Here is a 288,358-nt window from a genome sequence, read left to right as displayed (position 1 = left end):
CCTGTGTTGCCCAGGATCACGCCAAATTTTGTACGCTGTACAACACACAAACACACATTGTGACCCCTAGCCTAAACATAATTTTCAACCCAGTCCCATGGTTTGCTCACCCCAGAGCCAGGATATAAGGCCTGCCATGCCACTAGGACCTAATCTTGAATGTAAGTTGGGTTTTCAAGCATCAACAATTGGTACACTACTCTCAAATCCCTACCTATGGGGGCTCACTAAGCCATAAAGCCAGACACAATCTATTCCCCAGAATAGACATAACTATTTGGAACTGAGCAAAACCCCAGAGCGGGAGAAAACTCCATGGACCCATGAAGCCACCTACACATTTGGCAGATGGCATGGACTCAAACTCCAGCCTGAGTCTATCTCCTGACACTTGCCCTAACCTCAGATATCAGGTAGCAAGCCACAGCATGTGTATATTGGGCCTCCCAAGCCCTGCTCCCTAACCCTAATGCTACCTTGGGTTTTCAAGCTTCCCTCTGAAGAGTCCTGGCCCAAAAGCCCTCCAGATAGAGAAATCTGAAGCCACACAGTGGCACTCTGCCTACAAACTGGAAGGAAACTGTGCTCAATAGAGCAGCACAAAACCCCCAGATTAGGAGTAACTTGCACAGCCAATGAGGCCAACTCCATTTATGGACACAGCCTTGGATCCTAATGCACATTCTATCCTCACCTCTGCCACGACCTCCTGTCATCCACCCATCTACATGGCCGCAGAGTCAGCAAATAGGACCTGCCATGCCCCTGGGATACCTGAGCATACCACCTGACTCTAGCCTTAACTGCAAATCCCAGGGAGCATGCTGCAGAGTTTGTAGGTTGCGCCTGCACTGCCCTACACCATAAGTTCAATGTTATCATGTATTTCAGAATTCCATTCCAAGAGTCCTGGCCCACAACCTCTGCAGATAGAGGACACCAGATCCACACCATGGAGCTCTTCCTGCCCTGTGTAAGGGAATTGTGCACAATGGAGCTGCACAGAACCACCAAATTAGGAGAAACTGGCAGTCCAATGAGGCCACCCCCATTTACAGAACCAGACTCTGGACCCTAATAAACATTCTGTCACTCAGTCTGAGAACCAACCTCTAGTCAGCCAACCACATAGCTGGACCAGGATTCAAGAGATCAGATCTGCCAGCCCCTGTTCCCGAATGCTAAACCTAGGTTGAGTTTCAGGCATCCATACCCAGAGACCTTACCTCATATCTTTCCATATGGGGACCCCTGCACAATAGAACAGGACTCCACCTCTCCCACAGAATGAAATCATACTATATGTAGCTTCACAAATCCCCCAGCAGGCGATATCTCCATGGTCCCAGGAGGCCACCCACATATTCGGCAGCCTTAGAGAACACAAATTTTAGTCTGTTATGAGCGAATGCCTGACATTAGCTCTAACTTCAGATTCTTGGGAGCTCACCCCAGAATCTGCAGATTAGGGATCCATGCCCTTCACCCTAAATATACACTGAGCTTAGGTATTCAGAATTCCATCCCTTGGGACGCCTGGGTGGCTCAGTGGGTTAAAGCCTCTGCCTTTGGCTCAGGTCATGATCCCAGGGTCCTGGGATCGAGCCCCACATTGGGCTTTCTGCTCAGCAGGGAGCCTGCTTCCTCCTCCCTCTCTCTCTGCCTGCCTCTCTGCCTACTTGTGATCTCTGTCTGTCAAATAAAATAAATGAAATCTTAAAAAAAAGAGAATTCCATCCCTTGAATCCTGGAATGCATTCCCTCCAGAATGGGGACTCTGGAGCCACACCACAAGAGTCTTCCTGCCTTCCAAAAGGAAACCATGTCCAATGATGTTGCACACAACCCCTATATCAGGGAAAACATGCACAGCCCCCGATGCCACCCCGCTTACCTTCTCCACCATGGACACTAATATCTTGTCTGACACAACCTCAGTCCCATCCACCAATCAGGTACCTGGTCAGCTGGCCCCAGAGCCAACAGATTGGATTTGCCATACCCCTTGGCCCTGATAGTATCTCTAGGTTGGGTTTTTAGGCATCAATACCCTATCCCTCTTCTCAAATACCTCCACATGGGGTACCCCTGAGCCACAAAACAGATGTCCTCCTGCCACACAGAATGAAAACTTGCTTTTTGCAGCTATGTAAAACCCTCAAGTTTGAAAGAAACCTGCACTTCCCCTGAGCCCACACTCACTTTTGCAGGTCTTTCTGGACACAAACACCTTTTGTGATCCTTAGCCTGAGCCCCAATTTCAATACAGCCTCATGAGTAACTCACCTCAGAGCCAGAACATAAGGACTGTCATGCCACTTGTTCCTAACCCTAAACATAGGTTGGGTTTTCAGGCATCCATAACAGCATCCCTGCTCTCAAGTCCCTCCATACGGGGGACCTCTGAGCCATAAAACAGCACAGCACCTATCGCCCAGAATACAACAAACTATTTGCTACTGCACAAACACCCAAAAGAACGTGAAAATTCCTCGGCCCCATGAGGCCACCACACATTCTGGGGATTGCATGGACACAAAATCCAGCCTGGTCAATCTCCTGAAACTCGCCTTTACATTAGATCCCTGGAAGTTCATCTCAGAGTCTGTAGAATGGGCCTGCCATGCCCTAAGTTTTAACTCTAACACTGGCTTGGGTTTTTAGTCTTTCACCCAAGAGTTCTGCCCAAAAGCCCCCCAGATAGAGAAATGCCTAGCCACACCATGGGGTACTGCTAACCCTAGAGAAGGAAACCGTGCTCAATGGAGTTGCAAAGACCCAGAGTAGGAGAAGCCTCCAGGACAATGCAGCAACTCCCATTTATTGAACCCAACCCCAGAATCTAATGCACATTCTCTACCACAGCATGAGTCCTGTCCTCAAGTCAGCCACCCCAGAGTCATCAGAACATTCTGTCATGCCCCTTGTCACTAATGCTAAAACTAGGTGGGATTGTTAGGTATCCATACTCAGAGTCCTGTTTTCAAATCCCTCCACACTGGTTAACCCTGAGCCATAAAGCAAGATTCCACCTCTCACCGAGAATGAAATCACACTATTTAGGGCTGTGCAAATCCCTAGCAGGAGATACATCCATGACCACAGAAGGCCACCTACTCTTTCTGCAGCCCTAGTGGACAGAAATTCTAGTCTGGTTTGAGCAAATGTCTGCCACTGATCTAACTTCAGAATCTGGGGAGCTCTGCTCAACATCTTCAAATAGGGAATCCATGCCATACACCCCAACCATAAACTGAACTTGAGTTGTCTGAATTCCATCCTTTAAATCCTGGAATGCAGACCCTCCAGACTAGGGACTCCAGAGCCACCCTACAGGTGTCTCTGGCCTCCAAATGGAAAGTGTGCCCTATGGAGCTGCCAAAATCCATAGATCAGGGCAAATGTGCACGACCCCTGATGTCACCCTACTTTCATGCACCACCCTGGACACTGATACGCAGTCTGACAAAACCTGTGTCCCGATCTACAATCAGCCACTGGGACAGCTGGCCCCAGGCCAAAATATCAGACCTTCCATGTCCCTAGGACCTAAACCTATCCTTCAGTTTGGATTTCAGGCATCAAGACCTGGACTGCTGCTCTCAAATCTCTTGATATAGGGGAACCCCAGAGCCATAAAACAGGACACCACCCACATCCCAGAATAAACCAGGTATTTGGAACTGTGAAATCCCCATGGTGGGAGAAAATTCCATGCCACCTAACCCTTATGTGTTGGGTGGAACTCATGGACACCAAATCCAGCTTGTGCCGCATTCTGATACTCGCCTTCACCTCAGATCCCAGGGAAGCTCGCCTCAGCATCTGTAGCTTGGGTCCCTCATGCCCTAGGTTCTAGCCCTAGCCCTAGCTTGGGTTCTAAGACTTACATCCTCAAGGTCCTGGTCCACAAACCCTACAGACAGGGAACCCTGAGCCACACCACAAGACTGTGCCTGCCCTCCTGAAGGAAAATGTGCCTTATTGAGCTGCATGAAACCCCCCTATTAGGAGAAAGCTGCACAAAACCCCAAGGCCACCCCATTGATGGAAGCCAACCTTGGCCAGTAATACACATTTTAACCTCAACTGGAGCACTGAGCTCCAGTCAGCCACCAGGTAGCTGGTGCCAGTGGGAATACTTCTGACTTCCCATGCCCTAGGCCACACCATGAACTCTAGGTTGAGTTTTCAGGCATACATACCCAGGACCCAGCTCTCAAATCCCTCCATATGGTGGACCCTAGAGCCATACACAGGACTCTTCCTGTTCCCCGCAATGAAACCATATTATTTGGAGCTACACAAAACATCCAGAGCAAGAGAAAACTCCATGGCCCCAGGAGGCCACACACACATACGACAGCCCAGTGGACACAAATTCTAGTCTGAGCACATGAAAGATGCTTGCCCTAACTTCAGAATCCAGAACCTCCCCTAAGTATTTTCAGATCGGGTATCCATTCCCTAGCCACTAACCAAAAACCTAGCTTGGGATTCAGACTTTCTTCCCCAAAGTCCTGGAACACAAATCCTCCAGATTGGGGACCTTGTGGCCACACCAGAACTCTCCTTGCCCTCTAGATTGAATCTGTACCCTTTGGAGCTGCACAAAACACCTAGATTAGGGGAAACATGCACTGCCCCCGCCACCAAGGTTTGTATGACACCCTGGATGCTAATGCTATATACAGTCTAACACTCCTGAGTCCCGTGCCTCAAGCAACCACTGAAACAGCTGGCCACAGAGCTAGGAAATCGGACTTGCCATGTCCTTAGTGCTTTATGCTAAACCTATGCTGGTTATCAGGCATCCATACCCACAGCCCTTCCCTCGAATCTCTCCACATTAGGGACCCCGTAGCCTCAAAACAGAACTCCTGCCCCTCAGAAGGAGACCTTGATTTTTGGGAAACCCTCAGAGATAGCAGAAACCTGCATTGCCCGTGAGGCCATGCCCACATTTTCAGGCCATCCTGGACACAAACACCAATAGTGACCCTTAAACTGAGCCCCATTTTGAACAAGGCTGCGTGGGTAACCCTCCTCAGAGCCAGGAAATAAGGCCTGTCATGCCACTAGGACCAAATCCAAAACCTAGGCTGGGTTTTCAGGCATCCATACCCTAAAGCCTGCTCTCAAATCCCTCCATATGGGGGAAACCTGATTCATAAAACAACACAAGACATTCCCCACAGGAAATATCAAGCTTTTTAGAACTGCACAAAAACCTCCATGTGAGAGAAACCTCCTTTCCCCCATGAGTCTAAACCTACATCTGGCAGATCTCATCGACACAAACTCCAGCATGAGTGACATCCTGACACTCCCTTAACCTTAAATTCCCTGGAGTTTTCCTCAGGGACTGAACATTGAGCCTTCCATGACCTAGGTCCTAACCTTAGTCCTAGACTGGTTCTCAGGCCTCCAATCAGAGAGTCCTGGTCCACAAGCTCTTCAGATAGGGTACACCAGAGGCACAGCACAGGACTTGTCCTGCCTTCCTGAAGGAAAACCTGCTCTATGGAACTGAACGCAACCCACAGATTAGGAGAAAGCTGCATGAAACCCCAAAGCCATCCTCCTTTATGGAACTGGCCCTGGACACTAAAACACATTCTTTCCCTCAACCTGGGCCCCAACCTCCAGTAAGATACCCAGGTTGCTGGAATCAGAGTCAGCAGATCAGACTGGCCAATTCCCTAGGCCAGTACTATAGGTTACAAAGGTAACAAATGTATAGTTACAAACATAACTATAGGTTGTATTTACAGGCATCAATCCCCAGAGGCCTTCTTTCAAATCCCTCCACAAAGGGAACAATTGAACCCCAAAGAAGAATGCCTCTTTCCCCCAGAAGCCTTCTGGAGTTATGGAAATCCCTCAGAGCTGGGCGAAAACTGCATTGCCCCTGAGTCCTCACCCATTTATGCTGGCGTTTTGGGACAAAGACACCCATTGTGACCCTTAGTTTGATCCCCAATTTCAACATATCCCCAAGGGTAGCTCAGGTCAAGGCCTGATTCCATGGCCTGCAATGCCACTAAGACCAAATCCTAACCCTAGGTTGGATTTTCAGGCATCCACACCCAGAGCCCTACTCTCAAATCCCTCCATATGGGGGACCCCTGTGGCTTAAACAGAACAGGACCTATTTCCCAGAATAGAAAAAGCTATTGTTTAACTACACAAAAATCCCAGAGTGGGAGAAAACCCCATGTCCCTGTTGGGGTCCGATATCAAAGGAGTGAGACTGATACAAACTGAAAGTAAGGCAAACTTTATTTTTATGCCAGCCATCAGAAATCAAACTGACTGGTCAGGGCCGCCTCCAAAAAGGGTGACCCCATCCTGATCATACAGGCTGGTTTTATAGGTTTTTGATTTTCCAGTTCTTTAAAGGGTAAAGGGAGTTAGTGTATTCTGGCTTTTTCAATTTTTCCTCTTCAATTTTGAGAGAGGAGTGAATGGCTACGTATTTCCCTCTTAGGACTTAGGACTAAGGACTGCCATTGCCATATCCCATAGGTTTTAGACTTATGTGTCTTCATTCTCATTGGTTTTCATGAATTGTTTAAGTTCTTCTTTGATTTCCTGGTTGATCCAGACATTCTTGAGAAGAATATTCCTTAGTTTCCATGTGTTTGAATTTCTTCCAAACTTTTGTTATGGGTGAATTCCAGTTTCTAAGCATTGCAGTCTGAGAATATGCAGGGAATAATCTCAATCTTTAGGTATCAATTGAGCCCTGTCTTGTGCCCTTTTATGTGGTCTATTCTGGAGAAAGTCCCAGGTGTGCTCAAAAGTGTATTCTATTGTTTGAGGGTAGACTCTTCTGTATATATCTACAAGGTCAATTTTGTCTAATATGTACTTAAAGCTCCTGTTTGTTGGTTTTCTGCTTAGATAATGGGTCTATTGCTGAGAGTGGTGTGTTAAGATACCCTGCAATTAACATATAAATATCAATATGACTCTTCATTTGGTAAGAGTTGTCTTATTATGTAGTTGGTAGCTCCCATGTCGGGGCATAGATATTTACAATTGTTAGGTCCCCTTGGAGGATATATCTTTTAAGAATGATACAATATCCTTCTATATCTCTGATTACAGTCTGTCTTAAGCTCTAATTTATCTGATATGAGAATCACAGCCCCAGCTCTCTTTTGAGGCCCCTTGGCATGGAAGGTATCTCTCCTTCCCTTCACTTGCAGTCTGGATGTATCTTAAGGCTCCAAAGATGTCCTTTGTAGACAGGGACCCTATGGTCCTGGTGGACCCTATGGACAGGTCCTATTATTTTGCCCAGTCTGTAACCTGTTTATTTTTATGGGAAACTTTAGGCCATTCACATTGAGAGTAATTATTAAAGATTACGTTTTTATTGACAACCTGTTGCCTGTGAAGTCCTTGTTTCTATAGATTATCTCTGTAAAATTCTGTTTTATGTCACTCTTCATTATTTCATCTTTAAGAAAAAAAAAACAACTTTAATTTTCCTATAGTGCCAGCTTGGTTGTCATATAATCTTTTAAACCTTACCTGTCTTGAAAGCTCTTTATTTCTCCATTCTTTCTGAATGTCAGCCTTGCTGGGTAAAGTATTCTCGGCTACATGTTCTTCTCATTGAGTGCCCTGAATATGTATGCCAGGCCTTTCTGGCTTGCCAGGTGACTGTGGATAAGTCTGACATTATTCTGATGGTCCTTCTTCTGTTAAAGAGGAATCTCTACAGCCTAGCTGCCCTTAAGACTTCCTCTCTATAATTATGATTAATGAATTTCACAATTAAGTGTCTGGAGGTATTTCTAGACTGGTTGATTTTGAGGATGTCCTTTCTGCCTCTAGGGCATGAACACTTGTTCCATTCTCCATACTGGGGAAATTGAAGTACAAATTCTTGTACTTCAAGCTGGTAGAACAGAGGATCTCACCATTCAGTGCTTGCCCCATCTCCTGTGTGGAACTCTGTAAAAACAGTGCCCAACAGCCAGGAAGGAGGATGTAGAGCCTTGTCTGGCTGCCTTTGGTGGTCCTCTTACCCAGGGAAGTATCTTCCAGACACACCACTCCCCCATATGTACACTTCCCCACCAAAGAGAGAAATGGGAACATCACATTCTGCTTCCAGTCCACTGGCAGAGGTAAGATATACATCACAATCCTCTTTTCACCCAGCCAACAATGACACTGGTGTGGACAAAAGGGGATCACGAGGGTTTCCACTGTCTTGCATCCTCCTCCAGCCCTGTGGCAGGAACCCCCAAATATCACTCTTTGCCATAAATTCAAGAGGAAGAGACGGGGATGTTCTGGGATAGCTCAGAGGGGTGGTTTGACCTGGCCTAGGTTCCATTTTATTAACTTAGGGAAGCTCCTGCCAAAAGCCCTGAGGCCTTGGGGGTGAAGTTTGGGCCAATAATCGCAGCATTTGAAAACGCCACTCCTCTGGGGTTTCTGGAAGCCAGAGCCCCTGGAAGAAGGCAAGCAACAAGAGAACATCATTCCGTATTAGATGTCCCCAGCCATGTAATTCTGGTACTGGACTGCACTAGAATGTGGGCGCCTGGTTTTGGGGTTTCAAATTCTGTTGGGGTCTGTGGTCAAGAAAGTGACTTCACTGGCTGAGATCACCTACACAAGTCCACACTGTTTTATCACCTACAGAAAAGGTGCTCAGGGCTGCCATCCGCTCATCCTTTCTGCATACAAGGCCACATGTGTACACAAGGACACCAGCACACCCCTCTCCAAAGGCCCCCAAAGTAGGGCTTATTGCAGCCAGGGCCCCAACTGGCTTCAGACACAACTCTCCCCGCTTACCTGTTTGTGACCCTGGATAAGGCATTATCCCTGTGAGGGGTGGTCTGCATCTTGTCTGTACAATACAGATGATTCTAGCATGGACTTCTGAAGAGGTCCACAGGCATATGTGTAATAATATCTAATATTGGATGAATGGTGTCACTTGTAGCAAATCTATCCAAGCATATTTTACTACTCTTCTCACTTTCTCTGAGTCTGCTATTGGGCAAGTACCACCCTATAATCCCTAATGTGTGTGTGTGTGTGTGTGTGTGTGTGTGTGTGTGTGTGTTGCATGCACAGTGGTTCCTGTGGGCACACATCTGTTCATCAGTGCTCATATTCTGGAGTCCCAGAAGGTGACAGTCCCATCTACAGAGGCGTGAGCCATAGTTTCCCAAGACCTTTGGTTTTCTAATTTTCAAAAGGAACCCTAAAGAAGGGATCAGAGTCTTGGCCCTTGATGGTCAGAATCTACCCTTACTACTCTAGACTGCATATCTTGTGCTGAGAGCTATTACCTCCTTTCCAATGGGTGTCATGTGGATAGGGGTCCATTCCGTGGATTGCCATGACCTGGGCTCCTCCTCCTACAAGATCTTGCTGAAATGCCTCCTGTCTATGATATCAATGTTCACCCTCACCCTGAAACCACCTCTCTGTCTGTAGCCTTTGTCTTCAACACAACTTTTTCCAGAGACCTCCAGTGAATGACTAGGTGCATCCAGAGCCCCAACTTTGAGGCCACTCACAAAGAGCTGAGTTCATGCCTGGTTCAGCCTTCTTACCAGTCTGTGATTCAGGGAAAGGCACTAACGCTGCATGGGACTTCACCTTCTCCTCTCAATGGATCCCTGAAATCCCATATCCTATTTATGCATTATTGTATAACCTTGTGCCCAGGGTTGTGGTATGGACTTAGTTATTCCTTCCATTTCACAGAACATGGCAAAATGTCCTGAAGGCCCCATTTAAGATTTGGTTATAATAACTCATTGCACATCCCCATGCTGCCTGTGACCTGTGTTCTCTCTTAGATCCTCACTCTGGAGTACAAGCCCCCATGTTGAAACATGGACCAGACATGTGCACGTGATCTATACATGAGGGACAACAATAGAGAGAGGAACTTGGATCTTTTGAGATGCACTGAATCATGCCAAAATCCCTAAGTGTGCTCAAGTACTCTGTGGAGCAAGTCCTGTATTGGTGTTGTCAACAGCCTCAAAGTACTGAGGGGGCTCTGGCAGGGGCTCCTAGCTGATGATTGCTGGATTGCAGTACTTAAACTCTCCTCTGAGACTGTGAGACAGTGTTTGTTGTTAAGCCACAGAGGGTGGGGTAATATGGTCACACATCACTAGGAGCAGTGTACTGATACTTGTACAGAAGCTGCCCCAGGCTGTGGCCCTCCTCTTTTCTGCTCCCCTCTTCATCTTCCCCCAATCACCCTGGTATCCATTCTAAACCCCACTCTGGGAAAATCATATTCTGCTTCTAATCCTCTGTACTGTGGTTCACTATGCCGGGCTAAGTATACTCAGATTTGTGCAGGACTGTCTTCTTTTCCTGCCACAGGAATTCTCAATGTCATCACAGCAGAGCCTTGTTGGACCCATCACCTGGTGGAGTTCAGGACCCATTGTAGTCCCTTGTTATTTTCTTATGCAGAAAATGCTCTTTTCATTTGCCTTTTCGTTTTCTGTTTGTCCATCTGCCCCTCGAGACCCTGAACTCCTAGGGGGAAAAACTGGTTGCCTGATAAGCACTGGCACAACCTGAGTTGTCAGGGCCCAGTGGCTGCATGAACAGGTGAGAGGATCCAGCTCACCACTGACTAGCTCTATTTTCCATGCCCAAATGACTTTGGTCATGTGTAAGTCCTGTTGTTTTCTTTTGCTTCCTACATCAACTCTGTGTTTCATGTGGGTCTCAAACTCATGACCCCAAGGCCAAGTACCATTTGCCCTACTGACTGAGGAAGGCACATGCTTCTCTTGTCATTTTTTCTAGGTTCTAGTGTCATAACTATTGAAGTTTCTTTGTTTATTTATACATGTTGTAGGTATATTACATTATGCTGAATTACCAAATAACTCCCCAAATTCTGGTAGCATTTTACCATAGCTTTCTTCAGGCGGATCTTCAGATTGGAGACTGAACTACTTCATGTGGACTTTTAGGAATCCAGAGTCCCTCAACCATCGGCCTTTCCACTCCTGGTTTGTCATGCATATCTGACGTTATAAGCCCATGGGGAACATCCCTGACTTAAAGGTGTTCAAGTGGTAAAGTGGGGCAGAATCCCAGGTGTAGTCAGTATAATCTCAAGATCCCAGGGGTCACAAGAAGAACAGTGGGGACTTGATTGCTTCAGTCCTCAGATATCAGTTGGGGAAATCTGGCTGGACCCCACAAGGCTAGATGCTGGCTTTCTGCTCTATGTAACCGTAAACATTGAATCCTAATACAGCTGGGTGATGGTATTCATGGGAGAAGTCCATCAAAACAGAAGCATGGGGAAACCTCCAACACTAGGGAGATACAACGTGACTCTGTGCCGCAAAAATCTTCAGAATTTGGTTTTGGAAAACAGTCTCACACCTGAGAAAAAAATGTGACCTCCGTGTCTTCCTGGAGGTAGGTGCTGAGGGTGTGTCATACTGTGCATTTTTTTTACAGAATGTCCTTTGAAATTGAGGTGGGCTCAGGGGCCTGGCAGGTTTCTCCTAATCTGGAAGGTTTGGACAACTAAGACGGGCAGATTTTCCTCAGGGGAGCATGCGGTATGTTTCTGGAGGCCCCATCCTGGAAAGCATGTGGGCCACAGGATTGCGACCAGTCTTCAGACCCAAACTCCGGTAAGGGTTAGGGGCGAGGTGATGGCAGGCCATATCTGCAGACCCTGAGGTCAGCTCCATGGAATTTGAAATTCGTGTGAGTGGAAAGCAGTAGCACAGACTTTTCTGTCTGGATTTTGTGTCTAGGATGGCCACGGGTGGACGGGTGGCCTCAGTGATCCCTGGGAGATTCTTCCTATCTGGGGATTCTTCCTGGCTCCCAAGAGTTTGGTGTCTTTCTGCGGGAAGGGAAGAGTGCTGTTTTCCATCTCAGGGGTCCCGCTCAAACAGGGATTCCAGTGAAGGGTATTGGGTCTGGGCGCTGCCTAAACCAAACAAGGGTTAGAATTTGGGACTAGGGGCATAACAGGCCCACTCTGTGGGCTCCTGGTTCAACTCCCCAGGGGCCTTCTTAGAAAGGGGTCTCGGGCTGAGGGTCACAATGCCTGTTTGTGCTGAGCTGCCCTTCTGAGTGGGCGTGGTCTTATGCGCCATGCAGCTGGCTCCACTCTGAGGGTTGGACAACCACCTCAACATCCAATTTTCCTGTTGATGGACATCTAGGTTCTTTCCATAGTTGGCAATTTTCCTGCCATGGGGAAGGAGGCATAGTCTTTGGTGCTTCAGGTTCTGCCATGGGCAGGAATATGAGCTACGTTCTGGGGACAGGTACCTGAAAACCCAGATTGGTTGAGATGACGGCCTCGGGCCAAGGCACTTCCCACCTGCAGGATATGGGGCCCGCTCTTCACGTGGCTGACAGGAGGTAGGGGCTTGGTCTGTGTCAGATAATTCTTGCACAGGGCAGCCTATGATATTGAAGTGATGTTGAGGGCCGTGCAGGTAGATCATCATGTGGGGTTTCTGGGCAGACCCATTGGGCACTTCTTTCCGGTGGGTAGGCAGAAGGCTGTGTTGCGGCTGCAGAATTCCCAATATGGAGGGCTTCCAGGCATGGGGTGTGAGGATGAAAGTGTGAAAACACCAGCTACGGTTAATTTCAGGGACGAGTGTAGGGGAGGTCCAATGTGCAGTGGCTGTTTCGAGATCTCCAGCACCAGAGTAAGGCGAGTGTTAGATGTCTGCTCATGCTGCAATTTGTACCCATGATGGCCAAGGAATGGTGGGGTTACCTCAAGAAGCCTTGCAGGCTTTCCCCAGCTGGAGCTTGTGAGCTGCTCCGAAGAGCAAGGTGTCCTTTTATGAGACAGTGGAAGTCTGATAAGAGGGCACCAGGGTCCCCCATATGGAAATATTCAATAGCAGAGCTCTCTGAATGGATACCTGGAAAGCCCACCTTGCATGACCATTGCAGCTGAGGAACAGGGCAGGCTTGATCCGCTGGCTTTGGTTCAAAGTTCCAAGTGATTGGAGTTGACGGAGGTTCTCAGTTTGATGGGTCACAATTCTGCTTGGTGTCCAGGGAGACCTTAGAATGTGGCGGGGGCTCTCGGGCCATGCAGGATTCTCCTACACTGAGGGTAGAACCCAGTTCCCAAGAGTCAGGTTACCTTCTTGGGACAGGAGGGGTTCTGTGGTAAGGGTCAGGGACCACATGTTGGACCATATGTTGGTTTTCCAGAACAGGCCTCTGGGAACAGAGGCCTGAAAACCTAAATAAGGATCCAATGAAGTCCTAGGAGCATGTCAGGTTCAATCTTTGGACTCAGGGCCATTGACATGAGTCTGTTCCTGGAGGTACGTGCTGAAAGTGTGTCAGACTGCCCATTTTTTTCCAGAGTGGCCTATAAAATTGGAGTGGGCTCAGGGACCTGGCAGGTTTCTTCTAATCTGGGAAGTTTGGGCAACTGAGATGGGAAGTTTCCTTGGGAGAGCAGGCCCAGTGATGCGGTGTGTTTTTGGAGACCCCATCCTGGAGGGTATGTGGGCCAAGGAATGGGGACTGACGTCTTCAAACCCAAATTCAAGTAAGAGTTAGGGGTGTGGTGATGGCAGGCTATATCTGCAGACCCTGAGTCTGCTCCTTGGGACTTGAAATTCGGGCGGCTGGGAAGCAGAAGCACAGGCTTTTCTGTCTGGATTGTGATTGCCATGGATGGACAGGTGACCTCAATGGTCCCTGGGAGATTCTTACTATCTGGGGCTTCTGCCCGGCTCCCAAAAGTTTGGTGTCTTTCTGGAGGAAATGAAGAGTTCTGTTTTCCGTCTCAAGGATCCTGCCCTAACAGAGATTCCAGAGAGAGGTTCTGGGTCTGGGGGCTGCCTAACCCAAACAAGGGTTAGGATTTGGACCTAGGGGCATGACAGGCCCGCTCTGTGGGCTCTTGCTCCAACTCCTGAGTGGGCTTGTTTGAAAGGGTTCTCAGTCTGAGGGTTACAAAGTCTGTTTGTGCCCAACTGCACCTTCTAAGTGGGCATGGTCTCATGCACCATGCAGCTGATTCCCACTTTGAGGGTTGGACAACCATCTCATCCAGTTTTCCTGCCATGGGGAAGGAGGCATACACTTTTGTCCTTCAGGTTCCACCATGGGCAGGAATTTGAGCTACATTCTGGGGACTGGTACCTGAATACCCAGGTTGGTTGATATGACAGCCTCTGTCCAGGGCAGGTCCCATCTGCAGGATAGGGGCCCCACTATGAGAGCGGCTGACAGGAGGTTGGGGCTCAGCTTTGTCAGACAGATCATTCGTGCACAGGGCAGCCTATGATATTGGGCTGATGTTGAGGGCCATGCTGGTAGATCCTCATGCGGGGTTTCTGGCCAGACCCATAGGGCACTTCTTTCTGGTGGGCAGGCAGAAGGCTGTGTTGTGGCTGCAGAATTCACAATATGGAGGATTTGCAGGCGTGGAGCATGAGGGCAGAAGTATGAAAACTTCAGCTACAGTTAAGTTCAGGGCTGAGCACATGGCAGTTCCAATGTGCAGTGGCTGTTTCGAGATGTCCAGCCCCTGAGGAAGGGCGAATGTCAGATGTCTTCTCACGCCAGAATTTGTATCCCTGATGGCTAAGAAATGGTGGGGTCACCTCAGGAATTCTGCAAGGATTCTTGTAGCTTGTGAGCTGCTCCAAATAGCAAGGTGTCCTTTTGCGAGACAGTGGAAGTCCGATTAGAGGGCTCTAGGGTCCCCCATATGGAAATATTTGATAGAAGAGCTCTCTGAATGAATGTCTATAAGCCCCCCTCACGTAACCATTGCAGCCGAGGAACAGGGCAAGCGTGATCTGCTGGCTCTGGTTCAAAGAGATCTGAGTTGGCGGAAGTTCTCAGTCTGATGGGTCACAATGCTGCTTGGTGTCGTATATGGCGGTGGCTCTGGGGCCATGCAGGATTCTCCTACACTGAGGGTAGAACCCAGTTACCAAGTGCCAAGTTACCTTCTCGAGACAGGATGATTCTGTGGTATGGGTCTGGGACCACATGTTGAACCATATGTTGGTTCTCCAGAACAAGCCTCTGGGGACAGAGGCCTCAAATCTAAGCAAATTATCCGATGAAGACCTAGGAGCATGTCAGGTTCAATCTTCAGACTCAGGACCATTGACCTGCATGTCTTCCTGGAGGTTCATGCTGAGGGTGTGTCAGACTGCACATTTTTTTTTTTCCAGAGCGGCCTATGAAACTGGAGTGGGCTCAGGGGTCTGGCAGGTTTCTCCTAACCTGGAAGGTTTGGGCAAAAGAGATGGGCAGAGATTCCTAGGGAGAGCAGGCCCACTGATGTGGTATGTTCCTGGAGGCTCCATCCTGTACGGCATGCGGGCAAAGGATGGGGACCAAAGTCTTCAGACCTAAACTCGGGTAAGTGTTAGGGGCGAGGTGATGGCAGGCCTTATCTGCAGACCCTGATGTCAGCTCCATGGGATTTGAAATTCAGGTGGCTGGGAAGCAGTAGCACAGGCTTTTCTGTCTAGGTTGTGTGTCTAGGATGGCCACGGATGGATTGGTGGCCTCAATGGTCCCTGGGAGATTCTTCCTATCTGGGGATTCTACCCAGTTCCTAAGAGTTTGCTGTGTTTCTGGGGGAAGGGCAAAGTGCTGTTTTCCGTCTCAGGGGTCCGGCCTAAACAGGGATTCCAAAGATGGGTTCTGGGTCTGTGCACTGCCTAACCCAAACAAGGGTTAGGATTTGAGACTAGGGGCATGACAGGACTGCTCTGTGGGCCCCTCCTCCAACTCCCCTGAGTTCTTGTTTGAAAGGGTTCTCAGGCTGAGGGTCACAATGCCTGTTTGTGCCCAGCTGCCCCTCCTGAGTGGGCATGGTCTCATGCGACATACAGCTGACTCCCACTCTGAGGGTTGAACAACCATCTCAACATCCAGTTTTTCTGCCATGGGGAAGGAGGCGTTCTCTTTTGGGCTGCAGGTTCTGCCATGGGCAGAAATTTGAGCTACATTCTTGGGACAGGTACCTGAATACCCAGTTTGGTTGAGATGATGGCCTCAGTCCAGGGCACTTCCCACCTGCAGGATATGGAGTCCACTTACCAGGTGCCTGACAGGAGGTCGAGGCTTGGGCTCTGTCAGACAGATTATTCGTGCACAGGGCAGCCTATGATATTGGGCTGATGTTGAGAAACATGCAGGTAGATCCTCATGTGGGGTTTCTGGGAAGACCAATAGGGTACTCCTTTCTGGTAGACAGGCAGAAGGCTGTGTTGTGGCTGCAGAATTCACAATATGGAGGATTTGCAGGTGTGGAGCGTGAAGACGGAAGTGTGAAAACATCAGATACAGTTAAGTTCAGGGCCGAGTGCATGGGAGTTACAATGTGCTGCGGCTGTTTAGAGATGTCCAGCACATGAGGAAGGGCAAGTGTCAGATGTCTTCTCACGCTGGAATTTGTATCCCTGATGACCAAGGAATGGTGGGGTCTCATCAAGAAGCCTTGGAGGCTTTCCCAAGCTGTTGCTTGTGAGCTGCTCCAAAGAGCAAGGTGTCCTTCTGTGACACTGGGAAGTATGATTAGAGGGCTCCAGGGTCCCCCATATGGAAATATTTGATAGCAGAGCTTTCTGAATCGATGCCTGGGAAGCCCACCTTGCATTACCATTAGATCCGAGAGATAGGGCAGGCTTGATCCGGTGGCTCTGGTTCGAAGTTCCAAGTGATCTGAGTTGATGGAAGTTCTCAGTCTGATGGATCACAATACTGCTTTGTGTCCAAGAAGAACTTAGAATGTGGTGGTGGCTCTGGGGTCATGCAGGATTCTCCTACACTGAGGGTAGAACCCAGTTCCCAAGGGCCAGGTCACCTATTTGGGACAGGAGGGGATCTGTGGTGTGGGTCTGAGACCATATTTTGGACAATATGTTGGTTTTCCAGAAAAGGCCTCTGGGTACAGAGCCCTGAAAACCTAAGCTAAGGGTCCAATGTAGTCCTAGGAGCATGTCAGGTTAAATCTTCGGACTCAGGGCCATTGACCTGCATGTCTTCCTGGAGGTTGGTGCTGAGGGTGTGTCAGACTCTGCAATTTTTTCCATCGCAGCCTATGAAATTGGAGTGGGCTAGGGGGCCTGGCAGATTTCTCCTAGCCTGGAAGGTTTGGGCAACTGAGAGAGGAAGAGTTTCCTCAGGAGTGCAGGCCCAGTGATGCGGTGTTCCTGGAGGCCCCATCCAGAGGCCATGTGGGCCACGGGATTAGGACTGATGTCTTCAGACCCAAACTCGTGTAAAGGTTAGGGGCGAGGTGATGGCAGGCCATATCTGCAGACCCTGAGGTCAGCTCCACGGGATTTGAAATTCTGGTGGCTGAGAAGCAGTAGCACAGGCTTTTCTGTCTGGATTTTGTGTCTAGGATGGCCACAGATGGACGGGTGGCCTCAATGGTCCCTGGGAGATTCTTCCTAACTGGGGATTGTGCCTGGCTCCCAAGAGTTTGCTGTCATTCTGGAGGAAGGGAAGAGTGCTGTTTCCCTTCTCAGGGTCCTGCCCAAACACGGATTCCAAAGACAGGATCTGGGTTTGGGTGCTGACTAAGCCAAACACGGGTTAGGATTTGGGCCTAGAGGCATGACAGGCCCGTTCTGTGGGCTCCTGGTCCAACTCCCAAGGGGACTTGTTTGAAAGGGATCTCAGGGTGAGGGTCAATATGCCTGTTTGTGCCCAGCTTCCCCTCCTGGGTGGGCGTGGTCTCATGTGCTATATAGCTGGCTCCCACTCTGAGGTTTCGACAACCATCTCAACATCCAGTTTTCCTGCCATGGGGAAGTAGGTGTAATCATTTGTGCTTTAGGTTCCGCCATGGGCAGAAACATGAGCTATGTTCTGGGGACATTTACCTGAATACCCAAGCTGGTTGAGATGAAGGCTTCAGTCCAAGGCACTTCCCACCTGCAGGATAGGGGGCCAGCTACCTGGTTGCCTGACAGGAGGTCGGGGCTCCAGCTTTGTCAGACAGATCATTAGTGCACAGGGCAGTCTATGATTCTGGGGTGATGTTGAGGGCCGTGTTGGTAGATCCTATTGTGGGGTTTCTGTGCAGACCCATAGGGAACTTCATCTTTCTGGTGGGCAGACAGAAGGCTGTGCTGTGGCTGCAGAATCCCCAATATCCGGGGCTTTCAGGTTTGGAGTGTGAGGAAGGAAGTGTGAAAACACCAGCTACAGTTAAGTTCATAGTCGAGTGCATGGCAGTTCCAATGTGCAGCAGCTGTTTTGATAAGTCCAAAACCTGAGGAAGGGCGAGTGTCAGATGTCTGCTCACGCTGGAAATTGTATCCATGATGGACCAGGAATGGTGGGGTCACCTCAAGAAGCCTTGGAGGCTTTCCCAAGCTGGAGCTTGTGAGCTGCTCCAAATAGCAAAGTGTCTTTCTGTGACACAGGGAAAGCAGATTAGAGGGCTCCAGGGTCCCCCATATGGAAATATTCGATAGCAGATCTCTCTGAATGGATGCCTGGAAAGCCCACCTCCCGTTACCATTGCAGCCAAGGAACAGGGCAGGCTTTATCCGCTGGCTCTCGTTCGAAGTTCCAAGTTATCTGAGTTGATGGAGGTTCTCAATCTGATGGATCACAAAACTGCTTGGTGTCCACGGAGACCTTAGAATATGGCGGTGGCTCTGGGGCCATGCAGTATTCTCCTACACTGAGGGTAGAACCCATTTCCCAAGAGCCAGGTTACCTACATGGGACAGGAGGGATCTGTGGTATGGATCAGAGACCCCATGTTGGACCATTTTTTGTTTTTCCAGAATAGCCCTCTGGGGAAAGAGTCCTGAAAACCTAAGGTAAGGATCCGATGAAGTCCTAGGACCACGTCAGGTTTAATCTTCAGACTCAGGGCTATTGACGTGCAAGACTTCCTGGAGGTATTTGCTGAGGGTTTGTCAGACTGTGCTTTTTTAACCAGAGCAGCCTATGAACTTGGAATGGTTCAGGGGCCTGGCAGATTTCTCCTAATCTGGAAGGATTGGGCAACTGAGATGGGCAGAGTTTCCTTGGGATGGCAGGCCCAGTGATGCTGTGTGTTCCTGGAATCCCCATCGTGGAGGACATGTAAGCCACGGGATTGCGACCGAAGTCTTCCAACCCAAACTCGGGTAAAGATTAGGGGTGAAGTGATGGCAGGCCATATATGCAGACCCTGAGGTCAGCTCCTGGGGTTTGAAATTCGGGCAGCTGGGAAGCAGTAGCACAGGCTTTTCTGTCTGGATTGAGTGTCTAGGATGATTATGGATGGAGGTGTGGCCTCAATGGTTCCTGGGAGATTCTTCTTATCTGGGGATTATTCCTGGATCCCAAGAGTTTGGGATTTTTCTGGGGGAAGGGAAGAGTGCTGTTTTTTTTTTTTCAATTTATTTATTTTCAGAAAAACAGTATTCATTATTTTTTGACCACACCCAGTGCTCCATACAATCCATGCCCTCTATAGTACCCACCACCTGGTACCCCAACCTCCCACCCCCCACCACTTCCAACCCCTCAGATTGTTTTTCAGAGTCCATAGTCTCTTGTGGTTCACCTCCCCTTCCAATTTACCCCAACTCCCTTCTCCTCCTAACACCGCTTGTCCTCCATGCTATATATTATGCTCCACAAATAAGTGAAACCATGTGATAATTGACTCTCTCTGCTTGACTTATTTCACTCAGCATAATCTCTTCCAGTCCCGTCCATGTTGCTACAAAAGTTGGGTATTCATCCTTTCTGATGGAGGCATAATACTCCATAGTGTATATGGACCACAACTTCCTTATCTATTCATCCATTGAAGGGCATCTTGGTTCTTTCCATAGTTTGGCGACCGTGGTCATTGCTGCTATAAACATTGGGGTACAGATGGCATTTCATTTCATAACATCTGTATCTTTGGTGTAAATATCTAGGAGTGCAAATGCAGGGTCATAGGGAAGCTCTATTTTTAATTTCTTGAGGAATCTCCACACTGTTCTCCAAGGAGGCTGCACCAACTTGCATTCCCACCAACAGTGGAAGAGGGTTCCCCTTTCCTCTCCAACACATGTTGTTTCCTGTTTTGTTAATTTTGGCCATTCTAACTGGTGTCAGGTGATGTCTCAATGTGGTTTTAATTTGAATCTCCCTGAGGGCTAATGATGATGGACATTTTTTCATGTGTCTGATAGCCATTTGTATGTCTTGATTAGAAAAGTGTCTGTTCATATCTTCTGCCCATTTTTTGATATGTTTGCCTGTTTCGTGTGTGTTGAGTTTGAGGAGTTCATTATAGATCCTGGATATCAACGTTTTGTCTGTACAGTCATTTGCAAATATATTCTCCCATTCCATGGGTTGCCTCTTTGTTTTTTTGACTGCTTCCTTTGCTGTGCAGAAGTTTTTAATTTTGATGAAGTCCCAAAAGTTTATTTTCGCTTTTGTTTCCTTTGCCTCAGAGACATATCTTGAAAGAAGTTGCTGTGGTTGATATCGAACAGATTACTGCCTATGATCTCCTCTAGGATTCTGATGGATTCCTGCCTCACATTGAGGTCTTTTATCCATTTTGAGTTTATCTTTGTGTACGGTGTAAGAGAATGGTTGAGTTTCATTCTTCTACATGTAGCTGTCCAGTTTTCCCAGCACCATTTATTGAAGAGACTCTCTTTTTTCCACTGTATATTTTTTCCTGTTTTGTCGAAGATTAATTGACCATAGATTTGAGGGTCCATATTTGGACTCTCTACTCTGTTCCACTGGTCTATTTGTCTGTTTTTATGCCAGTACCATGCTGTCTTGGTGATCACAGCTTTGTAATAAAGCTTGAAATCAGGTAACGTGATGCCGCCAGCTTTATTTTTGTTTTTCAACATTTCATTAGCGATTCAGGGTCTCTTCTGATTCCATACAAATTTTAGGATTATTTGCTCCAGCTCTTTGAAGAATGCTGGTGGAATTTTGATTGGAATGGCATTAAAAGTATAGATTGCTCTAGGCAGTATAGACATTTTAACAATGTTTAATCTTCCGATCCAATAACATGGAATGGTCTTCCATCTATTTGTGTCTTCTTCAATTTCTTTCATGAGTGTCCTGTAGTTCCTCGAGTACAGATCCTTTAACTGTTTGGTAAGGTTTATTCCCAGGTATCTTATGGTTCTTGGTGCTATAGTAAATGGAATCGATTCTCTAATTTCCCTTTCTGTAATTTCATTGTTAGTGTATAAGAAAGCCAGTGATTTCTGCACATGGACTTTGTATCCTGCCACTTTGCTGAATTGCTGTATGAGTGCTAGTAGTTTGGGGGTGGAGTCTTTTGGGTTTTCCATATAAAGAATCATGTGCATCTGTGAAGAGAGAGAGTTTGACTTCTTCAATACCATTTTGGATACCTTTTATTTCTCTTTGTTATCTGATTGCTGTTGCTAGGACTTCTAATACTATGTTGAACAAGAGTGGTGAAAGTGGGCATCCTTGTCTTGTTCCTTATCTCAACGAGAAGGTTGCAAGCCTTATCCCATTGAGGATGATATTTGCTGTGGGTCTTTCATAGATAGATTTGATGAGGTTCAGGAATGTTCCCTCTATCCCTATACTTTGAAGCGTTTTAATCAGGAAAGGATGCTGGATTTTGTTAAATGCTTTTTCTGCATCAATTGTGAGGACCATGTGGTTCTTCTCTCTTCTCTTATTAATTTGTTCTATCACATTGATTGATTTCCGAATATTGAACCATCCTTGTAGCCCAGGGATGAATCCCACCTGATATGGTGGATAATCTTCTTAATGTGCTATTGGATCCTGTTGGCTAGGATCTTGTTGACAACCTTAGCATCCATATTCATCAGTGATATTGGTCTAAAATTCTCCTTTTTGGTAGGGTCTTGCCTGGTTTGGAGATCAGGGTAATGCTTGCTTCATAGAAAGAGTGTGGAAGTTTTCCTTCTGCTTCAATTTTTTGAAACAGCTTCAGGAGAATAGGTGTTATTTCTTCTTTGAAGGTTTGGTAGAATTCCCCAGGGAATCCGTCAGGTCCTGGGCTCTTGTTTTTTGGGAGGTTTTTGATCACTGCTTCAATCTCGTTATTAGATATTGGTCTATTCAGGTTGTAGATTTCTTTCTGGTTCAATTTCAGTAGTTTATATTTTTCCAGGAATGCATCCATTTCATCTAGGTTGCTAAGCTTATTGGCATATAACTGTTGATAATAACTTCTGATGATTGTTTCTACTTCCTTGGTGTTAGTTGTGATCTCTCCCTTTTCATTCATAATTTTATGAATTGGCCTTTCTCTCTCTTTTTTTTTTTGATTAGTGTGGCCAATGGTTTATCAAACTTATTGATTCTTTCAAAAAACCAGCTTCTAGTTTCATTGATACGTTCTACTCTATCTCTTGTTTCTACTTCATTGATCTCAGCTCTAATCTTGATGATTTCCCTTTTATGTGTGGAGTTGGTTTGATTTGTTGTTGATTCTCCAGTTCCTTAAGGTGTAGAGACAGCTGGTGTGTTCTAGATTTTTCAATTTTTTTGAGAGAGGCTTGGATGGCTACATATTTTCCCCTTAGGACCGCCTTTGCTTTATCCCATAGGTTTTGAACCGAAGTGTCTTCATTCTCACTGGTTTCCATGAATTGTTTCAGTTTTTCTTTGATCTCCTGGTTGATACAAGAGTTCTTAAGCAAGGTGGTCTTTAGCTTCCAGGTGTTTGAGTTCCTTCTGAACTTTTCCTTGTGATTGAGCTCCAGTTTTAAAGCATTGTGATCTGAGAATATGCAGGGAATCATCCCAGCCTTTTGATATCAGTTGAGTCCTGATTTGTGACCCAGTATGTGGTCTATTCTGGAGAAGGTTCCATGTGCACTTGAGAAGAATGAGTATTCTGTTGTTTTAGGGTAGAATGTTCTGTATATATCTATGAGGTCCATCTGGTCCAATGTGTCATTCAATGCTCTTGTTTCTTTATTGATTTTCTGCTTCGATGATCTGTCTAATTCTGAAAGAGGCGTTTTAAGATCTCCTACAATTAGTGTATTCATATCAATATGACTCTTTATCTTGATTAACAGTTTTCTTAAGTAATTGGCTGCTCCCCTATTGGGAGCATAGATATTTACAATTGTTAGATCATCTTGGTGGACAGTCCCTTTAAGGATTATGTAGTGTCCTTCTGTATCTCTGACTACAGTCTTTAGTTTGAAGTCTAATTTATCTGATATGAGAATAGCTACCCCAGCCTTCTTTTTAGGCCCATTGTCATGAAAGATGCTTCTCCATCCCTTCATTTTCAGTCTGCGTGTATCTTTAGGTTCAAAATGGGTCTCTTGGGTCCTGTCGTTTTATCTAATATGCAACCCTGTGCCATTTTATGGGTGCATTTAGGCCACTCACATTGAGAGTGATTATTGATAGATACGTTTTTATTGACATCGAGTTACCTTTGAAGTCTTCCTTTCTGTAGATAGTCTCTATATTTCTGTTCAATGCTATTCTTGGGATTTTTCCTCTTTTATAGAACCCCACCTTAATATTTCTTGCAGTGTCGGCTTGGTGGTTGCATATTCTTTTAAGCCTTGCCGGTTTTGGAAACTCTTTATCTCTCCATCCATTTTGAATGTCAGTCTTGCTGGATAAAGTATTCTTGGCTGCCTGTTTTTCTCATTTAGTGCCGTGAATATATCTTGCCAGCCTCTTCTGGCTTGACATGTCTCTGTGGACAGGTCTGACATTATTCTGTTGGCCTCCTACTCTAAGTAAGGAGCCTCTTTGCCCTGGCGGCTTTCAAGAGATTATACCTACAATTATAATTCCTCAATTCGACTCTCAGGTGTTGTGATGTTTTTTTTGGAATGTATAATCTTGGGTGGAGACCATTGAGCCTCTATTACATGAACGCTGGTTCCATTCACGAGACTGGGAATATTTTCATGAAGGATTTATTCCACTATATCTTCTAGACTTCTTTCTTTCTCCTCCCCTTCAGGGATTCCTATAATTCTGACGTTGGAACACTTCATGGCATCATTTATTTCCCTGATTCTGTTTTTGTGGTTTCTAAACTGTTTGTTCCAGGCTTCCTCCTGATCCTTTCTCTCTATCTGTTTGTCTTCCAGATCACTAATTCTATCTTCTGTCTCAGTTACCCTAGCTTTGAGAGAGTTTAGATTAGATTGGAACTCATTGAGAGCATTGTGAACCTCCTCCCTTGTAGCTTTGAGCTCTGCCCTAACATTGTGGACATCCTGTCTGGTCGCTTTCAGTTCGGCCCTAATCAATTCTGTTTGGTCATCCATGGCTTTCTCCAACCTAGCTATTGCCTGGATAATTGTTAGCCTGAATTCTCTTTCCGACATATTGTCTATGTTGATAGCCATTAGCACTGTTGTAGAAGGTCCATCCTCTGTATTTTTCTTCTGTTGGGCATTCCTCCTCCTAGTCATTTTGGTGGGAGTTGACTGAACAGATATAGCTGATTGTATCAACTCTGGTGCAGTCAAGATGCACCCTGGAACACTTCTGAGCAATCAGGATTCCCCACCCAAACGAGAGACAAAGGAAAAGAAAAAGAAAAAGAAAAAATAGAAAAGACGAAAAAGATAAAGAAAAAAAGAGAGAGAGAGAGACAGGAAAGAAAGGGAAGATGAAAAAGAAGGTTCAGCCCAGATTGGTCCCAAGGTAAGATTTATGAAGTAGACAAACAAAAAGAGATAAAAAGACTGATACAAGTATTTGACAATAGAATATATATATATATGCAAATAAAGAAAGAACCTCATGAAAAAGAATCACGAGTGTAAAATTTATATGCTATGAGGACAAACACAAAAAACACAGAAACACTGGTGGAAGAAGATGGGAGAGTTCTTATAAACTCTCAGTGTGTGCGAGGAAGGTTGTTTTGATTCTTATTGTACATATCTTGATATCTTTGTTAAAGGATTCAACTTTCCTAAGATAAAGGGGATTAAAAATTGGTTTACCTGTAGGGGTAGTATTGATTGGGGAAAGGGGATTACTTTGAAGTTTAACTCTAATTGAATATTGGAGGATAAAAATAAAAAGGAATGGCCTAGACTAAACTAAAATTTTAAAAAGGAATTCAAAAAATAAAAATGCAAAAGAAAAACATAGGTGTATGTATCAAAAAGTTCAGGTTAGAAATGTATTATGGAATTTGATGTACTGAACAACTCACTGTGATGTTAAATAGGTTAAAAAAATTACCTATGTGTAAAATATATATATATATATATATATATATATATATATATATATATGAACCGGAATAATGGGAACGAGTGAACAATACAAGTTTTCCTATGAAGTAGTGGTTGTTCTCTTGTAGTCCTTTTTTTCTTTTCTTTCTTGGTTTGTTTTCTGGGGGAGGGGCCTGCCACGTGGGTTGTCAGCCAATGATGTTTCCTGAGTTGAGTCCTCCCGACCCCCTCAAGGGGGTGGGCTCTGAGGAAACTGTTTTTTTTCAGGCTTTTGTTCTCTGGCGGTTTTTATGCTTGTTCATTTTTTTTTTTTCTCTCACCTTGACCACCTTTGATGGTTTTTGTAGTATTAGAGGAAAACAAACCGCACCCTGATCTCCCTCTCAGAGAGAAGCCTCAGTCTGGGTGCAGGACCTGAATAAGTTCCCCCTTGGCCGCTGGCAAAGCAGGTTCCAAGTTGCAGACCCTGGGAGCACAGGATCTTTTGCTCGTCCCCAAAGCAAAGGCAGTGGCGGCTGTCTGGGAGCTCCCAACCGCCAGAGAGGTTCCAAGCAGCAATCGCACACTGAGATTTTCCCGCTGGCCCAGCCTGGGAGTGCCTGGCTTGCACGCACCTCTTTTCAGAGGCAGCTATGGGTCGCGCGCGCGTCTGGGGCACTGAGAACGGGGCGCTGGTCCGTAAGCCCCAGGCTGGTCTTTTGCGCACCTCTGTCAGGGAAATAGTTTCAGGCGCGCGGCTTAGGCTTTGAAACAATGGCGTGGGTCAAAGAGCGCCAGCCAGGCCTTTGTAACTCAGGGGAGCATGAGGGACTTGAGCATGTATCTCAAGCTTTGTGGTAGGGCTAGCGCGTGTTCTGCCAACCAGCACGGCTCCCATCCCCTCACAGAAACTAGAATCCACGCATTCTCGGGCGCGCTGGAGGCTTAGGGACCAGGAGCTGGTTTCTCCGCCGCACTCTCTCTACCTCAGCGCCAGGGAGACTGTCCTGGGACCAGGGACTTAAGTCCCTGTCCCTAGCCACCCCGATTCCCACAATTTCCGCCCCGCAATCCTTTGTCTTTTGGAGTGCTTTCAACCAGTCTCCAAGTTAATGCTGGTCCCCAGACACAGGGCACTCTCACTCGTATTGGGGTATTACTTTCCCACTGGTCGCCTCTGGTGGCTCCCTCCCCCTTTTGTTTATCTTCCAATATCAGCCCGCCGTTCCCATTCTGCTTTACCTGCCCACTGGTGTCTTCTGCCCCTGTAGAGATCCAGACGTGTATAATTCTGATCTCAGGCTGATTTCATGGGTGATCGGAGTTCTTTGATAGGTAATCAGCTCACTTTGGGGTACCAACTGAAAAGGCGCCTCTTCCTACTCCCCCGCCATCTTGTCCCCCCGAAGAGTACTGTTTTCCATCTCTGGGGTCCCACTCAAACAGGGATTCCAGAGACGATTCTGGGTCTGGGTGCAGCCTAATCGAAACAAGGGTTAGGATTTGGGCCAAGGGGCATGAGAGGCCTACTCTGTGGGCTCCTGCTCCAACTCCCAAGGGGGCTTGTTTGAAAGGGGTCTCAGGCTGAGGGTCACAATGCCTGTTTGTGCTCAGCTGCCCTTCCTGAGTGGGCATGGTCTCATGCGCCGTGCAGCTGGCTCCCAAACTAATGGTTGGAAAACATGTCAGTTTCAACATCCAGTTTTCCTGCCATGGGGAAGTAGGCATACTCTTTTGTGCTTCAGGTTCCGCCTTGGGCAGGAACTTGAGCTACATTCTGGGGACAGGTACCTGAAAACCCAGGTTGGTTGAGATGACGGCCTCGGGCCAAGGCACTTCCCACCTGGAGGAGAGGGCATCCGCTTTCTGGGTGGCTGACAGGAGGTTTAGCTCTGGCTGTGTCAGACAGATCATTAGTGCACAGGGCAGTCTATGATATTGGGGTGATGTTGAGGGCTGTGCAGGTAGATCCCCATGTGGGGTTTCTGGGTAGACCCCTAGGGCACTTCTCTCTTGTGGTCAGGCAGAAGGCTGTGTTGTGGCTGCATAATTCACAATATGGAGGGCTTGCAGGCATGGAGCGTGAGGATGGAAGTGTGAAAACACCAGCTACGATTAAGTTCAGGCCCGAGTGCATGGCAGTTCCAATGTTCAGCAGCTGTTTCGAGATGTCCGACACCTCACAGAAGGGCGAGTGTCAGATGTATGTTGATGCTGGAATTTTTATCCATGATGGGCCAGGAATGGTGGGGTCGTGTCAAGGAGCCTTAGAGGCTTTCCCAAGCTGGAGCTTGTGAGCTGCTCCAAATAGCAAGGTGTCCTTTAGCCAGACATGGGAAGTCAGATTAGAGGGCTTGAGGGTCCCCCATATGGAAATATTTAATTGCAGAGCTCTCTGAAAAGATGCCTTAAAATCCCACCTCACTTTATCATTGCAGTCGAGGAACAGCGCAGACTTGATCTGCTGGCTCTGGTTCGAAGTTCCAAGTGATCTGAGTTGATGGAGGTTCTGTCTGATGGGTCACAATGCTGCTTGGTGTCCACGGAGACCTTGGAATGTGGCGGTGGCTCGAAGCCATGCAGGATTCTCCTACACTGAAGGTAGGACCCAATTTCCAAGGGCCAGGTTACCTTCTCGGGACAGGAGGGGTTCTGTGGTGTGGGTTTGAGACCATATGTTGGACCATATGTTGGTTTTCCAGAAGAGACCTCTGGGGACAGAGGCCTGAAAACCTAAGCTAAGGATACGATGAAGTCCTAGCAGCATGTCAGGTTCAATCTTCGGACTCAGGGCCATTGACCTGCATGTCTTCCTGGAGATTGGTGCTGAGGGTATGTCAGACTGTGCTTTTTTTTTCCCAGAGCAGCCTATGAAATTGAAGTGGCCTCAGGGGCTTGGCAGGTTTCTCCTAATCGGAAGGTTTGGGTAACTGAGACGGGCAGAGTTTCCTCGGGAGGGCAGGCCCAGTGGTGTCTTGTGTTCCTGTAGGCCCCATCCTGGAAGGCATGTGGGCCACGGGATTGGGACCAAAATCTTCAGACCCATACTTGGGTAAGGATTAGTGGCGAGGTGATGGCAGGCCATATCTGCAGACCCTGAGGTCACTTCCACGGGACTTGAAAATCGGGTGGCTGGGAAGCTGTAGCACAGGATTTCCTGTCTGGATTGTGTGTCTAGGATGGCCACAGATGGATGGGTGGCCTCAACGGTCCCTGGGAGATTCTTCCTATCTGGGCATTATGCCAGGCTCCCAAGACTTTGGAATCTTTCTGGGGGAAGGAAAGAGTGCTGTTTTCCGTTTCAAGGTTCCTGCTCAAACAGGGATTCCTGAGAAGGAATCTGGCTCTGGGCACTGCCTAAGCCAAACACGGGTTAGGATTTGGGCCTAGAGGCATGACAGGCCCACTCTGTGGGCTCCTGCTCCAATTCCCGAGGGGTCTTGTTTTAAAGGGGTCTCAGGCTGAGGGTCACAATGCCTGTTTGTGCCCAGCTGCTCCTCCTGAGTGGGCGTGGTCTCATGTGCCATGCAGCTGGCTCCCACTCTGAGGGTTGGACAACCATCTCAACATCCAGTTTTCCTGCATGGTGAAGGAGGCATACTCTTTTGTACTTCAGGTTCCGCCATGGGCAGAAACATGAGCTATGTTCTTGGGACAGGTACCTGAATACCCAGGTTTGTTGAGATGACGGCCTCCAGTCAAGGCAGGTCCCACCTGCAGGAGAGGGGGCCCACTATCTGGGTGGCTGACAGGAGGTCGGAGCTTGGGCTGTGTCAGACCCATCATTAGTGCACAGGCCAGTCTATGATATTAGGGTGATGTTGAGGGCCGAGTTGGTAGATCCTCATGTGGAGTTTCTGGGCAGACCCATATGGCACTTCCTCTTTCTGGTCGGCAGTCAAAAGGCTGTGTTGTGTCTTTAGAATTCCCAATATGAAGGGCTTGCAGGCGTGGAGTGTGAGGACAGAAGTGCGAAAAAACAGCTATGGTTGAGTTCAGGGCTGATTGCATGGCAGTTCCAATGTGCAGCAGCTGTTTGGAGATGTCCGACACCTGAGGAAGGGCAAGTGTTAGATGTATGCTCACGCAGGAATTTTTACCGATGATGGGCCAGGAATGGTGGGGTCGCCTCAAGAAGCCTTGAAGGCTCTCCCGAAGCTGGAGCTTGTGAGCTGCTCCAAATAGCAAGGTGTCCATCTGCGCGATAGGGGAAGCAGATTAGAGGGCTCCAGGGTCAGAAATATGGAAACATTCGATAGCAGAGCTCTCTGAATGTGTGCCTGGAAAGTCCACCTCGTGTTACCATTGCAGCCTAGGAACAGGGCAGGCTTGTTCTGCTGGCTCTGTTTTGATGTTCCAAGGGATCTGAGTTGATAGAGGTTCTCAGTATGTTGGGTCACAATGCTGCCTGATGTCCAGGGAGACCTTAGAATGTGGCAGTGACTCTGGGGCCATTCAGGATTCCCTTACACTGAGGGCAGTAGCCATTTCGCAGGAGCCAGGTTACCTTCTCAGGACAAAAAGGGATCTGTGATATGGGTCAGGGGCCACAAGTGGACCACATGTTGGTTTTCCAGAAGAGGTCTCTGGGGACAGAGGCCTGAAAACCTAAGCTAAGGATCTGCTGAAGTCCTAGGAGCATGTCAGTTTCAATCTTTGGACTCAGCACCATTGACCTGCATGTCTTCCTGGAGGTAGGTGTTGCAGGTGTATCAGACTACATTTTTTCCAGAGAGACCTATGAAAATGGAGTGGGCTCATGGGCCTGGCAGGTTTCTCCTAATCTGTACCATTTGGGCAACTGAGACAGGAAGCATTTCCTCAGGAGAGCAGGCCCTGTAATGTGGTGTTACTGTAGACCCCATCCTGGAGGAAATGTGGGCCACGGTATTGGGACAGGGGTCTTCGGACCCAAATCGGGTAAGTGTTGGGGGCGAGGTGATGGCAGGCCATATCTGCAGGCCCTGAGGTCAGCTCCTTGGGATTTGAAATTCGGGCAGCTGGGAAGCAGTAGCACTGGCTTTCCTGTCTGGATTGTGTGTCTAGGATGGCCACGGATGGACAGGTGGCCTCGATGTTCCCTGGGAGATTCTTTCTATCTGGGCATTCTGTCCGGATCCCAAGAGTTTGGTGTCTTTCTAGGGGAAGGGAAGAGTGTTGTTTTCCATCTCAGGGTTCCTGCCCAAACAGGGATTTCAGAGATCGGTTCTGGGTCTGGGTGCTGCCTAACCCAAACAAAGGGTAGGACTTAGGCCTATGGGCCTGACAGGCATGCTCTGTCATCTCCTGCTCCAACTCCTGAGGAGGGTTGTTTGAAAGGGGTCTCAGGCTGAGGGTCACAAGCCTGTTTGTGCCCAGTTGCCCCTCCTGAGTGGGCGTGGTCTCATGAGTCATGCAGCTTGCTCTCACTCTGACGTTGGACAACCATCCCAACATCCAGTTTTCCTGCCATCAGGAAGGAGGCATACTCTTTTGTGCTTCAGGTTCCACCATGGGCAGGAATTTGTGCTACGTTCTGGGGACAGTTATCTAAATACCCAGGTTGGTTGAGATGATGGCCTTGGTCCAAGGCAAGTCCAACCTTCATGATATGGGGCCCGCTATCCAGGTGGCTGACAGGAGGTCGGGTCTCTGGCTGTGTCATCAGATCATTCGTCCACAGGGCAGCCTATGATATTTGGGTGATGTTGAGGGCCATGCAGTTAGATCCTCATGTGGGGTTTCTGGGCAGACCCATAGGGCACTTCTTTCTGGTGGGCATGCAGAAGGCTTATTTTGGCTGCATAATTCCCAATGTGGAGGGCTTGCAGGCATGGAGTGTGAGGACGGAAGTGTGAAAACACCAGCTACTGTTAAGTTCAGGGCTGAGAGCATGGCAGTTCCAATGTGCAGCAGCTGTTTCGAGATTTCCAACTCCTGAGGAAGGGCTAGTGTCAGATGTCTGCTCAAGCTTGAATTTCTATCCACAATAGCAAGGAATGGTTGGGTCGCCTCAAGAATCCTTGGAGGCTTTCCCAAGCTGTAGCTTGTGAGCTGCTCCAAATAGCAAGGTGACTTTTTGCAAGACAGGGGAAGCAGATTAGAGGGCCCCAGGGTCAGCCATACGGAAATATTTGATAGCCGAGCAATGGTATCTTGCAAGCCTAACTTGCATTACAATTGCAGATGAGGAACAGGGCAGGCTTGATCGGCTGGCTCTGTTTCAACATTCCATGTGATCTGAGTTGACAGAGGTTCTCAGTCTGATGGGTCACAATGCTGCTTGGTGTCCAGGGAGATCTTAGAATGTGGCAGTGGTACTGAGGCCATGCAGAATTCTCCTATACCGAGGGTAAAAGCCAGTTACCAAGAGTCCGGATACATTCTTGGGACATGAGGAGTTCTGTGGTATGGGCCAGGGACCACATATTGGACCGTATGTTGGTTTTCCAGAACAGGCCTCTGGGCACAGAGGCCTGAAAACCTAAGCTAAGGATCCAATGAAGTCGTAGGACCATGTTAGGTTCAATCTTTGGACTCAAAGCCCTTGACCTGTGTGTCTTCCTGGAGGTAGGTGCTGAGGGTGTGTCAGACTGTGCATATTTTTCCAGAGTGGCCTATGAAATGGGAGTCGGCTCATGGACCTGGCAGGTTTCTCCTAACCTGGAAGGTTTGGGCAACTGAGACAGACAGAGTTTCCTCAGAAGGCCCAGTGTTGCGGTGTGTTCCTAGAAGCCCCTTCCTTGAGGGCTTGTGGGCCACGGGATTCGGACCGAAGTGTTCAGACCCAAACTTGGGTAAGGGTTAGGGGCGAGGTGATGGCAGGCCTTATCTGAAGACCCTGAGGTCAGCTCCTCGGGATTTAAAATTCGGGCAGCTGGGAAGCAGTAGCACAGGCTCTTCTGTCTTAATTGTGTGTCTGGGATTGCCATGGATGGACGGGTGGCTTCAATGGTCCCTGGGAGGTGCTTCCTATCTGGGGAATTCTGCCCAGCTTCCAAGAGTTTGGTGTCTTCTTGGAGGAAACTAAGAATGCTGTTTTCCTTCTCAGGAGTCGCGGCAAAACAGGGATTTCAGAGATGGTTTTTGGGTCTGGGCCCCTGGATAATCCCACCAAGATTTAGGATTTGTGCTATGGTCATGAGAAGCCCTCTCTGTGGGCTTTTAGTCATGCACCTGAGGGGCCTTGATTGAAAGGGGTCTCGGGCTGAGTGTCACAATGCCTCTTTGTGCACAGCTGACCCTCTTGAGTGGGCGTGGTCTCATGCACCATGCAGCTGGCTCTCACTCTGAGGGTTGGAGAACCATATCAACATGCAGTATTCCTGCATGGGGATGGAGGCGTACTCTTTTGTGCTTTATGTTCCCCCCGGCAGGAATTTGAGCTACGTTCTGGAGATGACATGAATACCCAGGTTAGTAACAATGATTGCCTCAGGGTAAATCAGATCCCACCTTCAGGATATGGTGTCCATTATCTGAGTGGCTGAGAGGGTGTCGGAGCTCGGGCTGTGTCTCTCAGATCATTAGTGCACATGGCGGCCCATGGTATTGGGGTGCTGATGAGGGCCATACACGTGGATCCTCACGTGGCTTTTCAGGGCAAACCTATAGGGCAGTTCTTCTTTCTGACAGGCAGGCAGAATGCTGCTTTGTGGCTTCTGAATTCCCATTATGGCGGACTTGTAGGCGAGCAGTGTGAGGATGGAAGTCTGCAAACACTAGCTCTGGTTAGTTCAGTGCCAATCGCATGGCAGCTCCAATGAATAGCAGCTGTTTAGAGATCTCCAGCAACTGAGAAAGGACGAGTGTCAGATATCTGCTCATGTTGGAGATTGTATGCGTGATCCAACAAATGGTGGGGTGGCCTCAAGGAACGTTGGAGGCTTTCCCAAGCTGGGGCTTGTGAGTTGCTCCAAACAGCAAGGTACCATTCGAAGAGACAAGGGAAGTCCAGTTACAGGGCTCTAGGTTCCCAGATATGGAAATATTCGACAGCAGTTCTCTCTGACTGGATGCCTGAAAAGCCCTACTCGCGGTAGAATTGCAGCTGAGGAACTGGGCAGGCTTGATCCGAAGGCTGTGGTTTGAAGTTCCAGGCGATCTGGGTTGACGGAGGTTCTCATTCTGATGGGTCACAATGCTGCTTAGGCTTCCAACGAGACATTAGTATGTGGCTGTGGCCCTGGGGCCATGCAGGATTCTCCTACACTGAGGGTTGGACCGAGGTCCCAAGAGCCAGGTTACCTTCTTGGAACTGGAAGGGTTTTGTTGTATGGCTCAGGGACCACATGTTGGACCATATGTTGGTTTACAAGAACAGGCCTCTGTGGACACAGACCTGAAAACCTAAGCCAAGGTTCCAATGAGGCACTAAAGGCACGTCAGGTTCAATCTTCGGACTAAGGGACATTGACCTGCATTTTTTCCTGGATGTATGTGCTGAGGATGTGTCAGACTGCGCATTTTCTTCCAGAGCGGCCTACGATATTGGTGTGTGTCCAGGGGCCTTGCAGGTTTCTCCTATTCTGGAGGGTTTGGGCAACTGAGACAGGCAGATTTTCCTCGGGAGAGTGGGCTTAGTGATGTGGTGTGGTTCTGGAGGCCCCATCGTGGAGGGCATGTGGGTCAGGGCTTTGAGATGGAAGTCCTCAGACCCAAACTCATGTAAGGGTTATGGTCTAGGTGATGGCATGCCATATCTGCAGACCCTGAGGTCTGCTCATCCGGATTTGAAATTCGGGCATCAGGAAGGCAGTAGTACAGACTTTTCTGTCTGGATTTCGTGTCTAGGATGGCCACAGAATGGACGGGTGGCCTCATGGGTCCATGGGGGCTTCTTCCTATCTTGGGATTCTTCCCGACTCCCAAGAGTTTGGTGTCTTTCTGGGGGAAAGAAAGAGTGCTGTTTTCTATCTCAGGAGTTCCGGCCAAACAGGGGTTCTAGAGATGGGTTCTGGGTCCAGATGCCAAGATAACCCCAGGAAGGTTTAGGATTTGGGCAGTGGGTATGAGAAGCCCGCTCTGTGGGCTCCAAGTCATGCTCCCGTAGGGGCTTGTTTGAAAAGGGTCTCAGTCTGAGAGTCATAATGCCTGATTGTGCCCATCTGCCCCTCCTGAGTGGGCGTGGTCTCACACGCCATGCAGCTGGCTCCCACTCTGAGGTTTGGACATCTCAACATCCAGTTTTCCTGCATGGGGAAGGAGGCATACTCTTTTGTGCTTTAGGTTCCCCCCTGGGCAGGAATTTGTGCTACGTTATGGAGACAAGACATGAATACCCAGGTTGGTTGAGATGATGGCCTTGGGCCAAATCTAGTCTTTATGGGGGGAGGGAAAAGTGCTCTTTTCTGCCTCATGGGTCCCACCCAAACAAAGATTCCAGAGACGGGTTCTGGGTCTGGGCGGCTGGATAACCCCACCGAGGGTTAGTATTTGGGCCTAGGGGCATGACAGGCCTGTTCTGTGGGCTCCTGGTTGAGCTCCGGAGGGAGCTTGTTTGAAAGGGGTCTCAGGCTGAGGATCTCAATGCCTGTTTGTGCCCAGGTACCTCTCCTGAGTGGGCGTGGTCTCATGCGCCATGCAGCTTGCTCCCAGTCTGAGGATTGGACAACCATCTCAACATCCAGTTTTCCTGCCATGGGGAAGGAGGAGTAATCTTTTGTGCTTCAGGTTCCCCTATGGTCATGCATTTGAGCTAAGTTCTGGGGACAGGTACCTGAATCCCCAGGTTTGTTCAATATGACGGTCTTGGGTCAAGGCAGGTCCCACCTGTAGGAAATGGGGCCCGCTATCTGTGTGGCTGACAGGCGGTCGGGGCTCGGGGTGTGTCAGACAGAGGATTAGTTCACAGGGAGGCCTATGATATTGGGGTGTCATTGAGGGCCGTGCAGGTGAGTCCTTATGTGGAAATTCTGGACAGACCCATAGGGCATTTCTTCTTTCTCGTGGGCAGGCAGAAGGCTGTGTTGTTGTTCCAGGATTCCCAATATGGAGGGCTTGTTGGCGAGGAGTATGAGGAAGGAAGTCTGAAAACACTAGCTATGGTTAAGTTCAGTGCTGAGTGCATGGCAGATCCAATATGCAGTGGCTGTTTCGAGATCTCCATCACTTGAGTAAGGGTGAGTGTCAGATGTCTGCTGATGCTGGAGTTTGTATCCATGATGGCCAACGAATGGTGGGGTGGCCTCAAGAATCCTTGGAGGCTTTCCCAAGTTAGAGCTTGTGATCTGCTCCATACAGCAAGGTGTCCTTCTGTGGGACAGGGGAATTCTGGTTAGAGGGCCCCATGGTTCCCCATATGGAACGATTCAATAGCTGAGTTCTCTGAATGGATGCCTGGAAAGCCTAACTTGCGTTATCATTGCAGCCGAGGAACAGGGCAGGTTTGATCTGCTGGCTCTGGTTCGAAGATCCAAGTGATCTGAGTTGATGGAGTTTCTCAGTCTGATGGGTCACAGTGCTGCTTGGTGTCCAGGAAGTCTTCAGAATGTGACGGTGGCTCTGGGACCATGCAGGATTCTCCTACCCTGAGGTTTGGACCGAGTTCCCAAGAGACAGGTTTCCTTTTCGGGACAGGAGGGGCTCAGGGACGACAAGTTGGACCATAGGTTGGTTTTCCAGAACAGGTCACTGGGGACAGAGGCCTGAAAACCTAACCTAGGGTTCCAATGAGGTCCTAGGGGCAAGTCAGGTATAATCTTTGGATCAGGGCCATTGACCAGCAAGTCTTCCTTGAGGTAGGTGCTGAGGGTGTGTCAGACTGTGCATTTTTTCCAGAGCGGCCTATGAAATTGGGGTGGTCTTAAGGTCCTTGTAGGTTTCTCCTAATCTGGAGGGTTTGGGCAACTTAGGCGGGTAGAGTTTCTTTGGAGAGTAGGGTCAGTGATGCATTGTTTTTCTGGAGGTCCCATCCTGGAGGGCCTGTCGGTCAGGGCTTTGGGATCAAAGTCTTCAGACACAAACTCGGGTAAGGGTTAGGGGCGAATTGTCGGCAGGTCTGCTCTGCAGACCCCGAGGACCGCTCCTTGGGATTTGAAATTCGTTTGGGTGGGAGGAAGTAGCACAGGCTTTTCTGTCTGGAGTGTTGTCTAGGATGGCCACGGAATGGAGGGGTGTCCTCATGGGCCCATGGGAGTTTCTTCCTATCTATGAATTCTGCCCAGCCCCAAAAGTTTGGTGTCTTTCTGGGGGAAGGGAAGAGTGCTGTTTTCCGTCTCATGGCTCATGGCTGGTCATGGGCACAGGGATCTGAGTTTTCTCATTACCTCCAGTCTAACATAATTGGTGGAGACTTGCTCTGTTTGGGCCAAGCTGTTCCAGACCTTGTAAGGTACCCCTTGTCTTCCTCACCTCAGCAACTCTCTGGTTATTCTCCCTCTGCAACTCCTCACTTATTGTATTCTTTACTATATAATAAATAAAATCCTAAAATAATAAATAAAAGATTGAGCATAAAAATGTATATTTAGGCCTTCAAAGCCTGAATGAAACAATCTCCTATATGTATTTGTCATCTTTCCTCTAGTGCTGATGGTTTCAGAGGTGCAAGACAACCCATGGAGTGAGAAGGCCCATGGTGGAGGGACTCTTAATTGTGTTGTTTGAAAGACAACACGAAAGAACTTTGTCTCCAAATGGAAGATACACTCAGTACTCTCATGTAGGGAAATTTATGGTCATACGCTACCAAAGTGTGGGGAGTTATTTGGTAATTCAGCATAACATAATATTCCTACATCATGTTGAAATTGACAATAAAGTTCAATCATTAACAGCCTAGAACCTATGCAATATGACCAAAGAAGCACCCGGCCTCCTCAGCTGGTATTGACTCTGGCATTTGAACTCAGGTTCATGAGTTTGAGCCCAAGGTGGAACATAGAGTTTCCTTGGCGGGGGCAGGGGGGATGTCTTACACATGACGAGAATCAAATAGGCTTTGGCAGTAGAGCTGGTCAATGGTGGGCTGGATCCTCTAGCCTGTTCATTCAGCCACTGGGCCCTAAGCACTCAGATGGTGCCAGTGTTCATCAGGCAACGAGTTTCTCCCTCTAGGATCTCAGGCTCTAGAGGGAAGATGGACAAACATGAACCAAAAAAGTGAATGAAAAGAGCATTTGCCCCATAAGAAAAGAGCGGAATTATAACTGCGTTCTGAGCTTCACCAGGTGAGGGGTGTGAGAAGGTGGTGCTGAGATGAAATTGAGAATTCCTATGGCAAGAAAAGAAGGAGACAGTCCAGCTCAAATCAGAGTATATTTAGCCTGGCAGAGGGCACAATGGTGCAGAGGACTGGAAACAATATGATGTCCCTGCAGTGAAGTTAGAAATAAGGCCAGGGGGATTGGCAGAAGCTGAGGAGAGGAGCAGGGAGGTAGGGGAGGAGGGCTAAGGCCTGGGGCAGGTGGACAGTATCAGTACCCCGCTCCTAGTTCTGTGTGAACACATGACCCCACACTCAGTGGCTTAAACAACAAACAATTTCTCACAGTCTTAGAGGATCAGGTATCCATGAGTGCCCAGCTAGAGGCCACTGCCAGAGCTTCTCAGAATTTTGGTGCTGTTGAAAACACCAAGGCACAACCTGATTCACTGAGAACCTCAGCTCACTTATAGATGTTGGCAGGATTCAGTCTGTCTCAAAGGCCTGAGTTCTTCTGTCTGCTGTTGTCCCTCATTGGGCTGTAATGTGCACATATCTGGGTCATGGTTCAACATATGGGCTATGGGCTTGTACTCCTGAGTGAAGATCTGAGAGAGAATAGGGTTCAGAGTCAGGATGGGACTGGGCAATGAGTGTTTATAACTAAATCTCAGAAAGGACTTGTGGGTCATGTTGCTATGTTCTGTGGAATGGTAAAAATCACTAAGTCCAGACCACATTCCAGGTGACAGGGTTACACAAAGATGTATAAACAGGATATGGGATTTCAGGGAACCACTGAGAGGAGAAGGTGAAGACCTCTACAGGGCTAGGGCATTGCCCAGAATGGTTAGAAGGATGAACAAGGCATGAACCCAGCTCTTTAAGTGTCCTCAATGTAGAGACATCGGATGCATGTAGCCATTCAGTGGAGGGCTCTGGGGAAAGTTGTGCTGAAAGAAGTGGCCACAGACCACTTACACGAGATAAGGTATAAGGGTGAGTATACCTGATATCCTAGGTAGGAGGCATTCCAGAAAGTTCTTGTCTGAGGGGAAGAACTTATGGCAACACACTGAGTGGAACCCTATCTGCATCACACCCATTGGAAAGAAGTTACTGGCTCTCAGTACAGGGTATGCAGTCTCTAGGCATAAGGGTGAATTCTGAACTTCTAGGCCAAGGCTACAACCCCTTCTTGCTTTTAAAATTAGAAAGCATATGATCATGGGAAGCTATTACCCACCCCTCTATAGGTTAGGCTGTCACCTGCTGGGACTCCAGAATTTGAGCACTGATGAACACACGTGTACATACATGAGAGAGTGTGCATGTATACACACACACACATACACACTCCAGTAGGAACTGTAGAGTGAGATTTGGCCAATAGCAGACCTAGAGAAGATAAGAAGAGGAAGAAAATATGGCTAGAGCTATTTCTTGCATGTGACACCATTCCTCCATTATCACAGATATTATCCCACACATGCCTATGGACATCTGGAGGAAGTCCATGCTAGAATCATCTTTATTGTACAGACAAGATGCAGACCACCAGTGACAGGGATAGTGGCTTATCCAGAAACACAAACAGATAAGATTGGAGAGCTGTTCTGAAGACACGTGTGTTTCCAAGCTGGGGCCCTGGCTGTTCCCAGACCTTCCTTAGGGGCCTGTGGAGAGGGGTGTGTTGGTATCAATGTGTACAGATGTCTCCTTGCATTCAGAATGAAGACTAGCAGATGGCAACCCTGAGCACTGTTTTTGTAGGTGTCAATTCAGGAGGGGACTTGGCTAGGTGATCTCAGGCAGTGAAGTTACTTTCTTGACTACAGACCCCAACAAAATTTGGAACCCCCGCAAACAGGCTTCCACATTCTAGTGTAGCCCAGCACCACAATTACTTGGCTAGAGACATCCAGTATGTTCTCCTGCTGTTTGACTACTTCCCAGGACTCTGGCTCCCAGAAAACCCAGGGGAATGAATTTTTCACATGCTCCAGTTATTGGCTCAAACGTCATGGGCAAAGCCTCAGGACATTTGGCAGGAAGTTCAATAAGGTAATACAGAACAGCTAATGCCAGGACAAGCCACACCTCTGAGCCATTCCAGGGTAGCCTCGTCCTCTCCTCTGGAATTGCTGGCAAAGAGAGATATGTAGGGGTTCCTGCTGCTCGGATGGAGGGGGTTGCAAGATAATGGATACCCTGATGATCCCTTTATGTTCACACCAATGTCATGGTGGGCAGGGTGGAATGGATTCCTGAAGTGCTTATTACCTCTCTCAGAGGTCATACAGGGCCCTGAAGCTGTGTCATATTTCTCTCCTTGGTGGAGCTGTGTGCATACTGGGGTGTGGTGTGTCTAGAATGGAGTGCCCTGGGACTGAGGACCAGGAGAGGCAGTCAGATAGGGCTCTGAAGCCTCCTTTCTGATTGCTGGGCACTGTCTTTAAAGAGCTGAACACAGGAGATTTGACAGGAGATGAATGTTGAGATCCTCTTCTCTACTTCCTTGAAGGACATAAGGTGTCCCCAAATGCCAAAAGAGTCCAGCGCTGGCTCAGGGTGAGTGTAGGTGCTGGGAAGATCCTTCTGCCAGGGTCCCAGTAGAGCAGAAAGGGACCTCTGTCCCAGAGGCCAGCCTAGTACTGCGGGGGGCTCCCTCTTGCAGTCCTAAACCCACATGAATCTGCATCACAATCTCCTTTTCAAAATTGCCCTCATTGCCCTGACCCTACCTGGGTCAGATGTAGAGTCATTATCCATATATTTGTAATAATATCAGAAAAGAGACTTTAAACTATGTTTCATGCCATTCATCTAGAATCATTGTGCTCCCAGGTGTTCCCACTGACCTGATAGTCCTCCCCAAGTTCTGCAAGCATTGCACATGATCGTGGTGAGTTGGGAGACTTTTACCCAAAGGGACTTTTTGCCAATGTCTCTTGCTCTGCCTTTCAGTTTAGAGGAAACACATCCCTGGGGCCCCTTCAGGGTCAGGATCAGGGACTTCATTCTGCTTCACAACATTCCATAAGGCCAGTCATTTGTTACAGCCACTGAGACCTTCAATGATGCAGGACTTTGATGTGATTCTCTTTTGTTGCTAAATCATAGTGCTACACTAAACATCCTACATGTCATAATATCCTGAGCTGTCTCACCTAAGAAAATGTCTCTGTGCTTTCATCTCAAAAATGGAATCTGTTTTCAGAAACCAAAGGATTGATGCCATTCGTGCAGAGGGTTGCCATCAATACTCAGTTAACAATCTGACCTGAAATACAATCAATGTCAGACTTCACGGACTTCAATTCTTTGTATGTCTTCCAAGAAAGGTTTTTTTTTTTTCTCTTTTTCCTTAAAGATTTGTTAATTGATTGGTTGATTGACTTATTTGAGAGAGGCATGGGGAGGGTAGGGAGAAGTAGAGGGGGAGACAGTATCCTCAAGCCACCTCTGCCCTAAGTACACAGCCCTACAAGGAGTTCTATCTCAAGAAATTGTGATCATGACCTGATCCAAAACCATGAATCCTAGGCTTAAGCCAAGCAACCGCCTAGTCACCAGATTGTTTTTAAGAGGTGGTGGAACCTCTTTTCCCACCTCTTGACATAAGTCACTGGCATCTTGGGGTTTCGATCTGTGCTCCAATCCCTAACCCCCCTTGTGGTTACAGAACTGACTCATATCTCCTCTGTTTCACATGAGGTGAAATATGGATCACTGATGAGAATGAGTGAGACCTGTGTGCTATGGACAAACTGGGCCAACCTGCTAAAGAAGCAAATACAATATTTGGTGACTGATTTCCTAGGAAATGACTTCAGCTGTGCCTACATGTTCCTGGACACATATCAAGCCATTGCCACCACCCAGGAGGTGTTGGACTTCCTGTTTAGAAGGTGAGCACCCTGTCTCTAACAGCCCAACTGGATTTGGCCACCACTTGCTGTGAATCTTGGAAATGTCCCCAAACTTCCTGAGCCTCAGTTTGCTCCTCTGACTAGGCCAGAGTTACATTAGGGACTTACAAAATCTTGAAAGGAAAGTGCACCTGGGTGCCTGGGCCTGTGCAAAGATCTGCTAGAGAGCCTGTGGTTGTACTAAGTTATTATTGTTCTGATTGCCATGATGAAGCCTTTGCCTCATCCCTCACTATCACTATGACCTTGAGTTGGGCTGTTTTGCCATTTGAAAGAGAGATCCGAGACTCCATTTGGGGTCTGTGTCTGGGTGAAAGTTGAGATCCCCGGGGTTCAGAGGGCCTGTTCCCAGGCCCACTCAGATACCTGTGGTGGGCTGGTTGAGGCCCTTTCATTCGGCAAGTATTCAGGAAGCCCCACTAGGTGCAGGTGCTACTCTAGGACTTGACTGTAATCCCTGTGCAGAGCATACAGTAGCTCAAGTCTCCAGAGTAGTCAGGATTCAGATAGTGATACTGGACACAATAAGAGGTAGTATCCACAGGATATTTCATGTGATGTCCCCTGGCCTCCTCTAGATATGGGTGCATTTCCTCCAGCTGTGATGAAGTCATCATAGCCCAGAAGCAGTGAAACATGAGTGATCTTCAGCTGATGCAGGAAGGCCTTCCCTCTCCACCAGAGCAGCAAGGGGACTGTGAGTTGGAGGGACTCTTGGATCCTCATCACACATCTGTGATTCCTCCTTAAGGGTGAAGGTCTGAGAGTTTCTTCTGGAGAAAGGAAGGGACTCAAGGGAGCTGTAGGTGTGGGTACCATGGGAGAGCAGAGCAGAAGGGAGGGCATTCTTAGCCCCTAATCGAGTCATTCCACATTCAACTTGACCTCCCACACGTGTCTGTATCCCAGTTCTGGGACCTAGAAGAGAGTCTGTGGAAACCAGAACACTCAGCAGTATGTTGGAACCTGGTCACTGGGTTCTCAGAGGGTGCTCAGGAGACCCAGTGAGAGGATATGGACCAGATATTACAAACCCTGTGGGAGATTAGTGACAGTAGAAGGAGACCCACTCATGGCACCTAGTTAAAGAGGCAGCACATTGGCACAAGAGATAATGTTTAAAGTATTGGGAGGATCCTGGGAAGGCCTGGGTAGAAACAGAGTCCATTTGCTCCCTCCTTTGTTGGATCTTCAGAGAGAAGTGCTGTGTGCATTAAGGGTAATTAAGAGGCTAGACACAAACCCTCCTTGTTACATGCAGTTGAATTTAAATGGCAAATGCACAAGGAGATAGACTAAAGAGTGTATCCAGATCCACCATGTAGGGCAGAAATGGTCTCACCATTCATCAAGATCTCCCATGCATTGAGGCTCTTCCCAGCCTGTTGTCTGTAACCAGACCTGTCTCAGGCAGGATTGCCAGATCACAGGTGGGCAAGGAGTAGGACTGGTTGCTGACAGGAGATTTATGCCCAGGTTCCCACAGATTTCCCTGGGATATTCGTTTGGGAGGGTGCCCTGTCTTCTGATTCCTCTTCTTAACTGTCTATCCCTGAGGTCAGCTCCTACATCTTGAACACATGGCTAGAAAAACATTCTGAACATTCTTACAGACCCCAGAATTTCTCATCCTGAATATGCTACTGCCATACATGGGGCTCAGAATGCCAGGCTCAGACATGGAGCACCGTTACCAGCTTCTGCTCACACAGTTGCAACACCGTGAGCCCACAGAGCCAGAAGCTTTGGGTGAGAAGGACTGGTGTTGACTGATGTGGGCCTGAGGAGGAGACAGTGTGGGCCACACTGAGCAAGCCTCCATGGAGTGCAGTCAGGCAGAGAACAGTAAATAGTCTCAGATCCCGGTCCCGGTGGTCTTCAGTCATGGAGACTTCACAGGTATTGGTTCTTGGATGCAGGCAACATTGAGTGGTAGGGAAAGTTTCCTTTATTTAGAAGGGGCATGGGAATTCAGTCATGCTGATGATATTTTCCCTTCATGGAGCTTCAGCGCCAGGCCCAGAGAAACAGCGTGAACAACATCAGGAACTCGGCCCAGCTCCCACTGTGGCAACTGCTGTATCTTTGGAGACAATGGTGGCCCCAACTCTCCCTAGTGATGGAGCTCACACGTTAACAAGAATGGTGACAATACCTGCCCTGTTTGGGACTAGTGCAGGTGGTAGTCAGGGCTCTAATTCACTCTTCTGAGATTGAAGAGCCACTAGCTGTTTTGCCTGACACAGAGGTCCAGCAGGGCCTACCCTCTGCTATTGAGGTCAAGAAGGGCTTGAGCCAGCACCTGTCTCAGTGGAACAACCCCACTCAGCCCCCAAGCAGCAGCTCTTTCTGGCTGGAACCCCAAGGATGGTATCCCCTCCTCTATCATTGCTCTCTTTGTAATTTATGTGTTTTGTATACACTTGTATAATGACTTAAAAGATTTTGTTCATTAAATAAAGTACAACTTGAGTTTACATAAAATTTTATTATGCTCCTTTTTGGTGGTATATGGAGGTGCCATTTAGCAATTTAAGAGTACTGCACAACCATTTACTTGAGGAACATTTCCATCACAGAGAAATCTGGGATATTTATCACTCACTGCTCATTCCCTCACCCCAGTCCTGGCAATTCACTGCTTTTCTCTCTGACTTTGGTACTTTACTTTATCTGGGATTTTCATGTGCCTGGTATCCTACATTATGGCCTTTTCTGTCTGGCTATAGAACATAGGAAAGATAAATTTTTTTTTTCAATTTTTTATAAAAAAAGGCATTTTATTACACCAAATGTTTCTGAAACAGCAATGATCTTGGGAAGCCCCAAAATGAACTACTCTCATTATCTGGAATTGTGTTTCCTTTCATAAGGATAACTTGAAATGCAGAAACTGGGGAAATGTTTGGGTCCATGAGATACCTTTAAATTATTTCATTTTCCTGCATAGGCCATGTTTAAACTACTTTAGTAGGCATATTATAAAAATATTAACATTACATCTTAAATCTTCCAATTTTTTACTAAAGAGTCAGGAAATAAAGTAAATAGTTCTTTAGGTTTAGGCAGATTATATTTATGTATTAAAATAATGATTTAAACATGAATAAATGAAGGCAAATTCCTTCCTCCATGAAATAATAACTTATAATGGATGGTGTCCAGCTTCCATATATTTCCCTCTGGATTTAGTGTGTGCTTACTTGCACACATATGTGTGTGTGCAAAGACGGGGTGTTTGGCAGGGAGAGTCTTAGTGCTGGGCTCTTGTTCTACCTGATGTCCCTACAGTGGATAGGCATGGTCACTTCTTTCCCCTTGGACATTCTCAGTGACAGCACTCAAAGCACCATTTGTTGAACAACTGAGCCATTTCCAATTATTTGACTCACATCATTAAAGTAATAAGTACATCTTTTTCATAAATCTCTGTTCTTTATGTCTGATTCCTATAAACACCATTTCTGGAACACACTCTAACCACTTTTTTGGAGGACATGCTGCAGTCTCCTCTATCTATGCTCTCTTTATGCAGTGGCAGCTTTCCTTGGGAAAGGAGGAATCTGGAGTCTATAGATGAGATCTGAAACCATAAGGAGGAGAATCCAGCAGTGAGTCCATTGGTAGTGGGAGTGACCACAGAGGACAGAAGAGCTTTCCCACACCCCCTTCCTGTGTCATCCCCAACAAGCATCCCTGCCCCATATCCTGAAATACACATCACCCAGGCCCTGTCTGATGGTATGCTCCAGCCACTCCAGCCCCTTGTGCTCTATAACTCAGATTCTAACCTGAGCAACCATGCCCTGCTCCAGGCCAGCAGAGGAATACAGACCAGGCCACTCCTATCAGGTTGCTCCTTGTATTTCCTGGCTGGACCACATCCTCTGAGGGAAGATCCTTTAAGGACAGTGCATGTCAGTGAGTTACAGACTTGTGTTCATCCAGATGTAGTTCTAGTGGCAACAGCAAGTGCCACTTGAACCTGTGTGAACAAGAGAGGCGCTTACAAAGCACATTGGCTGCTCATGGAAGCTGCAGGATGGAGAGAGGCTCTACCAAGGGTTGTGGCACTTGATATAGTTTGCTCACAGGCCTCAGGCTCCCCTAGACATGACCCCATACCCCTGCCAGCCCCAACCTCATTATTCCTAAAATTCAGCTTGGTGAGAGAGTAGGCTGTGATTCAAACTTATGAAATCTTGTGAGAAGAAGGGGGATATCCCTCTCTTCCCTCATGTTGGGTAAGGGGCGTCCACATAATCTGAAGCTGCTGGAGAAGCCATGGTAATGGTCCCTGTGATCTCTGCCACAAGATGGAGCAAACCAGGCACAGAAGGTACATCTTCATAGAGAGGATATCTGGGGCTCTCCCTTCAGGAAGAGAGAGAAACACCAATGAATGGGGACTCAGTGAGAAAGGAGAGTTCTGACACTATGGGAAGGGCTGCCATGGGCTGGGGAAGTGCCCTATTGGTCAGGGGAACAGGCTCTGTGTAGGTTTGTAGGGAGTGGTGAGGCTTCATCCTACCAACAGGTACATCAAAAAACAAATTCACCTCCAGAAAATACTTTCAACTCTGACCATCAAAAGGTTTTGTTATCTTGGCAAGCAAGAAAGCCTAAGATGCTATGTACCAATGATTATATGATAGGGTGAGATTGGAGACAGTCATGATGAAAATGAGGGCAGCTCATCTGCCTGCTTTGGAGGGAAAGAGTCCCATAACAAGGCACCCCAGCATTTGTTCCAAAAACATATCACAATTTAGGAAACTCCAGACTGAGTATTATTCATGTCCAAGACACAAGCTGTGAATGAGATCCTTACCCAGGGCTGGCCTGTGTCTAATGGAAGAGGACCAGTGTTGTGGGATCCCAGCTGAGGGACAGGACACCCATGCTAGAAGGGTTGAAGGCTTTCTGGAAAGACAATTGAGTCAGGGGGAGTCAGGCTTGCCCATCAAATGGGACAGAGTAAGGTAAAGGCCCAGAGACCATGGCAGCAGTGGGCTCACAGTAGGTAATCTAAGCAGATAGAGTTAGGGATGTCTGAGTGTCCTTTGAGAACATAAATCATGTCAGTCAATCTCTATAACAATTCCATGAGGAAGGTAGAAATTCTGTCTCTGTTTGATTAATCAGGAATCCAAAGCTTTATGAAACTGCCCCTCTCCATACTCCACAGTGAAGCAGAGGCAGGATTTGAATCCAGGCCTTGCCTATCCTTGTTGTCCTCACATGACAGAAGGTTGCATTCCAGATGCTTCAGAAGGGAATTCTCAACTCTGAGTTTACATGAACCTTTGTGCCTGGTACCCAGGGAGAAACCTAATCCTGCCCAGACAAAGGCTGGATGGAAATGGGAGAGTCCTCAGTGCCAAGACCTGTCATTGTCAGACAACAGACCCAGGCCACGTTCCAGAGTAGTACCACTGCCCCCTGAGTTCAGTGAGGTCTCCAGGCCTGGGTGTTTGTATGTGGAGCTTTGCAAAACTCTGAATTCCATGTTGGGACCATGTGAAAGGATCAGAGTCTAGTGGCAGATAGACAGAAGTTCTAGTCCCTACTCAGCCTCTTTGATGCTGGGTGACCCCAGGAAGGGCTCTGAAACTACAGACCACACCCCTTAATTAGAGATAGTAATGGGTACAGCTAAGTAAGATGTAGAAATAAATGACACCTACAGTTCCTATCTGGTGTCTGGGAGCACGTGGGGGGCCCAGAGGAAAGGCAGTTGTGTTGGTGACAGATTTACCCATGTATTAGTTCTTCTACTTGTTGATACTGGTATTATCTTTAAGAAATAGATGCTGAATCTCAGGTCAGAAATATTTCTTCTCTGGCTTTCTTCTCTGAGGTTTATTGTTTTAGATTAAATTTAGGTCTGTGTCCCATTTGGGGTTCATTCTGTGTCTCATGTGAGGGGAGGGTCAACCTTCATTCAGTCATTTATAAATTTATGTATCTGCATGTGCAAGAAGGAAAAAGGTTTAGTCACTGTAGAACCTTAGGTTGTCACTTCTAGGAAACTGTCAATAGATCCCAAAGAACATTTACAGTAAATAATCCTTAAAGCAGTTTTCTAAGATTGTGATGGAAGTCCTAAAGGAGGCAAACTTCTACCTTCTGCAGAGGTGAAGACCTGTCTTCCATAAGAGCACATAACCCCCTGTGGTGGCTACAGGAGACCTTGCAGGAGTACCGCAGGGCTCCCTGACCTGTCTGCAAAACAAACCACATTCAACCTTGGACATCTTCAAGGATCCCAGAGAGATCAAAAACAATTTTGTAAAATTCTATGTTTTGGAGGATGTCTTCTAGGAAATCTATGAAAACATAAGCTCCTTCCCAAGCGTATTATTTTGAGAAGTATTTTCTGAGCAACTTAGTCAAGCCCTGTATCAAAGGATAGAAAGCAGAGAGAATGGCGCATGCCTTCCAAGATGCAGAGCTTGTAGGGTGGGAAACTTTGGGGGAATAACTGGTCTAAGCCACAGCTCTGTATATCTGGTTGAAAGAAAACAGTAAAGAAAACAAGCCACACTTATGGATTCCTTACTTACATTAACCACAGAACATTTTAGACAATTTGTAAATGATCTCTCAGCATGCCCGTATCTTTTTTTTCCCCAGTTAGATACCATCAAATTATATTCCCAGTTAATTTTTTACTTATTAGGAGAACATGATAAAACATATGGAACCCAAAATGATTCTACAAAAATCCTCATAGAAACAACAGATGGATTAAGTCAAGCTTAAGGACACAGATTCAATATACAAAAATAGTTTTATCTATACTCAGGAATAGCAAGTTATCACTGAGAAAAAGTAAGAAAAGAATTTTTAAGAAAAAATTTTATTTGATAATCACTTAAAAAATAAAATACTTACAAAACATTTTCATCAATATGAGAAAGACCTGTATATTGAAAACCATAAATCATTAATGCAAGAATTTTGAGAAGACAGAATGACGTCTTTAGACATCCAAAACTAATGGATCACAAGAATATATGTAATCCAAATGTACACACTGAAAAAGCAATCTAAACATTCAGTCCAAACCCCATCAACATTTAATAGCATTTCCAGAAAAAAGAACATCAATCATACAAAGTTAATAATACCATGAAAGGCCTTGAATAGCCAAAGCCATCTGGAGAAGGAACAAAATTGGAGGTGTCATGCTTTCTGAATTCAACGTGTATTACAAAGTTGTAGAAATTAAAACAGTATAGTATTGATATACAGACAGACACACAGATGAAGGGAACATAGTACAAAGCCCTGGAAGAAAGTGACAGATATGTAATCAATTCATTTCCAACCAAAGCTCCAGGAATAAAAAATAGGGAAGCAACAGTCTCCACATTAAGTGGTTCTGGAAACACTGGGCAACCTCAACTAAAGCAATGCAACTCTATGTCTATCCAACCCCTTCCACAACAGAGTCAACACATGACAAAGACTTCAACAAAACAGTTACACCTATAAAATACCTAGAAGAAAATTGGACAGGATGTTATTAACACCCCCACCTTTTTTAAACAATCTCCATGACAAAAATTTGAACTCAAGATTCTGAGATCAAGATACGGATACTGTGGTGACTGACCCAGTCAAGAACCATTTAAAACTATGGAGAACAAATTGCAATGAAGAAGTCAAACTCTCTCTCTTCACAGACAGCACGATACTTTATATGGAAAACCCAAAAGACCCAACCCCCAAACTACTAGAACTCATTCAGCAATTCTGTAATGTGGCAGGATACAAAAATCAATGTACAGAAACATTTGCTTTCTTATACACTAACAATGAAAATACAGAAAGGCAAATTAGAGAATCAATTCCATTTACTATAGCACCAAAAACCACAAGATACCTGGGAATAGGCCTAACCAAAGAGGTAAAGGATCTGTACTCGAGGAACTACAGAAAACTCCTGGAAAAAATTGAAGAAGACGCGAAAAGATGGAAGACCACTCAATGCTCACGGATCTGAAAAATAAACATTGTTGAAATGTCTAGTATGCCTAGAACAATCTATACTTAAATGCCATTCCTATCAAAATTCCACCAGTATTTTTCGAAGAGCTGGAACAAACAATCCTAAAATTTGTGTGGAATCAGAAGAAACCACGAATTGCTAAGGGAATGTTGAAAAACAAAACTGGGGGCATCATGCTGCATGATTTCAAGTTTTACTACAAATCTTTGATCAGCTAGACAGCATGGTACTGGATTAAATCAGACACATAGACCAGTGGAACTGAGTAGAGAGCACAGATAGGGACCTCCAACCCTACAGTCAAAAAATCTTCAAAAAATCTGGAAAAAATATCCAGTGGAAAAAAGACAGTTCCTTCAATAAATGGTGCTGGGAAAATTGGACATCTATGTGTAGAAAAATGAAAGTCAACCATTCTCTTACACCGTTCACAAAGGTAAACTCGAAATGAATAACAGACCTCAACATGAGGCAGGAATCCATCAGAATCTTGGAGGGAAACAAAGGCAGTAAACTCTTTGACATTAGCCACAGCAAATTCTTTCAAGATATTCTCCAAAGGCAAAGGAAACAAAAGCAAAAATGAATTTTGGTGTATTCATCAAGATCAAAACCTTCTTCACAGCAAAGGAAACAGTCAACAAAACTATGAGGCAACCCACTGAATGGGAGAATATATTCGTAAATGACAATACAAAGGGCTGATATACCAGGCTCTATAAAAAACTCCTCAAAGTAAACACACACAAAACAGATAATCATGCCAAAAAATGGGCAGAAGACAAGAACAAACACTTCTCCAATGAATACATACAAATGATTAACAGACATGAAAAAATGTTCATCATCACTAGCCATCAGGGGGATTCAAATTAAAATCACATTGAGATACCACCTTACACCAGTTAGAATGTCCAAAATTAGCAAGACAGGAAACAACATGTGTTGGAGAGTATGTGGAGAAAGGGAACTCTCTTACACTATTGGTGGGAATGCAAGTTGTTGCAGCCACTTTAGAAAACAGTGCAGAGATTCCTTAAGAAATTAAAAATATAGATTCCCTACCATCCTGCAATTGCAGTACTGGGTATTTACCCAAAAGGTACAGATGTAATGAAAAGAAGGGCCATCTGTACCCTAGTGTTCATAAAAGCAATGTCCACAGTCGCCAAACTGCTGAAAGAACCAAGATGCCCTTCAACGGACGAATGGATAAGAAAGATGGGGTCCATATATACTATGGAGTATTATGCCTCCATCAGAAAAGATGAATACTCATCTTTTATATTAACATGGACGGGACTGGATGAAATTTTCCCGAGTGAAATAAGTCAAGTAGAGACAGTCAGTTATCATATGGTTTCGCTTCCTTGTGGATCATAAGAAATAACACAGAGGACATGGGGAGATGGAGAGGAGAAGGGAGATGAGGGAATTTGGAAGAGGAGATGAACCATGAGAAACTGTGAACTCTGAGAAAACAATCTGAGGGTTTTGGAGGGGAGAGGGTGGGAGTTTGGGTGAGGCTGGTGGTGGGTATTATGGAAGGCATTAATTACATGGATCATAGGATGTGGTGCATAAACAATGAATTATGGAACACGAAAAAGAAATTAAAAAATAAATAAAATTTAAAAAATTAAAAAACACATTATGGAGCACAGAGGTGTCAGAATAGATGTATCCGGAGCACCAGGGTAGCTCAGTGGGTTAAGCTAAAAACCCAGTAGTGCTTTGAGTCACGTGCAGAAGTTTACTACCTTGCAATTTAGAAGCAGTAAACACAGTATCTCCCACTAATACCTATAAGGCCTGTACTCTTCCTTGCAGTGGAACATTTTCTTCAGCCAGAAAAAAAAAAAAAAAAAAAAAAAAAAGAGGAAGAGGCTGCAGCTTGCGGATTCTGGATGGCTACCCTTTCTAAGCCCTGGATCTTTGAGTCTTCACCAGACCCTGCACCTCTGTTGAGAACTTAGAGGCCCCATCCCAGTTTGCTGAGATGCTCACTGTCTATCACTGATTTCATCTCTCATGGACCCTTCTCATTGATATCCCTTCTTGAGTATCTTTCCTGAGGCCCAGGGACCTTTGTCTAAATTTCTGTATGCAGGAAAATAAAGCCATTTAATTACAGAGAAAGCAAGCAAATAAACAACAACAACAACAACAAAACCCTGCAAGCTATAATCATCTACCACAACCAATATACCACGTGGCTGGGCTAAAATATTTCAGTTTAGTCAATCATAGAATTTAAAATCACATATGCACCTAATGCTGCCTCTACAAATCACCATAGTCAGAGCACCAAGGCCCAAATTATTATCCTTAAAGCACAAAAAGTCTTTCCATGTGAATACTTTGGTCTCCTCAATTCCCTTCTTTTGGTTTTATTTTCCAGTATTTCTGGCTGATACATTTCATGTTGGGGTTTTAACAAAGCCATCACAAAATTATTATTGTCCCTCCGTTACCCTGGTGTAATCTGAAGAAGCTGGGGAAAAAAAGTAGTCAAGGCCTCAAAATAGGGGGTAAAATAGTAACAGATACCTAGCTGACAAGAATGGCTCTCACTAGGTGTGTCATGCTCCTGTTAATGCTGATCCTCAGACCTAAGATTTATCCTCCTGATTATGGGCAATACAGAAGACTGGAGGAAAACGTGTGCCTTTTAAAGACAAGATTAGTAGCAAAAGAGAAAAGAGTGAAATGAGTTCAAGTATGTAGTTATTCTTCCCAAGTAATCAATTAGTTATGTAAAATTCACTTTTACTAGGGTGGAATGAATGCAGAAGTAGAGGAAGGCCAGAATATGCAAAGGGAAGATAACCTCCTCTTGGAAGCCTGGAATGGGAAATGGAATTCCCCTCCAGACAGAAAGGTCAATAAAATGCCCAATGTTAAATAACTCACATATGGAAACCACGGTTGTCTGGTTCTAAGATTCCTGCTGTTTTCACAGTGACATGCTATCTTTGTAACTTCACAACTCAGTCTGGTAGACTTACTAGAATTATTAGTTGTCATTACTGTGGTAATGAGATTACTTTTCAAGTATGAAATTCAATGTGTCTATTTATATCTCAAGAAAAGCCTTGATAAGATTACATCATTTCCTGTAATAGAGTGGTCTCAGGCCACTGGCACTCTTTTTATGTGAGAGGCAGAATTATCCATGTTATTATTTTATCGTGCATTTTTGCTCATATCATTGACTGATAATTAAAATCATTTACTGGGTTTTGGGCAACATACTCAAACTTTTTATTTTTTTTTATTTTTTTCCCTCAGGTTCACTTATTTATTTTATTTTTTTAAATTATTTTTAACATTTTTCTCTTTATTTATTTTCAGAAAAACAGTATTCATTATTTTTTCACCACACCCAGTGCTCCATGCAATCTGTGCCCTCTATAATACCCACCACCTGGTACCCCAACCTCCCACCCCCCCGCCACTTCAAACCCCTCAGATTGCTTTTCAGAGTACATAGTCTCTCATGATTCACCTCTTCTTCCAATTTACCCCAACTCCCTTCTCCTCTCTAACACCCCTTGTCCTCCATGCTATTTGTTATGCTCCACAAATACGTGAAACCATGTGATAATTGACTCTCTCTTCTTGACTTATTTCACTCAGCATAATCTCTTCCAGTCCAGTCCATGTTGCTACAAAAGTTGGGTATTCATCCTTTCTGATGGAGGCATAATACTCCATAGTGTATATGGCCCACATCTTCCTTATCCATTCGTCCATTGAAGGGCATCTTGGTTCTTTCCATAGTTTGGCGACCATGGCCATTGCTGCTATAAACATTGAGGTACAGATGGCCCTTATTTCACGACATCTGTATCCTTGGGGTAAATAAATACCCAGGAGTGCAGTTGCAGGGTCATAGGGAAGCTCTATTTTTAATTTCTTGAGGAATCTCCACACTGTTCTCCAAAGAGGCTGCACCAACTTGCATTCCCACCAACAGTGGAAGAGGGTTCCCCTTTCTCCACATCCTCTCCAACACATGTTGTTTCCTGTTTTGTTAATTTTGGCCATTCTAACTGGTGTCAGGTGATGTCTCAATGTGGTTTTAATTTGAATTTCCCTGAGGGCTAATGATGATGAACATTTTTTCATGTGTCTGATAGCCATTTGTATGTCTTGATTGGAGAAGTGTCTGTTCATATCTTCTGCCCAATTTTGATATGTTTGCCTGCTTCCTGTGTATTGAGTTTGAGGAGTTCATTATAGATCCTGGATATCAACCTTTTGTCTGTACTGTCCTTTGCAAATATCTTCTCCCATTCCGTGGGCTGCCTCTTTGTTTTCTTGACTGTTTTCTTTGCTGTGTAGAAGGTTTTGATTTTGATGAAGTCCCAAAAGTTTATTTTTGCTTTTGTTTCCTTTGCCTTTGGAGACATAACTTGAAAGAAGTTGCTGTGGCTGATATCAAAGAGATTACTGCCTACAGAGATTGCTGTGTAGAAGGTTTTGATTTTGATGAAGTTCCAAAAGTTTATTTTTGCTTTTGTTTCCTTTGCCTTTGGAGACATAACTTGAAAGAAGTTGCTGTGGCTGATATCAAAGAGATTAATGTTCTCCTCGAGGATTCTGATGGATTCCTGTCTCACATTGAGGTCTTTTATCCATTTTGAGTTTATCTTTGTGTACAGTGTAAGAGAATGGTAGAGTTTCATTCTTCTACATATAGCTGTCCAGTTTTCCCAGCACCATTTATTGAAGAGACTCTCTTTTTTCCACTGTATATTTTTTCCTATTTTATCGAAGATTAATTGACCACAGAGTTGAGGGTCCATATCAGGGCTCTCTACTCTGTTCCACTGGTCTATGTGTCTGTTTTTATGCCATTACCATGATGTCTTGGTGATCACAGCTTTGTAATAAAGCTTGAAATCAGGTAACGTGATGCCGCCAGCTTTATTTTTGTTTTTTAACATTTCCTTAGCGATTCGGGGTCTCTTCTGATTCCATACAAATTTTAGGATTATTTGCTCCAGCTCTTTGAAGAATGCTGGTGGAATTTTGATTGGAATGGCATTAAAAGTATATATTGCTCTAGGCAGTATAGACATTTTAACAATGTTTATTCTTCTGATCCAAGAGCATGGAATGGTCTTCCATCTATTTGTGTCTTCTTCAATTTCTTTCATGAGTGTTCTGTAGTTCCTCGAGTACAGATCCTTTACCTCTTTGGTTAGGTTCATTCCCAGGTATCTTATGGTTCATGGTGCTATAGTAAATGGAATCGATTCTCTAATTTCCCTTTCTGTATTTTCATTGTTAGTGTATAAGAAAGCCACTGATTTCTGCACATTGACTTTGTATCCTGCCACAGTGCTGAATTGCTGTATGAATTCTAGTAGTTTGGGGGTGGAGTCTTTTGGATTTTCCATATAAAGAATCATGTCATCCGCGAAGAGGGAGAGTTTGACTTCTTCATTGCCAATTTGGATACTATTTATTCCTCTTTGTTGTCTGATTGCTGTTGCTAGGACTTCTAATACTATGTTGAACAAGAGTGGTGAAAGTGGGCATCCTTGTCTTTTTCCTGATCTCAACTGGAAGGCTGCAAGCTTTTTCCCATTGAGGATGATATTTGCTGTGGGTCTACCATAGATAGATTTGATGAGGTTCAGGAATGTTCCTTTTATCCCTATACTTTGAAGCGTTTTAATCAGGAACGGATGCTGGATCTTGTCAAATGCTTTTTCTGCATCAATTGAGAGGACCATGTGGTTCTTCTCTCTTCTCATATTAATTTGTTGTATCACATTGACTGATTTGCGAATGTTGAACCATCACAAATCATAGATTATACCTACAATTATAATTCCTCAATTTGACTATCAGGTGTCGTGATGTTTTTTTTTTTTTTTTTTTTGGAATGTATAATCTTGGGTGGAGTCCGTTCAGCCTTGATTACATGAACGCTGGTTCCATTCACAAGACTGGGAAAATTTTCATGAAGGACTTATTCCACTATATCTTCTAGACTTCTTTCTTTCTCCTCCCCTTCAGGGATTCCAATAATTTTGATGTTGGAATGCTTCATGGCATCATTTATTTCCCTGATTCTGTTTCCATGGTTTCTAAGCTGTTTGTTCCAGGCTCCCTCCTGATCCTTTCTCTCTATCTGTTTGTCTTCCAGATCACTAATTCTATCTTCTGTCTCAGTTACCCTAGCTTTGAGAGAGTTTAGATTAGATTGGAACTCATTGAGAGCATTGTGAACCTCCTCCCTGGTAGCTTTAAGCTCCGTGCTAACATTGTGAACATCCTGTCTGGTCGCTTTCAGTTCGGCCCTAATCAATTCTGTTTGGTCATCCATGGCTTCTCCAACCTACCTATTGCCTGGATAATTGTTAGCCTGAATTCTCTTTCCGACATATTGTCCATGTTGATAGCCATTAGCTCTGTTGCAGAAGGTCCATCCTCTGTATTTTTCTTCTGTTGGGCATTCCTCCTCCTAGTCATTTTGGTGGGAGATGACTGAACAGATGTAGCTGGATGTATCAACTGTGGTGCAGTCATGGTGCATCCTGGAACACTTCTGAGCAATCAGGATTCCCAACCCAAACGAGAGACAAAAGAAAAGAAGAAAAAGAGAGAGAGAGAGAGAGAGGAGAGAAAGGGATAATGAAAAAGAAGGTTTAGCCCAGATGGGCCCCAAGGTAAGGTTTATGAAGTAGACAAACAAAAAGAGATATAAAGACTGATACAAGTATATGACAAGAGAAAAAAAAAAAATATATATATATATATATATATATGTGCAAATAAAGAAAGAACCTCGTCATAAAGAACCACAAGTGTTAAATTTATATGCTATCAGGACAAACACAAAAAGCACAGATACACTGGTGGAAGAAGATGGGAGAGTTCTTATAAATTCTCAGTGTGTGCGAGGAAGTTTATTTTGATTCTTCCTGGATATATCTTGATATCTTTGTTAAAGGACTCAACTTTCCAAAGATAAAGGGGATTAAAATTTGGTTTACCTATAGGGGTAGTATTGATTGGGGAAGGGGGATTACTTTGAAGTTTAACTCTATATGAAGTTTAACTCTATATGAATTAGAGGATAAAAATACAAAGGAATAAACTAGACTAAACTAAACTAAAATTTAAAGAGGAATTCCAAAAATAAAAATGCAAAAGAAAAACATAGGTGTATGTATCAAAAAGTTCAGGTTAGAAAGGTATTATGGAATTTGATGTACTGTACAACTCACTGTGATGGTAAATAGGCTAAAAAATTTACCTATGTGTATATAAAAAAAATGAACCGAAATAGTGGGAAGGAGTGAACAATACAAGTTTTCCTATGAAGTAGTGGTTGTTCTCTTGTAGGCCTTTTTTTTTCTCTTTTTTTTTTCTTGGTTTGATTTCTGGGGGAGGGGCCTGCCACGTGGGTTGTCAGTCAATGATGTTTCCTGAGTTAAGTCCTCCCGCCCCCCTCAAAGGGGTGGGCTCTGAGGAAACTGTTTTTTTTTTTTTTTTCAGGCTTTTGTTCTCTGGTGGTTTTTATGCTTGTTCACTTTTTTTTTTCTCTCGCCGTGACCGCCTTTGAATGCTTTTTGTAGTTTTAGAGGAAAAAAAACCGCACCCTGATCTCCCTCTCAGAGAGAAGCCTCAGTCTGGGTGCAGAGCCTAAATAAGTTCCCCCTTGGCCGCTCGCAGAGCAAGTTCCAAGTTGCAGACCCTGGGGGCACAGGATCTTTTGCTTGTATAAAGCCAAGGCAGTGGTGGCTGTCTGGGAACTCCCCACCACCAGAGAGGTTCCGAGCAGTAATCGCACACTGAGATTTTGCCACCGGCGCGGGCTGGGAGTGCCCTGATTGCGCGCACCTCTTTCAGAGGCAGAGTGTGTTTCAGGCACTGAGAACGGGGCGCTGGTCCGTAAGCACCAGGCTGGGCTTTTGCGCACCTCTGTCAGGGGAGAGTTTGTGGCGCGCGGCTTAGGCTTTGAAACAATGGCGCGGGTCATAGAGCTCAGGGGAGCATGATGGATGTGCGCACGTATCTCAAGCTTTGTGGTAGGGCTCGTGCGTTCTGCCGATGGGTGTGGCTCCCATCCCCTCACAGGAACTAGAACCCACGCATTCTCGGTTGCGCTGGCGGCTTAGGGACCAAGAGCTGGTTTCTCCGCCGCACTCTCTCTGCCTCAGCAATGGGGAGGCTGTCCTGGGACTGGGGACTTAAGCCCCTGTCCCAAGCCACCCTGATACCGACAATTTCCCCCCATGATCCTTTGCTCTTTTGGAGTCCTTTGAACCAGTCTCCAAGTTAATGCTGGTCCCCAGATGCAGGGCTCTCTCACTCGTATTGGGATATTACTTTCTAACGGGTCACCTCTGGTGGCTCCCTCCCCCTTTTGTTTATCTTCTGATATCAGTCCACCATTCCCATTCTGCTTTACCTGCCCACTGGCGTCTTCTGCCCCTGTAGAGATCCAGACATGTATAATTCTGATCTCAGGCTGATTTCATGGGTGATCGGAGTTCTTTGGTAGGTAATCAGCTCACTTTGGGGTACCAACTGAAAAGGCGCCTCCTCCTACTCCCCCACCATCTTGTCCCCCCCAAACTTTTTTAAATGATGGAAATGATCTGCAATTACAGCATTCATTATTCAAAAGTATTTTTTAAGAAGTCACCAATTCTAAAAAAATTGAAATATATTAACATTAATTTTTTAAAAAAGTATGACTAATGTACTGATCTTATAATAACAACATCTAAAACTTTTAAAAAGTGTGTCCATACACATCAAGTTCACTTAAGCTTCTCATTATTCTAGAACATAAGTGTTATCATTCTTTTTCTCAAGGACAGAAACTAAAGTATAAGGTGATGAGTGGCCCTCCGGGGTCATAGACTTAAGAAAGATCATAAGGCTTGAACCTAGGTTGTTATGGCTTCTAGGTTAGTATTTATTTCATGACCTGGGCTTCCTCTAGGTCAGAGGCAAAGAGGAACTCACATTATGGTTATTGCAGAAAACTATAATATCTACTCATTATTTCAAAGATCATTGAAAACAAGATGAAAGAATGATGAGGGCTTTAAATTCCTCATGTGATAAGAAGAAGTTCCAGATATGGAAACATGTATTCCCTATAGCACTACACTAGTAGCAATAGATACAGGAATATTGCATCACTTCGTGAAATAGGAAGGCCCTCTTGAAAAGGACTTATCATCCCTGATGATACTGATCCTGCTTCTCTTGCCATCTTTGAGGCTTGACCTCTAAAGTCTTTTTTTAATTTATTTATGTAAAAGGATAACAATGACATTTTTCTTGGGTTTTTATTGGTAGTTTCTTCTTTCATCAAACTTATTTTCTGCAAGTTTTTTGCAGAAAGCATGAGGCTATGGATTTTTCTCTAGCCCAGAATAAAGGGTTTAGAGGAAGATTTATCTTTCTTTCCTTCCTTCTTTTCCCTGGATATATTCTTCTTTGTCTATCAATAAGATATTCTCTCACTTTTTTCATTGAAGGAATAATGAACAAGCGAATGAATAAATGAGACTATAGAATGGAATAGGGAGAAAGGAAATGGGAAATAAATTTTTCCAAGAAATGGTGCTGGAACCCTAGGTACTAGGAAGAATGGAAATCTGTACACATAAAAGGTGTAAATCAGATAGATCAATGCAAAGTACTTAAAGTCCCCACAAGAAATAATAGCACCAGCACTCCTTATTGCCATATATATATATATGGGTACACACACACACACACACACACACACACACATATATACGTATTTATGTATCTATATAAAACATGAAGTGGTATGCTTGCCTACATTGTCATTTCTAGTTGTTTTTGTGGAGATATTCTAGTTGTTTTTGCGGAGATATGTATATGGATCTATTTATAGATAAATAGATCTATAGATAAATAGATCCATATACATATCTCCACAAAAACAACTAGAAATGACAATGTAGGCAGGTATATCATTTCATGTTTCTATTGCCATGTCAATGACTTTAATTAACACCTTGCTTACACTAAACACTTAGCCTTCACATCATTGTTAAAGAAAAAAAGTGAAAAGAAGGGTAATTATTTCGTCCCTAGAGTTGGCTTTTCTCACTCAGTCTTATTCAGCATATTGTTTTCTTCTCAGGAGGCAGGTTATACAGGCTTCTGCAGGTTTTACACCTGACCCGCATTAGAAAAGTTAACCAATGAAATGAGATTTCCCCTAAACCCCTATCAGTGTTATTTGGAGTATATTTGAAAGCATATCCTTTAATATAGTAATATTTCATTCTCTATACTTTTATTACTTTGCACTTGAATTCAGTCTCAGTAGTCGAGGCAGAGGCACACAATGAAACAGTATCTCACTATATATGTGGAGAAACTTATTAGTGTATAGATACACACACATACACATGTGCATATTTTCTATACACTGCCAAGGCATTCATTAGAAAAACATGGAGGGAATAATGAGATCCAGACCCAGGTTCAGGTGTAATTAGACCTCAGCTACATATGCACTACAATTTTTAGTGGAGCTCCACTTATAATACATTTATGCACTCATAGTTAACCACAGATTACCTTCCTATAGAAAAACCTTCCCAAATTTTTTCACTTTCTAAATCCCATCTATATTCATAATCTAACTATGGTTTTTGATAATCCATGAGACAGGTCTAGACTAATCCAGAGACATGTCTTTCTTTTCTAAACTTATGGCACTTCTAGTTACTATCAAAATCAATCATTTCAAATGATACCAGGCACCAGGCACATTCTTGTGATACTGTGGATCTTTCTTTAAAATATTGTTCTATTTCATATATTTCATATAAATTGAAGCTTATTGATTTCTTCCTATGTATATTAGTCTCTGCATACGATCCATGGCTAAAAGCCAACTGTTGTGTCATGAGTAATAGTTCTAGAAAGGTGTTTTTTAACTTTCATATGGTATTGAACTTTACATTTTATACTAGGGCTTCAAAGGGAAAATGAAAGGAAAAAAACATTAATAACACAGAAAAAGAGACTGAGGCAAGAGAATAAAGGTATGTGGTAGATAAGTTTGAAATGTTATGTAAAGGCAGCTCTCAGCAAAGTATGGAATTGAGCTAAGAATGTATGAAGGGGATAGAGACAATAATGGGTCCCAGAGAGGCAAGAATTGAGCCTCAGCAAGAATATTCTTAACAGAGTAATAGGGACACAAGAGTGCCAACAGTTCTATAAGGAAAGCTGGGTTGAATGAATCTCTCCCCCTCAGAAACTGTAAGTGATGGAAACATTTAGCTAAACTTTCAATTTGCACATACCATTCTGTGATTGACTTCTGATTTTTTTTCCTACTCGCCTTTGCTCTACTTTATGTTAAGACCATTTGAAAGAAGGGATTATTTTCTACTCAATATAGCATATTTTCTAGACTCACTGAGTACTACAGGCTCAGATGTATACAATAGGAGTTTCCTCAAGGAAATCAAAGCTTATGGTTCCAGAGGTATGCCTTAATGATCTATAACTCTACAGTGAAGTTCTCGAGATAACTATTTTTACTCACCTTTTACGGACTGAATATTGGTGCCTCTCAAAAATTCATATGTTAAAATCCTAATTCCAGTAAGATGGTATTTGGAGTTGGGGCCTTTGGAGATAATTAGGTCTCAAGGGTGAACCCTCATGTATAGGATTGGTGTCCTTATAGGGAGAGGTCAGAGGGCTAGCTAGTTCTCTTTACACCACATGAGGAAACAATGAGCAGTTAGCAATCTGCATTGGGGAAGAGGACTCTCACCAGAACTGGACCGTGTTGGCACTCTGATATCTAACCTAAAACCTCTAGGATAATACTCATTTCTATTGTTGAGAAGCTACTCAGTTTGTGGTATTTTTTTATACCAGCACAAGCTGACTAAGATATTTGCCTTATATTCCCATAGAACCTATCATAAAAATTTTCATATGGTAGATTTCCCATTAATGGCTGATTAACATATCCTTTATAATTCCACATGCTTTTCATTTATCTATGATGAATATTCAAAGATCTTTCTCTAAAAGATGCAACCCTGGCCAATTAATAAAAAAAATAATTAAACATTCAATCACATCATTAATGTATCTTGAGTGCAATGAAAAGTCAGGTGAGTGGAACAGATAATATCAAAGGATTTGTTTTTTTCATTATTTCACAGTTTTGAGCTGTGATTGGAGTTGCCTTTGAAAACATTTGTATCTCTCATTTAGATGTGCTCTGTGTCATGCAGAAAAGGATGAAAAGCAATCTCTGTGTGCATCAGGTATAATGGTTTAGTTCTATATTTACCAGCCACTAATTCCTGTGAGTTATCATATTTGTTCTCTGTTTACACATGGCCTGATGGATTTCAAAGCAAAAGAGCAGGGGGGATTAAAATACTTGAATCACACAATAGTCTCAAGTATTGCCATTGACAATGAAGAGCCAACATTCTATTTCCAAGTCTTAGAATATATGAGACATAACTAGTTTTTGGGAAAGTCTGATGCAGTAGTGATAGCCCATACTCCATAAGGCTAAATACCAAACATAAGACAGTTTGTTTACTGTGTATAGGAGCTCATGCAGCCCAGACAAGGAGCATGAAGGGATGAACTAGGGACTCCCTGACTTATGGTTGGTTTCCTGGGAAAAGTTTAATGGTGTTACATAGGAAGTACCCTGGTGGCAATGCCCCTAAAACATGGGAAAGGTCTTTGCCAAGCAAGAAGACATTCTTTTTCAGATGGAGGGTTAAAACTCTTTCTTACTTTTGATTGAATAAAATTGTATATTCCCATCGAGTGGGCTGGTGATGACCTAGAGCAATCTGGTAAAAGAAAGAAAATCACAGAATGTACTACAAAACGTAAAGTCTCCTTAGGAATATAAGATCAAGTAGTAAAGTCTTGCATTGAGGAAACATATAAAATTATTTATTATATCATTTTATTCTATAAAGATGTAATGATTCATTTTTGTGTTTTATACTATTTCACATTTGTTAAGTGATTATTACATGCACAGTACTGAATTGAATATTTCCCAATATTATTGTTTATAAATCTCATTGACAAGAAATATGGACAAATGTCAACTCCATTTTGAAAACAGGAAATTAGACTTTAGAGAAATGAAGTAAATAGTTAAATGATGTAGTTAACATTAAGTATGTTGAAAGCAAAGAAAGGTGTCTATGGACTGAGACCCAACATCTCATTTGTAATCTCTGGCCTGCACAAAGTGATAATAAAAGAATAACAAGTCGCATTACACACCAGCTAAGACTGGATAACAAAAATATTTAGTGCATCCAGTCAGCTTGGTCACAATTAGCAGTATGGGATTGGAGGAAAGGAAGTAGATAGTTGTCATCAACTTGGAAGCTTTATTATGTGGGTCTGGAAGGCAGTCAAGAGATGGAAAGAAATCTGAGTATGAAAAGAACATTCATGAACCTATTGTTGGCAAGATCTGATAGCCTGGGGATGCACTCATTTCTTTTTCAAGGATAAGTTTATAGAAAGAATAAATAATAGATAAATTAACAGAGATACCAGAATGGGACAAATGAGGCCTCTAGAATACAAATTTAAGGAGCCACTCACCTGCAGGGTCATGAAAGTTCATGGGTGAGGCTTGTGCAAACCTAGGCATGAATGTCTCCTGACAGCCTGTGCTCTGGATGCATCCATTGCCTCACCTTAGTGATGGTTCTGGTGTTTACATTATGTCAAAACCAATTAATTATTATTTTCTCAGATGATATGGCTATTTTTTCAGTTTCGGGAAGAATAAATCTTAGTGAAAAATAGTAATGAAAAAGTAGTAAAAAGAAAAAAAAACAACTGGACACTAATGGCCCATTTTGTGATGGCAAATTTGCAACAATTTGCTCCAATGAATCATTTTTTATTTCATATTTATAGAATTTCAGTTATACTTCCAAACTCTGATACAATTTCACTTTCTTGGCTTACATATTCATTCATTCCAAGGTATTTATTGAGTGCCTAACTAACGTGTCATTGTGCTAGGCAAATGATTATACATTGGTGAATAAAACAGAATAGGTGACTGCCCTTTTGGCATTGATAAGTGGGAAAGAAAAACACACTTAATATGTACATACCTAAATTAGTAAGTACTTATCATTGTGGTAAGGACAATAAAATTAATAAACATGATGCAGGAATGTCTAGTATTATTGGTTTGTGTTTGAGAACACAGTCCAGGATCACATTCAAGACCTTTCACGAAGCAATGTGGTTGAGGAGAATTACTGCCAGAAGTCCTAAGACGTTTGAGAAAGTAAATTATATAACATCATTTCTTTCAATATTAAAGATAAAATTGAAATAATTTATTCATGCCTTAAAAATAGGAAGATATTTTTTCAAGTATGCAGAATAATAACAAAACACATTTGGTCATACTCCAAAGATACTAATAATACAGTTATTTCTTTCTTTCTAGTTTTTTCTCATGTCACACTTTAGTAAAATTCATATTACTTCTTGATTACTTTTCCTCTGCTCTTGTCATTGTTGTTTCTTGTGTTCCTACTCTTCCTTTTTATTCTTACATATTTAGGATTGATATAATTTTAATTTCTTCTCATTTGAAGCTACTCTTGGAGGGGAGCCTAGGTGGATCAGTTGTTGAGTTTCAGCTCAGGTATTTTTCTTTTGGACCCTGGGATCCTGCCTAGAGTTGGACTCTGATCTCAGTAGGGAGTCTGCTTGAAGATTCTTTGCCTCTGTCCAACAGCGCCCCCCAACACACTCCCTGTAATAAAAAAAAATTATTTAAAAAGAGATGAAAAATTAAAAAAACCTGAGAAAAATAAATAAAAGGCTACAAAAAAAATACAAAGAATGCTACTTAGTGCTTTCCCTAAGCTCTGAAGATTTCCAGGCTTCTATTATCAGTAAACTTGAGAGGAGTGAATTGTTCATGCTGATCTTCTAGGGAAGGGATCTCTTGTCCTGATCATCAAGTGGACTCCATCTGGTGCAAATGCAGCTCTCCTAAGCAGCAGACACAGGCCTCCGGGTAAGCAGGTCTGGATTCCAGTATGTGGTGCTGTATTACTCACTAAAGGCATGCAGCACCAGTGGGTGAGATGAATATCGCTGCACACTGCTCTCTACTTAGGAGCTGAAATTTTGCACCCCAGATCTGCAGTGAGCCATCACAGGAAATAAAAATCCACCAGTCTTAACTCCTCAGTTTCTCTCAGAACTCTGTGTTCATGCTGCCAGTGACAAGGCTTTTTTATCTCAGGCACGTGACTGAGTTCTAACTCCATTTTTTGGTTTGTTTTTAAAGATTTTATTTGTTTATATTAGAGAGAGAGTGAGAGAGAGAATGAGATGGAAGAAGGTCAGAGAGAGAAGCAAACTCCCCATGGAGCTGGGCACCTGATGGGGTACCTGATCCAGGGAGTCTGGGATGATGCGCTGAGCCGAAGGCAATTACATAAACAACTGAGCCACCCAGCTGATGCCAATTCCAATTTCTATGGGTTCCTGTGGCACAGATCCACACCATACCTCAGGGTGTTGGAGGTCTTGCCATGCTCCCGTTTTTTGCTGGACCCCTCTCAGGAAAGTGGACACCCAGTCATGATGTGATTTGGAGTATAGGGCAACACAGAGCAGAAAGCCAAGACCTAGCTTCGTGGTTTTCAGCCATTTTTTCCTTTAAGTGTTGGCTGGGAACTCTGAAACATTCAGGCCCCAGCTTTCCATCTTCTGACCCCTGGGATCATGAGGTCATGCTGTCACATCTGGAATTCCACCCCACTTCACCACTTGAATAGCTTTAAGCCATAAATGTCCCCCATCGTAGTCAACTCCTATGTGTCTCAATAAAACTCTTCATTGTCAATAAAAACGTTGCAGTAGGCTCCTTCAGGAAGGTGCCTCTCCTCTGCTGTATCCACAGTCATATCACCAACACAACTTATTCCCACCCATGCCAATTAAACTCTGAAGCTGCTTCAGGCACCACAGTGAGAGCTAGAGGTTGCTCTTGAGATGGTTCAGGATCTTCTTCTTGGGCTGGTGCTGTAGGTCCAAGAAGAGAAATTATCACCAAGATTGACTTTTCATTTCCCTCCTAGATAAAGGAAAATTTCCCCACCACTCAATGTTCTCTGAGTTTATGAACCAATCCCTGGAAGGTCTCCCTTGATGGCAGGTCATAGTCACCGGAATCTGAGAATACTCACTACACCTGGACTACCAGTCGATGGAGACTTGCTCTGTGTAACCTAAGCTGTTTCCTTCACCAGTCTATATCAGCCACACCCGGTCCTCCTCACCTTGGCATCACGCTGGTTCTCTTCCCTCTGCCCCTCCTCACGTGCTTGTGCTCTTTACCTTCTAATAAAGAAATAAGACCCTGAAAAAAATATTGAGCACAAAAGTGTACATTTAGGCCTTCAAGACCTGGCTGGAAACACCCTCCTTTGTGTATTTCTTTGTCATCTTTCCTCTTGTGCTGATGGCATCAGAGGTGCATGACAACCCAGGGCGTGAGAAGACCCATTGTATAGGGAATCTGTATTCCTGAAAGACCACATAAAGGATTTCAGTCTCCTGGTTTGAAGAGCCCCTTAGCACTGTCATGGGGGAAAATCTGTGGTGACATGCTACCAGAATTTGGGGAGTTACTTGGTAATTAAGCATAATGCAGTATACCTACAACATGTTGAAATCACCATGTTAACTTCAAGAGTTATCAGCTAAAAACCTTTAAAAATAACCAAAGAGGTACCTGGCTTCCTCAGTCAGTAGTATACTTGATATCTGGGTTATGAGATTGAGCCCCACATCAGGCAGAGTTAACTAAAAAAAAAAAAAAAAACTAAACTAAACTAAAGAATTTACAGATTACCAAAATCTATGAGGCTTAAGAAATGGAGCTGCTTGGTATTGGGATGGACCCTGTCTCCCGTTCATTCAGCCACTGGGCACTGCACAATGAGATGGTACCAGTGCTTATCAGTCAACTATGTTCTTCTTCTATAAGCTCAGGATCTAGAGGAGAAGATGGACAAACAAGAAACAAAAGTGAGATTGAAAAGAGCAATTGCTCCATAGGAAAAGAGCAAGGGACTACATCTAAGTCCTGAGCTCCATCAGGCGAGGGGTATGACAAGGCTATCCTGATATGACATTGAGAATTCCTGTGGTAGGAAAAGAAGGAGACAGCCCTGCATGAAACTGAGTGTATTCAGCCTGGCAGAGGACACCATGGAGCAGATGATTGGAGGCAGAATTTGATGTTCCCAGAGTGGAGGTTAGAAAGGAGGCCAGGGTGGCCAGAGGAAGCTGAGAAAGAGAGCAGAGAGGGAGCACAGGAGGTCCTGGGCCAGGAGCAGTTCGACAGTATCAGTGCCCTTCTCCCAATGCTGTGTGACCACATTTCCACACACTCATGGCTGAAACCACAAACACTTTCTCCCAGTCTCAGGGGATCAGGAATCCAGCAGTGCTTAGCTGGGGACTCCATCCAGAGTCTCTCATTAGGTTGTGGCTGTTGACAACAAACAGGTAGAACCTGTTTTACTGAGAATGTGAGATCACTTAGGGACATGGGCCAGATACAGACCATCTCAAAAACCTGAGTTCTTCTATCTAATGTTGACCCACTGTGCTAGGCCACAAGAATATGTCTGTGTCATGGTTCAAGCTAGGGGCTTGTACTCAAGTCTGAAGATCTGAGAGAGAACATGGGTCAGAGTCAACATGGGGCTGGGCAATGAGCTTTTATATCCAAATCTCAGCAAGGACTTTGGTTCATGTTCCCATGTTCTGTTGAACAGAATTGAATCACTATATCCAGACCACATTCAGGGTAGGGGGTTACAAGGATGTATACAGAGGAGTTGGGGAACCAATGGAGCCCCAGAGGGGAGAAGGTGATGATCCCTGTAGGGTCTGTGCATTGCCCAGAATCAGACTGGTAGGAAGGCTTACCAGACATGAATCCAGCTCTTTGAGTATACTCAAAGGTGGGGTCCTGGTGCACATAGCCTTTCACTGTGGGCTCTGGAAAAGGTTGTCTAGAAGGATGTGGTTATAGACATGGAAATGGTATTAGGCTGAGGGTGATCATTGGTATCCTAGAAAAGAGACAACTCCCAATGTTCTTGTCTGAGAGGGACCCCATGTTGTGGCAACCCACTGAATGGAACCCTATCTACATCACACCCTTTGGAAAGGAGGTAATGGCTTGCATCCCAGGACAGGCAGTCTCTAAGGGTAAGGGTGCATTCTGACTATAAAGGGCCAAGGGTCCAATCCCTTCTTTAGGGATTCCATTGAACATTAGAAGTCTAAGATCTTGTTAAGCTATTATTCACTTGTTGTAGGTGGAGCTATCACCTCCTGGGACTCTAGAATGTCAGCACTGATGAACACATGTGTGCACACAGGAGCAAGTGTGCATGTGCACACAAAAACACACAAACCAGTCGGGACTGTGGGTGAGATTTGACTAGTAGCAGATTCAAAGACATTGATAGGAGGAAGGAAATTTGGTTGGAGGTATTTCCTACATGTGACCCACAACTCTAACATCATAGATATTATCCAACCTATGCCTGTGGATATCTGGTAGAAGGACATGCTAGAATCATCTGTATTTTACAGAGAAGACAACCCCTGTCAGACACAATGGCTTATCTAGTGCCAAAAACAGGTAAGAATAGAGAGTTGCGTCTGAAACCAGATGTGTTTCCAAGCTGGGGCCCTTGCTACACCCAGATCTCCCCTGGGGCCCTGTGGAGAGGGGTGTGTTGATGTCACTATGTACAGATGTGGCCTTGCATGCAGAAAAGGGATGTACAGAAGGCAAACCAGAGCACTGTTTCCATTGGTGTCAAAACGGGAATGGACTGGGGCAGCAGATCCCAGGCCGTGATGTCATTTCCTTGACCACAGACCCCAACAGAACTTGGAACCCCTGCAACTAGGCACCCACATTCTAGTGTACTCCATATCAGGGTTACTTGGCTAGAGAAATCTTATAAAGAAAGATATTCTCTGGATGCTTCCCTACTTTCCAGGTCTCTGGTTTTCAGAAACCCCAGGGAAATGGCTTTTACACATGCTGCAGACATTGGTCCAAAACGTGGACCCCAATACCTCAGGGCATATGGCAAGAGGTGCCATAAAGGACGTAGTACTGAGAAGACTAGGCAATACCCACCTCTATGAGCCATCCAAGGGCAGCTCCATCCCTTCCTCTTGAGTTTTAGGAAAAGAGGAATTTGTGGGGGTTCCCAACCATGGGCTATAGTAGGTTGAGGAGAGTGGATACCCTGGTAATCCCTTCTTCTTCACACCCACGTCATTGTGGACAGGGTGGAAAGGGGATTCCTGAAGTGTATCTTACCTGTGCCAGAGCCCATCCAAGATCCTGAAGCTGTGGCACGTTTATCTCCTTGATGGAGGTGTGTGTATACTGGGGTGTGGTGTGTCTGGAATGGAGTGCCCTTAGTCTGAAGACCAGAAAAGTCATCCAGACAGGGCTCTGAGGCCTCTTGGTTGGCTTCTGGGCACTCTCTTTACAGGGCTTTACAAAGGAGATGGGGTAGGAGCTGAATGATGAGATCCTCTGCTCTACCTCCTTGAAGGACAAGAAGGTGCCCCACTCTGCCAACAGAGTCCATTGCTGGTTCAAGGTGAGTGCAGGTGTTGGTGAGATCCCACTCCAATGATGTGAATACAGCACAAAGGGCCCCACTTCCTATAAGCCAGCCTAGGCTCTTAGTGTCCAGTAATCACATGCATCTCCATCCCATTTCTATCCTAAACTTGGCTCATGGTCCTGCCCACGCCTTGGACAGAAGCAGAGTCATTGTCCACATATTTATAAGAACATAATTAAATAGATTTTAAAGCATGTTTCATTTCATTAATCTAGTTATTTTGCACTGTGCTATGCATTTTCCTATCTCGTGCTCTCAGGTGTCCCCAGTGGCCCAACAGCTCTTCCCCAAGTTCTTCAAGTCTTGAAAATGATCATGGTGATTTGGGAGACTTTTATCCAAAGGGACCTTCAGCCCATGGTACTATGTCTCTAGCTCTGCGATTTTGTTTTGGTGGAACACATCTTCGGGGTCACTCCAGAGTCAGCATAAGGGGCCCCATTGCACTGCACACCGTCCCTGAAAGCCAGTCATTTATCACAGCCATTGAACCCTTTACTGATGCAGGACTTTGATGTTATCCCCTTCTGTTCCAATGCAGAGTGCTCCACCCCATGTCCTTCATGCCCTAATATCCTAAGCCCTCTCACCCAAAACATCTGTGTTCTTGTCTCAAAAATATGATATGTTATCAGAAATCACAGAATTGGACAAGATGGCAGAGAACTAGGAGGAGGTGCCATTTCAACCTGTACCCTGAAGAAAGCTGATTATCTACCAAAGAACTCTGATAACCCATGAAATCAGCCTGAGATTAGAATTATACACGTCTGGATCTCTACTGGGGTGGAAGACTCCAGTAGACAGGTAGAGTAGAGTGGGAACATTGGACTGATATCATAAGATAGACAAAAGGGGGAGGGAGCCACCAGAAACAACCCATTGGAAAGGAATACCTCAATATGAGTGTGCCCTGTGACTGGGGACCAGCATTAACTTGGAGTCTGGTTGAAAGCACTCAAAAAGAGCAGAGGATCTGGGGGGAAATTGTGGGAATCGGGGTGATTAGGGACAGGGGCTTAAGTCCCCAAACCAAGGACAGCAACCACTGGCTCTGAGCCAGAGAAAGTGCAGTGAAGAAACCTAGTCTTGGTCCCTGAGCCATGAGCACACCCAAGAGCGCCTGGGTGGTGGCTCCCATGAGGGGCTGGGAGCCTCGCCAGCCATCAGAACCACAGCCTTTTTGCACTCTCCACGCACGTGCCATGCAGTGCTATGAGTCTGAGTTGCGCCCCACACCCTCCCATGAGAGAGGTGGGTGCAGACCCCAACCCAGTGCTCTCAGACCTGGAAGGTCTGAGCACTCCCAGCCCAGGCCAACAGGAAAATCTCAGTGTGCTATCGCTGCTTGAGACCTCTCTGGCAGTCTGGAGCTTCTCAGACAGCCACCATTGTAATGGTTTTGGGTACAAGCAGGAGTTCCTGTGTCCCCAGGGACCACGACTGGGAACGTGCTCTGCCAGCGGCCAAGGGGGAATTTATGTGCTCTGAAGCACCCAGAAAGTAACAGACTGAGGTTTCTCTCTGAGAGGGAGGTCTGAGTGCAGTTTGCTTTCCTCTAAACCTCTAAAAACCATCAAAAGCTGTCAAAGTGAGAGAAACCAAAGGAAGAAACAAAGCAAAAACCTCCAGGGAACAAAAGCCTGAAAAACCGGTTTCCTCAGAGGCCACCTCCTTGAGGGGTGGGGGTGGGAGGACTTAGGAAACACTGCCTGTAAACCCAGGCGGCAGGTCCTCTCCCAGAAAGCCAACTGGAAAAAAAAATACAAGAGAACAACCACCACTACTTCATAGATACAACTTTTATTTTTAATTTGTTCCCACTATTTTGGTTCATTACTTTTAATAGATAATTTTTAAACCTATTTACCATCACAGTGAGATGCTCAGTACATCAAATTCCATAATAACCTCTCAATCTGAACTTTTTGATACATATACCCATATTTTTCTTTTGCTTTTCTATTTTTTAACTTTTTTAAAATTTCATTTTAGTTTAGTTTACATTATTTTTTATTTTTATTTTTTAATATTAATATAGAGTTGAACTTCAAGGTAATCAATTTTCCCAAGTCAATGCTACCCCTATAGGTAAATCAATTTTTAATTCCCCTTTATCTTAGGAAAATTCAGTCCTTCAGCAAAGATATCAAGATACATCCAGGAAGAATCAAAATAACCTTCCTTGCCAACACTGAGAATTTGTAACTACTCTCCCATCTTTTTATTCCACCACTGTTTCTGTGTATTTGTGTTTGTCATGGTAGTATATAAATCTTATATTTGGGGTTCATTTTGAGGAAGTTCTTTTTTTTGCTTTTTAATATATGTATATATATATTTTAGTAATCTACTTTTATCAGTCCTTTTGTTTGTCTGTTTTTGTTTGTATACTTCATAAATTTTACCTTAGGGCACATTTGGGATGAGCCTTCTCTTTTATTTTATCTTTCTTTTTTTTTCCAGTCTCTCTCTCTCTCTTTTTTTTCTCTCTTTCTTTTTTCTTTCATTTGGGTGGGGACCCGTGATTGCTCAGAAGCATATCAGGATGCACTTTGACTGCACCACAGTCAATACATTCAGCTACATCCGTTCAGCCATCTCTCACCAATATGACTAGGAGGAGGAATGCCCAGCAAAAGAAAAACTCAAAGGCTGGGCCTTCTGCAACAGAGCTAATAGTTATCGGTATAGACAATATGTCAGAAAGGGAATTCAGGCTAACAATTGTCAAGGCAATAGCTAGGTGGGTGAAATCCATGGATGACAAAATGGAATTGATTAGGGCAGAACTGAAAGCCACCAGGGATGATGTTCACAATGTTGTAAATAAGTTCCAATCTAATCTAAATTCTCTAAAAGCTAGAACAACTGAAACAGAATATAGAATTAGTGATCTGAAGGACAAACAGATATAGAATAAGGATCAGGAGGAAGCCTGGAAAAAACAGCTTAGAAACTACAAAAACAGAATCATGGAAATAAATGATGCCATGAAACATTCCAACATCAGAATTATTGGAATCCCTGAAGGGGAGGAGAGAGAAAGAAGTCTAGAAGATATAGTGGAACAAATTCACCATTGAAAACTTTCCCAATTTCTCAAGGGGAATCAACGTTTGTGTACTAAAGGTAGAACAGCCCCCCCTGAAGATTATAGAATCTCGAAAGTCCTCAAGACACCTGATAATAAGAATGACGAATCATAATTGTAGTCAGGCTCCCCTGAAAGCAGCTATGACAAAAAAGCTCCTTACATACAGAGGAAAGCCCAGAATAATGTGAGACCTGTCTACACAATCCTGGCAAGCCAGAAAGGGCTGGCAAGATATATTCAGGGCACGATATGAGAAGAACATGCAGCCAAGAATACTTTATCCAGCAAGACTGACATTCAAAATGGATGAGGAGATAATGAGTTTCCAAAACTGGCAAGGCTTAAAAGAGTATGCAAGCACCAAGCTGACACTACAAGAAATATTAAGGGGGTTCTATAAAAGAGGAAAAATCCTAAGAATATCATTGAACAGAAATATGGAGAAAATCTACAGCAAGAAAGACTTCAAAGGTAACATGATGACAATAAAACGTATCTCTCAAAAATCACTCTCAATGTGAATGGGCTAAATGCACCCATAAAAAGACAAAGGGTTGCCAATTGGATAAAACAATAGGACCCATTCATATGTTGTCTACAAGAGACTCATTTTGAACCTAAGGATACAACCAGACTGAAAGTGAAAGGATGAAGAAATATTTTTTCATGCCAATGGGCCTCAAAGAAGTCTGAGGTAGTGATTCTCATATCAGACAAATTATATATATATATATATATATATATATATATATATATATATATATTAAAGATTTTATTTATTTATTTGACAGAGAGAGAGATCACAAGTAGGCAGAGAGGCAGGCAGAGATAGAAGGGGAATCAGGCTCCCTGCTGAGCAGAGATCCCAATGAGGGGCTCAATCCCAGGACACTGGGATCATGACCTGAGCTGAAGGTAGCAGCTTAATCCACTGAGCCACCTAGGCGCCCCAAGACAGACAAATTATATTTTAAACTAAAGACTGTAGTCAGAGATACAGAAGGACACTACACAATTCTTTTTTTTTAAAGATTTTATTTATTTATTTGACAGAGAGAGATCACAAGTAGGCAAGAGGCAGACAGAGAGAGAGGAAGGGAAGCAGGCTCCCTGCTGAGCAGAGAGCCTGACACGGCACTGGATCCCAGGACCCTGAGATCATGACCTGAGCCAAAGGCAGCAGCTTAACCCACTGAGCCACCCAGGCACCCAGGACACTACATAATTTTTAAAGGGACTATCCACCAAGATGATTTAACAGTTGTAAGTATCAATGCCAATAGGGGAGCAGCAAATTACATAAGAAAAATGTTAATCAAGATAAAGTGTCATATTGATATGAATATATTAATAGGAGGGTATCTTAACACATCTCTCTCAGAAACAGATCATCCAAGCAGAAAATCAATAAAGGAACAAGAGCATTGAATTACACATTGGACCAGATGGACCTCATAGATATATACAGAACATTCCACCCTAAAAAAAACAGAATCATCATGCTTCTTAAATGCACATAGAGTCTTCTCCAGAATAGACCATATACCGGGTCACAAATCAGGGTTCAACCGATACCACAAGACTGAGATTAGTCCCTGCATATTCTCAGATCACATTGCTTTGAAATTGGAGCTCAATCACAAGGAAAAGTTTGAAAGGAATTCAAACACCTGGAAGCTAAAGACCACCTTGCTTAAGAATGCTTTGATCAACTAGAAGATCAAGGAAGAACTGAAACAATTCATGTAAACCAATGAGAATGAAGATACTTTGGTTAAAAACCAATACAACAAAGGCAGTCCTAAGGGGGAAATACATAGCCATCCAAGCCTCCCTCAAAAAAATGGAAAATTCCAGAATACACCAGCTGTCTCTACATCTTTTTTTAAATAAATATTTTATTTATTTATTTGACATTGAGAGATCACAAGTAGGCAGAGAGGCAGGCAGAGAGAGAGAGGAGGAAGCAGGCTCCCTGCTGAGCAGAGAGCCCAATGCGGGACTCGATTCCAGGACCCTGAGGTCATGACCTGAGTCGAAGGTAGAGGATTAACCCACTAAGCCACCCAGGCGCATCTTAAAGAACTGGAGAATCAACAACAAATTAAACCAACTCCAAACACAAGAAGGGAAATAATCAAGATTAGAGCAGAGATAATTAGATAGAAACTAGTGATACAGTAGAATGTATCAGTGAAACTAGAATTTGGTTTCTTGAAAGAATCAATAAGATCAATAAGCCATTGGCCACAGTAATACAAAAGAAAACAGAGAAAGCCTAAATTAATAACTTATGAATAAAAATCGAGAGATCATAACTAACACCAAGGAAATGGAAACAATAATCAGAAGTTATTCTCAACAGTTATATGCCAATAAGTTAAGGAACCTAGATGAAATGGATGTATTACTGGAAAATATAAACTCCTAAAATTGAACCAGGAAGAAATTGGCAACCTGAATAGGCCAATATCTAGTATCAAGATTGAAGCAGTGATCAAAAACCTCCCAAAAAAACAAGAGCCCAGGACGGGAAGGATTCCCTGGGGAATTCTTCCAAACTTTCAAAGAAAAAATATCACCAATTCTCCTGAAGCTTTTTCAAAAAATTGAAACAGAAGGAAGACTTCCAGACTTTTTTTTATAAAACCAGGATTACCCTCATCCCAAAACCAAGCAAAGACCCTACCAGAAAGGAGAATTTCAGACCAATATCACTGATAAATATGGATGCTAAGATTCTCAACAAGATCCTAGCCAACAGGATCCAACAGCACATTAAAAAGATTATCCACCATGACCAGGTTGTATTCATCCCTGGGTTACAAGGATGGTTCAACATTGGCAAACCAATCAATGTGAGAGAACAAATTAATAAGAAAAGAGAGAAGAACTACATGGTCCTTTCAATTGATGCAGAAAAAGCATTTGACAAAATCCAGCATCCATTCCTGATTAAAACGATTCAAATTACAGAGAAAGAGGGAGCATTCCTGAACTTCATAAGATCTTTCTATGACAAACAACAAATGTCATCCTCAATGGGAAAAAAGCTCACAGTCTTCCCCTTTAGATCAGTAACACGAAAAGGATGGGCACTCTCACCACTCTTGTTCAAAATAATATTAGAAGTCCTAGCAACAGCAATCAGACAACAAAGAGAAATGAAATGTATCCGAATTGGTAAAGAAGAACTCAAACTCTCTCTCTTCACAGATGACATGATACTGCATATGTAAAACCCAAAATACTCCACCCCCAAAGTACTAGAACTCATACAGCAATTCAGTAATGTGCCAGGATACGGAGACAATGTACAGAAATCAGTTGCTTTCTTATAAAATAACAATGAAAATACAGAAAGTGCAATTAGAAAATCAATTCCACTTACTGTAGCACCAAGAACCATAAGATACCTGGGAATAAACCTAACCAAAGAGGTAAAGGATCTGTACTCGAGGAACTACAGAACACTCATGAAAGACATTGAAGAAAACACAAAAAGATGAAAGACCATTCCATGCTCTTGGATTGGAAGAATAAACATTGTTAAAATGTCTATACTGCCTAGAGCAATCTATACTTTTAATGCCATTCCCATCAAAATTCCACTGGTATTTTTCAAAGAGCTGGAACAAATAATCCCAAAATTTGTATAGAATTAGAAAAGACCCCGAATTGCTAAGGAAATGTTGAAAAAGAAAAACAAAACTGGGGGCATCACATTATCTGATTTCAAGCTTTACAGCAAAGCTGTGATTACCAGGATAGCATGGTACTGGCAGAAAAATAGACCAGTGGAACAGAGTAGGGACCCCATTTTGGTACCCTCAACTCTATGGTGAAATAATCTTCAACAAAGCAGGAAAAAAATATTCAGTGGAAAAAAGACAAATTGAAGACAATAAATGGTACTGAGAAAACTGTACAGATATATGTAGAAGAATGACACTCAACCATTCCCTCACACTGTACACAAAGATAAACTCTAAGTAGATAAAAGACCTCAACGTGAGACAGGAATCCATCGGAATCATAGAGGGAAACATAGGAAGTAACCTCTTCAATATCAGTCACTGCAACATCTTTCAAAATATGTCTCCAAAGGCAAAGTGAAAATGAACATTTCAGACTTCGTCAAGATCAAAACCTTCTGCACAGCAAAGGAAACAGTGAACAATACAAAGAGGCAACCCACAAAATGGGAGAAGATATTCACAAATGACAGTGCAGACAAAAGAATGATATCCAGAATCTATAAAGAACTTCTTAAACTCAACACACACAAAACAGATAATCATGTCAAAAAATGGGCAGAAGACATGAACAGACACTTCTCCAATGAAGACATACAAATCACTATCAGACACATGAAAAAATATTCATCATCACTAGCCATCAGGGAGATTCATATTACAACCACATTGAGATACTACCTTACATCAGTTATAATGGCCAAAATTAACAAGACAGGAAACAACGTGTGTTGGAGAGGATGTGGAGAAATGGGAACCCTCTTACACTGTTGGTGGGAATGCAAGTTGGTGCAGCCGCTTTGGAGACCAGTGTAGAGATTCCTTAAGAAATTAAAAAATAGAGCTTCCCAATACCCTTCAATAGCACTACTGGGTATTTTCCCCAAAGATTCATATGTAGTGAAAAGAAGGGCCATCTGTACCCCAATGTTTATAGCAGCAATGGCCACCATCGCCAAACTGGAAATAACCAAGATGCCCTTCAATAGACGAAGGGATATGAAGATGTGGTGCATATACTTTATGGAGTGTTATGCCTCCATCAGAAAGGACAATTACCCAACTTTTGTATCAACATAGATGGAACTGAAGAGATTATGCTGAGGGAAATAAGTCAAGCTGAGAGAATCAATTAGCATATGGTTTCACTTATTTGTGGAGCATAACAAATAAATGGAGGACATAAGGAAATGGAGAAGAGAAGAAAGTTGAGGGAAATTGGAAGTGGAGATGATCCGTGAGAGACTAAGGACTCTGAAAAACAATCTGAGAATTTTGAAGGGGTGGGGAGTGGGAGGTTGGGGGACCCAGGTGGGTATCATTATGGTGGGTATTATGGAGGGCACATAATGCATGGAGCACTGGGTGTTGTGCATAAACAATGAATTCTGTTACGCTGAGAAGAAATAAGTTTAAAAAAGAGAGAGAGAAAGAAATCACAGGATTCATGCCATTCATGCAGGATGGTCCTATCAGTACTCAGCTCACAAAGTGGCCTGAGATATTATCAGATCAGACATCATTTACTTCAATTCCTTATATGGGTGCCAAGAAACTTTGTTCTTTTCCTTAAAGGGTTATTAATTGATTGTTTGATTGACGGATTTGAGAGAGAGGCAAAGAGAGAGTGGGGAGAAGAGGAGGGAGAGACAGAGTCATCAAGCAGACATTGCCCTATGTGCTCAGACTTATGAGGAGGGCAGTCTCCAGACATTGAGAACATGCCCTGAATGAAAAACAAGAGCCTTATGATTAACCCAATATAACACTGAGTCAACTTGTTCTTTTTAGGACTGTGGACTCTCTTGTCCCACCTCTTGCAAATAGTCACTGAGATCTGGGGGGTTAGTCTTCCCTCCAACACCCACTTCTCCTGATGGCTATAGCACTGACTCATGTCTCCTATGAATCACCTCAGGGTAAAAATAGCTCAATCAGAAATAGAAATGAGACCTCTGTGTATTTACCAACCGGACCAACACGCTGGAGACAGAAATAGAACACCTCTCACCTGCCTTCCTGAGAAGAGATCTAAACTCTGTCTACATGTTCCTGGGTAGATACCAAGCCTTTGCAACAACAAAAGAGGTGCTAGACCTCTTATTTGCAAAGCAAGCACGCTGCCCCTAACTGCCAAGTGTGATTTGGCCAATGCCTGATTGAGAGACTTTGGCATGTCTCCAAACTTTCCCAAACCTCAATCTGATCCTAACAGAGGCAGAGTTATAGGGAATCAGTTGGGACTTGTAGGGAAAGTATACCTGGGTGACTGCTCCTTTGGAATAGTCTGCTAGAGGGCCTATGGTCACAATATTTGAGCATTCTCCTGCTCCACATGACGTAGCCTCTGCCTCATCCCTCACTATCACTATGGTCTTGAGCTGGGCTGTTTTGCCATTGAAAGGGAGATCTGGGGCGCCTGGGTGGCTCAGTGGGTTAAGCCGCTGCCTTCGGCTCAGGTCATGATCTCAGGGTCCTGGGATCGAGTCCCGCATCGGGCTCTCTGCTCTGCAGGGAGCCTGCTTCCTCCTCTCTCTCTCTCTCTGCCTGCCTCTCTGGCTACTTGTAATCTCTCTCTGTCAAATAAATAAATAAAAATAAATAAATAAAATCTTTAAAAAAAAAAAAAAAGAAAGGGAGATCTGAGACTCCATCTCGAGTCTGTGTCTGGGTGAATCTGGAGTAGGGATACCTGGGTGTGAGCAGGGGACCAGGCCCTCTCAGATATCTATGATGGGTTCATTGGGGCCCTTTCATTCATCAAGCATTCAGGAATCCCCACTCAGTGAAGGCATTTATATAGGAGCTGAATATGATCCCTACACAGAACAGACCGAACCCCAGGGCTGCAGACTTACCAGGACTCAGATAATGAGAGGTAGTATCCACGGGACATTTCATGTGATGTCCCCTCGCCTCCTCTAGATATGGGTGCATTTTCTCCAGCTATAATGAGGTCAGCAGAGCTCAGGAGAAGTGGAATGTGTGAGTTAGCTTCAGCTGACAAAGGAGGGACTTCCCTCTCTACCAGGGTAGTTAGGTACTGTGAATTAGAAGGCCTACTGGAACTTCATCCACACATCTGTTATTCCTGCTTTAGGGTAAATGTCTGAGAGATTTTCTGGAAAATGAGAAGGTGTTGTGGGGAGATATGGTTGGTGTCTGAGAACTGTGGAAAATCATAGTGGGATGGAGGACAGTTTTAACTCCTAAGAGGGTCATTCTCCATCCCTGCCCCCTCCCAGCCCTATCTTTAACCCAGTTCTAGGACTCTGAACTGAGGATTAGGAACCGTCACACATATGTCTGTTAGAACCTGGACACTAGGTGTTCAGATGGTACTCAGGAGACCCAGTGAGAGGTCAGGGACCACACAACCCACAACCTGTGGGAGATTAGTGTCAGTGGAAGGAGACCCACTCATGGCACCTAGTGAATAAAGCAGCACATGAGCACAGGATGCAAAATTTGAGGTATTGGGTGGGTGCTGGGAGGGCCTGGATAGAAACAGAGTACTTTTGTTCACTCCTTGTTTGGATCTTTACAGAGCAGTGGTGTGTACAGTGAGGGTAAATGGTGTGTGCAGAGTAAGTGGTGTATGCAGTGAAGCCAGACACCACCCGCTCCTGGCACATGCAGGTGAATTCAAGAAGCATATGAGCAAGGAAACAGATTGAGGAGTATTTCCAGCTCCCCTCAAAAGGAGAGAAGTGCTCACAACACTGATCAAAGAATCCCACTCATCATGCTCTTTTTCCACGCTGCCATCTGTGAACAGGCCTGTCCTGGGCGGAACTGCCAGATAACAGGTGGAGAAGGATTAGGACTGGTTTCTGACAGGAGCTGGAAATCCAGGGGCCCATGTTTCCACAGGGGTTCCCTGGGATATTGGTTTGGATGGGTTCCCTATCCTCTGACTTCTCTTCCTATCTACCTGTCCCCACGGCTCTATTCCATCTTGAAAACATGGCTGGAAAAATATTCTGGGGATATTTTCCAGCCCACAGAATTTCTCAGTCTGAATATGCTGCTGGAATACATGGGGCTCAATATGCCATGCTCAGACCTGGAGCATTGTGCCCAGCTTCTGCTCTCACAGCTGCAGCAACTTGAGCTCACGAAGCCAGAACCTGGGGGTGAGGAGGACTGGGAGGGACTGATGTTGGCCTGAGGAGGAGACAGGGTGGGCCACACTGAGTAAGCCTCCATAGATTATAATTTTTTCTGAGAGGAGTGAGTTGTCTCAGATCCCTGTCTCCACGGGCTTCAGTTGGGGAGAAATTCCAAGGATCGGGTCTTGAATACAGACCATATTGAGTGGTGGGAAAGGTTTCTTTCATTTATAAGGCAAAAGGGAAGTCAATCATGCTGATGATACGTTCTCTTCTTAGAGCTACAACACCAGCCCCAGAGCAAGATCCTGATCCATCTCAGGAACCTGTCCCAACACCCATTCTGGCACCCGCCACATCTTTGGAGCCTGAGTTGGCCCACCACATCCTTGCTGCTATTGCTCATCAGTCCAGAAGAACAGCGACTTGGGGTGCCTGGGTGGCTCATTGGGTTGAAGCCTCTGCTTTCGGCTCAGGTCATGATCCCAGGGTCCTGGAATCAAGCCCCACATCAGGCTCTCTGCTCACCAGGGAGCCTGCTTCCTCCTCTCTCTCTGCCTCTCTGCCTACTTGTGATCTCTGTCTGTCAAGTAAATAAATAAAAAATCTTTAAAAAAAAAAAGAAAAAAAAGAAGAACAGTGACTTCACCTGCGCTGTTGGGGCCAGTGCAGGTGGTAGTCAGAGCTCTAATTCATGCCCCTGAGATTGGAGATTCTGCAGCCCCTTTGCCTAAAGTGGAGGTCCAGAAGGGTTCTGTCTCTGCTCCTGGAGTTCTTGAATGGCCTGAATCGCCAGCTGCCTCAGCAGAGCAACCTGCCTCATCCCCTGAGCAGCAGCTGGTGCAGGCTACAGCCCCAAACAATGCCTTCCCTCCCCCTGCCATTGCCTTCTTTGTAATATTGGTGTTTCATATACACCTGTATAATGACTTAATAGATTTTGGTTATTAGATAAAGTAGAATTTGGGGCGCCTGGGTAGCTAAGTGCATTAAAGCCTCTGCTTTCAGCTAAGATCATGTTTTCAGGGTCCTGGGATAGGGCCCCATATCAGGCTCGCTGCTCAGTGGGGAGCCTGTTTTCCCTTCAGTATCTGCCTGCCTCTGCCTACTTATGATCACTCTCTGTCAAAATAAATAAATAAAATTTAAAAATAAATAAATAAGTAGAATTTGAGTTTACATAAAACATTACTCAGAGCCTTTTCAATGTTATATTGACGTCTCATTAGGTATATTCAGAGTTTGGCACAACCATTTACTTCTATAACATTTCCATCACAGAGACACCTTTGCTACTAATAACTCACTTCTCATTACCTCACCTCTGTCCCTGAAACCACTGCTCTTCTCTCTGTCTCTGATACATACTTGACTTGGATTTTCGTGTCCCTGGAATCCTACAATAAGGCTTTCTCTGTCTGTCTGCAGAACATAAGAGCGATTCGCCTTTTAAAAAAGTTATACAAATAAAATTTTATTACATGGAGATGTTCCTGAATGAAGAAAGATCACGGGATGTCCCAAAATGAACTATTTTCATTATCTGTGGTAGGGTTCCCTTTCATAAGGATGCCTGAAAAGCAGAAACCACAAGAGAAATATTTGGGTCCATGAGCCACTTTCAATTCTTTCATTTTCCTGGATAGACTATGTTCAACCTATTCTAATGGGCATATGATAAAATATTAAAATCACATTTTAAATATTATAATTTATTGCTAACAATTTAGGTATTGAAGTAAATAGTTCTTTAGATTTAATCCAGACTATGTTTATGTAGTAAATAATTTAAATATGAAAAGAGAAGGCACGTTCCTTCTACCAAGAAATAATCACCCATAACACATGATGTCCGTTTTCCCTGCCTTTCCTTGTAAGTGTAATGTGTGTGTTTGTGTTCACAGGAACACACATGTGTGTGAAAGAGTGGGGCAGGGAAGGTTCCAGGGCTGCACTCTTGATACCTGATAACCCCACTGTGGACAGGCACTGTTGCTGCTGTTCCCTTGGGCATTCACAGTGACAGCACTCAGCAGCCCCATGTGTTGAACAACTAAGTCATTTCCAATTATTTGACTCTCATAATATAAGTGATAAGAATGTCTGTGCCATGAATCTCTGTTTCTCTACAAATGATTCCTATAAACACCAATACTGGAAAACACTTTAACCACATTTTTGGAAGACTGGCTGCTAGCTTCTCTATGCTCTCTTTATTAAGGGGAAGCATTGCTTTGGAAAGGAGGGATCCTGGATTCCATAGTTGAGACCTGAAATCATGAGGTGGACAAGACAACAGTGAGGCCATCATGGTATTGGGAGTGATCACAGAGCATGGAAGAGCCTGCCCAAATGCCCTGTCATATGTTCTCTCCCACAAGCTTCCTGCCTTGTGTCCTGGAACAAACCTCACCCATGCCCTGTCTGGTGACCGCTCAAGCCACTTCATCCACTTGTGCTCCTTAACATAGATGCTAACTAGAGCAACCAGACCCTGCTCCATGCCAGCAGAGGGGTGCAGGCCAGGCCACTCCTCTCAGCTTGCTCCCTGCCATTCCTGGATGAACCCAATACTCTCCGGGAGGAACCTTCAAAAACAGTGCAGTGGGTTGAGCCACTGCCTTCGGCTCGGGTCGTGGTCTCAGGGTCCTGGGATCGAGTCCCGCATCGGGCTCTCTGCTCAGCAGGGAGCCTGCTTCCTCCTCTCTCTCTCTGCCTGCCTCTCTGCCTACTTGTGATCTCTCTCTGTCAAATAAATAAATAAAATCTTTAAAAAAAAACAGTGCAGGTAAGTGGGACACAGAAAATTGTTCATCCAGATGTAGATTTAGTGGCAACAGGAAGAACCCCTTGAACTTTTGTGAGCAAGGCAGGCCTTTACAAAGCACATTGGCTGCTCATGGAAGCTACAGGTTGGACATAGCCTCTACCAGGGGCTTTGCCACTGGACATAGCTCATCCACACCATTCAGGATTTTCTAGCTGTGACCCCATGACCCTTCCAACCCCAACTTTGGTATTCCTTAAGTGAAGCTTGTCTGAGAGAGGGGGATGTGCTTCCTGATGATACCCCTCTCCCCGCAAAGTCATGTAACGGGGAGTCCTCTTGATCTGATAATCTATTAGAGGCCACTGTCATTAATTCTTGTCTTCTCTGCATAACATGGAGAAAACCAGGCACAGAAGATATTCTCAGAGAGAGGACATTCGGGGCTCTCCCTGCAGGAAGAGAAAGAAACACCAGTGAGTGGGACTCAGTGAGAAAGGACAGCTCTGAGCACTAGGGAAAGGGCTGCCAAGGGATGGGTGCTGCCATATTAGTCAGTGACACAGGATTTGTGTTGGCTTATAGGGAGTGGCCAGGCTTCCTCCTACCATCAGGTCCATCATAAACCAAAATGGCATCAATAAAATACTTTCATCCCCAACCATGGAAAGGCAGTGAGATGTAGGCAACCAAGGAAGCTTAAGATTCTTTGATAACACAGTGGGGGGAAAATGTGACAGTCATACTGGAATGGAGGGCAGCTAGTTTCTGTGCTTTGGGGAGAAAGAGCCCCATCACAAGGTACACCAATATTTTATCCAAAATCAGGTGACAGTTCAGGGGGCTTCAGCCTGCCAGTCTCCACACTGAGAATTGTCCATGTCCAGGACATAAGCTCCAGGTGACATCCTGTCCCATGGCTGGCCTTGAACTGATGGATGAGGACCAGTGTTGTGGGATCCCACACTGGAGGTGATGAAGTCTTTCTGGAAGGACAACTGAGTCAGGGTAGCCTGGATTGGCAGGCTGAAATGACACAGTAAAGAAGAGACCCAGAGCCCATGACAGCAATGTGCTACCTGTGGGCCAATTTTAGCAGGTAAAGCTATGGATTACTGAGTATCTTTTTAGAGCATATATCACGTCAGTTAAGCCCCCTAACAATTGCTTACAGAAGTTAAAAATGCTGGCTCTGTTTGACGAAGAGGGAAACCAAAGCTTTAAGAAATTGCCACATTCTATGTTCCACATTCAGTTACAGGCAGGATTTGAACCCAGGGCTTGCCAGCGCTGTTTGTCTAGCCTCACAAGAAGGTTTCATCCAGATGTTTCAGAAGACTTCTCAACTCTTAGTTTACATGAGCCTTTGTACCAAGGGAGAAACCTCATTCTTCCCAGTAAAAGGCTGGCTGGTACTGGGAGAGTCCTCAGTGTTAAGTTAAAGCATCATCAGACAACAGACCCAGGACAAGCTCGAATCAGAGGTGGCACAACTGCCCCTTGAAATCAGTGAGCTCTCCAGGCCTGGGGGATGGATGTGGAGCTTTGTGCACCTCTGAGTTCCAGGGGTGAGCTGTGTGCATGGAACACAGAGTTCAATGGCAGATAAACAGCAGTTCAGGCCCCCACTCAGCCTCGTTGTAGCTGGGTGACCTCAAGCAGGGCTCTGGAGCTACAGACCCCATCCTTAAATTGTAGAATGTAATGGGTACTGCAAAATGGTATGTAGAAAGAAATGAGTCATACAGTTCCTGCCTGGTGCCTGGGAGCACATGCAGAGTCCAGAGGAAAGGAATCTGTGTCAGTGCCCAATTTACCCATGTACCTGCTCTTCCACTTGTTGGTTCTGGTGTCTTCATTAAGAAACAGATGCCAAGGTAAGGCCAGGGAAGACTTCTTCGTAGGCACTCTTATCTGATGTTTATAGTTTTGGCTCTTGAATTTAGATCTGTGACCCATTTGAGGTTCAATTTCTGTATTTCTGAAGGGAGGGTCCCCGGACCTTCATTCAATCATATATAATTTTATGTATTGGTAGTTGTAAAATGGATGAAGTTAAGTCACTGTAGTACCTTAGGTTGTCACTTGTTGGGAGTTGTCAATAGATCCACAAGAATCTGCAGAATAAATGTATTCTCTTCTTGAAGAAATTCGCTGAGATTGTGAAGGAAGTCCAAAATGAGGTTAGCTTATATCTTTTGTGGAGGTGGGGCAGTGTCCATGTCCTTGTTAAGAGCACAAATACCATTTTGGTGGCCTCAGGACTCATTTCAGGAGTTTCATTTTCTGTCTGAAAAACAAGCCAAAGTCAATGTTGGGCATCTTCAAGGATTCACAGAGAGATCAAAATGGTTCCATAAAATTCAACGTTTTGGTGTGTGTCTTCTAGGAAATCTGTGGAAAATATGCTTTTTCCCAAATGCACTATTTTGAGAAATAATTTACTGAGTGGCTGAGTCAGGCCCTGTTTTCCAAGATAGAAAGTAGCGAGAATGGTGGATGCTTCCCAAGAGGCACAGGGTGTACAGTGGAATGGCATGGGAAATAACTGGTCCACTCCACAGCTCTTTATATCTGGTTGAAAGAAAGCAGTAAAAGAAAACAAGCCTTATTTATGGATTACTTTGCTTACACTAACCATACAACATTTTGGATGATTTGAAAACTATCACTCAGCATATCTGTATCCACTTTTCCAAGTTAGAAGACACCAACTTATATTCCCAGCTTATTTTTTACTTATTAGGAGAAGGTGGTGTCAAATATACATCCCGTAATGACTCTACAAAGTTCTTGTAGACCTAACAGATGGATTAAGTCCTAAACATAAGAACATTGATTGTACATACAAAAATTATTTTCATCTCTATATGCGAATAACATGCTATCAAGGACAGAAATTAAGAAAACAATTTTTAATTGATAATCACTCAAAAAGAATAAAATAAACAGGAATTATTTTCACCTGGAGGTGAAAGACCTGTACACTGAAAAGTTAAATAATTAATGAAAGAATTTGATTAAGACAGAATTAAGTCTGGAGACATCCCCTGCTAATGGATCACTAGAATATATGTAATGCAAAGGTCCAAAATATATAAAGCAATCTAAATATTCACCACAAACTCCATCAAGGTCTACTGGCATTTTTAAAAGTAAAACCATTAATCCTACAAAGTGAATAATACCACAGAAGGCCCTGAATAGCCAAAGCCAACTGGAGAGAAAACAAACCTGGAGGCATCATGCTTTCTGAATCCAAAGTCTATTACAGAGTGGTAGAAATGAAAATAGTATGGTATCGGCCTACAGACAGACAAAGATCAATGGAACAGAGTAGAAAACCCAGGGTAAAAGCCACACATATGTAGTCAATTTATTTACAACAAAAGCTCCAAGAATGTAAAATAGGGAAGCAGCAGTCTCTACCATAAATGGCTTTGGAAACACTAGGCAACCTCAAGTAAAGCAATGGAACTGAATGTCTCTCCCACCCGATCCAAAATAACGAAGTCACAATGTGGCAAGGACTTCAACAAAACAGCTATGCCTATAAAATAACTAGCTGGAAATTGGGCAGAATGTTATTAACACACCTGCCTTTTTATAATAAGCTCCATGACCAACATATGAACTCCAGATTCTGAGATCTAGGGTCAGATGCTGTGGTGACTGAGCCAGTCAAGAACCTATTAAAAAATGGGACACAGAGTTTTCAGGAAAGATCTACTCATTCATCCCCTTAACACAATTTTTTTGGAAGAATGTTTCTTGAGATCCGTCTTGACAGTGACTTTTGGATTTGACTTAGAAGAAAAGGCTACAATGAAAAATAAACAACTGGGCCTGATTTGAAATAAAAGTCTTCTTTGCAGCAAAGCAAATCTCCAGTCATCTACACATTGAACAGACAACATACTGAAGAGGAGAAAATATTTGCAAACTACTTAACTGATAATTGTCTCTTATCGACAATACTGAAGAACTCATACAACTCAATAACACAAAAACAGATGGCAGATTCAAGATGAGCAGAGTTCAGACTAGATATTTTTCCAAAGAAAACACACAGAGGGCCAACAAATACAAGAAGAGATGTTCACCACCACTTATCACCAGGGAAATGCAAATCAAAGCCCAAAATGATGTCCCCTGTCATCTGTCAGAAACACTAGTATCCAGAAGACTGAATAAGAATTTTGGCCGAAATGTGGAAGAAAGGGAACTCTGCTCTATTGGTGGGACTGTGAATGGGCTCTGTTGGTGGACTGTAAATGGGTGCAGCCACTATGGAAAACAGTGTCAAGTTTTCTCAAAAAATTCAACATAGGGGCACCTGGATGATGCAATCAGAAGGGTGAGTGACTCTTGATCTTGGGGTCATGAGGTTGACTACCACATTGAGGGTAAAGAATACTTAAAAAAATGGATATAGTACAATCATCTCATCCAAAAATTCTCCGCTAATGTATTAAAATGAAGAAAGGTCTGCTCTTTTCTATAAAGAAGGTTTGTAGAGGTAACTGGGTGGCTCAGTTATTAAGCCTTTGCCTTCAGCTCAGTTCATGATCCCAGGGTCGAAGTATGGAGCCCCACATTGGGCTCCCTGCTCAGTGGAGAGTCTGCTTCTCCCTCTCCCACTCTCATGCTTGTGCTCTCTTTCTGTGTGTCCTTCTATCTGTCAAATAAATAAATACAATATTAATTAATTAATTAATTAAAGAAGGTGTGTAATTTGATGTGCCCAGCTATTTCATTCCAGCACTGAGAGTCTCTGCTCGTTTGAAGTAGACTGTAAAGGGCCCAGGCAACCAAGCTAAGGTTTAAAGTCTCAGGTCAACTGCCCTCCAGAGCTCTGCTCAAATTCTTAGAATTTATCTCTCAGTCTATTTCCCTTGTACCCACAGCTCTGTGTTCCCCAATCTGTCAAGACCCAGCCCACAAACCACAAGGAACTTGACATAGCTTGTGGTTTAGTTGACCCAGGACTTGCTGAGTCAGCACTGGGCCCAATTCTATGTCCTGACCTGACCCCCTACAAACATGGCTGGGAAAGAGGACTTAGTAACTACTTAGCAGAATGCTCTCACAAGCATAGGCCCCCAACCGTATACTTCCTGATCAGGGAGTATCTCCCAGCCATTGCAGTCCCACTGCATCCAATGAGCCATACAGGTATTCTGTGCAAATTCCTTCCACACTTGTCCCTCAGGCAGCCAAATCAGATACACATGATCACCAAAATCTTGCTGGCTTTAAGTCTTCTGCTACTCATGCAGATATTTCCTTCCCAGGTGAGCACTATGTGTGTGTGTGTGTGTGTGTGTGTATGCATACATGTATATATACATACATACATATACACATACATACATACATATACATGCATATACATACATATATATTTGAAATTTCCTTTTTGATCATATATATGATCATATATATATAAATATATATGTATATATACATACATACACATATATACATATATATATATACATATACATATATATACATCCATATATGCCTGGAAAGGGCATCCATATAGGCATCCATATATGGATGTATATATATATATATATGATCAAAAAGGAAACTTCAATCCATAATTTGTCTCATTTTGTATTTATATTTATCCAAAATGATAACTTAAGTTTGTTTCCTTCATAAGGTCCATATAACACAGCAAGAGGCTATTTTAAGTGGTCACTTTGAGAGAAACCTAAGTGGTGCTTTTTCTTTCCCATTGCTGAGTTTTTCTTCCTCCAACTTGCAACACATAGACTATTCTTTCTTCCTCTTCAGAAGGAAGCCAGGTGCCCACCTTAATGCTCAATCCCTAATAACATCATTTGTTTGTTTGCTTCTTTTTTATTTTTTGTAGGATAGTGTCTTCTGTTAATCACACACAAACCATGGCTGCCCCAGGTGAAGAATACAGATTATGCACAAGGAAACTGCATTTCCACTTTTGTCAACATTATCTGAGGTGAAATGTTAGATCCCAATAGGGGTAATTTAGAGTGAATTTTATTCAACTCTTCCAGAGGACAGTGTGGGATGTGACTACCCTGGGGCCTGACTGCCACAGCAAGGAGCACTGCTCCAGAATTCCAGACTTTGAAGACTGTGAGAAGATTATCTCTGAGACTGCCTGTAATCAAAATAGTTTTGAAGTGAGGGAAGGAGGAACAATGAATCATCTGTGTTGGAAATACCCATTGGATGCTAAAATACTTGGATGCTGAGCAAGGACTGGGACTGATGTCTTTCATCTGACATGTGTCCCCCACAGGAGGCTCCAGAGCAAGGATGAAAGTCACAGTTGATGCCAAACTCAGAGTAGAAATTTACAGCCCCTTCCAGGCAGTGGAGATATGAGAGAAAGTGTGTGGGGTTTGGATTCAAGACACCAAATCTTCAGTGCCTAGTTTCTCATATGCTGACTGTGCCTAAGTAGTGCTCAAGTCTATGTTCCCTCACATAGCACACAAAGACAATGATGGTGCGTTTTCTTTTCTCATGCTTGATCAAATGCCATGAGGGAAATCTATACCCTGCTCAGAGGTGAGGTTTATTGTTAGATGAAGTTATTACTGACTCAGTAACAGAGATTCTGAATTATGATTTTTGTTCATTTACCACCCTGTGAACCGGTTTTTCAGTGGTGATGACATATCTCCCCAGATTTATTGAGATACCACTTTGTGTAAAAGAAACTCTGGAAGCCCTAGAAGCACCAGGCTTCTCTCAAGATAAGACTCGGTGTCCAAGAGGATGCTTATTACTCACAATCCTTGTATTGACCTCTGGGCATTACCAGTAGGACTGAACTTTGGAGAAGTACAGTGAACATGAGTTAAAAATTTGCCCTATTACTGTTTTTAGGAACTTTCACAGTGATAACCCCAGGCCAATGCTTAAGGGGTTCTTTAGATTAACAGAAAACAGAAGGAAAATAAAGAGAAAAATAGATAAATAGAAAGAGAATGAAAATTTTCCATCTCAGCCTATGAAGCGAGCATTACCCTGGTACTCAAACCAGGCAAAGATCCCATCAAAAGGAGTAATTTCAGACCAATATCCCTGCTGAATATGGACACCATGATTATCAACAAGATCCTACCTAATAGGATCCAACAGTACATTAAAAAGATTATCCCCATGACCAGGTGGGATTCGTCTCTGGGTTACAAGGATGGTTTTATATTCACAAAGCAATCAATGTGATAGAACAAATCAATAAGAGAAGAAAGAACCAGACGGTCCTCTCAAATGATGCAGAAAAAGCATTTGACAAAATACAGTATCCATTCCTGATTAAAATGCTTCAAAGTATAGGGATATAGGGAACATTCTTCAACTTCATCAACCTATCAATTAAAAGTTCACAGTGAATATGATTCTCAATGGGGAAAAGTTGACAGCCTTCCCTTTGAAATCAGGAACAAGAGAAGGATACCCAGTCTCAGCCTTGTTGTTCAACATAGTACTAGAAGTCCTAGAAACAGCAATCAGACTACAAAACGAAATAAAACGTACTCAAACCGGGAAAGGAGAAGTCAAACTCTTCTTGCAGAAGACATGATACTTTATATGGAAAGCCCAAAAGGATCTACCCCCTAACTACTAGAACTCATAAAGTAATTCAGTAATGTGGCAGGATACAAAATCAATTCACATTAATCAGTTGATTTCTTATACACTATCCATGAAAATATAAAAAGGGAAACTAGAGAATTGATTTCATTTACTATAGCAGCAAGAAACCCACAGTACGTTGGAATAAACATAACCAAAGAGGTAAAGGATCTGTACTTGAGGAACTAAAGAACACTCATAAAAGTAATTGGAAAGGGCACAAAAAGATGGAAAAGCATCCCATGCTAATGGATCAGAAGAATAAACGTTGTTAAAATGTCTGTACTGCAAAGAGCAATCTGTATTTTTAATTCCATCCCAGTCAAAATTCCACCAGAATTATCAAAGTGCTGGAACAAATAATCTTAAAATTTGTATGGAACATGAAATGACCGAAATTGCTAAGGAAATTTTGAAAAAGAAACCTGGGGTCATAGGGCACCTGGGTGGCTCAGTGAGTTAAAGACTTTACCTTCAGCTCAGGTCATGATCCCGGGGTCCTGAGATTAAGCCCCACATCTGGCTCTCTGCTCAGTGGGGTGACTGCTTCCTCCTCTCTCTCTGTCTCCTCTTAGCCTACTTGTGATCTCTGTCACATAACTAACTAACTAAATAAACAAATAAATAAATAAACCGGGATCATCACCTTGCCTGATTTCAAGCTTTATTATAAAGCTGTGATCACCAAGACAGCATGGTCATGGTCCAAAAACAGATACATTGACCAGTGGAACAGAGGAAAGAGTCCAGATATGGACCCAAATTCTATGGTCAAATAATCTTCAACAAAACAGGAAAAAATACCCAGTGAAAAAAAAGACAGTCTCTTCAATAAATAGTGTTGGCATAATTGGACAGCTATATATAGAAGAATGAAGTTTGGCCATCCTCTTACTCCTTACAAAAGGCTAAACTCAAAATGGATAAAAGACCTCAATGTGAGGCAGGAGGCTATCAAAATCCTAGAGGAGAAGATAGGCAGTAACTTCTTCGACCGCATCCAGAGCAACTTCTTTCAAGACTTGTCTCCAAGGGCAAAGAAAACAAAAGTGAAAATGAACTTTTGGGACTTTATCAAGACCAAAATCTTCTGCACAGCAAAGGAAAGAGTCAACAAAACAAAGAGACAACACACGAATGGGAGAAGACATTCACAAATGACACTACAGACAAAGGACAGTTATCCAAGATCTATAAATAACTCCTTTAACTCAACACCGAAAAAAACAGATACTCTTATCAAAAATTGGCAAAAGGCATTAGCAGACACTTCTCTAAGGAAGACACACAAATGGCTAACAGACACATGAAAAAATGTTCATTATCATTACTATTAGAGAAATTCAAATCAAAACCTCATTGAGATGCCACCTTACACCAGTTAGAATGGCCCAAATTAACAGGACAGTAAATAACGTCTGTTGGAGAGGATATGGAGAAAGGGGAACCCCCTTACACTGTTGGTGGGAATGCAAGTCATTGCAGCTGCGTTCAAAAACAGTGTGGAGAAACCTTAAAAAATTACAAATAGGCCTAGCCTATGACTCTGCAATTTCACTACTGTGTGTTTACCCCAAAGATACAGATGTAGTGAACCAAAGGGCTATATGTACCCCATTGTTCATAGCAGCAATGGTCACAATCACCAAAGTGTGGAATAAGCCAAGAAGCCCTTCAACAGACATTAGATAAATAAGATATGGTCCATATATAAATGAAATATTATTCAGCCATCAAAAGAGATGAATACCTAACTTTTGTACCAACATGGAGGACTGGAAGAGATTATGCTGATTGAAATAAGTCAAGCAGAAAAAGTCAATCGTCATACGGCTTCACATACTTGTGGTGCATAAGAAAGTAGCACTTGTGGTGCATAAGAAATTACATTTAGGACATTAGTAGAAGGAAAGGAAAATTGACTTGTGGGAAATTGTAAGAGGAGACAAAGCAGAGAGACTGTGGCTGTGACACAGATACTGAGGGTTTTGGAGGGGCAGAGATTGGGGTATAGGTAAGCATGGGGTTGGGTATTAAGGAGGGCATATATTGCATGGAGCACTGGGTGTGGTGCATAAGTAATTGATCTTGGAACTCAGAAAAATTAAATCAATAAAATATGAAGAGTGAAAAATACACTTTATTTAAAATTTAATAATGATGCTATTTTATATCTTTATGAGATTTTTAAAGCAAAACATCCATGACCTACATTCTCCTATTGATAAAAATTACCTCGTTTATCATCTTTATAAAAACAAACTTCCTAGATTTCTACTATACCTGAGGGGTTTGAAGTGGTGGGGGGGTGGGAGGTTGGGGGAACCAGGTGGTGGGTATTTGAGAGGGCACGGATTGCATGGAGAACTGGATGAGGTACAAAAAAAATGAATACTGTTAAGCTGAAAATAAATTTTTAAAATGATTTAAAAAAAAGGTTTTATGTTGTAGTTCCATCCATGTTGTCGCAAATGGCAAGATGGATGGAACTAGAGCATATCATGCTTAGCGAAATAAGTCAAGCGGAGAAAGACAACTATCATATGATCTCCCTGATATGAGGAAGTGGTGATGCAACATGGGGGTTAAGTGGGTAGGAGAAGAATCCATGAAACAAGATGGGATAGGGAGGGAGACAAACCATAAGTGACTCTTAATCTCACGAAACAAACTGTGGGTTGCTGGGGGGAGGGGGTTTGGGAGAAGGGGGGTAGGGTTATGGACATTGGGGAGGGTATGTGCTTTTGGGTAAATTGGAAGTGGAGGTGAACCATGAGAGACTATGGACTCTGAAAAACAATCTGAGGGGTTTGAAGTGGCGGGGGTGTGGGAGGTTGGGGTACCAGGTGGTGGGTATAATAGAGGGCACAGCTTGCATGGAGCACTGGGTGTGGTGAAAAAATAATGAATACTGTTTTTCTGAAAATAAATAAATTGGAAAAAAAATAAAAAAAGGTTTTATGCATCACATTGCTCTATGTTATATTAAGCCTAAACCAAATAAAAAATATGTAACATATCATAAAAAATTACTACAGATTTCCATTCAGCAGAAAAGGACTGTATTTACAAGGACGGTAGTAGAATATTTATGAGAAGACTTTCCACTGTAGCGTTTTTTTCTATGCTGCCCCTTTAACACAGAAAATCTAGGAGACAAGACACCAAGAACCCAGAGTGATACAGTGGAGGGGAGGGAGTCTTATTCAGAAAGGTGCCACAAAGTATTACAAACAGCTGGGTGCAAAAACAGAACATTTTAAAGTCTGGATAAAGAAGATGTGGCTCATAAATAGGATGGAATATTACTCAGCCCCCCAAAAACTGAAATATTGTCTTTTTAAGGATGAGGATGGAACTGGAGGGTATAATGTTAAGGGAATAAGTCAATCACAGAAAGCCAAATGCCATATGATTTCTATCATAAGCGTAATATGAGAAACAAGACCAATGAACATAGGGGAAGGGGAGAAAAAAATAAAATAAGATGCATATAGGGAGGGAGGCAAACCATAAGAGACTCAACAACTAGGGAACAAATTGAGGGTTGCTGTAGAGGAGGTAGCTGTGACATGGGGAAACTGGATGATGGGCATTAGAAAGCGCTTTTGATGGAATGAGCTCTAGGTATTATATAGAACTGATGCATCCCTAAATTGTACCCCTGAAACTTAAAAAAAAAAATAATGTTTTCAGGAGAATTACATAGCTTTTCCCCAGCAGCACACAGGAAGTTCCCATAAATTACTTGTTGAAAGAGTGAGCTGCCAGGTGGAGCTCTCTCATCCTTCTGCCCATCCACAGGCTCTAGAGCTCAGGGGAGAGATTAATAAGAGCAGAGAGGTACCTCGGAAAATGGGAGGAAATGGGCTTCCCTGTGTGAGCCATGAAGAGGAGAAGAGCATGTGGCCTGGGACTGACCACCAACCTACTGGGCTCACAGGAAAAGCTGCCAACAGAAGCTGAAACAGAAATCTGCAAAGAAGTGAACTAGAAGTAAATCACCACAGAAGTGAAGAGTGGGGTCTCCCCAGGAGACCACTTACCTTTCACTCCTAGCCTGGTGGAGTGAGGATAATTCCAGCTGGATTGCCCTTGGGTTTCTGTCACTCTCAGACAAACCCATTCCTGTTATATTTGTATACTTTATGACTCATTATTATTTTCTGTAGCATAGTTGACACACAATAATTTGTTAATATCAGGTGAATATCATGATGATTGGACAAGTTTTTACTTTATATTATAATGATGCAATGTGTAGCTACCATCAGTCAACAGAGACACCATTCCAATACAATTGTCATATTCCCTATGCTGTGCCTTTCATCCTGATGACTTACTCAACCCACAATGGGAAGACTGTGTATCCTCCACCCCTTCACTTATTTCTTCCATGCCCCCCTCAACTCCCTTCTGAGAACCATCTCTCTCTTATCTATAGTGACATTCTGATTGTGCTTTGTATTTCTTTATTCATTTGTTTAGCTTTTCAGAATCTAGACAGAAGTGAAATCCTATAGTGTTTGTCCTTCCTGTCTTACCTATTTCACTTTAGTGTATGCCCTCTGGGTCCATCAGTGATCCAAAGGACATAAATCCCATCCTATTCTAAGGATGAGTAATTTTCCATTTCTTCTAGGTTGCTTACCTTATTGGCATAAATTTTTTGGTCATAATTTCTGATCGTTGTTCTTATTTCCTTGGTGTTAGTCATGATCTCTCCCCTTTCATTCATAATTTTATTAATTTGGGAACACTCTCTTCTTTTGGAATAGTTTGGTCAGTGATTTATCAATCTTCTTGAGTCTTTTAAAGAACCAACTGCTAGTTTCGTTATGTGTTCTCTATCTCTAGTTCCGAACTCATTGATCTCTGCTTTAATCTTGATTCTTTCCCTGTCTTTGTCTGGAAACAAGGGCATGCTGCTTGGTCCCTGAGAAAGGTAGGCCAGAAATCCCAGAGGGGAGGGGCACCTGGAGCATACTGGTCTCACCCACAGACGCCTCCATGGCGCAGTAGATAGGCTCAGGCCAATGCTCATGTAGCCCTCAAGTATATCTTCACACCTACAGGTGGAAAGATAAAGGGATCAGGGGGACTGATACCAGCTCCCAGCCTTGGAACCACACTGAGGTCCTTTGGGGAAACCCTGGGCTTCCATAGAGAGTCTGTGTTGTGGCGTCCTCCTCCTTCCCTCACCGGGGACTATCATCCACCCAGCATAACCGCAGAACCTCCCATCCACTCTACCCTCAGGGCCAATGGGACAGCAGGCTCTCTTCCAGATGAAGAGCAGAGGTGCCAAAACACAATGTCATGGGTCTTGCCATTCATCCAGAATCTCTCTGTGAGAACATATGGGGAAAGTCCCCAGCATCTGAGGAAGAAATGCACCATTTGGACTCTTGAGCATTTTGATTTTGTCATTTTCCAGTGGCTTCTACCTTGCGTTTCCCATTGCAGTACTACTGAAAATGTCAAAATAATTGTTCTTCCAAGAATACAAGTCATGCATCAGATCTACACAGAAATCAGATCCTAAGTACCATCTAAATGGGATGTCCTCAAATCTTCTTAGTGGGATGCAGTCTGAATGCTCAACTAGCTTGGATGACCCAGGAACTAGGAAACTGCCACCTTCCAGGGGAAGAAGGGACCTGAAGCAGGGATGGTAGGAAAACACACTCGTATCATTGGTGTTTTCCTATTAGAATGATGGCAGAAAAGAGTTAGAGGAGAGTTCTCAATGAAGAGTCAGAAGAAAGGAAGCTTTGCTAAGAGAGCCACTCTGAAACTAGAGTGTGAAGGACAATCAGGAAGGAAATCATAGGCCCATCTCCTGTTTCAAGTATTTGAGCACCGTGAACTTTTTTTTTTTAAGATTTTATTTATTTATTTGTCAGAGAGAGAGCGAGAGCGAACACAGGCAGACAGAGTGGAAGGCAGAGTCAGAGGGAGAAGCAGGCTCCCTGCGGAGCAATGAGCCTGATGTGGGACTTGATCATGACCTGAGCTGAAGCCAGCTGCTTAACCGACTGAGCCACCCAGGCGTCCCCACCGTGAACTTTTGACTTCTGGCACAAGGACCTGCTCATTAGGAATCCACCACAACCTGGTACACATCCTTCTACTCTGGACTGAAAGAGAGACAAAGTAACACCTGTTAGCTGCCAGCACTCATCATCATTCTTTCAAAACAAGTGCCTGTGCTTTTCCCTCGTGAACCTGTACTCCCTGCTCAAAATCAGTACCACACCTGATTTCTCTCCATGCTGTCTACCATATGCGGATCTGTAAACCCCAAATAGAAGTGTCCTTTTTTGCTTCTTTCTTTTTCAGCATCCGGTTTTGACTGACACGATGATGTACCAATCAATGCAAAAGGCCATGTGAGGCTATTTGTACATCGTCAGTCATGGCAAACATCAGAGAAAACATTAAAATGCTGAAGTCCACCTCACCTTATATATAGATTCCTGAAATTGATGTGTTCCGTTTGGTCTTTTCGGAAAATTTCTTTACAAAGAACCAGCCCTGGGGGTCAGAATTGAAATGCCTATTTTGACAGAACATCAGAAATCCATGCACTTTCCTCCATCGTAGTCTATAAGGTACTCTAAATAGCTATACTCTTTTTTGTTCCCACCACCAACACCAAGAAAACCCTCGCCAAGTCATAAACTCCAATGAACTGTTATCTGACATTTGCAAAAGTGACAGAGATTGCTTAATATTGTTCAAAACTTAATTCCTTAAAAGTACATATGCTCATAAGATCCTTAAGAAATATCTCCATAACTGTGCCAGAAAAATGATCAATTTAGATATCAATTAGATAAAATGGTATAATTGTGTTACCTGAAGTGGCTTGACAATTGTATTGTCATGTATAAATATGTGCTGTTACTCGGGGTTTTGTTTTCGACCCATAGTATTATGTTGCATAAATCATAAAATATTTTATTTACGTTTCATTTTTATTAATGTGTTTATTTATCGTGTAAGAATTGTACTCACTTCTTTGCCAGAGACATAGAGCTCAAAAGTAGGCAGAGCATCAGGCTGAGGCAGCGGAAGAAGCAGGCTCTCCTCCCCTTAGCAGGAGGCTCGACTTGGGCTCGATCCCAGGGCCTTGACCTGAAACGAAAGCAACTGCTTAAGCGACGGAGAAACTCAGATACCCCCAGGTAGAAACTATTTTAAAGAGATCATGTTATATTTGCTGCCTGCAAGTGCCTATTTCCCCTGGGATTTTTCCAAGGATTTCTGAATTGTCACTTTCCAAGAGACCACATGGCAGTGACCAGTCCTGCAGGGACTTACAATGTTGTGACCCCCAGCATGCCAAACTCGAGGGAGTGCAAAGATAAGGGGTGAAGCCAGCAGAGAGGTTTTGGGTCCAAACAGTCTAAAGTGCACAGACTGACCTTGGCATCCTAGACAGGCCTGCCCAGATGACACCTGCCTCATCCTCTGTGTCCATGTAAGGACACCATGCATGCAATCCATGTATGCAGGCCCCGGAGGCGCTATCCAGTGGTCGAGACGACCCACAGTCCACAACGGGTGACCCTCACTGCAGACAGGAAATTGAGAGTGGGTGGGAAGCAAGAGGGAGGTCAGTGCACTAAGGGCCTTTCAAATCAGACACTCACGGGAATCCAGTGTTTTCAAAGAGTATCTCTCTGTCCCCTGCAGAAAGGGCACCTTGTGAACCAAATTAATGCAATTCACTGGAAAATGACAGACATATTATTGTATCCTTATCTCTTGGCTCAGGCAGTCTGCCCCACAGACAATATTAGTAACTGTCACCCTTGGCTCCAAAGGGCTCCTGGATGGAAAACAAGCCCCTCCTGGGAAGGAGAGCCCTGCAAAAAGCACTTTTTTCCCCCAATTTATTTATTTTCAGAAAAACAGTATTCATTATTTTTTCACCACACCCAGTGCTCCATGCAAGCTGTGCCCTCTATAATACCCACCACCTGGTACCCCAACCTCCCACCCCCCTGCAGTTTTTTTTTTACATATTTTACTTATTCAACTCAGCAGGCATGACTTGGGTGAGTTGCAGAGGGAGAAACTTTCCCCCCTGAGCAGGGAGCCTGATGCTAGTTTTGATCCCTGGACTCCAAGAGCAGTACCTGAGCCGATGGCCAATACTTAACTCACTGAGTCACCAAAGAACTCCTAGAGAGACTTTGTGAAACAATATCTTATAAATAGGAGTTTTACAGAGTAGCAGATGTAAAATGAACAGTCTCCTATGTGACCTCAGGAATATCTTTTTTTTAATTAAAAAAACGTTACTTAAATATAGTGCAGCTTTTCTTTCTGCAGTAGAATTCAGGGACTCGTCACTTATATCCACCACTCAGAGCTGATCACAAGAAGTGCCTTCTTCAATGCCCATCATCCATCGACCCCTCCCCAACCAACTTCCCTCCATGACCCCACAGTGTGCAGGGATGCCTTCACTCTGAGAGTTCTGACATAAACCATCGCCATGGTGACCTGATGACATGCACCTATCCTTCCGTTTCAACTGCCACTCTGTTAGCTGAGCCCCTTGCAGTTTGGTGAACAAGTGTAAATGTCCCCATGATGGGAAATCTCAACTTCTGTTCTACGTGTATGTGCCTATCAATTTTCTGAATTCTCTTCTCTCCGATTGGCTGTCTCACTTTTACAGAGATTGGGTTCTTCTCTTCGGGTTTTCCTTTCCACCCTTTGATTACTCCTCCTGGTTCAATGCCTGTATTTGTTAGATTTTCTGTGTTATTTCAGTGTGATTTCTTGGTAAAGCTGTCTTCCTTAAATAACATCTATGTTCAGAAAACCGTACTATTTCTGAATGCCAATTTCAGACACAGTCATACAGTGAACACACACAGATCACACACAACTCTGTTGTCCCTGGATCAAGAGAAATTTGGTGTGACCCAGCTAACACATTTGAGGGGGAGGAGTTTCCAGTCACTTATTCTCAATGGAGATGACAAAATCAGAGAGAACAGTCAGCAGTCAAAATGCAGCTGTTTTTAGAAGAAGAGACACTGGAAGTTATCGGGGTGTTTTCATGGGTTGATGTAGAGGATTTCCCGGGCCATCTGCATGATGCTTGGGAGTGGATGAAAATGGACTGTGACACTGAGTGGGTGGAAAGAACACTTGGCAGTTGAACAGTGGACTGTCTGTTGGTCTCAAATATACTGCTGGGCTGGGTTTTCAAGGTCCAGCCTATGGAGGGAGATAGGAGACTGTAGGTTTAGTAGACAGTCTCCTAAACCTATAGTCTCCGGAGGAGATCAAGAGACTTGCGAGAAGACACAGGATGTTGGGGAGGAATGAGAGAGTATGGGGGAAATCACTCCAGCCAGGGTGACCTCACTTCCATCAAGGCTCCTCAAAACAGTCCTCACATCAAGAGTAGTCCATTCAGCATCATACATCTCCTTCCTTAAACCAACCATTCCCAGCCCAGATGGCCACCACCATGTTAACTCTTACCATGAACTGCTCCTCAGGATTGGCTAGCTGGATGCCAGTGAATACTCGGCAGGGTCATAATGTGATAGTTGGGAGAGGAATGATCTGGAGTTTGAATCAGCTTGGGATCCAAGCAAAACACCAGTAGCAGTGCAGATCCACTGGACTTCATGAAGGCCGTGGGTGACAGTGCTGACCTTGCAAACAGGTGGGGGAGCATGGCCAATGCTACACATTCCTGGTTGTTCACTAGGGCTCCATTTGGAAGAAACTGTTTCATGTTTTACGCCAGGGGCCCAAACACAGAGGTGACTGAGGACTGAATCTGGTCTCATGGCACTCAGTCTCCCCTAAAGAAACACTGGCAAAGGGGAATTTGATATTGTGAGGACAGCTATTGGTTCAGGAGTTCAGAGTGTTTTTTCAGGGGCACAGGGTGGTTGTCAGGGGCCTGGGGATCTCCATCGACAGGGAAACAATGGCATTCCTGTCCCAGATCCATCCCTCATCAGGGTGGCAACTCTCGACAGTCCCTTTACCACACTACATTTCAGTGTCTTCCACTGTGAAATGGGGCTTCCAGCCTGTTTCCAATCCCATTGGTGCTGCTTTGGGAGGACAGAAGAAAGGGACACGGATTCTCTGTTGGCTGCAAAGCATCATTCTCATGTGAAGGAAAAGAGGGGGCTTCCATCCTCCCGTGCAATGGAGCCATCCCAAGTCCCACATCTGGATTCACCCACAGCCAGCCATCTAGCTGATTCCCTAGGCAGTATATTCCTCAACACCTAGAGAGCAACTGGCAAGCATCCCGTTCGTTCCTATGTCCCAGGGGCTCCTTGTGGTAAATTACTTGTGACACCCTGACTGCACACTAACGTCTAGGCTGGAGGACAGGGAAACCAGACACAGAGGGCTCTCAGGGATGCTCTTGGGTAGGTGTGGCTGCTCAGTGGGATGTAAACCCAGTCCATCAGGCATGCTGACTGCGCTCTGCTGCATTTCTGTAATGTCTATGCTAAATGCAAGCAGTTTCCCACAGAACCTGTGGTGTGGGAGGGGGCGGAATTCAGAGCACAGCACATGGTGACATCTTCCTAAGTTCCACCTGGAGGGAGGAATGCCTGCTGGACAGCTGGTGAGTAGGGGGAGAAGATGGTTGGACTAGAAGTAAAGAATGTCAAATCCCGGGTGCCTGGGTGGCACAAAGCAGTGGGTGGCTGCAAAGCCTCTGCCTTTGGCTCAGGTCACGATCTCAGGGTCCTAGAACCGAGGCCCGCATCAGGCTCTCTGTTCAGCAGGGTGCCTGCTTCCTCCTCTCTATGCCTGCCTCTCTGCCTACTTTTGATCTCTGGCTGTCAAATAAATAAATAAAAATCTTTAAAACAAACGAACAAACAATAAGAATGTCAAATCCCCCTATAGTCTTCTGACAACAAGATGCCGACATTGCTCTCTATTTCTATGTGTCACCCAGCAATCTCTGTTGAGCATCCGCCTGAGAATGTGGAGGCACCCACAACCATGCCAGCCCCTCCACAACCAATCAAGAGGAAAGTCCGGTTCTTCCTCCAGGATCAGGTCTACCCCATCAGGGACACCAGGAAGGTACCTTGGATATTGACTCATTAGTTTGATTGGAGAAACATTTTTCTACTCAGTAACACAGACATAACTGAAGCTTTCAAAACTGCTGAGACACAATTTCCTATGATTTCACTGGTAATATTTTTCCTCTATGCCAGGAGGATTTAATGTCACCATTAAATCCAGAAGTCAAGACAGAATTCTGATTCAAACTGGAGCCAAGGGGCACAGGATAAAAATGTCTACTAGCTGAAGGGATGGATCTTAGGTCTTTTTGGAACACAGGTCCATATAGCTCTCTCCAGGAAACATGGTTCTTAGATTTGTAGGAAGGAAGAGACTATGTTTTCCACCACTAACACTGAACATAACAATGGAACGGAATACGAAGACGGTTTCACGATCTGCCCCCTCCACTTCCGTCCATTAGCCACATCTTACATGAGTGTGCTAAGTACCTTAAAAGGAACAAAATGACCTCACATTTGGGGAACTAAAGTCCAAGTACATTCCATGTGTTTACCATTCTACAAATTGGGCAAATGCATTCTGTGATGTCTTCTCATTCTGGAAAGAGAAATCTGTGCATGAATGTCTAAGACAGCTGGGTTCCCAGTAGCCATAAACAGGCACAGCCCCCAAATCCATCATGGGAGGAAAGGACATATTAAATGGCATACATAGACATCATGAAGTGCTATTCAGGCATAAGAAGAAACACAGGTTTCCAATATTTTAGGAAATAGATGGGCCTTGGAAACCTAACACACATTTTGAGAGCATGCACACAAAGAAAGAGGTACATTACATGATCCCAGGCTTTGAGGACACTACGGCAATGACATGCATAGACCCAGAAAGTTGATAGTACGGAGCAGGGAGAAGAGGGGGAGGGCCGGTCATGTTGTCATGGTTAGAGAGGTTCCATGAGATAGGATGGCAAAGTTTTCCATGTATATGGCAGTGCTGTCTACAAAGCATTAGGCATGTGAGCAGTGTCACTGAACATACACGTACTAACAAATACAACCGTCAATATTACTTAGATTTCATCACCAAAAAAAACACTACTCCAAGGCAATAGAGAACCACTAGGGTCACAACAGAGATTCAGGGAAGACAGCTGAACTGGCCCATTGACCTGGTGAAGAAGTGGCAAGCTGGCTTGGCTTCACAGTGGACAGGAGGGTTCAAGGGACTGAGCCCTGAAACCCACTGTGCCTTGAGTGTTTCCCAGATTGACCCTGATGCTCAGGTCAAAACTCACTGATCACCCCCCCATTTGAAAGCCAAGGACACGTTTCCCTTTTCCTCTTCTCCCCTCCTCTGTGTTTCTATGTACACCAAGGACGTTGGCCCAGCAGCAGGTCAGGTCTTGCTTGGTCACTCTCACATCAATTCACTCTGGCCCCCCATACACATCAAGCAGAGTTAACGCTCGAATCATTTCTGAGTAGTGAAGCCGATATCCTGAAAGTTCTTCTGTGTTCTTGTAGATCCTATAGAGGGCTAGTCCAATGACCTTCTTAGGGGCTGGACAGAGGAAGGTGCCCCAACTATCTCTGAGGTAAGCTTGCCTCTCTTTCTCAGAGACTGTAATGTTCCTTCCTTGAGTTCTTCCATCAAGGGAGGATGAAAATCTGGCACTTTACCTCCCAGGGGAAGGGGGCAACACTATTCCCTCGTGGAGGAATGCTGGGTCCAACTTCTTATGGACAGTGGACCCAAAAATGGTGATGACACAGGACAGCCTCAGTTAAAATCTCGATGGGATCAAACAACTTCTTCAACAGAAATGATTTCTACTTGAAAAAGAATGTTCTATCTGTTGATCAGAATGGTCATCGGAGATCTGCTGGGAATAGCTCCAGAATCATTCAAAGCTTCCCCTTTAACTTGTGTTGGGGGACATGGACTCAACCATGGGATCTCATGCAATTAACTGCCTGAAGTCTGCCCCAAACCAAAGAGCTGGCCCAACAGCGTACAGGATGCTGGGATCTTCACTGTGTTTTCTTTTTCCCAATCACAGGTAGACACTGGGAGGAATGACAGCTGTATGTATTAAGAGCATCGGGCTCTGGGAGGAAATCTAGAATACAAAGAAGCCTGCCCCTGATTCTGGGTTCCAACAAAGAATGGGTTTTGGGGGATACTGACTGAGACTGTCCAATGAGGCATGGTCACCACGTTGTACAGGGCCTGGAAGAACTAGTACCTATGGAAGGGTGATTTGTGTGCATGTTGGATGAAGGCCCTGTGTGTGTGGCTGCATGGTTGTGTGTCTGTCTGTGTCTATGTGTTATGCTTTTGAACACGAATGTGTGCCTTTCTCAGATCTTTCTCACACTTTCATCACTATCGAAGTATCACACTGCCTAAACACTATCATCACCCTGGCACACTATACGTACTCCTTCCCCTGCTCACCATAGATGTACCTGGAGGATGTTTCTGTTTGCTTTTCTGAGATGGGCATGGTTCAGAGATGAATGATCCAAACCCTTGACCTCCTACTTGGAAAGCCAAGATTGAGCTCAAGTTTCAATATGAAAGTTGCTCTGGCCTACACACATGTGTTAGACCCTCAGCCAGGGGGGTCATGATGTACCATAGGTGATAGTTAGCAAATGGGCCCCAGCATCTGTGCAGACAGCCAAAAACCTAGATTCTATGAAGGTCGCCAAAAAGACCCATCATGACACAGTGGCCTCCAAGGTCACAGAAGCTGGGGCAAGGATAGAAGCAGATGTTAATGATTACAGCCTGGTCCCTGGACTCAAGGGCACAGAGAAAAGCCACATCCTTGTGCTCACACCCATAATGCTGGAAAGTGTGTGGACCCATGGAGGACAGAATAGGGCAGCATTAGTCAAAGCCGTCTCAATGTGTACATACGACCAATGGCAGAAAAGCATAACAGAGGGAATTTAGTGTACTTGATAAGATTTCTGTAAGCCTCAGGAAGAATCAAATTCTCTAAGCACACACTCACACACCTTTGGCAAATAGGAAATCAAGGTCAAGCTTGGCGTTGGAAAATTTGGACCCAACACTCCCGGGGCAAATCTCCTGCAAAGCCAGCCTACAGAGTGTCATTACACACTCCATGAGTCCTTTGTGTAAGGAACTTCCCACTTCTCTGAACACTTGGGAGGGTTTGGATAGCCACTGTTTTCGTCGGAAACACACACACACGGAATAGCTCAAGAATAGTGGAAGGAATATATTAAACTCATTGACGGTGCCAGCTGTTTATGTAAGCTATGATGTCAGTTTTCTCCAGCATTGTACATGGGATTTTCTGAAGACAAATGATGAGTGAAGCAAACCACTAGGCTTCTTTTCTGAGGGTTGAATTCAGCCCGGCAAGCGAAACTGCTTTTTACGCCATGCAAAATCTTAGAGGCGTGATGCATATAGTCACAGAATATGGGGATCTTGGGCCCAGAACTGATGTCCAAAGAAGCAGCATGTGACACCTTAGTGGCACGTCAGTCAGGAGAGGTTATGGGACTTGGTCCTCACACAAAAGCCAGGTTAGGGTTCACATGTATTGGACTGACTATTTGACTTCGATCGGGCTCATTTTAGCTAGAAAGACAAAAACCTTCTTCTCGTTTCCTTCCTGCTCCTCTCGCATCCCTTCCTCTCTACACCGAGGAGAAAGTCCAGTGAGGTCTGTACCTCCTATGCACACACACACACACACACACACACACACACACGCACACACTCGCCTCCTTTCTTCATCCATCCAAACTCACTGCCTACTTCCTAAGCAGATACAACAGTGTCCTCACAGTGCCTCTGTATCCTCCTAGCTCCACCAGAGGACCTGATGGAAGAGCTACCCATTTTGAGGGCAGTGGAATTAACACCAACTCTCCCTCAGGCAAACCCATTTTTCTTCAAGATTTTATTTATTTGAGAGAGAAAAATACAGAGTCAGAGAGAGAGACAGACAGACAGACAGAGAGAGCATGATAGTGCAAGCATGGGGAGTAGCAGAGGGAGAGGAAGAAGCTGACTCATTTTTTTGAGCAGGGTGCCCAATGTGGGGCTACATCCCAGGACCCTAGGATCAGGTGCTGATCTGAAGTCAGAAGCTTTAATGTCTGTGCAACTCGGTCCCCTCAGTAAAGTTATTTTGTGCTTCTGAGGGACATCCAGTGTTTTATTTCTCTTTCCATGAACATCTGAGCATGTACATGACAGAGGGGAGAGACAATTCCCTTGGTACTGAGAGCCTGCAGTGAGTTTATATCATTACGAGACACCATATTTAGAGGGGCACTGAGAAAACACCACCACCATTCCTTAAGCAATGGATGGTAATGAGCATTTTCCACCAGGTCATTCTGTCTATGGAAAATAGCTTTGATTTGAGTTGCTGAAGAAAATGGACTTGGGAGATTTGACATTCCAAGCTGGAGCCTTTTCTGGAGGTCATATTCTTCTTCTCTGGATCATAAACTCATTGATTGCATCCCATGTGGCTTGCTTATAACACCAAGAGCACATTGATGAGTGCACATAGTGTGCACAGGATGCTGGGAACCTCGCTGGGTTTCCCTTTCTCCAGCTGCAGGAGGCGGCAACCGGAAATGGACCATGTACATATTCTCCCATCAGTCCCTTTTGGGGGACAGATCTAGCTGAAGAACAAGGTAGGGCTTTGTCTCCTCATTTGATCTGGAGGGCTTCCTCCATTGTGAGTCCCTGCTCAGAAGGGGGGCTGGGGCGGACTGAACAAATGGAGTGTCCTGTAGAAAACCAGGACCCTGTGCTACATTCCCTGCAAACCAGTAGGTCATTCAGGTGGTGTGTTTGGTGCATCTGAGGGTTGGGGCTTGTTTTAGTGTGGGCCGATGTAATGGGACTGGGCCTGTGGGTGTGATGAGTGCGTGTGTTTCATCAGAAGACATCTCCCACTTAATGGAGTTCAGAACATGGGTCAAGGTTTCGAAGTCAAACCTCCTTCATCCCCACTGCACACACCCACCTAGGACACCACACTCCTTGCTGAAGACAGATACACCTGGAGGGTTGTTTAGGATTCCCTTTCCTCAAACAGGGATGGGGAGAAAGGAAGGGGCACACGTCTGTCCTAGCTGGGAACATTTCTCAGACAGGGTCAAAACACAAAAGAATCAGGACCTACTTTAGTCTACCAAAACATAACCACCAGCCTTACAAAAATGCTCACATCTTGAATGCACAGAGGGAAGGCTCACTGGCAAATGACAACTGCAAGGAAACCTCATCATTAGCTTGGCACCCGATCAATATTCCTGACAATCTGCTACATGGCCAGATTAGCAAGTACCCTTCTCTTGCCTGTCCTCTGCTATCTCATGATAGCTTTCGATTGCTGGTGCCTGATTGAGGACAGTTTGGGTGGGGGTCTCCTGGGAAACTGGGTCCCACTGACTCAAAGTACACACCCACATACCACAGGAAAAGAAGACTGGGAAGAATAATCACTTTGAGGATGGGGACTCTTTTGGAATGCACAGATGTCAGGACATAAAAATCTTGTGTCTTTGGTTTTCCTGACCATGCATGTTTCAGGAACAATTAGAAACCTCTCGGGTACTTGTGCTTCCATTGAATGCAACCCTGCCACACAGTGTTCTTCTGAAGAAATACAATCTCCTAGAAGAGGTGAGAGATAGGGAGGAGCCTCACAGGTTGCTCCTGGCAAAGAAACGTTCTTGACAATGACCACGACACAGTCGCTGGTTGGAGGAACTTGCCTGTCAGTACAACAGAGCATGCACATTAGTGTTTACCCTCTTTCCATTGAAGAGATCACCCTGATTTAATTCCCTGTAGCTAAAGTTCAGAGTCAATGTTTCTCTCTCCATCCCCGCTCCTTGCACTGACCATTCTTTTTTTTTTCCCCAATTTATTTATTTTCAGAAAAAACAGTATTCATTATTTTTTCACCACACCCAGTGCTCCATGCAAGCTGTGCCCTCTATAATACCCACCACCTGGTACCCCAACCTCCCACCCCCCCGCCACTTCAAACCCCTCAGACTGTTTTTCAGAGTCCATAGTCTCTCATGGTTCACCTCCAATTCCAATTTACCCAAATTCCCTACTCCTCTCTAACACCCCTTGTCCTCCATGCTATTGGTTATGCTCCACAAATGAGTGAAACCATATGATAATTGACTCTCTCTGCTTGACTGATTTCACTCAGCATAATCTCTTCCAGTCCCGTCCATGTTGCTACAAAAGTTTGATATTCGTCCTTTCTGATGGAGGCATAATACTCCATAGTGTATATGGACCACATCTTCCTTATCCATTCATCCGTTGAAGGGCATCTTGGTTTTTTCCACAGTTTGGCGACTGTGGCCATTGCTGCTATAAACATTGGGGTACAGATGGCCCTTCTTTTCACGACATCTGTATCTTTGGGGTAAATACCCAGGAGTGCAATTGCAGGGTCGTAGGGAAGCTCTATTTTTAATTTCTTGAGGAATCTCCACACTGTTCTCCAAAGAGGCTGCACCAACTTGCATTCCCACCAACAGTGGAAGAGGGTTCCCCTTTCCTCTCCAACACATGTTGTTTCCTGTTTTGTTAATTTTGGCCATTCTAACTGGTGTAAGGTGATATCTCAATGTGGTTTTAATTTGAATCTCCCTGAGGGCTAATGATGATGGACATTTTTTCATGTGTCTGATAGCCATTTGTATGTCTTGATTGGAGAAGTGTCTGTTCATATCTTCTGCCCATTTTTTGATGTGTTTGTCTGTTTCGTGTGGGTTGAGTTTGAGGAGTTCATTATAGATCCTGGATATCAACCTTTTGTCTGTACTGTCATTTGCAAATATCTTCTCCCATTCCGTGGGTTGCCTCTTTGTTTTTTTGACTGTTTCCTTTGCTGTGCAGAAGCTTTTGATTTTGATGAAGTCCCAGAAGTTTATTTTCGCTTTTGTTTCCTTTGCCTTTGAAGACGTATCTTGAAAGAAGTTGCTGTGGCTGATATCAAAGAGATTACTGCCTATGTTCTCCTCTAAGATTCTGATAGATTCCTGTCTCACGTTGAGGTCTTTTATCCATTTTGAGTTGATCTTTGTGTACGGTGTAAGAGAATGGTCGAGTTTCATTCTTCTACATATAGCTGTCCAGTTTTCCCAGCACCATTTATTGAAGAGACTGTCTTATTTCCACTGTATATTTTTTCCTGTTTTGTCAAAGATTAATTGACCATAGAGTTGAGGGTCCATATCAGGGCTCTCTACTCTGTTCCACTGGTCTATGTGTCTGTTTTTATGCCAGTACCATGCTGTCTTGGTGATCACAGCTTTGTAATAAAGCTTGAAATCAGGTAAGGTGATGCCGCCAGCTTTATTTTTGTTTTTCAATATTTCCTTAGCGATTCGGGGTCTCTTCTGATTCCATACAAATTTCAGGATTATTTGCTCCAGCTCTTTGAAGAATGCCGGTGGAATTTTGATCGGAATGGCATTAAAAGTATAGATTGCTCTAGGCAGTATAGACATTTTAACAATGTTTATTCTTCCGATCCAAGAGCATGGAATGGTCTTCCATCTATTTGTGTCTTCTTCAATTTCTTTCATGAGTGTTCTATAGTTACTCAAGTATAGATCCTTTACCTCTTTAGTTAGGTTTATTCCCAGGTATTTATGATTCTTGGTGCTATAGTAAATGGAATCGATTCTCTAATTTCCCTTTCTGTATTTTCATTGTTAGTGTATAAGAAAGCCACTGATTTATGCACATTGACTTTGTATCCTGCCACGCTGCTGAATTGCTGTATGAGTTCTAGTAGTTTGGGGGTGGAGTCTTTTGGGTGTTCCATATAAAGAATCATGTCATCTGCGAAGAGAGAGAGTTTGACTTCTTCATTACCAATTTGGATACCTTTTATTTCTCTCTGTTGTCTGATTGCTGTTGCTAGGACTTCTAATACTATGTTGAACAAGAGTGGTGAAAGTGGGCATCCTTGTCTTGTTCCTGATCTCAATGGGAAGGCTGCAAGCTTTTTCCCATTGAGGATGATATTTGCTGTGGGTCTTTCATAGATAGATTTGATGAGGTTCAGGAATGTTCCCTATACTTTGAAGCGTTTTAATCAGGAACGGATGTTGGATTTTGTCAAATGCTTTTTCTGCATCAATTGAGAGGACCATGTGGTTCTTCTCTCTTCTCTTATTAATTTGTTGTATCACATTGATTGATTTACGAATGTTGAACCATCCTTGTAGCCCAGGGATGAATCCCACCTGATCATGGTGGATAATCTTTTTAATGTGTTGTTGGATCCTGTTGGCTAGGATCTTGTTGAGAATCTTAGCATCCATATTCATCAGTGATATTGGTCTGAAATTCTCCTTTTTGGTATGGTCCTTGCCTGGTTTGGGGATCAGGGTAATGCTGGCTTCATAGAAAGAGTCTGGAAGTTTTCCTTCTGTTTCAATTTTTTGAAACAGCTTCAGGAGAATAGGTGTTATTTCTTCTTGGAAGGTTTGGTAGAATTCCCCAGGGAATCCGTCAGGTCCTGGGTTCTTGTTTTTTGGGAGATTTTTGATCACTGCTTCAATCTTGTTATTAGATATCGGTCTATTCAGGTTGTCGATTTCTTCCTGGTTCAATTTTGGTAGTTTATATTTTTCCAGGGATGCATCCATTTCATCTAGTTTGCTAAGCTTATTGGCATATAACTGTTCGTAATAACTTCTGATGATTGTTTCTACTTCCTTGGTGTTAGTTATGATCTCTCCCTTTTCATTCATAATTTTATGACTTTGGGATTTCTCTCTTTTCTTTCGGATTAGTGTCACCAGTGGCTTATTGATCTTATTGATTCTTTCAAAAAACCAGCTTCTAGTTTCATTGATACGTTCTACTGTATCTCTGGTTTCTCCCTCATTGATCTCAGCTCTAATCTTGATGATTTCCCTTCTTATGTGTGGAGTTGGTTTGATTTGTTGTTGATCCTCCAGTTCTTTAAGGTGTAGAGGCAGCTGGTGTGTTCTGGATTTTTCAATTTTTTTGAGCAAGGCTTGGATGGCTACATATTTTCCCCTTAGGACCGCCTTTGCTGTATCCCATAGGTTTTGAACCGAAGTGTCTTCATTCTCATTGGTTTCCATGAATTGTTTCAGTTTTTCGTTGATCTCCTGGTTGATCCAAGCATTCTTAAGCAAGGTGGTCTTTAGCTTCCAGGTGTTGGAGTTCCTTCTGAACTTTTCCTTGTGATTGAGCTCCAGTTTCAAAGCATTGTGATCTGAGAATATGCAGGGAATAATCTCAGTCTTTTGGTATTGGCTGAGTCCTGATTTGTGACCCAGTATGTGGTCTATTCTGGAGAAGGTTCCGTGTGCACTTGAGAAGAATGAGTATTCTGCTGTTTTAGGGTGGAATGTTCTGTATATATCTATGAGGTCCATCTGGTCCAATGTGTCATTCAATGCTCTTGTTTCTTTATTGATTTTCTGCTTCGATGATCTGTCTAATTCTGAAAGAGGCGTGTTAAGATCTCCTACGATTAGTGTATTCATATCAATATGACTCTTTATCTTGATTAACAATTTTCTTAAGTAATTGGCTGCTCCCATATTGGAAGCATAGATATTTACAATTGTTAGATCATCTTGGTGGATAGTCCCTTTAAGGATTATGTAGTGTCCTTCTGTATCTCTGACTACAGTCTTTAGTTTGAAGTCTAATTTATCTGATATGAGAATCGCTACCCCAGCCTTCTTTTGAGTCCCATTGGCATGAAAGATGCTTCTCCACCACTTCACTTTCAGTCTGCGTGTATCTTTAGGTTCAAAATGGGTCTCTTGTAGACAGCATATGGATGGGTCCTGTCGTTTTATCCAATCTGCAACCCTGTGCCATTTTATGGGTGCATTTAGGCCATTCACATTGAGAGTGATTATTGATAGATACGTTTTTATTGACATCGAGTTACCTTTGAAGTCTTTCTTTCTGTAGACTGTCTCTATATTTCTGTTCAATGCTATTCTTGGGATTTTTCCTCTTTTATAGAACCCCCGTTAATATTTCCTGCAGCTTCGGCTTGGTGGTTGCATAGTCTTTTAAGCCTTGCCAGTCTTGGAAACTCTTTATCTCTCCATCCATTTTGAATGTCAGTCTTGCTGGATAAAGTATTCTTGGCTGCATGTTCTTCTCATTTAGTGCCCGGAATATATCTTGACAGCCTCTTCTGCTTTCCAGGTCTCTGTGGACAGGTCTGACGTTATTCTGATGGGCTTCCCTCTGTAAGTAAGGAGCCTCTTTGCCCTGGCAGCTTACAAGAGATTATACCTACAATTATAATTTCTCAATTTGACTATCAGGTATCGTGATGTTTTTTTGGAGTGTATAAACTTGGGTGGCGACCGTTCAGCCTCTAGTACATGAACGCTGGTTTCATTCGCGAGATTCGGAAAATTTTCATGAAGGACTTGTTCCACAATATCTTCTAGACTTCTTTCTTTCTCCTCCCCTTGAGGAATTCCAATAATTCTGAGGTTGGAATGCTTCATGGCATCATTTATTTCCCTAATTCTGCTTTCGTGGGATCTAAGCTGTTTGTTCCAGGCTTCCTCCTGATCCTTTCTCTCTGTTTGTCTTCCAGATCACTAATTCTATCTTCTGTCTCAGTTACCCTAGCTTTGAGAGAGTTTAGATTGGATTGGAACTCATTGAGAGCATTGTGGACCTCCTCCCTGGTAGCTTTAAGCTCCGCCCTAACATTGTGAACATCCTGTCTGGTCGCTTTCAGTTCGGCCCTAATCAATTCTGTTTGGTCATCCATGGCTTTCTCCAACCTAGCTATTGCCTGGATAATTGTTAGCCTGAATTCTCTTTCCGACATATTGTCTATGTTGATAGCCGTTAGCTCTATTGCAGAAGGTCCATCCTCTGTATTTTTCTCCTGTTGGGCATTCCTCCTCCTAGTCATTTTGGTGGGAGAAGACTGAACAGATGTAGCTGGATGTATCAACTCTGGTGCAGTCAAGGTGCACCCTGGAACACTTCCTGATCTCCGTCTCAGAGAGAAGCCTCAGTCTGGGTGCAGAAGCTGAATAAATTCCCCCTTGGACGCTGGCAGTGCAGGTTCAAGCTGTGGGCGCAGGATCTTTTAAAGACCCTGGGGGCGCAGGATCTTTTGCTCGTCCCCAAAGCCAAGGCAGTGGCGGCTGTCTGGGAGCTCCTGACCGTCAGAGAGGTTCCAAGCAGGGATCGCACACTGAGATTTTGCCGCCGGCCCGCGCTGGGAGTGCCCGGCTTGCGCGCACCTCTTTTCAGAGGCGGCTGTGGGTCGGGCGCGCGTCTGGGGCACTGAGAACGGGGCGCTGGTCCATAAGCCGCAGGCTGGGCTTTTGCGCGCCTCTGTCCGGGGAAGAGTTTCGCGCGCGTGCCTTGGACGCGCGGGTCAAGAAGCGCCCCCGGGCCTTAGAAACCCAGGAGAGCTGGAGGGACGTGCGCGCGCATCTCAAGCTTTGTGGTAGGGCTAGTGCGCGTTCTGCAGACCGGCGCAGCTCCCATCCCCTCACAGGAGCCGGAACCCCCGCGCTCTGGGGCGCGCTGGCGGCTTAGGGACCAGGAGCCGGTTTCTCCGCTGCACTCTCTCTGCCTCCGCGCGGGGAGGCCGTCTGGGACCGGGGACTTAAGCCCCTGTCCCTAGCCGCCCCGATTCCCACAATTTGCTCTTTTGGAGTGCTTTCAACCAGTCTCCAAGTTAATGCTGGTCCCCAGACGCAGGGCACTCTCGCTCGTATCGGGGTATTACTTTTGCACCAGTCGCCTCTGGTGGCTCCCTCCCCCTTTTGTTTATCTTCCGATATCAGTCCGCTGTTCCCATTCCGCTTTACCTGCTCACTGGCGTCTTCTGCCCCTGTAGAGATCCAGATGTGTATAATTCTGATCTCAGGCTGATTTCATGGGTGATCAGAGTTCTTTGGTAGGTAATCAGCTCACTTTGGGGTACCAGCTGAAAAGACCCCTCTTCCTAGTACCCCGCCATCTTGTCCCCCCCTCAAATAAAAAAATCCACAGACCATTCTTGATGCAGCGTCAACTTGCTCAGTCCATACCCATGTAGCCCAATGTCTCCAAACACTCCCATGTATGCAGTCCCCAAGCTAAACTTCATGAGCTCTTCCTGCCGAGCCCCACCAGTGGACTGAACATTCTGTGTATCTCTCCCTAGCTTTGCTGGATGGACAGGTGTGTGAACGTTCCACAGGAATGACAGAGGAAGCTACCCCATTTTTTATCAGAGTGATATGTCGGCTTTTCTTTGTGGGAGACACAAAATTCTTCTGGCTTTTTAAATCAAGGTCACATACAAAAATCTCAGCATGCACAATTTACAGGGTAGGAAGAAGTCTGAGTAAGAATCTGTTAACAAATGTTACCTAATCCCAAGGACATTGCAGGGGGGCGAGACAATTACAGTAGGATCATCTACCATCTGTAGGGCAGTGAGCTTTGGTACGGGTAGCAGCTATTCCTCCTTGACACCTATTTTGTCCAGTGGGACCCAGAACGTGGAACATGTAGGAAGACTGGGCCCATTTGTGCATGACTAATTCTGCTCTCTTCATACTTTGGGGCTCACAGACCTCTAGCACACTTTCCCATCTTCCCCAGGAATGAGGGGTCCTCTGTGCATTGCAAAGTGGTGAATGAGAACCTCAAACATCAAATCTCCCATCCCCCAGGGAACAAAAGAGTCATGCAAACAGGACAAAGCACGATTTGATGATCATACTGTTTTCTTTCCTGAAATCACAGGTGTCCAAGCTGGAAGGGGAGGGTGTAAAGTATTCTGTACTCTAGAGTCATTCACTTGTTTGCAACAACCTGGAAAAGGGGAAAGGTGGGGCTTCCTCACAGGCTCCAAGATGAAACCACCCTGATTCCATGTCCTGCAGGATTGAGAATAAGGGTCATAGTAACAGAAGAGTATTTTCTGGGGAACGAATCGTTGCCTCATGGCCCTGTCCCCCAGAAACTGCACTGCTGCCTTTAGGTGGTGCATGTTTGGGTGCAGGGAGTAGGTGTACTTTTGAGATGGACTTATTTCACAGCTACACCATGCCCTGTAGCTCCAATAGGATGCAGAGTTACTATTCACATCCCTGCTCCTCTCTAGGACCTTTCTTCCTCTATCCAGGAAGGGCCAACTGCAGCTTAGTCCATATTGATTAACTCCCCATCTCCACACACTAGTCCATAAGTGCACACCAAGCAAAGCTCCCTGAGCCCAGTGGATGTTCAGACACTCTCTGTGTGTATCTACCGAGATCCCCTGGCTAGCCTGTGTAATGGCCTTGATGTGGACAGCACAGAAGGAGAGACCCCATTTTTTAAAATTTATTTTTTATTTATTTTCAGCATAACAGTATTCATTATTTTTGCACCACACCCAGTGCTCCATGCAATCCATGCCCTCTATAATACTCACCACCTGATACCCCGACCTCCCACCTCCTGCCCCTTCAAAACCCTCAGATTGTTTTTCAGAGTCCATAGTCTCTCATTGTTCACCTCCCCTTCCAATTTCCTTCAACTCACTTCTCCTCTCTATCTCCCCATGTCCTCAATGCTATTTGTTATGCTCCACAAATAAGTGAAACCATATGATAATTGACTCTCTCTGCTTGACTGATTTCACTCAGCATAATCTCTTCCAGTCCCGTCCATGTTGCTACAAAAGTTGGGTATTCGTCCTTTCTGATAGAGGCATAATACTCCAGAGTGTATATGGACCACATCTTCCTTATCCATTCGTCTGCTGAAGGGCATCTTGGTTCTTTCCACAGTTTGGCGACCGTGGCCATTACTACTATAAACATTGGGGTACATATGGCCCATCTTTCGCTACATCTGTATCTTTGGGGTAATCCAGGAGTCAATTGCAGAGTCACAGGGAAGTTCTCTTTTTTAATTTCTTGAGCAATCTCCACACTGTTCTCCAAAGAGTCTGCACAAACTTGCATTCCCACCAACAGTGGAAGAGGGTTCGCATTCTCCGCATCCCCTCCAACACATGTTGTTACCTGTCTTGCTAATTTTGGCCATTCTAACTGTTGTAAGGTGATATCTCAATGTGGTTTTAATTTGAATCTCCCTGATGGCTAGTGATGATGAACATTTTTTCATGTGTCTGCTAGCCATTTGTATGTCTTGATTGAAGAAGTGTCTGTTCATATCTTCTGCCCATTTTTTTGATATGATTGTCTGTTTTGTGTGTGTTGAGTTTGATGAGCTCTTTATAGATCCTGGATATCAGCCTTTTTCTGTACTGTCATTTGCAAATATCTTCTCCCATTCCATGGGTTGCGAGAAGCTCATTTTCCACCAAGGTCGTAAATTAGCCTTTCTTCATGTGAAGTACAGCATCCTTTGATTCTCTTATACTCGAAATCAGATCCAAACTCCTAAGCACGTACAATGTCCTTGGTGGGGAGATTATTGAGGGAGTGTCTGTTACCCATGGATACCTGATTCCAAACACCCTGCAGGAAACAGCATGTTCTGTTACAGTCCACAGGGTAGTGAGCTTTTTCATGGGTACTACTTACACTGCCTTGGCAGCTGTTTTGTCCAATGGACCCAGGACATGCAACCTCTAGGTACATTCCATATCACTGCCCATGGCCCTGCCCATCACCAAGAGAAAAAAAGAGCTGGGCACACAGGACAAGGAATGATTATCAAATCATGTCCATAATATTTTCTTTTCTGAAATCACAGGTGGCCCTTCTGGAAAGGGAGAGTGGTAAGTATGCTGTATTCTAGAGTTACTCATTGGTTTGGAGCAACCTGGATAAAGGGCAATGCGGGGCTTCATTGCAGGCTCCATCTTGAGAGCCACCCAGAATCCAGATCCCGCAACAAGGAAACTAAAGGTCATGTTCTGGACCGTGACCCGAGGCCTCATGACCCTGCCCCCAGAAGCTACCATGCTGGTATTAAGTGCTGTAGGATTGGGTGGTGGGTAGCAGGTGTGTTTACAAGGGAACTGATGTCTTGTGATTCTCAGGGTTGGTGTTTGTGTCAGTTGGGTGAATGGTATGTTCTCATATGAGTCGGTTCCCTTCCACATGGTGATTAATGATGTCTACTTTCTCAGGGAAGTTTCCTATCACCATCATGTCATGAACGTCCAAGCACATGAAAACTCTTCAACAACCACGATTTAAATAGGTGTTCTTTTTCTTTTAATATTTTATCTATTTATGTGATAGACAGAGATCACAAATTGGCAGAGAGGAAGGCAGAGAGAGAGGAAAGGAAGCAGGCTCCCTGCTGAGCAGAGAGCCCGATGCGAGGCTCAATACCAGGACTTTGGGACCATGACCTGAGCCGAAAGCGGAGGCTCAACCCACTGAGCCACCCAGGCGCCCCTTAAATAGGTGTTCTTTCCTTGCAAATACACATCAATTTCCCTAGAAAACAGATCCCATCGCTAACTAGGAAAAGTTAAGAAGGGGGAAACTGTGCCCAAAGACACAAGTGTGTCTTTTCCAATCCCTTTTACTGAGTCAGTGTCCATGGGTCTCTGATGTCATGGTACGTCACGGGCATGAATGGTCACAGTACCTCTCTCTTGCCACTTCATTCACACACACGTCCCTGCATCAGAGGGCCCATGATGCATCTTCCGAACCTCACTGGAAGCACTGAGTACTGGGACAGACTCCTTCCTTCTGCAGGCGGCTTCTGGGGCAGCCTCATGCAACAGCCCATTCAGGGAAGACCGTGACAAAGGAGCAGTGGCCAGGAATAGATGGGACCAATTCACTCCATGTCTTTCCGTGGAGATCTACCATTTCCTTGCAGATACTGTGTATAAGAATTAAACTGGCCTTCTCCCATGGGAAATCACACAGCCACAACTGGTCCTAGGTGGGGCTTTCTGAGGTAGGCCCAAAAGGTGTCCTATCAAAGGAGAAATGAGGTTGTCTTCAGGGACTTAGCATCACTGTGGGGATTTGGGCACCCTCCATGCAGGAACAAGGGGTGCTCTGTGCATTGCAAAGTGGTGATAGAGAATCTTAAACCTCAACAGGTGTGACGGGACAAACCACACATTTCACTAGCCATCTGTCCATGCAAGAGGGGCTTGTTTTATTCAGAAGGTCTGGGCCAATAGAAAAGTCAAGGGAGTTTCATGCCTGGGAATGGAAACAGCCAAGTCATGGTTTCAGGGTTTTTTGGCAGCAAACAAGACTTTCTCTTGGTGAGAAACATGTGTTTGAAAAGAATCTGATTTTCTGACATCTCTTTTCCTTAGTTGCTTGTGCAGAATCCACGAGAGTAACTTTTGCTGCTCTCTGAGGACACTCTACAGGCTCTTCCCGGGTTGCTGCACCATTCTGCATTCCACTAGTTACATACAAAGTCTCAAATTTTCTGCATCCTTCCAACATGGCTTTTGGGCTTGAATTCCTGGTTTGGGTCCTCACTATCCTAACAGACAATGCCACAGCTCAGCGTCCTTTGGATTTGCATTGCCCTAACGATGACTTATATTGAGCCTCTTTTCATAAGAGTCTCCAATCTGTGGGCTGCCTTTTTATTCTGTTTGCTGTTTTAGAATAGGATGCTTTTTCTAGGCGGTCCTCTTGACAAGCATCGTGATGCCAGCAAGAGTGCATTTCTTTGGGCATTTCTATTTCACTCTCATGTGCCCCTGCCTATTTGTAGGCCAGAACCATCCTGTTAGCTCAGGGAAGTGATCCAATTCATTTGAAAGTAAGCTTCTAGGGACCCACCACCTACTTCTTCATATTCAGAAACATTTTGACTACTTGTGTGATTTGTGGTTCCATATATATTCTAGCAGTTACTCTGTTTTTTTTTTAAGATTTTATTTGTTTATTTGACAGAGATCACAGGTAGACAGAGAGGCAGGCAGAGAGAGAGAGAGAGAGAGAGAGAGAGAGAAGCAGGCTCCCTGCTGAGCAGAGAGCCGGATGCGGGACTCAATCCCAGGACCCTGAGATCATGACCTGAGCCGAAGGCAGCGGCTTAACCCACTGAGCCACCCAGGCGCCCCAACAGTTACTCTGTTTTGAGAACACCACATTGTGCTTTTGGTCAGTGCTGTACTGAATCTGTTCCCCATTTATTCTAGGAACGGGGGGTTCACCTTAATCTCTTAGGGTCCAACAGCCTCCAACATTGCCTGGTGGGTGTGCGTAAGACTGGGAATGTCTTACGTATCAACGGTCCTGTCAGGCCAGCCACTAAGGCTGGAGAAGTATGCTGGAGAGCAGGGCTTGTCTCTCGCTCTTGGTTGGTTTTTAATACTGAGCTAACCAGGAAAGAGTCGGTCTACAATCCGTTTTACAAAGTCATTTATTATCTCAATGAACTATTGGGAAAGCATCAAGGAAAAGAAAACGTCTAGTTGCTCACTCCCACTAGCCACATGTCAAGAGTCCCATAACGACTAGAGTTTTAGATGGTTGCATTGGGAGAGGACAGCAGTCATGGGCATGTAGAACTGAACCTGAGGTGATTGCTGCATCATCCTGGTCTCATTAGAAGGGATGAAACTCCAATCCCTGTCTCCTCGAAGGACATTTGACAGCATAGCAAAAGGCTCAGACAAATTCTGCATGGCTCATAGACATCTCAATAGAACTGGGATGAATGGGTGAGGCAGTCTCTCTTATAACAGCATTATTCCTGTTTCAGTTCTTACAGATTTGGGTATAGACAGCACTGACAACTACAGCAGTGAGGACGAATTCTCTTCAGGTAGGGAACAGCACAGAGGAAGGGAACAGTGGGACAGGGCACCTGGGAACAGGGTGTTGCCCCTGGTGCTCTGGAAAAAGAAGAATGTGGATAAAAAACTGCCAAGGAAGGGATGCATTGGCCACATGCATAATTTGCTCATTTCTTAGTTTCTGAATGAAAATAACAGATATTGTGACCACAGGCCTTTAGTGTAGGCTGTGGTTGTCATCACCACTCAACTCCTTGGGCAGCTATTTTAAGGACCTTTCCCATCAAACCTGCTCTTGCCTCCCTTTGCTGCTGCCACGTGTCCAAACTTGGTCTCTTTACTCATGGCCTCTCAGGAATGGTGGACAATAGATTCTGGGTCTTTCTTGGCATGGGCCCAGACCTGGTCCTGGTCCTGACTTTGCAGACCCAACCACCCTCTCCTGTGCAAGAAAACCAGGACACTACATTCTATTGAAGCCAGGATGTGGAAGACAAGTAAACTCTCTCCCTCATAACATCTACTACCAAACCTTCCTGGTTCTGTCCAAGTTGCTGTACCTTCAAGGGGACACCTTGAAGGAGAAGGTAAAGCAAACTTCCCCTGGGTTCACTACACAGGCTCCCATGATCCTTAGCATCTTCCAGCCTTCACATTCCAGCTGAGTCTTACCTGTGTACATGTTCCCAAAGAAGGACGCCGCCATGAAGCTGCCCTGGAGACACAGTCATGGGTCAGGGTCCTCCAAGCCTGTGTTAAGGAGCTTCTGGGCCTGCTTCACACACTTGTTGTCCCACCTGCACCGTGCGGAGATCAAGCCACCAAGGACAGGGAGGACTCAGAGCTGGGGCCCCACCCAGCTGAGGGCAGAGCTATCATACTCAGAGCAGCAGGCCATAAATCGTCAGCTCCACTAACGCCCCTTTATCCTCTCTCAAAGCCACTCCAGCATCCTCGCTGCTCTCTGACCTGGAGGAGGATTCCATGGAAGACGACGATTCTGAGGGAAGGAGACACACTGTGCCTATAATTCATTTCCACCTCCCTCTGGTGGTTTTCCTGTCTCATCTGTCCATTAATACCTCCTCCCTGCTTTGAACGATGCCCACCCTGGAGGCCCTCATCTCTGCAAGCATTCAGGCTTTGCATCTAAACTGCTGCACGATATACGTAGTCAGCCCTCCTCACCTCGTTCCTAACATCACCCTGACGCCTCACAGCTGAGTCTAGAAAGCAGCACTGGACAAATGAGCAGTGAGTACTTCTGGCAGGGCACAGGTCGCCCTGCTGGAGGAGCCTCAGGTATGGTGGCTGGGCCTGGGTGTCCCCACTTGGTTCTCCGCTGCCAGGGAATCTGTGCTCAGGCCCTATTCTGCTCTTGCTTTCAGATCTCAAGAAGCTTCCATTCTGTGGACTTGACAGAATCTACAAGGAAAGCAGAAGAAGAGAAGGACTTGGGAACAGGGTGAGTTGGGCAGGAAGGGGGCCAGCAAACATGGGCACATGCTCTACCTCATTGCCCTGACTTAGTTGTGGGCACCTTGGGAAACAACACCAAATCCGGGGTGCTGTCCTGGCCTCTGACAACAAAGAGTAGATTAGAGGAAGGTCACAGTCCCTGCAGGCAGTAGGAAGCCTGAGAACATCCCACGGGGAACCTCCACCTGATCCATACAACTCCCTGTGGTGGTTGGGCACTGTTGTCCAGGAGCTGCTGCTCTTGTACGGCGGACACTGACTGCCTGGAGGTACTGGACTGCAGGCAGCCCATGCACTGTGCTTCTCTGGAAAAGAGCCCCAAACCCCAATGACCCCTCACTCTCCACGACCCAAGCATTGCCCTCCTACCCTGCAAAACTCAGCAGACTACTTGCTCCCAAACAACACTAGTCGAGAAGAGACAGAGATGGGGTGGCCCCATCTCCCACTTCAGACACCTGAGAATTGAGCAAAAAAGACAGGCCCCAGGCTCATAGGAGTTGGACAACTCTCCCCTCCCAGGGCTGTATCCTTGTGGGCACGGAGTAGGCAATGGTCTCTGGCTGAGTCATATATGCTGGACAATCCTGTAGTACCTGACCTACACCTCCAGTCCCCCAAGCCTCCAAAACACCTCAGGGGAGGTAGCCGGTCTCCTCCTGGCACCATTTCACTATGTGAGTTTGATATTCTAGAGACTCACCTCAATCTATAAATCCACAGGGAAGACCCATCAGGGTCTGCTTCCACCTTGTCCAACACCTGCCCACAGTGTGGGGCCCTTGCAAACTCACTTCCCATGGGAGTTGGAAGCATGCATTCACTGTAATGCTACCTGCAACACTCATGTGGGCAAAGGCTCCCCCCACAGAGAAGGGCATGTTGAAGGCTCTCAGAGAGGCTGGAGAAGTGACAGCCTGGCAGGAGGAGGAGCTGGCAGTAATGGAGGAAGATGGTCAGGGAAGGGGCCTGAGTGACCCTGGGAGTGTAGCCTTCATTCAGCCCCAGGGGGCCCATGGGAAACTTCCCTTTCTTCATGTCACACATGGGTCCTGCAGGGAAACCTCCTCCTCAACACCTCAGAAGACACGTCCCACAAAGGCCCACAGTCCTCTGTAAGACTTGCCCCAGGCACATGCCACTCGCTATCTCATACCACTCCACCATCTGTCTCCACAGCTGCACTACAGAACAGTATGCCCAGGACCCCAAGGCACTAGAGTCTCCAGAGGTGCTCAGATAAAGGGAGCCAGGAGGGCCCTGGGGCCCCTCTTGGGACTTCAGTTTGGGCCTGAGGGAGACTCAGTGTGAAAGCACAAGGAAACACAGCTGCAGGAATGGCTTTCTTGCACCTGACCTCCACAGACCAAACAAAGAGAACTTATTTGCAGCCCTCCAGAAGACGGCAATGGATCCCTGAGGATGAGACAAGAGGACCCTCTGAGTTGGCCACCACACCCACAGTTGGCTGCCCAAGCCCTGCTGATGTCTGACACTTGGATCAGGAAGCAATTATGTAGGCCTACAATGGTCCATTGTCTGGTGAGACTGGGCCTCCTTGGGACTGGATGGGACAGCAGTCTTCCCGTCATTTCCCATATCTGCTGCAGGGACAGCTCCTCCTCCCACTGACCCCTAGTCCCTATCAATGATGGAGAACATGACAGATTCAAGAAGAAGTGTGATTTCCAGGGCCCCTTGACCACCATGGAATTGACTTGAGGGGCAGCAGCCACCCCAGCTGTATTCCCCCACGGTGCCGTCCCTGAACCACCCTGTCACTTCCACACACAGGACCATGACCAATGCTGGGCTCAACACTCAGTCTCTGTGTTCTGTATCAGCAACAGGTTTTGGGAGGAGAGGCTGTCCCTAAATTGAGCTCCACCTCTGGAGCAGCCAGACACCACAGCAAAGGAACTGGGACCCCAAGCACCATGCTGTACCTCGGGGAAAACATGAGCTTCAAGTTCGGCAATGCTAGACACCTAGGGTGTACAGAAATGGGATCCAACATTCCTTTGGTGGGAATGCAAGCTGGTGCAGCCAATTTGGAGAACAATGTGGATATTCCTTAAGAAATTAAAAATAGAACTTCCCTATGACCCTACAATTGCACCACAAGGTATTTACCCAAAAGATACAGATGTAGTGAAAAGAACGGTCATCTGTATTCCAATGTTCATAGCAGCAATGGCCAACATTCCTTAGGAAGCACGTTGAAGCATTGCACGTATTTCTCTACCTGAGGCCTCCAAGTCCAAAGGTCCCAGGAACCATTTCTTCTCCCACAGCAACCCCAATCTATCTCCCCATATTCAAAAAGAATCTCTTCTCCTTGTAACGGGGCATCATTGGAAACATGAGTGATTTGACCAAGCCTTGGACGGGGCTGTCCTATGGAGAGAGCTAGACAGAGACTTAGATGGAACCAAAGGAATTTAAGGAACTAAGGCCAACTTTTGGAAAACTTACAGCCATCAAACCTCTTGGGAATGTTTGTCTGACCCCTTCCTTACAGACTTCCCCATTGCCTCACCAGGAGCTTAAAGAATGTCACTCTCTGGCAGGTGTAGGAACCTTGAATATATCGGACACCTCATGAAGAGGAATGTGCCCAAATTCACAGGTATTGCATGCATATCTGATGGCAAGCCCTTCCCTTGGCTGCTGGCCTGGAGAGACAATGATCAGATATTCCTCAAAAAAGTCCCAGTGATGCAGAGTCTAAGTAATCTCCATGATTGTTCACTAGGCTTGCTAAGCTTAAGTCAATAATTATACCACGTTGGTAAAAGTAGGACTTGCTTTCCAAGGACATTATCCCTGAGCTGGCTGTCTCTGGAAAGGAGCATTCTTTTGAAACATAGACTTCAAAAACCCACCTTTGTGGACGTTCAAATCTAACTCTGGTGGCTTTTACATATGTGTTGTTTACCTAAGCAAGACAACTTAAGATCATCTTCAGAAACATTTCCACATTAGCTCATGGTCAGGCAATCCCCTTACTTCTTATTCTGTGGGGATACCAGTACCCCATGGGCTCAGGTCTAATTCAACAACTGGAACATGCGGTTGATTCCACCATGACTGTATAACTCAACTAGCACTTTGACCAATTGGATGGGGCTGGGTTGAGGAACTCATTTCTTCAAAGCTAGAGAACATACACCACTCCACAGGGTTCTCTGGGAATATATGGAGACAATGAAGGTCCCAGCTGTTCCTGTAACTGGAGTGGAGGGTGTACTAGGGAAGGCCCTTATCTGCCAGAGAAGTTTTCTCCCACTCACTGGAGACTACTACTAACAAGGATATTCAGGCGAGACCCCAAAATAAAAAGGGCTTCCTGGAATGGTTTCTTCCCTCCCAGTACTACTGATCCAGTACAATGGCAAACAAAGGCTTTAGCTAAGCATCCAATTGCCTTCCTGGGAAAATGAACCTCCCGATTCATACAGGGATGACCCCTGTTTCTAAGGACTTGACATCAACTCCAGAGCATCACAGAGAATAAAGGCCACCAAACGATGACAGGAGGCTGATTCATCAAGTACCAGCTTACGTTTTGAGATATGCCTGAACTAACGCTGGAAACCAGCCCATCTTTAAACCCAGCCACCCTTAGGCCTGGACCAGACCACTCTAAACCTATGGCTCCTAACTTTTGAAAGGTTCTTAAGTTGACCAGACTTAAGATGCCCCACAAAAATGCAGAGGACAGGTGCTTTAGTAATGGCAACAGTTTCATGGAAAGGGGCTACGAAAAACCATATATGCTGTCATCAATCAAACTCAGAATGCTGAGGCCAAAGCCTGCCAGCAAACATGTCTGCCTCCAAATCAGAGATCTTACTGCCCACCAGTTGGTTGTAATTGGCAAAAATCTTACAAGTATTTATCCTGACTCCAACAGACCTTCTTTGTCCTCTATGCCCATGAAGCAATTGACAGAAAAGGCTCTTCTTCCCAAGCCATAACCCGCCAACCCAACATGGGCCTGAAATGATTGCACATCCCAAGAATGGCCCTCCAAACCCCAGGAGCCCTTGAAAGCCTGACTTCCGTTCAAGGAGACTCAGGATTAGATAAGCGCCCCTAGCTGAGACAAATGGCCTTGAAGCTCTAACCTGTGCCCATGGATTCCCCAAGCTCCAGAGGCCACTGGACACTTGGGGTGGGCCCAGATGCATGGGCTTATTATGAAAACCATCATTGACCGAGCCAACCTTCCCCATTTCAAGCAACGGTGCCCGTGTGCTCTGTTTCATTGCATGGTTACCTAGTATCCATCTTTGCCCCTCTTTGGGACTGGAGGATGTTGTGTGGCATGGGGAAGTCCTTCCAGAGTACACAGTCAAGGCCCTACATGTCAGCTCCCATAGGATTTCTCAATGAAATAAGGGAATGATCCCAATGCATGAAGCAGTTCTACAAAACACAAAGACTTTAGATGTTGTAGCTTCTGCACAAGGTGGAGCTTGTGCCAATCTAAAGAAAAAATGATGTTGGTACATTACCCACTACCACAAAGAGATTTCTGGGTTCCTAACAGATACAACTGCTCAATCTGCACTTCCAAGGATCCCTCTCTTTAAGTACTGGCTCAACTCTTGGCCTGGAGGAGGGTTCTCACCCACTATCAAAGGACTCTTCATGGGGATTTTCATTCTCATTCTTCTTCTAACCCTGTTGTGTTGTTCCCCATCCATCCCGGCCATCTCTGTAGGTGGTTCCAGGAACCCTTCACTACAGTAACTTCCAGAGGACAGATGGTTCTTTCCACTCAACAGGATCCAATCAAAACCACGCATGCACTCAGCTGCCTCTTCATTTCACAACTCTGACACAGAGATACCCCCAACTGACCAGGAATGACCCACAGGTAGGGACAGCTGTATGCCCCTATTCAGCAGGAAGAAGTTACAGAAGATGAGACCATCCTCCTTCAACAACCTTAATAACAGAAGGGTCTAAACTGTTCAGGGGCACACGAGGAGGGAGGAGAAAGCCAGCTGAGCACCAAGCAGGAGATGACACACAACAAAGCCCCACCCCCAACATGTGATATGAGTGACATTCCTCAGGTGCTCTCACTGCCCTAAAATAAGGAAAGGAAAAGACATATTCTCCACAAATAGAGATCAAAACCCTGCAAGACTAGAGTCTCCCTCAGTTTATAAAAGTCCTCATAATTCTCAAGGAAGAGGCTTTCTTAACAAGAGGCTAGCTACCATCCAGAGACCCGTAACTCCATTTCCTGAAGCCCTAACATCCCCTTCCCTTCCATCACACTGAGGAAGGCTGAGGCAGAAGGAAATGTATATAAAACAGAATTTCTGTTCAAACCTGCAGTCCCTTTAGAAGGACTTGTGAGAGGAGGAAAGTAACATTCCTCCAGGATGCTCCCAACTATCTTTCTATTATTGCCTTCCTAGAAGGAAAAATTACCTTCATTTGACAATAGCAAAGCCTCCTGTATAATGTGTGTCCTCTGTCCTACTGCAACATTCTTGCAAAACCTCCATTTTACCTGACTACTCCCTACCCCATCATAGATAGAGTCAGCCTCCCATCATGAACCCAGTATAGCACAGAAATCGGAATAGTTTTATTTCTGGGATGAAATGCACCTCAGGTCAAAACATTGCCTCAGTGTCAAAAACGTCACTGTAAAAGTCACTGTCTTGAACACAATGCACCAATATAGTTTGAAACTCAAACATCTAAAATGTAATCAGCAGTAGACACGGATGTGAGACTACCATGTAGAAAGATCTATCTGAATTCTGGAAAGTAACATGGAACCAGACTACAAGTGGCATGCAGAGGTTGATGCAGAGATAATTCCTGAAGATAGAGGCTGGAATTCGTATGTTGAGTCAGGAAGGGAGGAACATGAGTGAGCTGTCCTTCCATAGTCCCTCCTGTTTTGGCCATTAGCAGAGGGTTCACCCTGCACAGGAACCCGGCCAATGCTGGGGCACAGGAGGGAGATTTCTCACGTACTTCACCTCATTCCATGTGTGTTATGTCTTGGGAAGAGAAACCTTGTATTTACAGACAATATGGAAGAACCTTCAGCCATGTGTCCCCAGTTCAAATGACATCATAACTCGTTCATCCTGGACAGAAACTGGTTGAATCCATCTTCAAGGGAAAGCATTTAGTACAGCCATACCCTTAGCCAGCATTGGAGGATCCACCGCAGTGGGATCCCCAACAAATATGGTCAATGTGGAAGAGCTGTTCGATACAGCTCTCATATTTGGAGACACCTGATAACTCAGAGCAGGAAAACCTGTGTCTGTCATTACTGGGGTCCTCTCTTTACCCAGAGTGCCCACCTTTCTCACCACCACAAAAATCAGAAAGTACAAACCGTGTGTCTCTGATCACTGTGGCAGAGTCTTGTGCCAGATGTGGTCACTTTCCCAACACCAAAGAATTCACACAGGGAGAGCCACTAGCACTGTGCCTTGGTGGAAGAAGCTTCAACTGGGGCTCAGGCCTGAGCTTCTGCTACCATCTCAGAGAGCAGGTCAACCCTCATTAAGGATCAAAGGTGCAGGGACCTCCTGGGACACCCTGAATCATTGCTGCTGCTGAATGCTGATGAAATCCATGTGGGAATCCCATTCTTCATGGAGCCAACACGTGAAGGACCTGGGAGGATACACACAGAAGAAAATCCTCCTGGAGTGATGAGGAAAGGAATGTTCTCAGGTGTCCCTTCTTCCTTAGCCAACAACGACACCCTCACACCGAGAAAACACTGATCCCAAAGCAATGGGGGAAATTCTTACCCGGACACTCACATCAGAAAATCACTGGGCAAATGCCTCCAAAGGAATTTCTTAGGGTGAAAATGAGATACAAACCTAGACACTGACAATTATTCACTACAAACACATACAACTGCGTCATGTTCTGAGGGATGCTGAATGCAATATTTCAGTAACCAATAGCTAGAAATCAAGCACATCTGCTCCCATACATCAGTACTTGCATGAAGGCCAGTATCACTGAAATGTAGGGGTCTCACAACCATGCACACTGTGCCAATTAAGAACGGGGGACCTTTCCTTTTCTAGGTCTCACAACTGACACTGGTACTGTCTCTTGGTAGGAAATTTGACAAATGTATACACTGCCTGGGATCCATGAGAACATCAATTGAAGGATTAACTTAGAATCTTAGAACAAAAGGTGATTTGGTATGTTCACGAAAACATTAATCTATCAATGTATGTAGATTGCAAGGATGAATGGCAAAAAGACTCAACAAACATATGGTTTGTGATCTACTTCTCATGTGTCCTTAATTCTCTAATATTGTCCTCATGAATTGCAAAGGATTTATAAATTAATTGCATGCTTAGAAATATTTCTATTTTCATTACTTATTTGAGAGTGACAGAGCTAGAGATGGAGCAAGAACAGTCCAAGTTGGGCAGCAGAGAAGAGGGAGGGAAAGCAGGCTTCACATTGAGAAGGGTGTCCAAAGCAGGGCCTGATCCTCCAAGATACAGGGATCCTGACCTCATCCAAAGGCAGATGCTTAACGAATTGTGCCACCCAGGGACTTGCAAATTAATCTCATATTTTACAATGTTGTTATTTTTGAAGAACTATGTGTATCAGGACAGGAATTAAACTGTACTGTTCAGATTGAGGCAGTGAGGGCTTCCTCACCCTCTATGAGAATTTGGTAGCCAACTGATTTTTTCCACCACCAAGAATAGCTCCTTATCCTTGGCCTGAGAAGGTGTACGATTACAGCCAATATGTAAACAGTCCTTGATTTAGATTTAGAACAAGAGGGGATACGTATGCTCCCTTCCATAAACACAAAGCACATCCAGGAACGCCTGTATGGTTCTTTTATTTAAGGGACAAACACTTCACTTTTGCTCAAGTCCTGATATCCGGGTTTTCAGATCGAGTCCCTTACATGTATCATGCTCTGCACCACAGGTGGAGAATGCATTAAGGTCTCTCTCTCCCTCCATACCTCCCCTTCCAAACATGGCTACCAGAAGCTCCACGATGTCAATGCCAGACTAAAGGAGGAGCGTGTAGGACAAGAGGTGACCCAGACGTCAATCACCAACTATTGACAAGAGACTAAATAAACTTCCTGCTGCTCCCAGAATCAAAGAGAAAACTTGCAGAAACCCTATTACAACTGCATTTCACATGACCATCTTAACGATACTTACTTCTCCGAGAATCTTCATATTAGAAATATGTTCTCATTCATCTACTCTGAGTCTTCAGTGATATGGAATTCCTACAGAAGCTGTGAAAACACTCTACCTCCTCATGTCCTCTCTAATCTATGTGAGTGACCTTCTTACTGATCCTCTTGATTTTGGCTGAGATGATGATTCCAGGGTTGTGAGATCAAGCCCTGTGTCATGCTATACAAAGCAAGTGGCGCCTGCCCAGTGTTTCTCTCTATCTCGTTCCTCCCCCTCTAAAGAAAAAAAGGGCATGTCCACTCAGAGATCCATTTGTAAAGATGCCCGATATTATTTACTCAGTTTACTGACCCTAAAAAGAATGTGTTGACAGAAAACACTATTTTGGAGAGAATGCCTATTTGTAAGACAACCCTGCAATAACTCAGGATTCTCCTAACAGAAGCAAACTGTAGTTCAGATGTTTTGTTTGGAGCAGGGACTTGCAGAACCTTCTCCATATGTGCCACTAAGTAATTTTCCCCAAGCAACAAACTCTAGATATTCTAGTTAAATGTACATCTCCAATTTAATCGAAAAGAAAAGGGTATCTTTCCCTCTGGAAGAAAGACAGAAGCCAGCAAAAGAGGCACCCACGTCACGCCATAAACCTCAACCCAGGCAGAAGTTTCAGAACCAGGACAACTTACTGCTGTGATGCCATCCACCATGGAGACGACAGGGGTCACACTCCTGTACGTGTTGCTCTTGAATCTACACTGAAGAGACAGAGGCCAGACACATTGGATGCTGCCAAGGAGACCAAGTCACCTTAGCATCAAAGCACCACCTGTAAAAACAGAGAGCATTTAGCTGAGATGTCAGGACCCATACTCTGGAAGACATAATGTCATACAAAACTGAAAGCATGTTCCTCCCTTCCAGCAGAGTGCACAAGCTCAAAGAGGCCAAAACCACAGGATCCCGGAATTTGTGAAAGAATTAGCATTTTTGCTGGCAGACCTTCAAATAATACATGCATGTTAAATTGGCTACCAGGAGTTCGATGATATTTTTGGCAGTCCCAAACAGGAGGATGTAAGCCAGGAGATGGCCCAGAGGTCAATCACCATTTGCAACTAGTGACAAGGGTCAAAGTAAAGTTCCTGCTGCTCTGAGAACCCGAACAGAACATCTGCAGAAACTATATCAACTGCATTTTGCATGACCGTCCTAGGGTTCCTTACTTCTCCTTGAGTCTTTTTTCATCTTTGATATGCGTTCTCATTAATCTACCCCGTAACTTCCATGACACAGAACTCCCGTAGGAGATGTGCACATACTCTACCTTCTCATGGTCCTTTAAACTCTACCTGAGTGAGTCTGTTGGTCTTTCTTTCTCTTTTCACAACTCTATTTGGCTGAAATGAGCCTCCGGTCTTTCCTTTCTAAGACATGCCTTTAATGGACCCTGGAACTCAAAATAAAATAAAATAAAATAAAATAAAATAAAATAAAATAAAATAAAATAAAATAAAATAAAAAAAACCAACAACTAATCACCACCCAATAAAATGTAACCTATACCTTCGAGATTGAAGTTGTTTCACTCCTAACCAGCGACTATGCTACTGACACAAAGGGCCAGCCCTCCAGCAATTAGCTTCTAGAGGATTCTGGGACAATTTGGGGCATAGTTCTGATAGAATTTTCCCAATAAGAGAACACTACCAGCCTCCAAACCTGATTGCAAACTAAATGGAATCAGAGCTTCTAAACTAAATAGAATCAGGACCCATTGTGAGGCAAAGAAATGCCTGGTGATGGTGGCAGCGGGTGCAAGTCCACGTGGCTGATGGATTTCAGTTCAACGGATTTGAGATGGTTTCTTAGATGCAAGAAGGCAGCCACAAGCACACTTGGTTTATTAGCATCTATTCTAACTAAGCCTGGCAGGCATACTGATGGACCATTTCATACAGATTTTGAAACCCTGCTGTGCTGGAACTTTTCATGAGGAATATCTAGAGTGAACTTTCAGTAGTGTCCAAGCCAAAGCCAAGCGTGATGCTCCCATCATACTTGACTGCAATACCTGTCAATTTGGGTTGATTCCTCTTCTCGAGGTCCCCCAAATATCCTGTGGTTCCTATACCTGCCAACAAGTAACTTTCCCTACTCATCTGGCAAGGCTCCTGGGCACTGTGTCATTGAGGTGTGAAGCTGCTAGTACCAAGGGGCTCCACAAAGCCACCCTTAATTCCTGAAAATTGTCTGCTCATTATCTGACTCTATACATGTTACTCTCAAATTGGACGTTTAGCTCAATCCCTTGGTAAAATAACCAATGTTTCTAGCAATGTCCTGTTACAAGAAAAAGGCACTTGTGCTGATCCTACGCAAATAATCCTAAGTACCTTGGAAGAAAGAATTCTCCCTGAGAGCTTCTGAAAGATGGAGGATTCAGGGAGGGAAAGAAGTTAAATGCTCCCATTTGCTCACACAGAAATTTTTCATCACATTTCTGTAGATCATGGATACTTTCAGATACAGAAATACAGATTCATGGATACAGATACAGATACATGGATACTTTCCTTCAATCTGGAAGAAGAAACATTAAAGAACCAGCAATGTTTCAAACAAGAGTCACAAAGGTAGACTCATCTTATCTTCCTAAACTCACTCAGTCCCCACCCCCGTTAGTAATTCTGTTTCAGCTTGAATGCAGCTTTTCCATGAGTTCTGCAAATCTGTACCCAGTTGAGTTTGAGGATTTTCATGATCAGACACTAAGGCCCCATGAGACACATCTCCGTGTAAAGTCACAGACATTTAGTGGTAGAGTAGGAATGAAAGGCCTGTGGACACACGCTTAATGAGATATATTTTCACCAAGCATTGAAGGCAAGACATCAGCATGGAAGCATAGAGGCCACAAGACCTGCATCCTTGTCCCTATGGCATGGCATCTCCATGAGTTTCCATATCTCCAAGCCGAACACACACATGTCTTCTGAGATAAGGGTTCTGCTTCTAGATTTTTTTCCCAAGGAGAAAACCAGAGGGGTTGTAAAGGATTTACAACAGTGTTCATGGAGGATTCTTGGATGATGGTGAAACGCTGCAGCCCACCATCTTGCCAGAGGCCCACAAAACTGTTCAGTGCTCACTTTGAATACACCATAGTCAGGCAGGTCTACCCTTTCTCCCCCGGTTGTACAGCACATCCTCTCCTGGTGTCCACCAGGCCACTCAGCCTCTGTGTTCCATGTCCTTGATGGATCTCTTTGAAGATGGTAACCTGCATAGGGGTGGAAGGAGCAAATATACTCCTTCCCACCCTTTCTCCCTCCTTGCACACATCCAAGGTTTGTGCAGGGGGAGCAGAGCTGCAGGGACATGCAGATAGGGTTCTTCTTCTGTGGAGCTTCCAAGAATCCCCTTGCACAGAGCCTAAGCCTTAGCACTTAGCAGGATATTTTGGTCTATAACCTCACCACCCACCCCAGCCACGAGGCAGCATTCCCTCCAACCAACGCACAAGTGCTGACCTAGGCATTCAGAAGGAGTCTGGATTAGGAGACACACACACTGTACCCAGATGCCTGACTGTGCTCCACACCACACCTTATACATCAGGGTTGTGGTGATGGGGGAATTCCAAGCTGTGGGCTTTTTGCCGTGAGACATGCCAACCCACCAATGTGTCACAGAGTACAAAGCCGGATTGCAGCCCCCCTGTGATCTGGCTGTCTGATGCGGCTGCCTGGTCCTGCCCACCTCCCTCCCTGCCCCCAGTGCTTTCCTATGAGGATCTTCCTAGGCCTTGCGACTCTGGCTCTGCTCCGGTGCCCCAGGAACTGGTTGCAGGCCATCAACAGGCAGTTGAGGAGCCACAGACTCTGGCTTGCTGGCCTTTGCTCCCCTCAACCCAACCACCATGGTGACCAATGTGGACCCGAGTGCACATAAGACTGCAGCCCATGCCTTCCTGCTGAACCTCAGAGGTCACTTCTGAAGCAAGGCACGTCAGACCCAAATACCTGCTCCCAGCCCCCTCCCCACCAGTCTAATAACACTTAGGCACAGATGTATAGGGAAGCCAACATATTCTTAAAAGTTATTTATTTATTTATTTATTTGATAGACACAGATCACAAGTAGGCAGAGAGGCAGGCAGAGAGAGAGGGGGAAGCGGCCTCTGCACTGAGAAGAGATCCCAACGTGGGTCTCGATCCCAGGACCCTGACATCACGACCCGAGCCGAAGGCAGAGGCTCAACCCACTGAGCCACCCAGGTGCCCAGGGAAACCAATATATTCTACACTCCAGGCATTGCATATCACTCAGCCTCTCATGGTACGCAGGTGGGTCAGAGGAGGATTCAGCACAACAGCACAAACAACATGAGTAGTGAGCAAATGTGTTTTTCCCGGGGCAGCAACATTTCAAAATACCCTTCAGTAGGCCTGGTTGTCAGCCTACCTGTGCTCCAGTAAGAGCCCTGCTCTGACATTGATGAGCAAGCCACAGAACAAGAGTACCTCTGCAGGTAAATGGGCCCAAATATATCCTGGATCCTTTCATTTTATTGTTTTGATTTTGCTCCAAAGTCCAGGGAGATATCTCTGGGGCATGGATGGGGCTCTCCATTCAAGAGCACAGGATGGTAATGAGCCATATTTTCCCCTCAACACAACTCCTGGGATAGTCCCAGTCAAGCTACTACCCATGGGTTACTGTGTGAACTCAGCAGGACCAAAGCACATCTTGCTCCCTGGATGTGCAGAGAAAAGGGATGCGCTCCCTGTGCCTCACATTTGGAATCTAGAACTCTAAGGGAACTATGCATGTGGGCTGTTTGTAGCACAGAATCTGCCAGGCAACACGGTGCCCTGAAAGCCACCCAGGCTACTGGAAGCCTAAGAGTGGGGTTTCAGTGGCTGCTCTGCATTCCAGATCGCCCCTGCCCTGTCCTGACATTGACCTAACCTGGAACCCCTGTGACCCTTCCAAGGTCGGGTGGCATAAAAAGGGCCTAGAGTAGTTGGAGTGGCCCTGGGAAGGGAAACCACTGAGGCAAATACCACAATGAGGCTGGAGGACATATCAGGGGCTCACTGATATGGGAACCCACAGCAGATTGCTGTGGGAACAGGGAGACCAGAGTCTGTGGAGTGTGTTCACATCACTGCCTCAACAGCTGTGTCCCTGTCAAATGACTGAATCTCTCTGTGCTTCACACTTTCCATAGAAGTGGGCCTCACAGCACTTTGTGCCCCAGGATTTGGAGAGCAGAAACCAAGACAATGAACAATAAAAGCACCTCACCAGTTCTTGGAACAGAAGCAGCATCCATGAAGACATATTTCCCTAGGATTGCTTGATAGAAAATGTGTTTTGGAACCCCTGGCTCAGCTGGTCATGTCGTATTGAACATCAAAGAAAAAGCACCTGGCTTCAGGGAGCCTCCCTCCAACATGGTGACTCAGAGCCACCCTGACTCCTCTCCAGGGACATTCCTGCCAATCTGGTAAATATCGGGCAGTGTAAACACAATACTCTGCAAGCTCTGCCCCAGGAAGCTGTGGGCCCAGCATCTCTGGCATTACCTCGCTTCTCAGTGGTGATGAGAGTGGCCTCTAGGAGTTCCCCAGCCCTGCCTCATCTTGGTCATCAGCCTGAAGATGTACGCTGATCTAGGGCCAGCTAAGTGGTTGTGAATTGCCTAAACATGGCACCCATCTCCACTGTGGTGAACGTGCTTCTGTTGCTGTTGGCCAGGCAGTAGATGATCTGATACACTGTGGGTGGTACAAGAGGGCCACACATCAGTCTCATCATCCCCTCGGACCCCACATTCCCGCCACCCCACCACCAGCACTCTGTCGTGTTTCCACCACGTCTTTCCTCCCCTGCCAGCATCTGAGAGGAGTGGCACAGCCACAGTGGCAGATGGAGCCTCTGAGTGCTGGGCCCCCATGACTCTTATTCCCCTTCATCCATCCCACCACCAAGATGTGGAAACAGTTCCATCTTTAGTGATTCAATACTTATATAAAACACCAGTACTCATCATATCAGCAATTTAAAACCTCCCAAAAAAACCAACTACCAGAACCAGATGCATTTCGTGGTAAATTTTACCATTCAGGGAAGGATTCATAGCAGTCGTTTGCCCACTTTTCCTGAAACTAGAAGAGAAAGCTTCTAAACTCATTTGCTGAGGCCAACATAACCCTAATGCAAAAATAAACAAGGACCCCCCAAGAAAAGAGTCTTACAGTCCAATATCCCTGATGACCATAGATGCAATAATGTTCAACAAAATACTAGCAACTCAAGTTCTCCAATATGCTGAGCAAATCATATACTATGATCAAGTGGGATCTTGCAGGAATGCAATCATGCTTTACAGGTGCACATTGATCGAAGTGATACAGAACATTAAGATAATAAAGAATAAAAATGATGTGATCATCTTGAGATGTGGGGAAGCATTTGACATATTTTAATAACCATTTGCAATCAAAATTCTCAATAGTGTGTGTAGACCAGGAACATACCTCAACACCGAAAAGGCCATATATGGGGTGCCTGGGTGGCTCAGTGGGTTAAAGCCTCTGCCTTAAGCTCAGGTCATTATCCCAGGGTCCTGGGATCGAGCCTCGCATCAGGCTCTCTGCTCAGCAGGAAGATTGTTTCCTCTTCTCCCTGCCTCTCTGCCTACTTGTTATCTCTCTCTGTATATCAAATAAATAAATAAATTTTTATTAAAAAGGCCATATATGACAACCACACAAATTACGTCACATCTGATAGTGAAGTTTTAGCTGTTTCTATTTCCTCTAAGATCGCCTAATTTAGGAACATTGCTGATCTTTCCTTGCCACTTTTGCTGAACACAATATTGAAAATCCAAGGCAGAACAATTATGCAAGAAGATAATCAGAAGGCATCAAAACTGGAAAGAAAGAAGTAAAATGGTCACTACTTACAGGTGATATAGAATATAAGGAAATCCTCAAAAAAGCCAGTGAAAAATTGTACAAACTATGACTAAATTCAGTAAAGGGGCAGGATAAAATATCAGTACCCCAAAATCTGCTGTGTTTCTATATGCTAATAACAAATCATCAGAAAATAAATTAGGAAGATCATCGCACCTGAAGTTACATGAAAAAGAATAAAACAGCCAGGAATATACTTCACCAAGAGGTAAAATCTTGTATGATGAAAACGACAAGAAGGGAAGGAAAGAAACTGAAGGCAACACACATAAACCAAGAGACACCACATATTCACGGGTGAGAAAATTAATAATGGTAAAATGTCCATACTTCTCTAAGCTATCTACAGTTTTGTCAAAATACTAAGGACATTTTTCACAGAAAGTGAAGAAAGTTTCTAAAAATTTGTGTGTTACCAGAAAAGACACTGAATACCAGAGCAATCTTGAGAAAGAAGAACCACACTAAAGGCATCGTGCTTGCTCATTTCAGAATAATGACAAAGATAGAGTAATCTAAACAATCTAGCATTGTCGTAACATCAGACACACACATCACCAGAAGATAGGAGAGAGCCCAGAAGTAAACACACACACCTATGGTCTGGGACTTTTTGACAAAGGAGCCAAGAATAAACAAAGGGGAAAAACAGTTTCTGTCATCAATGGTGCTGGGAACCCTGGAAAGCCACATGCGAAAGAACAAAATTGCACCATTCTCTTACACCATACACAAAAATTAACTCAAAATGGGTCAAACAATTGAATATAAGTGCTGGAACTATAAAACCTGTAACAGAAAACACAGGGTTTGGAAAGGTCCTTGGTGAGAGGTCTTGGTAGTGGTGATTTTAGGCGGGTACCAAAGGAAAAATAAACAAAGCAGCAAAGTGTGGGCCTACATCTAACTATAAGACATCCAAACAACAAAGGAAACCATCAACAAAATAAAACGGTAACCTAAGATAAAACATTTGTAAATTATATATCCAGTAAGGTGTTAATATTCAAAATATAAAGAACTCATGCAACTCAACAACAAAACAAAGCAAAACACACAAAAGCACCAAAAACAACAAAAACCCCACAAATTATCTAGTGTATCAGGAGAAGTTCCAAATAGACATTTTCCTAAAGAAGACATACAGATGGTCTACAGGAACATGAAAATATGCTCATCATTAATCATCAGAGAAATGCAAATAAAACCAGAATGAGGCCCTACTTCACACCTCTCAGAAGAACCATTATCAAAAAAAGGAGAAATATCAAGTTTTGTTAAAGATGTGGAGTAGAGGAAAACTCTAGTGCACCATTAACGGGGAGTATATATGGGTGCAGTCACTACGGAAAACATTACAGAAGCTCCTCAAAAAATGAGAAATAGAGCAACCAAAGGACCACCAAATCCCTTTCTGAGTATTTATCTGAAGGGAATGAAAACATTCATTCACAAAGGTATATTCACTCCTGCGTACACTGCAGGATTATTTACAACAGTGAAAATAAAGAACCAACCTAAAGGCCATCAGTGGCTGAATGAATAAAGAAATTGTGCGGGTAAACACAGTGGGATTCTACTCATCCATAATAAAATATGAAATATTTTGATTTACAACATGGTGGCCCTTGAAGGCATTATGCTAAGTAAAACAGGCCAGACAGAAAGACAAATACTAGAGATCACTTACTTGTAGAACTTTAAAACAAACAAAACAAAAACAAAAATGTGAGCTCACAGACAGAACAGATGGGGGCTGGCAGAAGTTTGGGGTTGTAGGTGGGAGAAATGGGTGAAGGTGTCAAAAGGAAAAAAGAAAACAAACCCAAATATAGCATATTTTTTTTCAATTAAGTAATCTGTACCCCCAACATGACTCAAACTCATAACCTGGAGATCAAGAGTCAAACACTCCACTAACCCCGCCAGCCATGGTCCTGGAATTGTCACATCTTCCGATACTCAATGTATGGATAAAGGGGAAACTAATGCAATCTAGGGTATTTTGAGGGCTAGGTATCTTTTGGTAAATGTACAAATGAAAGAACACATTCTTCAGGGTCACACACTCAGGACTGTATCTAGTTCTGAGATTTATCATGACACTGAGAAAGTAACTTGTCTTTTTAATTTAATTATTTATTTGAGAGACAGAGAATGGGGAGACAGAATCAGGGGGAGGGACAGCGGGAGATGGAGAAGAAAACTCCCACTGAGCAGGGAGTCTGAACTGGGGTTTGATCCTAGGAACCTGGGATTATGTCCTGAGCCAAAGGCAAGATTCAACAACTGAACCACCATGGTGCCCCTAAGTAACCTCTTTTCTGCCCGTTTCCCCACCTCTGAGGATGTTATGAATATTTGCTTTTAGAACAGCTTCAATTTTTAATTTAATAATTGGTTTTAGATTTCTTGATGGACAGAGGACATGAACAGACATTCCTGCAAAGAAGACATCCAGATGGCCAACAGACACATGAAAAAGTGCTCCATATCACTCAGCCTCATGGAAATACAAATCAAAACCACAATGAGAAATCACCTCACACCAGTCAGAATGGCTAAAATCAACAAGTCAGGAAATGACAGATGCTGGCAAGGATGCGGGGAAAGGGGAACACTCCTACACTATTGGTGGGAAAGCAAGCTGGTGCAACCACTCTGGAAAACAGCATGGAGGTTCCTCAAAATGTTGAAAATAGAACTTCCCTATGACCCAGCAATTGGACTACTGGGTATTTGCTCTAAAGATACAAACGTAGTGATCCAAAGGTGCACGTGCACCCGAATGTTTATAGCAGCAATGTCCACAATAGTCGAACTATGGAAAGAACCTAGATGTCCATCAACAGATGAATGGATAAAGAAGATGTGGTATATATACACAATAGAATACTATGCAGCCATCAAAAGAAATGAAATCTTGCCATTTGTGACAACATGGATGGAAGTGGAGTGTATCATGCTTAGTGAAATAAGTCAAGCGGAGAAAGATAACTATTATATGATCTCCCTGATATGAGGGAGTGGTGATGCAACATGGGGGCTTAAGTGGGTAGGAGAAGAATCAATGAAACAAGATGGTTTGGGATTTTATATGTTTATAAAAAATAAAATAAATTAAAAAATATAATAGGTTTTAGATTTGAATGAAATAGAGGTCACTTAGAATAATACCTATGACAGTAAGCCCACAAAAATGTTTTTAAATATCTTATTCTGGGGGTACCTGGATGGCACAGTCAGTTAAGAAGCTGATTTTTTATAAACATATAATATATTTTTATCCCCAGGGGTACAGGACTGTGAATCGCCAGGTTCACACACTTCACAGCACTCACCATAGCACGTACCTTCTCCAATGTCCATAACCCCATCCCCTTATTCCAACTCCCCACCCTAAGCAGCTGACTCTTGATTTGGGCTCAAATCAAGTTCCCAACTTCTGGGAGAGAGGCCCACACCAGGCTCCATACTCAGTGGGTACACTGCTGGAGGATTCCCTCTCTCCCTCTGACCCTCCCCTCTCTAGCATATGCTTGTGCATGCAATATCTTTCTGTTTCTACAATAAATAAATATGTCTTAAAAATCTTATCTTGAACATTTGGTGGTTGCATAATCATTTTCATAATTGGGCAGTATCTCCTAGTTTAAAAAAACACTCTTATACACACTTTCTTATTGAAGTCAGGATATGGTCCTGGGAGAAGAATTTACTGTGTTTATTTATATTGGAAAATGAAGAAAACCAGACTTAGAGTAGGGCTGTGCTTTGCTCATGAATGCAGAGCTAACAGATGATCTTCTGATTTTCAGTCCAATGGAGGAAGAAAAGAAGAAATCCAAACACTGTAACAAGAGCCAATGGAGGGCACTAGAAACTGATAATGGAATCAATGCAGTAAGACGATGCAATAATTATAAATATTTACCCAACCAGCAGTGGAGCATCTAAATATGTAGAGCATATATGAACAGACCTAAGAGAAACAATAAGCCCAAATACCATAGGGAACTTTAATACCTCACACTTCTCTCAATGATACACCATCCAGACAGAAGATCACAAAGGAAACAGCAGCCTCAGACAACCCGTTATTTAGATGGACTGGACAGATACATACAGAACCCTCCATCCAAAAGCGGCACATGGAATGCACTCCTCTCAAGTAAACCTAGAGCATTCTTCACCATAGGTCATATGTGAGGCCACAAGACAAGTCAATAAACTCCAGAAGCCTAAGATTTTCCCAAATTATAAGTGAAATCAAATCGACAATCTTTTCCAAACACAGTGGTATAGAACTAGAAATCAATTACAAGAAGAAAACTGGAAATTCATAAACACAGAGACTAAACAACATGCTACTGAACAACCAATTGAATTCATGGGCAGACTAAAATAGGATCACTGAAATACTTTGAGGCAAATGAAAAAATAATACAATCAAACAAAAGTTATGGAATGCAGTAAAACGGGTTCTAAAATGGGGCACCCAATTAGTCAGCGGAGCACTGTGACTCTTGATCTTGCGGTTTTGGGTTTCAACCCCACGCTGGGCATAGAGTTCTCTTTAATTTTTGAAGATATCATTTATTTATTTGACACAGAGGGAGAGAGAGAGACTGAGCAAAGTGGAAGGAGCAGCAAGCAGTAGAAGAGGGAAAAAGTGGTTCCCCATGCTGACCAGAGAACTGACGCAGCGCTCAATTCCAGGACCCTAAATTCATGACCTGAGCCAAAGTCCAATGCCTAACAGAATGAGCCACACAGGCACCCCTTAGAGCTAACTTAAAAAAAAAGTGGTTCTAAGAAGGAAGTTTATAGTGATGCAGGCCTAACTCAAGAAACAAGAAACATCTATAATAAACAACCTAACTTGATACCTCAAGGAAACATAAAAAGAACTAATGAAATATAAAGTTAGTAGAACAAAGGAAGGAACATATCCGAACCGAAATAAGTGAAATACAGACTAAAAAGACAACAGAAAGATTAAAAAAAATAAAAGAACAAGAACAACAGATCAGAAAAGAGCTGGTTCTTTGAAAAGAACAAAGCTGACAGAGTCTCAGCCAGACTCAAGCTAACAAAAAGAAAGAGGACTCATCATCAGAAATGAAAGAGATGTTCCCTGATACCATAAACATGCAAAGGCTCATAAGAAAGTCCTATGAACAATTACACCCCAACAAGCTGGATAATCCAAAAGAAAAGTATACATTCCCAGAAACATAAAACCTGCCAAGACTGAATCCTGAAGAAACAGAAATTCTGAACAAACCAATGACCAGTAGGGAGATTAAATAAGAAACCAAAAACTTCCAACAAGCAAAAGTCCAGGACCCCATGCTTTCACCAGTGAATTCTATGAATCATCCACAGAGAAAAATGAATAACAATCCTTCTCAAACTTCCAGAAAAGCAAGAGGAAGGAATGCTCTCCACCTCATTTTATGAGGTCAAATTGCCCTTATTGAAACCTCCCAATGTGTCCCCTAGAAAATGTCAGACTAGTATCTGTCATGAACATCGACATAAAAATTGCCACACAGATCAAACTAATGTGCTGCATTCACAAAATGAAAGATCAGCATCATAGAACCATCTCAACATATGCAGAAAAAGCATTTGATAGCACTGCTACCAAATCACTGCCCCCCCCTGTGCTTCTGCTGCCTGGCTGGTCCCCACACCCCGTACCACGGCCACCCCACTGTGCCATCCCCCCACTGGCACCCTGCTCCTCCCCACACACCCACCACTGTCCCTTCCACACCCCATTGCTGACAGGCTGCTGCCACCAGAGCTGCCACCCTCAACCCTGCTACACCACAGCAGTGCCCCTTTTTCCCACAACAGCTAATCCTCACCATAGCTGCCCTGCTGCCCTGTTCTTGAAACTGATGCCCTGCTCTGTCACCCCCAGTGCCCCTACAAGTCCCTTGTGCACCTCCAGGACTCTGACACCCTGCTGCGCCACTCTCCAGTGCTTCTACTGGTCTGGTGCCTGTGTTTCCAAGGACACCACCACTGCTACCGTAGTCACCTTGTTGCTCCTGACCGTCTCCAACACCCCGCCCTGCCCCCAAGCCATGCCATGCCATTGCGAGTCGGCTGCTGCCCCGCTGGTCCCTCCCAACCACATCCGGGTCAATCCCTCCCCACATCACCTCCACATCTGTTGCCATCCAACTGCACTTTCTTAAGTCACTACCTTTCTCAAGTCTCTGCTGTCTCACTACCCCACACTGCCATTTCTTCACTGCATACTTTCTCCTTGCTGCTGCAGCTGTGCAGAGCCCCTGCCCTGCCCACACAGATATTAACCTTATGCCCTTGCCCTGCTGGTCCCACAAAACACCCCAAAAATGTTACCACCTGTTGTCCCCCCATCCCTGCCTCAGTGCCTCCAGATTCCCTCCCTGTTGACCTGTTGCTGCCGCCCCACTCATCCCAGCCTTCTCCCAATGCTGCTCCTTCCTGGGTGCCCACGCCTCGTGACCCTGCCGTCTGCAGAACACTCCTCATTCTTTCCACATTACCACCGCTGCTGTTGCTAAGCTTCTGCCCTGTGCCCAAGGCCACTGCTGAAATTCACTGTCCAGTCCCCACTGACATGAATTAAGGCCCTACCCCGCCCTTCATGCCGTTCCTGTGCAGTTGCTGTGCCACTGTCTCGCTGTTGGTTCCGTGCCCCCCTTCTCCCCACGCCACCACCCGCCTGCCACCACACATGCACCTGTGCAGCCATGCTGTCCCACCCTGCCCACCACCATGATCATTACTGTCCTGCTGCCCCACCACATTGCTGCTACCATCCCTCTGTGCTCTCCCCACACCTCTACACTGCTGGGTGCCCCACACCTTCACTACCAAACCCATGCCTTCACTGTCATTGCCCCCTTACCGCCACCCTGCTTCTGATCTGCTGCCGCCATGTGTCCCACTCTTGCCCTATATCCTGCTGCTGCCCTGTGTCCCGTTGCTGCTGGTCTTCTTAGCCCAGCCCTATGCAGCCCTGCCCTTTGACTTGCATGCCTGCCCCACCTGACAAGCTGCCCCCGTGCTGTTCCAGCCACCCCTCCCTGCAGCTACTAACTAGTGCGAACCCTGCACCCCACTCTGGAGCCTTCCCGATTCCCTACCCCTGTTGCCACACTGCTGCCACCCTGCGAGTCCTACTCCACCTTCCCCGCACTGGTACTACCAGGCTGCCCCCACAACATGAGCCACTCCCACCACACTGCACCCCTGTCCACAGCGCCCCCACTTACAACCACCATTTCCTCTGCGATGCTATACTGGGTCCCCGCTGCTTCGGCTATCAGTGGTGCCGCCCTGTAGACACGCACCAAGCCCAGCAAAGCCGGGCCTTTGCTCGCTGCCTGACCCACCACACCATGATATTGGTGTCCCACTTATACCCAGCTAGTTCTGCCCAGGCCCAAGCGGCACTACCACCTAGCTACACCCCTCCCCCACTCCAATGCTCCTGTCTGCCAAGTGTGTGACTTCCCAGCAGGTCCACCACATGCCGCACTGCTACCAGCTTTCTGCCTCCAAAAAATGCACCCCTGCCACCCCGCTGTGGCCCCCTCAGGCTCCCTTACTGCAGCACTACCTCTGTCCTGTGCCCACAGCCTCTGCTGTGCTTCACTGCCCCACATTGTTGGAATGCACTATGAGCAGGCCCAGTAAGCCAGTCAAGCTGTCGCTGTGCTGCTGCCTCATGGCTGGTCCCACACTCCCTACACTACCCTGCCGCCTATATTCCATCCCCCCACAGGTGCCACACGGCTGCCCCACTCCGGTGTCACACAGCTTCCCCTTACCACAAGAAGCTTCCCCTCCCTTTTCCAGTGCTGCCTGGTGATACCCCCACTCCCTCCCCTGCTGGCCCCGCCAGTTAGAAAAGTTAGTTCTAAACTCTCTGCCACCTCCTCACCCCCATGGAGCTTGGTAGCCTTGCCCACCAAACCATGACACTGACGCCCCGCTAATGCCAGGCTGGTTCCTCTCCTCCACCCGCCATGACCAAGTATCTTCTTCCCCCTTCCCCTGCTCCATTGCCTCACTGCAGCCACTGGTATTACTGTTTCGCATGCCCGCCCTCCTGCCCCCCTCATGCTGCCATCATCTTGCTGCCCCCACATGTACCCTTACCACCCTGCTGTACCCCCCACACACAACTCTCTTTACCACTGCTGCCGTTGCTCTACTGTTGCCCTGTGTCCCAGCCTCTACTGTGCTTCGGTGCCCCGCCCCCTTGATGTGAACAAAGGGCCTGCCCTCCACTCTCGCCCCATTGCTGCTACCCCACCCCCATGATGTGCATTATGGGCCCGCCCCCCACACCTGCCCCACTGATGCTGCCCGTCCCCTTGATATGTATGATGGACCCGCATACCCCGCCCTCCTAACTACTGTTACCCCAACCCATTGACTTGCACGATGGGCCCACCCACCACGCCCTCCTAACTGTTGCTGCCCCACCTCCTTCACTGCACAATGGACCCACCCACCACATCCTCCTAAGTTTGATGCCCTGCCCCATTGACGTGCACGACGGACCCGCCCACCAACACCCTCCTTACTGATGCTGCCTCGCCCCCTTGACCTGCATGATGGCCCGGCCCACCACACCCACCCAGCCGCTGTTGCCCCACCCCCATGACGTGCACAATGCATCCGCCCACCACGCCTGCCTAACTGTTGCCGCCCGGATCCCTTGACCTGCACGAAGGGCCCGACCATCACGCCCTCCCTGCTGTCATTGCCCTGCCCCCTTGACGTGAACCTCCCACCACGCCATCCTAACTGCTGCTGCACTGCTGCCTGGGGCTGCTCCCATCCTCTCACAACCTCTGCGGCTGCCTAGATTCCACCTGTCCTCCACAGGTGCCACACAGCTCACACTCCTTCCAGTGACACTACTGCCTGCCCCCATCCCTGCCTCTGATGACTCCTGCTCCCTCCCCTGTGATCCCAAACCCCTTCCTCAGTGTTGTCTCCTGGCTGCCAACCCCTCAAGCCCATGCAGACCTGCCAACCGTGCCATGACCTTGACATCCCACTGACTCCCGGCTGGTCCCGCCTCCCCCCACATGCCACGAATGCCTAACGGCTTCCCCCTACCCCTGCTCCGTTGCCTCCCCGCTGCCAGGTGTATTACCAGTTACCTCCACCATGAATAAGTATATGAATAAATTCACTCTCATTATGTTTTCAAGCATTTTCACTGACATAATTTCATAAGATATTCATCACAATTGTGGGATTCGATCCCAGGTGCCTGGGATGATGACCTAAGATGAAGACAGAGGCTTTAATCCAATGAGCCACCCAGGCACCCCTGTACATTGGTTTTCTATCCTGCACATTGCTGATTTGCTGTATGAGTTCTAATAGTCTCAGTTTTCCATATAAAGTATCATGTCATCTGCCAAAATAGAGTTTGGCTTATTCTTTGCCAATTTGAATACATTTTATTTCTCTTTGTTGTCTGATAGCTGTTTCAAAGACATTTAATAAAATGTTGAACAGTAATGGTGAGAGTGGACATCCTTTCATGTCCCTGATCTCAAAGGGAAGGCTGTCAAATTTTCCCCGTTGAAAATGATATTTGTTGTGGGTTTTTCATAGATAGATTTGATGAAGTTTAGGAATGTTTCCTCTATCCCTATACTTTGAATGGTTTTAACCAGAAATGGATGCTGGATTTTGTCAAATGCTATTTCTGCATCAATTGAGAGGGCCATGTGGTTTTCCTCTCTTCTCTTATTGATTTGTTCTATCACAATGATTGATTTGCAAATGTCAAATCGCCCTTGCATCCCAGGGATCAATCCCACCTGTTCATGGTGCATCCACCTCTCAACGTACTGTCAGATCCTATAAATTGAGATCTTGTTGAGAATCTTGGCATCTATATTTATCAGAGATATTGATCGGAAATTCTCCTCTTTGTTGGTGTCTTTCCCTGATTTGGGGATCAGGGTAATTCTGGCTTCATAAAAAGCAGTTTCCCTGGACAAATGTGGTTTGCAGTTTTAATAGCACTGTGGTGCAGAGACAAGCTGGAGCTCCTATGACCCCTGAGACAGTGGCTGGGGCTATGCTCTGCCAGTGGAAGTTGTCAGAGGGGGAGTCTATGTTCCCAGAGGGGAATAAACTGAGGCCTCTCTCTGAGGTGGACGTCTGGGTACAGTTTGCTTTCCTCTAAACTTTCAAAGAACTGTCATTTTTCTTGATAGCTCTTATATTTGGAGAAGCACTCTAATTTTTCCCATACATAGATCAAAAGACTAACTTTAATGAGTCTGGCTGGGGTCTCACCTCAATCACCACTCCAGTAAATAAACCTGAACAGAGGGAAGCCCAGCTCAGGCAGCTCCTGGTTCTGATAAATGCTGGATGACTATCCCTTCTCATAGTATAAACATTTCATCTCTGTCTTCCACAGAGGAGTGTTTCCTGCTCTCAAAAACACCTGCTGAGATGTTAAAGGAAAGAGCCATACATTCTGCAGGCTAATGCCAGCAAAGGAAAGTGGACACTTGAAATAATTAGCAACAAAATTCAAGTCCCCACAAAATATATTCAAGGACCAGCATGGCAGGAGTACTCTCTACCATGGAGCTGTTCTTAGATTGCATTGCATGGAGAATTCTTGACACAACTGTGAGTGGGCAGGAAATAGACTATAATTTAATCTCTGAAGGACACCAGTTCAGGAAAATAATTAGCTTTGTGTATTTAGCATCCACTTAAAACTACTGGAAGTTGTTTATTCTCCACAGTAAGATCAAGCTGTATTCTATTTCTTCATATCATATTTGGTCCATCAGCAGCATTACCACCATTCACGGAGGGAGGTAGGATGGAGATCTAGGTCTCAGATTGCTTTGAAGTTACAGTAAACCAATTATCACACATCTACCCAGAAATTAAAGAATGGAGTTTTAAAATGAGCAGGAATTTAGGATATTTTCAGTATTTCTTGGTCATTTATTAAAAGCCAAGCATGGCATCAAATTTAACCATAAACGTTAGACTGTAAATTTGCTTTGGACCAACAATGTAAATGCTTCCCCTAGAGTTCTACTCTGTTTCCACTGATGTGTTGTTTCGAAATCCCACAAGACTGGAGAAAATGTCTCATTCACATTTGTATTCTGAGAAATTGGCACAACTGTCCATCATAATGCAGGTTCTCTGGAACGTTTACAGGATGAATGCTGGTATAAAACTTTGCGGGCCTTCTGTGGAATGCCTTCTGTGATCTTGCCAAAGTCTCTTTTCTGGAGAAATCATTGTGATTCTGAAATTTCTAAGAAAAAACTTCGGAATGAGTTCTCCCCATTTTAATATTTGTGTTTTATATGCATTGTCAATGAGCTTCTTTTGAAACAAAATGGAAAATACTCTTTTTTTTTTAACTAAGCCTTGGTTATCCATAGATAATGTTGCTGAGGCTATGAATGCCTCAGTAATCAGTGTTTTGTGATGTCTGCTTTTAATTATTTTTAATAGGACCCAGAGCTCAGATGTGTGAGCTGTGTGAAGCTCACACCATTGCATAAATCTGGGACCCCACTGTTTGCTTCCAACCAAGGTGTTGCATGATGGCGTCAGTGCAGAGGTTAGTGTCCCCCCTAAGCACCTCACCAACAGACCGATAATGCACAAATAACCTCCATTACCAAAAGTCTCTCAGGCCTCAGGTGTTTGGTTTTGGTTTTGTATTTTTTAATGTAAAATATGTAACAAAGGGAAGGTTCACAGTTGGAAGCCATTTTCTCAAGCCATGAAGCCACCATCATGAAGAACTTGATGTGGTATCATCACTACCACATCCATCGTTGGTGCCAGGCTTTGCAATCATGAACTGCTTTTGTTTTGAACACTTGGTCTACCAAACAACACAAGCAAAATCACCCTTCAGTAAAATAAACTCACATTATGGTGGCTTCAAACAACATAGCCGCTGTGATTCCCTGCATTCTTCTCATTAAGGACCTGAGCCTGCAGAGTGGCCAGTCTTTGCATAATTGCTGCTACATCTGGCAGTGGGAGGACAGTCTTCAAGTGCCCGTAGGAATGAACATGACACTTCCATTCACATTTTATTGGCCAAAGTAAAGAACAAGGGGATTGCCATTTTCACTTGTTTCTAGAATACAAAAATTTGGGAATATTTTAATAAACAGCACTAAGGTATGTCGCAATTACAGCTGATAAATAAAAATTCCTCTTAAAAAGACTTCATTCTGATATAGTCTAGCTGTATTAGCCATCTCTCAAACACATTTCTAAATAATATGCTGTACAAAATACAAGGAAAAGATTTGTATTAGCATTTTGTTTCTATTACTTTTGCTTGTATTTGCCATGATTTGTCTTGTTCACTGTCTGATATTTAAGCCACTTGCCATAGGAAGATTCACCAAAGATCCTGTATTAGGGTCCCCATTATGGTAGGTGGTAGTTTTTCTACACAAGAAATGTGTAAAATTTTTGATAGGCACTGTGAGTTCAATAAAAATGAATATATAATTATTATTATAGAAAATATGAAAAGATATTTCATTTTTTAAAAATATGTGAAATCTGGATGGATCCTTGCAGTTGGCAGAACATAAAACCTCCAAGTCATCCAAACTAGTTCTTATCCTGTAACCTAGTCATAACCCGTATACAGGAATCCAGTCATTAAAAATTAATCAATTAATTAAAAAAGAGAGCTACTCATTAACAAGTTGCATTATAATGGTGGACTGGAAAACCATTTGGAGATCTTTTGCGAATCATCCTCGTTATAAATTAATCTCTATTCATACTTGCCTTGACCTTCACACACAAAGGCTATAGCTTTGTTCTTCATAACCAAGACTACTATAATAGATATCCAGAGGTGAGGGTTAACCCACCTGAATACTGGCAGAATATGCCTAGCCTACAGGAAGCTTCAGGATTTCTCCTTCTTACTCCTGGTTGTAGCTCTGGAGTGAGAGAAATTGCAATGATCCTCCACACTATAGAATTCCAAGAGGCACAGCTTCGTCTTCAGATTATCTCCTTGTTTTTTGTCCCCAGGGGATGCAGTGGCTTCCAGCAGTAGCTCATCTCTGGGTTGTCAGACCAATGCTTGCTCCCCTTCAATAAATTTTACTCATTGCAATGATTCCAGGAAATCCAGTTCTTTACAGGACCCTGATGGATACCACTGTGCAAATTGAGGGATCATCACTTTCTCCGTGTGTGTACTCATTTACTGAAAAATGGGTCAAATCCTGAATACAGTCACCAAAAGACCAAACTGCTTCTGCTTTAAACAGAAAATATCCGAGCTCTGAAAATGTAAAATCATTTTCTGAATCCAACTCTCTTTCTAAACTTCTGGAAGCCAAGTCCTCAAACTTTATATCTCACAATAATTTTCAAGATTTCCTACTCTTGTGAAGGTCTATTGAGCTGTTGTTGTCATTGTTATTTTTATAAATTTGTCATAGTCTGAGGAGGTTTTATATCACATTTTGCTAGTTCCAATTAGCTTGTTAATGGCCAAGTAAACCTGGACTTAGATCCACTATTCTTGAGCTGTTCTGTGTGTGTGTGTTTCCGACGAAAACAGTGGCTGTCCAATCCCTCCAAGGTGTTCTGACAAGTGGGAAGTTCCTTACACAAAGGACTCTTGGAGTGTGTGATGACACTCTGTAGGCTGGCTTTGCAGGAGATTTGCCCTGGGAGTGTTGGGTCCAAAGCTTCCAACCAAGCTTGACCTTGACTTCCTATTTGCCAGTGGTGTATGAGTGTGTGCTTAGAGGATTTGATCCTTCCTGAGGCTTACAGAAATCTTATCAAGTACACTAAATTCCCTCTGTTATGCTTTTCTGCCATTGGTTGTGTGTACACATTGAGACTGGCTATGACTAATGCTGCCCTATTCTGTCCTCTATGGGTCCACACACTTTCCAGCATTATGGGATTGAGCACGAGGATGTGGCTTTTCTCTGTGCCCTTGAGTCCAGGGACGAGGCTGTAATCTTTAACATGGGCTTCTATCCTTGCCCCAGATTCTGTGACCTTGGAAGCCACTGTGTCATGATGGATCTTTTCGGGAACCTTCATAGGCTGTGGGACTAACACAGGTGTGTAGATCAGAGCAACTTTCATATTGAAACCTGAGCTCAAATCTTGGCTTTCCAAGTAGGAGGTCAAGGGTTTGGATCATTCATCTCCGAGCCATGGCCATCTCAGAAAAGCAAACAGAAACATCCTCCAGTACATCTATGGTGAGCAGGGGAAGGAGTATGTAAAGTGTGATAGGGTGATGAGACTGTTTTCGCAGGGTGACACTGAATGTGATGAAAGTGTGAGAAAGATCTGTAAAGGCACACAATTGTGTTCACAAGCATAACACATAGACACAGACAGACACATAACTATGCAGCCACACACACAGGACCTTCATCCAACATGCACACAAATCACCCTTCCATAGGTACTAGTTCTTCCAGGCCCTGTACAGTGGTGAGCATGCCTCACTGGACAGTCTCAGTCAGTATCTCCCAATCTCCATTCCTTGTTGGAACCCAGAATTGGGGGCAGGCTTCTTTGTATTCTAGATTTCCTCCCAGAGCCCAATGCTCTTAAATATGTACAGCTGTCATTCCTCCCAGCATCTACCTGTGCTTGAGAAAAAGAAAACACAGTGAGGATCCCAGCATCCTGTACACTGTTGGGCCAGCTTTTTGGTTTGGGGCAGACTTCAGGCAATTAATTGGATGAGGTCCCATGGTTGAGTCCATGTCCCACAACCATAGTTAAAGAGGACACTTAGAATGATTCTGGAGATTTTCTTGGCAGATCTCCGAAATCCATTCTGATCAACAGATAGAACATTCTTTTTCAAGTAGAAACCTTTTCTGCTGAAGAAGTTGTTTGATCCCATCGAGACTGTAACTGAGGCTGTCCTCTGTCATCACCCTTTTTGGGTCCACTCTCCATAAGAGGTTGGACCCAGCATTCCTCCACGAGCGGAGACTGCTGCCCCCTTCCCCTGGGAGGTAAAGTGTCAGATTTTCATCCTCCATTGATGGAAGAAATCAAGGAAGGAACATTTCAGTCTCTGAGAAAGAGAGGCGAGATTACCTCAGAGAGAGTTGGGGCACCTTCCTCTGTCCAGTCTCTATGAAGTTCATTAGACTGGCCCTCTACAGGATCTACGAGAACACAGAAGAGCTGTCAGGACATTGGCTTCACTACTCAGTAATGACTCAAGAGTTAACTCTGCTTGATGTGTATGGGGGCCCAGAGTGAATGGATGTGAGTGTGACCAAGCAAGGCGTGACTTGCTGCTCGGCCAACGTCCTTGGTGTACATAGAAACACAGAGGAGGGGAGGAGCATGGAAAAGGGAAACGGATAATTGGTATTCAAATGGGGGGGGAGGTTATCAGTGGGTTTTGACCTGAGCATCAGGGTCAATCTGGGAAACACTCAAGGCACAGTGGGTTTCAGGGCGCAGTCCCCTGAACCCTCTGGCCCACTGTGAAGCCAAGCCAGCTTGCCACTTCTTCACCTGATCATGGGGACAGTTCAGCTGTCTTCCCTGCATCTCTGCTGTGACCCTATACGTTCTCTATTGCCTTGGAGTAGTGGGTTTTTCTGGTGATGGAATCTACGTAATATTGATGGTTGTATTTGTTAGTACATGTATGTTCAGTGACCCTGTTCACATTCCCGATGCTTTGTAGACAGAACTGCCATCTACGTGGAAAACTTTGCCATCCTATCTCATGGAACCTCTCTAACCATGACAACATGGCCGGCCCTCCCCCTTTCCTCCCTGCACTGTACTTTCCATTTTCTGGGACTATGAATGTCCCTACCCTAGTGTCCTCAAAGCCTGGGATCATGTAATGTACCTCTTTGCTTGTGTGCATGCTCTCAAAATGTGTGTTAGGTTTCCAAGGCCCATCTATTTCCTAAAATGTTGGAAACTTTTGTTTCATCTTATGCCTGAATAGCACTCTATGATGCATATGTATGCCATTTAATGTGGCCTTTCCTCCCATGATGGATTTGGAGGCTGTTCCTGTCTATGGCTATTGGGAACCCAGCTGTCTTAGACATTCATGCACAGATTTCTTTTTCCAGAATGAGAAGACATCACAGAATGCATTTGCCCAATTTCTAGAACGGTAAACACATGGAATGTACTTGGTACTTTAGTTCCCCAAATGTGAGGTCGTTTTGTTCCTTTGAAGGTACCTAGCACACTCATGTTAGATGTGGCTAATGGATGGAAGTGAATGGGGGGGAATCGTGAAACCTTCTTTGTTTTCTGTTCCATTGTTATGTTCAGTGTTAGTGGTGGAAAACATAGCCTCTTCCTTCCTACAAATCTAAGAACCATGTTTCCTGGAGAGAGCTATATGGGCCTGTGTTCCAAAAAGACCTAAGACCCATCCCTTCAGCTAGTAGACATTTTTTTCCTGTGTCCCTTGGATCCAGTTTGAATCAGAATTCCATCTTGACTTCTGGATTTAATGGTGACGGATGACATAGAGGGAAACTGCTACCAGTGAAATCATAGGACATTGTGTCTCAGTGTTTTGAAAGCTTCGGTTATGTCTGTGTTACTGAGTAGAAAAATGTGTCTCCAAGGAGAACCCTCTTACACTGTTGGTGGGAATGCAAGCTGGTGCAGCCTCTTTGGAGAACAGTGTGGAGATTCCTCAAGAAATTAAAAATAGAGCTTCCCTGTGACCTTGCAATTGCACTCCTGGGTATTTACCCCAAAGACACAGATGTCGTGAAAAGAAGGACCATCTGTACCCCAATGTTTATAGCAGCAATGGTCACATTCGCCAAACTATGGAAAGAACCAAGATGCCCTTCAACGGATGAATGGATAAGGAAGATGTGGTCCATATACACTATGGAGTATTATGCCTCCATCAGAAAGGATGAATACCCAACTTTTGTAGCAACATGGACGGGACTGGAAGAGATTATGCTGAGTGAAATAAGTCAAGCAGAGAGAGTCAATTATCATATGGTTTCACTTATTTGTGGAGCATAACCAATAGCATGGAGGACAAGGGGTGTTAGAGAGGAGTAGGGAATTTGGGTAAATTGGAAGGGGAGGAAAACCATGAGAGACTATGGACTCTGAAATCAGTCTGAGGGGTTTGAAGTGGCGGGGAGGGTGGGAGGTTGGGTACCAGGTGGTGGGTATTATAGAGGGCACGGCTTGCATGGATCACTGGGTCTGGTGAAAAAATAATGAATAATGTTTTTCTGAAAATAAATAAATTGGAAAAAGAATGTGTCTCCAATCATCATGAGTCAATATCTCAGGTACCTTCCTGGGTGTCCCTGATGGGGTAGACCTGATCCTGGAGGAAGACTGGACGTTCCTCTTCGGTGGTTGTGGAGGAGTTGGCATGGTTGTGGGTGCCTCCACATTCTCAGGGGGATGCTCCACAGAGATTGCTTGGTGACACATAGAAATAGAGAGCAATGTCGGCATCTTGCTGTCAGAAGACCATAGGGGTATTCCACATTCTTTTTTTTTTTTTTAAGATTTTTATTTATTTACTTGCAGCCAGAGATCAAAAGTAGACAAAGAGGCAGGCAGAGAGAGGAGGAAGCAGGCTCCCTGCTGAGCAGAGAGCCCAATGCAGGCCTCAATCCCAGGACCCTGAGATCATGACCCGATCCGAAGGCAAAGGCTTTAACCCACTGAGCCACCAATGCAACTGGGATTCAATATTCTTTATTTCTAGTCCAGCCATCTCCTCCCCCTACTCAACAGCTGCCCAGCAAGCATTTCTCGCTCCAGGTGGGACTTAGGAAGATGTCACCATGTGCTGTGCTCTGAATTCCGCCCCCTCCCACACTACAGGTTCTGTGGGCAACTGCTTGTATTTAGCATAGACATTACAGAAATGCAGCAGAGAGCAGTCAGCATGCCTGATGGCCTGGGTTTACATCCCATTGAGTAGCCACACCTACCCAAGAGCATCCCTGAGAGCCCTCTGTGTCTGGTTTCCCTGTCCTCCAGCCTAGACATTAGTGTGCCATCAGGGTGTCCCAAGTAATTTACCACAAGGAGCCCCTGGGACATAGGAAAGAAGGGGATGCTTGCCAGTTGCTCTGTAGGTGTTGAGGAACACACTGCCTAGGGAATCAGTTAGACGGCTGGCTGTGGATGAATCCAGACCTGGGACTTCCGATGGCTCCACTGCACGGGAAGATGGAAGCCCATCTTTATCCTTCACATGAGAATGATGCTTTACAGCCAACAGAGAATCCATGTCCGTTTCTCCTCTCCTCCCCACAGAAGCACCAATGGGAGTGGAAACAGGCTGGAAGCCCCATTTCACAGTGGAAGGCACTGAAATGTAATGTGGTAAATGGACTGTTGAGAGTTGCCACCCTGATGATGGATGGATCTGGGACAGGAATGCCGTTGTTTCCCTGTGGAAGGAGATCCCGAAGCCCCTAAAAACCACCCAGTGCCCCTGAGAAAACACTCTGAACCCCTGAACCAAGAGCTGCTCTCACAATCTCAAATTCCCCTTTGCCAGTGTTCCTTTGGGGGAGACCGAGTGCCATGAGATCAGACTCATTCCTTATTCACCTCTGTGTTTGGGGCCCTGACGTAAAAAATGAAAGTTTCTTTCAAATGGAGCCCTAGTGAACAACCAGGAATGTGTAGCATTGGCCATGTTCCCCCACCTGTTTGCAAGATCAGCACTGTCGCCCATGGCCTACCTGAAGGCCAGTGGATCCCCATTGCTACTGGTGTTCTGCTTGGCTCCCAAGCTGATTCAAACTCCAGATCATTTCACTCCCAACTATCACACTCTGACCCTGCCGAGAATTCACTTGCCTCCAGCTGGCCAATCCTGAGGAGCAGTTCATGGTAAGAGTTAACAAGGAGGTGGCCATCTGGACTGAGAATGGTTGGTTTAAGGAAGGAGATGTATGATGCTGAATGGACTACTCTTTTTTTTTTTAAAGATTTTATTTATTTATTTGACAGAGAGAAATCACAAGTAGATGGAGAGGCAGGCAGAGAGAGAGAGGGAAGCAGGCTCCCTGCTGAGCAGAGAGCCCCTTCATGGGACTCGATCCCAGGACCCTGAGATCATGACCTGAGCCGAAGGCAGCGGCTTAACCCACTGAGCCACCCAGGCGCCCTGAATGGACTACTCTTGATGTAAGGATTGTTCTGAGGAGCCTAGATGGAAGTGAGGGTACCCTGGATAGAGTGATTTCCTCCCTACTCTCTCATTCCTCCCCAACATCCTGTGTCTACACGCAGGTCTCTTGATCTTCTTTGGAGAGTGTAGCTTTAGGAGACTGTCTACTAAACCTACAATCTCATGTCTCCCTCCATAGCCTGGACCTTGAGAACCAACAACAGACAGTCCACTGTTCAGCTGCCAAGTGTTCTTTCCACTCACCCGGTGTCACAGTCCATTTTCATTCTCTCCCAAGCATCATGCAGATGTCCCGGGAAACCCTCCACATCAGCCCATGAAAACACCCCGATATCTTCCAGTGTTTCTCCTTCTAAAAACAGCTGCATTTTGACTGCTGACTGTTCCTCTCTGATTTTGTCATCTCCATTGAGAATAAGTGACTGGCAATTCCTCTCCCGCAAATGCGTTGCCTGGGTCACACCAAGGTTATCTTGATCCAGGGACAACAGAGTGGCATGTGACCTATGTGTGTTCACTGTATGACTGTGTCTGAAATTGGCATTCAGAAATAGTACGGTTTTCTGAACATAAAAGTTATTTAAGGAAGACAGCTTCACCAAGAAGTCACACTGAAATAACGCAGAAAAACTAACAAATACAGGCATCGAACCAGGAGGAGAAATCTGAGGGTGGAAAGGAAAACCCGAAGAGAAGAACCCAGTCTCTGTAAAAGTGAGACAGCCAATCTGAGAGAAGAGAATTCAGAAAATGATAGGCTCATACACGTAGAACAGAAGTTGAGATTTCCCATCATGGGGACTTTTACACTTGTTCGTCAAACTGCAAGGGGCTCAGCTAACAGAGTGGCAGTTGAAACAGAAGGATAGATGCATGTCATCAGGTCACCCTGGCGATGGTTCATGTCAGAACTCTCAGAGTGAAGGCATCCCTGCACACTGTGGGGTCATGGAGGGAAGTTGGTTGGGGAGGGGTCGATGGATGATGGGCATTGAAGAAGGCACTTCTTGTGTTCAGCTCTGAGTGGTGGATATAAGTGATGAGTCCATGAATTCTACTGAAGAAAGCAAAGTTGCACTGCATGTTAAGTAACTATTTTTTTTTATTAAAAAAAGATATTCCTGAAGGCACATAGAAGACTGTTCATTTTACATCTGTTACTCTGTAAAACTTCTAAGATATTGTTTCACACAGTCTCTCTAGGAGTTCTGGGTGACTCAGTGAGTTAAGTATTGGCCATCGGCTCAGATACTACTCTTGGAGTCCAGGGATCAAAACTAGCATCAGGCAAATATAACGTGATCTCTTTAAACTAGTTTCTACCTGGGGGTATCTGAGTTTCTCCGTCGCTTAAGCAGTTGCTTTCGTTTCAGGTTAGGCCCTGGGATTGAGCCCAAGCAGAGCTCCCTGCTTAGGGGAGGAGAGCCTGTTTCTCCCGCTGCCTCAGCCTGCCGCTCTGCCTACTTGTGAGCTCTATGTCTCTGGCAAAGAAGTGAGTACAATTCTTACACGATAAATAAACACATTAATAAAAATGAAACGTAAATAAAAATATTTTATGATTCATGCAATATAATACTACGGGAGGAAAACAAAACCCCGAGTAACAGCACATATTTATATATGACAATACAATTGTCAAGCCACTTCAGGTAACACAAGTATACCATTTTATCTAATTGATATCTAAATTGATCATTTTTCTGGCACAGTTATGGAAAAATTTCTTAAGGATATTATGAGCATCTGTACTTTTAAGGAATTAAGTTTTGAGCAATATCAAGTAATCTCTGTCACTTTGGCAAATGCCAGATAACATTTAATTGGAGTTTACGACTTGGCGAGGGTTTTCTTGGTGGTGGTGGTGTGAAATAAAAGTATAGCTATTTGGAGTACCTTATAGACTACAACGGAGGAAATTGCATGGATTTCTGACATTCTGTCAAAATAGACATTTCAATTCCGACACCCAGGGCTGGTTCTTTGAAAATAAATTTTCCGAAAAGACCAAACTGGGAACACATCAATTTCAGGAATCTGAATTTAAGGTGAGGTGGACTTCAGCATTTAATGTTTTCTATGATGTTTGCCATGACTGACGATGTACAAATAGCCTCACATGGCCCTTTGCATTGGTACATCATCATGTTAGACAAGAAGTGGGTGCTGGGAAAGAAAGAAGCAAAAAAGGACACTTCTGTTTGGGGATTTATGGACCATCATCTGGGAAACACAGTGTGGAGAGAAATCAGGTGTGCTACTGATTTTGAGCAGGGAGTACAGGTTCACGAGGGAAAAGCACAGGCACTTGTTTTGAAAGAATGATGATGAGTGCTGGCAGCTAGCAGGCGTTACTTTGTCTCTCTTTCAGTCCAGAGTAGAAGGATGTGTACCAGGATGTGGTGGATTCCCAATGAGCAGGTCCTTGTGCCAGAAGTCAAAAGTTCATAGTGCTCAGATACTTGAAACAGGAGATGGGCCTATGATGTCCTTCCTGATTGTCCTTCACACTCTAGTTTCAGAGTGACTCTCTTAGCAAAGCTTCCTTTGTTATGAATATTCATTGAGAATTCTCCTCCATCTCTTCTCTGCCATCATTCTAATAGGAAAACACCAATGATCCGAGTGTGTTTTCCTACCATTCCTGCTTCGGGCCCTTCTTCCCCTGGAAGTTGGCAGTTTCCTAGTTCCTGGGTCATCCAAGATAGTTGAGCCTTCAGACTGCATCCCACTAAGGAGTTTTGAGGACATCCCATCTAGATGGTACTTAGGATCTTATTTCTGGGTAGATCTTAAGGCTGACTTGTATTCTTGAAAAAACAATTATTTTGACATTGTCAGTAGTACTGCAAGGGGAAACGCATGGTAGAAGCCACTGGAAAATGACAAAATTAAAATACTCAAGAGTCCAAATTGTGCATTTCTTCCTCAGATGCTGGGGACTTTCCCCATATGTTCTCACAGAGAGATTCTGGATGAATGGCAAGACCCATGACGTTGTGTTTTGGCACCTCTGCTCTTCATCTGGAAGAGAACCTGCTGTCACATTGGCCCTGAGGGTAGAGTGGATGGGAGGGTCTATGGTTATGCTGGGTGGATGATAGTCCCCGGTGAGGGAAGGAGGAGGATGCCACAACACAGATTGTCTGTGGATGCCCAGGTTTCCCCAAAGGACCTCAGTGTGGTTCCAAGGCAGGGAGCTGGTATCAGTCCCCCTGATCACTTTATCTTTCCACCTGTAGGTGTGAAGAAATAACACATGTAAGTGTGAAGAAATACTTGATGGCCTACATGAGCATTGGCCTGAGCCTATCTAGTGCACCATAGAGGCGTCTGTGGGTGAGACCAGTATGCTCCAGGTGCACCTACCCTCTGGGATTTCTGGCCTAACTTTCTCAGGGGCCAAGCAGCATGCCCTTGTTTCCAGACATAGACAGGGAAAGAATGAAGATTAAAACAGAGATCAATGAGTTAGGAACTAGAGATACCGAACACAAAACGAAACTAGCAGCTGTTTCTTTAAAAGACTCAAGAAGATTGATAAATCACTGGCCAAACTATTCCAAAAGAAGAGAGAGTGTTCCCAAATTAATAAAATTATGAATGAAAGGGGATAGATCATGACTAACACCAAGGAAATAAGAACAACCATCAGAAATTATGACCAACAACTATATGCCAATAAGGTAAGCAACCTAGAGGAAATGGAAATTACTCAGCCTTAGAATAGGATGGGATTTATGTCCTTTAGATCATTGATGGACCCAGAGGTCATACACTAACGTGAAATAGGTAAGACAGGATGGACAAACACTATAGGATTTCACTTCTGTCTATATTCTGAAAAGCAAAACAAATGAATAAACAAATACAGGTACAATCAGTATGTCACTATAGATAAGAGAGAGATGGTTCTCAGAAGGGAGTTGAGGGGGGCATGGAAGAAATAAGTGAAGGGGTGAAGGAGACATAGACTTCCCATTGTGGTTTGAGTAAGTCATAGGGATGAAAGGCACAGCATAGGGAATATGACAATTGTATTGGAATGGTGTCTCTGTTGACTGATGGAAGCTACACTTTTTATCATTATAATATAAAGTAAAAACTTGTCCAATCATTATAATGTTCACCTGACATTAACAAATTATTGTGTGTCAACTATGCTACGGAAAATAATAATGAGTCATAAAGTATACAAATATAACAGGAATGGGTTTGTCTGAGAGTGACAGAAACCAAAGGGCAATCTAGCTGAAATTATCCTCACTCAAACAGTCTAGGGGTGAAAGGTAAGTGGTCTCCTGGGGAGACCCCACTCTTCACTTCTGTGGTGATTTACTTCTAGTTCACTTCTTTGCAGATTTCTGTTTCAGCTTCTGTTGGCAGCTTTTCCTGTGCGCCCAGTAGGTTGGTGGTCAGTCCCAGGCCACATGCTCTTCTTCTCTTCATGGCTCACACAGGGAAGCCCATCTCCTCCCATTTCCCGAGGGTACCTCTCTGCTTTTATTAATCTCTCCCCTGAGCTCTAGAGCCTGTGGATGGGCAGAAGGATGAGAGAGCTCCAGCTGGCAGGTCACTCTTTCAACAAGTAATTTATGGGAACTTCCTATGTGCTGGTGGGGAAAATCTATGGAATTCTCGTGAATACATTATTTTTTTTTTTAAGTTTCAGAGGTAAAATTTAGGGATGGATCAGTTCCGTATAATACCTAGAGCTCATTCCATCAACTGCCCTCTGTAATGTCCATCACCCAGTTTCCGCATGTCACAGCTATCTCCTCTCCAGAAACCCTCAATTTGTTCCCAAGTTGTTGAGTCTCTTATGGTTTGCCTCCCTCCCTATATGCATCTTTTTTTATCTTTTTCTCCCCTTCCCCTATGTTCATTGGTCTTGTTTCTCATATAACACTTATGATAGAAATCATATGGCATTTGGCTTTCTGCGACTGACTTATTCCCTTAGCATTATAACCTTCAGTTCCATCCTCATCTTTACAAAAGAAAATATTTCAGTTTTTGGGGGGCTGAGTAATATTCCATCCTATCTATGAACCACATCTTCTTTATCCAGACTTTAAAATGTTCTTTTTTTACACCCAGCTGTTTGTAATACTTTGTGGCACCTTTCTGAATAAGACTCCCTCCCCTCCACTGTATCCTCAGCTATACCACACCAAATCCAAGTCTCCATCCTCCTTCCTTCAAAATAGTGGTCACTTTTCTACTTGTAGCCTTGTAACATTTATATGATCACCCCGTTGTCTGATTGCTTGAGTGTTCAGAATGATTTATTAAGTTTGTGATTGTATTTGAGGGCGGAGAAAAATTTAATTCTTCCCCGCAGAATTCTCTCATTGGATGCTGGATAGGAAGACTGTGAACCTGGTGACAGGACGGATTTTGTTGTTCCCAGTCTATGAGAACTGAATGCCACTATGATATTGGCAAGCATATCCTTACTGGTGACACATATTCATCCCTTCCAGGCTTAGGTTTACTGTGGTAAGATGTCCTAAACATAATGTCTACCATATTCTCAACTTATATTTAAGCTTTGTTGGATAAGCTGAGAGTAATGATTTCTCTATTGCCATGTTGTCTGACTTACGTACACCTGTGACCTTCCATGGGTTCTAATGGCCCATGTCTTCATTAATATGCATGTCAATATTTTAATTAATGGTGCCTCTGTTTGGCACATGTACTTAGCAATGTTTATGACCATCACTGTAAATACAACCCAAATATAAAATTTTCCACTTGAAGCACAGTTTAACTCTTTTCCTTTAAAACATTGTTTCCAGGTGATGATATCATTCAGGTGTATCACTGAGAAATCAATCAGTAATTGGACAGCTGACCTGTCTTGTCGTTCGTCATCAGAATGATGCCAATCTGAAAAATCCCTGGTGATTGGCCAGAACATAGTGGTGACATTCCATGGTGGTGACATCACATGAAGGCATTCTGGTGTCCCAGGGCAGTTATAAAAACTTGGCAACAGCCCAGGCTTCAGTGAAGATAGAGATGGAAGTTCAGTCACAACTCTTCCTTCTCTTCCTCGACTTCTCTGCCCTGTTCCCTGCCCCTGCCCATGACAAGCCCCCTACTCAAACTTCCGGCTGTGGCCCTCTCCAATACTCTACACAGCACCATCATGTTAACACCTACGTTTTTGCCCCCTCTGTGGTCCAGAGAGTCCTCATACCCATATACAGCAAAACCTAGACCCATCCCACACTATGAGGCTGGCTCAGGTCCTCAGGGAGACACTCTCATTTGGCGTGTGGGAGTGGGACACTGTCTATCAGAATACCATGGATTATCTTACAGCAGGGTCCCTCACCCCTGAGGTCATATGTAACTTCAGTAGAGAAAAGTTGAGTCCACGTCCTGAAGGAACATTTGGCACACTACTACTCTGAAGCCCTCCAACCTGGCTCAGCACAGGGCACATGGGTTCTCTGAACATCCAGCCAACCCAGATGTGCACAATATGTGAAATATCTGGAGACATCAGGCAGAGGGGGGATTTTACACAATAAGTAGGTACTGGGAAAAGAATCACCATGTCTCTATATGCTATGTTAGTCCTTGGAACACTGACACTCAGTCCATGGACTGTCTGAAACAACTCAGCAGTGCACAAAATAATTTCCAGAAACCTGGCTAACCCACAGACCATCAATCCTCAAATACAGCATAACAAATGGACTTTCAGACCTCAGGATACAGCACCTCCTAGGAACCCAAAGACTGGGAGGCTTCTGATTCCATTTGACACTGGGCAGATGAGTCACACAAACACTGGGTGGACAGGGATCCTCCCTAACTCACCCTGGCCAGCCCAATGCAGCACAAGGCAAAGAATCCCAGAGAACAGGTTTGCCAAGTGCCAAGAAACCATGGGTTCTGCATCCCAGCTGGTATCGGTAAAATGAATCAGCTTTACAGAAGCAATACCATGGTCTTTGTACCCAGTGGACAAATACTCAGCTCTCCACTAGGCCAAGAAGACACCTGGACGCCAGACTCACCATGTGCCCATGGACTAGGAGACCAGCAATTCAGATGTCTGCAAGGTCAAGCAGGCACCTTGAAGAGCCATCTCACCATGCTCCCATGGACATAGAGACTAACAAATCTGTTTTCAATTACACCAAGCAGGCACCTGGACAGCAGGTCCACCATGTGTTCTTGGACATGGAGATTGACAAGTGAGCTGTCTGGTAAGCTAAACAGGCACCCTGGCAGTGGGATCACCATGGTCCTTTGGATATTAAGCCCAAAAAAGGAGCCCTGGGCTAGGTCAAGCAGATAACTGGATTTGAGCCTCACCATGTGCCCTTAGACCTGGAAACCAACAACTCAGATCTTTGCTTGGCCAAGCAGGCACCATGACAGTGGGGTTACCATGTGCCCTTGTACCTGGAGACCAACAGTTGAGCTGTCCCGTGGGTTAAGAAGGCATGTTGACAGTGGGCTAACCATGTGCCCTTGGATCTGGAGACCAACAATGGAGCTCTGAGATAAGCCAAGCAGGTGACTTCACAACTGTCTCAACACGGGCCCATGGAACTGGAAACCACAAAATCAGGATGCTACAAGGCCAAGCAGGCACCTGGAAAGATGGTTCACTATGTGTCTTTGGACCTGGAGACCAATAAGAGAGCTCTGGGCTATGCCAAGCAGTCATCTTGACACGTGGCTTACGATGTGTCCAAAGTCCTTGAGACAACAACTCAGCTTTTTGCCTGGCTAAGGGGGAACATTGACAAAGGACTCACCAAGTGCCCTTGGACCTGGAGACCAATAACTGAGCAGTCTGGTGGGTTAAGCAGGCACCTGGATAGTGGGCTAAACCTGTGCTATTGGACGTTGAGGCCAAGAAAGGAGACCTGGGACAGGACAAGCAGACACCTAGACAGGAGACTCACTGTGTGCACCTGGACCTAGAGTTCTGCAACTCAGCTCTTTACTTGGCCAAGTGGCCAACTTGGCAACAGGCTTTCCATGTGTCTGTGGACCTGGTGAATGACAACTGAGTTGTGTAATGGGCTACACTGACATGCTGATAGTCAGTTTACTGGATGCCCTTGGACCTGGAGACCAACGATGTCCCTCTGTGACAAGCCAAGGAGACAGCTTCACAGCTGGATCATCATGGACCCATGGGCATGGAAGCCACAATACCAGGTCTGTACTAGGCCAAGCAGACACCCAGACAGGAGGCTCAACATAGGCCCTTATGCCTCAAGACAACTCTCTCTCTCTTTGTAGCTTGGACAAGAATACACGTTGACAGTAGGCTCACCGTGTGCCCTTGGACCTGGAGACCAGAAAGTGAGTTGTCTCCTATGTTAATCAGTCCCCTTGTCAGTGGGATAATGATGTCACCCTCGGATCTGTAGACCAACAATACAGCTCTGTGACAAGCCAAGCGGGAAACGTCACAGTTGGCTCAACATGTATCCATGGAACTGGAAACCAAACAATGAGGTTACTACTAGGTCAAGCAGGCCCCTGGACAGTTGGCTCACAATGTGCCATTGGGCCTCGAGAACAACAACACATCTCTCTATTAGGTCAAGCAGCCACTTGGATAGCAGGCATGCCATGAGAATTTGGACATGGTGACCAGTAAAAGAACCCTCAACTAGGCCAAGCACACCTTGAGAGTGGGATTATCATGTACCCTTGGACCTGAAACTAACAAAAGAGCACTTTGATAGGCCAAGAGGGCACCTGGATACCAGGATCACCATGTGTTCTTTAATGGCAATAAGAAACACACAGTTCTGACCCAGGCCAATCGGACAAATAGTGGGCTCACCATGTGCCCTTAGGCCAGAAGACCAAAAAACGGGCTGTCTGATAGGCCAAGTGGACACCCGGTCAGCAGGATCTCCATGTGACCTTTGTCCTGGAGACAAACTCAGCTGTCTGATATGCCACATAGGCACCTGGTAATCAGGTGCACCTTGGGATCTTGGATTGCAAAACCAACAACTCAGCTCTGCGCTCAAGCAATTAGGAATGTTGATAGCAGACTTACCATGGGCACTTGGCCCAGGAGACCAAAAAATCAGCTGTGTTCTAGGCCAAGAGGCATGATGAATGTGGGTACACCATATGCCCTTGGAACTTGAGACCAATAATTGAGCTGTCTAATAGGCCTATCAGGCACCTGGACAGCAATTTCACTGTGTTCCCAAGGACCTGGAGACTAATAATAAAGCTCTGCACTGGGCCAATAAGGCAATTAGACAACAAGTTCAGCATGTTTCCTTGGAAACAGATTGTTCCTTCTCCCCAAAGTGCAGAACATTCTAGCACTCAGCTTTCCAGCTGGCATGAGATTATGTGACCTCCAAACCCGCTGAGCATTGATCTGATTTATCCAATGCAGCCATGGAGATCTGGGAACCTCCAAAGTATGAGCCCTCCATCCCAGGAGAGCACGGGACTAAGATGCCAACTTGCCTCAAAAATCTATGGTAGTATGTTTTTCACCTTTGTAGAAAAGTGAATATTCAAGTTTCTTCTTACTTTTGATCTCCTTCAGCCTGAGGTCCTTTTGACCTGCTATCTGTACAATATGCATTTTGGGGGGAGTTCTCCCCTTGAGAAGAAAACTACACCATGCCATAGAAGATGAAAAAGTCCAGTGGTTTGAATATTTTTAATCAAATTTATGGAATGAAATGAAGAGGGACAATTGGAGGAAATTGTGGAGGATACCCAGGCCATGAAAACTGTGGAGTCATTTGCTGAGATCTTCCAGCTGAAGGAGAAGTGTTACATCTTCAAAGGAGAGGTGGAGGCCTTAATGCAAGAAGCCAAGCAGGGCACTGAGAGACAGGCACAGCTCCTTGAGTTGGAGAGTTTCTTCATTCAAATGAATGTCTTTGTGGACATTTCTGCATTACATGCAGTGCTCAAGTGTTAATGTTTGTGCACCCACCCACTATGGCATAGAAGGGGAGATGGGAAATATGTGTTCATCTCCCCAATTAATGGTATGGTATGAATTTGAAAAATAGGCAAATAGAGCATTTAAAATTAAAAAAAATAAAAATAAACAAAACTTATTATTTCTAAATAACTGATTTGCAAAAGTCAACCCCTGGGTGATTGTAAAGGGGAGCCTGTCTTAGAGTTACGACTATCCATTACTATCTATTACATTCTCCTGAGGTTGGGGTCTCCATGGCTCTAAGAATATGTTGGTTGTTGGTTAAACATGCAGAGTTGACATTGAGCATAACATGCCTGTCCTCAACAACTTGCTCAGACATACTAAAGTTTAGAAGAATTTTGATGGGAAGGAATAGACAATCTGTGTGTCTGTTCACAGGTATTTCTGCATAAAGCTTTGGCAGAGACCAATTTTTTCAGATTTTTGCTAAATTTGAGGTTGGCCCTTGATGTTATGGCCTCAGGCAGTGGCCATAAATACAGCTGTTGATCCAGGACAGATTTGTCTGTGATGCAGTCTTTGGAAGAACAAATGTAACAAGACCATGCAAGAAGAGTAGAGTGATTTCAGAGGCAGGATATGATTACCTGTGTCTGGCTGAGTAGGTTTGGGGTCAGAGCAGGAGTGAGAATGGTATGAGGGGCCAGGCTGTGGGCTCTATTCTTACCAAATAAGGACTGCAGGAATTGGGGAGAAATGTGGGATTAACAATGGGTGCTTTAGATGCATGGGTGTCTGCACAGAGTAAGGCTCAGTGGGAGAGAGGTGGGAAGAGGTGCTCCTTGGAGACTGTAGTGTCTGCTTGGGTATGAAAAATAGGGCTACATCCAGGACTCAATACTGACCTTCTCATAAATTGGACACTGGGGTCAGAATAGAGTTGGAAGGTGAGATTTCTGGATAGCCCCTCCTGGGCTATGGTCCATCTTAGCTGCAGGGATGTGGAGTGGGAGTGTAGGTGTGGTGCAAATGCCAGTGGTCTGGTGTCTACATTTGACACCACTGAGACTGTAGGGGAAGTGCCTAGAGCTGTGACTCTGGGGCTGAGGTCAGTAATGACAGTGTGCCCACAGCACGTGGGCACACACAGATGGGAACCATGAGGAAGTTTCTTCTGGGGGTTGAAATGAACTTCAAGGGACCTGCAAAGTGGGAGACATGCAACCATGAGATGGATGATGTCTGAGCTTATTTGAGGGTGATGCTTCCCAGAGAAAATGTAAAGGCTGGTAGGGTCCAGGTCACTTAAGTGTAAGGGGGACATAGGTTGCTTATGTGTTCCTAGCACTCGGTAACTCCTGTGATTAGCTGCTCAGATCATGCTCACTGTACCAATGGTTCCACAAACATCAAGGCCCTCATTGACTGGCACCCCAGAGTTGCTCACCCCTTCAGTCCCCATTTCTTCATACCGAAAATGGGGGCAACTTTTGTAGGAGGTGATTGTGTGAGCAGGAGACAAGAGAAGGAAGGTTTGTGGAGAGGATCTACAAGGGCAGGGAAAGATGCAGTCTAGAGGCATAAGGGAAGAAGTGACAGTAGACAGAGGTCCTAGTCGCAGGGTTTTCTCCCCAAAGCAAAATATCAGATTTGGGAAGGAAATGTGTGAGATGACTCCCCCATATCCAGCCTTTGCTGCCCCTTCAGGCTATAGGTCATCACAGGACAGCACCAGCCAATTCACAGACCAGCTACAGACCCATCCTGCCTCCTTCACTGTTGCTTGACACCCACAACATATGGTTCTTTAGGAGATATTTGGATCTCCCATTACCTGGGGTGGGATTGTTTACTTAGGGGTGTATGGACAGGTAGAGCACTACTACAGACAGGAAGGGAGGTGGAGACGTAGATTTATAGATTCGCAGAAGTCACAGGTATTTCAGAAGAGTTCTCAAAATGTTAAATATAGAGCTCCCCTACGACACAGCAATTGCACTACTGGGTATTTACCCTAAAGATACAGATGTATTGAAAAGAAGGGTCATAACTACCCCAGTGTTCATAGAAGTAATGGCCACAATAGCCAAACTGTGGAAAGGGTCAAGGTCCTCTTCAACAGATGAATGGATAAAGAAGATATGGTCCATATGTATGATGGAATATTATTGAGCCATCTGAATTTATGAATACCCCACTGCCCCCTCCTTGGTATATTTATTATTATTATTTATTTCTTTTCAGTGTAACCGTATTCATTATTTTTGTTCCACACCCAGTGCTACATGCAAACCGTGCCCTCTCTAATACCCACTCCCTGGTTTCCCCAACCTTCCACTCTCTGCCCCTTCAAAACCCTCAGATATTTTTTCAGAGTTCAGAGACTCTCATGGTTCATTTCTCCTTCCAATTTCCCTCAACTCCCTTTTCCTCCCCATCTCCTCATGCCCTCCATGTTATTTGTCATACTCCACAAATAAGTGAAACCATATAATAATTGACTATCTGCTTGACTGATTTCACTCAGCATAATCTCTTCCAGTCCCGTCCATGTTGCTACAAGTGCTGGGTATTCATCCTTTCTGATTGAGACATAATACTCCATAGTGTATATGGACCACATCTTCCTTATCCATTCATCCGTTGAAGGGCACCTTGGTTCCTTCCATAGTTTGGCGACTGTGGCCATTGCTGCTATAAACATCGGGGTACAGATGGCCCTTCTTTTCACGACATCTGTGTCTTTGGGTTAAATACCCAGGAGTGCAATTGCAGGGTCACAGGGAAGCTCTATTTTTAATTTCTTGAGGAATCTCCACACTGTTCTTCAAAGAGGCTGCACCAACTTGCATTCCAACTAATAGTGTAAGAGGGTTCCCCTTTCTCCACATCCTCTCCAACACACGTTGTTTCCTGTCTTGCTAATATTGGCCATTTTAAGTGGTGTAAGGTGATATCTCAATGTGGTTTTAATTTGAATGTCCCTGAAGTCTAATGATGATGAACATTTTTTTCATATGTCTGATAGCCATTTGTATGTCTTCATTGGATAAGTGTCTGTTCATATCTTATGCCCATTTTTTAATATGATTGCCTGTTTTGTGTGTGTTGAGTATGAGGAGTTCTTTATAGATCCTGGATATCAACCTTTTGTATGTACTGTCAGTTGCAAATATGTTCTCCCATGCCATGGGTTGCCTTTTTGTTTTGTTAACTGTTTCCTTTGTTGTGCAGAAGCTATTGATCTTGAGGAAGTCTCAAAAGTTCATTATCACTTTTGTTTTCTTTGCCTTTGGACACATATCTTGAAAGAAGTTGCTGTGGCTGATATCGAAGAGGTTACTGCCAATGTTCTCCTCTAGGATTCTGATGGATTCCTATTTCATATTGAGGTCTTCTATCCATTTTGAGTTTATCTTTGTGTATGGTGTAAGAGAATTGACGAGTTTCATTCTTCTACATATAGTTGTCCAGTTTTCCCATCATCATTTATTGAAGAGACTGTCTTTTTTCTACTGTATATATATTTTTTTCTGTTTTGTTGAAGATTACTTGCACATAGAGTTGAGGGTCCATATCCAGGCTCTCTACTCTGTTCCACTGGTCTATGTGTCTGTTTATTTTTTTAATTAATTTATTTATTTTCAGCATAACAGTATTCATTATTTTTTCACCACACCCAGTGCTCCATACAATCAGTGCCCTCTATAATACCCACCACCTGGTACCCCAACATCCCACCCCCTGACAGCTCAAACCCCTCAGATTGTTTTTCAGAGTCCATAGTCTCTCATGATTTACTTCCCCTTCCAATTTACTCCAACTCCCTTCTCCCCTCTAACACCCGTTGTCCTCCATGTTATTTGTTATGTTCTACAAATAAGTGAAACCACATAATTGACTCTCTCTGCTTGACTTATTTCACTCAGCATAATCTCTTCCAGTCCTGTCCATGTTGCTACAAAAGCTGGGTATTCATACTTAATGATGGAGGCATAATACTCCATAGTGTATATGAACCACAATTTCCTTATCCATTCGTCCATTGAAAGACATATTGGTTCTTTCCATAGTTTGGCGACCGTGGCCATTGCTACTATAAACATTGGGGTACAGATGGCCCTTCTTTTCACTACATCTCTATCTTTGGTGTAAATACCCAGGAGTGCAATTGCAGGGTCATAGGGAATTTCTGTTTTTATTTTCTTGAGGAATCTCCATACTGCTCTCCAAGGAGGCTGCATTAACTTGCATTCCCATTAACAGTGGAAGAGGGTCCCCCTTTCTCCACATCCCCTCCAACACATGTTGTTTCCTGTCTTGTTTATTTTGGCCATACTAACTGGTATAAGGTGATATCTAAATGTGATTTTAATTTGAATCTCCCTGATGGCTAGTGATGATGAACATTTTTTCATGTGCCTGATAGCCATTTGTATGTCTTGATTGGAGAAGTATTTGTTCGTATCTTCTGCCCATTTTTTGATATGATTGCCTGTTTTGTGTGTGCTGAGTTTGAGGACTTCATTATAGATCCTGGATATCAACCTTTTGTCTGTACTGTCATTTGCAAATATCTTCTCCCATTCCGTGGGTTGCCTCTATGTTTTCTTGACTGTATCCTTTGCTGTGCAGAAGCTTTTGATTTTCATGAAGTCCCCAAAGTTTATTTTCATTTTTGTTTCCTTAGCCTTTGGAGACATAACTTGAAAGAAGTTGCTGTGGCTGATATCGAAGAGGTTACTGCCCATGTTCTCCTCAAGGATGCTGTGGAATCCTGTCTCACATTGAGGTCTTTTATCCATTTTGAGTTTATCTTTGTTTACGGTGTAAGAGAATGATCGAGTTTCATACTTCTGCATATAGCTGTCCAGTTTTCCCAGCACCATTTATTGAAGAGACTGTCTTTTTTCCACTGTATATTTTTTCCTGTTTTGTCAAAGATTAATTGACCATAGAGTTGAGGGTCCATATCTGGGCTATCTACTCTGTTCCACTGGTCTATGTCTCTGTTTTTATGCCAGTACCATGCTGTCTTGGTGATCACAGCTTTGTAGTAATGCTTGAAATTAGGTATCATGATGCCCCCAGTTTTATTTTTGTTTTTCACATTTCCTTAGTGATCCAGGTTCTCTTCTGATTCCATACAAATTTTTGGATTATTTGCTCCATCTCTTTGAAGAATGCCGGTGGAATTTTGATCGGAATGGCAATAAAAGTATAGATTGCTCTAGGCAGTATAGACATTTTAACAATGTTTTTTCTTCTGATCCAAGAGCATGGAATGGTCTTCCATCTTTTTGTGTATTCTTCAATTTCTTTCATGAGTGTTCTGTAGTTCCTCAAGAACAGATCCTTTACCTCTTTGGTTAGGTTTATTCCCAGGTAACTTCTGATTCTTGGTGGTATACTGAATGGGATCGATTCTCTAATTTCCCTTTCTGTATTTACATTGTTAGTGTATAAGAACGCCACTGATTTCTGCACATTGACTTTGTATCCTGCCACATTGCTGAATTGCTGTATGAGTTCTAGCAGTTTGGGGGTGGAGTCTATTGGGTTATCCATATGAAGAATCATTTCATCTGTGAATAGCGAGAGTTTGACTACTTCATTGCCAATTTGGATAACTTTTATTTCTCTCTGTTGTCTGATTGCTGTTGCTAGGACTTCTAATACTATGTTGAACAGGAGTGGTGAAAGTGGGCATCCTTGTCTTGTTCCTGATCTCAATGGGGAGGCTGCAAGCTTTTTCCCATTGAGGATGATATTTGCTGTGGGTCTTTCATAGATAGATTTGATGAGGATCAGGAATGTTCCCTCTATCCCTATACTTTGAAGCATTTTAATCAGGAACGGATGTTGGATTTTGTCAAATGCTTTTTCTGCATCAATTGAGAGGACCATGTGGTTCTTCTCTCTTCTCATATTAATTTGATGTATCACATTGATTGATTTGTGAATGTTGAACCATCCTTGTAGCCCAGGGATGAATCCCACCTGATCATGGTGGATAATCTTTTTAATGTGCTGTTGGATCCTGTTGGCTAGGATCTTGTTGAGAATCTTAGCGTCCATATTCATCAGTGATATTGGTCTGACATTCTCCTTTTTGGTAGGGTCCTTGCCTGGTTTGGGGATCAGGGTAATGCTGGCTTCATAGAAAGGGTCTGGAAGTTTTCCTTCTGCTTCAATTTTTTGAAACAGCTTCAGGAGAATAGGTGTTATTTCTTCTTTGAAGGTTTGGTAGAATTCCCCAGGGAATCCGTCAGGTCCTGGGCTCTTGTATTTTGGGAGGTTTTTGATCACTGATTCAATCTCGTTATTAGATATTGGTCTATTCAGGTTGTAGATTTCTTGCTGGCTCAATGTTGGTAGTTTATATTTTTCCAGGAATGCATCCATTACATCTAGTTTGCTAAGCTTATTGGCATATAACTGTTCGTAATAACTTCTGATGATTGTTTCTACTTCCTTGGTGTTAGTTGTGATCTCTCCCTTTTCATTCATAATTTTATGAATTTGGGATTTCTCTCTTTTCTTTTGGATTAGTGTAGCCAGTGGCTTATCGATCTTATTGATTCTTTCAAAAAACCAGCTTCTAGTTTCATTGATACGTTCTACTGTATCTCTGGCTTCTCCCTCATTGATCTCAGCTCTAATCTTGATGATTTCCCTTCTTATGTGTGGAGTTGGTTTGATTTGTTGTTGATCCTCCATTTCTTTAAGGTGTAGAGGCAGCTGGTGTGTTCTGGATTTTTCATTTTTTTTGAGCGAAGCTTGGATGGCTATATATTTTCCCTTAGGACCGCCTTTGCTGTATCCCATAGGTTTTGGACCGAAGTGTCTTCATTCTCGTTGGTTTCCATGAACTGTTTCAGTTCTTCTTTGATCTCCTGGTTGATCCAAGCATTCTTAAGCAAGGTGGTCTTTAGCTTCCAGGTGTTTGAGTTCCTTCTGAACTTTTCCTTGTGATTGAGCTCCAGTTTCAAAGCATTGTGATCTGAGAATATTCAGGGAATAATCTCAGTCTTTTGGTATCGGTTCAGTCCTGATTTGTGACCCAGTATGCGGTCTATTGTGGAGAAGGTTCCGTGTGCACTTGAGAAGAATGTGTATTCTATTGTTTTAGGGTGGAATGTTCTGTATATATCTATGAGGTCCATCTGGTCCAATGTGTCATTCAATGCTCTTGTTTCTTTATTGATTGTCTGCTTCGATGATCTGTCTAATTCTGAAAGAGGCGTGTTAAGATCTCCTACGATTAGTGTATTCATATCAATATGACTTTTTATCTTGATTAACAGTTTTCTTAAGTAATTGGCTGCTCCCATATTGGGAGCATAGATATTTACAATTGTTAGATCATCTTGGTGGATAGTCCCTTTAAGGATTATGTAGTGTCCTTCTGTATCTCTGACTACAGTCTTTAGTTTGAAGTCTAATTTATCTGATATAAGAATCGCTACCCCAGCCTTCTTTTGAGTCCCATTGGCATGAAAGATGCTTCTCCACCCCTTCACTTTCAGTCTGTGTGTATCTTTAGGTTCAAAATGGGTCTCTTGTAGACAGCATATGGATGGGTCCTGTCGTTTTATCCAATCTGCAACCCTGTGCCATTTTATGGGTGCATTTAGGACATTCACATTGAGAGTGATTATTGATAGATACGTTTTTATTGACATCGAGTTACCTTTGAAGTCTTTCTTTCTGTAGACTCTCTCTATATTTCTGTTCAATGCTATTATTGGGAATTTTCCTCTTTTATAGAACCCCCCTTAATATTTCCTGCAGTGTCGGCTTGGTGGTTGCATAGTCTTTTAAGCTTTGCCGTCTTGGAAACTCTTTATCTCTCCATCCATTTTGAATGTCAGTCTTGTTGGATAAAGTATTCTTGGCTGCATGTTCTTCTCATTTCGTGCCCTGAATATATCTTGCCAGCCTCTTCTGGCTTGCCAGGTCTCTGTGGACAGGTCTGACGTTATTCTGATGGGCTTTCCTCTGTAAGTAAGGAACCTCTTTGCCCTGGCGGCTTTCAAGAGATTATACCTACAATTATAATTCCTCAATTTGACTATCAGGTGTCGTGATGTTTTTTTGGAGTGTATAAACTTGGGTGGAGACCGTTCAGCCTCTAGTACATTAATGCTGGTTTCATTCGCGTGATTCGGAAAATTTTCATGAAGGACTTGTTCCACGATATCTTCTAGACTTCTTTCTTTCTCCTCCCCTTGAGGAATTCCAATAATTCTGAGGTTGGAGCGCTTCATGGCATCATTTATTTCCCTGATTCTGCTTTCGTGGGATCTAAGCTGTTTGTTCCAGGCTTCCTCCTGATCCTTTCTCTCTATCTGTTTGTCTTCCATATCACTAATTCTATCTTCTGTCTCAGTTACCCTAGCTTTGAGAGAGTTTAGATTAGATTGGAACTCATTGAGAGCATTGTGGACCTCCTCCCTGGTAGCTTTAAGCCCCGCCCTAACATTGTGAACATTCTGTCTGGTCGCTTTCAGTTCGGCCCTAATCAATTCTGTTTGGTCATCCGTGGCTTTCTCCAACCTAGCTATTGCCTGGATAATTGTTAGCCTGAATTCTCTTTCCGATATATTGTCTATGTTGATAGCCGTTAGCTCTGTTGCAGAAGGTCCTTCCTCTGTATTTTTCTTCTGTTGGGCATTCCTCCTCCTAGTCATTTTGGTGGGAGAAGACTGAACAGATGTAGCTGGATGTATCAACTCTGGTGCAGTCAAGGTGCACCCTGGAACACTTCTGAGCAATCAGGATTCCCCACCCAAACGAGATACAAAAGAAAAGAAAAAGGAAGGGGGAGGAGTCAAGATGGCGGAGAAGTAGCAGGCTGAGACTACTTCAGCTAGCAGGAGATCAGCTAGAGAGCTCATCTAAAGATTGCAAACACCTGCAAATCCATCGGCAGATCGAAGAGAAGAAGAGCAATTCTAGAAACAGAAAAACAACCACTTTCTGAAAGGTAGGACTGGCGGAGAAGTGAATCCAAAGCGACGGGAAGATAGACCCCGGGGGGAGGGGCCGGCTCCCGGCAAGCGGCGGAGCAACGGAGCACAAAATCAGGACTTTTAAAAGTCTGTTCCGCTGAGGGACATCGCTCCGGAGGCTAAACCGGGGCGAAGCCCACGCGGGGTTGGCGTGACCTCAGGTCCCGCGGGGTCACAGAAGGATTGGAGGTGTCTGAGTGTCGCAGAGCTTGCGGATATTGGAACGGGAAGGCCGGCTGCAGAGACAGAGTCGACAGAACCGACAGTAAGCTCGCAGCTCGGAGTTGCCTTGAACCGGTCGCAAGCTCGGTGAGCTCGGAGCGCGGCCGGAGGTTAGGCAGACGTGAGTTACTAGGAGCTGTTCGCTGAGGGCGCACTGGGGAGCGGGGCCCGGGGCTCTCGGCTCCTCCGGGCCGGAGACCAGGAGGCCGCCATTTGTATTCCCGTCCTCTGGAACTCTACGGAAAGCGCTCAGGGAACAAAAGCTCCTGAAAGCAAAGCCGAGCAGATCACTCAGCCCGGCCCCTGGTAAGGGCGGTGTAATTCCGCCTGGGGCAAAGACTCTTGAGAATCACTAGACCAGGCCCCTCCCCCAGAAGATCAACAAGAAATCCAGGCAAGACCAAGTTCACCTACCAAGGAGTGCAGTTTCAATACCAAGGAGAGAGCAGCAGAATTCCAGAGGAGGAGAAAACAAACCACGGAACTCATGGCTTTCTGCCAGTGATTTTTTAGTCTTGCAGTTAATTTAATTTTTTTCTTTTTCATTTTTTTTCTCTTCTTCTGCTAAAATTTTTTATAACTTTTACCCTTTTTTTAACGTTTTTTTAACTAGATTATCTAATGTATATATTTTTTTTCTTTTTTATACTTTTCTTTATTCATTTTCTTTTTTTTTTCTTTTTTTTCTTTCTTTATTTTTGAACCTCTTTTTATCCCCAAATCAGAAGAGATCTTAATCTCTTCAATCTTTTTTTTTCTTAATTCTTTTTTAAATTCTTGATTGAATTTTTAATTCAATCCCTTTTTTTAATTTTTTTTCTTTTTTTTTCTTTCTTTTTGAACCTCTTTTTATCCCCAAATCAGAAGAGATCCCAATCAGAAGAGATTGGGAGATCACAATCAAAGGAGATCCCAATCAGAGGAGATTCCTCACTCAATCGTGAGAGGGGAGAAATCCCCCCTCACGATTTGGGATCTCTTCTGATTTGGTTAAAGCATATTTTCCTGGGATTGTTGCCACCCTTTTAGTATTTTACTTGCTCCTTCATATACTCTTAGCTGGACAAATGACAAGGCGGAAAAATTCACAACAAAAAAAAAAGAACAAGAGGCAGTACCGAAGGCTAGGGACCTAATCAATACAGACATTGGTAATATGTCAGATCTAGAGTTCAAAATGACAATTCTCAAGGTTATAGCCGGGCTTGAAAAAGGCATGGAAGATATTAGAGAAACCCTCTCCAGAGATATAAAAACCCTTTCTGGAGAAATAAAAGAACTAAAATCTAACCAAGTTGAAATAAAAAAAGCTATTAATGAAGTTCAATCAAAAATGGAGGCTCTCACTGCTAGGATAAATGAGGCAGAAGAAAGAATTAGCGATATAGAAGACCAAATGACAGAGAATAAAGAAGCTGAGCAAAAGAGGGACAAACAGCTACTGGACCATGAGGGGAGAATTCGAGAGATCAGTGACACCATAAGACGAAACAACATTAGAATAATTGGGATTCCAGAAGAAGAAGAAAGAGAGAGGGGAGCAGAAGGTATACTGGAGAGAATTATTGGGGAGAATTTCCCCAATATGGCAAAGGGAACGAGCATCAAAATTCAGGAGGTTCAGAGAACGCCCCTCAAAATCAATAAGAATAGGCCCACACCCCGTCACCTAATAGAAAAATTTACAAGCCTTAGTGACAAAGAGAAAATCCTGAAAGCAGCCCGGGAAAAGAAGTCTGTAACATACAATGGTAAAAGTATTAGATTGGCAGCTGACTTATCCACAGAGACCTGGCAGGCCAGAAAGAGCTGGCATGATATTTTCAGAGCACTAAACGAGAAAAACATGCAGCCAAGAATAATATATCCAGCTAGGCAATCATTGAAAATAGAAGGAGAGATTAAAAGCTTCCAGGACAAACAAAAACTGAAAGAATTTGCAAACACCAAACCAGCTCTACAGGAAATACTGAAAGGGGTCCTCTAAGCAAAGAGAGAGCCTACAAGTGGTAGATCATAAAGGAACAGAGACAGTATACAGTAACAGTCACCTTACAGGCAATACAATGGCACTAAAATCATATCTCTCAATAGTTACCCTGAATGTAAATGGGCTAAATGCCCCAATCAAAAGACATAGGGTATCAGAATGGATAAAAAAACAAAACCCATCTATATGTTGCCTCCAAGAAACTCATTTTAAACCCGAAGACACCTCCAGACTTAAAGTGAGGGGGTGGAAAAGAATTTACCATGCTAATGGACATCAGAAAAAAGCAGGAGTGGCAATCCTTATATCAGATCAATTAGATTTTAAGCCAAAGACTATAATAAGAGCTGAGGAAGGACACTATATCATACTCAAAGGGTCTGTCCAACAAGAAGATCTAACAATTTTAAATATCTATGCCCCCAACGTGGGCGCAGCCAACTATATTAACCAATTAATAACAAAATCAAATAAACACATCAGCAATAATACAATAATAGTAGGGGACTTTAACACTCCCCTCACTGAAATGGACAGATCATCCAAGCAAAAGATCAACAGGGAAATAAAGGCCTTAAATGATACACTGGATGAGATGGACATCACAGATATATTCAGAACATTTCATCCCAAAGCAACAGAATACACATTCTTCTCTAGTGCACATGGAACATTCTCCAGAATAGATCATATCCTCGGTCCTAAATCAAGACTCAACCGGTATCAAAAGATTGGACATATTCCCTGCATATTTTCAGACCACAATGCTCTGAAGCTAGAACTCAACCACAAGAGGAAGTTTGGAAAGAACCCAAATACATGGAGACTAAACAGCATCCTTCTAAAGAATGAATGGGTCAACCGGGAAATTAAAGAAGAATTGAAAAAAATCATGGAAACAAATGATAATGAAAATACAACGGTTCAAAATCTGTGGGACACAACAAAGGCAGTCCTGAGAGGAAAATATATAGCTGTACAAGCTTTTCTCAAGAAACAAGAAAGGTCTCAGGTACACAACCTAACCCTACACCTAAAGGAGCTGGAGAAAGAACAAGAAAGAAACCCTAAGCCCAGCAGAAGAAGAGAAATCATAAAGATCAGAGCAGAAATCAATGAAATAGAAACCAAAAAAACAATAGAACAAATCAACCAAACTAGGAGCTGGTTCTTTGAAAGAATTAATAAAATTGATAAACCCTTGGCCAGACTTATCAAAAAGAAAAGAGAAAGGACCCAAATAAATAAAATCATGAATGAAAGAGGAGAGATCACAACTAACACCAAAGAAATACAAACTATTATAAGAACATACTATGAGCAACTCTATGCCAACAAATTTGACAATCTGGAAGAAATGGATGCATTCCTAGAAACATATAAACTACCTAAATTGAACCAGGAAGAAATAGAAAGCCTGAACAGACCCATAACCAGTAAGGAGATTGAAACAGTCATTAAAAATCTCCAAACAAACAAAAGCCCAGGGCCAGATGGCTTCCCGGGGGAATTCTACCAAACATTTAAAGAAGAACTAATTCCTATTCTCCTGAAACTGTTCCAAAAAATAGAAATGGAAGGAAAACTCCCAAACTCATTTTATGAGGCCAGCATCACCTTGATCCCAAAACCAGACAAGGATCCCATCAAAAAAGAGAGCTATAGACCAATATCCTTGATGAACACAGATGCAAAAATTCTCACCAAAATACTAGCTAATAGGATTCAACAGTACATTAAAAGGATTATTCACCACGACCAAGTGGGATTTATCCCAGGGCTGCAAGGTTGGTTCAACATCCGCAAATCAGTCAATGTGATACAACACATCAATAAAAGAAAGAACAAGAACCATATGATACTCTCAATAGATGCTGAAAAAGCATTTGACAAAGTACAGCATCCCTTCCTGATCAAAACTCTTCAAAGTGTAGGGATAGAGGGCACATACCTCAATATCATCAAAGCCATCTATGAAAAACCCACCACGAATATCATTCTCAATGGAGAAAAACTGAAAGCTTTTCCACTAAGATCAGGAACACGGCAGGGATGTCCATTATCACCACTGCTATTCAACATAGTACTAGAAGTCCTAGCCTCAGCAATCAGACAACAAAAGGAAATTAAAGGCATCCAAATCGGCAAAGAAGAAGTCAAATTATCACTCTTCGCAGATGATATGATACTCTATGTGGAAAACCCAAAAGACTCCACTCCAAAACTGCTAGAACTTGTACAGGAATTCAGTAAAGTGTCAGGATATAAGATCAATGCACAGAAATCAGTTGCATTTCTCTACACCAACAACAAGACAGAAGAAAGAGAAATTAAGGAGTCAATCCCATTTACAATTGCACCCCAAACCATAAGATACCTAGGAATAAACCTAACCAAAGAGGCACAGAATCTATACTCAGAAAACTATAAAGTACTCATGAAAGAAATTGAGGAAGACACAAAGAAATGGAAAAATGTTCCCTGCTCCTGGATTGGAAGAATAAATATTGTGAAAATGTCTATGCTACCTAAAGCAATCTACACATTTAATGCAATTCCTATCAAAGTACCATCCATCTTTTTCAAAGAAATGGAACAAATAATTTTAAAATTTATATGGAACCAGAAAAGACCTCGAATAGCCAAAGGGATATTGAAAAAGAAAGCCAAAGTTGGTGGCATCACAATTCCGGACTTCAAGCTCTATTACAAAGCTGTCATCATCAAGACAGCATGGTACTGGCATAAAAACAGACACATAGACCAATGGAACAGAATAGAGAGCCCAGAAATAGACCCTCAACTCTATGGTCAACTAATCTTTGACAAAGCAGGAAAGAATGTCCAATGGAAAAAAGACAGCCTCTTCAATAAATGGTGTTGGGAAAATTGGACAGCCACGTGCAGAAAAATGAAATTGGACCATTTCCTTACACCACACACAAAAATAGATTCAAAATGGATTAAGGACCTCAATGTGAGAAAGGAATCCATCAAAATCCTTGAGGAGAACACAGGCAGCAACCTCTTCGACCTCTGCCGCAGCAACATCTTCCTAGGAACATCGCCAAAGGCAAGGGAAGCAAAGGCAAAAATGAACTTTTGGGATTTCATCAAAATCAAAAGCTTTTGTACAGCAAAGGAAACAGTTTTCAAAACCAAAAGACAACTGACAGAATGGGAGAATATATTTGCAAACGACATATCAGATAAAGGACTAGTGACCAAAATCTATAAAGAACTTAACAAACTCAACACCCAAAGAACAAATAATCCAATCAAGAAATGGGCAGAGGACATGAACAGACGTTTCTGCAAAGAAGACATCCAGATGGCCAACAGACACATGAAAAAGTGCTCCATATCACTCGGCATCAGGGAAATACAAATCAAAATTACAATGAGATATCACCTCACACCAGTCAGAATGGCTAAAATCAACAAGTCAGGAAATGACAGATGCTGGCGAGGATGCGGAGAAAAGGGAACCCTCCTACACTGTTGGTGGGAATGCAAGCTGGTGCAACCACTCTGGAAAACAGCATGGAGGTTCCTCAAAATGTTGAAAATAGAACTGCCCTATGACCCAGCAATTGCACTACTGGGAATTTACCCTAAAGATACAAACGTAGTGATCCAAAGGGGCACGTGCACCCGAATGTTTATAGCAGCAATGTCCACAATAGTCAAACTATGGAAAGAACCTAGATGTCCATCAACAGATGAATGGATCAAGAAGATGTGGTATATATACACAATGGAATACTATGCAGCCATCAAAAGAAACGAAATCTTGCCATTTGCGACAACATGGATGGAACTAGAGCGTATCATGCTTAGCGAAATAAGTCAAGCGGAGAAAGACAAATATCATATGATCTCCCTGATATGAGGAAGTGGTGATGCAACATGGGGGCTTAAGTGGGTAGGAGAAGAATCCATGAAACAAGATGGGATAGGGAGGGAGACAAACCATAAGTGACTCTTAATCTCACGAAACAAACTGTGGGTTGCTTGGGGGAGGGGGTTTGGGAGAAGGGGGGTAGGGTTATGGACATTGGGGAGGGTATGTGCTTTTGGGTAAATTGGAAGCGGAGATGAACCATGAGAGACTATGGACTCTGAAAAACAATCTGAGGGGTTTGAAGTGGCGGGGGTGTGGGAGGTTGGGGTACCAGGTGGTGGGTATTATAGAGGGCACAGCTTGCAAGGAGCACTGGGTGTGGTGAAAAAATAATGAATACTGTTTTTCTGAAAATAAATAAATTGAAAAAAAAAGAAAAGAAAAAGGAAAAGAAGAAAGAGAAAAATAAAAAGAAAAAAAAGAGAGAGAGAGGAAAGAAAGGGAAGATGAAAGAGAAGGTTCAGCCCAGATGGGCACCAGGTAAGATTTATGAAGTAGACAAACAAAAAGAGATAAAAAAGACTCATATAATTATATGGCAAGAGAAAGAAAATATATATATATATATATTCAAATAGAGAAAGAACCTCGTCAAAAAGAACCACAAGTGTAAAATTTATATGCTATCACGACAAACTCAAAAAACATAGAAACACTGGTGGAAGAAGATGGGAGAGTTCTTATAAATTCACAGTGTGTGCAAGGAAGGTTGTTTTGATTCTTCCTGGATATATCTTGATATCTTTTTAAAGGACTCAACTTTCCTAAGATAAAGGGGTTTAAAATTGGTTTACCTATAGGGGTAGTATTGATTGGGGAAAGTGGATTACTTTGAAGTTAACTCTGTATGAATATTAGAGGAAAAAAATAAAAAGGAATATACTAGACTAAACTAAACTAAAAATTAAAAAAAGGAATTCAAAAAATAAAAATGCAAAAGAAAAACATAGGTGTATATATCAAAAAATTCAGGTTAGAAAGGTATTATGGAATTTGATGTACTGTACAGCTCGCTGTGATGGTAAATAGGTTAAAGAAATTACCTATGTGCAAAATATATATATATATATATATATATATATATATATATGAACCGGAATAGTGGAAACGAGTGAATAATACAAGTTTTCCTATGAAGTAGTGGTGGTTCTCTTGTAGTCCTTTTTTTTTTTTTTCTTTCTTGGTTGGTTTTCTGGGGGAGGGGCCTGCCACGTGGGTTGTCAGTCAATGATATTTCCTGAGTTGAGTCCCCCGCCGCCCTCAAGGGGGTGGGCACTGGGGAAACTGGTTTTTTTCAGGCTTTTGTTCTCTGGCGGTTTTTTTTTGCTTGTTCACTTTTTTCCCTCTCACCTTGACCGCCTTTGATGGTTTTTGTAGTATTAGAAGAAATCAAACCGCACCCTGATCTCCGTCTCAGAGAGAAGCCTCAGTCTGGGTGCAGAAGCTGAATAAATTCCCCCTTGGCCGCTGGCAGCGCAGGTTCCAAGTTGCAGACCCTGGGGGCGCAGGATCTTTTGCTCGTCCCCAAAGCCAAGGCAGTGGTGGCTGTCTGGGAGCTCCCGACCACCAGAGAGGTTCCAAGCAGCAATCGCACACTGAGATTTTGCCGCCGGCCTGGGCTGGGAGTGCCCGGATTGCGCGCACCTCTTTTCAGAGGGGGCTGTGGGTCGGGCGTGCATCTGGGGTACTGAGAACAAAGCGCTAGTCCATAAGCCGCAGGCTGGGCTTTTGCACGCCTCTGTCCAGGGAAGAGTTTCGCGCGCATGCGGCTTAGGCTTTGAAACAATGGCGCGGGTCAAGGAGCGTCCGCCGGGCCTCAGTAACCCAGGGAAGCTCGAGCGACATGCGCGCGTATCTCAAGCTTTGTGGTAGGGCTACCGCGCGTTCTGCAGACCGGCGCAGCTCCCATCCCCTCACAGGACCCGGAACCCAAGCGCTCTGGGGCGCATTGGCGGCTTAGGGACCAGGAGCTGGTTTCTTGGCCGCACTCTCTCTGCCTCTGCGCTGGGGAGGCCGTCTGGGACTGGGGACTTAAGCCCCGGTCCCTAGCCCCAGTCCCTAGCCGCCCTGATTCCCACAATTTCCCCCCGCGATCCTTTGCTCTTTTGGAGTGCTTTCAACCAGTCTCAAAGTTAATGCTAGTCGCCAGACGCAGGGCACTCTCGCTCGTATTGGGGTATTACTCTCCCACCGGTCGCCTCTGGTGGCTCCCTCCCCCTTTTGTTTATCGTCCGATATCAGTCCGCAGTTCCCATTCCGCTTTACCTGCTCACTGGCGACTTCTGCCCCTGTAGAGATCCAGACGTGTATAATTCTGATCTCAGGCTGATTTCATGGGTGATCAGAGTTCTTTGGTAGGTAATCAGCTCACTTTGGGGTACCAGCTGAAAAGACGCCTCTTCCTACTATCCCACCATCTTGTTCCCATACCCTTCTTCAATTTTTTGAAACAGCTTCAGGAGAATAGGTGTTATTTCTTCTTTGAAAGTTTTGTAGAATTCCCCAGGGAATCTGTCATGGCCTTGGCTCTTGTTTTTTGGGAGGTTTTTGATCACTGCTTCAATCTCGTTACTAGATATTGGTCTATTCAGGTTGTCGATATCTTCCTGGTTCAATTTTGGGAGTTTATAGTTTTCCAGGAATGCATCCATTTCATCTAGGTTACTAAACTTATTGGCATATAACTGTTGATAATAACTTCTGATGATTCTTTCTACTTCCTTGGTGTTAGTTGTGAACTCTCCCTTTTCATTCATATTTTATGAATTTGGGCTTTTTCTCTTTTTTTTTGGATTAGTGTGGCCAATGGTTCATTGATCTTATTGATTCTTTCAAAAAACCAGCTTCTAGTTTCATTGATACGTTCTAATGTAGCTCTGTTTTCTACCTCATTGATCGCAGCTCTTATCTTGATGATTTCCCTTCTTTTGTGTGGAGTTGGTTTGATTTGTTGTTGATCCTCCAGTTCTTTAAGGTGCAGAGACAGCTGCAGTGTTCTGGATTTTTCAAATTTTTTGAGGGAGGCTAGGATGGCTATGTATTACCCCCTTAGGACCTCCTTTGCTGTATCCCATAGGTTTTGGACTGAAGTGTCTTCATTCTCATTGTTTTCCATGAATTGTTTCAGTTCTTCCTTGATCTCCTGGTTGATCCAAGCATTCTTAAGCAAGGTGGCCTTTAGCTTCCAGGTGTTTGAGTCCCTTCTGAACTTTTCTTTGTGATTGAGCTCCAGTTTCAAAGCATTGTGATCTGAGAATATACAGGGAATAATATCAGTCTTTTGGTATAAGTTGAGTCCTTATTTGTGACTCAGTATGTGGCCTATTCTTGAGAAGGTTCCATGTGCACTTGAGAAGAATGAGTATTCTGTTCTTTTAGGGTGGAATGTTCTGTATATACCTATGAGGTCCATCTGTTCCAATGTGTCATTCAATGCTCTTAATTCTTTATTGATTTTCTGCTTCATTGATCTATTTCTGAGAGAGGCGTGTTAAGATCTCCTATGATTAATGTATTCATATCAATATGACTCTTTATCTTAACAGTTTTCTTAATAATTGGCTGCTCCCTTATTGGTGGCATAGATATTTACAATTGTTAGATCATCTTGGTGGATAGTCCCTTTAAGGATTATGTAGTGTCCTTCTGTATCTCTGACTACAGTCTTTAGTTTAAAGTCTAATTTATCTGATATGAGAATCGCTACCCCAGCTTTCTTTTGAGGCCCATTGGCATGAAGAATGCTTCTCCATCCCTTCACGTTCAGTCTGTGTGTATCTTTAGGTTCAAAATGGGTCTCTTGTAGACAACATATGGATGGGTCCTGTCGTTTTATCCAATCTGAAACCCTGTGCCATTTTATGGGCTCATTTAGGCTATTCACATTGAGAGTGATTATTGATAGATACATTTTTATTGACATCGCGTTACCTTTAAGGTCTTTCTTTCTGTAGATTGTCTCTATATTTCTGTTCAATGCTATTCTTAGGATTTTTCCTCTTTTATAGAACCCACCTTAATATTTCCTGCAGTGTCGGCTTGGTGGTTGCATAGTCTTTTAAGCCTTGCTGGTCTTGGAAACTCTTTATCCCTCCGTCCATTTTGAATGTCAGTCTTGCTGGTTCAATTATTCTTGGCTGCGTGTTCTTCTCATTTAGTGCCCTGACTATATCTTGCCAGCCCTTTTTGGCTTGCCAGGTCTCTGTGGACAGGTCTGACGTTATTCTGGTGGGCTTCCCTCTGTAAGTAAGGAGCCTCTGTGCCCTGGCGGCTTTCAAGAGATTATATCTACAATTATAATTCATCAATTTGACTATCAGGTGTCGTGATGTTTTTTTTGGAATGTATAATTTTGGGTGGAGACTATTTAGCCTCTAGTACATGAACTCTGGTTCCATTCGTGAGACTGGGAAAATTTTCACAAAGGACTTGTTCCACTATATCTTCTAGATTTCTTTCTTTCTCCTCCCCTTCAGGGATTTCAATAATTCTGACATTGGAATGCTTCATGGCATCAATTATTTCCCTGATTCTGTTTTCATGGTTTCTAAGCTGTTTGTTTCAGGCTTCCTCCTGCTCCTTTCTTTCTATCTGTTTGTCCTCCAGATCACGAATTCTATCTTCTGTCTCAATTACCCTAGCTTGGAGAGAGTTTAGATTAGATTGGAACTCATCGAGAGCATTGTGAACCTCCTCCCTGGTAGCTTTAAGCTCTGCACTAACATTGTGAACATCCTGTCTGGTCGCTTTCAATTCAGCCCTAATCAATTCCGTTTTGTCATCAATGGCTTTCTCCAACCTAGCTATTGCCTGGATAATTGTTAGCCTGAATTCTCTTTCCGACATATTGTCTATGTTGATAGCCATTAATTCTGTTGCAGAAGGTCCTTCCTCTGTATTTTTCTTCTGTTGGGCATTCCTCCTCCTAGTCATTTTGGTGGGAGATGACTGAACAGATGTAGCTGGATGTATCAACTGTGGTGCAGTCAAGGTGCACCCTGGAACACTTCTGAGCAATCAGGATTCCCCACCCAAATGAGAGACAAATAAAAAGAAAAAAAAAAAGAAAGAAAGAAAGACAGGAAAGAAAGGGAAGATGAAAGAGAAGGATCAGCCTAGATGGGCCCCAAGGTAAGATTTATGAAGTAGAAAAACAAAAGAGACAAAAAGACTGATATAAGTATATGACAAGAGAAATATATATATATATATATATATATATATATATATATATATATATGCAAATAAAGGAAGAATCTCGTCAAAAAGAACCCCAAGTTTAAGATTTATATGCTATCAGGAGAAACACAGAAACACTGGTGGAAGAAGAAGATGGGAGAGTTCTTATAAATTCTCATTGTGTGCGAGGAAGGTTGTTTTGATTCTTCCTGGATGTATCTTGATATCTTTGTTTAAGGACTCAAATTTCCTAAGATAAAGGGGATTAAAAATTGGTTTATCTTTAGGGGTAGTATTGATTGGGGAAAGGGGATTACTTTGAAGTTTATCTCTATATGAATATTAGAAGATAAAAATATAAAGGAATAAACTAGACTAAACTAAACTAAAATTTAAAAAAATGGAATTCAAAAAATAAAAATGCAAAAGAAAAACATAGGTGTGTGTATCAAAAATTTAGGTTAGAAGGGTTTTATGGAATTTGATGTACTGTACAGCTTGCTGTGATGGTAAATAGGTTAAAAAAATTACCTATGTGTCAAAAAAAAAAAAAAAACGGAATAGTGGGAATGAGTGAACAATACAAGTTTTCCTATGAAGTAGTGGTTGTTCTCTTGTGGTCCTTTTTTTTCTTTCTTTCTTGGTTTGTTTTCTGGGGGAGGGGTCTGCCACGTGGGTTGTCAGTCAATGATGTTTCCTGAGTTAAGTCCTCCCGCCCTCCTCAAGGGGGTGGGCTCTGAGGAAACTGTTTTTTTCAGGCTTTTGTTCTCTGTTGGTTTTTATGTTCGTTCGCTTTTTTTTTTTTCTCACCTTGACCGCCTTTGATGGTTTTTGTAGTTTTAGAGGAAAAGAAACCACACTCTGATCTCCCTCTCAGAGAGAAGCCTCAGTCTGGGTGCAGAGCCTAAATAAGTTCCCCCTTGGCTGCTGGCAGAGCAGGTTCCAAGTTGCAGACCCTGGCGGTGCAGGATCTTTTGCTTGTACCCAAAGCCAAGGCAGTGGCAGCTGTCTGGGAGCTCTCGACTGCCAGAGAGGTTCCAAGCAGCAATGGCAAACTGAGATTTTGCCGCTGGCCCGGGTTGGGAGTGCCTGGTCTTGCTGGGTCTAAGAGTGCCCTGCTTGCGCGCACCTCTTTCAGGGGCAGCTATGGGTCGCGCGTGCGTCTCTGGCACTGAGAACGGGACACAGACCGAGAGCACCCGGCTGGGCTTTTGCGCTCCTCTGTCAGAGGAGAGTTTGGGGCGCGCGGCTTATGCTTTGAAACAATGGCGCAGGTCAAAGAGCACCGGCTGGGTCTTTGTAACTCTCTCAGGGGAGCATGAGGGACGTGCACACTTATCTCAGGCTTTGTAGTAGGTCTCGCGTGTTCTGCCGACCCGTGTGGCTCCCATCCCCTCACAGGAGTCAGAACCCACGCATTCTCAGGTGCACTGGCGGCTTAGGGACCAAGACCTGGTTTCTCCGCCACACTCTCGCTGCCTTAGAGCAGGGTAGGCTGCCCTGGGACCGGGGACTTACATCCCTTTCCCTAGACGCCCCGATTCCCAAGATTTCCCCCCGGGATCCTTTGCTCTTTTGGAGTGCTTTCAACCAGTCTCCAAGTTAATGCTGCTCCCCAGACACAGAGCACTCTCGCTCATATTGGGGTATTACTTTCCAACTGGTCGCCTCTGGTGGCTCCCTCCCCGTTTTGTTTATCTTCTGATATTAGTCCGCCTTCCCGCTCTGCTTTACCTGCCCACTGGCATCTTCTGCCCCTGTAGAGATCCAGACGTGTATAATTCTGATCTCAGGCTGATTTCATGGGTGAATGGAGTTCTTTGGTAGGTAATCAGCTCACTTTGGGGTACCAGATGAAAAGGCTCCTCCTCCTACACCCCCACCATCTTGTCCCTACCTAGTAGTCTTTAAACTTCAGCAACCTCCCTTGGCCTGCTGTGATTGATAAACTCCTCTTGATAAGGAATTCCGGAGCCATAACACAGCATTCTGCCTTCCCTATAGAGACAAGTGCCTGGTGAGTCTGGCCAGAAACCCCACATGAGGATCAAACTCCTCGGCCCTATCTGGAACCCCAATTTACAGGTTGCCCTGACCAATAGTGCTGTGTCAGACAGGGCCTGAATCCCGACCTAGTGTCAGTCACCAGAGAGTGGGCCCCACATTTAGCATTTGGGATTGCCATGGCCCAAGTACATCATCTCTACCCATCCTTGGTATTCAGGCACCTGTCCCCAGACTTTTGCTGGAATCCCTGCCAATGGGGCAACCTGAAGCACAATAGAGAACTCCTCCTTCCTCATGGCAGGAAACCTGGCTGTTGAGATGCTTGTCTAACCCTCAAAGGTGGAGGCAGTTACAACATCAATGAGACCACGCCCACTCGTGAGGTCTGCCCTGGGCACAAACAGGCATTGTGACCCTCAGCCTGAGCATGCTTTCAAACAATCCCTATCAGTTGCATCACCATGATTCAGCATTGCAGGCTTTGTATGCCCTAGTCCCATATCTTAACCCTTGGTGGGATGTCCCAGACGCCCAGAACCAGAGCCCTTCTCTGGAATCCCTGTTTTGGGGCACTCATAAGGTGGAAAACAGCACTTTTCCCTTGCTGAAAAAGCCATCAAACTATGGAGAGCTGCCTGGATCCATAGAGAGAAAAAGTCTCCCATGGACCCATGAGACCACACCTTATTCCGAGGCCATCCTGGAAACACAGTCGAGAAGAAAAGTCTGTGCTACTGCCTTCCAGTCACCCTAATAAAGTTCCTGATGAGCTGTCCTCCAGGTCCGTGCATTGGGCATGCGATCACATCCCCACAAATTCACTCACCCGAATTTGTGTTTCCAGATTTCTCTCCCAAATCCATGCCTCCCATGCCCACCAGAACGGAATCTCCGGAGCCACACCACAGAATTCTGGCTGCCATCCCAAGGACACTGTGCATACCAGAGTTGCCCAAACCTTCCAGATTAGGAGAATCCTGTAATGCCCCTGAGCCCACCCCAATATTGCCAGCCATTCTGGATGCAATTGCACAGTCTGAAACACCCTGATCACCTACATACAGGAAGACAGCCAAGTCAATGATCGTGAGTTAGATGACTGAACTTGAAATGCCCCTAGGCCCTAAATGGAACCCCATTAGGTTTTCAGGCATCTGTCCTCAGGGGCCTGTTGTGGAATACCAATTTATGACACATCATGTGGTCCCTGAGCCACAAGATAGAATATCTCCTGTCCCCATAAGGAAACTGTGCACTTTGACCTGTGCCAAACCCTCAGGGATTGTGAATCCAGTACATCACCTTAGACACCAGCACATACGCTAGTTTGTGCATTGCTCCAAGCCACAAGGTTTCCATCTGCAGGACAGTCGAGTCCTATTGAATGGCTCCAGGACGTCCCATATGGAAGGACTGGAGAGCAGGGTTCGAAGGATGGATGCCTGTACACCATACCTCACATTCCCATTGGTTATTAGTGACAAGACATGTTTGAACTGCTGGCTCTGGGGCGAGAACCCAGGGGCTGAGTTGAAATGGACTCTACTGAAGATGGGTCGTCATGTGAGTTTCTATCCATGGAGACCATAGAATGTGCTGGTTGCTCAGGAGCCTTGCAGAATTCTCCTAACTGAAGGGTTTGATACGGTTTCATTAAAAAAGCTCCACATGTGGAGATGAGAGATGTTCTGTTTGGTGCCTCAGAAAAGCCTCAGATGCTGATTTACAAACCAGTTCTATGAGGGGAGACACCTGGAAACAAAAGCTAGGGTTCAAATTAGGTCCTAGAAGCCTGTCTGTTTCAATCATCTATCTCTGGGTACACTGTCTGAGTGTCTAAGTGGAGATAGTTGCTCAGCTGGTGTCAGAGTGCCCCTCTTAGTCCAGGGCAGCATACACTGTTGGCATAGCCTCGGAGGCCTTGGAGGTTTCTCCTAATCTGTAGGGTTGTGGCCAAGGATTGGGCACAGTTAACTTGGAGAGGACAGGCACAGTCCTTCAGTGTGTCTCCATAGGCCCTAGCTTGGAGGGTGTGTGGGTTTGGTCTGTGGGCAAGAAGTCTGAAGACACAAACTCGGCTTAGGTGTGGCACCGAGGGTATGGCAGGCTGGATCCACAGACCGTGACGGGAGGACCTCGGCTTATGAAAGAAGGGCGAATGGGAGGCAGTTGTGCAAGCTTTTGTCTTTGGATGTTATGTCCCCCATAGCCGTGGAATGTAGGGGTGGCCTCAGGGGCTATGGAAGAGTCTCCATCTCTGAGGAGTTGGGTCAGCTCCCAAGATTTTGGGGTCATTTTGTGGGAAGGGTAGAGTCCTGTTGTCTGGTTCAGGTGTTTCTCCAGGAGAGTGATTCCAGATCACAACCCTAAGTACAAGCGGTAGGAAAACTCGAACTCTGGTGAGGATTGGGAGCATAGGGGCTTAGCAAGCACAATATGCGGGCTCACACTGACGGTCACAATGTGAGTTAGTGCCCAGGGCGGCCCTCAAGTTTGGGCTTGGCCTCAGGGGCCATGAAGATTTCTCCTACCCTGAAGGTGTCACTCCATGGCAACAGCAAGCTTTACAGCCATGAGGAAGGAGCAGTTCTGATTTGTGCTTCAGGTACCCACCTATGCAGGGATTTGATATAAGATCTAGGCTCAGATGTCTGAAAAAGCCAGGTTGGGAAGAGATGATGGCGTCAGGCCATGGCGAGTCTGATGTGCTGGTTTTGAGGCCACCTGCCTCCTTGTCTGTCGGGACGTCTGGCCTCAGGCTGTGTCACACAGAGCATTAGTGGCCAGGGTAGCCTATCCGATTGGGGTGTGGTCAAGGCCCATGCAGGTTGATCCTCATTTGGGGTTTCTGGAGAGCCCCATAAGGCAACGTTTTTCTTCTGGTGGGCAGGCAGAGGGCTGCATAGTGTTTCTGGAATTCCCAGTCTAGAGGGCTTGTTTGCCAGGAGTGTGATAAATTAAGTCTGAAAACACAAGCTAGCGTTAGGTTTGGGCCCGAGGGCATGGCAGGTGCACTCTGTAGAGGCTGAATCGAGATCTCCTGCATCTGAGGTCAGGGCGAGTATCAGACGTTGCCTCAGTCTGGAGTTTGTGTCCATGATGACCCCTTCCTGAAGGAGTTGGGGTCGTCATGAAGCCTGGGAGGTTTCCCTGTGCTGGGATTTGTGAGCTGCTCCAAAACTCAAGGTTTCCTTCTGCAGGACAGTAGAGTCCTGTTGCATGGTTCCAGGATGCCCCATATGGAAAGACTCGAGAGCAGGGGTCTAAGCATGGATGCCTGGAAAAGTCACCTCACATTCCCATTGACTGGTTGGGATAAGGCAGGCTCAATCTGCTGGATCTTGGTAGAGCTACCCAGATGGCTGAGTTGAAATGCACTCTCCTGAGGATGAGTCATAATGTGCGTTGGTGGCCATGGAGACCTTGGAATGTGGTGGTGGCTCAGGGACTATGCAGGAATCTCCAACCTGAAGGGTTTGACCCAGCTCCAACAAGGAAGCTTCCCATGTGGAGACGAGAGGTGTTCTTTTTGGTGCCTCGGGAAAGCCCCATATGCTGGTCTTCGAACCCAGGCCTCTGAGGATTGACAGCTGGAAACCAAAGCAAGAGCTCAGATTAGGGCCTCGGGGCCTGTCCGTTTCGATCTTCTGTCTCTGTGGACATCATTCTGATTGTCTGTGTGGAGGTAGTTGCTCAGCTTGTGTCAGGATGCCCCTGTTTGTCCAGAGCAGCTTACAGTACTGGGATTTCCTCGGGAGCCTTGAGGTTTCTCCTATTCTGTGGGGTTGTGGGCTATGAAATGGCCACAGTCTCCTAGGAGAGAGAAGGACAGTCCTGTGGTGTGGATCCAGAGGCCCCAGCCTGGAGGCTGTGTCGGCCAGGCCTGTGGGGACAAACGTCCAAAAACACATACTCAGCTGAGGTTTGGGGCCAATGTTATGGCAGGCCTGATCTTCAGTCCATGAGGGGAGCTCCTAGTGATTAGAATGGAGGGCGTGTGGAAGGCATTCTTTCAGGTTTATGTCTCTGGATGTTGTATTCACGATGGTCGTTTAATGTAGGGGTAGCCTCATGGGCCGTGGAAGAGTCTTCCTCACTGGTGATTTGCCCAGCTCCCAAGAGTTTGGGGTCATTCTGTGGGAAGGGAGGAGTCCTGTTTTCTGCCTCATGTGTCCCCAAATAGAGGGATTCTGGAGCAGAACACTGGGTATGGGCAACTGGAATACCCGCCCTCTGGTTAGGCCTGGGGGCCTATGGGCATGGCAAGCCCCATATGCGGAACCTTGGTGTAGCCACTGAGGGGCCTTACTTGAGGACAGGGCTCACACCGACAGTCACAATGCATGTTTGTGCCCAACACAGCCCTCAAGCATGGGCGGGGACTCAAGGGTCATGCTTGTTTCTCCTACATCGAACTTTGGACAACATACAAACCACAAGGTTTCTTGGCATGGGGAAGGAGGAATTCTGATTTCTGCATCACGTTCACCCCTGGGCAGTGATTGGAAATAAGGTCTATGGTCTGAAGCCTGAAAACCGAGGTTGGAGAGAGATGATGACCTAAGGCCATGGTGGGTCTGATGTGCTCAGTGTGCGGTCAGCTGTCTGGATGTTGGTCAGGAGGTCCGGGCTCAGGCTGTGTCAGACGGTGCATTAGTGCCCAGGTTAGACTATATAATTTGGATACAGTCGAGTGCCGTGTAGGTTTATCCTCATTGAAGGTTTCTGGGAAGCTCATTAGGGCAACATTTTTCTTCTGGAGCAAAGGAAGAATGCTGCATTGTCGGAACAGAATTGCCAAACTTGAGGGCTTCGGGGCTAGGAGTGTGAGGATGGAAGTCTGAGAACACAAGCTAGACCTAGGCTCCAGGGCGCGGGCAAACAGGCATGATCTGCAGATCTGAATCGAGATCTTGTGCATCTGGAGTCTGGGCGAGGATCAGACATAGGCTCCGGTTGGAGTATGTCTCCATAATGGCCCCTTCATGAAGTGGGGGGGCATCACAAAGCCATCTAGATTTTCCCACGTTGGGAGTTGTGAGATGCTCCAAACTGCAAGGATTCATTCTGATCAACAATTGAGACCTGTTGGATCGCTCCAAGACGTTCGATACTGAACGATGCCAGAGCAGGGATCTAACGATGGATGCCTGGGCATCCCGCCTCACATTCCTATTGTCTCCTAGTGAATATACAGGTTTGATATGCTGGCTCTGGGGGAGCAACCGAAGGGGCTGAGTTGAAGTGGACTCTCCTGTGGATGGGTCCTAATGTGGGTTTGTGTCCATGGAGACCTTGGAATGGGGTGGTGGCACACGGGCCCTGAAGGCTTCTCCTAACCGGCGGTTTTGAGACATCTCCAAAGGACAAGTTTTCCATGTGGAGACAAGATTTTTTTTGATTGGTGCCTCAGGAAACCCTCATATGCTGATATTGGAAACCAGGCCTCTGAGGAGAGATACCTGGAATCCGCAACAATTGATCCTATTAGGGTCTAGGGGCCTGTCCATTTCAATCTTCTACCCTGAGGACATCCATCTACAGTATGAGTTGAGGTAGATGCTCAGCTGATCTCAGACTGCCCTTGTTTGTCCCGGGCAGCCTACACACACTATTGGGATGGCCTCAGGGACTTTGGAGGTTTCTCCTAATTTGTACGATTGTGGACTATGGAATGGGCTGAATTCCCATGGAGTGAGCAGGAACAGTTCTGATGTGTGGCTCAGGGGCCCCAGCCTGGAGGGTGTGTGGGCCAGGACTGTGGGGACAGAAGTCTGAAAACACAAACTCGGCTTAAGTTTGGTGATGTAGGTATGGCAGGCCCGATCTACAGACCGTGAGGAGAACTCTTCGGGATAAGAACAAAGAACGAGTGTGAGGTGCTTATTCAGGATTTTGTCTCTGGATTTTCTGTCATCAATGGCCGTGGAAAGTCGGGGAGGCCTCATGGGCCATGGACAAATCTTTCTCTGTGGATTTGGATGATCCCAATTGTTTTGGGTCAATCTGGGATGGGAGGAGCCCTTTCAGGTTTTTTACCTCAGGTGTCTCACCAAAAGAGGGATTCCTAAGCAGAGCCCTGGGGAGGGGTGAATGGATAACCCGAACTATGATTAAAAATTGGGGTCTAGGGGCATGGCAAGCCCAATAGTCCATCACTTGGTCCAGCCACTGAGAGGCCTTACTTGAGGACTGGGTTCATAATGAGGGTCACAATGCGTGTTTGTGACCAATGCGGCCCTGAAGCATGGGCGGGACCTCATGGGCCATACTGGTTTCCAACTACACTGAACGTTGGTCAACATGCCAACCACAAGATTTCTTGCATTGGGGAAGGAGTTCTGATTTCTGCATCATGTTCAACCCTGGACAGTGATTGGAGATAAAGTCTAGTTCTGAAGCCTGAAAATCGAGGTTGGGAAGACATGACAACTTAAGGCCATGCCAGGTTCGATGTGCTCAGTGTGCGGCCAGCTGACTCGGTATGGGTCGGGAGGTCCAGGCTCGGGTATGACAGAAAGGGCATTAGTGCCCAGAGAACCCTGTATAATTGGGGTACAGTAAAGGGTCATGCAGGTTGATCCTCATTTAAGGTTTCTGGGTAGCCCCAGAGGGCAATTTTTTTTTTTTTTCTGGAGGGAAGTCAGAGTGCTGCATTGTAGTTCTGGAATTGCCAAACTGGAGGGCTTGTGGGCCAGGAGTGTGAGGACGGAAGTCTGAGAACTCAAGCTAGGGTTAGGTTTCTGGCCGAGGGCACAACAGGCACACTCTGCAGAGCTGAATCGAGATCTCGTGCATCTGAATCAGGGCGAAGATCAAACAATCGCTCAGGTTGGAGTTTCAGTCCCTGATGGCGCCTTCATGAAGGGGGGTGGGGATCATGAGGCCATGGAGGTTTTCCCACCATGGTAGTTGTGAAATGTTCCAAACAGCGAAGATTCTACTGCGGGACTATTGAGACCTGTTGGTTGGCTCCAGGAGTTCCCATACAGAACGATTCTGAGCAGGGTTCTAAGGATGGATAGCTGGGCAGCCCACCTCTCATTCCAATTGTCTCCCAGTGACAAGACAGGATAGATCTACTGGATCTGGGGGAGCAACCGAGGGGGCTGAGTTGAAATGGAATCTCCTGCAGATGGGTCCTAATGTGGGTTTGTGTCCATGGAGACCTTGGAATGAGGCGGTGGCCCTGGGGCCCTGAAGGGTTATCCTAACCAGAGGCTTTGACACAGCTCCAACACATAAGTTTCCCATGTGGAGACGAGATTTGTTCTGATGGGTGCCTCAAGAGGCAGCCATATGCTGGTATTGGAATCCAGGCCTCTCAGGAAAGATGCCTGGAAACCAAAGCAATGGATACGATTAGGGTCTAGGGACCTGTTCATTCCAATTTACCTCTGAGGATATCTGTCTATGGGTCTAAGTGTAGGTAGGTGCTCAGATGGGCTCAGAATGCCCCTGTTTGTCCTGGGCAGCCAACACTGTTGGGATGGACTCGGGGAATTTGGAGGTTTATCCTGCTTGTACGGTTGTGGCCAATGGAATGGGCAGAATTCCCTTGGAGAGGGCAGGTACAGTCCTCAGGTTTGGCTCTAGGGGCCTGTGTCTGTAGGGTGTGTGGGCCAGGGCTGTGGGGACAGTTGTCTGAAAACACAAACTTGGCTTAGGTTTCAGGTCGTAGGTATGGCAGGACTGATCTACAGACGGTGAGGAGAATTCTTCAGGATATGAAAAAAGGGCGAGTGTGAGGTGCTTGCTCAGGCTTTTGTCTCTGGATATTGTGTCACTGAGGGCCGTGGAATGTCCAAGTGACCTCACGGGCAATGGACGAGTCTTTCTCTCTGGGGATTAGACCTGATCCCAACAGTTTGGGGTCATTCTCTTGGATGGGAGGAGTCCGTTTTGTTTTTTTACCTCAGGTGTCCCACCAAAAGAGGAATTCCAGACCAGAGCCCTGGAGAAGTGGCAAATGGATAAACCGACCTCTGATTAAGAATGGGGGCTAGTGGCATGGTAGCCCTATATGCGGGCTTTTGGTCCAGGCACTGAAAGGCCTTACTTGAGGACAGGACAACCGCTGAGTGTCACAATGCGTTTTTCTGCCCAATGCAGCCCTCAATCATTGTCGGGGCCTCATGGGCCATGCTGGTTTCTCCTACACTGAACGTTGGACAACATGCCAACCACAAGATTTCTTGCCAGGGGGAAGGAGGAGTTCTGATTTCTTCATCAGGTTCACCCCTGGGCAGTGATTGGATATAAGGTCGAGGTTCTGAAGCCTGAAAAACGAGGTTGGAAGAGTTAACGACTTAAGGCTATGGCGGGTCCAATGTGCTCAGTGTGCGGCCAGCTGTCTGGGTGTCAGTTGGGAGGTCTGGGCTCAGGCTGTGTCAGACAGGACATTAATTCCTGGGGTAGACTGTATAATTGGGCTCTAGTCAAGTTGAATGCAGGTTGATCCTCATTTGGGGTTTCTGGTTAGCACAATAGGGCAACGTTTTCTTCTAGAGTGCAGGCAGAGTGCTGCATTGTGGATCCGGTATTGCCAAACTGGAGGGCTTGGGGGCCAGGAGTGTGAGGATGGAAGTCTGAGAACAGAAGCCCAGCTTATGTTTCAGGGCGGGGTTATGGCAGGCACACTCTGCAGAGTTGAATTGAGATCTCATGCATCTGAATCAGGGCGAGGATCAGACGTTGGCTCAGGTTGGATTTTCTATCCATGATGGCCCTTTCATGAAGGGGATGGGGCATCACGGGGCAAAAGAGGTTTTCCCACGATGGGAGATTTGAGATGCTCCATGCAGCAAGGATTCCTTCTGTGGGACAATTGAGACCTGTTGGATGGCTCCAGGACCTCTCATACGGAATGACTCCAGAGCAGGGTTCTAAGGATGGAAGCCTTGGTAGCCTGCATTGCATTCCAATTGTCTTCTTGTGACAAGACAGGTTCGATCAGCTGGCTGTGGGGGAGTAAAGGGCATCCTGTAATGGGCTACAATGTGGGTTTGTGTCTATGGAGACCTTGGAATTGTGCAGTGGCACCAGGGCCCTGAAAAATTCTCCTAACTGGATGTTTTGACACAGATCCAACAAGCACGTTTCCCAAGTGGAAACGAGATGTGTTCTGATGGGGTCCTCTGGAGACCCCCTTATGCTGATATTGGAAACCAGGCCTTTGGAGAGAGATGCCTGGAAACAAAAGCAATGGATCTTATTAGAGCCTAGGGGCCTGTCCAGCTCAATCTTCTTCTCTGGGGACATCTGTCTATGGGTCGTAGTGGAGGCAGTTGCTCAGCTGGTGTCAGATCGCCCCTGTTTGTCCTGGGAAGCCTACACTATTGGGATGGCCTTGGGGACTTTGGAGGTTTCTCCTAATTTATATGGTTGTGGCCAATGGAATGGGCAGAATTTCCTTGAAGAGGGCAGGCACAGTCCTGTGGTGTGGCTCCAGGGGTCCCAGCCTGGAGGGTGTGTGGGCCAGGGCTGTGTGGACAGAAGTCTGAAAACACAGACTCGGCTTATGTTTTGGGACATAGGTATGGCAGGCCCGATCTAGACCATGAGGAGAACTCCTTGGAATATGAACAAAGGGTGAGTGTGAGGCACTTGCTCAGGCTTTTGTCTCTGGATTTTTTGTCAATGATAGCCGTGGAATGTCTGGGTGGCCTCATGTGACATGGACGTGTCTCCCTCTCTGGGGATTTGCCCGATCCCAAGAGTTTGGGGTCAAGAGTGGGATGGGAGGAGTCCGTTCTGTTTTTTATTATTTTTTTTTTAACCACAGGTGCCCCAGCAAAAGAGCAATTCCAAAACAGAGCCCTGAGTGGGGCAACTGGACAACCCGACCTCTACTTAAGATTGGGGGCCTAGGGGCATGGCAAGCCACATATGTGGGCTATTGGTCCAGCCACTGAGGGGCCTTACTTGATGACAGAGCTCATGCTGAGTGTCACTATGTGTGTTTGTGCCTAACGCTGCCTTCTAGCATGGGTGGAGCCTCAAGGGCCATGCTGTTTTCTTCTACACTGAACATTGGACAACATAACAAACACAAGGTTTCTTGCCATGGGGAAGGAGGAGTTCTGATTTCTGCATCATGTTCACCCCTTGGCAGGGTTTGGAGTTAAGGTCTAAGTACTGAAGCCTGAAAAGCTAGGTTAGGAATAGATGACGAGCTAAGACCATGTCGGTTCTGATGTGCTCAGTGTACTGTCAGCTGTCTGGGTGTCGGTCGCGAGGTCCGGGTTCAAGCTGTGTCAGACAGGGCACTAGTGCCTAGGGTGGACTGTATAATTGGGTTACAGTCGAGTGGCATGCAGGTTGATCCTCATTTGGGGTCTCTGGGTAGCCTTAGACGGCAATGTTTTTCTTCTGGAGGGCAGGCAGAGTGCTGCATTGTGGGTCCATAATTGACAAACTTGAGGGCTTGTGGGCTTGTGTCCATGGAGTCCTTGGAATGGGGCAGTGGCACTGGGGCCCTGAAGGATTCTCCTAACCGGAGGTTTTGACACAGCCCCAACGAGCAAGTTTCCAATATGGAGACGAGATGTGTTCTGATCGGTGCCTCAGGAATTCCCTGTATGCTGGTATTGGAAACCAGTCCTCTGTGGAGATGCCTGGAAACAAAAGCAATGGATCCGATTAAGGCCTAGGGGCCTGTCCGGTTCAATCTTCTTCACGGGGGACATCTATCTACGGGTCTGAGTGGAGGTAGTTCCTTAGCTAGTGTCAGATCAACCCTGTTTGTCCTGGGGGGGGCGGCACTATTGGGATAGCCTCAGGCACTTTGGAGGATTCTCCTAACTTGTACGGTTGTGGCCAATGGAATGGGCAGAATACCCTTGTAGAAGGCATACACAGTCCTGAGGTGTCACTCCAGGGACCCCAGCCTGGAGTGTGCGTGGGCCAAGGCTGTGGGGACGGAAGTCTGAAAACACAAACTTGGCTTAAGTTTGGGGATGTAGGTATGGCAGGTCGAATCTAAAGACCGTGAGGAGAACTCTTTGGGATATGAACAAAGGTCGAGAGTGAGGCCCTTGCTCAGGCTTTTGTCTCTGGTTTTTGTGTCACCGATGGCCGTGGAATGTTGAGGTGGCCTCATGGGCCATGGATGAGTCTCCCTCTTTGGAGATTTGGCTCGATCCCAGGAGTTTGGGGTGATTCTGTGGGATGGGAGGAGTCCCTTGTGTTTTTTTACCTCGGGTGTCTCACCAAAAGAGGAATTCCAGAGCTTAGCCCTAGGGAGGGGCAAATGGACAAACCGACCTCTGATTGAGAATGGGGACCTAGGGCCATAGCAAGCCCCATATGTGGGCTCTTGGTCCAGCCACTGACAGGCCTTACTTGAGGACAGGACTCACGCTGAGGGTCACAATGCGTGTTTGTGCCCAATGCAGGTCTCAAGCATGGCTGGAGCCCCATGGGTCATGCTGGTTTCTCCTACACTGAACGTTGGAAAACATGCCAACCACAAGGATTCTCGCCACAGCGAAGGAGGAGTTCTGACTTCTACATCACGTTCACCCCTGGGCCTTGATTGGAGTTAAGGTCTAGGTTGTGAAGCCTGAAAAACGAGTTTGGAAGAGATGACGACCTAAGGCCGTGGCGGGTCCGATATGCTCAGTGTGCGGCCAACTGTATGGGTGTTAGTCGGGAGGTCCGAGATCAGACTGTGTCAGACAGGGCATTAGTGCTCAGGGTAGACTGTATAATTGGGGAACAGTAGAGTAGCGTGCAGGTTGATCCTCATTTGGGGTGTCTGGGTAGCCCCATAGGGCAACGTTTATCTTCTGGAGAGCAGGCAGAGTGCTGCATTGTGGTTCCGGAATTGCCTTCCTGAGGGCTTGTGGGCCAAGAGTGTGAGGACAGAAGTCTGAGAACACAAGTTAGGCATAGGTTTCGGGGCGAGGGCATGGCAGGCACACTCTGCAGAGCTGAATCGAGATCTCGTGCATCTGAAGTCAGGGCAAGGAATAAGACATTGGCTCAGGTTGGAGTTTCTGTCCATGATGCACCCTTCATAAAGGGGGCTGGGCATCACCCGGCCATGGAGGTTTTCCCACGATGGGAATTGTGAGATGCTGCAACCCGCAAGGATTCCTTCTGCGGGACAATTGAGACCTGTTGGATGGCTCCAGGACATCCCATAGGGATGACTGACTCCAGAGCAGGGTTCTATGGATGGATGCCTGGGCTTCCCGCCTAGCATTCCAATTGTCTCCTTGCGATAAGACAGGTTCGATCTGCTGGCTCTGGGGGAGCAACCAGGGGGGCTGAGCTGAAATGGACTCTCCATTGCATGGGTCATAATGTGGGCTTGTGTCCATGGGGACCTTGGTATGGGGAGGTGGCACCAGGGTCCCGAAGGTTTCTACTAAACACAGGTTTTGACACAGCCCCACGTGCAAGTTTCCCATATGGAGACGATATTTGTTCTGATGGGTGCCTCAGGAAAGCCCCATATGTGACTATTGGAAACCAGGCCTCTGAGGAGAGATGGCTGGAAACCAAAGCAATGGATCTGATGAGGTCCTAGGGGCCTGTCCAGTTCAATCTTCTTCTATGGGGACATCTGTCTCCGGGTCTGAGTGGAGGTAGTTGCTCAGCTGGTGGCAGATAGCCCCTGTTTGTCCCGGGTGACCTACAGTCTTAGGATAGCCTTGGGGACGTTGGAGGTTTCACGCAATTTGTTCTGACTGGTGCCACCACGACATTCCACCGCCATCACTGATACAAAATCCAGACAAAAACCTGAGCAAGTGCCTCACACTCGCCCTTTCTTCATATCCCAAAGAGTTCTCCTCATGATCTGTAGATTGGTCCTGCCATACCTATGCCCCAAACCCTAAGCCGAGTTTGTGTTTTCAGACGTCTGTCCCTATAGCCCTGGCCCACACACCCTCCAGGCTGGGGCCCCTGGAGCCACAACTCACGACTGTGCCTGCCCTCTCAAAAGGAATTCTGCCCATTCCATTGGCTAAACCCTAAAGATTAGGAGAAACCTCCAAGTCTCTGAAGCAATCACAATAGTGTAGGCCGCCTGGGAGAAACAGGGGTGATCTGTCACCAGCGGAGCAACTACCTCCACTCAGACCAATAGGCAGATTTCCCCAGAGAATTATATTGAACCGGACAGGCCCCTAGGCCCTAATCATATCCATTGCTTTGCTTTCCAGGCATCTCTCCACAGAGGCCTGGTTTTCAAAACCAGCATATGAGGGTTTCCTGAGGCACCCATCAGAACAAATCTCATCTCCACCTGGGAAACTTGCTCTTTGGAGCTGTCTCAAAACCGCCGGTTAGGAGAAAGCTTCAGTGCCCTTGTGCCACCTCCCCATTCAAAGGTCTCCATGAACACAAACACACATTATGTGCCATCCGCAGGAGAGTCCATTTCCTCTCAGCCCCCTCGGTTGCTGCCCCAGAGCCAACTATCGATCCTGTCTTGTTGAGAGTATACAATTGGAATGTGATGCAGAATGTCCAAGCATCCATCCTTAGAACCCTGCTCTGGAGTCATTCCTTATGGGAGGTCCTTGAGCCATCCAACAGGTCTCAATTGTCCCGCAGAAGGAATCCTTGTGGTTTGGAGATTCTCACAATTCCCATCGAAGGAAAACCTCCCTGGCCTCATGATTCCCTGCCTCCTTCATGAAGGGGCCATCATGGACAGAAACACAAACCTGAGCTTACGTCTGATCCTCACCCTGACTTCAGATGCACGAGATCTCGATTCAGCTCTGCAGTTTGTGCCTGCGTGCCCTCGCCCCAAAACCTAAACCTAGCTTGTGTTCTCAGATTTCTGTCCTCACACTCCTGGCCCATAAGCCCTCTTGTTTGGCAATTCCGGAGCCACAATGCAGCACTCTGCCTGCTCTCCAGAAGAAAAACATTGCTTTATGGGTTTACCCAGAAACCGTAAATGAGGATCAACCTGCAAGCCACTCGGCTGTACCCCAATTATACAGTCTACCCTGGGCATTAATGCCCTGCCGGAAGGAGCCTGATCCCAAACCTCCCGACCGACACCCAGACAGCTTGCCTCACACTGAGAACATCAGACCCTCCATGGCCTTACATCGTCATCTCTTCCCAAACTTACATTTCAGGCTTCAGAACCTAGACCCTATCTTCCATCTCTGCCCAGGGGTGAAAGTGATACAGAAATCAGAACTCCTCCTTCTCCATGGAAAGAAAACTTGTGGTTGGCATGTTGTCCAACGTTCAGTGTAGGATAAACTAGCGTCTTCCATGAGGCCCTGCCCATGCTCGAAGGCTGCATTTGGCACAAACAAGCATTGTGCCCCTCAGCGTGAGCTCTGGTTTCAAAAAAGGACGCCCACTGGCTGGACCAAGAGCCCACATATGGAGTTTCCCATGTTCCTAGGCCCCCAATCTTAACCAGAGGTCGGTTTGTCCAATCGCCCCTTCCCAGGGCACTGTTCTCTAATCTCTCTTTTGGTGGGACACCTGAGTTATAAAAAACCTGAGGTTTGGCAAAGGTCGAAGATCACGGTTTTCTTCTGGGGACAGGAGATGTTCTGTTGTGTGGCTGAGGGAGCACATGCTCTACGGTAAGTTGGTGTTCCCGAACAGGCCTCTGAGGACAGATGCCTGAAAACCTAGTTTAGGGTTCCAATGTTGTCCTAGGGGCATGTCAGGTTCAATCTTCTGACTAAGGACCATTGACGTGGCTGGCTGCCTGGATGTAGGTGAACAGGGTGTTTTAAACTGCACATTTGAGTCCAGAGAGGCCTCCAATATTGTGGTGGGCTCAGGTGCCTTGCAGGTTTCTCCTAATCTGGAAGGTTTGGAAAACTGTGCCGGGCACAGTTTCCTTGGTGATGGCAGGCACACTCCTGTGGTATGGATCTAGAGACCCTACCCTGGAGGGCATATGAGCCATAGATTTGGGAGAGAATTCTGTAAACACCAATTCGGATTAGGGTGGGTGGCATGATGATTGCAGGCCCAATGTGTAGAACTGGAGGGCAGCTTGTCAGGAACTGTAATTACGGTGACTGGAGGGCCATAGCACAGGCTTTCCTATCTGGATTATGTGTCCAGGATGGCTTTGGAATTCAGTTGTGTTCTCTTGGGTCCATGTGAGACATTTCCTTTCTAACGATCCTGGTGATTCTCCATTGTTTGGTGACTTTTTCGGGGGAGGGAAGAGTGCTGTTTACCATCTTAGAGGTGCCCCAATACAGGGATGCCAGAGAAAGGCTCTGGGTCTGGGTGGTTGGAAAATCCCACCAAGGGTTGGGATTGGGCCTAGGGGTGTACAAGGTCTGCAATGCAGGATCCTTCTGGGGCAACTGAGATGGCTTGTTTGAAAACATACTCAAGGTGTGGGTCACAATGCATCTTTGTTTCAAGGGCAGCCCTCGGGAGTGGACGTGGTCTACTTGGCCATGCAGCTGGCTTCCACTTTGAGGGTTGGACACCCATCTGAACAGCCAGGTTTTCCTGCCTTGGGGAAGGAGGAGTTCTCCATTGGTCTTTAGGTTCCCCCATTGGCAGGGATTCCAGCAAAGGTATGGTGACAGGTACCTGAATACCAAGCATGGGTACAGATGGTGGAGTAAGGTCATGGTCGGTCCCACATGCTAGAAATGGGGCCCGTTTTCTAGGTGGCTGACACTAGGTCGGGGCTCAGGCTCTGTCAAACACAGTACTAGTGTCCAGGGCAGCATATAAATCGGGTTTCCCTCGAGGGCCGAGCAGATTTATCCTCATATGGGGTTTCTGGTCAGAATCACCAGGCACATCTTCTTTCTATAGGGAAGGCAGAATGCAGCATTGTGGATCTAGAATTCCCTATCAAGAGGCCCTGGGGACCAGTAGGATGAAGATGGAATTGTAAACACAGGCTATGGTCCAATTCAGTGTGAGGCAGAAGGCAGTTCCAATGTACAGAGGGTTATTCGAGATATCCAGCACTAGTGTAAGGGCAGATGTCAGATATTGGCTGACACTGGAGTGTGTGTCTTGATGACCGACAAATGGAGCAATGCTGTCAAGAGGACATGGAGGATTTCCCACGCTGAGGCTTGTGAGATATTCCAAACAGCAAGGTTTCCTTCTACTGGACAGGTGGAGTCTCGTTTGTTTGCCCCAGGGTCCCCCGTGTGGAAAGTATGGGTAGTAGAGCTCTCCCGCAAGTATCTCTGGAAAGTACCCCTCCATTGACCACTGCATCTGAGGAACATGGCAGGTTCGTTCTGGTGGCTATGGGGCAAAGGACCATTCCTTGAGTTTGAATCTTTTGCAGATTGGCCCCAATGCTGGTTTGTTACCAGAGAGATCTTAAAATGTGCTGGTGGCTAAGGTGCCATGCAAGAATCTGCTAACCTGAGGGTTTGGCACAGGTCAAAGAGCACGGTTTTCTTCTGGGGACAGGAGATGTTCTGTTGTGTGTCTCAGGAAACACCTGTTGTATCATAAGTTGGTATTCCAGAACAGGCTCCTGAGGACAGATGCCTGAAAACCTAATCCCGGGTTCCAATGAGGTCATAGAGGCATGTCAGGTTCAATCATCTGACTCAGGATCGCTGACTTGGTTGTCTGACTGGATGTAGGTGATCAGGGTGTTTCAGACTGTGTATTTGCGTCCAGAGTGGCCGACAGTATTGGGGTGGGCTCAGGGGACTTGCAGGTTTCTCCTAATCTGGAAAGTTTGGGCAACTGTGGTGGGTACAGTTTCCTTGGGGATGGCCGTCACAGTCCTGTGGTGTGGATCAAGAGACCCATATCCTGGAGGATATGTGAGCCATGGTTTTTGGAGAGAAATCTGAAAACGCAAATTCGGGATAGGGTTAGTTGCATGGAGGTTACAGGCTCAATGCATAGACCTAGAGGGCAGCTCATCAGGAACTGTAACTAGCGTGTTGGGAAGGTGGTAGCACAGGTTTTTCTATCTGGATTGTGTGTCCAGGATAGCCTTGGAATGCAGGTGTGGTCTCATGGGTTCATGGGGACATTTCTTTCTAAGGATCCTCAGTGTAGGAAATCCTCCATGGCCTCTTTTTTTTTTCCTTTTTTTTCCCAATTTATTTATTTTCAGAAAAACAGTATTCATTATTTTTTCACCACACCCAGTGCTCCATGCAAGCTGTGCCCTCTATAATACCCACCACCTGGTACCCCAACCTCCCACCACCCCGCCACTTTGAACCCCTCAGACTGTTTTTCAGAGTCCATAGTCTCTCATGGTTCATCTCCCCTTCCAATTTACCCAAAAGCACATACCCTCCCCAATGTCCATAACCTTCCCCCCTTCTCCCAACCCCCCTCCCCCCAGCAACCCACAGTTTTTTTCGTGAGATTAAGAGTCACTTATGGTTTGTCTCCCTCCCTATCCCATCTTGTTTCATGGATTCTTCTCCTACCCACTTAAGCCCCCATGTTGCATCACCACTCCCTCATATCAGGGAGATCATATGATAGTTGTCTTTCTCCGCTTGACTTATTTCGCTAAGCATGATACGCTCTAGTTCCATCCATGTTGTCGCAAATGGCAAGATTTCGTTTCTTTTGATGGCTGCATAGTATTCCATTGTGTATATATACCACTTCTTCTTGATCCATTCATCTGTTGATGGACATCTAGGTTCTTTCCACAGTTTGGCTATTGTGGACATTGCTGCAATAAACATTCGGGTGCACGTGCCCCTTTGGATCACTACGTTTGTATCTTTAGGGTAAATACCCAGTAGTGCAACTGCTGGGTCATAGGGCAGTTCTATTTTCAACATTTTGAGGAATCTCCATGCTGTTTTCCAGAGTGGTTGCACCAGCTTGCATTCCCACCAACAGTGTAGGAGGGTTCCCCTTTCTCCGCATCCTCGCCAGCATCTGTCATTTCCTGACTTGTTGATTTTAGCCATTCTGACTGGTATGAGGTGATATCTCATTGTGGTTTTGATTTGTATTTCCCTGATGCCGAGTGATATGGAGCACTTTTTCATGTGTCTGTTGGCCATCTGGATGTCTTCTTTGCAGAAACGTCTGTTCATGTCCTCTGCCCATTTCTTGATTGGATTATTTGTTCTTTGGGTGTTGAGTTTGTTAAGTTCTTTATAGATTTTGGACACTAGTCCTTTATCTGATATGTCGTTTGCAAATATCTTCTCCCATTCTGTCAGTAAGATCAATGCACAGAAATCAGTTGCACTTCTCTACACCAACAACAAGACAGAAGAAAGAGAAATTAAGGGGTCAATCCCATTTACAATTGCACCCCAAACCATAAGATACCTAGGAATAAACCTAACCAAAGAGGCTATGAATCTATACTCAGAAAACTATGAAGTACTCATGAAAGAAATTGAGGAAGACACAAAGAAATGGAAAAATGTTCCATGCTCCTGGATTGGAAGAATAAATATTGTGAAAATGTCTATGCTACCTAAAGCAATCTACACATTTAATGCAATTCCTATCAAAGTACCATCCATCTTTTTCAAAGAAATGGAACAAATAATTTTAAAATTTATATGGAACCAGAAAAGACCTTGAATAGCCAAAGGGATACTGAAAAACAAAGCCAAAGTTGGTGGCATCACAATTCCGGACTTCAAGCTTTATTACAAAGCTGTCATCATCAAGACAGCATGGTACTGGCACAAAAACAGACACATAGACCAATGGAACAGAATAGAGAGCCCAGAAATAGACCCTCAACTCTATGGTCAACTAATCTTTGACAAAGCAGGAAAGAATGTCCAATGGAAAAAAGACAGCCTCTTCAATAAATGGTGTTGGGAAAATTGGACAGCCACGTGCAGAAAAATGAAATTGGACCATTTCCTTACACCACACACAGAAATAGATTCAAAATGGATTAAGGACCTTAATGTGAGAAAGGAATCCATCAAAATCCTTGAGGAGAACACAGGCAGCAAACTCTTCGACCTCAGCCGCAGCAACATCTTCCTAGGAACATCGCCAAAGGCAAGGGAAGCAAGGGCAAAAATGAACTTGTGGGATTTCATCAAAATCAAAAGCTTTTGCACAGCAAAGGAAACAGTTAACAAAACCTCCATGGCCTCTTGATGCCACCCCTCCATTTGTCAGTCATCATAGACACAAACTCCAGTGTGAGGTTATATCAGACATCCGCCCTTACTCGAGTGATGGATATCTCGAATAAGCCACTGCACATAGGAACTGCCTTCTGATTGACAATAAATTCAACCATAGCTTGTGTTTACAACTCCATCCTCAATCTACTGGTCCACAAGGCCCCTTGATAGATAATTCTATAGCCACAACGCAGCATTCTGCCTTCTCTATAGAAAGAAAAAGTGCCTGGTGAGTCTGCCCAGGAACCCCACATGAGGATCAATCTGCTCAGCTATCAGGGTAACCCCTATTTATAGGCTTCCCTAGCCACTAGTGCTTTGTCTGTCAGAGAATGAGCCCCGACCTAGTATAAGCCACCTACAAAGCTGGACCCATATCTAGCATGTGGGAAAGGTCATGGCCCTACTTCCTTATCTCTACCCATCCTTGGTATTCAGGCATCTTTCCCCAGTACTTCGCTGGAATCCCTGACAATGGGGGTACCTGAAGCCCAATAGAGAACGCCACCTTCTCCATGGAAGGAAACTGGGCTGTTGGGATGGGTGTCCAACCCTCAAACTGGGCGCCAGCTGCATGGCCAATGAGACCACACCCACTCCTAAGGACGGCCCTGGGCACAAACAGGCATGGTGACCCTCAGCCTGAGCATGCTTCAAAACAATCCCTCTCAGTTGTACCACCATGATCCTGCATTTCAGTACTGGTATGCCCCTATGCCCAAATCGTAACATAGGGTGGGATTTTCCAGGGGCCCAGACCCAGAGCCCGTCTCTGGAATCCCTGTTTTGGGGCATCCCTAAGATGCAAAACAGCATTCTTCCCTTCCCCGAAAAAGCCACAAAACTATGGGGAGCCACCAGGATCCTTAGAGAGGAAAAGTGTCCCATGGACCCATGAGACCACACCTGCATACCGAGGCCATCCTGGACACACAATCCAGATAGAAAAGCCTATGCTACCACCTTCCCATCACCCTATTTACAGTTCCTTATGAGGTCCCCTCCAGGTCTATGCATTGGGCCTGCGACCTCCACACCACTAACCTTAACCCAAATTTGTGTTTGCAGATTTCTCTCCAAAACCCATGGCTCATATGCCCTCCAGGATGGGGTCTCTGGAGCGACACCATAGGACTGCTGACATCCACAAGGACCCTGTGCACGCTACAGTTGCCCAAATCTTCTAGATTATGAGAAACCTGCAAGTCCCCAGAACACACCCCAATATTGGTGGCCACTCTGGAAGGAAATGCACAGTCTGAAACAACCTGATCACCTATATCGAGACAGACACCCATGTCAATGGTACTGAGTCAGAAGATTGAAACTGGCATGCCCCTAGGATCGCACTGGAACCCTAGATTAAGATTTAAGGCATCTGTCCTCTATGGTTTTTTCTGGACTACCAACTTAGGATACAACATGTTGTCCCTGGGCCACACAACACAACATCTCCTTTCCCCAGAAAGACACCATGCTCTTTGACCTGTACCAAACCCTAAGGGTAGGAAAATCCTGCAAGGCACATTAGCCACCAGCACATTCTAAAAACTCCCTGGTTACAAACCAGCTTTGTGACCCAACTGTAAGAGATTCCAAGTCAACTCAAATCCTTGGTTTATCGCCCCAGAGCCACCATAACATACCTGTCATGTTCCTCAGCTGCAAAGGACAATGGAGGTGTGCTTTCCAGGCATCCATATGGGAGAGCTCTCCTACCCATACTTTCCACCTGGGGGACACTGGAGCAAGCAAACCAGACTCCACCTGTCCAGGAGAAAGACCTTGCTGTTTGGAGCATCTCACAAGCCTCGGCATGGAAAGTCCTCCATGACATCTTGATGCCACCCCTCCATTTCTCACTCATCATAGACACAAATTCCAGTGTGAGCAAATATCTGACAGCTGCCCTTACTCAGGTGCTTTAATAAGCTGCTGCACATTGGAACTGCCATCCGCTTAGCACTGAGTTGAACCGTAGCATGTGTTTACAATTCCATCCTCACCCTACTGGTAACAAAGGCCTCTTGATAGGTAATTCTAGAGCTACAATGCAGCATTCTGCCTTCCCATGAAAGAAGAATTGCCTGGTGAGTTTGCCAAGAAACCCCACATGAGGATCAATCTGCTCAGACCTCGAGGAAACCCCAGTGTATTTGCTTCCCTGGCCACTAGTGCTGTGTTTAAGAGAGCCTGAGCCCCAACCTAGTCTCAGCCACCCGGAGAGCGGGACCCATATGTAGCATGTGTGACCGGCCATGGCCCTGCTCCATCACCTCTACCCATCCTTGGTATACACCAGTCCTGAGTCAGAAGATTGAATGGTCCTGAGTCAGAAGATTGAAACTGACATACCCCTAGGACCTCATTGGAGCCCTAGATTGTTCAGGCATCTGTCTTCAGAGGCCTCTTCTGGAATACCAACTAATGATACAATGGGTTTTCTCTGAGCCACACCCCAGAACATCTCCTGTCCCCAGAAGGAAACCGTGACCTTTGACCTTTGCAAACCCTCAGGGTAGGGGAATCCTGCACAGCACCTTAGCCAGAAGCACATTATATGATCTCCCTGGTAACATTCCAGCATTCTGACCCATCTGCAAGAGATTCCATGATAACTCAAGGCCTTGGAAGTTCACCCCAGCGCCACCAGAACGAACATGTCATGTTCCTCAGCCTCAAAGGTCAATGGAGGTGTGCTTTCCAGGCATCCAAGTGCCAGAGCTCTGCTACCCACACTTTCCACATGGCGGACCCTGGAGCAAACAAACAAGACTCCACCTGTCAAGGAGAAGGGCCTTGGGGTTTGGAGCACATCACAGGTCTCGGCGTGGGAAATCCTTCATGGGATATTGACGCCACCCCTCCTTTTGATGGTCATCATAGACACAAACTCCAGTGTGAGCAAACATCTGAGATCCGCCCTTACTCGGCTGTTGGAAATCTCGAAGCAGCCACTGCACATTGGAAGTGGATTCCTCATGGCACTGAATTGAACCGTATCTTGTGTTTACAAATCCATCCTCACACTACTGGTCCCCTAGCCCTCTGGATAGGGAATTCTTGAGCCACCACGTAACATTCTGCCTGCTGTATAGAAAGAAGGGCCTGGTGAATCTACCCAGAAACCCCACATGAGGATCATCTGATTGGCCCTCAAGGGAACCCCAATTTAAAGGGTTCCCTGGCCACTAGTGCTGTGCCTGACAGAGCATGAGCTCCGAAATAGTGTCAGCCACACAGAGAGTGGGTCCCATTACCAGCATGTGAGAAAGGCCATGGCCCAAGTCTGTCATCTCTACACATCCTTGGTATTCAGGCACCTTTCCAAGACCTTTGCTGGAAATAGTGCCAATGAGGGTACCTGAAGAACAATAGAGAACTCTTCTTTCCCATGGCAGGAAGCCTGACTGTTCGGATGGGTGTCCAATCCTCAAAGTGGGAGAAAGCTGCATGGAACAATAAGACTATGCACACTCCTGAGGGCCAGCCTGCGCACAGGCATTGTAACCCTCAGCCTGAGCATGCTTTCAAACAAACTCTCTCAGTTGCACTACCAGGATCCTGCATTGCTTGCCTGGCAATCCTAAAATATGGCGGGATTTTGCAGGAGCCCAGACCCAGAGCCCATCTCGGGAATCCCTGTTTTGTGGCACCCCTAATATGGGAAAGAGCACTCTTCTCTTTGCCGAAAAAGACACCAATTTATGGAGAGCCACCAGGATCCTTAGAGAAGAAGAGTCTCCTGTGGACCAATGAGACGACACCTGCATTCCCAACCCATACTGGTCACACAATCCAGATAGAAAACCCTGTGCTACTGCCTTCAGTCACCCTATTTCCTTTTCCTGACGTATTTCCCTCTAGGTTTATGCATTTGGCCTGAAACCACCACTCCACTAACCCTAACCCGAATTTGTGTATGCAGACTTCCATCCCAAAACCATGGCTGTCATGTCCTCCAGGATGGGGTGTCTGGAGCCACACCACAGGACTGTGCCTGCCATCCCCAAAGAAACTGTGCCTGTCACAGTTGCCCAAACCTTCCAGATTAGGAGAAAGCAGCAAGGACCTGATCCCACCCCTATATCAGCGGCCATTCTAGATGGAAATGCACAGTCTGAAAATACCTTATCACCTACATCCAGGAAGACAGCCAAGTCAATGGTCCTGAGTCAGAAGATTAAACCTGACAGGCCCCTAGGACCACATTAGAACCCTCGACTATGTTTTCAGGAATTTGTCCTCAGTGGCCTGTTCTGGAATACCACATTCTGATACAATGTTTGGGCCCTGGGCCACACAAGAGAACATCTCCTGTCCCCAGAAGGGAACCGTGCTCTTCGAACTGTGCCAATCCCTCAGGGTAGGAGAATCCTGTATGGCACGTTACACACCAGCACATTCGAATATCTCCCTGGTAACAAACCACCATTGTGGCCTTTCTGCAAGACATTAAATGTCAACTCAAGGCCTTGGTACTTCGCCCTAGTGCCACCAGAATGAGCCTGTCATGTTCCTCAGCTGCAATGCTCAATGGAGGTGTGCTTTCCAGGCATCCATGCGGGAGAGATCCACTACCTAAACTTTCTACATGGGGTACACTGTAGCAAACAAACCAGACTCCCATCTGTCTAGTAGAAGGAAACATTTCTGTTTAGAGCATCTCACAAGCCTCATCGTGGGAAATCCTACAGGGCCTCTTGACACCATGCCTCCATTTGTTGTTCATCATAGACACAATCTCTACTGTGAGCGAACATCTGACATCCACCCTTACTCGTGCCCTAGATATCTCAAATAAGACTCTGCACATTGGAACTGCCTTCCGCCTGGCACGGAATATAACAGTGGCTTGGGTTTAAAATTCCATCCTCACTGTACCCATCTTCATGCCTTCTTGATGAAGAATTCTGGAGCCACAATGCAGCATTCTGTCATCCCCATAGAAAGAAGATGTGCCTGTTGATAATGCCAGAAAATCCCACATGAGGATCTGTCTGCTTGACTCTCAAGGAAACCCCAATCTATAGGTACACTGGCCACAACTGCTGTGGCTGACAGAGCATGAGCCCTGACCTCTTGTCAGCCACCCAGAGATCCGGGCCCATATCCAGCATGTGAGACCAGAAATGGCCCACAACCGTCATCTCTACCCGTCCTTAGTATTCAGTCATCTGTCCCCAGAACTTTGCTGGAATCCCTGCCAATGGAGGAACCTGAAGCACAATAGAAACTCCTATTTCCCCAAGGCAGGAAACGTGGCTTTGGGGATGGGTTTCCAACCCTCAGAGGGGGAACCAGGTGCATGGCCAATGAGACCACACCGACACCTGAGGGCCTCCCTGGGGACAAACAGGTATTGTGACCCTCAGCTTGAGCATGCTTTCAAGCCAGCCTTCTCAGTTGAACCACCATGATCGGGCTTTGAAGGACTGGTACGCCCCTAGACACAAATGCTAACCCGTGGTGGGATTTTTCAGGCACCCAGACCCAAAGCCCATCTCTGGAATCCCTATTTTGGGGCACACATAAGTTGTAAACCATCACTCTTCCCTTCCCCTAAAAAGCCACCAAATTACAGGGACCAAGAAGGTTCTATAGAGAGGAACAGTCTCCCATGGACCCATGAGACCACACCTGCATTCTGAGGCCATCCTGGACACAAAACCCAGATATAAAAGCCTGTGCTACCGCTTTTGAGGCACCCTAATTACAGTTCCTGATGAGCTGCCCTCCAGCTCTATGCATTGGGCCTGTGATCACTTCTCCACTAACCCTAACCTGAGTTTGTGTATGCAGACTTTTTGCCCAAAACCATGGCTCACATGCCCTCCAGGATGGGGTCTCTGTAGCCACACCAGAGGACTATGCCTGCAATCCCCAAGGAAACTATGGCCGTCACATTTGCCCAAACCCTCCAGTTTAGGAGAAACCTGCAAGGCCCCTGAGCCCATCCCACTATTGGAGGCCAGTCTGGTTGCAAATGCGTGGTCTGAAACAGCCTGATTACCTCCATCAAGGCAGACACCCAAGTCAATGGGCCTGAGTCAGACGATTGAACCTGACATGCCCCTAGGACCTCATTGGAAGCCTAGATTAGGTTTTTAGGTGTTTGTCATCTGTTCTGGAATACCAACATAGGGTACAACATGTGGTCCCTAAGCCACAAAACAGAACATCTCCTATCCCTAGAAGCAAACCGTGCCCTTGGACCTGTATAAAACCCTCAAGGTGGGAGAATCCTGCATGGCCTCTTAGCCACCAGCATATTTTAAGATCTCTCTGGTAAAAATCCAGCATAGTGAAACATCTGCAAGAGATTTCATGTCAACTCCAGGCCTTGGTACTTTGCCCCAGAGGCAACAGAAGGAACATGCCATGGTCCTCAGGTGCAATGATTAATGGACGTGTGCTTTCCAGGCATCCATGAGGGAGAGCTCTGCTACCCAAACTTTCCACATGGAGAACTGTGGAACAACCAAAGCAGACTCCACCTGTCCTGTAGAGGAAAACCTTGCTGTTTGGAGCATCTCACAAGCCACAGTGTGGGGAATTCTCTGTAGCCTCTTGACACCACACCTCCATTTGTCGGACATCATAGACACAAACTCCAATGTGAACAAATATCTGACTTCCCCCCCTACTCAGGTTCTGGCTATCTTGAATAAGCTGCTTCCATTTGGAACTGTCTACTGCTTGGCACTGAATTGAACCGTAGCTAGTGTTTACAACTCCATCCTCACCCGACTGGTCCCCAAGCCCTCTTTATATGGAATTCTGGAGCAACAATGCAGCATTCTGCCTTCCCCATAGAAAGAAGAATGCCTGGTGAGACTGTCCAGAAACCCCACATGAGGATCATTTGCTCAACCCTCGAGGATCCCCGATTTATCAGCTGCCCTGGCCAGCACTGATGTTTCTGACAGAGCCTGAGCCATGACTTCGTGTCAACCACCCAGAGAGTGGTTCGCATATCCAGCATGTGAGACTGGCCATGGCTCAATCAGTCCTCTCTACCCATCCTAGGTATTCGGCATCTATCCCCAAACCTTTGCTGAAATATGTGCCAATGGGGGAACCTGAAGCCCAATAGCGAACTGCTCCTTCCCCATGGCATGAAACCTAACTGTTCGGATGGATGTCCAACCCTGAGAGGGAGCCAGATGTATGGGCAATGAGACCATGCCCACTCCTATAGGTCGCCCTGGGAATAAACAGGCATTGTGACCCTCAACCTGAGCATGCTTTCAAATAAGCCCTTTCTATTGCACCACCAGGATCCCTTTTGCAGGGCTGGTATGCCCCTGGGCCCAAATCCTAACCCTTGGTGGGAATATCTTGGCACCCAGACCCATCTCCAGAATCCCTGTTTTGGGGCACCCCTACGATGGAAATCAGCATACTCCCCTTTCCCGAGAAAGCCACCAAACTATTGGGAGCTGCCAGGATCCTTAAGGAAAAAAAAATCTCCAGTGGACCCATGAGACCACACCTGTATTCTGAGGACATCCAAACACAAAGTCCATATAGGAAAGCCTGTGCTACTGCCTTGCAGTCACCCTAATTACAGTTCCTGACGAGCTCTTCTCCGGGTCTACACATTGGGCCTGTGATCACCTCACCACTAAGCCTATCCCGAGTTTGAGTTTGCAGTCTACTCTCCCAAAACCATGGCACATATGTCCTCAGGATGCGGTTTTTGGAGCCACACCACAGGACTGTGCCTGCCATCCCCAAGGAAAATTTGCCCGTCCCAGTTTCCCAAACCATCTAGATTAGGAGAAACCTCAAAGGCGCCTGGGACCACCGCCATATTGGAGGCTGCTCTGTATGCAAATGCACTGTCTGAAACACCCTGATCACCTAAATCCGGCAGATGCCAAAGTCAATGGTCCTGTGTCAGAAGATTGAAACTAACATGCCCCTAGGACCTCACTGGAATCCTAGATTAGGTTAACAGGCGTTGTCCTCAAGAGGATTGTTCTAGAATACCAACTTATGATAGAACAAGAACATCTCCTGTCCCCAGAAAGAAACCATGCTCTTCGACCTCTGTCAAACCCTCCGGGTAGTAGAATCCTGCTTGGCCCCTTAGCACCAGGACATTCTAAGTGTTCCTTGATAAAAAACCAACAGTGTAACCCATCTGAAAGAGACTCCATGTTAATTCATTGCCCTTGGTACTTCGCACCAGAGCCACCAGAACAAACCTGCCATGTTCCTCAGCTGCAATGGAGAATGGAGGTTTGCTTTCCAGGTATCCACGTGGGAGTGCTCTGTTACCAAAACTTTCCACATGGGGGAAACTAGAACAAACAAACCAGACTCCACATGTCCAGTAGAAGTAAACCTTGCTGTTTGGAGCATCTCACAAGTCTCAGCGTGGGAAATCCTCCGTGGCTTCTTGACGCCCCCACTCCATTTGTCTATCATCATAGATACAAACTCCAGTGTGAGCAAACATCTGACAACCGCCCTTACTCAGGTGCTGGTTTCTCAAATAAGGTGCTACATATTGGAACTGCCTTCCACTTGGCACTGAATAGAACCTTACCTTGGTTTTACAATTTCATCCTCACCCTACTGGTCTCCAAGCCTTGTTGAGAGGGAATTCTGGAGCCACAATGCAGCATTCTGCCTTCCCCATAGAAAAAAGAAGTGCCTGGTCAGTCTGCCCAGAAACCCCACATGAGGATCAATCTGCTCAGCCTTCGAGGGGACCCCGATTTATAGGCTGCCCTGGCCACTAGTGCTGTGTCTGACAGAGCCTGAGCCCCGACCTCGTGTCATCCACCCAGAGGGTGGGGCCCATTCCAGCATGAAGACCGGCCATGGCTCAAGTCCTTCATATCTACCCATCCTTCGTATTCAGGCATCTGTCGCCAGTCTTTTGTTGGAATCCCTGCCAATGGGGTAACTTGAAGCACAATAGAGAACTCCTCCTTCCCCATGGCAAGAAACCTGGCTGTTGGGATGGGTGTCCAACCATCAGTGTGGGAGCCAGCTGCATTGCCAATGAGACCACACCCACTCATGAGGGCCGCCCTGGGATCAAAGAGGCATTGTGACCCTCAGCCTGAGCATGCTTTCAGACAAGCACTCTCAGTTTCACCACCAGGTTCCTGCTTTGCCAGCCTGGTACACCCCTAGGCCTAAATCGTAACCCTTGGTGAGATTTTCCAAGTGCCCGTACCCAGTTCTCATCTCTGGAATTCTCTTTTGGGGCACCCCTTAGATGGAAAACAGCACTCTTCTCTTCCCTGAAAAAGCCACCAAAGTATTGGGAGCTGCCAGGATCCTTAGAGAGGAAAAATATCCCATGGACCCATGAGACCACACCTGCAATCTGAGGCCATCCTGGACACAAAATGTAGATAGAAAAGCCTGTGCTACCTCTTTCACGTCACCCTAAGTACAGTTCCTGACAAGCTGCCATCCAGGTCTATGCTATGGGCCTGTGATCATCTCGCTACTAACACTAACCTGAGTTTATGTTTGCAGATTTCTCTCCCAAAACCATGGCTCAAATGCCCTCCAGGATGGGGTCTCTGGAGCCAAACCACAGGACTGTTCCTGTCATCCCCAAGGAAAATTTGCCCCTCACAGTTTCCCAAACCCTCCATATTAGGAGACACCTGCAAGGCCCCTGAGCCCACCACAATATTGGAGGCTGCTCTGGAAGTAAATGTGTATTCTGAAACTCCCTGATCACCTACATCCGGCAGACACTCAAGTCAATGGTCCTGAGTCAGAAGATTGAAACTGACATGCCCCTAAGACCTCACTGGGACCCTAGATTAGGTGTTCAGGCAGTTGTCCTCAGAGGCCTGTTCTGGAATATCAACTTATGATACAACCTGTGTTCTCTGAGCCACAGAACAGAACATCTCCTGTCCCCAGAAGGAAACCATGCCCTTTGACCTGTGTCAAACCCTCCAGGTGGGAGAATCCTGCATTGGCCTTTTAGTCACAAGGACATTCTAAGATTTCCTTGGTAACAAACCAGTATTGTGACCCATCTGAAAGAGATTCCATGTTAATTCATCGCCCTTGGTATTTCACACCAGAGCCACCAGAACAAACCTTCCATATTCCTCAGCTTCAATGGACAATGGAGGTGGGCTTTCAAGGCAGCGAGGCGGGAGACCCTCGCTGCCTTGAATAGTTTGGATACCCAAACTATCCACATGGAGGACAATGGAGCAAACAAACCAGACTCCCCAACTCCAGTAGAAGAAAGCCTTGTCTTTTGGAGGATCTCACAAGCGCCAGTGTGGGACATCCTCCATGGCTTTTTGAGACCACCCTTCCTTTAGTCGCTCATAATAGATACAAACTCTAGTGTGAGTAGGCATCTGACCTCCACCCTTACTCAGGTGCTGGATATCTCGAATCAACCACTGCACACTGGAACTGCCTTCCACTTGAAACTGAATTTAACCATAGCTTGTGTTTACAATTCTATCCTCACCCTCAAGGTCTCCATGGCCTCTTAATAGGTTATTCTCAAGCCACATCAGAGCATTCTGCCTTCCTCATAGGAGGAAGAAGTGCCAGTCAGTCCTCTAAGAAAGCCCACATGAGGATCAATCTGCTCGACCCTCGAGGGAACTCCGATCTGTAGCCTGTCCTGGCCACTAGTCCTGTGTCTGACAGAGCCTGAGCCCCAACTTCGTGTCAGCCACCAAGAGACTGGGGACCATATACAGCATGTGAGATGGCCATGGCTAAAGTCCGTCATCTCTACCCATCCTTGGTATTCAGGCATCTGTCCCTAGACCTTTGCTGGAATCCCAGTCAATGAGGGAACCTGAAGCACAATAGAGAACTCCTCCTTCCCAATGGCAGGAAACCTGTCTTTTGGGATGGGTGTACAGCCCTCAGAGTGGGAGCCAGCGGTATCGCCAATGAGACCACACCCACTCCTGAGGGCCACCCTGGGATCAAACAGGCATTGTGACCCTCAGCCTGAGCATGCTTTCAAACAAGCCCTCTCAGTTGCACGACCAGGATCCTGCATTGTAGGCCAGGTACGCCCCTAGTCCCAAATCGTAACCCTTGGTGGGATTTTTCAGGTGCCCTGACCCAGTGCCTGTCTATGTAATTTCTGTTTTGGGCCACCCATAAGATGGAAAGCAGCACTTTTCCCTTCCCCCTAAAAAGCCACTGAACTACTGGGAGCTGCCAGGATCCTAAGAGAAGTAAAGTCTCCCATGGACCCATGAGACCATACCTACATTCCGAGGCCTTCCTGTACACAAAATCCACATAGAAAATCTTTTGCTACTGTCTTTGTGTCACCCTAATTACAGTTCCTGAAGAACTGCCCTCCAGGTCTATGCATTGAGCAGGCGATCACCTTGCCACTAACCCTAACCTGAGTTTGTGTTTGAAAAATTCTCTCCCCAAACCATGGCTCAAATGCCTTGCTGGATGGGCTCTCTAGAGCCACATTACAGGACTGTGCCTGCCATTGCCAAGGAAAATTTGCCCGTAACAGTTTCCCAAACCCTCCAGAATAGTAGAAACCTGAAAGGCCCCTGAGCCCACCCCCTTATTGGAGGCTGCTCTGGCCGCAAATGCGAAATCTGTACACCTGATCACCTACATCCAGGCAGACACCCAAGTCAATGTTCCTGAGTCAGACGATCGAACCTGACATGCCCCTAGGACCTCATTGGAACCATAGATTAGGTTTCCAGGCATCTGTACTCAGGAATGGGTCACAATGCTGAATTGTTACCAGGGAGATCTTAGAATGTGCTGGTGGCTAACGTGCATAGCAGGATTTTCCTACCCTGAGGGTTAGGCACAGGTCGAAGAACACGATTTCACTGGAATACCAACTTATAATAGAACATGTAGTCCCTGAACCACACAACAGTACATCTCCTGTCCCCAAAAGGAAGCTGTGCTCTTGGACCTGTGTGAAACACTCAGGGTAGGAGGATCCTGCATGGCCCCTTAGCCACCAGCACATTTGAAGTTCTCCGTGGTAACAAACCAACACTGTTACCCATCTGCAGGAGATTCAGTGTCAACTCAAGGCGTTTGTACTTCGCCCCAGAGCCACCAGAAGGAACCTGCCATGTTCTTGAGCTGCAATGGTCATTGGGGGTGTGCTTTCTAGACATCCATGTGGAAGAGCTCTGCTCCCAATCTTTCCACATGCGGGACCCTGGAGCTAGCAAACCAGACTCCCCCTGTCTGGTAGAAGGAAACCTTGCTGCTTGGAGCATCTCACAAGACCCAGCGTGGGAAATCCTCCATGGACTCTTGACGCCACCACTCCATTTGTCAGTCATCATAGACACAAACTCCAGTGTTAGCAAATATCTGACATCTGCCCTTACTCAGGGGCTGGGTATCTCGAATTAGCCTCTGCATATTGGAACTCCCTTCCGCTTGGCACTGAATTGAACTGTAACTTGTGTTGACAATTCCATCCTCAACCTACTTTTCCCCAATCCTCTTGATGAGGAATCTGGAGCCACAACGCAGCATTCTGCCTCCCCCATAGAAAGAATTGCCTGGTCAGTCTGCCCAGAATCCCCACATGAGATTCTAACTGCTTGGCACTCAAAGGAATTCTGATTTATAGGCTTTCCTGGCCACTAGTGCTGTGTCTGACAGAGCCTAAGCCACGACCTAGTGTCAGCCACCCAAAGAGCGGGCCCCATATCCAGTATGTGAGGCCGGCCATGGCCCAAGTCCGTCATCTCTATCCATCATTGGATTCAGGCACCTTTCCCTAGACCTTTGCTGGAATACCTGCCAATAGGGGAACATGAAGCACAATAGAGAACTCCTCCTTCCCCATGACAGGAAACCTGGCAGTTGGGATGTTTGTCGAAACCACACAGTGTGAACCAGCTTCATGGACAATGAGATCACACCAACTCCTTAGGGCCTCCCTGGGCACAAACAGGCATAGTGACCCTCAGCCTGACCATGCTTTCAAACAAGCCCTCTCAGTGGCACGGCCAGAATCCCGCATTGAACGCCTGGTTCGTCCGAGGCCCAAATAATAATTGGTGTGATTTTCCAGGCACCCAATCTGAGAGCCCGTCTCTGGAATCCCTGTTTTGGGGCAACAAAATGACGGAAAGCAGCACAATTCCTGTCCCTGAAAAAGCCACCAAACTAGGGGAGCTGCCAGGATGCAAGAGGAATCCCAGCCGCTAGGGGAAAAATCTCCCATGGACCATGAGACCACACCTGCATTCCAAGGCCATCCTGCAAACACAATCCAGATAGAAAGGCCTGTGCTACTGCCTTCGAGTCACCTTAATAACAGTTCCGCACTAGCTACCCTCCAGGTGTATGCATTGGGCCTGCGATCACCTCAACACTAACCCTAACCCGAATTTGTGCTTGCAGACTTCTTTCCCAAAACCATAGCTCACTTGCCATTCAGGATGGTGTCTCTGGAGCCAGAGCACAGGACTGTGCCTGCCATCCCCAAGGAAATTGTGCCCGTCCCAATTGCCCAAACATTTCAAATTTGGAGAAACCTGCAAGGCCCTAGAGCCCACCTCAATATTGATGGTCCCTCTGCATGCAATGCCCAGTCTGAAACACCCTGATCACCTACATCCAGGCAGACACCCAAGTCAATGGTCCTGAGTCAGAAGTTTAAAACTGACATGCCCCTAGTACCTCATTGGAACCCAAGATTAGGTTTTCAGCCATCTCTTCTCAGTGAATTGTCTGGAATACCACCTTATGATTCAACCTGTGGTCCCTGAGCCCCACAACAGAAGATATCCTGTCCCCAGAAGGAAGCTGTACTCCTCGACCTCTGCCAAACCCTCAAAGTAGGAGAATCCTGCATGGCACCTTAACCAACAGCACAGTCTAAGATCTCCCTAATAAGAAACCACCATTGTGACCCCTCTGCAAGAGATTCCATGTCAACTCCAGGCCTTGATACTTCGCTCCAAAGCCACCAGACGGACCTGCATGGTCCTCAGCTGCAATGATCAATGGAGGTGCACTTTCCAGGTATCCATGTGGGAGAGCTCTGCTACCCAAACTTTCCACATGGGGGCCCTGGAGCAAACAAACTAGACTCCACCTGTCCAGTCGAATGAAACCTTACTGTTTGAAGCATCTCACAAGCCTCAGAGTGGGAAATCATTCATGGACTCTTGACACCACCCTTCCATTTGTCTTTCATCATAGATACAAACTCCAGCGTGAGAAAACATCTGACATCCACCCTTAGATGCTAGATATCCCGTATAAGCCGCTGCACAAAGGAACTGCCTTCTGCTTGGCACTGAATTGATCCGTAGCTTATGTTTACAGTACAATACTCACCCTACTGGTTCCCAAGCCCTCTTGATAGGGAATTCTGGAGCTACCACGCAGCATTCTTCCTTCCCCATAGGAAGAAGAAGTGCATGGTGGGTCTGCCCAGAAACCCCACATGAGATTCAATCTGCTCGGCCTTCAAGGGAATCCCAATTTTTAGGCTTCCTGGCCACTAGTGCTGTGTATGACTGAGCCTGAGCCCTTCCCTAGTGTCAGTAGCCCAGAGAGCAGGCCCCATAGCCAGCATGTGAGACAGGTCATGGACAAAGTCTGTCATCTCTACCCATCCTTGGTATTCAGGAACCTGTCCCAAACTTTTGCTGGAATCTCTGCCAATGGGGGAACCTGAAGCACAATACAGAACTCCTCCTTTCCATGGCAGGAAACCTGGCTGTTGGGATGGGTGTCCAACCCTCAAAGTGGGAGCCAGCTGCATGGCCAATGAAACCACGCCCACTCCTGAGGGCCACGCTGGGCACAAAGAGGCATTGTGACCCTCAGCCTGAGCATGTTTTCAAACAAGCCCTCTCAGGTGCACCACCAGCATCCCATATTGCAGGCCTGCTATACCACTTGGCCCAATTCCTAAGACTTGGTGGGATTTTGCAAGCACCCTGACCCAGAGCCCGTCTCTTGAATCACTGTTTTGAGGCATGCATAAGATGGAAAACAGCACTCTTCCCTTCCCGAGAAAGCCACCAAACAATGGGAGCCACCAGGATCTTTAGAACGGAAAATTCTCCCATGGACCCATGAGTCCACACCTGCATTTCAAGGCCATCCTGTACACACAATCCAGATAGAAAACCCTGTGCTACCACCTTTGAGTCACCAAATTTACGGTTCCAGAGGAGCTGCCCTCCAGGTCTGTGCATTGGACCTGCGATCATGTCACCACTAACCCTAAGCCGAGTTTGTGTTTGCAGACTTCTCTCCCAAAACCATGACTTATGCCCTCCAGGATGGGGTGTCTGTAGCCACACCACACTACTGTGCCTGCAATCTCCAAGGGAATTGTGCCGTCAAAGTTGCCCAAACCCACCAGGAGGGAGGAATCTGCAAGGCCCCTTACCCCAACCCAATTTTGGAGGCCGTTCTGGACTCAAATGCACAGTCTGAAACACCCTGATCACCTACATCCAGGCAGACACCCATGTCAATGGGCCTGAGTCAGATGTTTGAACCTGACATGCCCCTACTTCTTCATTGGAACTCTAGATTAGGTTTTCAGGCACCTTTCCTCAGAGGCCTGTTCTGGAATACCAACATATGATTCAACATGTGGTCACTGAGCCACACAACAGAACATTTCCCCTCCCCAGAAGGAAACCGTGCTCTTGGACCTTTGTCAAACCCTCAGGGTAGATGAATCCTGCATGGCCCCTTAGCCACCAGCAAACTCTAAGATCTCCCTGGTAACAAATCAGCATTGTAACTCATCTTCGTGAGACTCCATGTCAACTCAAGGCCTTGGTACTTCACCTTCGAGCCCACAGAACGAACCTGCCATGTTCCTCTGCTGCAATGGTCAATGGAGGTGTGCTTTCCAAGCATCCATATGGGAGTGCTCTGCTACACAAATTTTATACATGGGGGACCCTGGAGCAAACAAACCAGAATCCCCCTGTCCGGTTGAAGGAAACCTTGCTGTTTGGAGCATCTCACAAGCCCCAGCGTGGGAAATCCTCCATGAACTCTTGACGCCACCCTCCATTTGTTGGTCATCATAGACACAACCTCTTGTGTGAGCAAACAGCTGACATCCGCACTTACTCAGGTATTGGATATATCCAACCAGCCGCTGCACACTGGAACTGCCTTCCACTTGGTAATTACTTTAACAGTTGCGTGTGTTTACCATTCCATCTTCACCCTCCTGGTCCAAAAGCCCTCTTGATAGAAATTCTGGAGTAACAACACAGCATTCTGCCTTCCCCAAGATAGAATAATTGCCTGGTGATTCTGCCCAGAAACCCCACGTGAGTTTCCAACTTCAGGGCCCTCGACAACACCCTAATATCTTAGGCCACCATGGGAACTAAGGCTTTCTCTGACATAGCCTGAGCCACGACCTCCAGTCAGCCACCCAGACACTGGGCTCCATTTCCTGCAGGTGGGCATGTTGTGGCCCAAAGCCGTCATCTCTATTCAAACTGGATATTCAAGCCTCTGTCCCCAATCTGTAGCTCAAATCCATGCCTATGGGGTTCCTGAAGCAGAAAGGTACTCCTCCTTCCTGATGGCAGGAAATCTGGCTGTTGGGATGGGTGTCCAACTCACAGAGTGGGAACCAGCTGCATGGACATGAGACCATGGACACACATGTGAGCCACCCTGGGCACAAACAGGCATTGTGACCCTCAGCATGAACCTGCTTCCAAAAAAACCCCAAAGGTAGCTGGACCAGGAGCAAGCAGAGTGGGACATCCAGGCCCTTAGGGGCAAATCCTCATCCTCGTTGGTGTTTTTCAGTCACCTAGACCCAGAAACTGTCCCTGGAATCCCTCTTATGGGGGTCCATTGAGACGGACAACAGCAGTCTTCCCTTCCCCCAGAGACAGCAAATTTTTGGGAGATGGGAAGAATCCCCAGAGATCAAGAATGTTGCATGACCCCTTGAAGCCACCCCTACATTTTGCGACCGTTTTGGACACACAATCCCAACTGAAAAGTGTGCCCAACTGCCTTGATGACACCTTAATTTCACTACACAATGAGCTGCCCTCAGAGCCTTCAGATCGGGGCTGTGATCACCTCGGGCATCACCCTAATGCTAGTTCGTGTTTGCAGATTTCTGTCTCCAAAACCCTGTTTCACATGCCCTCCAGGATGGGGCCTCTAGAGCCACACCAAACAACTGTGCCTACCCTCCCCTCCCACAGGAAACTCTATCCTTCACTGTTGCCCAAACCCTGAAGTTTAGGAGCAAAGTACAAAGCCCCTGAGCCCACCTCAATTTCCAAGAACGGTCTGGACCCAAGTGTACATTGTGACACACAATGAGAACCTGCCTCCAGGCAAACAACCAAGTCAAAGGCCCTGATCAGAAGATTGAACCTGACATGCTCCTAGGACTTCATTGATGCCGTAGCTTAAGTTTTCAGGTGCCTGTCCCGAGAGGACTGTTCCCCCATACTGTATTATATTCCAACATGTTGTCCCTGAGCCACACAACAGACCCCTCCTGTCCCAGAAGGATACCTTGCTCTTGGTAGCTGTGTCCAAGACTCAGTGTATTACCCCTGAACATCCCAACATTCCAGTGTCTCCCTGGATACAAAACAGCATTGTGATCGAACAACATCAAACTCCATGTCAACTCAGCCCCCTTGGAACTTCGCCCGAGAGCCACCAGATCGAACCTGCCATGTTCCTGAGCTACAATGGCCAATGGAGTCGTGCTTTCCAGGCATTCATGAGGGAGAGCTCTGCTACCAACCTTTCCATATGGGGGACCATAGAGCAAACAAACCAGACTCCCCCTGTCAAGTAGAAAGAAACCTTACTGTTTGGAGCATCTCACAAGCCTCAGAGTGGGAAATCCTACATGGCCTCTTGACGCAAACCCACCATTTGTCCGTCAACCTAGACACAAACACAAGTGTGAGCAAATATCTGACATCCGCCCTTACTCAGGTGCTGGATGTCTTGAATCAGCTGCTGCACGCTGGAAGTGCCTTCCACTTGTCACTGAATTGAACTGCAGCTTGTGTTTTTAATTCCATCCTCACCCTCCTGGTACCCAAGCCCTCTTGATAGGTAATTCAGTAGCCACAACACGGCATTCTGTCTTTCCCATAGAAAGAAGAAGTGCCTGGTGAGTCTGCCCAGAAACCCCACATTAGGATCCACCAGGATGGCCCTCGACAGCACCCTAATATCTTAGGCCGCCATGGGCTCTCAGGCTCTGTCTGACACAGATGGAGCCACAACCTCCAGGCAGCCACGCAGACAGTAGACCCCATATCCTGCAGGTGGGACCTGCCGTGGCCGGAAGCCGTCATCTCTATTCACCCTGGGTATTTAGGCATCTTTTCCACACCGTAGCGCATATCCCTGCCAATGGGGGAACCTGAAGCACAAGAGTATCCTTATTCCCGATGGCAGGAAACCTGGTTGTTGAGATGGGCACTAAGACTCTGTCTGACATAGCCTGAGCCACGACCTAGAGTCAGTCATGCAGATAGTGGGACCCATATCCTGCAGTTTGGACTTGTCGTGGCCCAAAGCCATCATCTCTACTCAACCTACTCAATCTCAACATCAAGCATCTTTCCCAGATTGTAGCTTAAATCCCTGGCTATGGAGGAACCTGAAGCACAAGAGTACTCCTCCTTCCTGAAGGCAGGAGGCCTGGCTGTTGAAATAGGTGTCAAACCCTCAGAGTGAGAACGAGCTGCATGGCCCATGAGACCACGGCCACTCATGGGAGCCACTCTGGGAACAAACTTGCATTTTTACCCTCAGCGTGAGGCTGCCTTCAAATAAAACCCTTTGGTAACTGGACCAGGAGCCTGCAGAGCACGCCTACTACCCTAGGGCCAAACATTCACCCTTGTAGGTGTTTTCCAGGCGCCCACACCCATAACCTGTCTCTGAATCCCTCTTTTGGGGGTTCCCTGAGATGGAAAACAGCAATATTCCCTTCTTCCTGAGACAAAAAAAAAAAAAAAAAAAAAAACAACAACAACAAAAAAACAAAACCTCTTGGAAGCTGAGCAGAATCCCCAGAGCCGAAGTATCTCCCATGGCCCCATGAAGCCAATGCTACATTTTGCGAAAGTCCGTTACAAACAGAGCAGACAAAAAAGCCTACACTACCACCTCCATGATATCTTAACTTCAGTACAATATGAGCTTCCAACAGGGCCTGAAGATCGGGCCTGTGATCACCTAAACCCTAAACCTAACCCTAGTTTGTGTTTGCAGATTTCTGTCCCAAAGCCCTGGCCCACATTCTCATCAGGATGGGGCCTCTGGAGCCACACCAGATGACTGTGCCTACACACCCGAAGGAAACTCTGTCCTTCACTGTTGACCAAACTCTGAAGATTAGGAGCAAGGTACAAATCCCATGAGCCCACCTCAATTCTGATGAAAACTCTGGACCCAAGGGTTCATTCTGACACACAATGAGCCCCTGCCTCCAAACAGACATCCAAGTCAAAGGGCCTGAGCCAGAAGATTGAACCTGACATGCCTCTAGGACTTTATCAATATCCTATCTTAGATTTTCAGGTATCTGTCCCTATAGGCCTGTTCTTCAATAGCAACTTATATTCCAACATGTGGTCCCTGAGCCACACAACAGAACCCCTCCTGTCCCTTAAGGATATCTTGCTCTTGGTAGCTGTGTCCAAGACGCAGTGTAAGAGAATCCTGCATGGGCTCTGACCACCCCAACATTCTAATGTCTCCCTGGATACAAACCAGCATTGTGATCCAACAGCATGAAACTCCATGTCAACACCAGCGACTTTGAACTTCGCCTCAGCGTCACCAGTACGAAACTGCCATTTCCTCATCTGCAATGGTCAATGGAGGTGTACTTTTCAGGCAACTATGCAGGAGAGCACTGCTACCCAAACTTTCCATATGGGGAACACTGGAGCAAACAAACCAGACTCCCCCTGTCCAGTAGAAGAAAACCTTGCTCTTTGGAACATCTCACAAGCCACAGAGTGAGAAATCCTCCATGGCTTCTTGACACCACCCCACCATTGTCCGTCATCATAGACACAAACTCCAGTGTGAGCAAACATTTGACATCCGCCCTTACTCAGGTGCTGGATGTCTCAAATCAGCCGCTGTACACTGGAACAGCCTTCCGCTTGGCACTGGATTTAACCATAGCTTGTGTTTACAATTCCATCCTCACCCTCCTGGTCCCCAAACCCTCTTGATAAAGAATTCTGGAGCCACAGAGCAGCATTCTTCCTGCCCCATAGAAAGAAGTGCCTGGTGAGTCTGCCCAGAATGCACACATGAGGATCCACTTGAATGGCCCTCGATGACACCCTAGTATCATAGGCCACCATGGGAACTAAGGCTCTGTCTGACACAGCCTGAGCCATGACCTCCAGTCAGCAACGCAGACAGTGGTTCCCATATCCTGCCGATGGGACCTGCTGTGGCCTGAAATCAACATCTCTGCTCTACCTGGTTATTCAGGCATCTGTCTCCAGACCGTAGCTCAAATCCCTGACTATGGGGATACTTAAAGCACAAGAGTTCTCCTCCTTCACAGTGGCAGGAAATCTGGACTGTGAGATGGGTGTCCAACCCTCAGAGTGGGAATCAGCTGCATGGTCCTTGAGATCAGGGTCACACCTGGGAGACGCCCTGGGCACAAACAGGCATTGTGACCCTCACCGTGAGCCTGCTTTCTAACAAACGCCCTTGGTAGCTGGACCAGGAGTCCCCAGAGCAAGCGAGACAGGTTGCTACGGCCAAATCCTCTCCCTTGTTGTTGTCTTAAAGGTGCCCAGATCCAGAAACTGTCTCTAGAATCTTTCTTTTGTGGTTAACCTGAGACTGAAAACAGCAGTCTCCCCTTCCCCCAGAGGCACCAAACTCTTGGGAGCAGGGCAGAATACCCAGATACGAAGAATCTCCCTTGGCCCCATGAAGCCACCCCTACCTTTTGCGACCATCCTGGACACAGAATCCAGACAGTATAGCATGAGCTACCGCCTCCATGACACCTTAATTTCAGTACACTATGAGCTGCCCTCAGGGCCTGCAGATCAGACCTGTGATCACCTCAGCCCATGCCCTCTCACTAGTTTGCTTTTGCAGATTGTATCTCCAAAACCTTGGCCCTCATGCCCTCCAGGATGGGGCTTCTGGAGCCACAACGAAATAATGTGCCTAACCTCCAGAAGGAAACTATGCCCTTTACTGTTACCCAAACCCTGAAGATTAAGAGCAAAGTACAAACCCCCTGAGCCCACCTCAATTTCCCAGTACACTCCGTACCCAAGTGTACATTCTGACACATAATGAGCACCTGCCTCCAGGTAGACATCCAAGTCAAAGGCCCTGAATCAGAAGTTTGAACATGCCATGACTATAGGACTTCATCGATACCCTAGTTTATATTTTTAGGCACCTGTCCCTGGAGGCCTGTTCTCCAATACCAACTTATATTACAACACGTGGTCCTTGAGCACAACAGAAACCCTGCTGTCCCCAGAAGGATATATTGCTCTTGATCACTGTGTCCAAGACTCAGTGTAGGAGAATCCTGCATGGGCCCCTGACCACCCCAACATTCTAACAATCCCTGGATACAAACCAGCACTGTGATCCAACAGCATGAAACTCCATGTCAACTCAGCCCATTAAAACTTAGTCCCAGAGCCACCAAATCGAACCTGCCATGTTCCTGAGCTGCAATGGTCAATGGAGGTATACTCTCCAGGCTTCTATGCGGGAGAGCTCTGATACCCAAATTTTCCATATGGGGAACACTGGAACAAACAAACCAGACTCCCCCTGTCCAGTAGAAGGAAACCTTTTTCTTTGGAGCATCTCACAAGCCACAGACTGGGAAATCCTCCATGGCCTCTAGACGCCACCCCACCATTTGTCCGTCATCATAGACACAAACTCCAGTGCGAGCAAACATCTGATATCCGCCCTTACTCGGGTGCTGGATAAAATGAATCAGCCATTGCTCACTGGAACTGCCTTCCACTTGGCACTGTATTTAACAGTAGCTTGTGTTTACAATTCCATCCTCACCCTCCTGGTCCACAAGCTCTCTTAATAGGGAATTCTGGAGACATAGCACAGCATTCCGCCTGCTCCATCAAAAGAGAAGTTCTTGGTGAGTCTTCCCAGAAAACCCACATGAGGATCTACCTGTATGGCCCTTGACAACACTGTGATATCATAGGTTTCCAGGGGCACCAAGGCTCTGAGTGACACAGCCTGAGCCACGACCTCCATCAGCCTCCCAGACAGTGGGCCCCATTTCCTGTAGGTGTGACTTCCTCTGGCCCGAAACCAACATCTCTACTCAACCTGGATATTCAGGCCTCTATCCCAGACCGTAGCTCAGATCCATGCCTATGGGGGAATCTGACACACAGGAGTACTCCTCCTTCCCAACCCTCTGAGTGGGAACCAGCTGCATGGCCCATGACACCACGGTCACACATGGAAGACTCCCTGGATACAAACAGGCATTGTGATCCTCAGCGTGAGCTTGGTTTCAAACAAAACCCCTCGGTAGGTAGATCAGGAGCCCACAGAGTGGGACTGCCAGTCCCTAGGGCCAAATCCTCACCCTGGTTCATGTTTTCCAGACACCCAGACCCAGAACCTGTCTCTGGAATCCCTCTTTGGGTGTCCTCTGAGATGGAAAAAACAGTCTTCCCTTCCCCAGAGACACCAAACTTTTGGGAGCTGAGCAGAATCCCCAGAGACGAAGAATTTTCCATGGCTTCATGAAGCCACCCTTACCTTTTGAAACCATTCTGGACACATACCCGACAGAAAATCCTGCACTACCAGCTCCAAGACACCTTAATTTCAGTACATTATGAACTGCCCTCAGGGCCTGCACATCGGGGCTCTGATCACCTCGGCCCTCACTGTAACCCTAGTTTGCTTTTTCAGATTGCTCTCCCCAAAGTGCTTGCCCACATCTCCTCCAGGATGGGGCCTCTGGTGTCACAGCAGACGACTGTCCCTATGTTCCTGAAGGAAACTCTGCCCTTCATGGTTGCCCAAACCCTGAAGTTAAGGAGCAAAGTAAAAATCCCCTGAGCCCACCTCAAATTCGAAGAAGGCTATGGACCCAAATGCGCATTCTGACACACAATGAGCCCCTGCCTAAAGACAGACATCCAAATCCAAGGCCCTGAGTCAGAAGTTTGAACCTGCCATGACTAGAGGACTTCATTAATACCCTAATTTAGATGTTAAGATGTCTGTCCACAGACGCCTGTTCTCCAATACCAACTTACATTCCAACATGTGGTCCTTGAGCCACACTACAGAACCCCTGCTGTCCCCAGAAGTATACCTTGCTTTCGGTAGCTGTGTCCATGACTCTGTAGGAGAATCCTGCATGGCCTTTGACCTCCCCAACATTCTAATGATCCCTGGATACAAACCAGCATTGTGATCCAACAGCATGAAACTCCATGTCAAATCAGGTCACTTGGAACTTTGAGCCAGAGCCACCAGATCAAACCTGCCATGTTCCTCGGATGCAGTGGTCAATGGAGTTGTGCTTTTCAGGCATCCATGCAGGAGAGATGTAAACCCAACCTTTCCATATGGGGGACACTGGAGCAAACAAACCAGACTCCCCCTGTCCAGTAGGAAGAAACCTTGATATTCAGAGCATCTCACAAGCACCAGGGTGGGAAATCCTCCATGGCCTTATGACGCCAGCCCTCCATTTGGCAGTCAATGTAGACACAAACTCCAGTGTGAGCAAGGATCTGACATCCACCTTTACTCAGGTCCTGGATACCTCACATCAGCCGCTGCACAACAAGAATTGCCTTCCGCTTGGCACTGAATTGAACCGTAGATTATGTTTACAATTCCATCTTCACCCTCCTTGTTCCCAAACCTCTTGATAGAGAACTTTGGAGCCACAACGCAGCATTCTGCCTACCACAAAGAAAGAAGATGTGTCTTTTGAATCTGCCTGAAACCCCACATGGTCCTCGACGGCACACTAATATCATAGACCGCTATGGGCACTCAGGCTCTTTCTGACACAGCCTGAGCCATGACCTCCAGACAGCCATGCATACAGTGTGCCCTATATCCTGCAGGTGGGACCCGCCATAGCCCTAACCTATCATCTCTACCCAACACGGGTATTCAGGCATCTTTCCCAGACTGTAGCTCAAATCCCTGCCTATGGGGGAACCTGAAGCACAAGAGTACTCCACATTCCCGATGGCAGGGAACCTGGATGTTGAGATGGGTGTCCAACCCTCAGAGTGGGAACCAGCTGCATGGCCCATGAGACCACGGTCACTCATGGGAGCCACCCTGAGCACAAACAGGAATTGTGCCCCTAAGCCTGAGCATGCACTCAAACAAGCCCTCTCAGTTGCATCATCAGGATACCACATTGCAAGCCTGGTACTCCCCTAGTTCCAAATACTAACACTTTGTGGGATATTCCAGGCACACAGACCCAGAGCCCGTCTCTGGAATCCATTTTGAGGCACCCCTAATATGGAAAGGAGTCCTATTCCCTTACACGAAAAGGGCACCAAACTATTGGGAGCCGCTAGAATCCTTAGAGAGGAAAAATCTACCATGTATCCATGAGACCTCTGCATTCCGAGGCCATCCGGGGCACACAATCCAGATATAATAGCCTGTGCTATCACATTCGTGTCACTCTATTTACAGTTCCTGATGAGCTGCGCTCCAGGTTTACGCATTGGGCCTGCGATCGCCTCAGCACTAACACTATCCCAAGTTTTTCTTTGCAGACGTCTCTCCCAAACCATGGCTCACATGCCCTCCAGGATCTTGTCTTTGGAGCAACACCACAGGACTGTGCCTGCCATTCCCAAGGAAACTTTGTCCATCACAGTTGCCCAAAACCTCTACATTAGGAGAAACCTGCAATGTCCCTGAGCCCACCCCAATATTGGAGGACACTCTGCATGCAGATGTGTACTCTAAAACACCCTGATTCCCTACGTCCAGGCAGACACCCAAGTCAATGTTCCTGAGTCAGAATATAGAACTAGACACGCACCTAGGACCTCATTGGAACACTCCATTAGTTTTTCAGGCATCTGTCCTCAGAGGCCTATTCTGGAATAACAACTTATGATAAAGTTGTTATTGTTGTGGTCCCTGAGCCACACAACAGAACAACTCCTGTTCCCAGAAGGAAACCGTGCACTTGGACCTGTGTCAAACGCTCAGGGTAGGAGAATCCTGCATGACCCCTTTGCCAATAGCGCATTCTAATCTCCCTGGTAACAAACCAGCATTGTGACCCATATGCAAGATATTCCATGCCAACTCAAGGCCTTGGTACTTCGCCCCAGAGTCCCAAGAACGAACCTGCCATGTTCCTCAGCTGCAATGGTCAATGGAGGTGTGCTTTCCAGGCATCTATGCCAAGAGCTCTGCTACCCAAACTTTCCACTTGGGGTACCATGGAGCAAACAAACCAGACTCCACCTGTCCAGTAGAAGGAAACCTTGCTGCTTGGAGCATCTCACACACCTCAGCGTGGGAAATCTGCCATGGGATCTTGATGCCACCCCTCCATTTGTTGGTCATCATAGACACAAACTCTAGTGTGAGAAAACATCTGACATCTGCCCTTAATCAGGTGCTGGATATATCGAAAAAAACGCTTCACATTGGTACTGCGTTCCGCTTGGCACTGAATTGTACAGTAGCTTGTGTTTACAATTCCATCCTCACCCTACTGCTCCCCAAGGCCTCTTCATATTGAATTCTGGAGCCACAATGCAGCATTCTGCCTTCCCCATAGAAAGAAGAAGTACCTGTTTAGTGTGTCCAGAATCCTCACATGAGGATCAATCTGCTCGGCCCTGGAGGGAACCCTGATTTATAGAATGCCCTGGCCACTAGTGTTGTGTCTGACAGATCCTGAGCCCTGACCTAGTGTCAATCTCCAAGAGAGCGGGCCCCATATCTAGCATGTGGGATTGGCCATGGCCCAAGTCCTTAGTCTCTACCCATACTTGCTTTTATGGCACCTTTCCCCAGACTTTGCTGAAATCCTTCCAATGGGGGAACCTGAAGCACTATAGAGTCCTACTCCTTCCCCATAGAAGGAAACCTGGCTGTTGGGATGGGTACCCAGCCCGCAAAGTGGGAGCAAGGTACATAGCCAACGTGAACACGCCAACTACTGAGGACTGCCCGGGGCACAAACAGGATTTGTGACCCTCACCCGAGTATGCTTTCAAACACTCTCAGATCCACCAAAAGTTTCCCACATTGCAGGCCTGGTACTCCCCTAGGCTCATATCCTAACCCTCGGTGGGATTTTCCAGGTGCCCAGACCCAGAAACCGTCTCTGGAATTCTTGTTTTGGGGCACCTCTAAGATGGAAAACAGCACTCTTATCTTCCCCGAAAAAGCCACCAAACCAGGGGGAGCCTCCAGGATCCTTAGAGAGAAAAAGTCTCCCATGGACCCTTGACCTCACTTACATTCCTATGTAATTCTGGACACACAATCCAGATAGAAAAGTCTGTGCTACCGTCTTCAAATCATCCTAATTACAGCTCCTGACAAGATGACGACCAGGTCTATGCATATGGCCTGCGATCGCCTCGCAACTAACCCAATCCCTATTTGTGTTTGCAGACTTCTGTGTCAAAACCATGGCTCACTTGCCCTCCAGGATAGGGTCACCTGAGGTACACCAAAGGACTGTGGCTGCATTCACCAAGGAAACTGTGCCTATCACAGTTGTCTAAACCTTACAGATTAAGAGAAACCTGCAAGGCCCCTGAGACCACCCCAATTTTGGCGGCCGCTCTGGATGCAATTGCACAGTCTGAAACACCCTAATCACATACATTCAGCTAGATAGCCACGTCAATGATCCTAAGTCAGAAGATTGAACCTGACATGCCCTTGGACCTCATTGGAACTCTTGATTAGGTTTTCAGGAACCTGTCCTCAGAGGCCTATTCTGGAATACCAATTTATGATACAACATGTGGTCCCTGAGCCACACAACAGAACATTTCCTGTCTCCAGAAGGAAACCGTGCTCTTCGGCCTGTGCCAAAACCTCAGAAGAGGAGAATCCTGCACCACACCTTAGCCACCAGCACATTCTAAGATCTCCCTGGAAACAAATTAGCAGTGTGACCCATCTGAAAGAAATTCCGTGTTTACTCATTGCCCTTGGTACTTCACACCAGAGCCACCAGAATGAACCTGCCATGTTCCTAAGCTGCAATGGCCAGTGGAGGTGTGCATCCAGACATCCATGTCAGAGAGCTTTGCTACCAAGAATTTCCACATGGGGGAACCCTGGAGCAAACAAATCAAATTCCACCTGTCCAGTAGAAGGAAACCTTTCTGTTTGGAGCATCTCAGAAGCCTCGGCGTGGGAAATACTCCATGGCCTCTTGACGCCACCCCTCCATTAGTTGGTCATCATAGACACAAACTCCAGTGTGAGCAAACACTGGACAACCGCCCTGACTCAGGTGCTGGATCTCTCGAATCAGCCACTGCACATTGGAACTGCCTTCCGCTTGACACTGAATTTAACCATAGCTTATGTTTACAATTCCATCCTCACCCTACTTGTCGCCAAGCCCTCTTAATAGGGAATTCTGGGGGCACAATGCAGCATTTTGCCTACCCCATAGAAAAAAAAAAGTGCCTGGCGAGTCTGCCCAGATCCCCCACATGAGGATCCACCTGCATGGCCCTCGACAACCCCCTAATATCATAGGCCACCATGGACACTAAAGCCTGACAAAGCCTGATCCACGACCTCCAGCCAGCCACCTACACATTAGGCCCCTTATCCTACACATGGGACCTATTGTGGCCCGAAACCGTCATCCCTGCTCAACCTGGTTATTCAGGCATCTGTCCCCAGAACTTAGCTCAAATCCTTTCCTATGGGGGAACTTGAGACACAAGTGTCCTCCTCCTTCCCGATGGCAGGAAATCTGGCCTGCAAAATGGGTGTCCAACCCTCAGAGTGGGAACCAGCTGCATGGGCCTTGAGACCACGGTCACTCATGGGAGATGCCCTGGGCACAAATAGGCATTGTGACCCTCAGCGTGAGCCTGCTTTTAATCACCCCCCGCAGTAGCTGCACCAGGAATCCGCAGAGCAGGCCTACCAGGTTGCTATCCTCAAATCCTCTCCTTCGATTGTGTTTTCCAGGCACCCAGACCCAGAAATTGTCTCTGGAATCTCTTTTTTCCGACTCCCCTGAGACTGAAAACAGCAGTTTTCCCTTCCCCCAGAGATACCAAATTCTTGGGAGCTGGGAGGAATACCAAGAGACAAAGAATCTCCCATGGTCCCATGAAGCCATCCCTATATTTTATAACTCTCCTGGACATAGGATCCAGACAAAATAGACTGCACTACCACCTGCATGACACCTAAATTTCAGTACATTATAATCTTCCCTCAGGGCCTGCAGATCGGGCCTGTGAACACCTCGGCCCTCACCCAAACCCTAGTTCGCGTTTCCAGATTTCTGTCCCCAAAGTTCTGGCACACATGCCCTCCACGATGGGGGCTCTGGAGCCACACTGGATGACTGTGCCTACCCTCCCGAAGGAAACTCTGCCCTTCTTTGTTGCCCAAACCCTGAAGATTAGGAGCAATATACAAAGTAACTGAGCTCACCTCAATGGGGAGGAAAACTCTGGACTGAAATGCGCATTCTGGCACACCATGAGCAACAGCCTCCAGGCAGACATCCATATCAAAGGCCCTGAGTCATAAGATTGATCCTGACATGCCCCTAGGATTTCATCGATACCATAGATTAGATTTTCAGGCTCCTGTCTCAAGAGGCCTTTTCTCTAATAACAATTAAATTCCAACATGTGGTCCATGAGCCACACAACAGAATCCCTCCTGTCTCCAGTAGCATAGCTTGCTCTTGGTAGCTATGTCCCAGACTCAGTGTAGGAGAATCCTGCATGGCCCCTGACCACCCCAACATTCTAACATCTCCCTGGATACAAACCATCATTATGATCCAACAGCATGAAACTCCATGTCAACTCAGGCTGCTTGGAACTTCACCCCAGAGTCACCAGAACGAACCTGCTATGTTCCTCAGCTGCAATGGTCAATGGAGGTGTGCTTTCCAAGTATCCATTTTGGAGAGATCTGCTACCCAAACTTTCCATTTGGGGTACAGTGGAGCAAACAAACCAGACTCGTCCTGTCCAGTATAAGGAATCCTTGCTGTTTGGAACATCTCACAAGTCCCTGTGTGAGAAATCCTCCATGGCCTCGTGACGCCAACCCTCCATGTGGTGGCCAACATAGACACAAAGTCGTGTGTAAGCAAACATCTTACATCAGCCCTTACTCAGGTGGTGGTATCTCAAATCAGCCTCTGCACACTCGAATGGCCTTCCACTTGGCACTGAATTTAACCGTAGCTTGTGTTTACAATTGTATCCTCACCCTCCTCCTCAACAAGCGTTCTTGACAGGGAATTCTGGAGCTAAAACACAGAATTCTGCCTACCCTACAGACAGAAGATGTGCCTGGAAAGTCTGCCCAGAAACCCCACATGTGTATCCACCTGCATGGCCCTTAACGGCGCCCTAATATCATAGACCTCCATGACACATCCTGAGCCACAACCTCTAGACAGACACACAGACTGTTTGCTCCATATCCTGCAGATGGTACCTGTTGTGGACTGAGGCCGTCACATCTACTCAACCTGGATATTCAGGCATCTCTCGCCAGACCATAGCTCAAATCCCTGCCTATGGGGGAACCTGAAGCACAGGAGTACTCCTCCTACCCAATGGCAGGAATCCTGGCTGCTTAGATGGGTGTCCAACCCTCAGCGTGGGAACCGCTGCATGGCCCATGAGACCACGGCCACTCATGGGAGCTGCCCTGGGCAAAAACAGGATTTGTGATCCTCAGTGTGAGCCTGCTTTCAAACAAACCACCTTGCTAGCTGAACCAGGAGCACACAGGGTAGACCTGATAAGTCCCGAAGGCCTAATCTTAACCCTTGATCTTTTCTAGACGCCCAGTCCCAAAACCTGTCTATGGAATCCCTCTTTTGGGGGTCCCCTGAGACAGGAAACAGCAGTATTCCCTTCCGCCAGACACACCAAACTCTAGGAAGATGGGCAGAATCCCCAGAGTCGAAGAAATTCCCATGGCCCCATGAAGAATCCCCTACATTTTGGGACTGTCCTAGACACACAGTCCAGACAGAAAAGCCAGCGCTATGGCCTCCATAACACCTTAATTTCAGTACACTATGAGGTGCACTCAAGCCCTGCAGATTTGGCCTATGATCACACAGGCCCTCACCCTAACCATAGTTTGCATTTGCAGATGTCTGTACCCAAAGCCCAGGCCCACATGCCCTCCAGGATGGGGCCTCTGGTGCCACACTGTACGAGTGTGCTTACACTCCCGAAGAAAACACTGCCTTTCACATTTTCCAACACCATGAATCTTAGGAGCAAAGTACAAAGCACCTGAGCCCAGCTCAATTTCAAGGAACACTCTGGACCCAAGTACATATTCTGATACACACTGAGCACCTGCCTCCAAACAGACATCCAAGTAAAAGGCCCTGAGTCAGAAGATTGAACCTGACATGCCTCTAGGTCTTTATCAATACCCTAGCTTAGGTATTCAGGCTCTTGTACCCAGAGGCCTGTTCTCCAATACCAACTTATATTTCAACATGTGGTCCCTCAGCCACACAACAGAACCCCTCCTCTCCCCAGAAGGATACCTTGCTTTTGGTAGCTGTGTCCAAGACTCAGTGCAGGAGAATCCTGCATGGCCCCGTGACAACCCCAACATTCTAACATCTCCCTGGATAACAACCAGCATTGTGACCCAACCGCATATAACTCCATGTCAACTCAGGCCTCTTGATAATTCGCCTGAGAGACACCAGATCAAACCTGCCATGTTCCTCAGCTGCAATGGTCAATGGAATTGTGCTTTCAGACATCCATGAGGGAGAACTCTCCTACACAAACTTTCCATAATGTGGACCCTGTAGCAAACAAACCAGACACCACCTGTCCAGTAGAAGTAAACATTGCTCTTTGGAATATCTCACAAGTCACAGCATGGGAAATCCTCCATGACCTCGTGACACCACCCTTCCATTTGGCAGTCATCATAGACACAAACTCCAGTGTGAGCTAACATCTTCTATCCACCTTTACACAGGTGCTGGATATCTCGTATCAGCCGCTACACACTGGAACTGCCTTCTGCTTGTCACTGCATTTAACCTTAGCTTGTGTTTACAATTCCATCCTCATCCTTCTTTTACCCACGCTCTATTGATAGGGAATTCTTGATCCACAATGCAGCATTCTGCCTGCCCCACAGAAAGAAGTACCTGGTGAGTCTTCCCAGGAACCCCACATTAGGATCCACCAGCATGGCCCTTGACAAGACCCTAATATCTTAGGTCGCCATGTGCACTCAGGCTCTGTCTGTCACAGCCTGAGCTACGACCTTCAGTGAGCCACACAGACGGTGGACCTCATATACTGCAGGTGTGACCTGCCATGGCCCGATGCCATCACATTTACTCAACTTGGTTATTCAGGCATCTCTCCCCAGACCGTAGTTCAAATCCCTGACTATGGGGGAAATTGTAGCACAGGAGTACTCTTCCTTCCCGATGGCAGGAATCCTGGCTCTTGAGATGGGTATCCAACCCTCAGAGTGGGAACCAGCTGCATGCCCATGAGACCACGGTCACCCACAGAAGCCACCCTGGGCACAAACAGGCATTGTGACCTTCAGCGTGAGCCTGATTTCAAACACACTCGCTCGACAGCTGGACCAGGAGCCTGCAGAGCAGGCCAGCCAGGTCCCTAGGGCCAAAGCCTCACACTTGTTCATATTTTCCAGGCGCACAGACCCAGAAACTGTCTCTGGAATCCCTCATTTGGCGGTCCCCTGAGACGGAAAACAGCAATCTTCATTTCCCCCAGAGACAACAAACTCTTGGGAGCTGGGTAGACTCCTCAGAGACGAACAATCTCCCATCGTCCCATGAAGACTCCCATACATTTCACGATCCAGACAGAAAATTATGTGCTACTGCCTCTATGACTCCTTAATTTCAGTACACTATGAGCTTCCCTCAGGGCCTGCAGATCAGGCCTGTGATCACCTCGGCCCTCACACTAACCCTAGTTTGTGTTTGCAGATTTCTGTCCCCAAAGCCCAGGCCCACATGCCCTCCAGGATGGATGGGGTCTCTGGAGCCCTGGATATTGTGCATACGTTCCTGAAGGAAATTCTGCCCTTCAATGTTGCTAAAACCCTGAATATTAGGAGAAAGGTTCAAAGCCCCTGAGCCCACCTCAATTCAAAGCAAAACTCTGGACCCAAATGCACATTCTGACACACAATGAGGACCGCCCTCCAGGTAGACTTCCAAGTCAAAGGCTCTGAGTCAAAAGATTGAACCTGACTTACCTCTGGGACTTCATCTACACATGAATTTAGGTTGTCAGGTGCCTGTGGCCAGAGAACTGTTCTCCAATACCAACTTACATTCCAACAGGAGGACCGTGAGCCACACTACAGATCCTCTCCTGTCCCAAGAAAGATACATTGTTTTTGGTAGCTGTGTCCAAGACTCAGTGTAGGAGAATACTGCACGGGCCTCTGACCACCCCAACATTCTAACATCTCCATGGATGCAAACCAGCACTATCATCCAACAGCATGAAACTCGATGTCAACTCAGTCCTCTAGGAACTTTGCCCCATAGGCACCAGATAGAATGTGCCATGTTTCTCAGCTGCAAAGGTCAGTGGAGTTGTGCTTTCCTGGCATCCATGCGAGATTGCTCTGCTAGGCAAATTTTCCATATGGGGGACCCTGGAGCAAACACACCCAAATCCCCCTGTCCAGTAAAAGGAAACCTTGCTGTTTGGAGCATCTCACAAGTCACAGCATGGGAATTCCTCCATGCCCTTTTTTGCCATCCCTCCATTTGTCTGTCATCATAGACACAAACTACAGTGTGAGCAAACATCTGACATCCGCCCTTACTCAGGTGCTGGATAACTCGAATCAGCCTTCTGATAGGCACTGGATGGAACTGTAGTTTGTTTTTACCATTCCATCCTCACCCTCCTGGTCCCCAAGGCCTCTTGACAGGGAATTCTGGAGCCACAATACAGCATTCTGCCAATCCCACAGAAAGAAGTTTCTGGTGAGTCTGCCAAGAAAACCCACATGAGGATCCACCTGCATGGTCCTTGACGGAACCCTAATATAATAGGCCACCGTGGGCACTCATGCTCTGTCTGACACAGCCTGAGCCACGACCTCCATTCATCCATGCAGACAGCAGGCCCCATATTCTGCAGTTGGGACCTGTTGTGGCTTGAAGAAATCACATGTACTCAACCTGGATATTCAGGCATCTCTCCTAAGATCATAGCTCAAATCCGTGCCTATGAGGGAAACTGAAGCCCAGGAGTACTCCTCCTTCGCAATGGCAGGAAACCTGGCTATTGGGATGGGTGTTCAACCCTAGAGTGGGAACCAGTTTCGTGGCCCATGAGGGTACAGTCATTCATGGGAGCCTCCCTGGACACAAAGAGGCATTGTGACTCTCAGCCTGAGCATGCTTTCAAAAAAGCCCTCTCAGTTGCACAACCAGGATCCCACATTGAAGGCCTGGTATGCCCCTAGTCCCAAATACTAATCCTTGTTGGGATATTCCAGGGGCCCAGACCCATAGCCTGTTTCTGGAATCCCTGTTTTGTGTCAACCATAAGATGGAAAACAGCACTCTTCACTTTCCCAAAAAAGCCACCAAACTATTGGGAGCCGCTAGGATCCTAAGAGAGGAAAAATTTCCCAAGTACCCATGAGACAACATCTGCATTCCACGCCATTTGGGACAAGAGTCGAGATATAAAAGCTTGTGCTACTGCCTCACATCTGCCTAATTGCAGTTCCTGATGAACTGCCCTTTAGGTCTACATACTAGGCCTGCGATCACATCACCACTGACCCTAAACCTAGTTTGTGTTTGCAGACTTCTCTCTCAAACCGTGTATCACATTCCCTCCAGGATGGTGTCTTTGCAGCCACACCACAGGACTTTGCCTGCCATACCCAAGGAAACATTGGACAACCCACTTGCCCAAACCCTCCAGATTAGAAAAACCTGCAAGGTCACTGAGCCCACCCCAATATTGGAGGCTGCTCTAGATGCAAATGTGCAGTCTGAAACTCCCTTAGTCCCTACATCTAGGTAGACAATCAAGTCAATGGTCCGGAGTCTGAAGATTGAAACACACATGCCCCTAGGACCTCACTGGATCCCCAATTAGGTTTTCATGCATCTTTCCTCAGAGGCCTGTTCTGGAATACCAACTTATGATACAACATGTGGTCCCTATGCTACACAGCAGAAAAACTCCTGTCCCCAGAAGAAAAACATGCTCCTGGACCTGTGTCAAACCCTCAAGGCAGGAGACTCCTGAATGGCATTTGAGCCACCAGCACAGTCTAAGATCTCCCTGGTAACAAACCAGCATTGTAACCCCTGTGTAAGACATTCCATGTCAACTTAAGGCCTTGGTACTTCACCCTAGAGCCACCAGAACGAAACTGCCATGTACCTCAGCTGCGTGGTCCATTGAGATATGCTTTCTGGGCATCCATGCGGGAGAGCTCTGTTACCCAAAATTTCCATATGGGGGAACTGGGAGCTAACACGTCAAACTCCAACTGTCCAGTAGAAAGAAACCTTGCTGTTTGGATCATCTCGCAAGCCTCAGCACGGGAAATCCTCCATGGCCTCTGGATGCCAACCGTCCATTTGTCGGTCATCATAGACACAAACTCCAGTGTGAGCAAACATCTGAAATCCACCCTTACTCACATGCTGGATATCTCGCATAAGAAGCAGCCCATTGGAACTGCCTTCCGCCTGGCACTGAATTTAACCATAGCTTGTGTTTACAATTCCATCCTCACCCTACTGGTTCACAAGCCCACTTGATAGGGAATTCTGGAGCCACAACGCCGCATTCTGCCTTCCCCATAAAAAGAAGAAATGCCTGGTGAGTCTGCCCAGGTATCCCACATGAGGATCAATCTACTCCTGCCTTGAGGGAACCCTGATTTATAGACTGCCCTGGCCACTAGTGCTGTGTCTGACAGAGTCTGAGCCTCAAACTCATGTCAGCCTTCCCAAAAGTGGGCCCCGAATCCAGCATGTAAGACCGTCCATGGCCCAAGGCCATCATCTCTACCCATCCTTGGTATTCAGGCATTTGTCCCCAGACCGTTGCTGGAATCCCTGCCTATGGGGGAACCTGAAGCACAATGGAGAACTCCTCCTTCTCTATGGCAGGAAACCTGGCTGTTGAGATGGGTGTACAACCCTCAAAGTGGGAGCCAGCTGCATGGCCAATGAAACCACACCCACTCCTGAGAGCCACCGTGGGCACAAACCGGCATTATGACCCTAAACCTGAGCATGCTTTCAAAAAAGCCCTCTCAGGTACACCACCAGGATACCGTATTGCAGGCCTGGCGTGCCCCTAGGCCCAAATCCTTAGCCTTGGTTGGATTATCCAGGCGCCCAGATACAGAGCCTGTCTCTGGAATCCCTGTTTTGGGGCACACCTAAGTTTGAAAACAGCACTCTTCCCTTCCCTGAAAAAGCGACCAAACTATTGGGAACTGCCAGGATCCTTTGAGAGGAAAAATCTCTCATGGATTCATGAGACAACAACTGCATTCCAAGACCATTGTGGACACACAATCCAGATAGAAAATCCTGTGCTACCACCTTCCAGTCACTGTAATCCCTTTCAGCGTGGATCCAATTTCTCCACTTGATAGCGACATATGCAATCCAAGTCCTTGGGTTGCTAAGGATGTGGTTCCACCTCCGTCTCCATCTCAGTGTGGGCAGTCTGGATCCCAGCATGGGCTTTTTTTAAAGACAGTCTGTAATGCCTGCAGTGACTGGAGTACAGACTGACCAGTAATTTCTGCTATGGCAACCTCTTGTAGCCAAGGACAGAGTGGGAGGGGACAGTCTGTCCTTGGGATGGTCTCCCAAACATTATTTCAAATGTGGTCACCTTGTTTAAATAGGGTGTACATCATTCCCTGAAGAGGACGAAGGAAGGAGATCCATCCATCCACCTCCAGTCTCCAGAATTAGTTTTGTCAAGGTCTCTTTAAGAGTCCAGCTCATTCTCTCTACTTGCCCGGAACTCTGGGGCCCATAGGCACAATGTAGTTTACAATTTGTGCCCACGGACTTGGCCAATGTCTGTGAGACTAGGCTCACAAATGCAGGGCCCTTGTCTGACCCAATCGTGAGAGGCAGCCCAAACCTAGGAATTATTTCTTCTAGAAACCTTAATTGCCTAACACTCCTGCCATCTCACGTTTGGTGGAAAAAGCATCTACCCAGCCTGAAAAGGTATCTACAAAAACTAACATATACTTGTGTCCATATTTTAGAAGTTTCATTTCTGTAAAATCAATTTCCCAATAAATTCCTGGTTTCCTATCTCTTTCTCTTTTTGCTCTTCCAATTCTAGTTACTTCCACTTCAACTGCCTGGCATTGAGCACATCTATCAACTACATCCTGAACCATATGCCCTAATTTAGAAACCTGGAATTGCTTGCCTCTAAGGTCCTTGGGTTTGCGTATCCCCAAATAAGTACCCTGATGTATCTGGTCTACTAACTTCTAACTTAGTCTTCGAAGAAGAATTAAATTTGCTCTTTTACTCTTAGCCCAGTCTCCTTTGTAGTCTAATTTATCCCATTTTGGTAAATAGTTTAAATCTTCCTCTGAATAGTCCAGTTTTTCTGGTAGAACTAGATCCGGGAGTATAACCAGCTCTTGCACTGTTTCTCAGGCTGCTTGCTTTGCAGCTTGATCTGCTAAGTGGTTTCCTTTTGAAATCAGATCAGTCCCCTTTTGGTGTCCTGGGCAATGTGGAAAGGCTTGGTAACATCTGGGATAGCCAATGCTGGGGCACTCATTAAGGCAGTTTCTAATTCCTGAAATGCCCCTTCTGCCTCAGCTGTCCACCCTATCAGAGTGAGCCCTCCTTTTGCCAGTTCATAGAGAGGTCAGGCAATCTCCGCAAACCACGTTATCCAAAGCCTACTGTAGCACACTGTCCCAAGAAACTCCCTCACTTGTTGGGCTGTGGTGGGGCAGGTGTATCGGGTGATCACTCGTTTCCTGGAGTCAGACAGTGAAAGCACTCCCTCATGGAGATCAAAGCTTTTAAATGGCATGGCTCTGACAGAGCTGTGCTTTCTTCACTGACTCCCAATACCTTTTTCGTGCAGAGTCTGAAAGAGAGTTCTCGTCCCCCACCAACATGACTCATATTCCTCAGTGGCTACTAGCAAGTCATCAACGTACTGTAACAGAGTGAGTCCTGGGTTGGAGGTTCTGTACTCACGCAAATCCTCATGTAGGGCCTCGTCGAAGACAGTGGGCGAATTCTTGAACCCTTGGGGAAGTCTAGTCCAGGTGAGCTGGCCTTGGAATCCTTCCTGTGGGTCAGACCACTCAAAAGCAAAAAGGTGCTGAGATTTCCTTTGCTAAAGACGTGCAGAAAAAATGCATCATTGAGCTTTAAGACGTTATACACAGTTATTTTGGGGCCTAGGAGGGAGAGTATGGTATAGGGGTTTGGCACCATCGGGTGGATACCTTCAACCCATTTATTAACTTCCCGCAAGTCCTGGACCGGCCGGTACTCCCCAGTCTCGGTCTTTTCGATGGGCAGTAAAGGTGTGCCATGGAGATTTGTAAAGAACTAGGATTCCCTTTCCTTGGAATTGGTTAATGTATTTTCTGATCCCTTCCTTTGCTTCCCGGGGAAGGGGGATACTGCTGAATGTGAACAGCCATACCTGTCGCCACTGGAGGTTGTTCCTTGGCCAAGCCAGGGGGCTTCCCTTCTCCCTAGACCTTGGGAAACTCCTCCTTTAGGATTTGGAGAAGGCTCCCCAACTATGTTTCCTCCGGTTTTGAGACTGGCTCATAAAGGGGGTATTCATCTACTGCTGCCATAAGCACTTGTACAGTGGGTTGTCTCAAGGTTACAGTCATGCCTCCTTCTGAGAATTGAATGCCAGCTCTTAACTTGTGGAGGAGATCTCCTCCCATCAAGTTATATGGGACATTAGGGAGGACCAAAAATTGATGTTTAACTATTCCCAAGGCCAAATTTAAAGTCTTTTCTGTTGCCCATTTTTGTCTCTCTGTGCCATTGGCTCCTTGTACCCAGACTTCCTCTCCAAGTTGTGTTCCAATAGGTTCTAACTTAGTGTTCCTAAGTAATGATGAAAATTGAGCTCCTATGTCTACCAAAAAATAAACCGATTGCCCCTCCACTTCAATTTTTACACGAGGTTCGGGGACTAGTTCCCATCCATAACCCCTTCATTCTCTGGTGGCAAGCATTGTTGTCTTCCTTTTGGGGCACTCCCTGGCCCAATATCCTCATTCCTTACAGTAAGCTCACTGATCTGAATCTAAGTCTCCCTGCCTGCCTTCTCTGTGCTTAGGCTTTTCCTTCCATTTACTATCCCCTATCGCTTCTCGGCCTTTTGGCTAAGATCAAGTGCATTTACTATCCCCTACCCATCTCCTCTCTGCCTCATGTAATGCCAAAACGTTAACCAGTTTTTTTTGTCTGTTTTTCATTCTCCTGTGCATCCCTGTTGTTAAACACCTTTTCTGCTATTCCCACTTACTCAGTCAGATTCTTCCCTTCAAATCCTTCAATTTTCTGAAGTTCCCTATATCTGGGGTGACTGACTGACAAAGCAAGATCGTCTAAGTGAGCTATCGTGCAACTTCCCTGAAGTTTACCTCAAGTTGTCTAGCTTAAGTAAACAAACATTTAAAGACAATCGAATTTAGAATTTAACATCCATAAAGGTGTGTTATTAAAACATAATTTTTCTCTCTAAAATAACCCTCGTTTTCAGAGATAGCCAAATCTGGACTAATTTATTTGAAAAACAAATCCAGTTTTAACAAGCTTGGCCTAATTATTTACATATGCTCAGCAAGAACAGTGAGGGATCATATAAATCTTTTAGAATTTTCTCTGCTGGAACTTCTCATAAGGAATCTCTGGTTGAACTTATGATAGCCTCTCCAGGCCAGAAGCCAAGCTACATACTTGCCATCAGACATGCCTGCAATACATGTTGATTTGGGTGAGCTCCTCTTCCTGAGGCCACCAGAGAGTCTTGAGGTTCCTGAACCTGCCAGGAAGTAACATCCTTTACTCACCTGGTGTGGTTCCTGGGAACTCTATAAGCAAGGTATCAGGCCAACAGTTCCAAAGGGCTTTACGTTTCCAGGTTTTATAAAGTCAAACTTATTTCCTTTAAGCTTTCTGGTCATATCTGAGTAGTTTCTAATATGGCATTCCAATCAAAGCCATGGTAAAATAAAATAACCAATGTTTCCAATGGTGTCCTGTCACAAGGATAACGGATTCTTATTGAACTTATGCAAATGACTGATTGCCATGGTAGAAAGAATACTTGCTGAGGCCTTTTGATTTCAGACAGTTCAGATAGAGAGAAAGAGTTGAATATCTTGATTTGGCTACAAATGACTACATTTTATCTCTGTAAGTTACAGATAAATTAAGAATAAGTTTCCTAGTCTGGAAGAGCAAACATACTACAAAACATCAAAAGATACAACATTACAGTCTTTCAGTTCACCTAGTCCCATGTTAATAATTCTGATTTAGTCCAAATGCAACTTTTACTTCTGTAGATTCTTACCCATTTCAGTTCCAGAATTTCAACATATCAAAGACCTGTATTTGTCCTGAAAGTCTCCCATATGAATTTCTTTGAGACAGAATTTATCTTACAAGAGAATTAAAACAATTAAAAATGACAAAAACTCAGAACAGATATGTAAAGAGCTGGTGAGATGAGACTTTACAATGTAACTGGCAAGAAAATCAGGTTACTTCTGTGACACGTAACATTTCCATAATCACAATATCAAGTGGTGATCTATCAACGTATTAAAACTTTAGGAAATGCATGGCCTTTTCCGAAATGTGACCAACGGTTTATCATTGGTTTAAGTCCAGTCAACAATTGCTAAAACCTTAGAAAGTTTTAAAAGACATGCCTAAATATAATTAGGGATGTTAAACACCTGATAAAACAAAACATAGAAACTGAATTTCCTGGGCAGGCCAAGAGAAAACCATAACAGATGAATTAACTTAAGAAAATTTTGTCTTTTTAAACAGAGAGAAAACCAGCTTTTCTATACTAGTGTCTTTTTTTTAATAAGCAGACAATGAGTTTACAAGGTTTCCCTCCTATCGTGAATGATGTTGCAGACAAAGGGAGGGGGATCTTTCAGATGCTGTCCTGCTTGCATCCCTCGAGGAAACTTAGGAGCATCTTAGCTAAGGTCTGCCTGTATAAACCCTGGACCAGGACCCTCCGTGGAGTAGATGACCGTTATGCCATATGATGCCACGCGAGACTCAGGGTGCAGCACACTCAGACTCCGTAGTGGAAGTGGAAGCATACAGACACATTCACACAGTCAGGCACTTTTCAGATTCAAATGTTTACATAGCTCCTACTTTTTACATATAGAGCTGCTTTTCTCATTTCCTTCAGTATTAATTGCACTTAAGAGAATATTGTACTCTTAGAAATACCTGAAACTGTACTGAAAGCTAAATATAAACCAATTGTGAGTCAGTACAACAGAATTCTTTATATGGCAAATTTATCAATCAGTTAAGCACAGAACGTGTTCACCAGCAGATTTCAAAAGCACAAACCCAGTTCCAGCAGCCAACGCTCTAGCATTTTATCCCATTTGGTTAAGACCTACATGTCCAACAAATTTAATTCCATTTGTCATTCAAGCAACCCTTCAGAGTTTCAGGTTACCAAAGACTTTGGAAGCCACTTTAACAATTACCCATTAAAGCCTTGAGATAGACAAATAATCATCTCCACGTCAGATACCATGCTCTCCCGCGAGCATGAGGGAGGGGCTATGTAGTCCACGTTGGGCCAGAAAAGGCAAGGAATTCCCCAAAACAAAGGGAGTTTCTGCAGCTGCTTGGGAATATTCCTTAACGTTTCTGTCTCGAGGTCGGATTATCCTGCTGTGCCAGTTGTGTTTACCAAAAGTGGCCCATAGGCACTATATTCCACACCCGGCTCCAATGAGCCAGCATTCGGCACCTTAACCCGGTATTCAACTAACCCCAGTTGACTCCAGTCTTAGCTCTTAACAGACAAAATGATTGAGCGAGAAGCCTTACATCTATTATGAAGAACGGAGAGAAGAAGTCAGAGTCCCCTTACTCTCTGCTTGCCCCATTCCTTCAATCATAACAAACAACACAACAGACAAGAAAAGGACCAGGAAAAGACAATGGCATGCCCAAGGATTCTTACCCATAACCTGCCACTGGTGAGGCCTTTATCCCCTGACCACCTAGGGGGACTCGAAACCCCTGAACATCTAGGGGGACTCGAACCCCCTGGCCATCTAGGGGGACTCGAACTCCCAACTGCCTAGGAGGACTAGAAACCCCTTACTGCCCTGGGGACTCGAACCCCCCACCCCTACGTCAATCTACCAGCTGATGGATGGGGCGTCCCCACATCCATTCCAGCCCTGGAGGGCACAGCTGCATCCATCTTCTTCCTGGTGGGCCATACCCTGGAGCTCTAACCAGACAGACAGATAGGATCCCATGATCTTACTTCTGGAGGCTTTTCCCAAAAATTCCTATGCTGGCTCAGTTCTTGTCATTTGAATCCGGGTGCCCTCTCCAATGTTAGAGTCTGTAATCAAAGGAGCGAGACTGATATAAAATGAAGGTCAAGCAAAGCTTTATTTCACGCTAGCATTGAGAATGAAACTGACTGATCAGCTTGCAAAGAGGAGACCCTTCCCAGCCTTACAGACTAACTTTTACAGAGGTTTTTAGCCAGGCTATACACACGTGGCCAATGAGATTGCAATACACAGAGAACACGGCACAATCATGCTAAATCACCACACACAGAAAAAAAGTGCTAGGTAACACACGCGTGCCCAATTGTATTTCAATTTACCCTAGTAGTTATATGCGTGCCCCACTGATTGGATGTCTTCACCTTGCCTGCACCACCCTTGTATCTAGGCTTTGCAAGTAAGTTCCTCTGGGAAGGGAGGGGTCAATCTAAGTTTACTGTATAGGGTCAATCTAAGTTCACTACATAAACACAAAATGACTCCCCCTTACAGGGGAACATTAAGCACCATGAGAACACACCTGATCCTGAGGGCAGCCTTGGGCACAAACAGGCATTGTGACCCTCAGCCTGAGCATGTTTTCAAACAAGCCCTCACAGTCGCACCACCAGGATCCTGCGTTGCAGGCCCTGGTATGCCCCTATGCCCAAATCATAACAATTTCTGGGATTTTTCTGGTGCCCAGACCCAGAGCCTGACTCTGGAACGGATTTTTTGGGGCACACCTAAGATGGAAAATAGCACTTTTCCCTTCGCTGAAAAAGCCACCAAACTATGGAAAGCCGCCAGGATCCTTAGTGAGGAAACAATCTCCTATGGACCCATGAGATCACACATGCATTCCGAAGCCATCCTAGACACACAATCCCAATAGAAAAGTCTGTGCCACTGCCTTCCAGTCACCATAATTAGATTTCCTGATGAGCTGCCTTTCAGGTTTATGCATTGGGCCTGTGATCACCTCACCACTAAACATAACGCGATTTGGTTTTGCAGACTTCTCTCCCAAAACCATGGCTCATATGTCCTCCAGAATGGGGTCTCTGGAGCCACAACACAAGAGTGTGCCTTCCATCCCCAAGGAAACTGTTCCTGTCACAGTTGCCCGAACTCTCAAGATTAAGATAAACCTGAAGGGCCCCTGAGCTCACCCCAATATGGGAGCCAGCTCTGGATGCAAATCCCAGTCTGAAGAATCCTGATCATCTCCATCCAGTCAGACACACAAATCAATGGTCCTGAGTCAGAAGATTGAAACTGACATGACCCTAGGACCTCATTTGAACCCTAGATTAGGTTTTCAGGCATCTGTACTCAGAGGCCTGTTCTGGAAAACCAACTTATAATACAACATGTATTCCCTGAGCCAAACAACAGAATTTCTCCTGTCCCCAGAAGGAAACCATCCTCTTAGACATGTGTCAAACACTCAGGGTGGTAGAATCCTGCATGGCCCCTTAGCGACCAACACATTCTAAGATCTCCCTGGTAACAAATTAACATGGAGACCTATGTTCAAGAGATTCCATGTCAACTCAAGGCATTGATACTTCGCACCATAGCCACCAGAACGAACCTGCCATCTTCCTCGGCTGCAATGGTCATTGGAGGTGTGCTTTCCACACATCCTTGCAGAAGTGCTCTGTTACCCAAACTTTCCACATGGAGGACACTGGAGAAAACAAACCAGACTCCACCTGTCCAGTAGAATGAAACCTTACTGTTTGGAGCATCTAACAAGCCCCAGCGAGCAAAATCCTCCATAGCCTCTTGATGCCACCCCTCCATTTGTTGGTCATCAAAGACAGAAACTCCAGTGTGAGCAAAACTCTGACATCATCCTCACTCAGGTGATGGATATCTCGAATCAGATGCTGCACACCAGAACTGGCTTCTGTGTGGCACTGAATTTAACTGTAGCTTGGGTTAACAATTCCATCCTCACCTCCATGGACCCAAATCCCTCTTGGTAGGAAATTCTCAAGACACATTGCAGCATTCTGAATTCCCCATAGAAAGAAGAAGAGCCTGGTGAGTCTGCCCCAAAACACCAAATACAGATCAATCTGCTCGGCCATAGAGGGATTTATAGGCTGCCTCGATTTACAGGTTACCCTGGCCACTAGTGGTGTGTCTGACAGAGCCTGAGTCCCGAACTTGTGTCAGCCACCCAGAGAGAGGGCACCATATCCAGCATGTGGGACCAGAATGGCCCAAATCCATCAACTCTACCCATCCCTGGTATTCAGGCACCTGTTCCTAGGCCTTTGCTGGAATCGCTGCCAATGGGGGAACCTGAAGCACAATACAGAACTCCTCCTTCCCAATTTCAGGAAACCTGGCTTTTTGGATGGGTGTCCAACCCTCAAATTGAGAGCCAGCTACATGGCCAATGAGACCACACCCATTCCTAAGGGTCACTCTGAGAACAAACAGGCATTGTGACCCTCATCAAGAGTATGCTTTCAAACAAGCCCTTTCAGTTGCACCACCACTTTCACGCATTGCAGACCTGGGACACCCCTAGGCCCGAATACTAACCCTTCGTGGGATTTTCCAGGTGTGCAGACTCAGAGCCCGTCTCTTAAATCCCTGTTTTGGGGCACGACTAAGATGAAAAACAGCACTCTTCCCTTCCACGAAAAAGCCACCAAAGTATTGGGAGAAGAGGGGATCCTTAGGGAGGAAAAATCTCCCATGGACCCATGAGACCACACATGCATTCAGAGGCCATCCTGGTCACACAATCCAGATTAAAAAGCCTGTGCTACCTCCTTCCAGTCACCTTAATTACAGTTCCTGACAAGCTGCCCTCCAGGTCTATGCATTGGTCCTGAGATCACCTCGCCACTAACCCTAACCTGAGGTTGTGTTCGCAGACTTCTCTCCCAAAACCATGGCTCACATGCCCTCCTGGATGGGTTCTGTGGAGCCACACCACAAGTCTGGGCCTGCCATCTGCAAGGAATCTTTGCCAGTCACAGTTGCACAAACCCACCAGATTAGGAGAAATCTGCAAGGACCCTGAGACAACTCCAATATTGGAGGCCGTTTTGGAAGCAAATGCGCAGTCTGACACACCCTGATCACCTAAATGCATGCAAACACCCATGTCAATGGGCCTGAGGTGGAAGATTGTACGAGACATGCCCCTAGGACCTCATTGGAACCCTAGAATAGGTTTTCAAGCATCTGTCCTCCAAGACCTGTTCTGGAATACCATCTTATAATACAACTTTTGGCCCCTGAGCCACACAACAGAACTTGTCCTTTCCCCAGAATGAAATTGTGCATTCGACCTGTGCCAAACCCTCAGGGTAAGAGAATCCTGCATGGCACATTAGCCACAAGCACATTTCTAGATATCACTCGTAACAAACGCGCATTGTGGCCCATCTGCAAGACAATCAGTGTCAAATCAAGTCCTTTGTAATTCACCCCACAGCCACCAGAAAGAACCTGCCATGTTCCTTAGCTGCAATCGTCAATTCAGGTGTGCTTTCCAGGCATCCATGCGGGAGAGCTCTACATCCTAAACTTTCCACATGGGGAACCCTTGAGCAAACAAACCAGAATCCACCTGTCCAGTGTTAGGAAACCTTGTTGTTTGGAGCATCTCACAAGCATTAGCGTGGGAAACCCTCCATGGCCTCTTGACGCCACCCCTCCATTTGTTGGTCATAATAGACACAAACTCCAGTGTGAGCAAATATCAGACATCCACCCTTCCTCAGGTGCTGGATATTCAAATCAGTCGCTGCACACTGTTACTGCCTTTCGCTTGGCACTTAATTGAACCCTAGCTAGTGTTTACAATTCCATCCTCACCCTATTGGTCCCCAAGGTCCCTTGATAAGGAATTCTAGAGCCTAAACGCAGCATTCTGCCTTTCCCATAGAAATAAGTGCCTGGTGAGTCTGCCCAGAAAACCCACATGAGGACCAAACTGCTCAGCTCTCGAGGGAACCCCGATTTATAGGCTGTCCTAGCCACTAATGCTGTGTCTGACAGAGGCTGAGCCCCGACCTAGTGTCAGCCACCCAGAGAGCGGGACCTATATCTAGCAGGTGAGACAGATCATGGCCCTACTCTATCATCTCTACTAATCCTTGGTATTCAGGCACCTGTCCCCAGACATTTTCTGGAATCCCTGCCATTGGGGGAACCTGAAGCAAAATAGAGAACTCCTCTTTCCATGGCAGGAAACCTGGCTGTTGGAATGGGTGTCCAACCCTCAACGTGGGAGCCAGCTCCATGTCCAGTGAGCCACAGCCCTCTCCTAGGGGTCGTCCTGGGCTCAAAAAGGCATTGTGACCCTCATCCTGAGCATGCTTTCAAAGAAGCCCTCTCAGTGGCACCACCAGGATCCTGCATTGCGGGCCTGCTATGCCCCGAGGCCCAAATCCTAACCTTTGGTGAGATTTTCCAGGCACCCAGACTCAGAACCTGTCCCTGGAATCCCTGTTTTGGGCACCCCTAAGATGGAAAACAGCACTCTTCAGTTCCCCGAAAAAGCCAACAAACTATGGGGAGCCTCCAGGATCCTTAGAGAGGAAAAGTCTCCCATGGACCCATGACCACACCTAAATTCCGAGACCATCCTGGACACACAATACAGATAGAAAAGCCTATGCTACTGACTTCAAATCACCCTAGTTACAGTTTCTGACTAGCTGCCCTCAACATCTATGGATTGGGCCTGCGACCACATTGCAACTAACACTAACCCGAATTTTTGTTTTCAGACTTCTCTCCCAAAACCATGGCTCACATGCCCTCCAGGATGGGGTCTCTGGAGCCACACCACAGGACTGTGCCTGTAATCCCCAAGAAAACTTTACCCATCACATTTCACCAAACCCTCCTGATTAGGAGAAACCTCCAAAGCCACTGAGCCCACCCCAATATTGAAAGCTGCTCATGACGCAAATGCACAGACTGAAACACTGTGATCACCTACATCCAGGAAGACACCCACCTCAATGGTCCTGAGTAGAAAATTGAACCTGACGTACACCTAGGACATCATTGGAACTCTATTTTATGTTTCCGGCATCTGACCTCAGAGGCCTCTTCTGGAATACCAAGTTAGGATACAACATGTGGACCCTGAGCTGCGAAAGAGAACATCTCCTGTCCCAAGAAGGAAACTGTGCACTTCGACCTGTGTCAAACCCTTAGGGCAGGAGAATCCCTCGTGGCCCCTTAGCCACCAGCACATTCTAAGCCCTACCAGCTAGAAAACCAGTATTGGGACCCATCTGTAAGAGATTCCTTGTCAAGTCAAGGCCTTGGCACTTGGCCCAAGAGACACCAATAAGAACCTGTCATGTTCGTCAGCTGCAATGCATTTGTGCATCCCAGGCATCCATGCGGAAGGACTCTGCTACCAAAAATTTCCACATGAGGGACCCCGAGCAAACAAACCAGACTCCACCTGTCCAGTAGAAGGAAGCCTTGCTTTTTGGAGCATCTCTCAAGCCTCAGCATGGGAAATCCTCCATGGGCTTTTGACTCCACCTCTCCATATGATGGTCATCATGGACACAAACTCGAGTGTGAGCAAACATCTTTCATTTGCCCATACTCAGGTGCTGGATGTCTCTAATGAGTCGCTGCACATTTCCACTGCCTTCTGCTTTGAACTGAATTTAACCCTATCTTGTGTTTACAATTCCATCCTCACATTACTGGTCCCAAATTCATCTTGATAGGGGATTCTGGGGGCACAACGCAGCATTCTGCCTTCCCCATAGAAAGAAAAAGTGCCTGGTAAGATTGCCCAAAAAACCCAAATGAGTATCATCTGCTCGGCCCTCATGGATCCCTGATTTATAGGCTGCTCTGGTCACTAATGCTGTGTCTGACAGAGCCTAAGCCCCGACCTTGTGTCAGCCACCCAGAGAGCAGGACCTGTATCCAGCATGTGAGACCGGCCATGGCCCAGTCCGTCCTCACTACGCATCCTTGGTATTCGGGCATCTGTCTCCAGACCTTTGCTTGAATCCCTGTCGATGGGTGAATCTGAAGCCCAAGAGAGAACTTCTCCTTCCCCATGGCAGGAAACCTAGCTGTTGGGATGGGTGTCCAACCTTCAGAGAGGGAGACAGCTGTATGGGCAATGAGACCATTACCACACCTGAAGGGTGTCCAAGGAACAACAGGCATTGTGACCCACAGCCTGAGCATGCTTTCAAACAAGCCCTCTGAGTTGCACCACCAGAATCCTTCATTGCAGGACTGGTAGGCCCCTAGTCCCAATTCCTGACCCTTGGAGGGAATTTCTTGGTGCCCAGACCCAGAGCTTGTCTCTGGTATCCCTGTTGTTGGGCACCCTAAGATGGAAAACAGCACTCTTCCCTTCCCGGAAAAGCCATCAAACTATGGGGATCCGTCAGGATTCTTAGAGAGGAAAAATCTCCTATAGACCCATGAGACCACACGTGCATTCCGAGGACATCCTGGAAACACAATGCCAATAGAAAAGGCTATGCTACTGCCATTGAGTCACCCTAATTACAGTTCCTGACGAGTTTCCCTCCGGGTCGACTCATTGGACTGCGATCACCGCGCCACTAAGCCTAAACCTAGTTTTCATTTACAGAATTCTCTCCCAAAACCATGCCTCACATGGCCTCCAGGATGGGGTCTCTGGAGCCACACCACAGGACTGTGCCTGCCATCCCCAAGAAAACTTTGCCCATCACATTTGTCCAAACCCTCCAGATTAGGAGAATCCTCAAACGTCCCTCATCCCACCCCAATATAGGAAGCTGCTCTGGACACAAATGCAGAATCTGAAACACCCTGATACATACATCCAAGCAGACACCCAAGTCAATGATCCTGAGTCAGAAAATTTAAACTGGCATGCCCCTAGGACAAACTTGGAACCCTAGATTAGGCTTCAGGCATCTATCCTCAGAGGACTTTTCTGGAATACCAAATAAGGATACAACATGTGTACCATGATCCACACAACAGTAGATCTCCTGTCCCAAGAAGGAAACTGTGCTCTTCGACCTGTGCCAAATCCTCAGGGTAGGAGTATCCTGCATGGTACCTTAGCCACCAGCACATTCTATGATCTCCATGGTAACACACCAGCATTGGGACCCATCTGTAAGAGATTCCATGTCAACTCAAGGCCTTGGCACTTGACCCCAGAGCTATCAGAACTAACCTGTCATGTTCGTCAGCTGCAATGGTCTTGGACGTGTGCTTTACAGGCATCCATGCGGGAGATCTCTGCTACCTACACTTTCCACATGGGGGACCCTGGAGCAAACAACCAGACTCCACCTGTCTAGTAGAAGGAAACCTTGTTGTTTGGAGCATCTCACAATCCTAAGCATGGGTAATCCTCCACGGCCTCTGGAAGCCACCCCTCCATTTATCGGCCATCATAGACCCAAACTCCAGTGTAAGCAAACATCTGACATCTGCCCTTACTCAGGTGCTGGATATCTCAAATAAGCTGCTGCACATTTGAACTGCCTTCTGCTTGGCACTTAATTTAACTGTAACTGGTGTTTACAAATCCATCCTCACCCTACTTGTCCGCATGCCCTCTTGATAGGGAATTCTGGAGCCACACCAGTTACCAGGTAGATCTTAGAATGTGCTAATGGCTAAGGTCCCATGCAGGATTCTCCTACCCTGAGGGTTTAACACAGGTTGAAGAGCACGGTTTCCCTCTGGGGACAGGAGATGTAGTGTTGTGTGGCTCAGGGACCACATGTTGTGTCATACGTTCGTATTCAAGAACAGGCCTCTGAGGACAGATGCCTGACAACCTAATCTAGGGTTCCAATGAGGTTCCAGGGGCATGAGAGGTTCAATCCTCAGACCATGGACAGTTTACTTGGGTGTCTGCCTGAATGCAGGTGATCAGGGTGTTTTAGACTGCGCACTTGTGTCCAGAATAGCCTCCAATATTGGGGTGGCATCAGGCTCCTTGCATGTTTCGCCCTACTCTGGAGGGTTTGGGTAAATGTGACAGGCATAATTTCCATGGGGATGGCAGGCACAGTCCTGTGGTGTGACTCCAGAGACACCATCCTGGAGGGCATGTGAGCCATGGTTTTGGGAGAGAAGTCTGCAAACACAACTCAGGGTAGGGTTAGTGGTGAGGTTATCGCAGGGTAATGCATATTCCTGGAGGGCTACTCGTCAGGAACAGTAATTCGAGTAACTGGAAAGTGGAAGCACAGGCTTTTATATCTGGATTGTGTGTCCAGGATAGCCTCGGAATGCAGGTGTGGTCTCATGGGTCTATGGGAGATTTTTCCTCTCTAAGGATCCTGGTGGCTCCCAATAGTTTGATGGCTTTTTTGGATGGGAAGAGTGCTATTTTCGATCTAAACGGTGCCCCAAAAGGGAATCCAGAGACGTGCTCTGGGTCTGGGCGCCTGGAAAATCCCACCAAGGGCTAGGATTTGGGCCTAGGGGCATACCAGGCCTGCAATGCGGGATCCTGTTGGTGGAACTGAGAAGGCTTTTTGAAAGCATGCTCAGGATGAGCATCACAATTCCTGCTTTTGCCCAGGGCGGCCCTCAGGATTGGGCATGGTCCCATTGCCCATGTGCTGAATCCCACCCTGAGGGATGGACAACCATTCCAATGGCCAGGTTTCCAGCCAGGAAGAATTCTCTATTGTTCTTCAGGTTCCCCCATTGACAGGGATTCCAGAAAAGGTCTGGGGATAGATGCCTGAATACCAAGGATGTGTAAAGATGACAGATTTTAGCCATGGCCATTCTCACATGCTGGATACGGGCCCTGCTCTCTTGGTGGCTGACACGGTCTGGGCTCAGGCTCTGTCAGACACAGCACTAGTGGCCAGAGAAGCCTATAAATAGGGGTTCTCTCAAGGTCTGATCATATTGATCCTTATGTGGGGTTTCTGTGCAGACTCACGAAGCACTTCTTACTATGGGGCAGGCAGAATGCTGCGTTGTGGCAGAGGGGTGGCTTCAAGCAGCCATGGAGGACTACCCACACTTAGGATTGTGAGATGCTCCAAACAACAAGGTTTCCTTCTAATGGATAGGAGGAGTCTGGTTTGTTTCCTCCAGTGTACCCCATGTTGAAAGTTTGGGTAGCAGAGCCCTCCCACATGGATGATTGGAAAGCAAACATACAATGACCATTGCAGCTGAGGAACATGGCAGGTTCGTTTTGGTGGTTCTGGGGCCAAGTACCAAGGCCTTGAGTTGACTTGGAATCTCTTGCAGAGGTGTCCCAATACTGGTTTGTTACAAGGGAGGTCTTAGAATGTGCTGGTGGCTAAGTGGCCATGAAAGATTCTTCCACCCTGAGGGTTTGGCACAGGTCGATATGCACAGTTCCCTTCTAGGGAGAGGAGATGTTCTGTTTTGTGCCTCAGGGTACATATGTTGTATCCTAACCTGGTATTCAAGAATAGGCCTCTGAGGACAGATGCTTGAAACCTAATCTAGGGTTCTAATGATGTCCTTGGTGCATGTCAGGTTCAATTTTCTGACTAAGGATCATGCACATGGGTGTCTGCCTGGATGTAGGTGATCAGGGTGTTTCAGACTGTGCATTTCCATCCAGAACCACTTCCAATATTGGGGTGGGTTCAGGGGCCTTGAAGGTTTCTCCTAATCTGGAGGCTTTGGGCAACTGTGATGGGCACAGTTTCCTTGGGGATGGCAGGCCCAGTCCTATGGGAAGGCTCCAGAGACCCCATACTGGAGGGCATGAGAGCCATGGTTTTGGGAGGGAAGTCTGCAAATACAAATTTGGGTTAGGGATAGTGGCGAGGTGATCGCAGGTCCAATTCATAGACCTAGAGAGCAGCACGTCAGGAAATGTAATTAGGGTGACTAGAAGCTGATAGCACAGGCTTTTCTATCTGGATTGTGTGTCCAGGATGGGCTCGGAATGTAGGTGTGGTCACATGTTCAATGGTAGACTTTTCCTCTCTAAGGTTCCTTGTGGCTCTCCATATATTGAAGGCTTTTTCAGAGAAGAAGAGTGCTCTTTTCCATCTTAGGGGTGCCCCAAATCAGGGGAGAGTGCTGTTTTCCAACTTAGGGGTACCCCAAAACAGGGATTCCAGAGATAGGCTCTGGGTCTGGGTGCCTGGCAAATCCCACCAAGTGTTAGGATTTGGGCCTGGGGCATTCCATGCCTGCAATGCAGGATCCTAGTGGTGTAGCTGAGAGGGCTTGTTTGAAATCATGCTCAGGCTGAGGGTCACCATGCCTGTTTGTGACCAGGGTGGCCCTCAGGAGAGTGCGAGGTCTCATTGGCCATAGACTGGATCCCACTTTGAGGGTTGGACAACCATCGCAACAGCCAAGCTTCTTGCCATAGAAAGAGTAGTTCTCTATTGTGCTTTAGGTATCCCCATTTGCAGAGTTTCCAGCAAAGGTCTGGGAAAGGTGTCTGAATACCAAGGATGTGTAGAGATGACAGACTTGGGCCATGGCCGGTCTCACATGCTGGTAATGGGGCCTGCTCTCTTGGTGGCTGACAATATGTTGGGGCTCATGCTCTGTCAGACACAGCACTAGTGGCCAGGGCAGTCTATAAATTGGGTTTCCCTTGAGGGCCGAGCATATTTATCCTCAAGTGGGGTTTCTGGGCAGACTCACCAGGCACCTCTTCTTTCTATAAGTAAGTCAGAATGCGGAGTTGTGGCTCCAGAATTCCCTATCATGAGGGCGTGGGGACTAGTAGGTTGACAGTGGATTTGTAAACACAAGCAATGTTTCAGTTCAGTCCCAAGTAGAAAGCAGTTCCAATGTGCAGCGGCTTATTCGAGATATCCAGCAGCTGAGTAAGGGCAAATGTCAGATCTTTGCTCACACTGAATTTATGTCTATGATGACCGACAAATGGAGAGTGGCACCAAGAGGCCATGGAGGATTTCCTACGTTAAAGTTTAGGAGATGCTCCAAACAGCAAGGTTTCTTTCTACAGGACAGTTGGAGTCTGGCTTGTTTGCTCCAGGGTCTCCCATGTGGAAAGCATGGGTAGCAGACCCTCCCACTTGGATGCCTGGAAAGCACAACTCCATTGACATTTGCAGCTTAGGAACATGACAGGTTCATTCTGGTGGCACTGGGACGGATTACCCAGGCCTTGAGTTCACAGGAATCTCTTGCAGTTTGGTCACAATGCTGGATTGTTATGAGGGAGATCTTAGAATGTGCTGGTGGCTAATGTGCCATGCAGGATTCTCATATACAAAGGGTTTGGCACAGTCAAAGAACTCGGTTACCTTCCTGGGACAGGAGATGTTCTGTTGTGTGGCCCAGGCACAACGTGATGTATACTAACTTGATATTCCAGAACATGCCCCTGAGCACAGATGCCTAAAATCCTAAGCTAGGGTTCCAATACAGTCCTAGGAGCATGTCAGGTTCAATCTTCTGACTCAGGACCATTGACATGGCTGTCTTCCTGGATGTAGGTGATCAGGTTGTTTCAGACTGTGCATTTGCGTCCAGAGTGGGCACCAATAATGGGGTTGGCTCAGGGGCCTTGAAGGTTTCTCCTAAACTGGAAAGTTTGGGCAACGGTGACGGGCACAGTTTCCTTGGTGATAGCAGCACAGACTTGTGGTGTGATTCCAGAGACCCCATCCTGTTTGGCATGTGATCCATGGTTTTTGGAGAGAAATCTGCAAACACAAATTCATGTTAGAGTTAGTGGCGTGGTGGTCCCAGGCCTAATGCGTAGACCTGGAGGGCAGCTCGTCAGGAACTTAATTGGGGTGATGGGAAGGCGGTAGCACAGACTTTTCTATCAGGATTGTGTGTCCAGGATGGCCTCGGAATGCAGGTGTGTTCTCATGGGTCCATGGGACACTTTTCTTGTCTAAGGATCCTGGCGGCTCCCCATAGTTTGATGGCATTTTCTGGGAAGGGAAGAATGCACTTTTCCATCTTAGGGGTGCCCCAAAACATGGATTCCAGAGATGGGCTCTGCCCCTGGGTGCCTGGGAAAGCCCACCAAGTGTTTCGATTTGGGCCTAGGGGCATAATGGAACTACAATGCAGGATCCTGGTGGTGTATCTGAGAGGGCTTGTTTGAAAGCATGAAGAAGGGCCTGGTGAGTCTGCCCAGAAACTCCTCATGAAGATCAATCTACTGGGCCCTCGAGGGTATCCGGATTTATACTTTGCCCTGGCTACTAGTGCTGTGTCTGACAGTGCCTGAGACCTGAATTCGTGTCAGCAACCCAGAGTGTGGGGTCCATATCCAGCATGTGAGACCAGCCATGGCCCAAGGCCGTCATCTCTACCCATCCTTGGTATTCATGCAACTGCCCCAGACTTTTGCTGAAATCTCTACAAATGGGGGAACCTGAAGCACAACAGATAACTCCTCGTTCCATATGGCAGGTATCCTGACTGCTGGGATAGACGTCAAACCCTCAGAATGGGAACAAGCTGCATGGCCAAGGAGACCACGCCCACTCCTGAGGGCCACCCTGAACACAAACAGGCATTGTGATGCTCAGTCTGAGCATGCTTTCAAACAAATGCTCTCAGTTGCAACTCCAGGATCCAGCATTGCATGACTGGTACACACCTACGCCCAAATCCTAACACTTGGTGGGATTTTCCATGCACCCATTCCCAGAGTCCGTCACTGGAATCCCTGTTTTGGGGCACCTCCAAAATGGAAAACAACCCTTAGAAAGCAACCAAACTTTTGGGAGCCACTGGGGTCCTTCAGGGAAAAGATATCTCCCATGGACCCATGAGACAACACTTGCATTCCGAGGCCATCATGGATACAAAATCCAAGTACAATAGCCCATGTTACTGCCTTCGAGTCACCTGATTTACATTTCCTGATGTGCTGCCCTCCAGGTCTATGCATTGGGCCTGCGATCACCTCCCCACTAACCCTAACCCGAGTTTTTGTTTGCAGACTTCTCTCCCAAAACCATGGCTCAAATGCCCTTCAGGATGGGGTCTCTGGAATCACATCACAAGACTGTGCCTGCCATCGTCAATGAAACTGTGCCCGTCACAGTTGCCCAAATCCTCCAGATTAGGATAAACCTGCGAGACTACTGAGAACACCCCAATATTGGAGGCCACTCTGGATGCAAATGCACAGTCTGAGACATCCTGATCACCTCCATCCAGGCAGACATGCAAGTCAATGGTCCTTAGTCAGATGATTGTACCTGACACGCAACTAGGACCTCATTGGACAGGATTCTGTCCTCAGAGGCCTCTTCTAGAATACCAACTTATGATACAACATATGGTCCCTGAGCCCCACAAAAGAACATCTCCCGTCCCCAGATGAAATGACCTTTGTCAAACCCTCAGGGTATATGAATCCTGAACAGTCCCTTAGCCACCAGAACATTCTAATATCTCCCTGGTAACAAACCAGCATTGTGATACACCTTTATGAGACTCCATGTCAACTCATAGCCTTGGTACTTCGCCCCAGAGCCACAAGAACGAACCTGCCATGGTCCTCAGATACAATGGTCAATGCAGGTGTGCTTTCCAGGCATCCATGCTGAAGAGTTCTGCTATCCAGACTTTGCACATGGGCGAACCTTGAGCAAACAAATCAGACACCACCTGTCCAGGAGAAGGACACCTTACTGTTTGGAGCATCTCACAAGCCTCATCGGGGGAAATCCTCCATGGCCTCTTGATGACACCCCTGCATTTGTTGGTCATCATAGACACAAACCTCAGCATGAGCAAACATCTGACATCCACCCTTACCCAGGTGCTGGATATCTCGAATAAGGCAGGGCACATTGGAACTGCTTTCCGCTTGGCCCTGAATTGAAACGTAGCCTGTGTTTAAAATGCCATCCTCACCCTACGGATCCAGAAGATCTCTTGATAGGGAATTCTGGAGGCACAATGCAACATTCTTCCATACACATAGAAAGAAGAAGGGCCAGGTGCGTCTGCCCAGAAATTCTACATGAGGATAGATCTGCTCAGCCCTCGAGGGAACCCCTATTTTGATGGTGCCTTGGTCACTAGTGCTGTGTGACAGAACCTGAGCTCTGACTTCGTGTCAGCCACCCAGAGGGCGGGGCCCATATCCAGCATGTGTAACCGGCCATGAACCAGGGTCATCATCTCTACCAATCCTTGGTATTCAGGCATCTGTCCCCAGACCTTTCATGGAATCCCTACCAAAGGGGTAACCTAAAGCACAATAGAGAACTCCTCCTTCCCCATGGCAGGATTCCTGGAAGTTGGGATGGGTGTCCAACCCTCAGAGTGGGAGCCAACTATATGTTCAGTGAGATCATGCCCACTCCAGAGGGCTGCCCTGGGCACAAGAAGGCATTGTGACTCTCCGCCTGAGCATGCTTTCAAACAAACGCTCTCAGTTCCACCTCCAGGACACGCATTGCAGGCCTGGTACACCCCCTGGGCCCAAATCTTAAATCTTGGTGGGATTTTCCAGGTGCCCGGACCAAGAACCTGTCTCTGGAATCCCTGTTTTGGGGCAACCCCTATGATGGAAAACAGCACTCTTCCCTTCCTCGGTTAAATCACCAAACTATTGGGAGCCGCCAGGATCATTAGAGAGGAGTAATTTCCCATGGACCCTTGAGACCTCACTTGCATTTCGAGGCCTTCCTGGACACATTATGCAGACACAAAAGCCTGGGCTTCTGCCTTCGAATCATCCGATTTATAGTTCCAGACGACCTGTCCTCCAGGTCTACACAATGGGCCTGTGATCACCTTGCCATTAACCCTAACCCGAATTTGTGTTTGAAGACTTCTCTCCCAAAATCATGGCTCACATACCCTCCAGGATGGGGTGTCTGGAGCCACACCACAGGAGAGTGCCTGCCATTATCAAGGAAAAAGTGTCCATTACAGTTGTCCAATAATCTCCAGATTAGGAGAAACCTGCATGGCCCCTGAGCCCAGCCCAATATTGGAGGCCACCCTGGACGCAAATGCACAGTCTGAAACACCCTGATCACCTCCTTCGAGACAGACCCCGATTCAATGGTCCTGAGTCAGAAGGTTGAACCTGACATAGCCCTATGACTTCATTGGAACCCTAGATTAGGTTTTCAGGCATCTTGCCTGAGAGACCTGTTCTGGAATACCAATATGATGCAACATATGGTCCCTGAGCCCCACAATAGAACCTCTCCTGACCCCAGACGGAATATGTGCTCTTGGACCTGTGTCACAGACTCAAGGTAGAAGAATCCTGCATGGCCCCTTAGCCACCGGCGTTTCTCAGATCTCCCAGGTAACAAACCAGTATTGTTACCCATGTTCATGAGATCCCATGTCAAAATATGTCCTTGGTACTTCGCCCCAGAGTCACCAGAATGAACCTGCCATGTTCATATGCTGCAATGGACAGTGGAGGTGTGGTTTCCAGGCATCCATACGGGAGTGCTCTGCTACACAAACTTTCCACATGGCGGAACCTGGAGATAACAAACCAGAATGCCCCTGTCCAGTAGAAGGGAACCTTTTGTTTGGAGCATCTCAAAAGACCTAGCGTGGAAATCTTCCATGGCCTCTTGACGCCACCCCTCCATTTGCTGGTCATCATAGATACAAACTCCAGCATGAGCAAACATCTGACATCCGCCCTTACTCAGGTGCTGGATATTCGAAAGAGCAGCTGCACACTGAAACTGCCTTTTGCTTCACACTGAATTTAACCATAGCTTTGTATTACTATTCCATCCTCACCCTACTGGTCCACAATATCTCTTGAGAGGGAATTCTGGAGCCACAACACAGTATTCTGCCTTCCACATAGAAGAAGAAGGACCTGTTGAGTCTGCCCAGAAACTGCACATGAGGATCAACCTACTCGGCCCACGAAGCAACCTCGATTAATAGTTTTCCCTGGCCACCAGTGCTGTTTCTGACAGGACCTGAGCCCCGACCTCTTGTCAGTCACCCAGAGGTCAGGGCCCATATTTAGCATGAGAGATCGGCCATGACCCTGGGCTGTCATATCTACGCATCCTTGGTATCCAGGCATCTGTCTCCTGACCTTTTCTGGAATTCCTGCCAATGGGGGAACCTGAAGCACAATAGAGAACTCCTCTTTCCCCATGGCAGGAATCCTGGCTGTTGGCATGGGTATTCAACCCTCAGCGTGGGAGCCAGATGCATGGCCAAGGAGACCACGCCCACTCATGAGGGCCGCCCTGGGCACAAGCAGGCATTGTGACCCTCAGCATGAGCATGTTTTCAAACAAACTCTCTCAGTTGCACCACCAGGATCCCTCATTGCAGGCCTGGTACATACCAAGGCCCAAATCCTAACCCTTGGTGGGATTTTCCAGGGACCCAGACACAGAGCCCGGCAATGGAATCCCTATTTTGGGGCACACTTAAGATAGAAAACAGCACTCTTCCCTTTCCCAAGAAAGCCACCAAACTATTGGTAGCCACTAGGATTGTTGAGAGGAAAAATCTGCCATGGACCTATGGACCATACCTGCATTACGAGGCCATCCTGGACATAAAATCCAGACACAAATCGTGAGCTACCACCTTTGAGTCATCTGATTCACAGTTCCTGAAGAGCTGCCTTTCAGGTCTATGCATTGGGACTTAGAATACCTCGCCATTAACCCTAACCCGAGTTTGTGTTTGCAGACTTCCCTCCCAAAACCATGGCTCACATGCCCTCCAGGTTGTGGTATCTGGAGCCACACCTAAGGACTATGCCTTCCTTATAAAAGGAAACTGTGCCTGTCACTGTTGCCCAAAATATCTAGATTAGGAGAAACCTGCAAGCCCCTGAGCTCACCTCAATATTGGAGGCCACTCTGGACTCAGATTCGCAGTATGATAAACCCTGATCACCTCCATCCAGGCAGACACCCAAGTCAATGATCCTGAGTCAGAAGATTGAACCTGAAATGCCCTGAGGACTTCATTGGAAGACTAGATTAGGTTTTCAGGTATCTGTTTTCAGAGGCCTGTTCTGGAATACAACAAGTGGTCCCTGAGCCACAGAACAGAATATCTCCTGGACCCAGAAGGAAACTCTGCTTGTGGACCTGTGTCAAACCCTCGTGTAGATGAATCCTACATGGGCCCTTAGCAACCAGCACATTCTATGATCTCCCTGGTAACAAACCAGCATTGTGACCCATCTTCATGAGACTCCATGTCAACTCAAGGCCTTGATACTTTGCGCCAGAGCCTCCAGAACAAACCTGCCATGTTCCTCAGCTGCAATGGTCAATGGAGCAGTGCTTTCTAGGCATCCATGCAGGAGTGCTCTGCTACACAAACTTTCCACATGGAGAAACCTGAGCAAACATACCAGACTCCCCCTGTCCGGTAGAAAGAAACTTTAATGTTTGGAGCATCTCACAAGCCCCATGGTGGGAAATCCTCCATGGCCTCTTGACACAACCCCTCCTTTTGTCAGTCATCATAGACACAAACTCCAGCCTGAGCAAACATCTGACATCTGCCCATATTTAGGTGCTGATATTGGAATCAGCTGCTGCACACTGGAAATGCCTTTAGATTGGCACTGAATATAGCCCTAGCTTCGGATTACAAATCCATCCTCCCCTACTGGTCCGTAACATCTCTTGATAGAGACGTATGGAGCCACAATGCAGCATTCTGCCTTCCCCATAGAAAGAAGAAGGACCTGATGAGTCTGCCCAGAAACTGCACATGAGGATCAAATCAATTGGCCCACGAGGGAACCCTGATTTATAATTTGCCCTGGCCACTAGTGCTCTGTCTGACAGATCCTGAACCCTGACCTCGTGTCAGCCACCCAAAGGGCGGCACCCATATCCAGCATGTGAGACCAGTCATGGCCCATGTCCATCATCTCTACGCATCCATGGTATTCAGGCATCTGTCCCCTAGACCTTTGCTGGAATCCCTAACAATGGGGGAACCTGAAGCACAATAGAGAACTCCTCCTTCCCCATGACAGGATTCCTGGCTTTGGAATGGGTGTCCAACCCTCAGAATGGGATCCAGCTGCATGGGCAATGAGACCACACCCACTCCTGAGGGCTGCCTGGGCACAAGCAGGCATGGTGACCCTCATCTTGGGTATGCTTTCAAACAAATGTTCTCAGTTGCACCTCCAGGACCCACATTGCAGGCCTTGTACTTTCCTAGGCCCAAATCCTAACTCTTGGTGGGATTTTCCATGAGCCCAGACTCAAAGCCTGTCTCTGGAATCCCTGTCCTGGGGCACCCAGAAGATGGAAAACAATACTTTTCCTTTCCCTGAGAAAGCCACCAAACTATTGGGACGTGCCAGCGTCCTTGAGAGGAAAGATCTACCATGGACCCATGAGACCACACCTGCATTCCAAGGCCATCCTGGAAATTCAATCCAGATACAATAGCCAGTGCTACTGCATTCAAGTCACCTGATTTACAGTTCCTGACTCACTGCCCTCTAGGTCTATGCATTGGGCCTGCGATCACCATGCCGCTAACCCTAACCTGAGTTTGTTTTTGCAGACTTATCTCCCAAAAGCAAGGATCACATGCCTTCCAAGATGGGGTCTCTGAAGCCACACCAAAGGACTGTGCCTGGCATCCCTAAGGAAACTGTGCCCGTCACAGTTGCCAAAACGCTCCAGAAAAGAGAAAACTGCAACGACCATGAGCCCACCACAATATTGGATGCCACTCTGGATGCAAATGCACATCCTGAAATACCCTGATCACCTCCATCCAGGCAGACACCAGAGTCAATGTTCCTGAGTAAGAAGATTGAACCTGACATGCCGCTAGGAATACATTGGAAACCTATGTTAGGTTTTCAGGCATCTGTCATCAGTGGCCTCTTCTGGAATACCAACTTATGATACAACATATGGTCCCTAAGCCACACAATAGAACATCTCCTGTCCCCAGAAGGAATCTGGGCTCTTGGACCTGTGTCAAATCCTCAGGGTAGATGAATCCTGCATGGCCCCTTAGCCACCAGCACATTCTTAGATCTCCCTGGTAACAAACCAGCATTGTGACCTATCTTCATGAGATTCCATGTCCAATCAAGTTTTGGTACATCCCCTCAGAGCCACCAGAATGATCCTGCAATGTTCCTCAGCAGCAATGGTCAATGGAGGTGTGCTTTCCAGGCATCCATGCAGGATAGCTAAGCTACACATTCTTTCCACATGTGGGACCCCGGAGCAAACAAACCAGATTTCCCCTGTCCACTAGAAGGAAACCTTACTGTTTGGAGCATCTCACAAGCCCCAGCCTGGGAAATTCTCCATGGCCTCTTGATGCCACCCCTCCATTTGTAAGTCATCATAGACAGTAACTACAGCGTGGACAAATATCTGAAATCCACCCTTACTCAAGTGCCAAATATTATATTCAACCACTACACACTGGAAGTGCCTGTCGCTTGATACAGAATGTAACCATATCTTGGGTTTACAATTCCATCCTCAGCCTCCTGGTCCGCAAGCCCCCTTGATAGGGAATTCTGGAGCCACAACGCAGAATTCTGCCTTCCCCATAGAAACAAGAAGGGTCTTGTGAGTCTTCCCTGAAACCCCACATGAGCATTAATCTGCTCGGCACTCGAGGGAACCCCAATTTATAGGTTACCCTGGGCACTAGTGCTGTGTCTAACAGATCCTGAGCCAAGAACTAGTGTCATCCACCCAGTGATTAGGGCCCATATCCACGATTTGAGGCCCATATCCATGGCCCATGTCCGTCATCTCTACCCATCCTTGGTATTCAGGCATCTGTCCCCAGACCTTTGCTGGAATCCCTGCTAATGGGGGAATCTGAATCACTGTAGAGAACTCCTCTTTTCCTGTGGCAGGATTCTGGCTGTTTGGATGGGTGTCCAACCCTCAAAGTGGGAGGCAGCTGCATGGCCAATGTGACCACACCCACTCATGAGGGCCATGCTGGACACAAGCAGACATTGTGACCCTCAGCCTGAGAATGATTTCAAACAAGCCCTCTCAGTTGCACCTCCAGGATCCCGCATGCAGGCCTGGCAAGCCACTAGGCCCAAATCCTAACACTTGGTGGGATTTTCCAGGGGACCAGACAGAGAGCCCACCTCTGGAATCCCTATTTTGGGGCACCCCTATCATGGAAAACAGCACTCTTCGCTTCCTGAGAAAGTCACCAACTATTGGAAGCCACCAGGATCCTTAGAGAGGAAAAATCGCCCATGAACCCATGAGGCCACACCTGCATTCCAAGGCCATCCTGGACACAATCCAGAGAAAAAAGCCTGTGCTACCGCCTTTGAGTCACGTAATTAACAGTTCCTAACGAGCTGCCCTCCAAGTCTATGCATTGGGCCTGCGATCACCTTGCCACTAATCTTAACCTGAGTTTGTGTTTGCAGACTTCCCTCCCAAAACCATGGCTCACGTGCCATCCAGGTTGTGGTATCTGGAGCCACACCACAGGAGTGTACCTGTCTTTCCCAAGGAAACTGTGCCTGTCATTATTGCACAAACCCTCTAGATTAGGAGAAACCCTCAAGGCCCCTGAGCCCAGCCCAATATTGGAGGCCTATCTGGACGCAAATGTGCAGTCTGACACACCCTATCACCTACATCCAGGCTGATAGCCAAGACAATGGTCATGAGACAGAAGATTGAACCTGACCTGTCCCTAGGATGCATTGGAACAGTAGATTAGGTTTTCAGGTATCTGTACTCAGAGCGCTGTTCTGAATATCAACTTATGATACAACATGGTCCCTAAGCCACACAACAGAACATCTCCTGTCCCCAGAAGTTAGCCGTGCTCTGGGACCTTTGTCCAACGCTCTGGGTAGATGAATCCTGCAAGGCCTCCTGGAAACCAGCACATTCTATGATATCCTTGACAACAAACCAGCATTGTGACCCATCTTCATGAGACTCCATGACAACTCAAGCCCTTGGTACTTTGCCCCAGAGCCACCAGTATGAAACTGCCATGTTCCTCAGCTGCCATGGTCAATGTAGGTGTACTTTCCAGGCATCCAGTGGGAGTGCTCTGATACCAACTTTCCACATGGGGATCCCTGGAGAAAACAAACCAGACTCCCCTGTACGGTAAAAGGAAACTTTGCTGTATGGAGTATCTCACAAGCCCGAGCGTGGGTAACCCTCCACGGCCTCTTGAGGCCACCCATCCATTTGTTGGTCATCATAGACACAAACTCCAGCGTGAGCAATCAACTGACATCTGCGCTTACTCAAGTGCTGGATATTTGAATCAGCTGCTACAAACTGGAATTACCTTTTTCTTGGCACTGAATTTAAAAGTAGCTTGGGTTTACAATTCCATCCTCACCCTAGTGTTCAGTAAGACCTCTTGATAAGGAATTCTGAAGCCACAACACAGCATTCTGCCTTCCCCATAGTAAGAAAAAGGGCCTGGTGAGACTGCCCAGAAACCCTCCATGAGGATAAATCTTCTCGACCCTCGAGGGAACCCCGATTTATAGGTTGCCCTGGCCACTATATCTGTGTCTGACAGAACCTCATATACGACCTTGTGTCAGGAACCAGAGGGTGGGCCCCATATCCAGAATGTGAGACCGGCCATGGCCCAGGGCTGTCATCTCTACCCAATCTTGGTTCAGGCATCTGTCCCCAGACCTTTGCTGGAATCCCTGCCGATGGGGGAACCTGAAGCACAATAGAGAACTCCTCCTTCCCCATGGCAGGAATCCTGGCTGTTGGGATGGGTATCCAAACCTCAGAGTGGTAGCCAGCTGAATGGCCAAGGAGACCCCACCCACTCATGAGGGCCATCATGGACACTAGCAGGCATTGTGACCCCCAACCTGAGCATGCTTTCAAACAAATGCTTTCAGTTGCATTTGTTTCAGTTGCATCAGGATCCTGATTTGCAGGCCTGATATGCCCCTAAGCACAAATCCTAACCCCTGGTGGGATTTAACAGGGGCCAAGAACCACGGCCCATCTCTGGAATCCCTGTTTTGGGGCACCCCTAAGATGGCACTCTTCCATTCGCCAAGAAAGCCACCATAGTATAGGGAGCCGCCAGGGTCCTTGAGAGGAAAAATCTCCCATGGATCCATGAGACCACACCTGCATTCCGAGGCCATCCTGGACACACAAGCCAGATTCAAAAACCTATGCTACCACCTTCGAGGCATCTGATTTACAGTTCCTGACAAGCTGCCTTCCAGGTATATGCATTGGGCCTGCGATCACCTCGCCGCTAACCTTAATCCGAGTTTGTGTTTGCAGACTTCTCTCCCAAAACCATGGCGCATATGTCCTCCAGGATGGGGTCTCTGGCGCCACACTGCATGACTGTCCCTGCCATCCCCAAGGAAAATGTGTCCATCACATTCTCCCAAACCCTCGAGATAAGGAGAAACCTGCAAGGCCCTGAGCCCACCCCAATTCTGGAGGCCTCTTTGGACACAAATGTGCAGTCTGAAACACGCTGATCACCTGAATCCAGGCAGACACCCAAGCCAATGGTCCTGAGTCAGAAGATTGAACCTGACATGCCCCTATGACCTCATTGTAACCCTAGATTAGGTTTTCAGGCATCTGTAATCAGAGACCTGTTCTGGAATACCAATTTAAGATACAATATATGGTCCCTAAGCCACACAACAGAACATCTACTTTCTCCAGATGGAAGCCATGCTCTTGGAACTGTGTCAAACCATCAGGGTTGATGAATCCTACTCGACCCATAGCCACCAGCAGATCCTAAGATCTCACTGGTAACAAGCCAGCATTGTGAGCCATCTTCATGAGATTCCATGTCAACTCAAGGCCTTGGTACTTCGCCCCAGAGCCTCCAGAATGAACCTGACATGTTCCTCAGCTGCAATGTTCAGTGGACGTGTGCTTTCCAGGCACCATGTGGGAGTGCTCTGCTACCCAAACTTTCCACATGGGGGACTCTCGAGCAAACAAATCTGACTGCCCCTGTCCGGTAGAAAGAAACTTTGCTGTTTGGAGCATCTCACAAGCGCAAGTGTGGGAAATCCTCTATGGCCTCTTTTCAACTCCCCCTCCATTTGTTGGTCATCATAGACACAAACTCCAGCATGAGCAAACATCTGACATCTGCCCTTACTCAGGTGCTGGATATTCGAATCAGCTGCTGCACACTGGAAATGCCATTCACTTGTCACTGAATTTATCCGTAGCTTGGGTTTACAATTCCATCCTCACCCTACTGGTCCGCAGGCCCTCACGATAGGGAATTCTGGAGCCACAACGCAGCATTCTGCCTTCCCCAAAGAAAGAAGAAGGGCCTGGTGAGTCTGCCCGGAATCTCCACATGAGGATCAATCTACTCGGCCCTTGAGGGAACCCCGAATTATAGACAGCCCTGGCCCCTAGCTGTTTTCTGACATAGTCTGAGCCCCGACCTTGTGTCAGCCACCCAGAGGGCGGGGCTCATATCCAGCATTTGAGACAGGCCACGGATCAGGGCCGTCATCTTTTCCCATCCTTTGTATTCAGGCATCTATCCCCAGACCTTTCCTGGAGTCACTACCAATGGGGGAACCTGAATCACAATAGAGAAATCCTCCTTCCCCATGGCAGGATTCCTGGAAGTTGGGAAGTGTGTCCAACACTCAGAATGGTAGCATACTGCCTGGCCATTGAGACCAGGCCCACTCCTGAGGGCCGCCCTGGGCAAAAGCTGTCACAGAGACCTGCAGCCTGAGCATCCTTTCAAACATATTCTCTCAGTTGTACCTCCAGGACCTGCATTGGAGGCCTGGTAAGCCCCTAGGCCCAAATCATAACCCTTGGTGGGTATTTCCAGGTGCCCAGAGCAGAGCACATCTTTGCAATCCCTGTTATGGGACACCCTTAATATGGAAAACAGAACTCTTCCCTCTCTGAGAAAGCCACCAAACTATAAGGAACCGCCAGGATACTTCAGAGGAAAAATCACCTATGGACAGCTGAGACCACACCTGCATTCTTAGTCCATCGTGGATACACAATCCAGATACAAAAGCCTTGCTACCGCCTTCGAGGCATGCAATTACAGTTCCCGATGAGCTGTCCTCCAGGTGTATGCATTGGGCCTATGATCACCTCGCCACTAAACCTAACCCATGTTTGTGTTTGCAGACTTCTCTCCCAAAACAATGGCTCACATGTCCTCCAGGATGGGGTCTCTGGAGCCACAGCACAGGACTGTGCCCACCATTGCCAAGGAAACTGTGCCCCTCAAATTGCCCTATGCTTCCAGATTAGGAGAAACCTGCAAGACCCCTGAGACCACCTCAATACTGGTTGCCACTCTACACAAATGCACAGTCTGGAACACCCTGATCACCAACATCTAGGCAGACATCGAGGTTAATGATCCTGAGTCAGAGGATTGAGCCTGACATTCCCCTAGGACTTCATTGGAACCCAAGATTAAATTTTCAGGCATCTATCCTCAGAGGCCTGTTCTGGAATACCAACTTATGATACAACATGTGGTCCATGAGCTCCACAACAGAACATCTCTGGTCCGAGAAGGAAAATGTGCTCTTGGACCGGTGTCAAACCCTCAGGATAGATGAATCCTAAATGGTGCCTTAGCCACCAGCACATTGTAAGGTCTCCATGGTAACAAACCTGCATTGTGCCCATCTTCATGAGACTCCATGTCAACTCCAGGCCTTGGTACTTCGTCCCAGAGCCACCAGAATGAATCGGACATGTTCCTCAGCTGCAATTGTCAATGGAGGTGTGCTTTTCAGGCATCCATGTGGGAGTGCTCTGCTACCCAAACTTTCCACATGGGGGACCCTGGAGCAAATAAACCAGGCTCCCCCTCTCCGGTAGAAGGAAACCTTGCTGTTTGGAGCAATTCACATGCCCCAGCGTGTGAAATCCTCCATGGTGTCTTGACGCCTCCCCTCCATTTGTCGGTCATCGTAGACAAAAACTCCAGTATGAGCAAACATCTGACATCCACCTTTACTCTGGTGCTGGATATCTGGAATCGGCCACTGCACACTGGAACTGCCTTTCGCTTGGCACTGAATTGAACCGTAGCTTGGGTTTACAATTATATCTGCACCCTACTGGTCCCCAAGCCCTCTTGATAGGGAATTCTGGGGCCACAACGCAGCTTTTTGCCTTCCCCTTAGAAAGAAGAAGGGCCTGTGATTCTGCCCAGAAACTCTACATGGGGATCAATCTGCTCGGCCTTCGAGGGATCCCCGATTTATACTCAGCTCTTGCCACTAGTTCTGTGTCTGACAGAGCCTGAGCCCTCAACTAATGTCAGCTACTCTGGGATTCAGGGCCATATCCAGCATGTGAGACCAGCCATGTCTCAGGTCCCTCATCTCTACCCATCCTTGGTATTCAGGCATCTGTCCCCAGACATTTGCTGGAATCCCTGCCAATGGGGGAACCTGAAGCACAATAGAGAACTCCTCCTTCTCCATGGCAGGAATCCAGGTAGTTGGGATGGGTGTACTACCTTAAAGTGGGAGCCAGCTGCATGGCCAAGGAGACAACGCCCACTCATGAGAGCTGGCCTAGGCACATCAGACATTGTGACACTCAGACCAGCATGATTTCAAACAAACACTCTCAGTTGCACCTCCAAGCACGCATTGCAGTCCTGGTACTCCCCTAGGCCCAAATCCTAAATCTGGTGGGATTTTCCAGGCACCCAGACCCACAGCTCGTCTCTGGAATCCCTGTTTGGGGAACCTTGAAGATGGAAAATAGCACTTTTCCCTTCAACGAGAAAGCCACCATACTACTGGGAGCTGCCAGGATCCTTAGAGAGGAAAAATCACCCATGGACACATTAGACCACACCTGAATTCCCAGGCCATCATGGACACACAATCCAGATACAAAAGTAAGTGCTACCACCTTCAAGGCACCTGATTTACAGTTCCTGATGATCTGCCCTCCAGGTCTATGAATTGGGCCTACGACCACCTCACCACTAAACCTAACCCAAGTTGGTGTTTGCAGATTTCTCTCCTCAAACCATGGCTCACATGCCCTCCAGAATGGAGTCTCTCGAGCCACACCACAGGACTGTACCCGCCATCCCCAAGGGAACTGTGCCCACAAGTTGCCCAAACCTTCAAGATTAAGAGAAACGTGCAAAGCCCAAGAGCCCACCCCAATATTGGAGGCCGCTCTGTACACAAAGGCACAGTCGGAAACACCCTGATCGCCTACATATAGGCAGACACTGAAGTCAATGATCCTGAGTCAGATGATTGAACATGACGTTCCCTAGGACTCCATTGGAACCCTAGATGAAGTTTTCAGGCATCTGTCCTCAGAGGCCTGTTCTGGAATACCAACTTATGATACAACATCTGGTCCTTCAGCCCCACAACAGAACATCTCCGATCCCCAGAAAGAAACTGCGTTCTTCTACCAGTGTCAAACACCCAGGATAGATGAATCCTACATGGCCTCTTAGCCACCAGCACATAGTAAGATTTTCGTGGTAACAAACCTGCATTGTGACCCATCTTCATGAGACTCCATGTCAACTCCAGGCCTTGGTACTACGACCTAGAACAACCAGAACGAACCTGCCATGTTCCTCAGCTGCAATGGTCAATGAAAGTGTGCTTTCCAGACATTCACATGGGAGTACTATGCTACCCAAACTTTTCACGTGGGGGAACCTGGCGTAAACAAACCAGACTCCCCCCTCTGGTAAAAAGAAACCTTGCTGTTTGGAGCATCACACAAGCCCCAGCATGTGAAATCCTCCATGGCATCTTGACTCCACTCCTTCATTTGTCAGTTATCATATCATATTTACTCAAACTCTAGCGTGAGCAAATATCTGACATCCACCCTTACTCTAGGGCTGGATGTCTCGAATAAACCGCTGCACATTGAAACTGCCTTTCGCTTGGTACTAAATTGAACTGTAGCTTCTGTTTACAATTCAATCCTCACCCGACTGGTCCCCAAGCCCTCTTGTTAGGGAAATCTGGAGGCACAACGCAGCATTCTGCCTTCGCCATCAAATGAAGAAGTACCTGATGAGTCTGGCCAGAACCCCACATGAGGATCAATCTGCTCGGCCCTCGAGTCAACCCCGATTTATAGGCTGCCATGGCCACTAGTGCTGTGTCTGACAGAGCCTGAGCCCCGACCGAGTTTCAACGACCAGAGAGCGGGCGCCATATCCAGCATATGGGATGGTCATGGCCAACGTACGTTATCTCCACCCATCCTTGATATTCAGGCCCCTGTCCCCAGACCTCTGCTGGAATCCCTGCAATGGGGAACTTGAAGCACAATAGAGAACTCCTTCCCCATGTCAATAAACCTGGCTGTTGGGATGGGTGTCCATCCCTCAAAGGGGAACCAGTTACAGCATCAATGAGACCACGACCACTCCTGAGGGCCACCCTGGGCACAAATAGGCATTGTGACCTTCAACCTGAGCATGCTTTCAAAAAATCCCTCTCAGTTGCACCACCATGATCCCGCATTGCAGTCGTGGTACGCCTCTAGGCACAAATCCTAAACTTGGTGGCATTTTCCAGGCGCCCAGACCCAGAGTCAGGCTCTGGACTCCCTATTTTGGGGCACTCATAAGATGGAAAACAGCAACCTTCCTTTCCCTGAAAAAGCCACCAAACTATGGAGAGCCACCATGATCCATAGATAGGAAAAGTACCCCATGGAACCATGAGAGCACACCTGCATTCTGAGGCCATCCTGGACACACAATCCAGAGAGAAAAGCCTGTGCTACTGTCTTCCAGTCACCAAATTACAGTTCCAGACGAGCTGCCGTCAAGGTCTATACATTGGGCCTGCAATCACCTCACCACTCATACTAATCCGAATTTGTGTTTGCAGACTTCTCTACCAAAACCATGGCACACATGCCCTCCAGGATGGGGTCTCTGGATCCACACCACAGGACTGTCCCTGCCATCAGCAAGGAAAATGTGCCCGTCACAGCTGCCCAAAAATTCTAGGTAAGGAGAAACCTGCAATGCCCCTGAGCCTACCCAATTATTGGCAGAGGCTCAGAACGTAAATGTGCAGACTGAAACACCCTGATCACCTACATCCTGGTAGACAGCCAAATCAATGGTCCTGAGTCAGAATAGTGAACCTAACATGCCCTAAGGACTTCATTGGAACCCTTGATTCCAGAACATCTCCTGCCCCAGAAGGAAACCGTGCCCTTCCATCTGTGTCAAAGCCCAGGGTAGTAGAATCCTGCAAAGCACCTTAGCCACCAGAACATTCTAAGATCTCCCAGGTAACAAACCAGCATTGTGGCCCATCTTCAAGAGATTCCATGTCAACTCAAAGACTTTGTACTTTGCTTCAGAGACAGCAGAAGGAACCCGCCATGTTCCTCAGCTACAATGGTCAATGGAGTTGAGCTTTCCAGGCATCCATGTGGTAGAGCTCTGCTACCCAAACTTTCCACATGGGGGAACCTTGAGCAAATAAACCAGACTTCATCTGTCCAATAGAACAAAACCTTGCTGTTTGGAGCAGCTCATAAGCCTCAAAGTGGAATTCCTCCATGGACTCTTGATGCCACCACTCCGTTTGTCAGTCATCATAGACACAAACTCCAGTGTGAGCAAATATCTGACATCCGTCCTTACTCAGTTGCTGGATATCTCGAATAAGCCACTGCACTTAGGAATTGCCTTCCCCTTGGCACTAAATTGAACCGTAGCTTGTGTTTAAATTTCCATCCTCACCCGACAGGTCCACAAGAACTCTTGATAGGGAAATCTGGGGCCACAATGCAGCATTCTGCCTTCCCCATAGAAAGAAGTGCCTGGTGGGACTTCCCAGAAACCCCACATGAGGATCAATCTGATCGGCCCTCGAGGGATCCCCGATTTATAGGATGCCCTGGCCACTAGTGCTGTGTCTGACAGAGCCTGAGGCCCGACCTATTGTCAGTCACCAGAGAGAGGGCTCCACATCTAGCATTTGGGATTGCCATGGCCCAAGTACGTCATCTCTACCCATCCCTGGTATTCAGTCACCTGTCCCCAGACTTTTGCTGGAATCCCTGCCAGAGGGGGAATCTGAAGCAGAAGACAGAACTCCTCCTTCCTCATGGAAGGAAACTTGGCTGTTGGGATGGGTGTCCAACCCTCAAAGGGGGAGCCAGTTACAAGGTCAATGAGACCACGCCCACTCCTGAGGGTCGCCCTGGGCACAAACAGGCATTGTGACCCTCAGCCTGAGCATGCTTTCAAAAAATCTCTCTCACTTGCACAAACATGATCCCACATTACAGACCTGGTACACCTCTAGGCACACATCCTAAAACTTGGAGGGATTTTCGAGGAGCCCAGAACCAGAGCACGTCTGTGGAATCCCTCTTTTGGGGCACCCATTAGATGAAAAACAGCATTCTTCTCTTCCCGAAAAAGACACCAAACTCTGGGGAGCCACCAATATCCATAGAGAGGAAATGTCTCCCTCAGACCCATGAAAACACATCTGCATTCCAAGGCCATCCTGGACACACAATCCAGAGAGAAAAGCTTGTGCTACTGCCTTCTAGTCACCTTAATGACAGTTCCAGATGAGCTGTTCTCCAGGTCTATGCATTGGGCCTGCGATCACCTCGCCACTCACCCTAATCCGAATTTGTGTTTCCAGACTTTTCTACCAAAACCATGACACACAAGCCCTCAGGATGGGGTCCCTGGATCCACACCACAGGACTGTCCCTGCTATCCACAAGGAAACTGTGCCCGTCACAGTTGCCCAAACCTAGATTAGGAGAAACCTTCAAGGCCCCTGGGCCTACCCCAATATTGGCGGCCTCTCTGAATGCAAATGCACAGTCTGAAACACCCTGATCACCTACATCCTGGAAGACAGCCAAAACAATGGTCCTGAGTCATAATAGTGAATCTAACATGCCCCTAGGTCGTCCTTGGAACACTAGATTCGGTTTTCAGACATCTGTCCTCAGAGGCCTGTTCTGGAATGCGAACTTATGATACAACATGTGGAGCCTGGGCCACACAACAGAACATCTCCTGTCCCCAGAAGGGAACCATGCCCTTCCATCTGTGCCAAAGCCCAGGGAAGTAGAATCCTACAAAGCACCTTAGCCACCAGAACATACTAAGATCTCCCTGGTAACAAACCAGCATTGTGGCCAATCTTCAAGAGATTCCAGGTCAAATAAAGGACTTGGTACTTCGCTCCAGAGACAGCAGAACGAACCAACCATGTTCCTCAGCTGCAATGGTCAATGGAGTTGAGCTTTCCAGGCATCCAATCGGTAGAGCTCTACTCTGCAAACTTTCCACATGGGGGGCCCTGGAGCAAATAAATCAGACTCCATCTGTCTTGTAGAACGAAACCTTGCTGTTTGGAGCAGCTCATAAGCCTCAACGTGAAAACCCCTCCATGGCCTCTTGACACCACCACTCCATTTGTCAGTCATCATAGATACTAACTCCAGTGTGAGCGAATATCTGAGATCCTCCTTTACTCAGGTGCTGGATATCTCGAATAAGTCACTGCACATAGGAACTGCCTCCCTCTTGGCGCTGAATTGAACCGTAGCTTGTGTTTACAATTCCATCCTCATCCGACTGCTCCCCAAGTCATCTTGATAGGGAATTCTGGAGCCACAATGCAGCATTCTGCCTTCCCCATAGAAGAAGTGCCTGGTGATTTTGGTCAGAAACGCCACATGAGGGTCAATCTGCTCGGCCCTTGAGGGCGTTCTGATTTATAGGTTGCCCTGGCCACTAGTGCTGTGTCTGACAGAGACTGAGGGCCGACCTAGTGTCAGTCACCAGAGAGTGAGCCCAACATCTAGCATGTGGGATTTCCATGGACCAAGTACGTCATCTCTACCCATCCCTGGTATTCAGTCACATGTCCCCAGACCTTTGCTGGAATCCCTGCCAATGGGGGAATCTGAAGCAGAAGAGAGAACTCTTCCTTCCTCATGGCAGGGAACTTGGCTGTTGGGATGGGTGTCCAACCCTCAAAGGGGGAGCCAGTTACAACATCAATGAGACCACGCCCACTCCTGAGGGTCGCCCTGGGCACAAACAGGCATTGTGACCCTCAGCCTGAGCATGCTTTCAAAAAATCCCTCTCACTTGCACCACCATGATCCCACAATGCTGGCCTTGTACGCCCCTAGGCCCAAATCCTAAGCCTAGCCGAGAACCAGAGCCCTTCTCTGGAATCCCTGTTTTGGGGTAGCGCTAAAATAAAAAAGGCACTCTTCCCTTCCCCAAAAATGCCACCAAACTATGGAGACCCGCCAAGATCCATAGAGAGGAAAGGTCTCCCATGGACCCATGAGACCACACCTGCATTCCGAGGCCATCCTGGACACACAATCCAGAGAGAAAAGTCTATGCTACTGCCTTCCAGTCACCGTAGTTAGAGTTCCTGATGAACTGCCCTCCAGGTCTAAGCATTGGGCCTGCGATCACATCGCCACAAATTCGCTTAACCCAAATTTGTGTTTCCAGACTTCTCTCCCTAAACCATGGCTCACATGCCCACCAGAATGGGATCTCTGGAGCCTCACCACAGAACTCTGGCTGTCATCCCCAAGGGCACTGTGCATATCAGATTTGCCCAAACCTTCCAGATTAGGAGAAACCTGTGTGCCCCCTGAGCCCACCCCAATATTGCAGTCCACTCTGGATGGAAATGCACAGTCTGAAACACTCTGATCACCTACATCCAGGGAGACAGTCAATGGTTGTAAGTTAGAAGATTGAACCTAAAATGCCCATAGGCTCTCAATGGAACCCCATTAGGTTTCAGGCATCTGTCCTCAGGGTCCTGTTCTGGAATACCAATTTATGACACATCATGTGGTCCCTGAGCCACACGACAGAACATCTCCTGTCCCAGAAGGACACCATTCTCTTTGACCTGTGCCAAACCCTCAGGGTAGGAGAATCCTGCATGGCACCTTAGCAACTAGCACATTCTACGTTCTCCCTGGTAACAAATCAGCATTGTGACCCATCTTCAAGAGATACCATGTCAACTCAAGGCCTTGGTACTTTGCCCCAGAGCCACCAGAACGAACCTGCCTTGTTCCTCAGCTGCAATGGTCAATGGAGGTGTGCTTTCCCAGCATCCATGCCAGAGAGCTCTTCTTCACAAACTTTCCACATGGAGGAACCTAAAGTAAACAAACCAGACTTCACCTGCCCAGTACAAGGAAACATTACTTTTTGCAGCAGTTCACAGGCCTCAGCATGTGAACTCCTCCATGCCCTCTTTATGCCACCCCTCCATTTGTCGGACATCATAGACACAAACTCTAGTGTGAGCAAACATCTGACATCCACCCTTATTCTGGTGCTGGATGTCTCGAGTAAACTGCTGCGTATTGGAACTGCCTTCTGCTTGGCACTGAATTGAACCATAACTTGTGTTTACAATTCCACCCAAAACTGACTGGTCCCCAAGCCCTCTTGATAAGGAAATCTGGAGCCAAAACGCAGCATTCTGCCTTCCCCCATTGAATGAACAAATGCCTGGGAATCTTCCCAGGAACTCCACATGAGGATCAATCTGCTTGGCCCTTGAGTCAACCCCAATATATAGGCTGCCACGGCCACTAGTACTGTGTCTCACAGAGCCTAGTTTCAGCCAACAGAGAGTGGGCCTCATATCTAGCATTTGGGATTGCCATGGTCCAATTACATCATCTCTACCTATTCTTGGTATTCAGGCACCTGTCTCCAGACCTTTGCTGGACTCTCTGCCAATGGGGCAAGTTGAAGCACAGTAGAGAACTCCTCCTTCCTCATGGCAGGACATATGGCTGTTGGGTTGGGTGTCCAACCCTCAAAGGGGGAGCCAGATACAAGACCAATGAGACCACGCCCACTCCTGAGGGCCGCCATGGGCGCAGTCATTGTGACCCTGAGCCTGCTCAAGCTTTCAAACAATCCCTCTCAGTTGCATTGTCATGATCCCACATTGCAGGCCTCGTACACCCCTAGACCCCATCCTAACGTTGGGTGGGAAGTCCCAAACACCCAGAAAAAGAGCCAGTCACTGGAATCCCTGTTTTGGGGCACCCATAAGATGGAAAACAGCACTCTTCCCTTCACCGAAAAAGCCACCAAACTATGAGCCGACCGGATCCAAAGAGAAAAAGTTTCCCATGGACCCTTGAGACCACACCTGAATTCTGAGGCCATCCTGGACACACAATCTAGAGAGAAAAGCTTATGATACTGCCTTCCAGTCACCCTAATTACAGTTCCTGACGAGTTGCACTCCAGGTCTATCCATTGGGCCTGTGATCACCATTCCACTAGCCCTAAAACACATTTCTGTTTGCAGACTTATCTCCCAAAACCATGGCTCATATACCCTCCAGGATAGGATCTCTGGATCCACAACACAGGACTGTGCCTGCCATCCTCAAGGAAACTGTGCCCGTCAAACCTGTCCAAACCTTCCAGTTGAGGGGAAGCAAGCAAGGCCCCTAAGGCCACCTCAATATTGGCAGCGCTGGACGCAAATACAAATCTGAAACACCCTGATCACCTACATCCAAGCAGACAGCCAATTCAATGTTCCTGGGTCAGAAGATTGTACCTGACATGCCCCTAGTACCTCATTGGAACCCTAGATTAGGTTTTCAGGAATCTGTCCTCAGGGTCCTGTTCTGGAATACCAACTTAGGATACAACATGTGGTCCTTGAGCCACACAATAGAATATCTCCTTCCCCCAGTAGGAAACCGTGCCCTTCGACCTGTGCCAAACCCTCAAAATTGGAGAATCCTGACCAGCACCTTAGACACCAGCCCATACTCTAGTTTGTGCATTGCTCCAAACCACAAGGTTGAATGGCTCCAGGGTGTCTTATATGGAAGGACTGGAGAGCAGGGTTCGAAGGATGGATGCCTGTACATCATACCTCACATTCCCATTGCCTTTTTGTGACAAGATATGTTAGAACTACTGGCTCTGGGGCGAGCTAACCAGGGAGCTGTGTTGAAATGGACTCTCCTAAGGATGGGTCATAATGTGGGATTGTGTCCATGGAGACCTTGGAATATGCTGGTGGCTCAGCAGCCTTGAAGAAACCGCCTAACCGAAGGGTTTGATACAGCTCCAATAACAAAGCTCCCCATGTGGAGATGAGAGATGTTCTCTTTGGTGCCTCAGAAAAGCTCCAGATGCTGGTCGTCAAACCAGTTCTCTGAGGAGAGACACCTGGAAAGCAAAGCTAGGGTTCAGATTAGGGCCTAGGTGCCTGTCCATTTCAATCTTCTGTCTCTGGGGACACTGTCTGAGTGTCTAAGTGGAGATAGTTGCTCAGCTGGTGTCAGAGTGCCCCTCTTAGTCCAGGGCAGACTACACTGTTGGCATGGCCTCAGAGGCCTTAGCGGTTTCTCCTAATCTCTAGGGTTGTGGCCAATGCATTGGGCACAGTTTTCTTGGAGAGGACAGGCACAGTCTTTCGGTGTATCTCCATAGGCCTTAGCCTGGAGGGTATGTGGGTCCGGACTGTGGGCACAGAAATCTGAAAACACAAACTTGGCTTAGGTGCAGCACCGAGGGTATGGCCGGCCGGACGCACAGACCGTGAGAAGAGATTTTCGGCTTATGAAAGAAGGGCAAATGGGAGGCAGTCACGCAAGATTTTGTCTCTGGATGTTTTGTCCCCCATTGCAGTGGAATGTAGGGGTTGCCTCAGGGGCTATGGAAGAGTCTCCGTCTTTGAAGAATTCGGACATTTCCCAAGATTTTGGGGTCATTTTGTGGGAAGGGTGGAGTCCTGTTGTCTGGCTTACGTTTTCTTCAGGGGAGGGACTACAGATCACAGTCCTGGGTATGAGCGAATGGAAAATTCGAGCTAAGGTGAGGATTGGGATCATAGGCGCTTGGAAAGCCCCATATGCGGACTCTTGATCAAGGCCCTGAGAGGCCTTACTTCGACATGGGGCTCATGTTTACGGTCACAATGCGAGTTTGTGTCCAAGGAGGCACTGAAGTTTTGGCTTGGCCTCAGGGGCCATGAAGGTTTCTCCTACCCTGAAGGTGTGACTCCATGCCAACTGCAAGCTTTACAGCCATGGGGAAGGAGGAGTTCAGATTTGTGCTTCAGGTACCCACGTATGCCGAGATTTGATATAATGTCTAGGTTCAGATGTCTGAAAACCCAGGTTGGGAAGAGATGATGGCGTAAGGCCATGGCCTGTCAGATGTGCTGGGTGTGCGGCCAGCTGCCTCCTTGTCTGTCGGGACGTCTGGCCTCATGCTGTGTCAGACAGAGCATTAGTGCCCAGGGCAGACTATCCAATTGGGGTGCGGTCGAGGCCCGAGCAGGTTGTTCCTCATTTGAGGTTTCTGGAGAGCCCCATTGGGCAAAGTTTTTCTTTTGGTGTGCAGGCGGAGGGCTGTGTTATGGTTCCGGAATTCCCAGTCTGGAGGGCTTGTTTGACAGGAGTGTGAGGAAGGAAGTCTGAAAACACAAGCTAGCGTTAGGTTTGGGGCAGAGGGCACGGCAGGCCCACTCTGCAGAGGCTGAATCGAGAGCTCCTGCATCTGAGGTCAGGGCGAGTATCAGAGGTTGCCTCAGGCTGAAGTTTGTGTCCATGATGTCCCCTTCCTGAAGGGGGTGGGGGCGTCATGAGGCCAGGGAGGTTTCCCTATGCTGGGAGTTGTGAGTTGCTCTAAACCTCAAGGTTTCCTTCTGCAGGACAGTCGAGTCCTATTCGATGGTTCTAGGACCACCCCTATGGAAAGACTCGAGAGAAGTGGTCTATGCATGGATGCCTGGAAATGCCCCCTCTCATTCCCACTGTTTGCTTGGGTCGAGGCAGGCTCAATCTGTGGGCTCTTGGGCAAGCTAGCCAGACGGCTGAGTTGAAATGGACTCTCCTGATGATGAGTCATAATGTGGGTTGTTGGCCATGGAGACCTTGGAATGGGGTGGTGGCTCAGGGACTCTGCAGGATTCTCCAACCTGAAGGGTTTGACACAGCTCCAACAAGGAAGCGTCCCATGTGGAGACGAGAGGTCTTCTCTTTGGTGCCTCAGGAAAGCTCCATATGCTGGTCTTCTAACCCAGGCCTCTGAAGAGTGTCACCTGGAAACCAATGCAAGAGTTCAGATTAGGGCCTAGGGGCCCTGTGTTTCAATCTTCTGTCTCTGCGGACATCTGTTTGCGTGTCTGCATGGAGGTAGTTGCTCAGCTTGTGTCAGGATGCCCCTGTTTGTCCAGGGCGGCTTACAGTAGTGGGATGTCCTAGAGGGCCTTGAGGTTTCTCAAGGCAATGGGTTTGGGCAATGAAATGGGCACAGTCTCCTAGGAGAGAGCAGGACAGTCCTTTGGTGTGGCTCCAGAGGCCCCAGCCTGGAGGCTGTGTGGGCGAGGGCTCTGGAGACAGACGTCCAAAAACAAAAACTCGACTGATGTTTGGGGCCGAGGTCATGGCAGGAGTGATCTACAGTTTGTGAGGGGAGCTCATCGTGATTAGAAAGTAGAGTGAGTGAGAGGCGGTCGTTCAGGTTTATGTCTCTGGATGTTGTATACACGATGGTCGTTTAATGTAGGGGTGGCCTCATGGGCCATGGAAGAGTCTCCCTCTCTGGTGATTTGCCCAGCTCCCAAGAGATTGGGGTCATTCTGTGGGAATGGAGGAGTCCTGTTTTCTGCAATACAATAGAGGGATTCTAAAGCAGAACACTGGGTACAGACAACTGGAATACCCGTCCTCTGGTTAGGCAAGGGGTCCTATGGGCATGGCAAGCCCCATATGCGGGCTCTTGGTGCAGCCACTGAGAGGCGTTACTTGAATAAGGGACTCACACTGATGCTCACAATGCGTGTTTATGCCCACGGCGACCTTCAATATTGGGCGAGGCCTCATTGAGCTTGCAGGTTTCTCCGACACTGAACCTTGGACTTGCCAACCTCAAGGTTTCTTGCCATGGGGAAGGAGGAGTTCTGATTTCTGCATCACGTTCAACTCTGGGCACTAATTGGAGATAAGGTCTAGGCTCTGAAGCCTCAAAACCGAGGTTGGGAACAGATAACGACCTAAGGCCATGGCGGGTCTGATGTGTTCAATTTGGGGCCAGCTTTCTAGGTGTCATTCAGGAGGCCTGCACTCAGGCTGTGCTAGACAAGGTATTAGTGCCCAGATAGGCTGTATAATTGGGGTACAGTCAAGTAGCGTGCAGAAGATAATCATTTTGGGTTTCTCGGTAACCCCATAGGGCAAAGTTTTTCATCTGGAGGGAAGGCAGAGTGCTGCCTTCTGGCTCCGGAACTGCCAAACTTGAGGGTTTGGGTTCCAGGAGTGTGAGGACATATGTCTGAGAACACAAGCTTGGCTTTGGTTTCGGGGCGAGGACATGGCAGGCACACTCTGGAGAGCTGAATCGAGATTTCGTGCATCTGAAGTCAAGGCGAGTTTCAGATTTTGGCTCAGGTTGGAGTTTCTGTCCATGATGGTCCCTTCATGAAAGGGCGTCATCACAACGCCATGGGGGTTTTCCCATGATGGGAGTAGTGAGATGCTCCAAACCATAAGGATTTTTGGCAGGTCAATTGAAACCTGTTGGATGGCTCCAGGACATCCCATATGGAAAGATTCCAGAGCAGGGTTCTAAGGATGGATGCCTGGCAGCCCGCCTCGCATTCCAATTGTCTCCTAGCAACACAGCATGTTTGATTGCTGGCTATGGCATAGCAACCGAGGGGGCTGAGTTGAAATGGATTCTCCAGAGGATGGGTCATAATGTGGGTTGGTGGCCTTTGAGTCCTTGGAATGTGGCGGTGGCTCAGGGACTCTGCAGGGTTCTCCAACCCAAAGGGGTTGACACAGCTCCCACCAGGAAGCTTCCCATGTGGAGACGAGAGGTGTTCTGTTTGGTGCCTCAGGAAAGCCCCATATGCTGGTCTTTGAACCCAGTCCTCTGAGGAATGACACCTGGAAACCAAAGCAAGAGTTCAGATTAGGGCCTAGGGGCCTGTCTGGTTCAATCTTCTATCTCTGTGGATATCTGTCTGCGTGTCTGCGTGGAGGTAGATGTTCAGCTTGTGTCAGGATGCCCCTGTTTGTCCAGGACAGCTTACAGTAGTGGGATGTCCTCGGGGGCCTTGAGGTTTCTCATATTCTGTGGTGTTGTGGGCAATGGAATGGGCACAGTCTCCTAGGAAATAGCAGGACAGTCCTGTGATGTGGCTCCAGAGGCCCCAGCCTGGAGGCTGTGTGGGCTAGGACTGTGGGGACAGATGTCCAAAAACAATACCTCAGCTGAGGTTTGGCGCCAATGTTATGGCAGGAGTGATCTACAGTCCGTGAGCGGAGCTCATTGTGATTATAAAGTAGGGCGAGTGAGAGACAGTCGTTCAGGTTTATGTCTCTGGATGTTGTATTCATGATGATTGTTTAATGTAGGGGTGGCCTAATGGAACGTGGAAGAGTCTCACTCTCTGGTGATATGCCCAGATCCCAAGAGCTTGGGGTCATTCTGTGGGAAGGGAGGAGTCCTGTTTTCTGCCTCATGTGTCCCCCCAATGAGGGATTCTGGAGAAGAACACTGGGTACAGACAACTGGAATACCCGCCCTCTGGTTAGGCCTGGGGGCCTATGGGCATGGCAACCCCAAATGCGGGCTATTGGTCCCGCCACTGAGAAATGTTTCTTGAATAGTGGACTTAGGCTGAGGGTGACAATGCGTTTCTGTACCCAAGGCGGCCCTCAATATTGGGAGGGGCCTCATTGAGCATGCAGGTTTCACCTACACTGAACCTTAAACATCCAACCTCATGGTTTCTTGCCATGGGGAAGGAGGAGTTCTGATTTCTGCATCACGTTCATCTCTGGGCACTAATTGGAGATAAGATCTAGGTTCTGAAGCCAGAAAACCAAGATTGGGAAGAGATGATGCCCTAAGGCCATGGAGGGTCCAATGTGTTCAGTTTGGGACCAGCTTTCTAGGTGTCGTTCAGGATGTCTGCGCTCAGGCTGTGCCAGACAGGGCATTCATGCCCAGATAACATATATAATTGGGGTACAGTCGAGTGGCATGCAGAAGATAATCTTTTGGGGTTTCTCAGCAGCCCCATAGGGCAAATTTTTTCTTCTGGAGGGCAGGCAGAGTGCTTCATTCTGGCTCCAGAATTTCCAGACTGGAGGGCTTGAGGGCCATGAGTGTGAGGACATAAGTCTGAGACCACAATCTTGGCTTTGGCTTCAGGGTGAGGACACGGCAGGCACTCTCTGCAGAGCTGAATCGAAATTTCGTGCATCAGAAGTCAGGGCGAGGTTCAGACGTTGGCTCAGGTTGAAGATTCTGTCCATGATGGCCCCTTCATGAAGGGGGGGGGGGTCATTACGACACCATGGGGGTTTTCCTATGGTGGGAGTAGTGAGATGCTCCAAACCACAAAGATTTTCTTTGGGTCAATTGAAACCTGTTGGATGGCTACTGGACATCCCATATGGAACGATTCCAGAGCAGGGTTCTAAGGTTGCATGCCTGGGCAGCCCGACTCGCATTCCCAATTGATTCCTAGCAACATGACACGTTTGATTACTGGCTATGGCGTACCAACCGAGGGGGCTGAGTTGAAATGGAAGCCCTCTTGATAGGGAATACTGGGCCACAATGCAGCATTCTGCCTACCCAATAGAAAGAAATGCCTGGTGAGTCTGCCTAGAAACCCCACATGAGGATCAATCTGCTCGGCCCTTTATGGAACCTCAAATTATAGGCTGCTGTGACCACTAGTTCTGTGTCTGAGAGAGCCTGAGCCCCGACCTCATGTCAGCCACCCAGAGAGAGAGAGTCCCATATCCAGCATGTGAGACTGGCCATGGTCCAAGTCTGTCACCTCTACCCACCTTGGTATTCAGACACCTGTCCCCAGACCTTGCTGGAATCCCTCTCAACGGGGGAAACTGAAGCACAATAGAGAATGCCTCTATCCCATGGCAGGAAGACTGGCTGCAGGGACGGGTGTCCAGCTTTCAAAGTGGGAGCCATATGCATTGCCAATGAGGCCTCGGCCACTCATGAGGTCCTTCCTGGGGAG

The sequence above is a fragment of the Neovison vison genome, chromosome 2, assembly GCF_020171115.1.
Source record: "Neovison vison isolate M4711 chromosome 2, ASM_NN_V1, whole genome shotgun sequence".
Lineage (NCBI taxonomy): Eukaryota > Metazoa > Chordata > Mammalia > Carnivora > Mustelidae > Neogale > Neogale vison.
Note: the sequence above shows the minus strand (reverse complement) of the source record.